The sequence below is a fragment of the Blennius ocellaris genome (genome assembly GCF_963422515.1).
Source record: "Blennius ocellaris genome assembly, chromosome: 15".
Taxonomy (NCBI): domain Eukaryota; kingdom Metazoa; phylum Chordata; class Actinopteri; order Blenniiformes; family Blenniidae; genus Blennius; species Blennius ocellaris.
In genome coordinates this window covers 6,180,540-6,402,936 of record NC_137664.1, presented here as the reverse complement: position 1 = coordinate 6,402,936, position 222,397 = coordinate 6,180,540, and the positions used below count along the sequence as shown (strand labels likewise).

The following is a 222,397-nucleotide window of genomic DNA, read 5'->3' as shown; positions in this document are numbered from 1 at the left end:
ATATTGGATTAGTGCGCTTTGTTCCCCCAGCAAAAGCAGGTGTTTAATCATGGCTGATGGCTGGAGCGAAATGCGTTAGGACAGGCCAGGCACCAAAAAACTGGAGCCGCGTTCCCTTTGCGATAAATCATACGGCCCAATGTTGTTACATTCACACTCAGATGCCTTCCTCCTTCCCCTCCCTCCTTCCCTCCTCCTCTCCTCCTCCTCTCTCCCCCCTCTCTCTCTCGCGCGCGCGTGCACGCCTGCGTCTGTTTACCGTGGCGCGCGCTTTTGCCCGTGCGCCTCTCGCACCTTTTGCACCTGCGGGTTAAATCAACTGATCAGCAGTGTAATTGAAGCAATAGTCCATTATCTGAGCCCGACGCGATGACAGTAAAACAATTACTCTCTAATATTAATTTAGATCTAATTCTTTGGCCTAATCAGGATTTACACAGCAACACCCTGCTTTAGATCATTTGCTTTGAACGCGTTTATTCATTCATTCTCTCTCTCTCTCTCTCTCTCTCTCTCTCGTCTCTCTCTCTCTCTCTCTCTCTCTCTCTCTCTCTCTCTCTCTCAACATATAGCTGAGCCCTGCTGTCATTTCCTCATATAAACACGGATGGACAGATGAGGACAAACCCAACTACAAGTCTTTTAAGCTCGTATAAATCTAAATGACACAAATTAATGCTATCCATCATAGCAGACAGTGAAGAAAAAACATCCATGCATGCCTTTCTGGAGGTATAATTGATTTTTTTTTTTCCTTTTTTGTTTTGTGTTGATATCACTGGTTTTGAAATTCCTGTGCAGGAGGTCATTTGTTCAATTCTTTGCCTACTCTGTGAAACCTCATCCCGAGCAGCATTTAACACAAACACTCATGTCAATTAAAACGATTAATTCAAATATTTTGAGCTCTTGCAACATTTTCTTCCTTTTTCTGGTAATTGACTTTTTTTTTTTTTTTTTTTTGTAATTTACTTGAGGTGTTTTATGAATTAAGTAACCAGCACATGCAAGCACCATTTCATTGTGCTCATTTTTATTGTTTCAGATACAGGGCATTGTTCACTGATGCTCACTCTTGTAATGCTTGCATGTTGTGGAAATGTGAGGTATTACTAATTTAAAAAAAGACAAAACGTGATGATAAACAGTGAGTATTGACTTTTAAAAGTGTTTGAAGTTAAATTGAAATAGAAAAAAAGCCTAGGGGAGCTAAAATTCTTTAATATTCATAAAATGTAATATATTTTTATTTATGACCTGCAATTTTATATTGTATCAAGTTTAAGGCAATCAGGTCTTGAGATTTACTGACTTTATATGTAATCTTACAAATATAGTTAAAATGTTTATGATCATATATAAAACAAGTTGTAAATCATACAACTAAATTTTAACAATAGATTCGAGTATGTATAAGACTAATAATATTATGCTCACCCCATTTATATTGTACAATAGTAATTTGGCCTGCTTTGTATTGACTCATTTGTATCTGCCAATTTCACATTTTATCTGCCGAATATATTTGTTTTTATTTAACACTGGTCATTTTAATCGCATGATACAGCAACGCTTTCATTACTAAGAAATTGTCAATAAAGATCGTAAAAGTCGAACTTGACCCAATCAATGATTGAACCAAATTCAAAGCTTCGAGTTGCACGGCTTCTTTAAAGTTACCTTGTGGCCATCAATGGTGCATCATGTCACTGTTAACTTATTGAGAGAATCAAACAAGCACACTCACTGTTCAAGCTTGTGCCACCATTTTTACATTCACAATTAAAAGGAAACTTAAATCAGCCTTGAGATATTTAAATAGGTTTACTCATGGCATTACATACATACAAATTATAAGAGGCCTTATAATTTGAATGTAATCAAAGTATGTCTTCCCTGTATGAATAGAAAATGCAGTTAAGCGTTAAAGAATAATACTTGTGCTTTATTTAGTCAAAGCAACTCATGGCACTCAGATAACTTATCATTCTTGGAATTGGACGACCAAGAGCAACTCGGATTCAAACCAGGGAACATATTATGCAAATAGTTTATAATGGCCTTCTAACACTAATATGTGTCCCCTGAGCCTGTACATTAGGCCCTAGAAGTGAAGAAAGTCTGTCATCTTCCTTTACTTGCTTTCTCCACCTTTTAGCGAACGTGTGCTCATACTGGCAAAACAGAGATTTTTCCTTCATGATGTCAACGGCCTGTTCTCAGTGGAGCTCACTAGAGGGACTTTTAGACTGGCTGAAAATCAGGACCAAGGCTGGATTTGGAGTGATGCACGTTGAATACAATGCTGCTTGACTATGTGGAAATGTTGGGGGGAAAAAAACTGTATAATATGGGGCCTTTAAAGAGCTTTCGAAATCAATATCGCTTAAAATCCTATTGTAAAACTATTAAGCGTGAACAAACTTGGGTGTTTTCGCAATGGGGGAAATCGAGGGGTGAGGGAGATGCCTTTTTCTTAAGTGATCTTAAATCATACATTTCAAATTGTGAAATTTGTTTGTGATGAATTATACTAAGCTCACACACAAAACATGCATGAGGAGGGAGGGAGGGAGGGAGGAGGGAGGAGAGAGGAGGGTGAGGGTTAAATGTGTTTAAAGCCTGCTGAGGCGATAAACTCTCAACATGAGTCCACCGGTTTGCTGGCATGGATATAGAAAAACTGCAGTGAAAATGTTGAGTGAGGAGGTGTGTACACCACTACCTTTAGCCATCGGCATCATCATCATCATCATCATCATCATCTTCATCCTCCTCATCACCATCATCATCCTAAGACAGCGTCTGGTCGTCGGCCTGTCCCCGACTGAGATCGTTTCCCGGTGATCAGCCGGAATGGATGAAGGGAGGGAGCCCAGGAGGCTTCAAGGGGGGGGGGGGGGGAGGGAATGGAGGGAGACGTTTAGGAGAGCAAACATTTTCAAGGTCACCCGGTGAACTGGAACCAGAGGGGGGGGGGGGGGGTGGGGGGGGGGGGGAGATGCATGGAGAAAATAGTGCGTTTTGACACCAGCGTGCCGTTTGATTAAAAGGCAAAGTAATGGGTTTAAACACACGCAGCGAGAATGCCGCCAGACTGTGTTGGCTTTTTTTCCCCCCGCAAATTACTTAACGGTGCAGTGATGGAAATAAGGTTGTAATGTTTGGTAATGGAAAAGAAAGCCTATATATTCGTTTTTTTTTCCTTCTTTCCCCTGGTCTTCTTGTTTTCTGACTTACACAAAATAAATTGCCCAGCCTAATAACCATGGCGCATGAGATTTTCTTGTTTTCCCCCCAGTGTGAGCGAGAAGTGGAGACCCTCTTTTCTTCTTTTCCGCTGTTTCATTCTCCCTTCGTTACAATGAAGCGTAAATGGAGATGGAACCTCGATCTGATAATGTAACATTAGCAGTTGTGACGGGTGCGAGATATATAACAATGACAATAATAATAATAATAATAATAAATTCAAAAAATCTGGTTGAAAGAGGAAAACTTTGCGGGAGGAAGACGAGAACACGTGGCGCACGGTTTTGTTGGTACAGGGGAGCACCTGAACGCCTCACGGTGGCACCCGCAGAGTGAAGGAACCTGCGGAGCAGAACAAAAGAGAATTGCAAAACACACTGGAAGATGATTTAATGCAGGGCGCGTGGGGAAAACAACCTCAAGCATATTACGCTTGCTGAGAGAGGTGCTAATCATGCATGCTCGCCAAGTGGGAATACCGCCTGCAAAACCAACCTAAATATAGGCTTTATTGAACATGGAAATTCAATAATCAAAGCGGCTTGGGAAGGAGAGGAGAAATGCAGCGCGAGGCTGCGGGGGGGTTCCTCGGCCTGTCCGTCGGTGCCGAGGCGGCTCCTGTTTATCCTGGAACCACCTCCTCAATGAGTCTCTTAATTCCTCTCTAATTCTGTGTGTCAGGGCAGTATATCCCCGCTGTCCCGCCCAATGGCCCTTTGTCGCCCCGTTTTCAACTCTCCCCAGCATTACTCAGCTCAATGACACACGGCAAATTGCGTTTAATAAATTAGCTTAATGGATTCGACGATCGGTTAGCGGGCACAGTGTTTCCTCTGGTTAAGCAAAACATTTATATCCCACAGGCTCCCTCACTCTCCCTCTCCTCCTCTCTCACACACTCCGTCACGTGTTGTCTTGCAGCATTATGACCCTGTGTATCCAAACAATAAGCATTATCCAATACATTTTCCAAGAAACGTCTACAAACTTGAATATGTTCCGCGTTTGTTTATCACCAGGGTCAGAATGTTAATATTTAGGCATCACACCTGGAACCTGTAAAGTCTGTGGCTGAAAAAAAACTTCTTTGTAAAGTTCCCTAAATGTTGATTTTGATTGTAAGTTGTACACGTGTATTATGGTCTTTTGTACGCAGTGTTGTGGTGAGACTATCATCACTGTAGAAGATGAAATCATTATAGCAGCATTACATGTCATAATGAAGAGAAATAAACATGTTTAGAAAACACCTTCAGGAGGTTTCCAAAGCGATTCAGATATTACTGATATAGTGCAAAGAAACGACTTACATTTACTTAAATTGCAACCTTAACATTCTGTTAGGGTGTGTGACATTTTAACTTGATTCGGTAAATTATTCTGAAGAACTCAGCCCTAACTAAAACTACATTTTCACTGAATTCCAGTTGTTTACCTTCTTAATCAAATCGTAAAACTAATATTATTATTGACTTTTCAGGTTAATTTTGCACATGAGAGCTGCTGAGCAAGTACAGCATTGTTTTTTCTGATAATACACAACTCTTCTTTTCGATTCTTTTAATATAGACACACTATTTATATACTTTTCTGAACACACATATGAATCCAAGTGGTGGGTCTACCTTTAGAGTGAGCTCAGAGCAAAACAGCACAAGAGACATTTAATACCAAAACAAAGCCAGTAACTCAGACATCAATCTTGCTTACGTTGTTGATATCAGTTACTCATGGGCTGGACGGCAGCAGACAGAGAAGTTTGAAACTTTGTGCCGGTTAGCTTTTGGTAAATCGGCGATTACTGAGACAATACCATTCTGCTAAACTCCCTCGGGCTTGTCATGACACATACACATTCAAAAATGACAAACATTATTGCTACAAAGCATATCTGTATTTGACTCCTTTTTTTTTTTTTAAAGAAACATGTTCTACTACTGGCCTCATATACACTGACCTAGAATATTCCCACTTCTTCTAAATGCAACTACAAGACAACTACAGCAGGTACTTTACATTTTCTGGGTGTAATAGTGAGGCCAAGTTTCTGCTCTTGTCGATTGAATATCCTTTCTTAGTACATAGTCGAGAACTATTATGAACAAGGATTGGGTGAGGGTGTTCTTTAGTAGAACCCCAATTATTATGTCTCACTTGTCACTGGTTCCATGTAGAGCAAAGGTCTGCAACCTGCAGCTCAAGAGCCACGAACATTTTTATTTAATTTGAAATATCAGATTCATGTCAAAAGGCCACTTATCTCCTGAATAGGACAAAAAGTGAAACTGCAAGAAATTACAAAAAAAGATAGAAACAGCTCAAATAGGTCAATCCAAAAAAGAATTGGTTTGTACAAAAAGAAAAAAAAGGGCTCATAGTGCCTGAGGACAAGATGCGAATAGTCCGGTGTAGGTTGGTAGAATCATCGTAGGCCTTAGGAGCCTCAACAGCGGTGGACTCTGGACCCCCTCCCCCCCCCCCTCCTGGTCCTCCCTCTGCAGCCGAGGTTTCAAATCTTGCGGAACTCAGCACACTTTAAAAAAATGAATTTCAGCTGAACCACCCACCCCGATTTTTACAGTGTACTTAAAGGCGACCCCAAAACATTTTTCAGGCTATAAATCATCATCATCATCACCATCGCCATGAGCATCATCATCCACTCCCGAAGCCACGCTGGCTGCACGCGCCGCTAAATGTCACGACATCCTCCTCCCTCACCGCCACAACAACAATCCTTTATGGCCTCTGCATGTTTGGGTGCGCAAAACAATCTCATCGGACATTATTGATGTTACAGATGTTATAGTAATCAAATTATCGGCCTGTGAAGGGCCCCTCTGTCACCGCGCCGCGTGATGAATTATAGTAAAGGTCACAGCCTGCTGGTGCTTTATGGAGGGTTTGTATGGTAACGCTCAGGTGAGCGCCTCCAGGGCCGGCGGTGCAGGTGCTGCAACCTCTCACACAAACACCAGCACATAAACACACGCACACACACACACACACACGTTACTCTTTCAGTATAAGGTGTTCCTGGTTTTTCAGGGGAAGAAGGCTGGAGGTGAGGGTCACATTTTTCATAACAAGAGTATTTACAGATAATGTGAGGCCAACTTCCCAGGAGCCTTTGCTGCTGGCAGGAAAGGTAGGCGTACACAAGTGGGACTTTGCAGTGCAGCTAAAAGAGTTGTTATGATTTATATTGTTTTACAGGAGATGTTGGTATTTTAAGTGAATAGGGGTATATAAATTGAAATATCTGGTTTTGGTTGTTTGGTATAAACCAGATACTCTCATTGATGATTATATTGCATTAAACTGCATTATAATCTAACATCTTGGAACATTTGGTAACAATTAATGTGTTTTATTGTCGGCACTGTTAAAATAACTGACATGATAGATGCTCTTAAGCGAACCTTTCTAATATGATATTGACAATCCTTTTAGGTAGACTGGCCATCCTAGTGCATTGTTTCAAGTCCATACTTTCAGAGTCATCTCAAGTAAAGAGTAGCTCCATTACTATTTCACTAAACTCCTATTTCTTTCAGCCATTGTGAACTAACTCCCAGCAGCAGTATGGAAAAGGTCTGACTACATAATTTGCAACATTGGCTTTAGCATTTGATCAGCTGTTATAAGAATCACTGGCACTAAATACATGTCGGTCTACTTACACTTTTTAGCTGCTACTTTTTCTGTCATGAGTTCATAAATACATTAAAGTTGCACTCAGATCAAGACTATAGAGCATGTTCCTCCCATTTACTGAAGGAACTTCATCAAAGTCGAAGACTAAACCCAAAACTGAATGAAGTTTTGACCTTAAATGTCAGGAAAGCAGGTTGGAGGACTCTTATGACTCTACATTTTCCTTACCGGAAAGCAATTGTCACACACGCAGTGGGTTATTTTTAACCACCATGCATATTTTTCCAATACATCATGTATACTATGCCATCATCTCGTAAGTGATGAGTTTCCATTTTTGTTTTGGAAACACAATGACTATACACGAGTAAATTATTGGCCCAATATGGAGAAACTAACACTAAATGAAAAGTTCAGTCAGTTTTAAAGGACAAGAAATATTGTATAGTTATTTAACAGACCAAATCTCTCTACATATATTTTTAAACAATTTCTATCATTGTCAATATATATGCAAATCATTTCATTTGTTTCAGTCATTATGCCTTGTATTTACATATTTGAGCAATATTTACATTCTATACATTCAGGGGGAGTTCAGTATGGGTGATAAACGTTGTACAGAGGCAGTGAGAGCAAATTCACAAGTTAGTGAACTATTTCATTGTTTTCCCCATTTTGACATATGTATGTTAATGTTCCAATGTTGAGTGACAGTGTTTGAGTCATTTCTCTGGAGAAGTGCAAACTGGCATTCTGTGTTTCTATCTTTCATGCATGAGTTCCCGAGACATTACTTGGCTTGTAACTTCTGTATGATTGTTTAAAAAAAATAACAACTATGTGACACCAGTTGCAGAAGGAAGGGGAAATAAAAGTCATTGCACGTTTTAATGACTTGCTGTAAAAGGAAGCAGCTGAATAGACACAAGTTGTAAAATTAGTTTCTCATACAATTTCTGCAGGTTATGTTGATCCTCCAGTGACTCATTCCCATGTTACAGTCAAATAATGTATTCAGATGCATAATGTGTGCGTCATTTCTTTTAAAAAGACCATAAAATCGTTTAATTTTTGAGGTTGGATTTATGATAAGGAGGCAAAGTGCCGGGTTGGTGGGAGCTTTTTATTTATTTTTTTATTTTTTGCTGTCAGTCCTGGCCACATTAATCCAGACGTAATTACGTGTCGGGAGCTGCGGCTCTCATTCTGATGGTCGCCTCGGGCTGCGCGGCGCACAACAGCCCTAATCAGGAGAGTAAACTCCGCTATATTTCAATTTGGGAGGGCGCTCTTCCGCTCCGGGGGGCTGTGGCACCGGTGATAAATAAAACGCCCATTTACTCGCTCCTCTACCGCAGACATCCAAACCCCGCACTTCTTCGCCACCACAGGCCCGTAATCATAGCCCCGCGCGTTTGGACGGCGCACATAAATCACGCAATTGGAAACGCCATGATTAGGAACGCCAAAAGCCAAACAAATGCAGCGTGTAACCTTGTCAGCCACCGGGAGCTGATATCAAATCATCCTCAATGAGAAATGAAACTAAATGGAACAATTGACACCCATCCAAATATTGAGGCGAAGAAGAAGAAGACGGGGGGGGGGAACAAAAAAAAAAACCCAAACCCGAGCCCGGATCACAGTTTGTAATCTTAACCTAACAGGATTACAACCTTCTCTCCTGTAATCCCCTCAGTATTATCACACATCTGTTATTAACCAACGGGACAAAGGTGGCTACACAAGTGGGTCCGGCCTCAAACTCCTTTTCAAATGTTAACCAGCATGTTCCCGGAGCCGGTTTAAAGTGTTAATTGGCTGATTGAGTCCATTTATCTAATCCCTCCGTTTCCCCGCTGCCCTCAGATGAGAACCTCCGGAGCGCCAGTGGATTTGGGTGAAGTGCTGCGCACGATCTCTATTCAAATATTTCCATATGACAACTGCTCGCGGAGCACTCCAATTAAAGGCCAGTCACTTTCTATTTAAAGCGCCTCAAAAGATCTCCGCCGTGTGCGTGGAGCAAACAAAAGGATCGTTCCAAAAGCGTTTAACTCCCCAAAAGTGACTCCGGCCGACCCCGTCCCCGCCCCCTCAAAGGGCCAATCCCGGGGGATTAAATGCTGGATTTGGGAGGAGAATTGGGGTTGCAACACTGCCTTTCCCTCCTCCTCCACCACCACCACCACCACCTCTCCTTCCCACTATTTCTGTTTCCATCTTTGGCGCTAAAGAGAAGGCTGCCTGTGCGTGTTCAGCACCGTGGAAATGAGATGCGCATTTAAAATATGCGCGCAGTGTCCACCGCCTGTGGCCAAGCGCTGCCAAGCAGTGCGCCGCCCGCCCGCCCGCCCCGCCGGCAGGCCCCGGCCGGGCCCGGGGGTTAATTAAAGCGGCTTGCAGAGCTGCAGGAGAGGGACAGGCCAGGTTTTTTTTTTTGATGCTGTCTACATCTGTGGTTTCCGTCCCTGCTTGTGGAGCAGGGAGGATTTTTAAACAGCGAATTAGCATTCAGATGAGCGCCGGCTGCGTCATGGCGCTGCGCTCCGGAGCGCGACCCAACGAGAGTTACAGATTACACTTTCTTTTTTTTCTTTTCTTTTTTTTTTTTTAAATGTCCAAGGTAAGGCGATGGCGATGACGATGACGCTAAGCACGAGTGTCTCTCTGCCAAAAAAACGCGTCATGCTTCGAGTGTTTTGTTTTCAACTTTTCAACTTATTTTCTCCAGTTACACGTTTCAAACTTAATATATAATCTCTCCAAACAGCAATCTCCTCAACTATTCATACGCAGGGTTTTTATCCCATAAAGTTGGAAAAAATTAAGATAATCCACATTCCTTGCCACAATAGTTTTGGGTTTCATTCAGTTCATTCCAACACTTCTTGGAAGTGTTGGAATGAACATTTTATAGATTAAGTGTCTTTCCAACAATAATATTATCAATTATCATTAACAAAGATTTAACTAAAGTGTCCTTTCACTTCAGTGACTGAAGTTCTAATAAAGCTAATAAAGTTCTGCAAAAGCAAGGTTTTAAAAGTGAGCTAATAACCTGAGTTTTTACTGTTTATTTATCAAAGAGTCTATATTTTCGGTGGTTTAGGTTTATGTAGAAAGTTAAAACTTGGTTAATGTGTGAACTATACCTATACAAAATGTAAATGTTGAGTAATTTTCAGCTTTTGTGTAAATTGTTAATACGTTTTCCTCTAAACTACATATTAACCATGATTCTTTCTCTGAAGGTTATATTTTCTGTGTCATTGCCGCATTCACACTGCTAATTTTCTATATTGTGAGCTTTTAGATAGTGCCTGGACTCGTTTGCTTATTCTTTTCTAGTGCATGCATAGAAACTAAATATAGCTTGAAAAAAAGTTCATGAAAGTATATTTTGCCAACAATACGACACTATATGTCTATGTGGATGAAACATCTTTACCTCTGCTGGTAATATCTGATTCACCATGTGGAAAAAGGATGCATAAAACCAACACAGAAGAAGAAGAGCTCTTATCACGTCATCATAACTCAACCATTACATAGACAGGTTCGCGTAAACATTGTTTTAAGCGTTACTAAACTCTGATCAATTTCACCAACTTTAGAAACAGAGTGCACAATTTCAGAAAATTCTACATTATTTTTCCATTGATTTCTTTTGATTAATCAGCACAACAGAAAAAAAAGTCAAATCAATGGTTTGATCCAATGTACAGTCACATGAATGAAATAATATCTATGGAGCAATCCATAACATAAAATGTTAGATTTTAATCATCACTTTTGCCTGGAAGAATATGTTCATATATTTCTGATGCTTCACAGAATTGATCAACTTCGAACTCAAATGAATGTTTGAATGTTTCTATTTGTAGGAATGTTGTTTTTATACACTTTCATGAATGCATTGTGGCAAAGACATAGAGAGTATTAATGAGGCTGAAATATCTGTTATTGTTTTGTCTGGTGTCTCTAGTTAATGTGTGCTGTCACTTTGCAGAGTGTTTTCAGCTCATGTGATCTGTTGAAATCAGAAAATAATGCGAAATAGTCATTGTGAATGCCATGTTTACACATGTAATCATGTCACAAACTTTATGAGAACATTGCATGATTTCCCTAAAAAAAAGAAAAGAAAAATGCCAATCAATCTTTTGGTCAGTTTTGTCCTGTGGCTGCACAAAATAACTGATAAGACAAGAAACTACAAAGGCCAAGATTCAGGCTTCGATACAGCTCAGAGTGGCCTGTACTTAAAAAAAAATCAGGAAATTCTTGCAATGAAAAAAGCACATTTAGGAAAATGTTTTGATCTTGAAAAGCAAATAGTTGTTGCATATTCACTGCAACAAATAAAACTTCCACAAACATGTTAATTTAAGTTTTTAAAAAAAATCACTTCAAAGCTGCATTTAAATCTGCAATGTGGTGTGTAGACACATTTTCACGATTGCATGGATGCTAAGAAAGATTATTTCCAATTCACGTGGCGTGTAGATATGAGAATATAGTGGAGAATGCTTATTGCTTCTTGAGTCTAAAGTGTCTCCTAAACAACAAAATACACCAACATTTGCTATCATGTAAAACAGCCACAATAGCCAGTTTTCTGTCATTGCAGCTCTAATTATTATTAAAAGCTGCAGGGACACAAGGTGCTCTGAGGGGAATAAACTCATGCAGACATAATGCACTGTGTAACAAGAGGGAAATCAGCACATAGGACTGTGGTGAGTAAGCAAATCATGGAGGAAAAAAAAAAAGAAAAGGGAGGCTGATTCAATCTCCTAAATGCAACTAAATTCCTTGAATGAACAATACATTCATTGCAAACAGAGACACTGGCGCAGAGGCACTTCTTCTCTGATTTCCAGACTCCGCTCTGGCTTTTATGATCATTGAGGGGACGGAGGCTGATGCAGATGCAAAGTGTTTGCAGGCGGAGGCCCGGCACTCTGCTTCCCGGTGCTTTATTGTGTGCTTGCTGTCACATACAGGTCTTCATTAGGAGCGTCGAGAGACTCGGAGTGGGGGCTTTTGTGTGCGTGAATCACTGTGGTTTATGTGTCTTTTTGCACCACTAATATGCCACTATGTCAGATGGAGTCTGTTTTAGTGCAAAGCCTTTATGGGGGCAAATTGGTGCAGAATAGGACGGCGGAGCACTTTAACAGCACTCACCTTCTCCTCACCCCTTTTAACTTATTAACTTATATTAACTCATTTTAACCTGTCAACAGTGTGCTGCATCTGTATCATAAATAAATCACAGCAGTGGGTGGAGGAGAGTGTGTGTGTGTGTGTGTGTGTGTGTGTGTGTGTGTGTGTGTGTGTGTGGGCTGGGCGCAGAATGTGTTTACCCCCACCTGAATCCACAAGCTTTTTACCTCTGAGTCACTATTAATGAAGCCAATCTCCACTTTGACTGTGTGATCACTTTTTAATGCACTTGAGTGGTTTTTAAAGTGCAATCAAACGTTAATTAAAGGCGAGCTGGCTTTTTTCTCTCGCCCCCCCCCCCCACCACCCCTGACCATAAATGCTCTTTCTATGAGTTTTCTTTTGTGCTTGCTTTCAGTGAGGGGGCACACAACAACCATGAGTCAATTGTTTAAATGCACCTGCAAGACGGCCCTCGGGGAGCTGGGCTTTCTTTAAATGAATAAAAAAAAAAAAAAAGAAAGACATAAAAATGGAAGGTAAACAATGTAATGAAAGGGCAGCCTTTCAGCAAATGTGCAAGGATTAGATTTTCATTGCCCGTTGAGAGTGCACGGACCTATACAATGAAAAATTCAAAGTCCTGTCTGATTTTTGAACACATGATGTTTCAAAAGCTTCATAAACCAATGCAAATGAGCCCAAAATGATGAATCAAAAGACGAAACAAACTATCTGAAATGACGAAAAAACACAAAACGATTGAATGAAAAATTAAAAGAAATCCAAACATAATTACAACTCCACCAAAGTAATTCATTAAAAGCTGTGCGATATCATGTTTTTAATCAAACATTAATCAATAAAATGTCTTGACCCTTCAAGAATGGTCTTGTTGTTCAGTTTCCTCTCAACAGTGGTGAATTATAAAGTGCTTGAGCGCATCAATGATGCTATTAAGATTACCAAAGACTACAACATATCTGAGGTGGAACAACAAGCAGCATGCAACACAACGGCCAAAGGCAGAGGACCACGCTAGTGAAAGAAAGGCACAAAAAGCCATAAATATATATAAAAACAACATGAAATAATTTTTAAGGATAAGAGAATTCTCTGAAAAATAAGTCCCCCAGTTTATCTATAAGCCACCAAATGAAGTCTAGAATGAAAGGGACAGCCTCCCTATGGTAAAGCATGGTAGAGGTATCATCATGTGGTGGTGCTCCTTTGCTGCCTCTGGTAATGGAAGCATTGGACATTTCAAAAATAACAATGAAAGTACCATGAAGTCAGACCAAAGCAATAGATTACTGTGAAAAACCAATGTTGGAAATCACCTTTTCAGTGTTACTGAACATGCCGTGTTTCAATATTCAAACATAACTCAGACACAATGTAACTCAGCGTAAAACTCAATAGGTGCAGAAAAAACATATTTTTTAAACTACGTTTGCAATGAACCTCATCGAGTGGGGATACAAGTCCTCCTCATCTCCTCTGGCCTGTAGATTGATAAATGCAGGACACCAAAAAAGGAAAGTGAAAAATCAAATCAGCAGAGCTAAATGCGTCTGTCCCCCTAATGAGCCGCTGATTGAACATTTCAGTGGGGAAACATGTAGTCATTAGTCTCCATGCTCCAAAGAAGCATTTAAAAGAAACTTCAGTGGAGCTTTAATATGAAAAAAAAGGAAAAAAAAGAAGGGAGGAAAAAAATGTAATTACAATACAGGAGACACAGGAATAACTGCGAGGCATCAATTTAAGTATAATCACCACAATTACCGTTCCCACGGGGTCCGCTGGAGCTACACACTGATTGTTTGGTTGGAGGAATTGCATTTGTGTGGATGTGACACCTTTCCCTCAAATGTCGGGCGTCTTCCCATCAGCAGGCAGGCCCGGGCCGTTTAGAGGCGTCGGGGGAGTGTCATTTCGTGTTGCTGGAGGATTAGCGGCTTGTGAAATGATCAGCTGCGCAATCTGTAATCGGCCCCGTGCCGCCGGCATTGAGGCTAAACCCTCCAATAGTTGACAAAAAATATATATATTTTTTTCTAAGTTACTGTCAGTTTGGACAAACAGCAGCCCCCTTTATAGTTCCACGTTTTCTAAATCAGTTGATTGTTGTTTACTTGTGTAGAACAGTACGTTGGCCTCCGTAAAAACAAATAGTTCTCAGTAGGAGTCTTTACGTGTAATTATTGGAAACTCTGCAGGAAGAAAACTTGTCCATTAGGTTCTGTTTGCATGTTTTTTTTTTCTTTCTTTCTTTGCTCTCCCTTGAAGAAAATAACACTAAACACAATGAATAAAAGAATTGACACCCACATCTTTACTATAAACACCAGCGACAGAGGCGAAGGAAAGCCCAAAAGGTCACTTCAGGACTGCTTTCACAATAAAGTGTAGATGAGGATGGCTTTAATGGTAAGAGATGATGTACTGTGTTTACTTTTTATAGCATTTCAATTGTGTGCGTATATCAAGTGAAACAAACAACTTATTTGTAACTCTAGAGTCAATAGAAGCGGCCAAAATATCAAAGATTGATTTTGGTTATAGTAGCTATCGTTACAAATTGTTTACGACTGAGTGTCAATTCAGTTGCTTCATTTACAACTTTCACCTTGGAGTTGGTTTGTTTTTATGCTTGGATGCAACCTGATATTCAAATAACTGAGAACGTTATTTAAAAAAGATACCGCTGTCCCTCTCAGTTGGGCTGGTCTTAACAGTGGCCACAGATTTGTTTTCGACATCAGTTAGCAGGAGGAAGATGCTCTACAATCCAGATGTTATCAGTGACCGGAAGGTGCAGATTAAAGAAATCCCGACTGAGAAGAAGCTGCGAACTGACGTCTATTTAATGCTGCTAATGCTGATTGTAGCGGATGGTAATGTTGCAGATGGACATTTGTTCGCGACGGCTGCTGCGACCTACGTTCCCTCACCAACCAATAGGAATGCAGTGCGAAGTGACGTACTGATCAGCGCGAAACCCAAATCGATGCTTTCGGATTAAAATGGGCAAAAAAAAAAAAAAAAGTACATCAGAGGCTGCGATTCCGCTTATTTTCATCGCGCAATCTGCACTCGGGCAAACCTCATGCCGTGGCCCAAAGTTCCACAACAGATTCATGTCGCACGAGTGAGGCGAACTGTGAGCTTCTAAGGTTATTAAAATCACAGCAGTTATTTCATCATGACCGAGGCGCTCCCCCTTCCAGTAAATTGAAATATAATGGTGGCACGCGCACGTTTCCTGTGGGGCTGATTGGGGGTGGAAGAGGGCAGCAGGCTCGAACAAGTGATGTCCACGGTGGGAAAGATCCTTTTTAAATGACAGCGGCCCGGTGGTAGTCGATGTGAATGTCTCTGCGGGGAGGTAGTGGTGCGTCTATTGTGTGCCCCCCCTCCCTTGCAGGTCTTTTATCAATAGATCAGAATCTTTTCCATGAAAATGAATCAGCAGGAACAATTGATTCAAGCTTTTTTTTTTTTTTTTTCCCACCATCCTGAGGAAGTACGTTTTCTACTGGACCTTCATCTCGATAATGTCTTCCCATCTGGAGAGAACTGAAGCACACAAGCCGTGAGCGACGCGGCGCGGCTGGAAGGAAGCGACACAGTTAAAAAGGCGACTGCTGCAGGTCCGACTGCGTTCGCTCTCTTTTCCCCGCACGTCTGCGGCTTCCTGTCGGATTAACAGGAGGCTGATCAGTCGCAAGCCGGTTTAATGAGAAGTTGCTCTCAGCGGTAAGGTCAGACAGGCGTTTCCTCAGCTGGGCCCCCCTCCCGCCCCCCCGCCCAATCCTTTCTATCTCCCCTCTTGTCTTCAAACTAGAGCCCAGCTGAGCAGACCCATCATGTCGCTGTGCTGCAGCCCAGAGAAGAGAACCAAATCAAGCTGTCACCGCACGCCGATGCTGAGGAAGAGGTGAAGGCAACGAGCATCCCCCCCCCCCTCCCCCACTCTCTCATTCCCTCCCCAGAGTCCATTATAGCAGGTGCCAACAATGGGAGATGGATCTCACACACTCGCGGACACGCGCGTTTCCTTCACTCCCTGACTTCGTTTTCAGTAAACTGTAAGAAAATCTTCACATATGTGGACTTTTCAGTCTGATGACGCGAGGCGAAGAACCGCCAGACTCCGGAATATTCCAGGAGAGTTACACATCAGTGACAAGATTACTATGAATACATTGGTAACCGAGTCTCAGTTGGACTCTTTACTCGTTAGGAAAACATTTGAATCTACTTTGCATTTCCCTTACCAAAAGTGGCAGCGAAAAGCCGCCTTTGGTTGCCATTTCTCCAAACTCCTATTGATTGGCGACAAAAGAATGTTGACGTGTAAAAATCCATCTCAGCTCATTAAACGACGTTTCAATGAGATGCATCAACTTTTTAACAACATCAACAACAGGCTGCTGTCTTGTCTGTGAAAATAGTGGATACTTCCTTGTTTTCATCTCCTCTTCTAAAGTAATCATGGGAACTAAAATCTGTGCCACTTTTTGTTTTTCTTCCTTTTTTTTTGCATCAACAGCACAGAAGCTGCCGCGTGACATATCGGGAGGACTGTGACCGTTCGCACACAACGTGAAACCGAATCACCTTTTTTTTTTTTTTAAAGATCCTAATAGTGTGAAAATGTAGCTCAGGTTTGTGTCTTAAGCCTCGACATGGTGTGAAATCTCATCAAACATTCAACACAGCGGCTGCCTCCGTCGCGGCCTCGCTGGCGTCTTTGTGTTCGCTCTCTGTGAAGTAACATGTAAAGTGTGCAGATATGTTTGAAAATCCTCTTTGTGGCTGTGCGGGTCTGTGTGACGTTGAGAAAAGCGAGGTGTGTGTGTGTTTGTGTCTGGCAGGCCTGACACAGCTCATGCCTGTGTGTGTGTGTGTGTGTGTGTGTGTGTGTGTGTGTGTGTGTGTGTGTGTGTGTGTGTGTGTGTGTGTGTGTGTGTGTGTGTGTAATGGGAACAGCTGGCTGAGGGAATGAGTACAGAGGGAGAGGTGATGGATGCGAGTGGAGCTCCTGTGACAGATGAGCTAACAGGTGTTCACGGCGGCCCTCAGAGAGACGCTATTTATGAGCCGGAAAAGACAGCCAGACGCAGAGCGCGCCGCGCCGCGCCACGCCACGCCACGCCGGCCTCCTCCCCGCTAAAACACATCACGTACATCTGCACAACTTTTTACCCAACAATGAGCGAGGCGGCAGGGGCTGGGCTCGCTCACCAGAAGAGTCTGTACTCCACAAGCTCTACATGCATATTAACAAACCAAGGCATTTGTGAGGCTTAATGCAACAGACAGCCAACCACAGTAACTGGAGCGCGTTTTGAAATGTTTTCACATCGTAGTCACAATATCGTGCAAAACATTAAAAAAAAAAAAAAAACGGTAATATGACACTATGCACGCACTGGGAGAACATGCAAACTACACAAACGAAATAAAATCGGAGCATCATTCACTTTTTTGTGGACTCTTATCAGAAACACAAAAGGATGGGGGGGAGAAAAAAAAAGTTGTATTATTAAAGTCACATTTTATTCTTCAGAAGTAGCAATACAGGTAAAAACATCTTGTTCATTTTAATTCCGACGCGAGATTGGATTTCTGGACGTCGTTAACCTCGCACCGAAGGCACTTTGATAAATGCGATTTGGCTGAAATGTGAAATTAACCAGTTTGAAATAGTGTGGAGGAGTTCTACTTTCTCATTTTCCTCATCAAAACTGCAGCGAGGACACGTCGAAACTACCTTGACTGCATGGAAGCTGAATGACCACAGGCGAGGTACAACCCAAGTTTCCCCAAGAAGTTGGAACTATGTGTACAATTTTAATAAAACAGGGCGCAATCAATGGCAAAACTCATAAAGCCACAATGTTACAGAACATAGATCACAAGGCATAAACTAAAAGTTAAATCATTTTACCATCTCGTGACATTTAAAGAAAGTTGGGACAGAAGCTGGAACAGTACGTGTTAAGGAGCTTTATGTAACCAACCAGTTGGACTGGCCAGTAACATGCAGAGTATATAAAGGACTAGACGAGGACTAAAGGACTTAAAAAAAAATAAAATAAAAAATTGCAAAACTAGTTAAAAAAGAATCTTGAACATGTACATTCCAAGAAATGCTATTTCAGCCTCTTATGTTGGACGACATGCAGGGAGAGTAAATAAAACCGCTCACTGCATATTGAGGTATGAAGCACCCCATAATTGTAACATAATAAAATGCAAAAACTATCTACTCTCTAAATTGCACAAGCCTTAAGAAATAAGAATGCGGTGGTAAATATACTCTGTCCCAGGTTTTTTTTTTTCTTTTCTAGATTTTTGTAAGTTCAATACAATATATGTCAATGACATGGTAAAAGATTTGACTTGTCCATGTCCACTTGTGATTAAAATATGGAGTTATGAGAAATACACACAATTCCATCATATTTTATTAACATTTCACACACTGTGCCAAAGCATGTGGGATCTTAACTGTGAACAGGTATTTCAAGACGGTAGTGTCACGTTAATCTCTTGCTGCAAAGGGGAAATTTAAAAATAACGAGGGAATCTTTGCATGTTCGATGCTTTCTGAGTGTTTCTATGGAGACTTACACAGTTGTAAAGACGTTTACAAAAAAACGATTCCTGTGTTCCTGGACTTCAGAAATAACAAATAGCCACAAATGTACCGGAATCACAGGAATAAAATGCACAAAATCTTCAATTTGGGTGTCGTCCTCCTCGATGATTGAGAATCGGGAAGTTTGCTAAGGGGCAGCGGAGGAGGGCGGGGTGGCGCTACGCCTGAGCGAGTGCTTGTTTGAGGTCTCGGAGCAGCATGGACGCCATGACGCTCTTCTCCGTGTTGATGGTGAGCAGAGACGCCAGCGACTCCCGCAGCTCCAGGGACACCAGGACCAGAGCGCCGCTGCTGACCGTTTGGCCGGCGAACCTGCAGGAGAAGAGGGCGCCGGTCACCAAAACAGAGCAGCCTGGGTCGGTGGACGTACTGAGGAGTCCTCTCATCTCTCCTGAAGGTGGAGGATTCAGGATCGAAGAAAGAAAAGCTTGTTTCGTAACGTTGCGCAAGGGGACACATGCAGGAAGAGAAGAGGTCAAATGGGTGTGAAAGGAAGGATGATTATTTTAATCAGTTGTTGTGAAAAGATTCAATGTTTGCATATACAAATTCACATTTGGGGGATGAAACCTAAAACTAAGGGAACACAATTTCAAAAGTTAACTTGAAGAAAAAGTCAACATGGTTTAGGGAAAATAACATTTAAAAGATCCAATCAAACTGCTGACAGGTTGGGAAAACACTCAAATTGGGAATCATCAAGAAGACATGAAGAAGAAGTGCACACCACGGAAATGAAGCGATGATGGCAAAAAAAAATGATAATAAATATAAAAATAAAGAATAAAGTCGAGCGTAAGAACAAAGAAACAAATCGACAAGAAACATATGTTAGCGGAAAGTGAAAATATTTTTAAAAAAGTGAAAACATAGAAAATCATCAGGAATACATTCGGCAGGTCAAGAATAAATTCAAATATCCAAATAATTTAACACAAAAAGACAAAAGGTCAAATTAACTGAAAGTGAACTCATCAATAATTGATGTAAAATCTGGAACATCGGGGGAAGGGGGGGGGGATTACATACAAATGTATGAAAGAAAATAAACATTTGGAATGAACCATGTTGGGTTTGTGACATTGGAATTAAACTAAATGTTAAGTATTGAGGAGAGATATAAGGGGGTAATGAGAATAAAGTAAAAAAGGACAAAAACAAATCTGGGATATCGGCAATAAAGAAAACACAAGATAACGTTTGCAATGTTGACATTAAAACTGAAACATCAGGAAGAAACTTAAATGCTCAGTTATACATTTTGCAAATAACGTCAACAAGCTGAAAAAGTCCACAGGTCAAGCGATGTGAGAAAATGTTTACGTGTTGGATTTAAAAAAAGTCAGATTGTGGAAAATAATAGCCGAAATGTCAACAACAAAGTAAACACGTTAGTAATTAACATGTAAATGAAGATGAAAAATAGTTGAGAATAAAGACGACTTTCATCATTAAAATGAAATGATAAGAGTCACGTCCACAATAAGGTTTATATCTCCACGGGAGAGTTGACTCATTAGTAATATATTCTAAATATGAAGGCGTCTAAATGAAATGATCTGAAGCTCAAATGTGGGGAATTGAATCTGGGAAGATGTTAAACGTTCCTCTTACTGAGAAGAAAGACAACGAGAGTCTGAGGACAAACCGAGAATCGACTTTCACTTTGATGAATTTTGATGGAAATCGATGGAAAGTTTCGATTAATCTCAACGTTTTGATCTCACGTCTCAAAAATCAAGTCTAAATAATGCTTCCCATCAATTGGCACTAATATGCAGCTTTAAAGAAATGAAATAACGCCACTGAACCCCCGCAGGATTCCATTCATTCGACTAAAACTGAATCTCCACGCCGGAGGTGGATGTGTTCGTCCGCCTGCGGGACGACACACTTTCCCCCTCTCCCCCCGAAGCCATAAATCCCGAGGTTGGAAAATTCTCCAACACCTCGCTCCTTGTAATTACCCCAAATTAGAGGAGGAGACAAAGGAGGAAAACGATGTGACAGGAAATATAGAGAGCGGATCAACAGCCAGTCCATTGTGGCAGATGACTAAAGAGCCATTAGGGAGGCGACACGCCCTCCCGCGCCAGTCAAACTCAACTCGGCCTCGTTTTTATGGACTCAGTGTCTGAGAGTGTGTGGGAGCCTGGGGACTGTTGCCCCGTCCCACCAGCTCCCTCCGGGCTGTTGGGGTGGGGTGGGTGGGGGTATTCCCAGTCCCCCGTTTCTTTGGAAACCATCCCTGCAGACTCGAGGGGGGCAAATCTGGGCGCACATGGTCCCCATTGAGAGCGCTAACAAGAGGCAGACAGGGGCTGTGACCCAGCGTGACCCCTCCCCCTCTCCCTCTCCCTCTCCCTCCCCTCTGGCACGTCTCCCTCGCGGAGGCCTCACGTGGCTAACTCCCCGCCATCTGCCTCCATTTAGCACTACACCTCTGCAACAAAGACCCCCCGTGGCAGCCCGCTTAAGCCCCCGACAAGCAGCCCACAAGGAGCCCCACTCCTCAAGCCTGCCAAGGGCCCCCACAGGACGGGCCCGCAGACGACCGGGTCCGCCAATTAGCACGCACCAGTTAAAGATGTGGAGCTGGGTGGTGGTGGTGGTGGAGCGCGGTGGGGGTGGGACGTGCATACACAATGGTAAACGGGCCCACGGACCGCGGTGTGTCTGGGTGCGTCTCTGGGGAGCGGCTAAATTACCATCAACAGAGGAGAGGGAGTTTATCAGGGAGCTCTCAGGGAGGAGAGAGAGAGTCCTCCTCAGGCTTAATTAAAATATTAGCCACTTCAGCAGGAAACAAGCCATTCAAGAGAGGGAGGATGAATTTCGATTAAAAAAAACAAACAAAAAAAAAAAACACTCCTTGCTCGTATTTCCTTCAATAATTCTGGGGTTGTGTTATTTTAAATGAACAGCTGGGAGCGTCCTGCCGTCTGACTGCAGGAGCTTTTTCCTTTTAGTTTGTGGCTAATCTGAATTATGCAAGATATGTTTCTGCTCGCTATCGGTTCAGCACACTGACTGCCAATATTAATAAGCAGATTTTTATGCAATTTGTGTCGAGAGAGCGACCAGAAAGCTCTGCGTCATCAAAATATAATTTTTTGATCCAAACAGTCATAAAAAAAGTGAAAAACTATAGAGTATTTCTTGAACATAAACCAAACTATAAAAAAAAAGTGCTTCACTTTGACATTGTAATGGGAAAAATGCATTTGAGGGATGAGCAGAGGTATTTGGTATGTGGGAAATATTAGGAAAATTTCAGAAGTCAATCAACTTATTCAAAACATTTCTAATGACCCTGAATTATTAATTAGTTTAACACACTAAAGATAAATGTTCAGAATCTTTTTTTTCACTCAATTTTGTGTTTTTCATGCTGGTGTTTTTCCTCGGAAAGACTTTAATGAAGTTTCTAATGGTTTTTCCTCAATGAGAAGCCAAGCGAGGTAAACTGAGCCAATCAGACACATTTGTGACGTTTGCTGTGAGGTACAACTTTTTTACAATTAAGCTTTAGTCGGATAATTACAACCATGGGTGTAATGTTGTAGTTCATCTACCAGACGAGCTTTTATTCTTTTTATGTATATATATATATATATACACATCACAAATAAAGAATAAAAACTAAATTGAATTTAAAAAAGGTCACTTTGTTGAGTTGGAAATACAAATTATATACAATGAAATTAAATAGGATTACATTGGATAAAATAAAACTAAATCACATTAAACTTACTTGTGGAGATTATCTGAGCACAAATAAGTCAGTAATTAAATAGATGAAGCTAACTCGTGGAAAACAAGATATTTCAATACCACCGAAGACACAAAATAAACACGTTTTATTCATAATGGAACTCAGAAATAAAACATAATGAAATATAACAAATACAAAAATGTAAAGAACTCTCACTGTGCTGTTGATGTCGTACAAAAACCTGCTTATTACGACGTTTAGCATTAAAGAGCCACAACAAGAACCAATATCAAAACTGAACCGAAGAAACCCAAAGCAGCTTCTTTCTGTGTTCATGTGAAGTTAAAGCCGTTGTAAACACACGTGGTTGTCCTGCTCCCGGTCGCCTCCACCATCAGCAGCCTGAGGTGTCTATGAGATCCCTGTGGCTTTGCTAATGGATTTAGGATATAAATCTATCATTTACTCAGCCAGTTAACACCACCCCGAGGCTGCTTTCATTTCGTCTCAGGAGACTCTGCTGTGGGCTTTTGTTCACACGTGGTAATAAAAAAAAAAAAAAAAAAGCAAGAATGAAAGAAACACGAGAGCGTGTTGTAATTTTGTTGATTTCCAGGCCTGTTTGCCTTGAATTCGTTTTTCATGCAGCTGCGAAGATGGAAGGGGAAAAAAAAACCCGACAACACATCAACATCACATCTGGACCCAGATCACTGCATTTTTTTATTTTTTTTTAAAGGACTAGAAGGGAAAGATTAAGGTCAAGCAGGCCTTAAACGGGTCATTGGTATTCTCCCGCGCTCTCCTCACACTGGGCTAAACACTGGATTAATTGCAGTGTATGGAAAGAAAAGCAAAGCATAACCCCTGGACTTAGAGCAGGTGGATTGGCATCGATCGGCAGGGCTGCGGCTAAGCATCACTCTCCAATTACCCGTGATTCTCCTCAGTGCGGCGAGCCTGTGTGTGCCATCTGCCTCCCCTCCACCCTGCCACTGCAAAACACAAAGTGGGCTTCACCTTTACGTTCACCCTCACGCTGGGAAGACGCGGGCTGCAGAGGCTTTGCCTCAGCAGCCGAGAAACGCGGGGCTTAACCCGCAGCCGGCGCGCAACCCGCCTGCATCTCAAAACACCAACAGCAGAGCATGTTTCAAGCTCTGGGAGGAAAAAAAGAAAAGGCTAAACTGCATGTTTTCACCCAGACTCTCAAACTTGTATGAGGAGGGGGGGGGGAAAGAAAAAAACAAAAAACAAAACTGAGGTTGAGTTTGTGGAGGCCACAGCTGGACGCTTGTTCCAGGCTGGTTCCCGGCCAGGTGGACAAGTGGAGGAGTGTCCTTCAACTGAGTGGTCAGCGAGGCCGGACCACCGGGCCCAAGGCAAAGCGAGCAAGGCTCGGACCAGGCAGATGGCCAAAACTATTAGCCTCCATTAGAAGCAGGAACCCTCCGACGCATCTCCGGAGCCGAGCCATACGGACGGACTGCAGCGCCGCACTCGAAGGGCGGCGCAGGGCAGACGGACGTGGACGGTCGGAGAGGACAAACGGACCACCGCAGGGGTGGTGAAATGTTAAACGTGAAGATAAAGCGGCTTCATTGAGTCGTTCAATTAGTGATATACGTCATATTATTAAAAAAAAAAAAAAGGAATAATACTGAATAGAAGAGAATTCAGTGCTTAAAGCAGTATGATTTAATTATATCAAGGTGTAAAGTAAAGAGAAAGCGTGGCTTGTAAATCAACGGGTTTAGTATTTTATTTTCTTAAATTAGGCTCTAACCAGAGGGATTGGCAATGCATGCAAAATTCGATCAAATTTGCTTTCAAACGGACTGAAAAATAGAGCACATTTATTCTATTCCGCCTGTTTAGACATAAACAAGAACAGCGTTTTCTACATTTGCTTTCCTGCTTGATTTATTGCCATCCTCCTTTCCAGCAATCAATTTCTGTGTTTCAGTGGCACCCTCCCCCTCCACCCTCCACAAAGCCTCCATTGCCTGTTTGGAGAGAAGCAGTGCTGCACCCTGCTGGTAAACACCGGGACTGCCTGCCAGCAGAGGCGAGCTGTTGCTTTTTTGTTAAACACAAACCTGTGCTGACTTCCAGCACTGGTTTTTTCACCCGTGAAAAAAAAAAAGCATCCGAGGTCAGTTTAAAGCATGTGAAACGTGTTTCATGAACTGCGTCGTTCTCCAGATTCGTATTTAAATCCTCTGCGCTAAATTTGAACTCTGGCTCCTCCGGAGGGTGGATTTCTGCGGGATCTCGCCTGGATTAGAAGGGTCTTTCTCAGGGGAGACCAGAGAAGAAACGCTGTGTGTGTGTCTGTGTGTGTGTGTGTGTGTGTGTGTGTGGGGGGGGGGGGGGGTACCTCTATGGAGGTCAAGTCACACATCACATTTAATACGGAGTGACCTCTACAATAAGCTCTCAGTGGGTGTATCCGATCTGATCGATCATTCCTTGCCGTGTGTGTGTGTGTGTGTGTGTGTGTGTGTGTGTCAAAGCAGCTATTACAGCACCATTGAAAACCAGAATGTAGTAACCGTACCATCAGTGGCGAAAAAAAAAACGTTTCACATCAAGCAAAAAAAAAAGCTTGTTCTTTTGGCTGGTGATATTTTTAGACAACCAGCAATTGAAGTTCATTATTTTCTAAAATATACCATAAAAACAGGCATTTGTAAATACTGTAGCCTTATGTTATCGCCTTGATATTTTGAGTATAAGTGAAAGTAATCTGAAGTTTGCATTTTTTTTTAAACGTATTAAATGTGCATCATATTGTAAAATGTGCCATCTTGGTCACAGAATTGCACATCATCATTCAAATGTTAGCCGGGACAGACGACACCCGATCATTGTCCGAGATATGAGGATAAAGGAGGTAAAGTTAAATATCAGCAACAAATTCTATTTATGTGACTCGTTAGCATTTAGTGGCTATAGTGCTATACTGTTCCTCACACAGGGCGGAGCGGAAACCAAAAATAGAGATACAACTGTGCAGTACTTTAATGAGAGAGAAAGTGGCATGTATGCATCTCTTTAGGTATCAAGTGAAATCTATAGCATTGTTCTCCCGCCCCCTCTTGTGTAGTTATTGCTCCCTGCATTTACAGGACAGTAGTACTATAAAACTACAGGGTTTTGCAGACGTTGCCTTATTTACTGGACCAGAAGTCGCCCTTTTTAGCCGTTTGGATGGATCTGCAACTTAATCTAATGAGTGATACTGACCTACACCTGCATCCAAACTCGCCCATGTTGCATCAAATCCTTAATGCGGAGTTGTCACACCTCCATGTTAAGGCTGAGGAGACAAGGACGTGGAACTTTGGCAGTGAGGAAACTCCATCATCTCCACAGAGGAGCTGGTCATTGTGAGGGAAGAGAGTGTCTTTATTAACGTGGGACCACAGGGCGACGTCGGGACACCGTCTTCCTCTAAAGCCGTCACAAAGGCAGGAGAGAGATTGATAGCATGGAGCCTTTTGAGCTATTGGTTATTCTGAATGAAGTATGGGCTTATTGGATGCAGGCCTCTCCCACTGCCTATCATTGATTTCCACTCACTCCCTCAGTTTTCTGTGCCCTTGTGCAAACGTCTCACCCAGAGTTCCTGGCTGTCCCTTATTTATCCCCGCCGCCTATGACATTTTTCGCCTCGATCCCACCTTAGATCCATAAAGAAATTATTGCAGATCACCTGGAGACGGGGAGGCGCGGCGAGGCGACGGGGAGGATGAAAAGGGAGGAGGACAAGAAAGACGGAGCGGAGGGATGGAGTGAAAAACAAAGAGGAAGTGAAGGAGAGACAGCAGAGCGGCGGGAGAGACAGATGGGGTGCAAAGATGAATTAAAAGAGAGACAGAGCAGGAAACAGAGGGAGAGAGGGAGGTGTAATTATCTATCAGGTGTTCGGGTGTGCGTGACAGAGGAGGAAGCTCATTAGCACACTCTGTGTACACCAATTACACAGCCAGGCTTCTCAGGGCATTCCCCTGGCATGTCTGCACGGAGCTGCCGGGGGGACACGCACACACTTTCTCTCTCTCTGACACACAAACGCAAAAAAAACTCCACGTAAAAATTATAACAAGCACCGGGGAACATTTCAACTTAACCACAGGCAGAACAAACTCTTGATGCAACTCCCACAAGCGTCAAACTGGGGTTTATCTTTAACTTGATTTTTTTTTTTTTTTTTTTTGGTGAAGCTCATATTTATAGTGCAATTAAACTATAAACTACTCAGTCATGTAAAGCAGATAATGACATTTAAGTAGCCATTTAGTCACATACAGTAGAGACTCTTAGCTAAAGGCCGGGACACACTGCAGGATAATCGGGCTGATTTTAGTCCCGATCATCAGAAGCACAGACCCGATTGTCAGATGTCTGCAAAAAAAGATAAAAAAAATAAAATCGTGACCGATTTTCCTGTGGTGTGGGGAGTGTTGAGGGCGATTTTGTTGGGTCCGATCCGCTTGGAAGGTCTCGGAAGGAGAGATCGGCGATAATGAAGATGTTCATTATTTGCGACCAGAAATCCTGTAGTGTGTGTTCTGCTCCGAGAGGCGCCGAACAGCAGGGTGCGTGACGTCACGTGTGCCGGTATGAAAGCCAACCAGGCTGAAAGCTGCAGCCAAAAGCCAGAAAGCTCCCGACTTGTTAATGGCCGACTTCAATCAATTAAAATCATATAATCGCATGGACAATCCAAGCGGACCTGCACGGCACTGTGATCACTCAGTTTCACTTCATTGTTCCTCACCGCTCTTCTTTAACTTTATATTTTCCATCAGTTTGTTTTGAGGCTGTTTCCCCAGTGTGAATGCATTTTGTGTTGGGATATTGATTCCTCACCGTGACGTCAGAGTGGATGTGCGCTCCATAAATTCACGTGACCGTTGTTCTTAACCTCATTATTACAAAGCTAAACAGACTTGGAACGAGAGCAAAAATATAATTTAAAGCCTCAGTGACGAGGATTTGTTTTATTACGTAATAAGGATCGATCTAAACACTCCGTCTCCACACTGCGGTGCACTGAGTATTCCAGGTGGGCGGGACAATCCGTGCACCAATCAGGATATTGTAAAAATAGGCAGGTCATTTTCCAAGACATCTGATTATCCCTGAGATTTGGAATATTGAGCATGAGGAACATAGACCTATATAGCTAGTTTTATAGCAGTGTACGGTGCAGAGTGGGATACAACCGGTTAGTGTGTGATGAGTTCTGCAGTCACATCACACACTGTCAGATCAGAAGAGGAAGATCTTGTAGGATGAGTTTTTTTGTGATCATTAAGTGTGTGGTCTCTTTATCAATGAAGATTTTTAAAAATTCTGTAGTGTGTGCCAGGCTCAAAACCATGACTCTTAATATAATAATGATGGAAGGGCATTCATTTGACAAATTAACTTCAAGATCGCTAAGAGAGTAATCGTCATTTCTGTGGGCTGTTGAGTTGAGTCTTCGTCCCAATCATTAGTTCAGAAATCTGATCGATGAGTAAAAATAAGATGCATGGTTGTTAATACCATGTGTGTGCTGTCATTTTTTTTTTTTGAGTCTGTTACCTGCTGATGTTGGACTGGCTGGAGGAAATCACCCCCATATTGGCCACCGACAGGACCTGCTTGTTGACGTTCTGGCTGGAGGCGTTAGTCGTGGTGATGGTTGCCGAGGTCTCGTTCATACCCAGGAGCTTTCCTAAGAAAATGCAACAATGTCAGGCAAAATTAAATCAAATATTTCACTTTGAAATATAATTATAATCTGTCAAATACTTAACTTGGTAAATGGAAAAGAACTAGGGGCTGTCCTGAACTGAACCTGTAAGTTGATTTTTTTATGGACCACCCTACTGTACATCAAGCTGACTGAAATAAAAATACATTCAATGGTTTATTATGTATTTATTGTAGCACTTTGGGATTTGTTTGCCAAATGTCAAGTGCAGTACATATGCTCACCTTAAAATTAATTTATTTTATAGTATTAGAGAAATGACAGTGAGTTTAAATGTGCTTAATAAATATCTATCTTATGGGCTACAAGGAAAACAAACCACAAGTTTGTCCATATCAGAAATTAAAAGGTATTCGACAAAAATAGACCTTGCGGAGCAAGAATAAAACATATCCATGCATACAAAGAATTCACTGCTAGTCAACTACAACTTGAACCTGTTAACAATAACAGTGAATTGGATTCTTTTATTTAAGAGGTCATTTAAAGTGTATTCAGTTCCACAGGTTTGGTTGCTTCAGAAGACCTCGATAATGAACCTGTTACCTCAAAGAATGAATCATCTTCACCCAAATGGTGCTCATGAACAGAAGAGAACATTGTCCTTTAAAATATGCAGTCGCGTGTGTTGTGTTTGAGTGCAGGATGTATTCAGCAGGGGGAAAACAAAGAAAAAAAAACAACGTGTGAATAATAATTAATGCAGAGGCAGCATTTAAAAGGCACTTAGGCGCTCGTTGAATGGTTGGATAGGAGGACGCTCTCAAAGCTACTGTGACGTGTCTGCTGTCGACGGAAATGTTTCTTAAAAGCAAAGGTGAGGAGATGCTTACAGATGAACACACGAGAACACACAGATGTGGTAACAATCTTGGACCATTAGATTTTCGTCTTATTTTTTTTAAATGCTGTAACCGTAGACAAGCTTTGCTCCAAACAATCTGTGACTTTGTTAACCAAGCTTCAGCTGTCGTGCTTTGAGCTCAATGTCGGCAACCTTTGCTTTCTTCATCAGGCTAGTAGGATCCTTACTTTCTCAACAGTCCCTCACAAGCGTCTCACACAAGCTGAACTCTTTTGGATTCGTAGTTTTCATTGTGTGCTGCATGCTTTATCAGTTTTTTGTTTTTAATTCTGCGGTGTAGCTCCTTCTTTTAGGCAAGAATTTGCTTTCGCTGTCGGTCAAATACATAGCAATTTATTTGGTGGTACTGTAGCAGTGTTCTGCGCCGATAGTGACATCTAGTGGTCAGTGATGGTAGGTGTAGGTATACTTTGGATGGACGTGCAACTTAATTTAATGAGTGTTTATCAAACAGCTAAAAAATAGGGCGACTTGTGGTCCAGTAAATAAGGCAACGTCTGCAAAATGAAAATAAATACCCACAAGTAAAACGTTTAATAGTTTGATGTTGATTTTTGAAAAATTTACTTAAAATCCTATACATACATGGAAACATGGGATTGTGGTCTCAAGATTTTCCCGCCACAGCATCTTTACATTTTTTGTCTGATACAATAGTTGCTAAATTTGTCAGAGAGACCAATTTAAAGTAGAAAATAGGCTTTAGTCCAAAAGCAGACCATATGTACAAATAACTATCTTACAGAAGAGGAGTTTTGCTTTTCATTGCCTATGGATCTCAGCAGCCTTTCACAATTGTACCAAAAAATTATAAATCACTAATTGGTGTGAAACAAAACTGCTGGATGAGGTTTGAATACAAGAAAAGTGGTCAAATGTACGAAGAGATGAAAATAACATTTTAAAAAAATGATGGCGATCCATTACGAGTACGTACCAATTTGTGTAACATTCAACCAAGACATGGGTTTGTTTACATGAGACAAACAGAAAAGTAAATACTTTGCTTATCATTGGTATTATTAAACTCACAGAAACTCTGATTACTGTTTTGATGGGTTTTTTTTTTTTTTATAACTGTGTACAATATAACAATAAGAATAATGAGCATATGCTCCCATATGCAAGACTCTTATTGGTTTAATATGCATTCAACAACAAACTGCATGTGCCATACTGGATTGTTTGCAACAGTATTTGTCCTTTTTGAGATAATATTGATGAAAATATTTAACTCATGTTAGTTACAATGTCATTTCAATATGCGGCGTAACTCTGCTGTGTACATATGAGCTGAACTTCAGCATAGAACTTGTGAAGAGTGCTTCCGTGTTGTATTTTGCCAACATTTTGACTCACCTTGCTCCTTGCAGAAGTCCTGCTCAGTCATGGAGCTGGGCATCAACAGCTCTCCAACAGCTGGCTGAATGGACACAATAAACTGGTCCTCCTTGGTGCTAAATAATGAAAAACAGGATTTAAAGCTTTATTGACACTTAAGTTGCAACATAAAAGCAAGGAACGGATCAAACAAGGCTCAATTTCTCCTGCTTTTTTTTAATTTCAATTCACCCTAATTGGAGGGAATGGGCACAGCTTGTGTTGAGTGGAGTGATTATTTGTGCGAGTGTACGTTTAGCTTTGCGTATGAAATGTTTCTCGTTTCATCGCATGCAGACCACGCTCTGCGAATGGCATTTTGGGCCAGATTGATTCCCCCCCATCTCAAACAGATTTTCTGATAAGGTTATTGATTGGCTGAGTAGTGGTGCCAATGGCATTCAGCAGGTTGATTTGGGCCGGGGCTGATTACTGGAGGAATAATTGTTATCCCGGTGAACCGGGATCAATTGTGGCTGATGTCTCACCTGGGAGTGCTGGCACAGAGCGGATAGGAAGGAGGAAATTAACAAAGAACCGCGGAGAAGGGAGAAGTAAGAAAAACAGGCATGTAAAGGATGTGTGGCGAGCAGCTGCGGAAAAAAAAGATGTGCAGCCGAAGGCCCGGGAGGAGAAATGCACCTGCGTGGACACGCGAGCGACGCCGGGTTGCCTTACCATAACTGGAAGTTGGCTGCTTGTGTGGAGTCGCTGAAGTCGATACCCATAGATACTGTCACCGAGGCCTCTGGCTGCAACCGATCTGAGAGTGGTGAAGAGAGGAAGAAAGACGAGAGAAGAGGAAGAGTGAGTGACAAGGGCAGTCTGTGGCGTGGGGAAGGATGGAGCATTGGGAGAGTGGAGGAGGAGGAGGAGGAGGAGGAGGAGGAGGAGGCGGGTTGGTTGGGTGGGGGTGGTGGTGGGTGCAGCAGCAGAGTGGAACAGACAGGCATCCACACCACTTGTGTTTTCTACTTCACAAAGCAAGGCCACAGTGTGTGAGAAATCTATCCTTCAATCTCATCTCCCACACCTACAGCCCGGGTGGGGGAAAAAAAAAAAAAAAAAAGCCAACACGTGAAGGACTAGCATATTTCCAAAACGCCGGGCTTGTCAAAGAGAGCGTCAGCATCAAGAGAGATGAGGTGTGGGAGATAGATGCAGCGGGGCGAGCTCCAGGAGCGCTAAGCAAAGCCAAAAAATGCTGAAGAGAGTGTCTGGACAGCTGAATGGGTTGAGGAGGAGGAGGAGGAGGATGAAGAGGAGGGGGGAGGTTAACAATGAGAAGAACGCAGACAGACAGAAACATCCTCCTCGCCTCTCTGGTCGGCCTGTGTATCTCTGGATGTGCAGAGCAGGGCTGTTTCACTGTGTAACTGTTTCCACAGACGGAAGTGTAGAGCAGAGACTCCAGAGGAAATGCTCAGACAACAGAGCCATCATGGACTCACATCCGAGCAGCTTTACGCCGCTTCTCCAGAGCTTTTCCCTTAAAAATTCAATACAGGCGAGAGGAGACCAACTCAATATAATCTGTGTTTGGTAGATTATCTCTTTGTTGTAAAAATGCTTCTTAGCAATGAATCATAAACCTGTTGGGAAGCCTGTTTCACTCCTGCTTTAATTAGTGAGCTATATGTAAGGAAACATTATTACAGGGAACGAACATCTGTGGGAACATTCAGTCCGCCAACAGGTTAGAATATGCCGTTTGGCATTGGCAGAAATGATTTGGTTAAATGTTCATGTGTGCAACAAAACAAACTTCGCCTGCATATCCCACAAATGCATGTTCATTAAAAATGGGGCACAATTTCAAAAGGAAGACCAGCTCACTTTACTTTTTGTGTTTTCTAGTTTTATTCAGACTATAGTATAAACTGAAATCAGAGGCCGTTAATAAAGGCCTCAGAATTCACAGGAACAGTGCCAGTTGTCCATGCTGTTGTAAGACTTTGCTTATGTTGCACTCTTTTAAATCCTACTTCAATGTTAACGAACATGACATTATTATATTATAAGTAAAATGAACTGAACTTAAAAAAAAAAAAATAATTATTATTTCTTACAAAATATGTGTAGATGTTTGTCTTTTTTTAAAAATAAGTTATTAGTTTAGAGCAGTCTCGTCTGGTCCTTGAAGAATGCTCCTCCAGAATGATTTAGACATCTTCCTTTTGATGTCATCATCATGAATCCGTGGTAACCGAGCTCTGCAGAAGTCTCATAATGAACAGCTCACAAAACGACTGGATTAGGAGCATAAACATAGAAATGACTCATTATTGTCCACTATTAACATTCTAAATTTAACCACTGTTAAGCAGCAGGGGGTCGTGCCTCTTGAAGCCACAGGAAATATTCCATTTTAAATTCATACCCTGTCAAGTAGTATCTCTAAACCAGCACACGCATACACAAAACAAATAGCAGTACATAAAGCTTTGTCTGTATTCATCCTCTGCAACTTATCCAAACTAACTGCAGCTGCCCGCTCACAGTAGCCAGGCTCAATCGATCCAAATTACCCACTGTTTGGCTGCTTGAGTTCCTTCAATGCCCAATCAATCCGCTGCAATTGACAGTTTCAACATGCTCCACTGCACACTATACCCCTGTGTGTGTGTGTGTGTGTGTGTGTGTGTGTGTGTGTGTGTGTTTGTGCACACGTGAAACCGAAAGCGTTAAGGGAGCACTATTCCCTGTCTTATATTATTCCCCCATCATACAACAGTGTGTGGAGAAATATGGAGATTGTGTATGTTTTCTTCGTCCTGATCGATAATAATGAACTGGGATTAGTCGGAGCAATATTGGCTGTTTTCTGGTAGGGGGGTTTGCTGCTGGGCTATTTGCAGCACTTGATAGCAAGCGGGCTTAAAGGTTTTTGATGCCATGATGATCGCTTAATATCTTGTCTGAGAAAACAATCATAGCAGCAGGAATTTGGTTGCGGAACTCGATGTGACCTCAGAGATTGAACATATTGAAAGGCTGCAGTTGCTTTATTATAATTCAGATCCAAGGTTGGTTTTAAACCTTTTTGGTTGCATTATATTTGAACCTATCCTACTTAAAAACATGGAAACACACCAAATATTTATACGTTAAATGTTGCAACAAGATAGCAGATTCTGCTACTTTGCTTGTGGATTCACAGTTGAATTATAACTTGCCAATTAATTATTTGACCAACTAGTTAGGTCAAGAGACTATATTATTATACTGAGATTTTACCTGCAAAGATCAACATCAGACTTGCAACTTTGAAGCAACTGTTTTAGCTTAATAAATCATCAATCGGGATGAAAAACACAGGCTTGGTTTATAAGACTTCTCGATATTCACAGCTGGGACTGTACATTTTCTCTTCATTCCCTCCATTTACTGCATTTTTATATCTGTAGCGGCACACTCGTGGCTGCCCTTATCTACACAACAGCTTCCAGGTGATATTTGTAATGCACAAAAACATGTGCAAAGGGACACAGCACAGGAGCAGAGATACTAAATTACTTCAATATTCTCCTCTTGATATTACAAAAGCAGAGAGTTTCTCTGAAGTCACACACACACACACGACACAGTCGTACTCACCAATAGTGTTAAAGCAGTGGATGTTTAGACTCGCAGGGGTCCGGTCTCCAACGTGGATCTCCTCCAGGCAGTGGTCCGAGTTGTTGGTCAGTGAGAGCTGTACCGACACCATACTGGGCTGATACAAACATGGCTGCCTGGGGAAATGGTAGTTGGCCGATAGACCCTTTCCAGTCATGTGGTGGAGCAACTCGTAGCTTTTCACAGGACCGAAGGACTGCGTGCTGACCTAAACGAATGGATGAAGGCATGGGAATGAAGGTCAAGAAATACCGGAAAAAGTAGCAGACTGTGACTCTGTCATGAAGTGAGACCATTTTGAAGTTCTATTCTCTTAAAAAGTAAAAGTACAAGCCTGGAATTGAACACACTACATGCTGTAAATAATGCGATAAGGGAAAATATGTTTCAGATCCAACATGGTCAGTCGTTCGTGGATTCAATGTAAATGATACCTTCAAAACATATAAACATTTAAGGTATGTGACGGTGTTAAGTCCCCTAACAATTGGGCTGGAAATGATCATTTTGTTTAGAATTATAATCCTCAGATATTTTATAGTGCATTGCAATATCTTCCTCTACAGTATATTGTAATCACCTATTTTTTTCCATGGCTTTTTTCCTTTTAATTGTTAGGGTGACTATTTTCACGTAATTCATGCAATTTTTCAATTTTTATTATTGCGATTGATTGTTCTTCGTGTGAAACACTCTTGAACTATATAAGACACACACAATGAAACAATAATTATTTGGAAACAATCAAACATAATATTGGAATCATGAAAACAAGTCATATTGACACACTGACAAAAGGATAACGCTGAGGAAAACTGCAGGACGAGACCGATTCCTTTAAGATTTATCAACCCGAAAGCAAACAAAGGAATATGAAAAAGATTAGGAAAAAAAAAAAAGAAAGAAAAAGAAAACGCACCACATTCAGAAAGTCATCCGAATGCCAAACACTCTCTGCATCAACACAATATCCAGGGATGCTTTGTACATTACAGTGCAAATGCATCCATACAAGAGGCCAAATTAATACAAGAATCTCCGGTCTTCCCATCACCCACATTCATGCAATTTATTGCGGCCAATCAGCAGCCAGACTGCTCCACTTCTTAGTGAAGTGGGGACCAAGTGATGGCTGAAAAACTCCTCCGCCCCGACGCTCCCTTCATTAACTCTGTGGGGTAAAGAAGAGCGCATTTAAGAAATGTTCTCAATCAGCCCAGTTAGATGGAGATGGGCTGAATGCTCAGTCAAACCGGGGCTGAATAAAAACAACCCCTAATGAATAGAAACACAAGTGCCTGCACGGCCCCAAACCTGCCATTCGCCGGCAGTTTAAAAAGAGCTTTTACCTTTTCAGACGCAGGAAATTGCATTACCTTTGAGACGCAGTGGAAAAGAAAAGAGGCGGAGGCAGTAGTGTATTTTCTTTTCTTTTTTTTTGAGAGCTCTAAAAATTATCGTGTTGTTACTCTTTGATGAGCGTTGTTCACACCTGGTGGCATTGAGATTTTCACTTGATGTTGGTGAAGGGCTCGCATTACAGTGAGAGAAGACAAGTCGACCCACACAGTGTAAAACAACATGCTCTACATACTGCTCTGTTAAACATGGAAATAATTCTATAATGTGCATAAGCCGCGGACACGCCTCTACTGCGTCGATGTCACTAACAAAGTATTAAAAGTCTTGCAAGTTTCACGAGTTTCTTCAGTCTTCGAGGGTCCTTTGGTTTTGAGCGACGGCGCTAATTGGCTCAAAACATAAGGACAGATCCAGCCTGTTCACACCTTCTAAAACAATTAGCACTTGAATGCACAAACACCAAGCTGAAGCGGAGACACACACACGTCATTCTGGGTCAATGAGAGTGTCAACGCACACACACACACACACTCACACAAAAACTTGTATACCACCTGTCTGACCCAAAAAGAAAAGAAAAGATAAAACTTTTAAAGAAGTCACAAGAATAACAAAAGTAATGATATCTAATATTGTATAAAGTTTTAAAAAAATATAAAAGAGGTGGGAAAAAAACAACAAAAAAAAAAAAAAAACAGACTGTGTGAGCTAATTAATCTAATTGACGATGACTGAGAATATGATGTGAAGAAACACAGTGGAAACGTGGAGTGGCGACGGCAGCGCTCGTGTTGAGTGCTGTCAGTGTACATTGTTTTACTGAAGCTCGACGTACTGCCAGTATGTTCGGACTCGGGTGAGAAATGTAAACGGCGTCCTCGGGGTTTTGTCATGTGGTGAAGAGGAGGATGAAGAATCGCTCCGACATAGGAAAAGAAGCCGTATACAGATGTTCAACAATTGGGCTGGACTAATAAAATGATGGCAGAGAAACTGCACCACATCACGAATATATCACCATCATAACACCAAACACGTACAATATAATTTACATATTACACAACACTGACTGAACTGCAATAATTGAAACACTTCCTGAGGTCACAAAGTGCGTGCAGAGCTCCAAGTGAGCATCGTGAAGGTGGAGGAGAACAAAATCTGGACAGAAGACAACTCGAAGTAGTCCACAATTTACAACACGGTGGGTTTTGGCTACAGAATTCACACTAATACACATGTTTACATCTGGAATGGTTTGGCTACATGCTTTATGACTACATAAAGTTGCTCAAGGTAGACAGGAAGTTGAGTGAATCGATTCTTTTCCCAAAATTAAAAAAATCTTGTGGCATTAACTGATCGAATATTGCATCATATGTGGTGGCAACAGATTTTAAAGGCACAAAAATCAGCAAAGTTGATCAAAAACATGATGGGGAAAACACATGCCTGTGATGAAATTTGGTTTTGTAAAGAAATTGGGCCTGGAGGTACCGTTGAATATTATTAGATTTAGTCATTGCAAGTAACATTGAAATATGAAAACAAACCACCTCTAACATGTTTAGTTAATATTGTGCACCAGTTCAACGCTTTCCATCAGTCTTAGTCAAAGAAAACACTTATCCTCAACATTTGTGTCTTTAATTCATTTTCTGTTCAACTGGCAACAAAGACATGAACTTAACTTGCTGCAAGTCTCACTGCTATAAATATTGCTGCCATCATCTGTTTAGTGTTGTATTATGACTTCTATTGCTATTCAAACAATTCCCAGAGAACAAAACTATTAGTGAAAGGTTACTGCTGACCTTTCCTTTGTTATTTTATCACATCTTGTCATCCAGATTGAAGCCTCTCGCAACCTTGAGGTGCATCTTGAATATCTGTGAATCTTGAGCAGGCCTGGGAAACTGCTTCTCTTTTTTTCCTGCCATTTCGTGTGTCTGCTCACACTTTGCTTCACCAGGATGTTTTTGTCAAATCAGATTTTGTTGGTGTTGTTGAGAACTGCTGATTGAAGAATGACCTACAAATACTGTTTCACTTAAAATAAAACAAAAGTTTTTTCTTGAGCCAGCAAAACATCATCATGACTTTCAATCCCCAAATCTCTTTCAACTCCTCACCAATACAATCAATCGAAGAAAGAAAAAAAAAATGATTGAGAGCTTCTTTTATTTGGTCTTGAATAGCAAAACTAAGCCTGGACCCGTTTGAGTAGCGCATGAACAGCAGCGTCATAAAATTTTAAACCCCTATGAGGTGGAGAATAAACCCTCCAATCAACAACACCGTCTCACTGTCCTCTTGTCAGGCGAGTAAGAGTCCCCCGTGCCCACGCCGCCCCGGAGCGCTTGCGAGGGAGGTCAAACAAACATTTGTTGCCGTGCCGTAACGCCGCTCTGCCCTCACAAGCGCCCGTCACGCCACCCGCCAGCCTGTGGAAATTTATTGGGCCACTTTTGGACGTGTCAGAGCAGTCCGTGTCGATAAAGCCCGCCGTAATGTTTGCCACCCCATCACGGCGGAGATTTACCTTCCTGACAGACACATCCTGCTTCAAGGTCCCGTCTTGTCACCTCGCCCTGAGCTGAGCGGAGAAGAGCCGGCGTGCAGCGACAGGACGAGGCTTCAAACTGCTTATTATCACCAATTTGACACAGTGGACAGTTAAAGCCTGACACTCGTGGCCACACACCCCCCCACCCCCACCACCCCCCCCAGGCCCATCCATTGTTGTTGTGTTAAGCAGCGCAAGCCCATAACACCTCAAGTGTAAATAAGAGAAGAAGAGGGATGTAACCTTGACTCCTGTGTTACTCTACCTCTTTTTTTTTTAATTCTCTTTGGGCTTGGCTTGCAGTCTCCACCCTGGACACAAAAGGAGGGAGGTGACAATGAGCGAGGAAGTTGATTGAGAGGCTCTATTATGCATCAACTTAAAGGAAGCTCCTGTGATGGATGACACAGACACCTCCAGTCACCTTCAGCAGCCCCGGACGCCGCGTTCCCAGCATCCTCTCTGGCAAATGACCTGAAAATCCCGCTGACATATTCAAAAAAGGCTGCCGGGCAGCCTCTCGCGGTGCACGTAAGACGGCCAATTTCAGGAAGAAAGAGGAGCGAGCTGTATGCGGAGACGTATGGGCATGTATTGAAAATCCATTTCTGTATTTCAGACGCCACCTCTGCTTCAAACAACCAGGGGCGGGGTTTCATTAATGCTCTACAAGAGTTCTGAGCATTAAGGTAAGGGACATGTGTTTGACTTTAGCGGCCTAATTGTTCCCTTCTGTCAGGAGATGACAATTAATTGAGGGACGTCAGAAAGACCTTGGCGGCAAATTGAATTAAATAAACGTTACTACAGCTACCTAAAACTACTTTAATGTAACAAGAAGTCTCTCTGGCGCACAAGAGACAGAGGTTAGTTAATTTATGCCAATTTGTCAGTAAATTAGGTATTCTGAAATGATTAATTGTGAAAATTTTCATTATAGAAAATTAGCAATAATGGAGGACTGTTATTCGAGAACACTGGTGTCCTTCATCCAGTTTTTCAAGTGTTGCTAACAAACTCCTGACACTTTCATTGCATTGTCAAGATATTTAATATGAATAACACTGCAGCTGACAAGCACTCATCACCAATTACATTTCAGACCCATAAACTAAGTTTGGTTGTCTTACTGTATTTGCATGGCTATAAGACGCCCGCTGCGCTCATCTAATAATTTTTTATTAAACGTAAAGTAAATATTAAACTGCTGTTCATTGTATAAATAATATTAATGAAACACTGACTCACAATCATATGAGATTCAGCCTTATAAACCCCAAAGATGATTGGCGTATTATGCATTATCTATTGGTTATCTTACATTCACATTTTCCATTTTCATCCTTTTCTTTCCCGGTAGACTGACATGAAAAGAAAGAGGAAAAACTAATTAATTAGATGGACATAAGAATAAGTGTATAGAGTTGAAGTCAATGTAACTAAAAATGTAAGTAATCAGCAGGCTCATGACACTAATATAAATAAAAAAACCTAATAATTTCATGATTGTACACATTCTATACATAACACTTACTGTTAATACTGAGATTTCAGAAGGTCTTGGTGGCTTGTCCTACAACCGGTTCACAAGTAGAAAGTGATTATTGATGCGTGTGGCCCTTTGCAAGGTTACAGAACATAAAGCACACAGAGTCCATGCCTCCATGGCTTGGCAGCAGGAGAGATTCCTACAAGAGCAGGCTGGTGGTCATAATGTTGTGGCTGATGTGTGCGCATAAAGGTTTGCAAGCGACTGAATAGAAAGAAGCTTAGAAAAGATCAAACGCAAACGGCAGAAAGACACCAACATGTTTGATAAAGACACCGAGTCGCATGTAGTTACAAAAAGTAGTTAATAAGATGGAAAATAATGTAACGGCGACATTAAAACATTCTCAAAGTACCTGCCGGCCTCCCAGGCCGCCGCTCTCTCACTGGCTATTTCCGTGTGCGCGTTTATTCCTATTTAAGAGGCAATCTCTGCCGTTTGAGTGGCAGCAGGAGGTTTGGAGGGCAGGAGCAGCTATATTCGTGGCGCTGGAGGTCCTCCTGCTGATTCATAATTAGACGTGAACCCACAGAGCCCACTGCGGGGGGGAGGTCAGAGGGGTGAGGAGGGAGACGTGGGAGGAGGAGGGGGAGCGCTGGCGCCCGCCTGATGGACACCAAATGAACAAATTATGATGGCCCCCTCTGGGCGTGATGGGGTCAAACGCCCTGCGCCCCGCCGCTGACAGTTCAATTTCCCTCCAACGCAGCCCCATTCGCCGGCTGCTAATTATGAATGAAAAGTTATCAGCCTGAGCCACCCCGCCGCACACACGGACAGCGGTCGGAAGAGGTTTGGGGGTGGGCTGCGGCGGGACGGGTGGCGAGGGGGGAGGGGATTTAAGAGGCATTTGTGAGAGATCCTAATGTCAAAATGTTATTAGAGGGAGCGGTTGCATGCAGAAACTGGGGAGAGGAGGAGGAGGCAGAGGAGGAGGCAGAGGAGGAGGTGGGTCAAAGACAGTGACCAGGGTTAATCTAAATGCCTTTGATAACCATGCAGTAATTCTCTAAAAAGGCCCGAGCGCTCAGCTGAGACAGACTCGCTGCCTCTGTGGGCAGATTGCTGAGAAATAGAAATGACACTGAGGCCAGTGTACAGGTGTGTGTGTGTGTATGTGTGTGTGTGTGTGTGTGTGGGGAAAGAGCCCCAGTGAGCATGCACGGGGAGGGGCTGTGTGAATAAAGGTGAGGTTATTTACCCTCGTCTATGAATCCCGTTGCCCATCATGTATTTATGCATAGAATTGACTCTAAATCAGATGTTGATGTGCAAAAAGTTCCCTGTTCTAATCTGCATTTCTATTCTCTATTACTCTCTGGCCTTCACCTGAGGAGAAGAAATTGACTAACAAGACTTGTGCTGCATAAACGCTGGCCTGAGAGCCGCTGTCAATCATACTGAGTGACAGGCGGTCGGGACTGCCGGGGCGGACGCAGAATATTAAGACCAACTCGCCACGAAGGCAAGTGCCTCAGAAGATCTGGGACGGTACAACGCTGCGATAAAATGGGCAACGTGCAACTATTTAGAGTAAAAAAAAAAAAAAAAAAAAGTTGAGACTTGAGAAATTAGATTTCCACTCTGACCCAACTTGTGGGTTATAACAATAAGTTATAACAAGAGCTACTTCAAAATCACGACTTTGTCTCTTTGTTTCCCCAGAAATGAAATCTTTAATATGAAAGTTAGCAATGTCAACTTCACCTGCCGAATATATTTGAGGTAAGATGCACAACTAGCTGCATATTTACTCTTCAGATCAGTCCTCAGAGACATTTTAGGCAGGAAAATCTGTTTCTGAGAATAGTTGTCATACTTGAGTGTCTTTGTTTTGATTTTTATGTAGCTGTGTGCATATTCTCTCACAGTTGCATTGTCTGGTTTGATCAAAGTTTCAAAGTGTTTATTATCATATGCACAGTAAAGAAACATGTTTCCTTGCACAATGAAATTCTTACTTTGCCGCCCACACTGAATGCCACAGAACTTAAAAATAGAGATACGATAAAACTATAATAAACTTAAGCAATAGAAATATAAACCTAGACATTAAACTGTGCAAAATACAATACTGTACAAAAAAATCTTCACCACTATAGTGACAGAGCACCTACAGCTTAATCTTTAGTAAGACTTTATGCATTTGTGGCGCAAAAGCCCGAGTTCAAGTCAGCAAAAAGAATCATTAAAGTGTTGGGGAAGGTCTCGTAGTAAGGATCTGATGATTCCAGAGAGCTGGAAGTGCACCGATTTCCCAACACAATGTCTCGGTTAAAACATTGTGATCTAATCTTAATCGTTTCTTCAGCAAATTGGTGAGAAAGGAACTCAAGCAAAGCCAAATATAGCACACCTGGCTTATAAACAATTGATGGTTACTTGCGGACACTGAAAAGTCACAAGGCGTGAACGAAATATTTTTCAGCTCAGGAGAAAGGCCATTCATTTCACAATAATTTCAAAAAAACATTTAATCTCGGTAAACTGCAGTAAAAAGTGTGAGGATCGATTCTGTGTGCCAGGAGTGGGCGATTAAATTACACGTACAAAAACAGTGACGTGTGTTCCCAGGACACAGGAGCTTATGTCATTTTCTGATGTCTTGCATTAATATATACCGTCAAATAGCAGGAATTAAACAATCACACAGAGCTTTTCTTTCCAACTTCATGCTTGGTTTCTGCGGCAGGTCGTCGAACATCATGAGGTCTAATGGGACGTCTGCACACATGGTCAAGATCTCGGCACAGTTTTAATTAGTTCATTCAACTTAATTGCTGATGAAAAACGGACTTGTAACACAATTCAATCCAACTGATTCAATAATATAAAAGGACAAATTCAACCACATAAACGAGTAATAGACTTTGTCAATACAACTTTCCAACTCTTTCTGATGGTTCTCCTTTATTTTGTGTGGTGGTAAATGTGAAGTATTGTTTGGATTAAAAAAAATCTTATTCTATGCAAGATTTTCACACTAAATTCAGTAAATGACCTCAATGGTTCACAAATTACTACTTCTTTGATGTAAAACAGACACAGAGCTGGAAATTGTCAGGGAGATCATGTTAATGGGAAATTAATAAAATGTGCAAAAGACCATCTGAAAATCCACGCTAAATAAATTATCAATTGGTGCTTGATTAAAACGATTTTAACTGTTTTGTGAAAACAAGCCATTTGAGAACAGAACCAAGCAAAATGATGGACTTATGAGATTAATACAATAATTGCGACATCGAAGCTCATTTCAAGTCATTTACCTACAGCAAGATTAATCACATGTATCTAATTAAATCCAATTAAAATGTACGTGTCAAACAGTTGAACAGAAACAGAACATATTATACAACACAAAGCTAATGTTATGAGCAAATATTTAAACCCTTTGTGGATTCAAATTCTTCAAACAACGGAGTGACCTGGCTTCAAGTGACACAAAATAGACAGCAACCGCAGGAAGGTGGAAAAAAAAAAAAAAAAAAAAATGGACTGGACATATTCCCGTCTCCCGGGGGAAGAAAAGACAAGATACAAAATACACAAGACGAGCAGAGCCGCTCACAAACCGGGGAGAGAAAGGAGCCGTCACACGAGGAAAGGTCAACCATCAAGATATACACAACATGGAGACACGGGGGACGCAACATCTGACAGAGAGAGATGGAAGGTGACAGGAGGAGGGGAGAGATAAGGGAGAGAGAGAGGGAAGCGTGGTGGGTGGACTTATAGATGAGACACAGAAATAGAGTTCAAGGGTGTGGAAGAGCAAAAAGACAGACTATAAGAGATACAGGAAACAGGCAGAGCGGCTGTACCGTCTTGACTGGCTATAAATATAAGGAGGCAGGAAAGGTCAATAGTTGGCGTCTGGAGCTGAAATGTTCCACAAGGGAGAGGGAGGCTCATTTCACCAACTCATACGCTGCCCCGCTGTACCGTCGTCAGTGTCGGCCACGAACGGAACAATCGACTCTTAACAACACATGGAGACGGGAGGAAATGTCATCCGGTGTGCCTCTAATGCTGAGACATGAACACACTCAGGAGTGTGAAACCACTAACCTGCATGGCGGCGGGGACGTTGGACAGGGAGAGGCCCTCCAGGTCGGACAGCAGGCTCGGGGAGAAGGCCGAGGACTGGGGCGTGTTTGTCGGCGCGGGAGAAACTGATGGAAATGACGATGAGAGGCCGGTTTCAAGATCAAATGTATTCATATCAGAAAACTGTGATCAGCAAACAGGAAATGACCAAAGTGAGACAAGGAATTACACACACATATGGAAAAAAAACACTGTAAAATATGTCAAATTTATTTGTGGAGACCTCGAATGAATGAACAATTATCGAAAGAAAATCGAAATTATTAATATGCTTGAGTTCATCTTTCATTTGCATCTGCAACACTTGTTAAAACTAATTTCTTGCTAAAGAACGGACAAACGTGAGCCCAACTTTGAGCTCAACATTAACCCCTTCGTGATATCGTTTAACCGCACAAAAGACCCATAAGCAGATGGGAGATTGAATGTCTTCACTAAAAACTTCATTCTTTATTACATATTCAATACATACAAGGGAAAAAAAAACTTACAATCATCAAGATCCAAGAGAGAAACCTCCTTCTTTGGCTTCCCTGTCGCCTAAAGAAAGGATGGCAACAGCAAGAAAGTGAGAAACTAAGCATGAGGCGTAAAAGATAACTTAGTTTCAGATCCAGTTTCAGCATGGATAAAAACTTGTTTGCTATTATTTAAACTTAACCAGGGAAAACTGACGATTAATGTAACAAATGGCTTTTCTGACAATGTCTCAGATGTATTTTAAAGGGTTACCATAAGAGATCGTCTTCTTCCAATAACCTCTTTCTCGTGCATCCTCCTCCTCCTCCTCCTTTCGTGAATGAGAATCTACTCACAAGCGTAACTTTTCTCCAAGTGGTGTTTTTTTTTTTCATGAATAGAAAACTTTCAGAGGTTACGTTTAAACTTCTTATTGAGCTGAACGTGACTGTTTTACAATGATTCAAAAACAACATACTTCCTTTATAGACAAGATGTGCAAATGTGGACCGGCTTCATCAAGAAAATTAACGTTTGTCAACTTGTTTCGCTCACCTGTTATGTAACCACGACATTGATGGAGTAGTGTAGGAGAATGGCTATGTGCTAAACTAGGCATAAACCAACTTCTCGTTTCGCTGATCCGGCTACGCTAACCGGCATGTAATGTCTCTACAGAGACACAATAAATACGTTTTAGAATATTGGCTACAAAGCATTTCGTGCCATAAACTGGAAAGTGCTCAGAGTGGAGCGAGTTGATTCTAAATGACTGCCGATTGCAATAATAGGAAGACTTTACAATTGTTTCCCCAAGGTCACCGGCAGATATTCCAGCATCACCACCAGTGCTGCTTCTCAGGTGGCGACACATCCGTCCTCAAAAGGAGGAGAAAGAAAGCCTGCCTGGATTTATAGGTGACACGCCGGGACCCTTCAGTCGTCGGTCACGCACGGTTTCGTGTCACAACCACGTTCGCGCGACTGGCTTGTCAGCTGTTGACTGCTGGGAATTACCGCAGACGCTTTCAACTCGCAGCACAAAAAGGCTCCAATAAAAACCCATTTAAACAAACTAATGTCTTTATCACCCTTCTCGATACTCTCCTGGCTCGGATCGCGTCGCATAAAGAACCATAAAATTCCCCCTGCATACTCCGGGGCTGATCAAACACGGGATGAGAGGCAGACAGAGGGAACAGAAACACAAGTGGATACCAGCAGAATGAGTGAGAGTGAAAACAAACCATAAAGTTCGAGGCGTATCTTATCAGATTTTCTCTGATTGATGCTTGGTGGCAGTAATAGAGACGGAAACCTTGTTACTAAAAGGAAGAAGCGGTATGTGGAGAGAGCGGGGAGGGAGGGCAAGAAAGATACATAATTCATAGGCCGTGCCCAAATAAAGTGTATGAAATGAGAATTTCATAGTGCAGAAAAACAAACGGAGGGTGAGCAATAATGTGATGAGCAAAACTGGTAAGGAAAAGAGTGCGAGGGCAGATAAAGGTGCAAATTAAAGACTTGAGAGGGGGGAAAAAATGGAGATACCACAAAGCCAAGCAACATTCCAGAATCTAATTTGCGACTTTGAAGGTTTCAACACAACAGCATAAGGCTGTTATCCCATTTACATTCTCCCCACTGGTTTATACACGATGTATTGTAAATAATAAATGTATAATATCTTGCGTAAGGGATATCCCTGACAGCTTGATAAATGTATGTTTCTTGTCATTTTCTTTGCAAGGGCACTCAAATGTTTGCTATCAGCTCCAAGTCGACAGCTTTTTGTATTTATCACCAGATAATGAAGCACAGTGGCATGCAGTGCGTTGTCATGGCTGCACACATCAATGTAAACCGGGGTCTATTTTTAATATCTGGTGTTGTTGATTTACACAGGCAATGAGGGGATAATGAATAACTAGAGCAATACTTTTGTCTCCTGGAACAATACTGCGAGACAGATATGACATCCATCCCTGAATGCTAGATATTTAAACCTTTTTATTTAGATCCAGTTTCAGCATGGATAAAAACTTGTTTGCTATTATTTAATTATTCTATTTGATTTAAAGGTACTGAAGTGTTTATGACTGTAAAAAGATACAGTTGTGCAGCAAGTGATTGAGAAATTGCATGTAAGCCGTGCTAAATTAATTTAGCTCAATCAGAAGATACCCTATGTTATTTAGCAATTCAATAAAAACTATTTTATAAACGTTGAGAATGCATTTAAATGTTGCATCCAAACAACATCCTGGACCTGGATCGTCTTTTGTTTGGCATTTTCATCATTCTTTTGAGGTGTTGCGACAGTTATTTGCCCCAATTTATTATAAATGCTAACTTATGGGGAAAATGGCTGTTGTCTGAACATTTTCTTCAAAGAAGGTATGGAAAAATGCTCTTGAATCAGTATTTGGAGCAGTTTCCTTCAGGCCACAACAGTACAATCATCAGTATTTCAAATTGAATGCTTCTAATGTTAAATAACATTTTTCAAATTTTATTTAACATAAAACTTAGTTTCACAATCTATGAACCTGAGATAATATTGCCCCAACAACCTGTTTAAAATCACTGCATCACCTTTGATTTTGACTTTGCGTCGTTCTTCTTCTGGGGTGGAGGAGAGTCAGAGTCCGAGTCCTCCTCAGAGTCCGTCTCCGACTCCGACGAGGTCTCGGCTGACGAGCTGCTCTCCTGCTTTACAGGCCCATTCCCGTTTTCATCAGACTCACTGCAGCACATAGGAGAGCCATCTCAGACATGGGATCAATATGAGCAACATATGCATTGAAAAAAAAAAAAAAGAAGAAGAAGAAGAAAACAGAACTGAAAATTAGATTTTTAGGTGAAACAAACTTTCATTTAAGTAAAACAAATAGTCACAAATAAACCCAACTGTATCTTTTCTCTTCCTCCTTTATTTAAACTGAAAGCATTGAAACAACGGAGATCAATCTGTTTGTTTGTGAAGTTAATTCAATGTAGCGTTCACCTACAAAGATTTTTTCCATCTTTCTCCTCTCTCTTTCACTTGCTCTGTCCCTCTTCAATTTGTCTCGATAATGAGTGTTTACTCCGCCTGCCTGGGATTTTCAGCCGTTAAATTAATGAGGGGAATTGTGACGGTAACTGGCTTTTTAACTTGGGCGATGATGAAAAGCCAGTATTAATTTGGCCTACAGATTTCATTTGCTGCGAACAGGAAAAAGTGATATAAATCACTGTGGGCCTGATTAGGCCCTGCCTGAAATGACTGGGCCATAATGAGGGCATTATGCCGTGTTTGTTGTGGAAGCACTGGGGTGAGCTGCTCTAATTACTGTGTGTATGCGCGTGTGTGCGTGTTTGTGTGTGTTTGAGCACTGGGGTGAGTTGCTCTAATTATACTCTCTAATGGAGAGAACAGGGTCAGCCGGCGGCCTGTCACACAGCAGGAGCAGGTACAATCGGTGTGAGTTTGTGTGTCCGTGAGCAAATGAAGTAGAGTGCACAAGAAACTAAATTTGGCGGTGTGCAAGAGCGTGAGCATATTCAGTAGTAATGACTCAAATCTCATTCATTGGTAACACCAGGCTGCTAAATGACCAATCAAAAGTCATTATCCATTAGCCATGTAAATGTGGGTTACGCTACTGGAGGAAAATTCTCCTTGATTAGCTTGTTAATGGAACTCACAGTGACGACATTCTTGCAGCCATGCCAGCCTCGGACTGTGTATGTGTGTGTGTATATATACACACGAACGCTAACACGTCCACGACCACATTTATATTATGGAGTCTTGTCACTGTTGTAGGACAGCAAACAAGCCCACATGAGGGAAAACATGAAACTCTCAGGTTAGATAAAAGCGAAACTAGAGTCCAGTTTATGCAAGTAGTGATGGTTTAATCAAAACAGCCTGAAAAGAATGGAAGTCCATGTAATGGCTCCAGAATGCATTAGTGTGTACACTAATATGACAGGGATTTTCAACTGGAGGTAAATATTAAGGCCCCAGGACAAAATATGACATTTTCTAGCAGAAGGGTGACATGGTTCAGACCGAGTTTTAGGTTAGGATTAGATCAAATGTTGTTCTGGTTAAAGGGACAGCATTCACAGTGAATATCAGCTTTTTATCTCTTAAAGGACTGTCACTTGCGTATTTATTATATCAATCAGGGGATTATTTAAAATAAAAAGAGGGAGTATAGAATTGAACTGGAGTGGTTGTGGAGACACAGTATTGACTTTAAGACCGTCTCTTACTTTGTTGAGTGATCTAGATTTTTCCTTTTCATTCCTAATTTTATGGAGTGATTGCAAATGTTCGTATTTTAGTAAAGTTAAACATCTCGGCTCATGTAAATGAATATTTTCTTAAACCTTAACAGTTGGAAAAATTGTGAAAATGTTTATAGCGCCTCAAACAACTTCACATGAAGCCTCGAATTCTCTCAAACTAGTTACCTAATTTCAAAAAAAAATTTTGAAAGCAATACAATCACAGATAGCCACACTGGCTGCATTATGTGTAAATTATTTTGATTTCACCCAGACATGTTCACACCAAAACAAGATTGCGGGTTTTTGGCACACAGTAACTTGAACATACCTGGTTCACCAAATGACCAGTGGCACATTTTTCCTCTTGAAAACAAACTAAAAATACTAAGTAAATTATCAGAAAATAAAGTAACATGCAAATACCTGGCAGGTAAAGTTTGAGAGAACAGGAGAAAATAATTAACTGAAGATGTAAACCAGGCTGTCACTCAGCCGGTCTTCAACAGATGGAGGCTGAGATTAGTGATGCAGCGGAGCACTTCTCACATTTGTTGTTGCTACTCGTAAACACACACCTGTCTAATTAGCCGAGCGAGAAAGGAGCAGGAAGCATCTGGACATTTTCACGAGGAAGAGAAATGATGCGCTCGGGCTCCGGCAGACAGTTGGGACTTCGGCGTACCTGTCAGGAGCAGCCGGCTTCATTTTCTTTCGCGGGGCCTTTTTGGTCTTTTTCTTCGCTTTCTGTTCGGACTCAGATGCACTGGAGCTCCTCTCAGAACCGCTGGAGTCATTCTCAGTGTCACTGGAAGTCTTCGCTGACTCTTCGCTGCTGCTCTCCTCCTCACTTTCACTGCCCGACTCTGGAGACACAAAAAACATGAGCATATAAGCTTCCATTTAGCAATATAATGAAAGGCTGAAGACCCCCTCTGATTTGTTTAAACACTACAGCTTGATATTAAACGTAACCACTCTCACTAACATACAAATGTGGGAGCCTTCAATTAAAAAAAAAACCCTGCTTTTTTTTTTTTTTTACTTCAGCATGTAAAGCTTTTCGGGGCTCTGGGACCTCTGGTATTTCTATGAGGAACCACAATTTAAATGTCCTGTAGTTCTGGAGGAAGTCTTCTGCCTCGATATCGATTGCGAAAAGGCTTTAGGACACAGACAAACAAACCTTCACTGCTGCTGCTGCTGCTGCTGCTGCTGTCTTCACTGCCACTGCTGCCAGATCTTTCATTTTCTTTCTCCTCTTCATCATCAGAGTAGAACTTGTCCTCAGACTTGAGTTTCTTGGCCTTACTGGCTGTGGGTGTCCACTCCTGGACCTGAAAACCGACACCATAGGAAGGCATTCAATTGTTTATTTTTTTTTATTTTAATAATTTGAGTTTGTGCTTGGAGCAACTCAAAATAATACATTTTTAAAAATGACATAATCAAATACATCATTTTTAATGCCATGTTGTTTCGTCCTGCACATTACTCAGAACATTTGTTATGATACCTTCGTTATGGAGAGAACAAGCGGGGGAAAAAAATGGTTGTTGACGCTACTGCTCTATTGTAGTTTATAGTTTTACTGGGCTCTCCAGGAAATGCCACAAACTAACAAGGATGAAGCTTAAGGTGCAGTTGAAAGAAAAAGCACAATCGATAGTATCGCGGGCTGAAAAACAAAACTATTTCATTTTTGTTACGGTTGGTTTTTAACATGCAACAAAGCAAAAGGTCGTTCAGGTGAATGGAGGGCAACCACGAATGTTAATTTCTACAAAAAGAAAGACCAAATGTGATCTAAATCACAAGACAGACTGGAAACTGATAACTCGGGAACTTTGCAGAAGAGTATATTTATTGGCTATAATTCATTGGTTTACTTAAAGAAAGAAAGATATATTGTATACATTCACATACTCTATATGTTCACTATAAAAAAAAGGCCTTGTATACCTGCAAGTTATTGTACATGTGCATATTATGTGTATACTTGTAATGGACAAACTTAAGCGGCAACGTTTATAAATGGGAATTACTACAACTCATTTAACCACCACTGGTTAGCGTGTGAAGAAAGCAGATAACTTACCGGTTCAATGACCTCCACGTTCCTCACAGACTGGTCGGGAGCGACAGCAGGCCAGTCGGAGAGCTCCTGGTAGCCCGAGGCTTTGATGTTGAGGCTGTGTGAGAGAGTTCCCAACTGGAAACGATCGCGATCTGGAAAGTGAAATTGAAGACAGCAAAAGGTTGTCGCCGGATTAACAATACGAGGGATGTACAAAGAGTACTACATGATTAAAAGAAAAGAAAATACAAGAAATGTAATAAGAGGTGAAGAAATGGGGCACGCTGGCGATAACCTCAGTCTCTTCTCAATGACGGAGCCATTACCTGAATGTCCATAATGAATAAATATCACACTAAAACTACCAAAATTTCTGCTTTCAAGCAATGCATCGTGAGAAATTATAGACCTTTTGTTTTGTTTCTTTTTTCATTCGAAAAGACGTACATTTGTGGGATGAGCAGCAAAGCCAAGCAGGTGCGCTGCTCCCATACAAAAACTCAAAAAAATTGGCATTCTACAGATGCGTGCCAATTCTAACTGCCGCAGTATAATTAACAGGATTTCTTACTATATAACTATTCATTGGGGGGGGAAGAAGAAAAAAAAACGCATGGTTACAGACTGTTTATTAAACATGCATTTCCTTCACTTTTGGTGGTATGTTTATATAACTATAATCTCTTCCATCATTCACATGCATTTATTATCCCCTCACTGTGTTTGTGAGTACACTCATTTACTCCCCTCTCTCCCCCAGTGGTCAGCACAAGCAGATAATCAGCGTCAGTGCCTCAGGAGGTACGCTCTAAAAATCAGTGCTTTGCTAACACACACACACACACACACAAAAAAAGAGAATATTAAGAATGACAGGGGTGGTTAAGCATCTCCATAAACATCCAGTAGGTGAAAACTGCATCTGAATTTTAATGTTGCAGCAGGCAGTTTGTGTTGCTCTCGTCGAGAAGGGAGACAGAAAGAGAAGACAGACAAATGAGGGGAGATTTCTTTCAGCATCTCGGTGTCGGAAAAAAGGTTAGATTAGCTCTACAATTTACCCATCTCATTAGTCCGAGGTAAAGGAGTCTGACCTAACTGCCCTTCAGAGAGACAGGCGCAGCAGAATAATAAAAACGCAGTCAGCTTGGCATGCTCCTGGAACGACAGCCAATAGGTTTATGCATGCAGATTATGCTAAATGTATTCAGTGATTTGCTTAGATGATTCACAAAAGCAGAGATGGGGGGGGGAGGTAGAAGCTAATCGGACACCGAGGGGAGGTAATAGGTTTGAAGAGAAGGATTAGAAGATGATTTCACAATTTTCTATAGTACCTTTGAAGGAAGACTCGAGCACCGGAGCTGGCTTGGGGGCAAGTAAGATGCGTCGAGCGTACTTGTTGAGGGCGCCGCTCTTCTCGCTGGGTACGATCAGCTGTCTGATGAAACGTGTTCGGTCCCTGATGTCGTAGCTCTGGTCGTATTTGCCGAGGTTCAGGATGTATTGGGTCAACAGCTTGGTCTGTGGGGATCAGAATGTGTGACGTGAAATCAAAACGGAGAATATTGCTGAGGAGATTGCACAAGATGAGACTGAAACAGATTCAGCCAAGTAGGAAGAAATGTATAAGAAGTGGTGTAAACCTCATTCCGTTTCAAGAATGGACAATGCAATGTATAATTACTTTTCTTTTCAGTCGGGGTTAGTAGAGTGTTGAGGAGTCATTGTTGTTGCTGTATATATAAAGACTTAATCATAACTTAACGAAGAAAATGCATCTCGTGGACTAATCAGTTCAGTTTCTGCATTAAATCAGTGAAAGAAGGAGTCGACCCCACGTGTTGCAAGATGGGAGAACATCAGTGCTTCAATTCAAAACCGCCATCATAAACGTTGTGTACCAAACGCGCAAAGTACAGAAGATCCTTTTTTTAACCTGTTAAAAAAGATCCATCATCAAACAAACAGAAAGATGATCTTTGTGTGTTTGAAGTGAGACAAACATCAACTGAACCCTAGTTTTCAATCAAATAAAACCTTTCTTTCATCCACAAACTGCCAGTTGACCAAATGACACCCTACTTTGGAAACATCTCTCAACTTCAACGTCAAAAGCGACAATAAAAAAGAGAAACCAAGTTAGAGCACTCAACTAACATAAATTATTCAAGCCGGCATAAAAATTAAAGATGCTGCTGCCATGAAAGGCCCTGTATTATAATCCTCTTTCTTTCTTTTTTTTTACTGCATCGTCTCCATCTTGCCTCCTCCCTCTTCCCCAGCACATTATGAGGACCGAGAAGAGCAATAATCGTTTGAGAGGGCAGCGTCTGGGCTCATAAACCCGGCTCAGAGGCCACCATCACCCCATCCCGACTAAATGGGCCTCCGGTTGCCAAGATCCTCCTAAGGGATGCAACATTACATTAAAACTAAGACGGCTCAGTTTTGAAATTGGTCTTCTAACTCCAAAAGAAGGCTGACGAAATAAAAAAAGTTTAAAGAATAATTTCCAAAATCAGCCTCACGGATCAGGCAATTTAACTTCCCATCTCCAAGTAGTATTATATCGGGACTATTTTACGAATCTAAATCTGTATTTTGGGCAGTTCACTTTTGCTATTGAGCAGCTAATTATCTATTAAGGAAGCAACATGTCTCACTGGAGCTGCTCGTATTCCCCTCATCAACAACATTCCCAATGAGGTATAAAGTAGTGCATACACAGTAGTAAATCCTATTTCTCGAAAATGCTGTCAGGAAAGCAGCGGAAACGAAGGCTCTCTGCAGAGGACACGTGCATTTCTGCAAAAAAAGTGAAAGAGACAGCTGTGATGAGGCTAAAGACTGAAAACAGCCACTGTGCCACAAATGAACTGAGCTGCATCAAGGGAAGAAATGCACACAGGTGTCGAGATGATTCCTGCTGCGCCACATACATAAATGTGCACAAGCTTTGCAGATGCACGCGGCACTTTCTGGCGCTCGCTGCTATTTCATGAAATCAGATGAAGCAACTTAACAAGCAGGAAGCAACAGACAACTCCTACCCGTTCTGACATTTAAAAAGCAAGAGTATGCTCAATGTGGTCCACATGGTGGTCGGGGACCCTGGGGCGCCGACACACTTCACAAGTGCTTTTATGGCTCTAAAATTGTCCCTTTTACTTTATAACATATTTATATTCAAGTTTGCGTGCATGAATATATCCACGTGTGTTTGTAGGCTTCTATATTTTGCAGCAATGCAATTATACAGTGAATATTGGGAGCAGTGGTGGGTGAGTCGCAGGTTCCCATCCCACTCCTGACAGGTTACCGCGGTGGGTCCCTGAGCATGTGGCATTGAGGTTAACCGGATAGGGTGGGTAAAATGTAGAAAAGTTATTTCACCAACGGGGACCAAGGAAGTAATATCGTATGTATTAAATAATACATATTTATTTTCCCTTTAACACATTTCATTGTCTCATATCTTAATTCAAATCTTGTCTGATTTCTTTACTCTCATCCAACCTCATTTATTTTTCTCATCTTCAGCCATCCTCTCATTGAAAATTTGATCTATAGTACAACCTCTGTTGAGAACGTCTTCATTCTCCTCTCATGCCATGTCTTTATTCTTTCCTGCATCTTTATTCTCAGCTTATGTCTTCACTTTCATCGTACCCCACGTCGTCACTCATGTTGTCCTCGTCACATGGAAAAATAGGAACCGTCTATGTGTGAAAGTCACATATTGCGCTGCATTCCGCTCAGGTAGAATTATAGAACCTCAAATCTCTTCACTGTGTGTCTGTTTTGTGCTTTACTTTTATTTCATACCTGCTTAGAGTTGGTGAGGTAGAGTTTGGCAGCCAGGTTGACCGTTTGCAGCTTGACAATGTCTTCCTCAGCGGTGAACGACTTGGCCATCTTGCGGAGAACGTCCGGTGCGATCTTGGGCACCCGCTCGCAGTACTCTCCAATCAGCCAGAGGATGCTCGCTCGGGCCATTGGAACCTGTGTTTTCAGGTGAAAAAAAATCCCAGAATAAGAGGAGCTCCTGTCCCCTAACATTTTAGAACAACTCAACTCAACGGTGTCAATAATGCATTGCGGAAACGCACCGTTATGTTGTCAAAGAGCTTGGCCATGTGTTTGATGATGTCGCTGTGCTGTGTGGGCTGAGTCTGAAGCAGCTTCTTGATGACCACCACACTCTCTGCCACTACAGTCTCTACAGACCCAAAACAATAAAGTTGACACATAAACGGATCCGTGCAAAGTCTCAGTGCAGTAAACGAGACGTAACAAAAATGGCATCTTACCGTCTCTGTGGGACAGCAGCAGCACCAGGCCGTTGAGACACGTGTCCGTCACCTCGGAGATGTTGGTGGCACACCTGCCGATGGCCTGGATGGTCGCTGCTGCAAACGGCTTGTCCTGACTCTTCACATACGTCTGCAAAAAATCAAATCATCGGTGAATGGAAAGTGCTGCTTGTTGCCTGTGTCGATCGCCATCGGGGAAACAAACAAATAAACAAAAAAACGCACCTGAAATTCCCTCAAAATAGTCGAGATGTTTGCTTCATTGGCTAAATTAGTCAGGATCTCCAACTGCAAGAGATAAATGCATCAATATACATCACTCTCTAGAGGTAGGTATGGACATGACTTCTTCCTCCCCGAGATTTCTAGAAAAGAATGTTTTGTATTTTATCCCCCCCAAAAAAAAAAACCAAAAAAAAAAACATCAGTTGCAGAATAACCCCTTTTTTCTTAACAGTTTTGTGTCATCCGACTATAATATTCCAGCAAAAGTATTGCATTTTGGTCAATTGTGCAAATACAAAATTGTCTATCACGCCATTCAAACAAAAAGTCATAACTGTATATATGCATATAAATAATACATAAACAGAATTTTACGACTCCCCAACATTGAACACAGCATGTTTTGACATTGTTAGAGGAAGAAGCAAAGGCCAAATTCACACACAAGTAATTTTTCATAAAATATTTTGCTTCAAAGCATTACTCAATTGTTTAGAAAATATAGAAGACATTTTGTCTTCCAAGAGTCCGTATTTTAAATAATTTATCATTACCTTCGCAACACAGCTTCAAAAACTGAACAGTTTTCTTTACTTCTTTTCATTTTGGAAGGTGAATTGAGATATGCAAAAGGTATAAGTTGATTAGAAGATTAATTAATTCAGAGTCTCTTTGGTAAATATGGCACTTATAAGATTATCAATCAAGGCTTAGACTTCTTTACTGGTATGCTACACTTATATTCAGGTTTAGTATAAAACCGAGTATAGGAAAATGTTTTTAAAACAAATAAAAAAAAATTTATAAAATGTATTCTGAATTCAATTTGATTTTCAATTTTAACAGTGGCATCCATTTCTCCCAATTTATAGCTCATTTAAATGACTACATAAGAAGACATCCAAATACAAGCTCTATAATTGTAATTGAAATATTCTCAAAGCTTTCATTTGAAATCATATTTGAACAAAAAAAACGGATAATAGAAGCGCTAGCTACCTTTAGTGTTTTTATGTGCGTCGAGTCCGTGGACCTCACGTAGAAACTCTTCAGGTAGGGCTCGAACATCCCCTGTGTGGAGGCGACTCGTGTCATGAAGGCAATCTGAACGCGTCACATTGCTGCTGGGCACCGGCACACCTACCTTCCTCTGGATGGACATGGTGGCGATGTTCTGAAGCACAATGTACTGCACCTCCCTGCGCAAAAAAAGGCAAGACGATCACAGGTACGAACACAAACTCCAGCACCGGAGGGAGAATGTGGCCCGTCGATCAAAGGGGTGGGATGTCGTTTACCTGTGGCTCCTCAGGAGTCGAACCAAAGACTTTGTGACGACGCCGACCTCGTGTTTTGGAGCAAGATGCCAGTAAAGCTGTGCGACGGACATGACAACCTGAAAACATCACAACAGACATGTATTTAATGAGCTTTAAATATCTTCTTAGAGAAAGTGGCTTAATGACTTTGATTAGAATATATCAATAATTAATTATGTCTCTCTTGCAATGGTCGACCTGATACTATCCCTAAAGACATTTAAAAAAAAAAAAATGTCATCAGGATGTCCTTCAAAGTTCCCGTTCGAAAATCTTTTGCAGGAGAACTGGAGGTACTATACATTAATCCATAAAGAAGAGCCAATACGTCCTTGAAGAATAACAATATTGCATTACTTTGTTGATCATTTAGAATTTGCCTAATTTCAGTGAAGCAAACAAGCCTAAAATATATTGGGAAGTTATTTTGTTGTAGCTGCAGCTCACGTGAAGCAGTGGGATTCTCTCCTCGCCGTCTCAATTATAAACTTGGATTTTTGATGGAACAATATGACACCATTCATGCTTTTGTTCCAATCCATCGCAAATCACTGGCAGTATGAATACTTCACCTGCAGCTGTTTTGCATTTTCAAGTCCTCGCAAAAGTCTCACGAGCGCATCACTCTCCGTCTCCTCAAGGGTAAACAGAAAAGTCCTTTCATCAGCTGCTTTTTCTAAGAGCTCCACAAAGCCACTACTGACACGACTGTGGAGGGGGGTAATAAGTCAGCAGAGCTTTAAAACAGCAGCAGGCCATGTGTCCATCGTTGCAGGCAGAATGAAAGGCTTCAGGCATCGATGAAGATGGAGGATGTCACCGCGTCATCACCAGTAAAGACACAGCATGTCACATTTTAATCAACACTTTCATTTGGGAGCATTTTTCCTCCTGCTGCTCCACAGCGACAGAGACCTTGAGACTCCAGGATGATGGAGATCTGCACTCAATGTGTTTATATATATATATATATATATTTTTTTTTTTTTTTTTTTTGTATTATTCTTTCATCTTAGAGGGGTGCACTTCAGTGGGTATGCTTGTGTGTGTATTACATTTTTGTAAGAAAATGTGTCTACTAATGCTCCATTCCAAGAAAGTGTATACAGCGGGCTGAAGCGACATTAGCCGTTCTAACTTTTTTCTCCGAGATACGAGGCTGCACTCACTTCCTTGATCAGTGCATATATCTCTCAGCAGGGTAAAAATATCCCTCATGCTTGGACTCGCCTAATGTCTATCAGCTATATATCACATGAGTGTCGACTCAGAGTCGTAGGCACATGACCTGAGGACTGCAGTGGTGAGCAGAGCCACTCAATTCTGCTTTATATTAATATACACTACTGACAAAAAGTTAGATATCTTCAGCATTTGGGTGAGATTTCAGGTTTAACCTAAAATGCACTAATATGACCTTCTCTAAACGTTTGAATGCACATGTCCCCACAAGATGACGGCCAAGTGCAGTTCCCTGATTAAAGCTCATCCCCACTGTACAGAAATCCATTTTTTTGTGGTATACCCAAGAGCGTTGTTGACTTTTGTTTCAATCAATTGCTTGAGATGAGCAAATCACCCTTTCATGCTTCTGCTTAAAAGCCATACTTTCATGATGTAATATTACTGTAGCATGAACTTTTTACGTTTTCATAAAATGTCTGCGCAATGCCCAGGTCTACTCTTAAAGCCACAGTGTCCCGTTTGTGTGGCGTGGAGGCGGTGTGTGGACTCACAGCGGTGTTCCTGCTCTGCAGCAAAGGCTTGGTGTTTCTGAGCAGCAGCCTGTGATCCGGATCCATGATGTAGGGCTTCGACTCCATCTCGCCTCTTTTCTCCTCAGAGTCCGAGTCGTAGAAAGCCTTTTCGTTGTTCTCGTCAAACTCTACACCCTAAAACGAAAAAAAAAACAGTACATCAGACCAATGCTGTGACCTTTCCATAGCAATTTGGGTTTTTGTGTTGTCAGCAGGTGGCGCTATGAGGAGTAAATGCTATTTAAACAGCACATTTTCAACCAAAACGATCTGACAGTTAAAAAAAAAAAAAAAAAAATTGTATGTTTGTGATCTACTGCTGCATTTATGGGTTTGAACCAATGCTCATTTCAGTCCTAAACGCTGGCGGGAGCAGGTGGGCCTGACCTCCTTCCAGGGGCTGGTGAACTGTGTCCTGGCGTAGCGTGTCAGCATGGAGATGATGACCACCTGCCCCCACTCCTCCACATCTACCAGCAGGTTGCAGAGTTTCCTGTAATTTTTGTGGATCAGGTCGATGCGATCCGGACACACCTCGTCGAAGGCCATCACCACGCTGCCGGCCACCAGCTGCAAAGGAAGGAGTTCAGAGGAGATGTGAAGAACAAAGAAAGAAAGAAAAAAAAAAAAAAAAAACAACCTCAAGAGAAATGTACATCTCTCCCCTATTATTAACATACGAGCTAATGGAAAGGAGGACGATTTGTAGCAGTTACGTTAGACACTTTCAACAAATACTTTATTTTTTTAATAAGCTGTAATTTACAAACTCTGGAGAAATAAATCAGTGGTTAACGGATATGACCCAGGTTACAAAGTAGTATAATTGCACTTTAAAAAAAAAAAAAAACACACACACACGATGGCAATTTACAACTTTGATTACTACACACGCAGTTCAGACTCTAAGTAGTTAGGCGATAATTGGAAGGGAAAATGCTTTAAAGTTTTATGAAAGCCCCATGTGTGAAATAAATTCATCAGTAGGAGTTTTGTCTCATGTGTAAATGTTTAATACGAAGGGAAAACAGGCCACCGGGAGGAAGGAGCAGCTGAGAGATCCAATAATCAACTATGTTTTATTGTGGTTGGAGGGGGAAAAAAACCATTTATCTGCTGCGTTCCCCGACACCCCCACCCGCCTACTCCCTCTCTGACTGACTGACTGACTGACTCACTGACTGACTGGCTGACTGACTGACTGACTGACTGACTGACTGACTGAGAGGCTGAGTGAGTGACACCGCGGCGTATTAATATGCAAACAGCATTATCAAAGGCAGGCGAAGAAGGTGAGAGAGATGGAGGGAGAGGGAGCTGAATCTGGTCCTCCCAATTAAAGCCTCCTGGCCCCCGGTGGCCCAGCGGGAACCTGCTGCATTTACCCATCAGGGCCGCCCATGAGCCTGCATTGATTGTGCGGGCTCGTGCGCACGTGCACGGCCGCCGTCTGCAGACTCCCTGAGAAATCTCCACCTTTAAAGCCCGAGCGATGATTAGCTTTTCTGACATTCACACGTCAGCGCTGATGAATGAATCACTGGAGGTTCAGACAACTTGATTATTTTACGGTAATACAGCGATCTATGATGTTACATTTGTTGTCGGGAGGGATGCAAAGATGCTGTGCGTTTTTTTGAGCAACGACACTCACTTTGCAGGGACATCTCGGCAGCCTTTGAAAACAACACATACGGCACCCATCCACCACACTGGCAGTCAAAACATAATGACAGCTAATAAAAGTAGTGTGATTATGCACACTTTATGCTTCTGCAAACATCAGTAGAATTACTCTAAGACTGTAATGAGTCGTTCCATAATGATTTTTTTTTTTTAACCATACTTCTAAATAGGGACTGGTGGGAATTACAGCTTCACTGTAGCCTGCTTCTGCCAACTATTAACATTGCAGCTGATATTAAATGTCTGTTTCATTCCAGTCATGAAGAAAACTCTAAACAAATGCACATTAAAGGAGATATACAAATATGCTGCAGCAATGCTTCTTTGCAATAACTTTTACCAATGGAAAGCATGTTTATTTCATTTCGAAATGGCTCCACATTTGTATGCAACATACATTTGTGGAATTAGCAGTAGAGCCAGAGTATGTTGGTGAGAAAGTGCTGAATGATTGCTGAACTGCACAGCAGTGGGATTTGGTACATTTTTGACGGGATGGAAACTCAGCTCTTCTGCTCATTCCACAAAAGTGAGCAGGAGAGAGTCTTAAAAATGTGTCATGATTAAGAATAAATAAATGAACAGTTCAAGAGTGTGAGCTTTGTTGCCAAATAAAAAAGCGATTTCTGTGCAACGCAAAACTTTTTTTTTCAACATTTAGGAATTCCTCAGACGCAATATCAGCATATTCGAAATGAACTTGGTGTACATTTTAACCACCTATGACATTTCCACAAATAAGCTACATATTGTTAAGTAAAAGTTAATGTTGCCTTAATTATCGCATTCTATTATACGTATGTCAGCATGGAGCCATTTAGTTTTTACCTTCATAAAATGTTCTCATTTTGTGCTATAATTTTCATGATTCACTTTATCGATAGTCATGTGATCTCAGTATACACTAAATACATTTAGACTATATTCACTGGTGTTAAATGTGAAAATGGGTCAGGTGTACCCCAAATGGCAAAAATGACTAAAACCTTAAATGACAAGTAGGAGTGTGGGATCTCCTAAGGGGGGCACCAGAGTCAAAATTAGCTCTGCACATTTAAGTCGAGCATAATAGGACACTTTCCACAACCGAGGGTGGAACTATAACTCGTTTTGCATCACCTTCTCAAGGCCTCTCCTTTCGCTTATCTGCATTACCGTCTCTGAGCATGTGGTTCCTGCTGCAAGGCTTTATGCATTCTCTCTCAACTTCCCCCATTAGACATAGCTCCAAGGTAAACTACATGCACCATCAACAAAACTGACACCCCAATCTATGGAGTTCATACACCTCCTTCCCCCTACACCCCCCTACACCTCCTCGACCATATTATCTACCCTGCGTGACAAGCCGGTAATGGAAAAATCACACTAAGCAAATGGTTCTTCTAATAACAATAAATTTCCTATAAAATTATGAAGGGCCCAAACCGTTTCCTTGCATCTATTTTGCTATGAATTCTAATTAGGGTGCCGGAGAGGCAGAGAGTGCTGGGTCATCACGTCAGAGACAACGTGCGCCTTTTTGATTGATGGCCCGGCGAGGGGTCGGCCTATCCTCCCCTTCTACTCGCTCCTCCGCTGCTCTCGCCTCTCCTCCCTCCGTTTTCTCTTAAATTAATGGGCATCTCACCTAGCCCCTAATCATAGCACCCCCCCCCCCACCCCCCGCCCGCTCCTCCTTTCTCTTCTCATTTCAATTTTGCAGAAGGTGCAGCAGTGGCGGGAGGGAGGGGAGAGGGAGGACGGCAGAGATCGATCATTTATCTTGTAATGGCTGGATAATAGATCCATCACGCTAAAACAGCTGCACAAACTCCTATGTTGTCTCTGTCATCAGGCCTTCCACATTTTCTCTTTACACCATGCTGCCTATAAGCATCACCGCCTCCCCTTCCCCACACACGTGTCACAGCCATTTAACCGAGCAGGCCCATCTGTAAAGGTAAATGTCAGGAGGCCCGGACAACACCACAGACTGGAACAATAAACTAATGTTTCCTCTTTCCACTGACATCACGACGACACCAGCTAAGCAGCAGTTACACACTTATTTGCAGTTAATTTGATTGATTAACATCAGATAAAGAAAGACTGTGTTACCAGCCTAAAGACACCTGGAAAGCTTTGTGTAAAGATAAATAAACAAAATTTCAAGCACACATTTTGACATGAAGTGGTTAAATAATAGCTTGAACAAAAAAAAAAAATGTTTCCGAGTGAACTGTTGTAAAACATGGTGGTGACCTGATGTTACTGCCTTCCAGAATATCTGAGGAAGACTGAATATACATTTATATTACGGCAATTATTAATTAATTATTAATACTAGTTGAGGAAAGACATTTATTTCATTCTTGCCTTTAGGCACCCATCAGTTTATTTTGTTTGAAACTAGTTTATCTTTTAAACACTCTTTTGCCCCAAAAGCCATCTTAAGTATAAGAGGCTCTATGTAAGCCTGGCCTATCAATTGCGCTCGGGATGATTGATCAGATAAACGATAATCAGATATTGATTATTCACTCAGTCCTCATCTGGTTGTTACTTTTAAGGGGCGAAGTCAAGCATCCAATTTTTCTAATTTAATAGTTTACCCTATTAAGAATTTAAACAAATGTTGATCTTTGACCAAAATATCACAACACTGTGTGAAATTATATATATATATACATACACACACACACACACACACAACTTCAAATCAAATATCACAACACATACGTTTATGCAATTAAGTCAATCAGATCTACATTCATTTTTAATAGTCTTCAAACTGAAGAAAAACATCAGTCTTTGTCAAAGAAAAACAATATTACCTGCATCTCTTCCCACTCTAGGTGGGAGTGTATAAACTACGCAATTACTTCCAGAGAAAGTGACTTATAACGTAACCATAAAGGTGCTCAATATATCAACGTACCCAGCTATCAAAAATAATGTTTTGACAATCAATAAAATGCAATCAAACATAATATTTAATACGTGTACTTTTTTTACACCACAAGCAAACATTTTGACTTGGCCTTCAGGAAAACTGCTGATGAAGATTTACTAGTTTATGGATGTCCAGTCAGATTAATTGGCATTTACAGTGAGCACTGCAACTACGCATATTCATATAAAGAACTGCGATCAGCTCGACTGAAAACGCTAGTATGACCTTTTTGACCCATTTTGCTAAATTAAACAGCGCTCACTTGCAAACAAAGCAGTATTATTTGGCTATAATTTGACACCAGCCTCGTTTCCCACCGGATCTGAAAAATAATAGCCGGGTATTTATAAATGTCTCAAGTGTTCATGTCGTATTTATATTAGGCGCAATGTTTGATAAAAGCTCTGCCATGGCTGACTTGACTCCAAAAAGTAGATTGATTCTGGCAAAGGCAACCAACTATAGACATTAGCTTGAGTGTGATTGATGCATTTAAGGCCAAATTGTTAAATGTAAACTCTTTTAGTCATTACTAGTATCTTAACTAAACAATAAGGATGCACACTGTAATAATGTGACCGGCTCAGGAGTTCCGAAAACATTTGTGCAGCAGTGGACATGACTAAAATTCTGATTTAAATAAAAAAAAGCGTAACCAACAGTTCATAAAGCAGCATCCACAGGCTGAAAACTTAACTAATGTTGAAACGTAAATTCTGTGGAATAGCGCTTTGCATTGCAAAGACCCAACAAACCTCTCGTGTATTCTTTGTCGACCTCAACTCCACGACTGCTTTGTGACTCCTGAATACAACACGCTGATCATCCCGGCATCACAAAAAAAAATGCATCGTTCGCTAGATACTGAGTATCCGCTAGGTTTGGGTTTTTCACCATTCATCACCGACTGATGTGCTTGTGTGTCTGTGTGATGATGGTGCCCTCTCTCTCCGTCCCCTGCCTCGCGATGTGGGCTCCAACAGGGAGAAGTCATCTGTCTTCGTTAGCGCCCGGGGCTAAATATGCTATGCATCTGGCACTGGGCTTTCCATCCCCCCATTGGCCTGAGCCGCTTTGTTTTGTTTGTATATTGATAGGTATACTCTGTGAATACATAATGACGACAAACTGTGCGCGAGTCGCACGTACGAACACGCCACACTGCATTCTCAAGCCGGCGTCTACATATTTGAGTGTGGCATTTAAACAGCCTTAGTATTCACTATGACCTCTCCAAATTAATGTGCTGCCTGCTGACTTCTAATGGGCTGCCGGCATTGTGTCTGTGACTGGCCTAAACACAGAATTTGAGAATCCAACTCATTTATGGTCCATTTTGTGGGGGGGAAAAAAGAAAAAAAGAGAGAGAAGAGGTTGGCCTTTGAGAAAATTAAGCTGACACTAGCATCAGTGCGAAAATTCCTTCCAAATGGACACTTAACAAGGAGCATCTGAAGATGTGTGGGTTTAAGTGGGTGTTAACAAACCATGGCATTGCCGAATGAGCTGTGGGATGAAGTGCTAGAGGAGAATTGCTTGACTGCGGCGCCCTCCAGTGGTGGTGCGTCACACGTTTCGCACTGTGACGCTGCTCCTTGTGTGTACTTACTGTGCTTTTGTCTTTCAGGAGCTTCTCGATCACCTCGATCAGCTGCTCCTTCTGTTCTGGATCCAGGCTGCAGACAAAGAGATTTTAAAGGGACGTCAACTCTGAACGGGCATTCGTTCACAGGTGAACTAACAAATTAAATCATGTTGCTCTGTTGTGCTCTGAATGTTAAGCTGTGCTCTGGTCAGCTGTCTGGCCGTTGTTTTCTGCATTGAAAACCATTTTTAGGATCAATCCCTCACTCTCCCGACTATAAAGAAAAGATAAGTACTTCCACAGGAGCTGTGACACATTAGCTCCTTAACATTAGCGCACCGTTATAAGCAGTGAAGCTTAATCTGATTACTGGTTTGGAAATAGTAGCGCGTTAGATTACTCATTACTCTAATATGACCACTTTTAGACCACTGCAATAAGCCAAAAAAAAGTACTTCATGATTCATAACACCACAATACATTGTGGATGCTTTAGTAGATTAAAGAGCATGTACCAGCTTCAATACACTTTTACCAATTTAGTCTCCCAACTTAATTACTACACCGACTAAACGAGTCGTCGGATATTTTCATGGCGAGAGGCATTCCTAGTAATGTGGAAGGTGCCACTGAAGCAGGTCTGCAGGTTTTGGATGACATATTCAAAGCTTTTCCATAACTTCCTTCTCACTCCTCAGGCAAAGAACCTGGTTTTCAAATCAAAAGAAGCCTTAGGTCAGAAATCTTACAACTGCGAATACTGTGACATTCTGTGTGACAATCAGGTAGGAAAATAAACACTTTTAGAACTGCAACTAAATAACTGGTTAGACTACCGGTCAAGTTTATCAATTAATTAAGAATTGGACTGCTATTGTGATGATTGAAACTGTGTACATTTTCTAACATTTCAAACACAAAACAATCAAGACTATAAAGACACTCATTAGCTGAAGCTACACAATTGAAAGAATGTTTTCTTTTTTGTTTTTTGCTGTGTTTTGATAACAGTTGATCCATATTTGTTATAAAAACAAGTGCAGAAAATCAACACACTGAATGAAATGTGAAAGTGTTATTTTTTTTAGGAACCAGTAGAAATGTTAAAACTGCCGTCTGTGGATTTAATAGCATGTTTGGAGTGAAGTTGCAAAGGGAAAACAACTTTCACACTAAAAGTATACAAGAGGACATTCAACATATTTACTCAATATAGAAGAGCTTGAGGAATATGAATGATTCTACAATAAAACTCTAAAAAAAATATAAAGAAATGAAATCATTTCTGCATCAAAGGTGAAACACCACTAAGAAACATAATGTGCTTCTTATATTTGAACTCTGCTAATAGATCCTCTTTACTACTGGATGTTTTAATCAAACGTGCAAAGCTCCTTTTAATGTCCAGCCTGACGTACTGTAAAGCACTCAGCCATTCATGAATGAACACAGTCTATTGATAAAAGGAAGATAACTGCAGGGCGAGGCCCTTTAAATCAACATAACGCAACATTTACTGTACAAACCAGGGTTGGGGAATGAGATGGTAAAAAGTTCAGTCCAGTTGATTTTCATCCATTGACCTCTATAAGCGAGCGTTCCCGTTTTACCTGTAGAGCTTCTGGATGGCGTGGGCGGCGGTCTTCCTGACGTACGGGGACAGGTCGGCTGCAGCCTCCTTGATGGCCAACATCATGATGGGGACGATGATGGGCACGCGGATACTGGACAAAACCCTCAGCGCACTTGCTCGGATTAACTGGTTTGGGTCCTGCCACATGGAGAAAGAGTTCAAGTGTGAAAAAGTGGCTATTATTCATTAATTATACTGTAACGTGTACAATATATAGACATAAATATCTAAATGGACTTAGAAAAAAGGCTGTAAAATATTAAAGTAAAAAAAAACAACCAGCTGGTTCATATCGGTCAGTATTATTTCGTTTCTTTTGTTCTAGCACAAAGCATTACAGGTACCTTCAGAGCCCGCTGGAATGTGCTGATCGAGAGCAAAGCCAGGTCCTGCTGCTCCTCTGCATACCTCACCAGGTACACATACACCAGCTTCTTAAGCTGCAAAGGACAATACTATTAAAACTCAAGCACATACAAGTGGAAAAACAAGTGGAAAAACAGTTCAGCAAACTGCAAGCTGTGCTCAAAAACTTTCATGCGAGAGGACCTGCGAGGTTTTCTTTGTTTCATACACCCAATCAAGGCTACACAAAATGAACAATAACTCAGCTTCTTCTGTCAGGAAGCGCAAGTTTATTGTTTCAAGGGGCTTTGAAAAAAAATTGTTTGAACAAAAGCATTGTTGTCTCGATTTTAAAAGCTGAAGACTTGATGTGAACATTGTTGTTTTGGGCAGAGCAACGAGGTTTTGCTTTCTCCCCCCCCCCCCATTTAAAAATGGCTACTGAATGATCTTCCGCCACTATTCTCCCTCCTCTGTTCTCACAGGAAAGGCTGCGATAACATTTGTCCTGCTTTCAGACAAGTTTAACTGGAGATCAAAAGTCGCCCGTCCGCCGATTCACGTCGGCTATTAATAAAGAAGAAGAAGAAACTGAGCAGAGTCTGTGGATTCACAAAGAAAATGAAGAATAATTGGGTTGGTAAAAATGACAATTTACCTCAGGAACTATTTATGGTTTCATTTCTGAGTTCATTCGAGCTCGAGGTCAAATTTAAGGTTACATTTTAGGTTAGAATCAGTGGGAGCTTTAGCCAGTAATCAGTGCCATGCTTTCTAATGTAGCAGGTATCGACCTGCGGGTGGAGCGCCACAGTTCTCAATCATGGTTATCGTCATTACTGTGGGAATTAATGGCATTACTCTCTATAAAGAGGAGATACAGCCCATCTGCCCTCAAGGATCTGGTTTCTATGACCACAAAGCTCACCAACAACTTCATATTTGACCCACTAAGCAAGCAGGAGTGAAGCTGCCCAGCAAAAATGTGGATTTTATCATTTTTTAAATCATTTCTCACATTGCTTGGGGCACAAATCAGCAAGAGCATGAAAACGGATGTGTATGGTATAGTGACAGTCAAATGTTTGGCTACATTTCCACATTCAATGTTTTTATTCTTTATTTTGTCGACTGTTATAGAAATACGAAATATGTAGTAAACAACAAATTGCCTTGTTAATGGGGTCGGGACAATCAGTGGAGAAGTCAGGTCGGTACACTGCTGACAGCCCTATTTTGACTGTTAAAATTACTATTATGGCAACAACCAATCAGCTCAGTAAAGAGAAACGACTGCCCAACCAATACTTTAAGAAGTGAAGATCAGTAAGTCCAAAAATAAAACTGCAAAAACTTTGAATGTGCCCCGGAATGCACCAATCAAGCACCAAAACTCGCTCACATGAGGAGCGTTATCGGAAAGGAAGACCGAGAGTCACCTCAATACAATCTCATCCGGTTTTGTGTTTAGTTGGATCGTCATTTATTTTCCCAACAGGACAGTGACCCTGAACACACCACCGGGCTGTGTTGAGGGCTATTTGACCGAGGAGAGTCACGGAGCACTGCAACGGATGACCTGGCATTCGCAGTCACTCGACCCAAAGCTAACCCTGATGGCTGAGGATGAGATGGAGCGCAGAGTGAAGGCAGAAGGGCCAACAGGTGCTCAGCATCTCTGGGAACTCCTTCAAGACTCTTGCAAAGCCATTTCAGGCGAAGACCTCATGATGCTCAGCCAAAGAAGGCCAAGAGTGCAAAGCAGTAATCAAATAAAATATAAAAGATATTGAGACATTTGACACGCATTAGTACATATTTTCATATGTGTATATTCATAGTTTTGACGCCTTCAATGAAAATCTATAATATTAATAGTCAAGAAAACAACACATGAGCTGGTAGCACATGTAGCATATATGGCGTTAAAACCACAGTCCAGAAATGATAAAAAGGAAAATAAAAAGCCATGATTTTTAACTCCTGCAACACCGTCAGTAAATTGCGAGCAGCGACTCACGTCAACGGAGGACGGTGGAAAAAAAGAAGAGGCCATTTTTAGCCCGCTACACTGCACTGGAGAGGAGAGTGGAAGACGAAGAGCAAGAAAACAGACCTCAGACTACCTTAGCAGCTGGTGTGTATGAGGCGGCAGAGAGGAGATGTGACTGTGGGCCCTCTTCTACCAATTACGTCCACCCACCTGCTCCCCTACCCTGCCACGAGCTTCTTCGGTTGCATGCCTTGCGAACAGCGCCGGGCCTGAGGCCCCCCGCTCACACGCTGCCCCCTCACGGTACCCGATTATTCGGCTGCCGCTAATCAATATTCACAGGCTCTGGGCCCCGCGTGCCCATCTTGAGCGGCTGCTTAATGTCCGGTCACTCGCTGGAATAGGCTGTGCACGAGGCCGTCACGGCTCACGCGGTGCAGGATTTTTAAAAGCGTGTTTACACGGGGCCCGTTGTGCCCCGTGTTATTTTGACGCTGCTGCACTTGATGAGGAACGGCAACGGATGGAGCTGTGCTACTGCAGACTGATGAGAAAAAAAAAAGTACTTCCAACACATTTAAAGTGGCTTTATCTCCAGTCAAATCCTTTATTAAAACTCCTGATGGGGTCGCGCTGTGGAGTAGTGATTAGCACTCTCACCTAAGTCACCTTACGGCCCGGACTCAAACCGAGCTTGGGAGCATTTCTATGTGGAGCGGGGTGACGGTTCTCCCCATCTTAGTTGAGGGGGGGACATTCGATAATCTCGATGCAATGGTATTTAAAAGATAAATTCATGTACTAATCACAGCAAGAAGAAGTAGAATATGAGACAAACATGGCAGGCGACTACGGCACACAAACCCCAGAGATTAATGGTTCAACAGGCGATGAAACAATACGCAAAAAGCTGTCATTTCAAGATGATGCTACCATTTTGTAGCGACAGCACTGACTTCTATACATATTGTGTCAAATCACAGAGATAAAAACGTTCAGGTGAGACAATACTGCATGTCTGGACACAAATAAGGAGAATTGTGGTTTAATTATGTGGGGAAATTTGGCTTCAAGTTGCTAGTTTAGGTCATCCTCAAGGTAGAGTCCAAAAAAAAAACATGCATGTGAGGTCAATAGGTGACCTTAATATGCTGGTTCTGGTGGATGTGTTCTTTTTTTTTTTTTTATCAATAGATTTTCCTTTCTAAAGTGTCCTCAGCTTGCTATTTAGTCTTTTTCATTTTCTATACAATTGACTTGAATGTTCAGTGCAGTGACATGCTTATGCCGTAAATGGAGTTTAAACAAAACTAATAATAAATAAATTGTGTGTCCAAGCCAGATGATCAGGAACTAAGTTTGAAAGATAAGGAAAAATTCACCCAAATCAAGTCCGGGGTCACATTCGAAGGGGGGAAAATGCCCAAATCAATTCAAGCAGCTGAAGACGCGTTTTCATTGATCCTAATGACATTTTCTCATTACTCTTACTCTACTGAACCCAAGTCCTTCACTTATCGGTCGTATCGTCACAAATACCTAAACGTTTCAAGCAGATAACAACAAATTGATTTAAGAAAACTCTTTTATATAAAGCCACATGATCCAACGGTTTTCCTCTGTGAGGAAGTTTCTTCTTTCATGTGGCGTTTTAGTGAACACGCGTGCTTAGTCACACGAGAATAGAATTAATCATCGCAGCCGGCTGCAGGCGAGGACGACGGCAGCTGTGATTTCTCAATAATGTCATACCTCGATGTTCTTGCTCGCGACGTTCTTCACAACAGCAGGAAACAACTCGGAGGCATTCTTTCCTTTCGCAATGAGCTGGAGGGGGGGGGGGGGGAAATAAATAAATATATGGAATATCAAGAAAAATAATATATACATCAGTTTTGCGTTCAAAAAAACAAAAACCAAATAAAAACATTTCTAAGAGTTCCCATGGTGTACTTACACCAACAATCCTCTTCATGGCCTCCAGTTTGAGCGACTCCTTGTTGCTCTCCAACATCTCTTTGAGGTCTTCATTCCTACAAGCAGAATACAAGGTGAGCGGCGTTCCAGAGGTCAAAAGTACTGCGAAAGCTCCACACACAAAACATCTGTGTCAAGAGAGTCCAGGATCACACACACACACACACACACACACACACACACACACACACACACACACACACACACACACACACACACACACACACACACACACACACACACACACACACACACACACACACACACACACACACACACACACACACACACACACACACACACACACACACACACACACACACACACACACACACACACACACACACACACAGGCTCCCGCTGGTCCGTCCACAAACAATGCGCCCAAGCAAGCAGAACCAGTTTTATTCCTTCGCAATGCAACAATTTCTCCTAAAACTTTTCACATGACAATCCAGTCCTCCACTGACGCTCATCCACGGAGCCGTTGCAAAACCACCACAAGAGGATGTTTGTTCCATGCGGAGGCCGAGTAACACAGCGAGTCGCTGCAACTCAAATATCTCCACGACTGGTCAATCTGGACATTTACAGGCTTTTGGTCAACCACTGGTGTTTCAACAGGGGTGTCCAGTAGTGTTGCCCTTTATCATTTTTTGAAAGAATCTCCTTCAGATCCTGTTGCAATGATGCTGAGGAGGTTTGTAAGTTTACATCAGGATGAACGTCTTAATTAAGTTTTTTTAGCCCACTTTCTACAACAACGAAGATATGAAGGATGTCAGATTTGATTCAAATGTGGATCTTCAGTCCAACACTGGCCCTAATTTCTTACATCAATTTACAAAGCTGAAAAGAGGATAATAATTTTCTTAAGTATTGAGAAGTATGACTTAAAATCACTATGTACAGAATAACTCCCAGATTGCATTACTTTTTTTTTTTCCCCATTTATGTGTTCAGTAAGATTTTTGCTGCATTAGTTGTGTAATTTTTTTACTTTAGACAAATTGCACCTCATGTCAGTCATTTTTAATTCTTCCCCACGCAAAACTACCTATACCCTATATTATCAGGTACCCAACCTACAGCCACATAATTGCATTCATACACACAAACATGTTTCACTTAAATTCCAAAAGATTTTAAAAAAATTTGGTGTATAACTTAAAAGTTTGATAAACCGAAGTCCATCTCTTATTTAAGTGTCAGATTTTCATCAAAATAAAACTTTTTTTTTGTTGTGGAATGATGTAGGGATTGGTAAGATCAGGTCAGATGTTTAAAGAGAATACAACTAAGTCTAAAAATTAAAAAGTCTACAACCACATGGCTCCAGTCTGCTCAGCTGAGATTTGTTTCCAGCTCCTTTCCTGCCTGCATCCTTGTCGTGGAATATCCTGCCTCGGACTGTACCGGTCTTTCTGTGCCTCCTTGGACCTGCTGCTGGAGTGGCGAGTGAGGGCCTGTTCCTCCTGGCTGGGCTCAGGCTTCAGGGTGAGCTGCAAGGTGTCCACAGAAACCAGGGCCGTCTTCATGGCCAACGCCGCCTCCGAGCGCAAAGACGCGATCCCAACGTCCATGCTGCCGAACAGGATCCGGGGGCCAGGCGCTTTGTTGGGAGGGTCTCTAAGGCTTTATTTGCTGCAGTCTTCCCGTCTTGTTCAGAAAACGTCAGAAGCGGTGGACAAACAGCACAGGCTCCGCCGGCTTCGGTTGGGTCAGTCACTACTTTCCTTCCTCTTCTGTCAGCCAAAACAAGTCACAAGATGCCCCGTCAGCTCGCTAATGGCCAGCCATCCTTGTGCCTCGCTGTTGTAATATCTCCCCCTTTAATGACCCGCCGCTCGGCTCTTTCTGGATTGTCGCGGGAGTTCTCTTCCTGAACAATGTGGCCTTTTCGTTATGAGGAGTCCCACCTGCCTCCTGGCTCCGCGTGCGACTCTGCCCTTGTGCGACTTCGGTCACTTCCCTCGAGGGGGAAAAAAAAGGAGGGTCTTATCTACAGTGGTGGGTAAACACTGGGCTACTTTTCAACACCGCCACAGTAACAATAATCCACTTTAGCCCGACACCAGCGAGAGCACATGCCCTGCCAAGCCTGGCCCACGAGGCCGGCTGCCCGGGCCTCCCGTCAGCGATAACGGCGCCGAGCTGAATGTCAGGAAATACCCCCGAAGACCCCGAGCGGCCTGGAAGGATTATGGAATCGGGAGAAATTGGCCTCCGACGCCGTTTTCCCAGGAGTAAATGGGAACAACTGAGTCATTACTGTGGTGGATTACCGGGCCACAAGTCATGTGAAAAGTGTCGAGTTCAGTTCACATTTCAAAACTGTGTGTGCATTGCAGCTTCTAGTTAATGTTATAGCTAAAGTGCAGTTTAGCTATATTTACATTAAGGGAGACTACATAAAAAAAGTGGCATTTGCTGATAAGTAAAAAAAAAAAAAAAAAGAAGCAACTATTGATTTCCCAAGATCTCGGTGTCTTTTCCCCCGTTTCCTTCAATATTGAATAAACACAGCAAGTCGTTTCAACTTGCAGACGAACAGCAGGACAAATCCTGTTGTTTTACCCCCCTTGTGAAAATACCTATATCAATATTGCGACACACGCTATTTATTTATTAGAAATCACAAGACAATAATTTTCTTTTTGAACGTGAAATATTCTGCGTTTGATTCAGTCTATTGAATAACTTGGAAAAGTGATTTAGGTCATTAGTCTAACAGGGTGACAATATGAACTATATGATAACGAGCCAAAATTATTTTAATAAATCCTAAACCTAACCAAGAAATGTATTTAGCTTGAACTGCATTCGTGTTTTTTTTTTTTATTCGGTGTAGAAGCAATGTTAGCAGATATACCAAGAGATGACTAAAAACATCTGAAGCGTTGTCGTATTTCCCAATGGCTTTGTCACCTAATTTCTTTTATTTGGTCTTTGATTGACTCAGGACACCTAAAAGCTAAATCTCTGCGCCCCGTCTGGCTCATTACGAGCATCTCAAACCTTCTTTCCATCACCGCTGAGATTGATTGTATAATATTGCACACGTGGCAGTTTCCTAATGACTATTTATCACAAATGAGCCATGTGTGTATTCTTCTCATTTAACGCCATGCTGCAAGATACAAAGGCTAAATATATTTGAGTCTATGACTTCTTATAATTTCAGAGATTTGACACCTGATTTTATAGGGGGGAAAAAGTACAATGTTTAAACATCTGCTGCAACTTTTCACAGCTCTTCGTCGTCATCGCTTCACTTTTTCTCACATATGCATTTCGTCCTGACGGACAGCTCAATTTGCATCTGCAAATATAATTATTTTTTTTTCCTCTGAGTGTGCAAAATTAAAAAATCTAAATGGTACTAAAATATATCAAGTCCAGATATAATCGCGAACAGCTGAAGGAAAATGAACTGTGGAGAGGATGGGTGCCTCCGTGTGGCTGTCAGTCTCATTATAGAGTGCCAACCGTGGTAAGAGTCCGTCATCACAATGTGATGTCAAACATTCTTCAGCTTGTAAATAATAACATCTTGAGTCAGTGGTAAGAAATGACTCGCGCGTTTCCATGTCTTGCTGCTGAATGCCTGACACCGAGCTCTCGGTGACTAAGACCGTGCTGCAAAGTATTACAGGAATGCTGCAATGTCATTATCATTCATTCTCACACAAATGACTCGAAAAAGAATCTCCAAACAAGCTGAAGCTTCGATTCTCACTTGCATTTAATGGGCTTGTTCGTTGTGGAGGTTAGAAACCGAAAACATCATCAATCCGTCGACAAATGACTTACTGCCTCTCTAAACTTGGTAGAGGGTCATGCGAGACGATTTCAAAAAGGACATTTTACCATCGAAAGCAGCATTCGGGACTTGGCGAAATAAAAAAAAACCTATTTGTAGTTTCTGGCAGAGAGATGCTGAAGCGAACACGAGAAGGCTTCCGTTTCTGCTTCTAATCCGTACACACGATTAAACCTGCAGTCAGTGATTCTCCAGAAGAAGAAGAAACCAACAACCTCAGAGAGCATCACTCATACAGCAAGATGAAACCAGAGCAGCAGAGATGCGCCATCATTGACTTTCAAGGAAATGCAAGCGTTTCCCTAATGATTGGGCTGCCCTCAAGTGGCAGGATTTTGCACTGAAACTAAAAAAAAAAAAAAAAAAAAGCACATGAGCAAAACTTACTGGTAGTCAAGTTTCAATTTGAAAAAAAAAAGAAAGAAAAAAAAGAGAGATCTGATTATCTAAAGCATCAACCAGAAAATCCTCTTTCTAATCTCACCTGGGAAACAGAGAGTCTGACACTTTTCATATTAGACCAAAATGCTCACCTGTATGAGAATTCTCTCTGAAAAGTGCAACAAGAAACAAAACAAGGCCCCCAAAGGACGCAAAACAATCTGAAAAAGTTGCAAACACGCCATAGTCACGGCCGATGCAAATTTGACATAAAACAACTGTAAAGTCGAACCAGTAAAAGATTCAGCACAAGGAGAATGTATAACAGGACATGTCAATTAAAACCAAAAAGGAATACAAAGAGATGCCACCAGATCATAAACGCAACAATAAAGAACTGTAAAAGGTAAGAAACACACACAAATGACCACTATAAGTTGCACAACAACCACAGCAAGATGCACATTTAGTATAAAAGCTGTTCAGCCTGACATAAAATATTTTTACTTACATCTTAGTTTAAAGATGTAAAAGACTCAATGAGAAGGACTAACAGCACATTTGTAATTTCAACTAAATTGAATGCATTCGATGTTTGTTTTTCTGACTGAGACATTAGTCGCCATTATTCAGACTGTAATAAGAAAGTAATTTAAGAAAAATATGGGCTAGAAAGTGGGATTTGATGCACTTCTGGCTCCAGTGAGAATGAACGCAGCCTTGTTATGGACTGGGGGGGGGGGGGGGGGGGGGGCTTTCACACGTCTGAGCCCAGGGGTCACGTTTACTTCCAACACGCCCCCGCTCGTGCAGTATAACTCGGTAAATAATCGTAGGAATCATAAAAGTGTGTTCAAATATGAAAGGCGTGTTAATGTATTCCCTAAAGTCGCTCAATAATAACTTTATTGCAGCGAACCGTCATTAGCCATCACCGCCTGGTGCGTGGATGCTGGCCTCGGAACACGTCGGCCCGCACCGGGACTTCTTCAGAGGAAGCCCCCCGTCAAACTGCACCACAGGCACGAGCAGGGGAAAAAAAAAAGAAGAAAAGAAAACACCGGGCTGGCTTACTTTTTAAAGTCGGCGCTGAAGAGTCTGAAGGCGGCTCCTGTGTTGGAGGAGGTCGGGGTGTTCTCCTGCCCCGCTTCCACCGCAGCCTCCGCTCCTCCCTGGTCGTTGTAAAGAGGTCCGGACGACATGCTTTCGCTTCGAACCGACAAAAAAAGTCACCGTGCCGAGACAAAAAAAAAAAAAAAACACTCATAAACGTACCGGTATGCCGGGGTTACGTGGCTTTTTAAAAGCTGCAGCGGAGCAAAAACTTCTTCCAGATTTCAGCAACTTTTCACACGCAGCAGCGGAAGTGTGAGTTGGACAAGTTGGTGTCACATGACGGAGCCTCAGCTGCCCCAGTGTAGATGTACAACACATAGAATCCATTATTAGGAGCTGATTCAGAGCAGGAAAAATGTAAAGAAATTATTTTTTATTATAAACAATGAAAAAACACACTATATGTATATATTCTAATTACAAGAATAAAAGTAACGTAATTTCAATTAGCAACATCGCATGTGAATCGCATCCCAAATGTGGGATAAATGTCAATGCATAAAATGATGTTACTTCACAATACACCGAATAACATTATAAACAAAGTTAGAAGTAAAAAGTGACTTGTTAGTAGAAAAATAAATACATAAAAAATACACGCACATATTGAATGAAAAATGAAAGAAAATTCAAAGTAAACAAATACATACATTCAGAAGAAATATTTGGCCAGAAATAGACACAGTAGAAAGATTGAATTATGGTAATTATTAAAAATAAACAAATATAGCTAGTGAGACTCCTTCCCATCTCGGGATGGACTTACATTTATAGTTATGAAATCACAATATGAAAAGATGTGGCACAAAGTTCAAAAGTTTAGATAATCATGCCCATATTTTATTGATTCATTGGCGTCGAATAGAGCTGTCTGTGGCCCATGAACTAAAATTAGTTCGGCAGTCCCGCAACAGAAGATTACAACCGTATCAACAATGTTATCAGTCCAAAGTTTTGTTTCTCTTTAATTGTAATCGGACGTGACGTCCCTTAACTTCCGCCCAGCTTCACGGCACGTCACAGTGAATCTACTGTTGGTGTCCAATCACCTCCCGGATACTATCTCCGAACAGTCAACACCTGACTTCACCTCCGACAGCGTCAGCTACTCCGGCGCTTTCTTCGTCTTTTAAGTGCCCTCGCAAAAAGTTCAGTAATATTTATCTCCCCTGACACGCATTTAACGGAGCCACCTCGAGCCGTCCCGTCAAGAGAATGTCAGACTTCGACAGCAACCCGTTCGCGGACCCGGACTTAAGCCACCCGTTTCAGGTAACGTTAGCTTTGCTAAGTTAGCCACATTAGCTTCTTTTTCCACACCAAGTGTAAACAAAAGTCTGGAAATGCTCAAGTCTCAGTGGAAGTGCTGTCACCGGGCTGTGTGGAGACAAACTGCCAACCGTCCAACTGATTGGATGTGTTTATAAGCACTCTCGCTTAAAGTTGGCACAGTTTGTGTGGAATAGTACGAAAAAGTTGTGTTAGCCTTCTTGATAATAACATAGTTATCTGCAGTAGATTGATTAAAACGTACCTATTCCCCCTCTGTTCCCTTTACTTACAGGGATCGACTTTCTTTATTAGGCTAGTGTTGATTGGCCTCATGAGATTTTCCAGAATCGTTAATATTTAATTATTTTGTGACGCACCTGGTTGCAGCAACATTTTGCTGCATGTTTTGGGACCTGGTGTCTTTAAAGGTGCAGGAAAATGTTATTTAGATTATTTAGATGGTAGCAAATGACAGCAGATTCTATTTAATGGAACATGCATTATTAAAAAAACCAAAAAAAAACCCAAAGGTTTTTAGCAGGAAATAATTCACATGTCTGCCTTAAAATGTACAAAAATCAGGGTCTAAATATCCTTTACGTGTTAAAATTAGAGGAATGCATGTCTTTTAAATATAATTGTTTCAGTTTTAGTTGCGCTCTATTCATGGTATTTCAGAATTAATGGATCAAGTCATGTCAAGGTTATTTTTTTCTAAATAGTCCTGAATCTTTCAGCACATTTTATGTCTACATTTTTTACAATAGCCATTTTGGTGAGAAAATACAGATTATTGTTGCTTGAATCTTCTTGCAGAAACTTGGCGATGTGCTGATGGCTCGATGTGGCTGTACAGACTCAGGATGAGTGAATCATTCACGTAGTCTCATTAACATACTGCCATGACAAGTGAACCCCTGCTTGTCCTGCCATTTTTCTTTTTTTCCTGCATTTTCTTTCCCGTCGCCCGAAGACTGCCGGAGCCTGGTTGGAATCTCTCAGCTATTCGTCAATAGTTGATGAAATCATATGGCGACATGTGGTGCCCGGTGCCCCGCTGGCTCCTTTTCCTGCTCGTCTTCATCACTTCCAGTCATGTCTTGTGTTTTGTCCCCATTTTTTTTTTTCCCAAGACGTGTGCTACTTGCCAAAATTAGGCTCCCGTGTTGTTTAATTAAAAACTCTTGTGAGGGAGTGCAGACATCACACTGTGAATGGCTGTGGGTTAATCAGATTAGAGAATGAGGTAGAAAGTACATAGAAACACACACAATCTGGTCTTTATGGTATTGAAATGTGGCTTTAATCATTCTGAACATGCTTCATCGGCACGTTAAAGATAATGTAAATGTTGGACTGCCCAAACTGGTTTGTTAATAGTAAGACATTGTTTGGTCTTGGTGTTTGAGCCATGTTGTGATAGTGAAACAGAGGAGGTATACTAAGGTGTGGCAGGCACAAGATGAAACTAGTTGTTTGTACGGCTTCGATCTTTCGTGTTGAAAATAAAATCCTACCGTTAAACCCAACAATTTCTAAGATGATCTGTCTTTCTCAGTCATCACTAGCTGCGACTTACTAACAATAGAAATGCAGGATGAACATGATCAGTGGGCTACAGTGGCAAAATGTAAAAAAAAAAAAGTAAAGCATGATGGATGTAAACAAAGAAGACGTACATCGTATGCTGTGGTTCAGCTTGCGTTGTCTTTGTGCAATTGCTTAGGTTCATGTCGTACATTGTAGCTCGCTGTGAACTTATACGATTGTTAGAATCAGACAGTCGTTAGCCAAGTAATGACAATAACAATTCAGATATACTTTGTTTATAGGATGTGATAGAGAATGTCAGGTTCAGAGGTTTTGATTGAGGCCAGTTGGACAGTAATGTAGGACCAGACGGCTCTGGTTTCAGCAGGAACAGCATCCGGCGTAAAAAAAAAGAAGTGTGCCAAATCAAACATGCGAATCACATGATCTGCTGTGGAGTGCGGCTGAAAAGAGGAAGAGGAGGAACTCTGTAGTTTAGCTGAATATGTAACCAAAACGTGTGTTCGTGACGTGCAACAAGTTGAATCATTGGTAGTTTTTTTTTTGGTTTTTTTTAAATGGAGATGCGTTTCGCAGTGAATCCTCGTGTGAATATGCATGCGTTTGTTTGGCCGTGGCGCTCGGAGCAGGATTAAATTTTAAACCGTGACTGTCGGCTGAAATATTCATGACCCCGGTCTGGTGACAAGTGTGCGGCAGGAGAAGAGGAGGAGAAGCTCGTAGAAATTTAAAGAGTGTGGAGGAGAGGAAGGCGCCGAGGGGTCCGCGGCAGCACTTGAGGAATATGCAGATCGGATGTTGATCTTGACGAGCAGTTTGAATGAAACCGGTGACGCCAGCTGATGGTGAGAGCTCATGAATGGATATAAATTGATTTCTTTTTTTTTTAAGCTTATTTACTTTCTCGTGACGGTTTCTGCCTTATAAAAGCCAAAGCGGAGAGATTTTGAAAGCGTTTGTTCAAATGTGTCTCGTTGCTGAAACGTTTTGTTTCTAAGCTTCAGCAGCACTTAAGAAAAGAACTCGGTGTCTCCTTTTATTTCTGTCTTCATCTGCCAAAAGTCTTCCAACCCCCCCGCCGCCTGCTGATGCCCAGAGCTTGACTATTCATAGCTGCCTTCCTGTGGAAATTATTGGAATCATCCCGTCTTTGCCGCTATTGAATTATAGGCCTGTTGCTGGGGTTTGTTTTGTGAATAAAGCGACGAGATTGGCCTCGGTCTGGCGGAATAATGGAGGCTCTTCACGCTCGACACTTCTGCAGCCGTTCTCAGCTGAAATGCAAACACGAGACATGATGGAGACGCCTGTTCTCACAACAACGCATAATTAGTTTGACTTCACAGGAGCGAAGTTGAACTTTAAGCTTGTTTTTTTTGTGTTTAAGGATCCGTCAGTGACACAAGTGAGACCTGTGGCTCCTCCGGGATTGGAGGAGTATAATCCCTTCACAGACGTCAAATCGGTGAGTTTCCAGACGTCTTACATCACCAATGCACAGATGGATAATTGAATTGATGAAATATAGATTTCTTCAGCATGAAGGTGAGCCTCCAGTCTTTTTTTCTTCTTCGTTCAGACTAGTTATACAAGCACACAGTGAATCATCTCTGACGACTACAAGTTGCCGACAAGCCGTCAGCTGATGATTTTATTTAGTTTTAATTTTTCTACTTCAGTTTTGGTGATCTTTGTGTAGTTTTGTTTTGTTTTTTTAATGAGTTTGGGTGCATCTGCATGGATCCAGGACGGCAGAAGCAGGCTCAGCATTTAGTCTTTGTCATATTTTCACCATCTCGTCTCCAAGATAGTCGTTTTTTATCTCACGGTTTGACTCATTGCATGATAACGTGATTAACAGTTTATTTTCTACTTCTTTAATTGCACAGTATATCTCTGAGTGTTACTTTTTAAAAGGTCCAGAACATAAAATAATGAAAGAAAAAGCCTAATCACTTTTTCATCACATTTAATTCCAATTAAATGTCAATAGTAGGAAATACAAAGGAAAAACAAAGTATATCTACAATTCGCACTCTAATAATCAAATGACTCTTTGTTTTAAACAGATGGCTTTGAATTACAAAGATACTTGAATAATGAATTCATTCTCAACAGATTGAAGGCCAGAGGATATGAAATGTTGCCATAAATACTGGACTTTTGGATTTTAACGGGACGGAGCTCTATGATTTCACCCAAATTTACTCAAGCGCAACTTTTTGTTTTTCTTCCGTTTTCTTAATGCCACATTTGCAGTTCCAACCTGCAGTGATTCAAAAGCAGAGTGGTTGTTTGACGTGTCATTTTGAGTCATTTTCCCTTGATTGATCAAATATGAAAATGTGGAACCGGCTGCAGTTCAGTCTTTTACAGTGACGATGAACTTGTGATGCTGTCGGCGCAGTCCGTGCGTTCACCTGTCAAGCTCTCTGGCGCTTCCTTCGCAGACGCCGGCGGGGATGGCGCCGAAGACCGGAGGCGCCGCCGCTGCCGCCGCCAACATACAGCCCGCCATCATGAAACCCACCGAGGAGCCTCCGGCCTACTCGCACGCTCAGCCTCAGGTACGACTCGCCGCCGCCGGAGCTCCCGGAAGCTGAAATGAGACACTGCGTTGAACGATAGCAAGCGAGTGAAACAAAACGGAGACAAGACGACGTTACTGTAGCGTCACGTGTATATAAGCAGCGCCGGGCCGGGGCCTTTTTTTTTTTTTCTCCTCGAGGTTTCTCACCCGGCATCGCCAGCAGAGACTCCGATATGGGTAACGGAGGCAGAAAAACGTATTAACACAACAGCTGGTTTCACACCGAGGCTGAGCACTGAAGAGCAGCCCCCCCCCCCCCCCCCCGCAGGTGGCTGCGATGTGGAAATTCTCTCTCGCCAGACTCGCCGGCGGTCGGGAGAGAAATCACGGCCCGGTGGAGGAAATAGCTTGTGATCCTGCATCTCATTTGTGAGACGGACTCCTGGGAACATGTTGTTACGATGTCTGCCCCCCCCCCCTGCTGCTGCCGCCTCCCGCAGGAGAATTGGATTTATACCAAAAGCAAAAAAAAAAAAAACGTTTTCTATTGAGCTGAATATATATATTTCCAAAGTTGTACTCTGACCACGGTGATGACATTGGCTGTGTGTTTTGCAGGAGCAGACGCGAGCAGCCACTGAGCTGCTGAAGAGGCAGGAGGAGCTGGAGAAGAAGGCCGCGGAGCTGGACCGGCGGGAGCGGGAGATGCAGTCGCTCAGCGCTTCAGGAGGTCAGCAGGGGACGGCGGCGCCAAGAGACATTCACGTTTTTAACGGATTCTGTTTTCGATCAAGCTGGGAAATAATTTCCCACGAACATTCAGTGCCATTTCATATTGATTAAACTCTCTTGTTTGTTTTTTTTAGTTTTCTTCCCAATTTTGCATTAATAAACATTGATTCACTCAATGGATATATCCCCTTGTAGTTTTTACAATGATAGCGACGTAGTAGTAAAATCGGATTGTTACAAACACCAGAGATTTCACAGCTGCTTCCACAGATGCCAGGAGCAGAAGACGGTGTGTTACTATGGTAACGTGCCTCCTGTGTGGGGGTGCGGTGGTCGTAGCAGTGTCAAGAAATTGGAAACAGTATGAATATAACTTGTGTGACTCTGTCCTCAATATCCCGATGGATGTGAGCGGGTCAGGCTGATGCGAGCTTTGAGGCTAAACTCCTTTTGTTTCCCAAATCGACCGCTCGGATAGGTTTAATTTCCTACTTTTCCTATCTTTTGGAGCACGTTTTAGGTCAATCAATCCAAATTCCCTGCCAGTTTGGTTTAAAAAGATCTTTTTTTTGAAAGTTTTTAACCTGGTCTCTCGTTAAATGCAGGATAGCAGCGTATGAAGTGTGGACTCACATTCTTCCGTTCTCCTCCTCCAGGCAGGAAAAACAACTGGCCCCCCCTCCCGGAGCAGTTCCCCGTGGGCCCGTGTTTCTACCACGACGTCACCGTGGATATCCCCGTAGAGTTTCAGAAGACGGTGAAAATCATGTACTACCTCTGGATGTGTGAGTGTTTCCCTTTAATCACTGCTGCCGTCACAATGACTCGGGTGTTTGTTGGCGGGAGGAAAGAGTGCAATGAGATATTGAATGATTATCAGGAAAAAAAAAACGTTATCGTTTCCTCACGGATTATTTTGTGATTATATTCACCCATTTGGTCAACGAAATTGGATGGAATATGAAATTGGTAGTTTCATAATGTGGAGATAACTGGCACCTTGTACAGTTTATTCTTCAACCTACAAATATTAATCGAAGTCTGAAGATATTTTAATTAAGAAATGTATTGGTAGATAATTCCGCAATATAAAGGTTATGAGCTGCAGCCCTGCTCTTCGGCCGTCGTCCTGTTTGGTTTTTCCTCTTTTAATGCCTCGGAGCTGAGCTGGTTTTTAATGACCTGCTGCTGAATAATTAATGATAGCGAGCGTTTCTCTGCGGGCATGTTCATATGTATTGTTTCCATCCAGCGCCTGAAGGCCTTCACTGTGAAAATCTAACGACTACTAAACTACTTTTTAATGTGATTAAACACATGAAAAGTGGTCATGGTTTATCGTTATTGTAAATTTCTAACAAATGGCTCACAGCAAAGCGGCCTCCTTCACTTTCAGTGCGTAAATGAACCCCTGCAACCAAAGCCTTTCTGACTTGTTTAATGCAGCTCATCGCACTCGCAATAATTGGCATTGTTCATTCCTGTAAACCCCCTGGAGTTTTCCCGCGGCTGCTCCTCCCCGACACATAAGCGACCTCCGGCGTGATGCATTGCTTTCGAACGCAGGATTTAAAAGCACTCATCTTAATCGATTAGCTGCTAAAATAGTCCCAGGACGTTATTAAAAAAAAAAGAGAGAGAGAGAGTCCTGGATGCCACGTTTTCTTCCCGACGCTTGCAGCCTGTCCATGTCGGAGCGTGACAAAGCCGGCCGGTGTCACGGTTGGAGCGGCGTGCAGCAGTTCCCCCCCCCCCCCCCCCCCCCCCCCGTGTCTCTGCCAAGTCCAGATTGAAAGTACAGGAAGCGCAAGACGCTTAATATTTCAACATGCAACTCGGCGCAGGGCGTTTAATAATTCATCACCGGTACCATTTGTTCTTGTGGCCCTGACAAGAGTCATTGTGGGTTTTTCTGGTCAGGCTAGAGGGATTTTTTTTTTTTTTTTTTTTACACTGCCGGGTGAAATCTAACATCAGTGTGTGGAGACGCTTGTGCCGACAATGTGCAGGGGAAAGAAAGAGAGAGAGAGAGAGAGAAAGTTCTCCACTCGGTTTAAGAAAGAGGCAAAAGAGTAGACTTTCTTTGCTTTCCTTAAACATTCATCTGAAAGCTGCAGCCCTCTGAAGTCTGCAACCTTTAAACAATCATCTGACCCGAGTCGCTGCGCGGAGCCACATGACTGCGCGGCGTGCGTCTCGTCATGTGGCTCCTTGGATTCCTGTCCAGCCCCATTCACTGTACCGCAAATGTGATTTCTCCACCATGAGGGGTTGCAGAGGGGGGGGGAGCATTTTTTTCTGTTTTAACCAGAAAATAACACTTTGTTTTCTGAGGAAGCGTCTCCTCCAGGCTGTGTGACTTTGTCGTGTTTTCAGACAATAGAGCCTTTGTTCTCGTGGCGTTCTGCACAGAGAGACGTTGATGCAGAACGTCGCTCCTCGTTTCATTTTCGTCCACGGAGGCTCGCTGATGTTTTTGGGGCGGAGTGCCGTTTGTTTGCTTTGTGCAACTTTCTGACTGCGTTTCTATAAGTAGATGGGAGCTTTGGCTCCTCGCAGCAGTCACATTGCTGACTCACTTGTAGAAAAACAACAGATTTTAAGTCCTAATCAGAGACAACATCTTGATCTTTTTGCCTGAGAAAAAGTCAGTTAGTGTGTGTGTGATGAGCTGCATTAACACCTGCACTTTGGGTTCCGGCTGCAAACTATAAAAATAGCATAAGATGGTTTGTGTTTTCTATGGCTGATGGATCCAGCTCCGGAAGCGATGTTAACCAGAACTGATCTCCTTTTCAAAGCTCCCGATGGACTTCTGATTACTACTATGACATTGTTTATTTACAAATATGGTTGATCTGCCGTCTCTCTGTGACCTCAGAATTAGCACTGAAGCAGATCTCTGTTATTGTTTTACTCGGCTCTTGTTTGCTGGGGGAGGAGTGCCGCATTAATCCTAAACTAACAAAGTAATTCTGTAAGACTGTATCCTGCAATCCTGTTAATGAAGGACCCGCCGCCGGCTGGATGTTGAAGGTTTGTACTCCCAGTCACAACGAGCGCGAATATCCAGACTCTGGAGCATCGGAGTTTATTCAAATATTAACTTTCGACAACTTGTTGACAGTTCCACATTTCCCTCCTGCAGTTACTCACCGCTCTGTTGCATCGTTCTCCTTCCTCAGTCCACGCCGGGACGCTGATGGCGAACCTGGTGGGCTGCCTGGCCTGGTTCATCGTGGACGCCAGCCGCGGCGTGGACTTCGGCCTGTCCATCCTCTGGCTGCTGGTCTTCACGCCGTGCTCCTTCGTCTGCTGGTACCGACCGCTTTACGGCGCCTTCCGGTAAACAGCACAAATCCAACAATTAAGTGTTGTTTTTTTTTGTTTTCACACATCGCGAGAAAAACCGCTGGGCTGATGTTTCTGCTTTTTCGTTCTTCTTGCGCAGGAGCGACAGTTCCTTCCGATTTTTCATTTTCTTCTTCGTCTACATCTGCCAGTTTGGCGTCTACGTCATACAGTGCATCGGCATCTCCGGTTGGGGAGCCAGGTGAGACTTTCTTTTAACGTTGGAATCACAAGTGACAATACAATATTGCTTGTATTATGTGGAGGCAATGAAAGTGATGAAGGTCATCGAATAAAACATTTAGGACTTTATTCAAACACAGTTTAAAGTGCTGCTATTCTTTTTAAGTTGGATGTTTGACTTGAGAAGACCAGAAAACTTAAAACGCAAAAACAACAAATGATAAATGTGGAAAAAGATGCAATTTTGTATAAAAATAGTATAAAACAAAACTGAATACAAACGTACTTGAAAGAAGATCGAAATTCTTCATAATTGGCTCAAATTTTAATTTGGTTTATTTTAAATTTACATTCAAATCGAAGATGACACGATTTTTCACAACGGACAGATTGGGAAAATGTTTTCCTAAAAGAATCTAACCATTGCGTTCGTGGGAACGTTTTGCAGCAGGTCGGTGCTGCAGAGTCTGTCCCAAGGGTTCTGACGTAGAAATAAATGTCCGCTGTGGTTCAGGTTATTAAGATGAGACTTCGTTGTTTGTTTTTTCCAATCATTTCCTCATCCTCAGCGGCTGGATCTCGGCTTTGACGGGACTGAACAAGAGCATCCCGGTGGGCATCATCATGCTGCTGGTCGCGGCCCTCTTCACCGCGCTGGCCGTCATGTCCCTCTTCATGTTCAAAAAGGTGGCCGCGTGCGATCCAAATCGGGAAAAGCATGGCCTCTCGCGGCTTGTGACAACTTTTCTCCTCATTGTTCCCCCCACTCCCCCTCTCCCCCCCACAGGTCCACGGCATGTACCGCACCACAGGCGCCAGTTTCGAGAAGGCCCAGCACGAGTTCGCCACCGGCGTCATGTCCAACAAGACGGTCCAGACGGCGGCTGCGAACGCCGCCTCCAGGGCCGCGCAGGAATCCTTCAAAGAGCAGATCTGATGGGACCGGGGAGGTCCGTCTTCTCTCTCTCTCTCTCTCTCTGTCTCTCTCTCTCTCTGTCTCTCTCTCTCTCTCGTCCATCTCAACATCATGTTTGAACACAGGAACGATCTTCTGACAAAGTTTGAAAGCTCATGCGGGACATTCACACAGTTGGTCGCCCCGCCTCTCAACCAGCGTGCTCAGTTTTACTTTCTGTGTTTGTGTGCATGTGTGTTTGGCCAAGTCCATGAATGTGTGCCTTTTTCTTTCTCCTTTTTTTTTTTTTAAATGTTGCTGCCTCGTGGCCTGCTTGTCCACCGCTGACAGATTGTAACATAGTCGTCTCTCGCTCTATAAACCAGGTCAGGCGTTTCTGTGCATCCCCACATGAGTGAAGTCTTCTGCCTCCAAGCCTTCATTCGATCTCTCAACCTGGTCCCCACTTTCTTATTTTAATCTTTAATTTATTACCGGTAAAATGGAAGTCGACTTTCAGTTCATGCACAATGTCGCTGGAGTTGCATAACTTAACACTGCTGCCCCCTGGTGGAGGAACGTTATATTGCTCAAGATGAATGCTGTGCATTCCACTTCACCACCTCCTTGCCTTCTCACTTCTTCTTTTTTTTGGGGGGGGGGGGGGGGCTTTGCTCACGATTGGGTTTTGGAAAAGTGCAAACTTTTCACTTCTTTGACAGGATGCTTCACACAAAATTTTTTATTTTTTTTTAACGGAACACACTAATCAATGGAGACTGCAGATGCCCAGAACCAAATATCACACATGCAACCAACAAATACTTGATGGCTTATATAAATATTTATATTTTAGAGTGGCCTCCTATAGAAATGTCCGAACATTATGGGACAGTTTGATCTTTGATTGAATAAAGGAAGAAAAGAAAAAAGTGTCTCAAACTATGGATGGATCGAAACAGTTTAGACAGATTTTTTTTTAGTCTTAACCAAGTGGATTTAATTTGGACAGATTAATGTAAGCATGCATCTCAGTCTTCTCTCCTACAACAGTGTTGGTTGCATGTGTGATATTTTGTTCTGGGCATCTCCAGTCTCCATACAGGGGGGAAAAAAATGGTTTTGAGTGGAGTGTCGGCACAAATTTCCTTGAAAACCGTAGCCTATTTAATCTACACATCTAATGTGAACTGACACCAAGTTGCACTTTAAAATCTGGCTATTTGTTTTTGTCAATGGCGGGATATTTCTCTCCGTGGGCCTCATTAACAAAGATAGTTTGCTCACATTTCCGCGCGCGCACCAGCCGGGTTCTTCTCAGTTTTCACACTGAGTCTGCCTTCTTGTGTCTTTTCCTCAGAGTCACATTACTGAAAGACACTAAACCACAAAGAGATCCACTATTATCTGTATATACGGACGCATGTTCGGACAGTCCAAGTAGTTTGTTTCTGGCCGTTATCAGCGCTGGAGATTTACCTCAGCTTTTTACTCAGGATACTTTTACTGACGAGGTTCAATTAAGATTGTGAAAGAACTTATCCTACGCTGTCTGGTTGTCCCCTGGGTTTTCAAAACAAGATGTAAATGAGCTGACTGCAATACAAGAAGTTACAAAGAAAATGTACTGAACTCCTGTAAAAAAAAAAAAAAAAAGTTCTATCAACTGATTTGGTTTTTTCTAGTTTTGTTTTTTGCTTAAATGATCAGATTAGAAGCTTCCCCAGAGTATTTCACCTCTAGAACTGGTTAAATGCATCTTTTTTTTCCCCTTCTTCTACGTCCTGTACAAGCTGCAGAGTGGTTTCAGTCTGATTGACTGTCGAGTCTCGTGTTAAAGCCAGTTAAGCCTTGCTGCTGTATACAAGTGTTTCTCGGGAGGGAATTTGGCCTTTTAACGTCTTAATCTGCGTCCGAGTCTGGATGTGGGATCCCAGCATGAGATCATGTCTGAGAAAGAGCCACGCCGATATTGTTGCTGTTATTTTTGACTGAAATGGGTGAAATGGAGGCAGGTGTTGGGGAGGGAATAACAATGTGAACCGACGGGCGTATTTCAGATTATTTACAATCATGTGGTAGAAACGCACTGGAAATTCAAATAATTTGCTCATGCACATCTCTTGACGATTCAAATTTTGATTAAATTATAGAGGGGAAAAAGAAATCTGTTAAAAGATGTTTGTGTATTTTGTACGATTTTCAAGATGGCTGGATGTTTGGTCAAAATCGTTTTTTTTTTTGGTGTAAGATTAAGATGCATTCTGGGTTCACCTACAGACGCATGTCGAGTCGTTTGAGTTTTGTATATTTATTGTATTAACATAAAATAAAGTTCTTCTTCTGTACGCGCTTCCTGGCTTCTTGGTGTATTTAAAGGGGAAATGTAAAATGTTGTCGTCCTGCACCATCAGCTTAAAACCAGATGAGGTCAGTAGTTAACAGATAATAAGCATAAAGAGTTTAGATCAAGAGAAGGATTTCTGTGCAGTCGGTGTGTTCCTCTTTCACTGGAGGATTTATGTGGTTTTAAAAGTTTTCTTTCCCTCATTCTCTACACTGAATGAAAAGGATAGGTTAAATTAGTAATGTCAAGTTAAATATCCGTGTATGCAACACACACGATTTACAAAGAAGAGTTATACGACTTAAAATCACATATACACAAACATTCAGCCATAGATGATACACCTGGATTCCAACAATGCTATGTCGTATAGCTTATGTATAGACACAGTTTAGATCACTGTGTTTAGTTTCATCTTACAATCCAAAAAAAAGAAAAACATGCTTTAGAGGTTAATTGCCAAGTTGAAATTGCCTGGTGGTGTGACGGGTTGGCGGCCTGCCTGGGGTCTACCCTGCCTTCCTCCAATCGTCCCGTGACCTTAAGTTCAATGAAGATGAATCATTTACAGTAAGTCAAACACATTTTTGTGCTTTATTCATGTGGAAAACGGAGCCCGACAGAGTAGCTGAGACAAAAGACTGAATTCAGTCGCTGTGCACCTTCGCCCGGTGATCACAAGAAATTCACACAAAAAAAAAGGTCAGGCCTGTGGAAAAGCCGTCTGCTACATCCACGAGTGACACATGATGCGTTATTGTAGTGAGAATCTACTTGATCCATTGTTCACGTGGGGCTTGGGGCTGGTTATTTGGGGGTTAATCGGTGACTCCGCATTGCCTGTAAGTGTAATTATCTCTCTGTCTCTTCTGTCCTGTGATGGACTGGTGACCCGTCAGTCAACCGGTCAACAGTCAAGCAGGGATAGAAGACGCATGAATGAACTGAAGGCGGAGCAGCACAGTGTTGTCAGCACCGTCACCTCACAGATACAACACCCGAGATCGATTCCACCCGGAGCTAATGCAGGAAATGTACAGTAGTGATGCTGCATCATCTGTCGTACATACTCTACTATGTTTCAAGCAATTAAAAAAAAAAAAATGACGCTTATATGTATTTATGGTCTCGTCTCTGTGGTTACAGAGTGAATCTTCACAGCTGACTACTGACTCAATCCTACACTGTTCTCAAATTGCATTGCTTAGGTATTTTATACAGTATTCCATATGGTCTACTCACAAAGTAATTCAGTACCACATCCATCTCTAGAATACCCGATCATATTTCGAGTAAGGAGCTCTCGAATTTATCCTGTCTGCTGCAAACAATGACCACTTCTAAGATGAGTGTTTTATCAGTGCTGTGTCTCTGCTCAAATAAACCTGTGTGAAGTGAAGCAGAGCGACACTCTCACAAAAGAGGACACCAAACTGGTAGCAGACAAAATTCTCCTGTCAAAAAGAAGGAGCACAAATAATCTCTCACCACCTCCAGGGCTTCTTGTTCTTCTTCTTCTTCAATGCCTTTTAAACATGTTTTGGAAGGACTGTGTGACGACAGCGGCCATCCTTCGGCCTGCTGCTCTCTTGCAGACTCGCCTCCCGCCGGCTGGAAGCCGCTCCTGCAAACACATCTGGCGCGGGACGGTTTCTGGTTAAGAAAGCATTGTTTCCTAAATCTTTGCATGTTGGAGACGACTCCCTGCTGCAGCACACCTGATTCTAATGAATTTGTCCTTCACGAGGCTGTGCCGAAGCCGGATAACGAGGATCCGTTTGAACGCGCAATGTGGGAGTACTTCAGGAAACCTTGGATTGAAAGTACTGGATCATTTCAGACTCAACATGTTTGCTTGATTTTTTTTTTCAGAGGTACTCTGGTTTCTTTTCAGCCTAGAAACATGAATGCGAGGTTAATTTAGAGGATTAATTTACCTGCGAGTGTGTGGTGGCCTGTTTCTCTTTGCCCATTGACGACGTGTCAAGAGTTCACGGTATAGGTGGCAAATGCCGAGTTAAAAAGTCTTGCAAGGTCTGTGGTGCCTTAGTTCAAACATTCAACCTGCAAATTTGTCTTTTGGACGATATTCTATTGCTCTGTCTTGTCCTTTACACGGGTACATAGATATATTTTTCTTGCTCCAGAGTGTGAGAAGAAACAAAATTCAACAGACTGAAACACACACACACACAAAACAAAAACCCTCCAGTGCTGAAAACGAGCCTCGATTTCTGCTGTGCTCTTCAGATTGCACGATTTGTCATGTGCCTAATCTGGAAGTCATCAAGCGCTGTGTTTGGGTTGAGCTCAGCTTTTTGAGGTGGAGGAAGGGAGCCACAGGGTTGTGCCAGAGGCTTCTGCTGTCCACATGAAGGGAGGGAGGGAGGGAGGAGGGAGGGAAGAGGGAGGGAGGAACATCTGCAGAGGAATCTTTTATATGATTGCACAGGCAAATAAAATACACTCAGGTGGAAGTGTTGGCATTCATGTAGGGGGGGGGGGGGGGGGAGAATGCAGGAAATGTATAGATGTTCATTTTATAATGCAAAGCAGCTGTTAAAAAAAAAGTACCAGAACTTCTATAAACAAACGATACGGCAGACTTTCAGTAAACTGCTTCACAAGGACGTGCTGCTGTGTTGTTTTTATAACTCGACGTGGAGCCTGAAGTGATAGAAAAACTGGAATATTCCCACAAAAAGTGCTAGTAACTTCAGATTAATATGAGATGCACACACACACACAGAGAGAGAAAGAGGAGACACACACGGAGAGTCAAGTTCTGCATCAGTGGAAAAACTGATCACCCGCTGGCTGGAAAACGTACCCACCCCCACCTCAAGGGCCAACTCGAGGTCCCGGCACCCAGCTGGCTGCTCCACTTGCAGCATCGCCTCCTTCCCTCCACGGCGAGGGCCCATTCGCTCAATCAAAACCCAACCCGATTGATTCTTTTTTCTTTTTTTTTTCCCTTCTCTTTATTCGAATGGCAGAAAAACATTGGAACAGACGGGCCGCTATCTATGGACTCCACACGCTCCCCGAAACCAGACGTCACAAAACAACAACAGCAATACTTCATTTTGATTTTTTTTCCCCACATTACAGGATCTCTTCTGTGAGATTTTACAGGTCGGAGAAGGCTCGACTCGTGCACCACGGAGCCTCTGTTGCTTGTGCAGTCCGTGCGAGGAATCGCTCCCACTGATACATTTCAAGGGTCTACACACACACAAGTTTAATCATTATCGCCCTCACCCCTCCACCCAAACACACACATACACATACAAAACAAAAGTACATTCTGTGAGCTCATCCGCTCCGAGCTGACGGCCATTTTATTCCGGGAGCAGTTTATTCGGACTGGGTAGTGGTTCCCTTGGAGAGTTCAAACTCACACGTGGCAAACGGTCAACAGATCCAGGTTTGCTGGCGACAGAAACACCAGTGTTTGTTTGTTTGTTTGTTTGTTTGTTTAAGGCAAGAGTGACTTCATCAGCCCAGCCTGGATCAAGCCGACCATCATTCTGCGATCGGAAACTATGTACAATATATATATTTATATACTTAAAAATCACACTTATTTACAACATGTGGAGACAGGCGGAGTCGCTCCGCACAATTAATGTGAATACAATAACTGACACAGCACCTCTAGTGGCAGAAGGACAAAGACACACCCACAAAAAAAAAACACTTGGCACTTGTAGGTTTTCTCCCACATCAACACAGAACAGAGACAAACTCGGAGTCAGTTTTTTAGTGGTAAACAATGCAGGGCGCTCCATTTCACAGGCCAGCCTCATTCATGACAGAAGGACAGCAAAGGGGAGGGCTGATCGTCCTCCTCTCGGCCCTCCCAACAGGACGACCCGTGACCCTCACAGGAGGCAGATCAGGCTCTTCCCTTCCTCGATCTCCTCCTGAACCTTATCGCTGGAGGTGGCGATCTCGGCCTGGGCGGAGAAGACGGCACAGACGAAGGTGAGCACGGTGCCGCCCATGGCGGTGTAGAAGGCCCAGCCCATGGAGCAGAGCCCGGCCCGGTAGGGGGCCGCGTCCGGACCGCAGTACAGCTGGACCTTGTCCGAACCCCAGCCAGCGGGGTACAGCATCAGGCCGAGGATCAGGAACAGACCTGCGGGAAGAGAGAGGATTTGGACAAATTTAGCTTGATTTGTACTGTCAAAATTCCTACAAAAACATCCTGGAATGCCAAAGCAGTAAAAATGCAAGAAGGTGATTGCGCGTCATTTGGAGAAACATGGGTTTCAGTTTCGTGTCCATGGCCACACATCCTGCAGTGACAAATGGGATTGAATCTTCAGGAATGAAAGGCGACCCACTCTGCCAACTGAGCCACACACATCCGCTGCACACTTGAAACCTCTGAGGTTAAAAACTGAAAAATCCATCGCGGTGCAGAGCCAGTGGGAATTATGGGCATTTCGATAAAGCAGATGAACTCCTTTAGATTTTAGAAGAGTCAGTTCAGCAATGCAGTGTAAGAGAAGTAATTGTTCTTATCACAAATGTAAGAAAACCCCACACTACTGGATATACTAGTAACATTTCCCCTTGAATGTATTTGGCAATTTGCTGTAGATTTGCTCTGAAGTGAAAACAAACAGGTTACTCATTCAAAACAACAAGTTTGTGTTTGAGAGAACAGAAGTTGTAAAGATCTCAACTCGTGGTCCCAATTTTTAGGCACATTTTTTTTCCACACAGTATTTGAACGGATCGCGTTTAATTCCAAGCCGTCGCATCATGACTGCAGCTCAAAACAAAACCAGTCCAAACTCTTCTGAACACTGTACATATAATCAGCAGCCTGTTTTCTTCGACCAAGTTATAATTTGGATTATTTCAGAGGCGCTTGCCGTCTTTTTTTTCTCTCTTTTTTAACAATGTTTTCAATGTTCAAATAACACACTGCGATTGGAAAAATATAGACGACAACAGCTCCGCGTCTACCATAAAGCAAAACCCATGACTTAGTCGGCATAGTTACAATTTGGCTGAAGTGGAAATGTAATGGAAACACTGCGCTGGAGCCGTGAAAGCTTCAGGTAAGTTTGTGCCGATTCCTCTCATTAAGGGTTTGTATTTGTTTTTGTATTAATTATAACAGGAATCGAGAAAAGTAATTCATAAATTCAGGAATGCTTGAATTAAAATGTCTTTTTTCAAATGACGGCAGTCTAAAACATTAAATCCAAGTTTTTGAAGTCTTCTTTGTACGTATAAACCTGCTCCATAAAGATGTTTCTGATTATAGATCACACGGAGACTACATGGATGAAAATGTTTTTGTTTTGTAAAATGAAGGCATCTAATGTTTCACAACGCGCAGAGATTTTGATAAATAATTCTGAACCAACATTTGTTATCTCCCACATTACTAACAGACACACACGCACACAAAGACACAGCTGCGTGGGAATGGGCTCACAAGCAAAATACAGAAGGACTTTGTAAATCCTGATATGGCTGCACAAAAGGAAACGCAAAACAAAAGTTTCCAGAGGTCAGAAGCATTGGTTTTTTTTGCGATTTGAGCGACTTGGCTTGGTTTTACTCCACCACATGTTGAGGAAACATTGTGACCTTGAGTGGCACAAGTTTAGTCGAACTATTGTCTCCAAGCGAAGCTGCAGGCGCCACGTCGGCACATCCACAGGTTTGTAAACAATCTAAAACCCGACTGTGACTTTTTTTCCACGTGTGTAAACACGGGAGTATTTGTCTCGTCTGAATACGTATGATTAAATATGATTGCTGCGATCATTTACTGTGTAATCCTTGTGTTGTTTATACACAGGCTCAGGATGCTTCACGTATCGGTGAGCAAGGATGACGGATTGGAGACTTGTTGAAAAACGTGGGGAATATTTTGGAAAATCAAACACAAACCTGTGATACAAAGAATTTATTATGTGTATAAAGTACCAAAGATGGATCGCTTTTAAAAGCAATCAAGGCTACAACCTCTCAATATGGGATATGGCGATTTCTTTTTCATTATTCAGGAAGTTGTTTGGTTGTTAAAATGTCATATAAAATGTCGTGTAAAATGCTTTGACCGGTCTGCAAACACATCAGCAGACCCATCAGCATTGTTTCTTTGTTTATGCTTTATTCATCTAAAGGTTTCTTTTTATTTCTATTTTCGAAATAAAGATTTATTCATTCATTCATTCATAGAGAAATTCATGCAGTGCAGGGGAGATTTCATTAGTCCAATTGTTGGAACTCTGGTATTAACTATCCACACAATAAGGAGAACCTGTTCACTCTGTACTGTAGATTTAAAAATCCATTTTGCAGTTTTACAAACGATGTGATAAATGCTTTATAGGCTGTTACTAAGAGAATACAGCCCTCCAAAAAAAAAAAAACCCAAGCTATTTCCAGAGTTTCTTGTCTGAAATGTGAAAGGAGATATTAAGTCGAGTCCGGCAGGAAAAAGTGACCCCAGCTTGAATTTTGACACACAATCCTGCTGGGTCAGAAAGAGTGAGAGAGAGAGAGAGAGAGAGAGGAGAGAGAGAGAGAGAGAGCGAAACAACAGGAAAAGGTAGTCAAAGGCCTTTTCTCCCCCTCCGCCTGCTCCAGTCACCGGCCGACCCTCCGGCGTCCGGCGTCTCGCTGGAAGGATGGGGTCACTTCCTGTGTTACCGTGACCCACTTCTGCCGCTCTGCCTCACTGGCTGCTGCTCCTGCACCAACATACTGGCCTCAGCACACACTGCAGAGCAAAATCTGAGAACAAACTCCCAGCGATAGCTTTAAAAACCTCTAAAACCTGCGGCTTTAAGTCTTGGGAGTTGAAAGTGAGATTTGCTCAGTTAAGCTGCTTGAAGCCTGTGAGAAAACTTCCAAGGCTGACTCGGTTAACAAGACGTCGGCCTTGCTTCTCTGCTCATTCATGCTTCGTAAACTTCTGCATTTGTATAAATTTGCAAGGAAAACTCAAGTCTGAGGGTTTCCCCTCGAGCGCAGTTTGAACTGAGGTGACCCTTCCTCCGTTTACTTACCGATCTTCAATCAAGTGCTCGGATGCCAGTGGAAACATAATCATGGTTCCACTTAAATCAGCAGATTTCAGACTTAAATCAGCAATTTCTCTGACTGATCATCTTGTGTTTACCTCCTCAAACCTCAGCCTACAGCAAACATGCTGCAGGCTGTATTGACAGTATTTGGGATATATTGTGAAGGAAATCACGGATTTGTGACTCCAGAAAATGCGGAAAACTGTCTAAAATGCTGTTTCACTGACCAAATCTCACATTTCCAGTCACTCTTCATCCTATAGAAATGTTTTCTATGAAGCCCAACTCTTTGCACTCCCCTGCAGTGGAGGGCTACACTAACGTCTTCACTTGTTAAATTACAAATTCCTCCAACTACTTCAGAGGTGGAATAACATCAGTTCAAATTCTGTTTTCAGACAGAAACACAGTTTATTAGCAAAGTTAGGTTGGACAGCTGAAGCAACTTCTAGTCTGTGCCGAGTTCCAAAGCTTAATTTGTCTTATTTGTCGAATAAAATCTGCTCCAACTGTGAAATTTACACCTTTTTTTTTTTTTAATTTGTAATTCCCAAGGATCGGGGTAACTGTCTGTATTGATTTTAACAATTAAATTTATTTTATCTGCTGCACAAGAGCACAGAGGCTTAACTAAGATTTCAGTTTTAAATTGTCGTGATGTTTTAATGTAGATGCTCACTTACATGTTTAGGTCCGGATAACTGGAGACTGTTTGCACTGACAATCAAGACTTTTTTTTGGTTGAAGCAGAAGTAACTGTGTATCATTTTAATGATTTAGATTATTTCTACGGAAAATAAACTCTTCATGGTTCGTAGAGAGTCACAAGGTTTCTGTGTCTGGTCCATCTGCGGCGGAGGGGTCAGCGGGTCAGACCACCAATCAGCCATTTACTGTAATAAAATTACTGCCAGACAGGGAATGAGGATTTCAGCCGTGATGTCTGGCTCTCCTTCAACAAGCCGCTTTGCGTCATGAAAACAAGTGCGGGGGGTGAAGCTGTCTTCCTCCCCTTCTCTCCTTCTTTCTCCTCTCATTCTCTGAAAAAGCGCCCAATACCGTATTAAACACGGAAATGAAAACTAGGTCATAAATTCCTTCCACATGTTGCTGCATTGCACTGACGTCCAGGCCGGTACCGGTGATGGATTGTAGGCATGGTTTTAATTCTGCAAACCTCCACTCCACTCCAACCCCCCCTCCTTTATTCCCTTCTCCCCAACCCCACATGCAAACACACTCATTCCCATTCCCCGCCCTCTCCGTCCACGCCACCCTAATGCCGGAGCTCCTAACCTCATACCCCGCTGCGCTCCGCCTTTTCTCAGCCTCCCTGCTCCCTTCGCGCTGGCTCTCGTCCCCGTTAACTCTCCAAACTGTCAATTCTCCACCATCAATCCTCCTGATAGCCGCCTCCCAGCCACCGGCCTCCCTTTCTAACCTCTGCCTCCACCCTGTGATCACAGCACAGCAGGTCGGCGTTCAGCTCCAAGGAACGTTTCCAGGAAAATAAGAGGGAGCGCAAGAACCAGGTCACCCTCTGGAGGAAGAGGAAGAGAGGGCAACAGTGAAAAGCCGGCAGGAGAAGCGAGATTAAGCGAGAGACGAGCACGTGAAGGAGTTCAAGGAGGAGTTGTGATGGACTGGGGGCTGATGAAAGCAGAAATGGTGTGGGTGCAACTTCAAATTGCAACAGTTGGGGGGGGAAATGATTTGTCCTCGCATTTTTTGATCATGGTACAACCAGAGGTGGGAAGCGACTACAGCTTTATATTCAGTTATTTTGCTTCAAGTCTGTGTGAAGAACAAATACATATCTGTTCAGAAATACTACACAGTTAATGAACTGCGGCTCTTCAGAAATCTCGCAACTGTCATACATGTATATAGTAACTTAACAGGCTTTTTAAAATGTATATATATATATATATGTTCTATGAGCCATTGTCGTGATTGACTGCCATTAAAGCTGCACAATACATCTTACATTCCTCATGATCCCAATATCAACGTGCACAACACAGAGTGAATGTATTCTAAATGCAACCTGGGGTGGGTTTGACCATTTTCTTTACAACATCAACTGAAAATCATAAAAAAAACTTTTAAATATATATAACCACACTGTGATTTTACAGCAGGTGAGCTGTGGAGGGAATGAATGAATTAACCTTTATAAAAGGGCGACTTCCCAGATTGTCGCTACAGTTTTATGCGCACACAGTTTCCCACAGCTTCTGTGTTTTATTTTTTATAAATAAAATCACCATCAGGTTAAGTCTTGAGTGTGGGAGATTCAGGTTTGAGTCCGGGCTGCAACTATAAGGACTTCAAGCATAAAATCTAGCAGAGTTTACAGAGCGAGGTGCAATGGCCCGCTGAGACACTCCTTGTAAAATAACCAGCCGCTGAACAGACACGACATTACAGTTGTGGTGGAAGTTGTTAGATGAAGTCAGACAGGTCGTTTCATTTTCTGCATGACAGGTGAATAAAGTCAGAAAAGGAATTGAAATACTCATCATAGTGTGTGAGGTAAAATGAACTACATAAAAGACTCAACCAGAGAAAATAAATAAGAAAGACTATTGGATAACCAACTCCTCGCTTCTTCACAAATAATAACAAAATTAAATAGAAAGCAAATTATATAGGAAATGCTACCTTCAACTATATACATCAAAAACAGAAATAACACAGAAATGATTGGATCTTTTCATCTGTCTATTTGTGACTTTTATGCAAAAAAAACCTAAACTTTTTAAAAGAATAAACAGGAGGAAATAAATACGACCATCTGCACCTTAATTGAATTGAATAATGTGTGAAACAGCAGCTATAAAGACAAACATCCAGGAACTCCAGTGTGGGAATCCCGTTCTTTATCAGTCAGAGCGTTTGCGTAACGCAGGGGTCTGAATCATGATCACTCACTTGAATTCCTGCTCGACACTGTTTTTGTTTTTCCACACTTCCAGCCTGGAGCTGAGTCACGGTCAACGGTTAGAACTGTAATGAGATCTGTGACTCACGGCTGGAAGTGGCGTTTATGACGCTCAATAAAAATCATCCAACAAAGAAAACGCAAGAATCCAAGACAGTTTTATGGTCGTGTTTGTTTGCCGTCTTGAGCACCCAATCCTTTCCAGCTGAACATGGCGATGTTTGTGTGTAGACTTTGCATACAGGTCGTCTAACTGGTGCGCGAGGAATCCTCTAGGGCGCCTGCAGGACTCTAAAGTTCATCCGGGTGACCGCCTCCGACAGAAGGCCGTCTGTTTTATCCATTCGATGATGTAACGCGAGAGGAACGACTTTTAACTTGGGCAGAAATCTGAAAACCACCTGAGCTCACACCGACTGTCACTTTAATGGAATGCGATACACGGCGGCCATCTCTGGTCGCCGGGAGACGAGGGAGCCCGGAGAAGTGACGTCAGTGCATGTGAAGACATGGTTAATGGACCTGGGAGGCACTCCAGCGCAATGACGTGACCATCTCTGGCAACGGCATCACGATCCTCCCATCTGAGGTCAATCACATCCCCAAACATCTGCCGTCTGGATCCAGTTTTCTCATTACCGGAGGGGTCGGCACACATCGTGGAAATAATGATAAGTCGGTGTGGTAGGAGGATATCAAGTGAGAGTGATATCATTCATTAAGGATCATGGGAAGGATAGCAGTCGAAGGCTGATTGATGTCGGAAGGACGACGAAGCCAAAGAAACATCAGCGAGCGGCGACACACCGCTGGAAGTCCGACAGGCTGCAAGACTTATCGCTTCCCGAGGTTGAAACGGGAGAGGAGTAATCGGAGGAAACTCTCCCGCCTCCTCCGCCGTTTGAAGTTCCTCTCGCCCCCTTTCCTCATCCGCATCCTCATCCTCTCCACAATGAGGACGCTCAGTGGTGGATTCCCCCACTTTCATTACGTCCGGACTCCCGGCGTTCCACAAGGAGTGCAAAGAGAAGAAGAGCGTCTTCAAGGTCCCAGTCAATCGACGAAACCGATTTAACAAGGCCACACTGTTACAGATTTTTCATTTCAAAACCATGCAGGAAAGGTTGCTTGTGGATGAATTGAACCAAAAGATCTGCAACTATGTCGTCATTCGCGTCCTGAACATCTGAGCTGCTTCAAGACGTCCTCTTCCTCTTCCCCTCTTCCAGTATGAAACAGATACCAGCTTTAGCTTTCTGGCTTAGGAATCAGGAAGCAGTCAGGGCTTTACATGTGACTTTGGGCGCTTAGTGGAGCATTAATAGTGTCCATTAGCGGCCACTTTGCATCATACTATCAGCCACACTGATCCCTGGCTACTCCCTCTGCTATCACACCCACTTGCTTGCTCTCTGCACACAGCACAATAATAAATAGGAACAGAGCTACCCACAAGTTACCCACTCATCTTGTTCCTTCTGGATGAAAATTACAGCAAATGCAGCTCAGCACAGAAACAATGTAACGTCAACAATACTGCCTTGTATTGTCTCACAATGCGCCGGACAAAAGAAGACAAGTTATGCATGTTTCTGTGTTTGTAGTTTTCAATAAACATTTGTGTTATTGCACTTTATGAGAAGAGAGGGCATTAAAGCTGCAGCTCATCACTCACGAGTTGAAAGGACTTCAGAGGTCCTTTCTTCATCTTTTTATGTTTCTGGCCGCCACCGAATAAACAATCGTAGGGGTGGACAACCAGAATCACCAGACAACCAAGGGCTGCAGTCGACAAAAACAAAGGAGGACATTCGCAAGCATGATCTCATGGCCTCCTCCCTTCCATAATTTACCACTGTGAGTCAAAAAAAAGAGCCGAGATCCGACCTCAGACTCACCACCACAGACATAAGACACACACCCTTCACACACAAACACAGATACGCATGCGTACTCCGTCGCCCTTCAGGCCAACCGAGCCGAAGAGGAGCTCCAGCTGAAGGGAGCAAAGGGACAAATGAGACTTTTCAACCGGTTAACCGTTTACCGGCGGCTCCACGAGTTTAAAACACAGAATTCCAGCAGTGGTAGTTGTGGTGCTCATAATGAATGTGTTGAGTCGAGAGAGCAGGTTTACATTTACCTTGATGAATGGAAGACGCCACAGGAACCGAGAGGAACAATAAGGGTCAGATGAACTAAATTAGCCCTCTTTACATCATCTCCTGCCCAGTGAAGACATTTTATTCTATTGTAAATTCGATCAAATTGTACCTTTAACACTACTAATATGTTTTGAAATTTGGAGCTATTTGCCCAACAAACAGACAAACGTGAACCTTGATGTCTGGATAAAACAGACGCTTGACAGTTTTGCCACACGTGTCTGTTACTGAAAACACACGTGCACACCTCACCTGCGATCCCCTGCAGCAGTCCGCACACATTGAAGATGCTCTTCTTCATGATGCTCTGGAAGCACATGGTGAACACCGAGATGAACGCCACGGCGCACAGCAGCAGGATCCCCGCCGCCAGGAAGATCGAAGTAGCCTGCCAGAACCCGCTGGCGATCTCCCCAAAGTGTACCGCGTAAGGTCCGCACAGTATCCCCCGCTGCAGGTGGGGCAGTTTTATACAGCGGCCGTAGATGCCCAACGTGGGCCTGTACGCCTCGCCGGCCGCGGTGGCCCCATGGGGGCCGAAGACGGCATCGGGCGTGCGGGGGAACCCCACCAGCCAGTCAGTGCTCATGAAGGCGATGAGCTCTCCGAACGCGGCCACGATGCTCAGCAGAGTCCACAGCATGGAGCGGCAGGTGACGATGACATGGCACATGCTGACGGCAGCTGGGAGCGACCCGGCGCTCAGACCTCAACACTGCCCAGACGTGAGGGGAAAAAAAAAAAAAAAAAAAAAAAAAAGGTAGATTGTGGGTTGCTGCTTGAAGAACTCCTTTATCCAACGAACGGCGCACAGAAACGGTCAATGATTCACAGGCTGACACTTTTCTTCTGTTGCTTTTTCGCTTCTTATCTTCCACCAGTGTCTCGACGGGTCTGCCGTTCCTCCTTGGACTCGCCCTCCGTCAGTCGGCTCGGTCTCTTGCTCTGCCTTTGCCTGGTTTTCTTGGTGTCTACATTGTATTGAAGTGGAGTTCCTTGAGCCAGCCCGCTGGCGTCACATCAGACACACCTAAAGAGATAAAGCAGAGTCACACAAGAGGGTGAGTGCTTTAATTGCATGTATAAAAGGTAATTGCATGTATAAAAGAGGAACTCTGAGAGGAGTTGGAGGAAGTACTGCTCTCTCTCCTGCCCCCCCTATTATATCTGGGAAAAACCGGGGATGAGGAAAGTGTCCAGGAGAAGGAGTGTAGATCTTTCACAATGTGTGGTGTTTGTTTGAAGTGAACCTCCTCTGTTTCCACTGTGTTTAAAGATCTGTGTCCACTCATCCTTCTCCCTCACAAATGAGGATCTAAAGAAAAAAAACGGAGAGTTCATACGCATGCCCATATTAGTTTGTGTGTGTGTGTGTGTGTGTGTGTATGTGCACACGCAGTGTGAAGAAGGAGATAGGAGGGTTAAAATAGACATGAAAAAAAAAAAACGGATGCAGACGGGGAGAAAAACAAAGCCTGAGACCCGCTCGTCATCCAGCCCACACAACTGACCCGACCCGGTGGTCAAACAGCGGCTGATAATGTAACGGCCGCCCGGCTGTCACATGCCCCCCCCACCCCCCCACCCCCGGAGCACCACTAACCCCTGTAGTCAGTGACACTACAATCAGGTGGTCGCAGCTCATAAAGCAGAGACACAGCTGGGGAATGAACACACCAAACCACAACATCTGTCACAGCTGCGTGACAACACAATAACACCCTGGCCCTGAAAAATGACCTCATGGCACTTATACTCAACTGGACTGATACAATGGACCAAAACCGACTTGCCATCACAACATTTGTCTGAAGAAGAAGTTATATCCTTCACAGATGCACGAGTACAACTATTTTATTGCTGTCAGGGTGGAAAACAAACAGACCTCGTTGGCCTCGCCTGGCCAGTTTGCCCACTACAAAAACATGCGGTCTGTGAAAAGTGAATTGAAAAAGTAATCTTGACACCCAGAGCTTATTGAAATCAATTTGGTGTCTTTTATTCCTGCAGACAACGCTGCCCGTCAATTTGCCCTTTTTGTTTTGTCATCCCAGTACATTAAAGTCAGAAGCAGGACTTTCTTACAAAACAAACACGTGAGTTTCCTACTTCACAATTGCACCATATCTTACAAAGTTTATTATTAGATATTATACAAGCTTTAATATTGATCATTCAGTTTTTATGGACACAGTAGGTTTTCTCTACATGCATAGAAGAGCTATTTAATGGGATGTTTTCTGTTGCTCTAGCTGTTACTGAATCTTGCAAAGAGCAATTTCAGGTTTTTTCTATCTATTTTTTTCTCCCCCTTTTGTTTCCAAAAGTCCCTTTCCTTCTCTTGGCCAGGTTTCAGACACTGTGAGACATGAACCAGTAAGCACTTGTAATTTGAGCCCCAATATCAGTCTCAAAGGTAAAGAAATCTGTGATCTTTCAAGTAAGTTCCTAAAGGAGTTACACCCATGATAGTGACATTTTATTTGAGGCAAAACATATGGAAAGAGTCCCTTTTAGTGGATTTGCAAAGTATTGTGGATACGATAAGTTCTCTTTCATTCTTACAAGTGCTGCTTAGTCTGTAATGTAGTTTTAGCTCCATGGCAATATTATAGCTGATGAGCTATTTAATTAAAAAAAATTTAAATGTTGTGCAAATTCTGATATCCATTAAGTTTCATGTTGTGGAAAAATAATCATACTTAAAAAAGTAAACCAGAAAATGATATTTCTGTCATCTGAGGAGTTGACTAATTGTTGCAGCTGTAGATTTAAGCAAACATCGAGATAATTCAACCTTTTTTCATAATGGTGTTTCAAGTCTGAGGCCCTGCAAAGATCCCCGCAGAATCTCAAGAGAGCAGACAAAAAGGGAAAAAAAAAAAAAAAAATCAAAGGTTTGAGATTTTATCGGTGAGAGACATTAATAAATGTAAGCAGAACCTACATTAAAACAGAAGCTGGGATGCCAGAGAAGATTAAAAACAGCTCATTCAAGCCTTTTTGCTGAAGTTATGAATACAACTCATGGCCAAAGCCGAGAGTTGTTTCTTTTCTCTGAGTCCATTTTAAAAAAAAATTTTTATTTTAAACTCTGGTATCCCTGCCGCCTCCCGGGAGTCTGTTAGTCATTCACCAACCAGCGTTTGGCAGGGCAGCAGAGGGAGCCGGGGGCCGCTGCTGACACGTGTGCCGCCGAGAGGTTTCCACTGCCCTGCCCTCCGGCGTGCCCTTATAGCGAGGGTCAGGAGACACCGCGGTCGTCCTCTCATGGCCAAAATCCCAGTGTGTGTTTGTGCGTGCGTGTGCGTAAAGAGCTTTACACAAACTTTGATCTTTGTCATCCTGTTGAGATGTCAAGAACTGCCCCCTTCTTTTTTTTTTTTTTCCAGCAAAGGAAAATGACCCAGATCTGTGGTCTTTTTGTAGGTGGGTGTGTGTGTGTGCGTGTGTGTGTGTGCACGCGCTCTAACAGAGAGTATGTTTGGACTGTGTAAAACAGATGAGATCATAAGAGCAGGCACAGACAGCCGCCTCTGTGGACTTGGACCAAAGTTAATTTCATGAATCACGAGCGTTCTCATTGCCTCACCATGAGCAGATGCGGGAACATAAGCAGACTCACAAACTGCACTCTCTCTTCTTTTTTTCTTTTTTTTTTTTTTATTAGGGGAAAAAAGCTCTTCCCACACCCCCTCGCATTCGGTCCGTTGAGGTCCCAGAGCTGTTTTGACAAGACCGATGTTTGACGTTAGGATTTAAGAGTCAACGGGCTGTCCGGAGCTTTGTGGGGGTCAAATGTTTGCCGGCCAGTTGCAAAAGACTAATTCCTCACTGACGGGAATATTGTTGGAAAACACACTGGAGCTTGAAACAATGTGAACCAGCTGGGCGATACGGGGCTTTGAAGGCCGGGACACTTAACCTTTGACCTCGCCTGGCTGCATCACGCGCCCGCCGGGGTCACACAGCTCGTACCGGTGGGTTTCAATTTCCTCGGATGTGGGTTTGTCGAGCTAAAACAAGCCTGGACAAGTCTGATTCTATTAAAGTACCTGGTATTTGTCACGACTTACACCCAGACGTCTGCTCGCTGTTCCGAGACAGGCACATCTGAGAAGGAACAAAAGTTTTGAAAGTAAATCACTGTAGTGCATGTACATGGAGCTGGGGCAGGATTTATGATGTCTTGTATGCTCCCCGAGTAACTGGGGAGGGAGACAGAGGATTATTTGAGGCTCGGGTTACATATACAGAGGAGTTTACAGCCCTCAGACTGCAACCCCCCCCACCCCACTGACCCACAACACTAATAATCCACATGCACACACTAACAGGACTCCCTGCCACCCGACACATGGCCCTCCAAACATTGTGGAGCTCGCAGGAACCTGCAGGAGACGAAAGGGACTTTTTCACGGCTGGACCTCAATTTTATTTGTTAATTATCCAGATTCACAAAGAAGTTTTCAGAAAAAACAACAAAAAAAAAAAAACTTTTATAGTGGCACTGAACTGGAGCTCTGAGGGACCACCATAGTGACCAGAATTCCTCCTGTGGGGACCATGAGCCGTCGTGCTTTATTTCCAGGCAATGTATGACAGAGCTGGAGAGATATTTAATTAAAAATACAAAATCAACACCTTCAAAAAGGGTACTACAACAGAGGAATGGATTCTAAGTTTAATTAGCTGGTAATCTGAAAAGTCTATGAAAGACAATCCCCCCCAAAAAATGAAGGGAGATTAAGCCTCTGGGAACTAAAAATCCAAAACAAACGATTCATCCTCCGAAAATAGCAAATATCATAAAAGACAATGATTCATCTTCTGAGGTAAAGTATATGCGGTGATCGCCAATTCGAAATGACCATCATTTCATGAGAAATTGATTATTAATAGTCAAGAGAGTCAATTTTTTGGGACGATGACAAATGCTTTTACATCGCTAAAGTCAGTGGGCTCCACCTCTATAACTTTTTTCTGCTTAATTATGTGTCAATGAGAATGTGTGCAGATATTTGAATTCATCTCTGAAAAGTTTCCTTCTCAGCGAACGCCAACAAATGAATGAAAAAGATATGAATTCAGCATTAACTCAAGATTTTGATTGACTTTGTGCCAATATGAATGCTGTGGGGGGGGGGGGGGGGGGTTAACGATTGGTTTACTTCATCAGGGAGACAAAGGTTAGGAGTGACTGTCTGAGTGATGATCATCATTGCCAATCCAGTATTTGTGAAGATATTTCCGAGCCGTTTGGCTTGTTAAGCCATAAAGCTTCAAGGCACGGCTACTGTTCAGAATGCCCACTCAGCTTTTCTCTTATCACCAGCAACAAAACGACAGGAAAGGCCTTTCCACGCCGCGGCACTGACGGGGGAAACAATCTGCAACGTCTATGGACCTGTCACGACTGAACTCACTCATCAGCACGGGGAGTGTTTGTTTAGAGTCGGCTGAAGCTTTCAAAAGGCAGGTCACTTGTCAAGAATGAAAGGGAAAACGTCAACAATACCTGTCGCGATGAAAAAGGGCAGACGCCAGCTAACACCTCTCCCTCTAATGAACTGAAAACAGTCCGGAATAGTGAGGAGGAGAGTCGCCATCCAGGTCTGTGACAGCCGTCTAAACGGGCCGCCCACAATCAAAGCACAGCACGCGTCCCTTTCTGTTTCCCCCTGTAGACGTCAGAGAATAACTCCCAGCCTTGTCATTATTTAAGGAAAATTGCAGGCTGTAATGGTAACAATCACGGTGGATAACAAAGGAGACCACGGTCAAGTTTTCCACAGCAAATCTTTCCAAACACTTCTGCACATCTGCTCAGCATCCCGGCGCTCTGACACACTACAAAGAGGCTGCGATACACATCGAAAGACTCCATCAGCCTGGCACTGAATACAAGAACGCGTTCACCCAAAGAGTCGCATCGGGAGTTGAATACGGGACAGGGAAATTAAAAAATGTAATTAAAAAAACGTGACGATAATCCAACCTGTCTCCATCGGTCGGCGGATAGTCCAGCTCTCCTGGAGATGTGGCTCCTCTGCCCCGACTCTCCTCTGTTCACACATGCTGACGCCTTCGCTCACGCTTTCGAGACGCCGCCCCGGACCCTCCCTCCCCCGACATGCCTCCTCCCTGAAACGCCGCGTCCGCTGCGATTGGCCCGGCCCACACTTCTTGAGAGGGTCCACATGGTGGCCATATTCCAGTGCTGAATCTGGGTTAAAATAACAAGAGCTGGAGCAGCAGAGGATCCCTCTCTCTCTCTCTCTCTCTCTCTCTCTCTCTCTCTCTCTCTCTCTCGCTCTCTCATTCTCTCTCGCTCTCTCTCTCTCCCTCGCTTTCGGTCTCAGTTTCTCTCACCTTCTCGCTCTGTTTTCATTGCTCTCTGTGCTTTCAACCAGCCAAGGCCAACATCTTCCTATCAGCGCTAATGAGACGTGCTTTTTCACTCCTCTCAGGCACATGCCAAATAACTGTACATGTTATTTCGGATGCTATAACAAATATGCTTAAAAAATTTAGGAAGAGTTATTGATTTAACCCATGGTTCATTTAAGCTACTTTTCTAAATTATGTACTCAAATGTTATTATTAAAGGTCAAAGGCATATATGCTTTGTTTTGACTAAATAGTTTAAGCCCTGGAAAAAGAAAGTGTACTATCATGGAATAGATTACATGTGGATACTCCTAGTGTGCACCTTTTAGTTGTTTAGTTTTTTCTACAAGAAATACTCAAAGCAAAATTGATAATAATAGAAAACTATACTTTGGCACCTAATTTGGTGAATTGGTATTCTGTGCTTTCAACTAAATCATTATTTAGTATTATTACTTTGTGAATTCTGTGCAGTAATAATAAGTTGTGATGTAAGGCCAATGAAAAACAGCAAATAGGCATGACTATATTTCATTTACGTTAATTACACGTAATTATAGAAATTGAGCGACTTATATTGTGATTTTTGTATGTAATCTTGGCTTTACTAAAATCTTTGATTTACTTAGTGGATAAAGTTCACTTAATGCAGCCTCAGTAATTACATTTAATTACACGTTTTATATGACAAGTACGCAGTTATTTAGTGGTACAAATCCACACAAAATTAATTTTCAAGCGCTAGGCTACAGTTTGTACATTATGTGGAACATAAAATGCATTTTAAAGGAACATGGAAGAATCCTGCTTATTTCATCAACAGTAATTTCAGTAACGGGATCTCCAGGAAAACATAACAAGTATACGACATATATTCACTGTGTCCAAGGAGGAGTGAGCACATTTCTACCATGTTTAGGATAATCATTATGAGTAGTTTTGTTATGTTTAAACTACAATAAGAACAGCATGGGAAGAGACACTTTATATTTGATTTTAAAGTAATATTTTGGAGTTAAGCGTAACATCCTTTTTTTCGTGTTTAAACCACAACCAGCCCAGTAAAAAGGTATGTTTCTATGTGAATCATGTACAGTAAACGACTGTTATGGAAAATAATAAGCTGTTCCAACGCAATTTTGCATGTAAACTCATTTTAACTAAATTAAGCACACTTCCAGTGTGCAATTTGACTTACTTACACTAGACGCAGCTTTTATTATATGGTGACACTGCTTATTATACAAGTAGTATGTGTGTGAGCAATATTTGGAAGTGCTACATTTGCTTGTCACGTATTATAGCCAACATAAAATTAAAAGTATATGACTTTTAATGCAGCCAGCACATTTCTACTTTGCAGCCTGAACTGGAAATATCTTGGTTTATTACTTACTTTGTGCAGAAAGCACAAAACTGTGCCACAAAAGCCTCGTCTGGTTGCTGCTATTAATAGTCTCTATGAGGGATCCTGTTGCATCCTCCTTCGATCAGCAGTAAAAATGTGAGTTAACTGACCGATGGCGCAGGCGCTTCGGTGTCTGAGTAATTGATTACCTCTCCGGGCCGATCAATGCAAAGTGTCCCACAATTGCTTACAGCAGCAACTGTGCGCAATGTGCCAACACCACTGCAGTCAGCTGCAGCGTTTCTCTGATTCTTAGTGTTCACTCACAAATGAGTTCCATATGAAGACGGGGGGGAGAAAAAAAAATGGACTGATTTAAACAGGAAGAGAAGCTGATAGGCCCTCCTGGGCACTCCACACCAAGGAAAGCCAGAGGAAGAGGCCTTTCTTATCAGTCTAAATGGAACAGACGCTTCGAATTCAGACGCATGTCGGCTCAACATAATAAAAACCCTTCCTTTGACCCATTTCTAATAAACCCTGATGACTCATCCTGACTGAGCGCTATGAGAGGAGGTTAATGGGCCATTTAAAAGCCACACAAAGTCTGCCTGAAACGTCTAGAATATCACAGAAATGCTTATTTTTTTCTCCCCCTCAACAAAACAACAAACTGACTGTTCGTTAAGCCTCCTGCCTGTAAGTTACACCCCTCGCTGCCTGCCAGCTTTCCATCTTTGCACTGCACATAGGCAGTTTGGAGCAATAACGTGAATAGCTTTACCATTCAAAATCGGTGAAACAATGAGCCCTTCATTTCAAACGGGGGCTGACAGAAGTATGCTTCCCATTCTGCATGTCAAGTCATAAGTTTCTTTGCTACGAAGTAGTGAAGGAAGCCAATGTTAGCACCATTTCTAAAATAAAATCACACGCCCTTCTTGACTCGTTAGAGGTTTCCAGCTCGCAAATGAAAATCTAATAAAGTGTCTTTAATATGTTTAGTTTTGGGCATGAGTTGTGCTTACACACACTCATGCCAACAAGTTACAGTTCGACCACAAAAATGCCCATTTAACCACCGATGCTTTGAAAAAAGTCATTTTGCCCTCCAACATAAAGCTGTTTGCACATTCTCCCTGTGCACCTCTGTCCCTTTTCAGGCATACACAGACTTCCTCCCACAATTTCTTTCTTCCTGTGTGATGGACAGTCGATCTGTTTATCAGCATTACACGTCCTCGGGAAAAGAATCCAATCAGATGGAGGCATAGTCACATTTCATTTCATCATTTCAGAAATATATCATGCCTGGTGACAGCAGATCAATTAAAATTTGATCCTGAGCACTGTACATATCGCAACTGCAACATTCCACAAAATTCTCACGTATTGTGCATTTAACTAATAATGTTTAGCCATATTTCCACGCTTCACTCCATCCGAGTGAAGCGTGTGTAATATCCCTGTTATGCCACCAAAAGCAGTAATAGGTAATTCAACTGATTTAATAAGCATGGCGATATGACTAAACAACACATTGGACTATCACAGTACTGCAACGCCGTTGTTCACTCGCATCCCTCGCTTCGACAGGCCGAAGCTTCATCTGCTTTCAGACTGTCAAAACAAAACTAACTTGTCAAAGAAAAACCAGAATAGGGCATTTTCTACAATATCAGGCCATCTTCAGAAAACAGCCCACTGCTTTCGTGAGAGTGGGTGTATCTGCACCGTTCGGGTTCACTCGAATGTTTTGGGAAATCTCAAACCGGACATTAGCCCTGAGGTGTTTGGGTCCAAATTCAGCGTTCTTCTGTTTGTATTGGGGAGTCCTACCAGAAGTCGACCTGACTCCGAGCAGATCTGCTTCTCACGTATCGCGTTCATGATCAGAATCAGATCGGCCCGCGTATCATCTTACAGATGAGAATGAAAAGCATGAGAAGCCGCTAAAGCTGGAGAGAAGATGCTCTGGGAGATTTTTTTTTTCCCCCCTCAGACATAGCACAGACCCGCACTTCAAAGAGCGTACGGGGGGGGGGGGGGGGTCACAGGGGGGTAAAAGAGCTACAGGTACGCAGCAGACGCACACCAGGCCGGACCATCACTCATAGAGACGGACTCAGCAAACCCACCAAGTCTCTGATTGAGCATCTGGTCGTTCATCTTTCCTTGTCGGACTTTGATCAATGGTATCATGTAGATCTAAAGGAGTGAGGCGAGTGAAGCAAAGCAGAGTGTCGGCTGATAACAGCTCGGATACGGGACAGCTTCACTAAAATAGGCATTTTATGAGGTGACGGAAACACGAAACTCTTCTTAGTTATATTTAAAGCTCTCCGCTTCGAGTGAGTTTGACGTGACAAATATCTTTGTCCAACGGATTTTTGGACGATATGGTTAAAACCTTTAATGATTGATAAGTTATTGGTCTGCCTCAATAGAACTTAAAGTAGCTTAAGATCCAGGTGAAAATGCCATGTTGGGAGTTGTCATATTAAATATTTGTCTTGCTCAGTCGTCCAAAAATGGTGAGAAAGATATCACATTTCTGAAAATCAATATTTGCATTGTATTTGCATGAAAATGCAGGCAAACCTTCTTGGAGAAGATTTCAATTCTTCTCATAATGTTGCGCATTGAGAAATGAACAAAAATTGATTGTTTGAGCCGAGTGAGGTTTTCAGCAGCGACAAAGACATATTTTCTTCAGGAGACTGGAGACCCATTATGGAGCAACACGATGGTCAAAATTGAACTTGCATTGAAACAGAGGACAGACATTCAACAGCGAATAAATGCTAAATGGTTTAACAGCAAACTGGTTACTCCAAAATCTGTCTGACGTCAATTTCCAGCGTCAACGTCTATAACTTTGTGTATTTTGCCACTGAATTGGTGGACATGTGGAAACAAATATCAGTTTCTCTGGCCCCCTGAATGGTGGTCTACGATGGAGAAAAGTTGTATTTGAGCCCCATCTGTGGAGAGTGAAGTCTTTTAGGAGTTTATACACTTGTCCTGATAATGTAAAACACGGTTATGAACACGACTGCAGTGCACACGGTAACGTTCGCGTGTCCACAGGTCCAGGTGTGCCTAAACCCCGGTTTGATAAAGTGCTCAAAAAGGAAGGAAGGAACTGATTTCAGAGCGGAGAAACCAAATGCTTTATTTTGGCTCATGTCGACACTCGACTCCCGGACATGCCTCAGATATCTCACTGAGGATTGTATCTCCCACGTGTTTTCAATCGTGGTTGCAGCTGCACATGTTGCGATACGCCACCATCCAACCACCGCGAACAGGATTTTAAAGTCAGCCGGTTTGGAGAAGACGGTATGGAAAGCAGTGGAAATGAAACGATGGAATATGTGGTTCTGTTCAAATCTTGCGGATCATCCAGTTGAGGAAAATACTGTGTGGTTGAAGACGCATTATTAAACGAGTCTTCAGGGCAAAACAAACATCGAGGAAAACAGAGAAACTCACACCTGATGAGGGAGTATGAATGTGAGCGTACAATTCTCTTATCCTCTGTGAATATGGCCGCAACTTCACCTCAAGAAAACAAAAAAAACACATTAGAAAGCCTCCTCATAGCAGACCCTGCCTGTGCAAAAAGGTCTGAAATACGTTTCAAACACCTTAAAGGGAGCAGCTAAAACCATCTGCCCACTTCAAAGCTGCTGCTGTATAAAATCAACCTGCAGCACATGGAGCCAGATGTTTACCATGAAGTCACCTGAAAGTACTGAACTTACAGCCTGAGTCGGGCAAAGCAGTATCACCTATTAGCATATTTTAAGATTTTTGTTGGATAGAAGGGAAGAATAAACATTTGGTCAACAGAACAGGCTGGAATCAACTAAAAATTCTCAATTCTAAAGAATAAAGGTAAGCTTGTAGATGTGGTTTCTATGTGTGTGAATGATGCTTTTTGATCGATGCTGATGGGAATAAAGATAAATATGAGCAAATCACTGTAAACCTTTACAGCGACCTTTGTGAAAGTGTCCAATAATCAAATTGCTGCAGGCATGCTTGCCACTAGTCAGAGCTACAGAGCAGTCAGAAAGCCTTCAACTAAATAACACTGTGAGGAAGTAAGTGATGTCTCGCTAAACCACCATGATTTGGCAGAAAATGATCTAATATACACTTGTAAAGTGCAACAAGAGTAATTTGTCAAGGCATGTTATGACACACACCGGACAAACATTTAAAATCAATTGGTGATGAGATTGAATGAGCAAACCAAAGTGCTCAGATGGGACTTATAGCCCGGAAACTACAGTATTCGGATTTGCAAAAAGACATGTTAGTTTCGCTAAATAAACCTTTGCCCAATGACCCTTCAAAATAATGAAATGTATGTTTAGATCAGGGAAAACAGCCTTTTTAGACACATCTAAATTGCTCTAAGGATAAAAAAAAAAAAAAAACTGATTTATATGCGCTTCTATATCGTATCTTCTCTCACAACATATCTTTTGCATGTTTGGCACAGATTCATTCCTATAACATGACAGCTGAGGTCAAAAGACAGATATTTTTTCCCGGCGTGGTCACGCCTCATCACTTTTATCCGTTATGCTGCTGTCAGCAGCGGCTGCAGTTCAGTGTGTCCCAGTGTGGTCACATTATCTCCCAGGCATATTTGCTCATTTATGTACTTTGCGGGGGAGTCCTGCTGAAGCATAAACATGCGGATGTGTTGAAGGTGAGGAAATCCCAGCGCTCAGCTCCAGCAGGAGGGGAAGTAAGACAGGAGCGTGGGAAAGACAGACGGAGGGGAGAGGAGGGATCGCATTGGGAGAGACCCCGATTGCTGAGCAGCCCCCCCCCCACCCCCTGCGGCTCTGTGGTCAACGGGGAAGCACACCTGCGAGAGGCATGGAGTTAACGTGTCGAGTTCCTATAACACCTCAGACCGGGAGGAGAGGTCAGAGTGAAACAAGCGGCGTGAGAGGGAAAGCAATCCCCCCCCCCCCATCTGTCCCCAGGGTCTTTTTGAGCCCAAATACATGCATGGAGCATAATAAAAACACAGCGCAGACCATGTATACAGGAACACATGTGGATCTGGGCGCAGGAAACATCCACGCCTTTGATCTCGGTGCGAGTGGCCACCGTTTCCCCGTGGAAACATCTGTTTATTCAATCTGACTGACGGAGTGCGTGTCAGTCTGCGCTTGAGACGGCGCAGGCGGTGCCCTGGTAGGAGGCGACGGAGTAAAGACTCTGCAGCGGAGGAGAAGGAAGGAGGAGGTCAACAATCTTCTCAGTTTGACCCCACCCCCACGGTATGGCGAGCCCGCAACAAGCGGGTTAAGAGGGTGATGGAAAACAAAAGACAGCCCGATGTGTCACAGCCTGGTCTAGAAGTGGGTGGTCTACGAGGCGAGGGAAGGTTTCCAGCCACCTATCTTCCATACCCACTACAAGATAGAGTGAGGGCCCGTCCACACAAAAATGCATTTTCATGTAAACGCATCATTTTTGACCGATCAGCCACACGGTGCGGCGTTGTAGGAGCCCGAAAACTGGCTTTTTTAAAACAAGGATTCAACAGTGGGGAAATTCTAAAACACGGCTTCAAATTGTCGCATTTGTGGAAACCGATGATGTCATCAAATTGTCAATCATATTGTCATAAACAAGGTGTAGGTGTCCAATGATCAAGAACCAACAGACAAGTAATAAAACTAAAGATTCAAATGAGATTGACTACAATGGAAGATTTATACTAAAAGAAAATTTTCATTGATACAGTGCTGTTCTTTCTTTTTTTTTAAAGTGCTTGCCACTGTTAGGCACATCCATGTATTCACACAAGCCCCTCTGCAAGGTGCTCAACCTCCAACAGAAGCAAATTGGGATTTACTGTCTTGGCCAAGAGCACCTCAACACATGGAGCTGTTAACTGGTGAACTATCTGCTCTACCAACTGAGCCGCAGCCGCTCCATATTGTGTAACGAGAATAAATGTAATAAAAAATTTTTTTAAAGAAAGAGAACACAACAAGGACAAGAAGCCAGAACTCTGAATACTGTATGTGATAAAGTGCACAGAATGTTCCTGTTGTGACTGTTTATCATGCTAAGTCGTTTAAGGTTATGGAGCTTGTTGTCGTCATCCCCGCCCTTCCTCGTTCTTTATAAAATGCAGTTTTTTAGCTTTTGCTTACGACCCTCGCCTGCAATCAAACAGCTTTACTTTAACAGTGGAAAATGTCTTCACTTTTAAATGCATACTGAAAAGGCAAAGTGTTTTTAATTATCAAGGCGGCTCAACCAAATGTAGGATATCAAGTTTTGTTCAGTCGGTTGTTTTTGTAATTTTGGCCTCAGGCCTCAAGGATTGTCATGAAATCTGGGTACAAGGATGGACCTTGCTTCAGTTGACAGTCCTCCTGATTTTTAATCTGAAGATTTCATCATCGGGTTTCATGACGGCGATATCGAGTTTGCTGACCCTTAGACACGCATACCGGAACTAATGAGAGTGCAGCGGTGAAACCACAGAGTGCATTGAATGCAGCCAGGGTGTGTTTTATTGCTTATTAATTTAGGTGTTTTTTTTCTCTCTGTGGTTGAGATATTATGTTGAAATGTTTCATGATTGCAACCTCTTAAGTTAAGTCTCTGCAAATGGATACTGACATGACAAAAAAAACTTAAAGTTGGGTTTTGGAGACAAAGTCAAAAACTGACTATTTGTTGTTAGTTAGTCTTTTTTTTTTTTTTTTATGACTTAAATGTGACCTTGACTTAAGAGCAACCACTAAATGCTGGATCCAAGATCGGCAACAGACTTTAAATGTCAGATATAGTTATGGTTGATAGTTGCTGCTCTCTTTCAGGCATCAGATAAAAGAAAAGAGTTTGGTCTTTTAATTACAGAGAGCAGAAAACTACATTATTAATCTTCTGATAACCAAAGTCATGTTTATATACATGATCTATAACAGCCAATAAAGACTATTTGATGCACACATCACTATCCCCTGAAGCAATCTGAACAATCATTCTTGAATGAAAAGACATTGAGTTTGTTTTAACACAAGACACTAGTAGAAGCTCAAACACACCACAGCAGTAATCATGTTTATTTGATCAATTATCTAAATGGCAAATCCATTATCACAACCACCAAATAACTATCCATATAAACTTTGTAGGGATCAAATCTACAATAAAAAACAGTAACAACACGTGGAATTTAAACACGTAGGCATTTTTTTATACACCAGTAACAGGAGACATGCAAATCTTAACGGTGCAACTTTGCTGAAGTTTGTTTCCTTGTCACATATAATTTTATAAACACAGACTGTAGCATCATCAGCTATGGTGCTCCTTAAAGTCAGTGATCATAAGTTAAAACTTTGTCTTCATTATAAAAACAAAACAAAAAAAAACGATTTTCTGTGTATTTTGGATAGAATTCCTGGATAAATGTCAAGCCTTTTGTTCTGTGACGAGCACATTTCCTAACTGCGAGCTGTTGCGTCCGTTGATATGCTGCCACCATTGTACTGAGAAATCTGAATTTTGGCTTTCAGTCGGAGTTTTGTCTAAATATTAAAAGTGACAGTTCAGTGAACTTGGTCCCTCTGTTAGACAAATCTGCACACATTATGTTTTTGCACACTAAACATTTAATATTTTGAGGTTGTACCAAGCACAATTGGTAGCAAAAATTGCATGTATTTTGGCATTTTTGGTTAAGAAAAATCTTTTCCATTGTTTTGATGGACTGCATGCTTGAGAAAAGATGTGTTTTCCCTGTTGAAACACAGAGCACCTCGAAAACACTGTACTCTAGTAATTCTGTGAGTCACAACGCCATCGCCCTTTAAAGGCACAGCGAAAATGCAATGAAAGTTTGTGGTTTTTCATCAAACTGAAAAAGAAAACTTGCAATTATACCATCGGATTGCCAATCAGCACAACCCTACAATATAGTATTCTATTCATATTACAGTTTGAGATTATTGTAATGATGCTATAATCAAAAGGTCCAGCACTGTTGTCATCACATGAAGTCCATTCTGCAAATCTTTTGAACTGATTATATCGACACAAATAGAAAAACAAAATACAAAAAAAATCCACACACGACCACATTTAGATTGAAGAAAGAATAAAAAGGGTTTTCAATTGTTTTCTAAAAATGTCCAAAGTTTCCGAGCAACAGCTTGAAAAGTATCTACTGTCAAAGCTCTAAAAACAAGCAGCATGATTTATATTGGACCGTGAAATTAGACACAGTGTAAATCTCAAATATTCTAGCATCGTCACAACTGTCTGTCCCCATTCTGTGTAAAATAACCCATGACTTTTCTTTTCTTTTTTTTTCCATTAATTGCCCCTGGTGTGTTAAAATCTCAACAAATAAGGGGCCACATTCTTCACACCTATTTCCTTTGACTGCTGATGGACTGGGAAGCCCTGAGGAGCCCCCCGGCACTTCTCCTCCGTTTCCCACTGTCGGAGAGCTGCAGAGCTTTGGGCCCTGAGGCCCCAGCACTGTCTCCATTATGGCTAACCATTTCCAGCCCCACCTTAGTCCTGAAAAACAGCCCCAGGGTCCGAGGGGGGGGGGGGGGGGTCACAGGAGAAAAGTCCTTCCACTTCAAATCCTATTTTCTGGGCCAGACTCAGGAAATCAGAGGATCTTGCTGAGCTGGGTTGATGGAATTTGGCCCTCTTCTCCTCTCTGGGGCCAAAAGGCATTGTTCTGGCTGTGTTTTGTGCTCGGGGATGAGTGCAGTTTAATCCCAACTTCCCTGTGGTGCTGGCTGACCCCCCCTCCCCACCATCCACTGCAAGCCGAGACCTCGATGGCTGCTTCATCCAAACGGCCCCGGAGGGCAAAAGAAGGGCAGAGCCGCTGCCGCTGAGAGGGCACTCGGGGGCTTAACCCGATACCCCGCTCCAAATCAAAAGTAAGCATGGCCGAGGAGCCCTGGCACCGCACTCCCTCGCTCCAGGTTTCGGATAATAAAAGTATCAAGTGATATCTTCCCTCCTCCTGGGCGCCTGGCAAAACACGGCGCGAGTGGGAAGGCGAGGGACAAACGGGGGGAATGAAAATGAGGATGGGAAGAATAAAGAAAAAAAAAAGGTGGGAAGGTGAGAAATGAAGCGTGCAGCTTTTGTCAAACCGGTTTCAGGAGGAGCGAGTAAAGTGAGACAAGTTAAGTGCTTTCACAAAGAGACTCACACTTCTTATGGTCTGATCTGAATGCTGCAGGTAAAAAAAAACCAAAACTGTTGTGTTCAAAACAAATGAGCTCCGACATCAGCTGAGAAGTCAAACAATTGTATTCTGTTTATGTGAAGCGCAACAAGAGAGGTCGTGAAATTCAGACTAGTTCTGTGTCTTTCACTTGTTTTACGCTCTAAATCCAGAATGATCCCAAAACTAGTTTAAATTTAGAAGCTAAAATTACCCGAGACCAGTTGATCTTCATATAAATACCAAATTAATGAATAGTCTAAGATTTAAAGTCAGCAATTCATCCAGAAGTACTTTGAATCTGAAACCAAATTCCAAATTGATCAAAAACTACTTCAAAATAAGTGAGAAGTTCATCTAAGAGCAGTCTAGTTCTACTGCAAAATGTACTTTTTTTATTTTATTTATAACTAGTCTTAATTCAGTTTAAAACCAAATCATTAAAAAAAATGTTCTAGTATTTATGAGAGATCATAAAAAATTTGCCTTGAAACCAACTTCTTCAACCTCAGAGTTGGTTTTAAAACCACAGTGTAGCCTTGAGTTAAAAACAAAGCTCGTGATTAGTGTCAAACTGTCGTAATATTTGCATTGGTGTGGAGAGTAAAGACAGGGGGGGGGGGGGGGGGGGGGGCGAGTTAAAAAACAAAGTGTGAGATAACAGGAAGCAAAGTGACAAACGATTATTCTGTTTATTATGTTTGCCGGGGGTTTTCCACGTTCAAATGACCTTCACAGGTGGTCCCTGCTCAGTGTCCACCACTCCATTGTTTTCTCCCATTTAGGAAAAACATGCCCCCGTCCTCCATCCTCCATCCTCCATCCTCTATCCTCCTCCCAACCCCCCTAAACGCCCCCAACTTCCTACTCCAGACAGATAAATACACGGGACAGATTTCAAGAGTCAGCGCGCAGGACAATGCCCAGTGAACTTGAAGCTGCTGAAGATGCAGTTCGCGGAAGGTTAGCGGTGCCGAGTGTCGACACAGCTAATGATTTAAAGGAAAGGGCCTCCGACTCGGCCCCATTCAATCAATCACATTGTTTCTCTGTTTGATTTTCCAGAATGTTGCGTTCCAACTGTTTTCCCCCACATGCAGAGAATCAGTATGTTGTCAATGTTTGCAGGAAGAAAAAAAAATCTTTAAACAGCAGTTTAACAGTGAAAAATGTGAAGAATAGTTGTTTTTTCCCCCCCAACTCGTGAAAATCATTTGGATTTTGTTGTTGCAGCTCAAGTGTGAAGATGTACTTGCCGACCTACTGTCACTGTGTGACTTTGACAAGTTATTTTCACTGTTCACGGACTGAAAACACCAGAATCACACACCAATACAACTCAAGTCGCCAGACGTCAGCAGCAGACTTTGGGATTGTGTGGATTTCTTATGAAAATCGAGCCGCTCCCAGTGTGGACGGGCGTCTCCAAATAAAGGCCGAAACTCCATCAATTGTTTGCTAAAACAAATTGAATTAGTGCTCCGATAATGGCACAATAAACCAAATTTAAATACTCTTCAAGCACAAACGATCAGATTCCTGCTTCATTTTGATTCAAATGCAACAAGGCACTGTGGAGAGATCACAGGTTCAGTTTAGGAGCCGAACAGTCTCTACTTTTAACATCAGGCTTAAAAATGTCCTATTTAGTCAAGCTTACAGGTCAGACTGGTGCAGATTGGAACATTTTCTTAGTCAAGCTGCTGTAGGTTCAGACTTTATTGTGCCGAGAGTCGCTGATGTCACCATTACGTTTCACTTACATTCGCTCTCCTCTCTGCACTGCCTTTGTACCTTCCAGCAGTTCGACTTGTTGCTTTCTTGCTCTCCGTCTCTGGCCTCTTCTTTTTCCCTCTTAATATTCCCCCGATCCCAACCAGTACCGCAGAAAAGCAGCCACCTCTGAGTCTGGTTCTGCAGAGGTTTTCCTTCCAGGGAGTTTTTCCTCTCCCCCGTCACTCAAACTATTATGAAATGCGACTTCTTCTGAAGTACTCCACAATTATAAATGGAACATTTTTCTGTTGAGGATTCTTGTTTGAAGCATATTTAGCTGTATTTCCTTGGCAAAGAGTTGTAAGTGTGTGTGTGTGTGTCTGTGTGTGTGTGTGTGTGTGTGTAAGCTGCATTTTTATATGAAGTGACTTCAAATTTGTCGTCGCTTGCTATGATTTGTGTTCTTATGTTATTAAGACCTTCTTGAAAGAGACGTGACATAGCACAGATATTTCTACACATGATCAGTTTGTGCCAGGGTCAAACTAAATGTAAAGTAAATGGGATTTAGAAAAGACATTTCAGAGTCTTTAAATAGGTTAAGTTAGGTAACACCTGCCCAAAACAATGGGGAAAAGCTGCTTTTCCACCACTGCAAGACAAAAGGTGCCGGGAACCACAATACTATCAAAAAGAAAGGCAGGAAACTACATTTCTGTTTGCTTTGTTTGACTCCAAAGGAAAAGCTTTACACTGCAGCCACATGTCAGTGGACTAAAGAGTGTGGAGGAAGTGAACAGACAAACACAGGTGATAAGAAAAGACAACACCGAACTCCTCCTGAGCGCGATCAGGCAGCAGACGCAGAGGCAAGGCGATTCCCTACTTCCAGCCAGATGATGCAACGGCGCTCCCTCCTCGACCTGCGGAACGATGCAGTGATGAGTCCAAATGACTAAAACACACACGTCTCCCGAGGGCAACAGTTCAGCCATTGTTGGCTCCTCCAACAATAACGAGCATCCTTTTCTCGCTGGTATTTTCCATCTAAACCTGAGACGGAGGAGCAGCTGCACCTGGAGAAGCTCCTAAACTGTTTCACATGTTCATAAAAAAAAAAAGAGAGCGAGAGAGACAGAGAGAAAGGGAGAAAAAAAGAAAAGCAGGGGAGAGACGCTGATGTCTGCAAGCCCTCATTTGGGTCCCTGTGGCTCGGTTGCATAACGTTGAACACAACAGGAGACACATTGTGAGGTATTAAGCTTGGAGTGCAAGGTGTAAATTAAAGTACGGCCCGTTCCTAAGATTGCACGTTTAAAGCAACACAGAGATTCTATTACTGAAGTCCCACTGGTTAATAATGAACAATGAAACTGTGTGTTTGTATGGCAGATTTAAGGAGGACAGTTTTCAAAGTCTTTCTTCAGACAAAGCAACACAAAAAAAAAAACAACTGGAAAAACTAAGAGCATTGGATTAATAAAATGTTGCAGTTCCTCTGCTTTAAGTATTTGTATTTATATTATTATATTGTTTGTTTTTTTTAAGTATATATGTGGTAGCCCGAGTTCAGATTACATTGTTTTGTTTCACAATTGAGAAATGGATGATTATTGATAGAACTTTTATTTTATTGATTGAATCTTATCTGAATAAAAAAAGAATTGGAAAACAACTGGGTAAATGTATATTTTTTTTAAAAAAGGAGTAAATATCACTCTTATCCTCATTAGGCGATGAAGAAATCTGTACAGATGTTGTTGCATCTGTTGAGTGATGAAAATTCAATCAGTCGCTGCCAGTTTCACTAATCAAATCATCACAGTATCAATCAGCCAAACCCACCACCGTGTCCCGGCTGTCAGCGGCAGGTCGGCTTTACTCCCGCCTCCAAACCCTGAAGGCCGACATGTTGCACTGTGGATAATTAACTAATGGCCGACCCCTTTCCTTTTACTGGGCTCTGCTGAGGCTTTTCAAAGAAAACCACTCAGCTCTGTTAATGACCCGTCAATAGTTTGACTTAACTGGATGTAACAGAAACGCTAACTCAGGAAGAATGGCAGCAGATTAGATGAAGATTAGGCGGGTCACCAAGTAAAGACTGGGTGGGGGGGGTAGATTTATGCAGATAGATAGTAGAAGGACAGCCAAGGACAGTTTGACTGACAACACACTTAATCCATCACTGATCCGTAGAGGAGCCTCAGGAGACCAAAATGCAGAAACACACTCTCCTTTAAGCTCCACAAGCTGCAAATTATTCATCAAAACATCCATTTGCAACCTTTTTTTGTGGCGTCTTTACCTTTTCCTGGCACAAATGGATCTATCTAGGTCAATAAAGCTAATATTCTCATGAGGCATTAATGGACTCCCAACAAAGTCAATACAACCACTGTAGAGTGCTTTTTGAGGTTAATCCCAACAATACAGCAGACGGCATGTTTCTAGTTTAAAGATCCCTGAGTCGGTGTCATTGAGGAGTTATTCAAGACATTTGGTTTGATTTATGTTTGAAATAGCATCCCTAGATTAAGTCTTTAAAGGCTCTTCAACCGCGTTAGAACTATAAAATACAAGAAATCCGCTCATGATTGGCATTAAAATATATTTTGGATGTCTAACGTACGATCGGGATCGAGATACGAGAGATTTAAATGCATCAAAGACGTTCTGAAGATGGCCTGAATACCTTTGGAGGTATTAGCAGGTACTGTATATTGTGACCCCTTTATTGTGAACAATATTTTTTATAAATCACGTCATCATGGAGATCTTTTGACATCGAAAAGAAAAATGCATATCAACCTCTGAAACTCTCACCACAAGTTGTGCAAGACATAGTATTTCCTAATGGTGCAGTCTGCAATATACCAACGTTATCACAATTAAAGTGGAAATAGCTACACTTAAATGGCTTAATGCTCAGAGAGTGATACCTGAAACCAAATAACAAATATTTTTTGTTGCTATTGTAAAACAGAATAGTTTTCTTAACAAGTACTGATTCATCTAAGTGTTGGTTTTTCATGTTTTTGTAATCATTGGCCTTCTTTTTTTTTTGCTGTTGTTGTCACATGAACTGTCCCAAATCAGAAGTGGGAAGTTCCCAACTGGATTCCCAGCTCCTGGAATGTATTATAAGTGCACTCCACAAGCAAGAAATTTAGCGAGTAATTCAGTTAGTATTTGCTGACAGTGAATAGGATTGATTTTTTGTTCAAGTGAAGATTATTCCCTTGACACCGAGTGCGAAACATTCATGACTGAAATGCTGCAGTGGTCGGCACATATTAGTCAATCAAAAAAAACAAATGCATGTCTTTAATGGAACATGACGATCTCATAAGTAAGTATTACAATGAAGTGAGATTTGACTTTTATGAACTGCGGTCAAACGAGCGGCATTTTTCCTGCATAAAAGCACCGATGAATTGCCAGCCAGTCTCCCTCTAAATCAATGATTTTTCAAACGAGGTGTGTTTAATTCACGCAAACTAACACACGACCGCACACTGCCTGTGATGTAATGTGTTTGTCAGAATCAAACTATATGTGCATTATATAATAGGAAACAGAGATGATGGGACTCCACATTCCTTCCTTTACCACCAGAAGTTCGACGCTCTGAGTTCTGTCCTCGGGAGGACCTCGCAGTGTAAATTCTCACTGGTCGTTTTCCAAATTGCCACAGCTGAAGGGGATTTTCCCCAAGTGCTACAACCCAGCTACTATGCTATGTCCTCTAAAGGGATGCCAGAAAAAAATAATAAAATGCCCCCAACGTGCATTAGACCCGGGAATACCTCTGGGCTGAGGCAGCGCTGGAGGCCCGTGTGTGGAGCTCAGCTGTTGAAGCCTTCCACAGCTGGGGGCAGTCTATTATGTGGGGGCTGTAGGTATGTTCAATGCAGCCAGGCCCACCACAAAAGGGCCTTTCTTATAGTATGCAAGCGCTTTGGGAGCAGGGGGAGCCGGACGGAGGGGAAGCACGCGGGTTGCCATCATTCAGTGGAGCAGTTATGAGAAGGACTTTAACTTGAGATTGGAAACGGGGAGAACCGACTGATTTGGCTCAACGTCGTGGGAAAAAAAAAAAAAAAAAGGTCTTCGTAAATTCCACTTTACAGGTCGCTAATTGTCATCTTTAAAGTGTGTGTTAATCGTCACAAGCTTGGGGAAATTCCCACAGGTTGCCCTCAACTGGAACACAAAAACGTGCACTGCTGCTTTAATTAATGGGCCTTTAAGGGGCAATCACTTGGGCAATAAAAAAAAAGAATACTGCTTTGCACTGATTTACATGGAGAAGAAAAGTCTAAAGTTCAGCATTTACTTGGCTATTTTGACAAATTAAGACGGCCTGTTATGTTATTACAGTTGCTACCCGTCATTGACTCACAATGAAGAAACTGAATGTTTACATGATAATCAGTGGGACAAAGAAAGGACATCTAAAACTGCGACATTTTGCTGTGCAGCACTGCAGACACGGCAGGTTTTTATCGAATTACTTCATAGAAATTGAAAAGTAAAGCATGTGAGGATATGGTTTTGTGATATAATCTAGAATAGATTAAATTAGACTAATAGAAATTTGACTTAAATAAGACTAATTAGATTTTCACACGATAATGAAAAGTATAATAAGACACTTCCTAATTTTTTTGACGAAAACTAAAACAAATTATTTTGCATATCTGTCCAAACATGCATGCCTGCAAAATGTTTGGCTTCACTGTAATGTTTTTTTTTTCCACAGACAAGGGGGAATGCAGCAAACAGGGAAACACCATCAAAAAGGTTGATAATCACTGGACGATGCAAGAGTGGGAATCTTCTTTCATCATTGTGAGGTGTAAGATTTGTAGGCATTTATAAATCTCTTCAACAAGCCTGTTATTAGGAGGGTTTCCTGCACATTGACATTTGACCATTGTGGATAACTCAAGAGAACGTTTTGGCAACAATGTCTTATCATCTAGTCCACTGGAACGGCTCAATCATTTATAATGTCAACAAGTGCTTGATTAACTGAGTGACCGATTTGCATTTTAATCAAGATGAGCTGTGATTTTGCTGCCAAAACCACGACGTTGGCTTCAGCCTAGTGTCTAACAGGGTAATGACAGGGTGACTTTTTGGCTCCTTCCAAGAAAAATACAGAAAAGATAACCACAACTTCAGATACATTGTAATGCAACTATTAAAAAAAACGTCCAAATGTAAGTTGGACACGAAGCAAAGACTACTGATCAAAAGTAACTCAAACGCTTCAGTTGAATGAACAAATGCCTGCGTTTATTCCAAAAGAGAACCAGTAGAAGAGCGTGTAGCGTCGACTAAATCGCGGGTTACTGTTTATCAAGCTGCAAAGCTTCAAGCTGCATCGGACAGTGAGGAAAGACAAGACACCGACCCAAACGTCTCCTCCACTGCAGATCACATCTGTTTTCTATTTATTCCTCCCGTCCTCTCCTCCCCGCTTCGCTCTCTGCATCTGTGGGCAGTAATGAGAGGCATGTGAGGCTGAGCAAAGAGCACGCTCATTAAAATAACCAAGTTGCTCGGGAGCCCCATCCCTCCAGCTAAACTCCACAACACAGGTGTCAGGAAGCGACTGGCGCGCCGCCGCATTCACTCTCCCCAGCGCTCATCACAGCGGCGCAGCGACTCCAGCGGAGCGATTACGAGCAATTGCCGCAGGTAAGCAAATATTTAAAGAGCGAGGAGGATCAGGAGCTTAAAAACGAGGTCTGCGTGATCTCACCTGAACAATCTGATGTGAGAGTCCCACTGTTTACACAACGTGTGTGCAAGAACAGTGAATACTTGTAGATGCATGTTTAACCAGTGCAGAACATCCGTTTCTGCAGTTTGCAACAGCGCAATACATATTGTCAGTGTGCACTGGGTTAAATCTGCAATCTTGAGACTGGAAGTGAATAGAGGCATTACAGCTGCCGCCTATTCATAAAACACGAAACAGGCTGGAGCAACAATGACTTCATCATTGTACTCAACGGGACTTAGAACTGATTGCATATTAACTCACCAGCACACATTTCCCCCACAGCCTTGTTTTGACCAGAAGTACCTGGGACCTTCACTTCCAGTTTCTCCTCCTCAAGAAACTATAAAGGCTGATGATTTTTTTTTCTTTCATTTTACAATGTAGAGTAAAAAGTGCTCGGTCAAACAGTTTTCCAATCCTAAGTACGACCAGGACTGCAGGACCACACCCTAAAAAGTTTGGAATTTTTCAAAAGCACCACCTTAATACACAATGACTTTTTAGACCCTGGTTCCATCAGTTCAAAGGCACAAAGTTCTTGTGACAGTTCATACTACTGTCCCCTATGCATGTCAAGAATGAAGGTCCCAATGTAGGAAATCAATTAGTAATTATACTTTCACGTATTTTATATTATACTGTCGAGGCAGGTTAAGGTTAAAGTTTTGTCAGTAGTAGTTATAGCTGGGTTTATACCAGGTTTGCAGGAATTAATGTAAGTTAATGAACCATCACTGGTTATTTGCTGGGCCGGAAAAATGGGAACATCCTACACTTGTAATATCTATCATAGAGTAGATGCTGGGGGCGTGTCCAATCCTGGCCCTGGAGGATCAATGATCGAATGATGACATCATCATCAAGCTCTAAAAAAAAACCAAAACAATCAGGAGCCCCGTGTTGTAATGAGGTGTGTTTTACCTAAGCAAGCAAACATGACGGCGGCCCTCCAGGACAAGCTAAGGGTCTGCATTACATAAATGACAATGTGCCCTCCAACCCGATTCCTCAACAACAAAAGGGGAACGCGGGTCACTGCGGGGACAAAAGTTGAAGACCCCATAAGGGAAATCAATACATTTCTATGTGACGACATGTTTTAAGGTCAGGCTACGGCTTAGTGAACAGCAGTTATGATTGAGTTTTGTGAAGTCTGCAGGAAATGGTTGTAAGTCAATGCAATGTCCCTGTGAAGCATGGAAACAATGCGGGCGCGTGTGTGTGTGTGTGTGTGTGTGTGTGTGTGTGTGTGTGTGTGTGTGTGTGTGTGTGTGTGTGTGTGTGTGTGTGTGTGTGTGTGTGTGTGTGTGTGTGTCTCACTGGAACATTTTTATAAGGCCAACAAACTGTTGCTGCATCAGCACCGCGGAAACCGCTCAGTGGCAGCGCAGTGGATTCAGTATCATGCATGAGGAACGAGAGGACTAATATTTTTCACTACCGCCGAATCAAATTCAAGTGGCAGACAAAAAAAAAAATCCAACTCAACTCGGGTTTATAATGTGCCAAGAGGAGGTAAAACGCACACACAGACACACAGAGAAGTGGGTAAATAGAAACAATAATTGTTCTCGAGAACAATACTTGTTGCCTGTTCCTGCTCAGCTGGGCGGCTGTACTACATTTGCCACACATTACTTTAGGAGCCAGGGCTGAGACAGAGAGGCTTTGAAAGTCCTGCCAGGAGCTCTTCAAAGAAGGGAGGAAAGAAAAAAATAAATAATAAAAGAACAAAACGTGGGGTTTCTGTTGCCTGTGCAGCTTCCGCTTGGAGTTTGAGTGCGAGCTGTGCCGGCCGACGATGACGGGGAGGCGAAAATAAGGCTGTTCAATGTTCACAACAAGCCTCGTAAAGATAGTTCTCATGTATCTGACCGCTTTGTGAGCGCCGCGCCCTTCAGTGGCACATAATCAAGTCAACTTTATTGACAAGGCGAATTCTTCCTTTTAAAAACATTGCACAGGATTTCGACCAAGAATGTACCTGCGCCCAAAAGCTGAAAATGGTGTGCGCCAAAAAAAAAAATGCAGATTGGCAACACCGTCTGCATGCACTTTCCTTTTATAGGTCACAATCCACCTGGAAGGCAGGTCAGTTCCCGCCGAAATAGAGCGGAATAGTCATGAGGGAGGTGGAGGTCAGGAAAATGGTCTTATTTGGTGATCGACAGCATGATGTCACAGCTGGAAATAGTGTGAGAGCCACAGGGAGATCTATGACTGCAGAGGTGGAGAAGAAGTCTGATCTGGAGGTGGAGGCCAGAGGAGAGTGACATCATGGGGGCCAGAGGAGAGTGACATCATGGGGGCCAGAGGAGAGTGACATCATGGGGGCCGGCCCCCAAGCACAACGCTGGATACCAAAACAGCCCCTAGGTTGTGACGGCTAACGTGAGTGGCAGAGTGATGTCATGCTGAAAGAGCGATTATAAAACTTGCATATCACTGGCTAAAGTCACTCGTCACAAACTAAACATCCTTATTGAAGAGATTTCAATAAAGACGCAGAACTGCACAGCGCAAGATTGAATTCAGTCTGATTCTATAGTCATGACTGTGTAAAACAAAGTGCACTAAAGTGAGTTGATCCTCTAAATATGCTTTAAAATCAAGTTTGGATTTATGCTCTCTTACCCCCGAAAACAAACAATCACTGTGGTCCAGTATAAAAAAGAAAATAAAGTTCAGCTGTAACCTTGGAAATGATACAATCTTTTCCTGAAAATGCAATAATTTTGTTCTGTGTGCGCTAAAAGTTGTGCAATTGTACTCCACATTATCCTTATGATCTGATTTCAAGAGAACATTTATCATCTAAAAATCATTTTTCAATCCATAAAGCGATCATCTCAGACATGAAAATCAATCTTTTTCCAGTGACGTCACGCCGCTAATGTCCAGCTACATCTCCTCTTTTAGCTCTTAAGTCTCCTTGACACAAACACACACACACACACACACAGCCTCCTCTCCTCCACTCAGCACAACCATTCACTGTGTTGTAAAGTGAAAACACAAGGTGTGTTTTACTCCCTGAGGCGCACACTGATTACACCCTCTGCACTAATGCTGCGATTATCCGCATCCATTTTCCCTGTGTGTGTGTGTGTGTGTGTGTGTGTGTGTGTGTGTGTGTGTGTGTGTGTGTGTGTGTGTGTATACACACATGCGATAATGCAATAATGCATGTGTGTATGTGGCCTGCAAGAACCCAGACAAGGATGACATCATTGTCACCAACAGCCTGAATAAAATACTCTGCAACAAAACATGAAATTATGGCCTTTACAGCATAATCCCTCACAAAAATCTGGACAAGATCTGGATATTCAAGTCTAAAGAAAAATCCCTGAATCATATAATATTAGGTGCAACAAGATATTTGAACCACAAACTAAAATATATTTGGTCTGCATTTCTTGCTCTTCTTTCATTGCTCACATGCAGCTTCTTGACTGTGTGACACAGCTTTAACAGGGATTTCAGTTCACAGACAAGCGAAATGTCACTGTGTTTTATAATATATGAGCAGAAATACGGCGTCAATGTAAATCCTTACACACGCGGGCTCACCTATCACCACATATATACTTGTATATAAGTGTTTACATACATGCAAATGCACAGATAAAACACAGTGGTTTAAATTACAGGACCGTGACAGTTCATATTTCAATGAAGCATTGCAATAACTAAAGGGGGTCAGACTGATTTGAAATAGTTTGGGTTTTTTAGGGGGGGGGGGGGTTAACCCTGGATTACCTGGTTTTTACTCACTTTTAGCCACTCTGGTTCTGAACCAGTTTCCTAATCACTCTATAATCCATTTGGCTTGTTTCTTTGTTTTATTCTTTTTCTGGTTTGTTTTTTCTACATGGCTTTAGGCAGTTATCTGGTGCACTTTGTTCTTCAACTTGTCACTTGACTGGCTTCCAATTGTGTTTAGGCCGCCTATAAAACTGTGTTTTGGTTTCACAGCCTGGGTTTAGGTCAGACTATAGAGTTATTGTACTGGTTTAACAGATTCATCACAATTTTAGCAGGTTAACTGATGGTAAGTTGTGTTTAAACTAATTTCTATCTCATATTTTGACCCATTTTTTTGGCATTTGCTCTGTGCTTTTGCCCCACACAGTTTAAAGTAGCCATTATGAGACTTTCAGCATCGGAAACTGAATTGAGGACGTTGAAGGATAAATGAGGAGCTTTAAGTAACAGTTGGTTTGTTAGCTGTGTGTTATTGCAGTTGATGTGGTGAAGTATTCAAGGAAGTCTCTGTCTATATGGCAAAAGACAGGTGTATTAAGTACTCTGTTAATGTGGACAGGAGGGTCATTTCTCCGGAGTGGACGTGAGCCAAGTTTTCCCCAGACAAGTTGACAGACATAATGGGCAAAGGACTTTCTCACACTCACACACACCCATGTACTGTATACTTTCTCCTTCTCACGAGTTTATGTGCACTGCAGCATCGCTCACATTCAATAAACTGTGTACAGTATTATCATGTCTGAGAGACGCGGCGGCATCATCTTTATCGTCTTGCCTCTGCACCAGCGGCGATAAAGATTCACTCTCTCTGTCACGGGACGTCGGCCAGCAGGAATCTGATCTCCCTCTGTCTGCCCGTCTGCAGAAACAAAAGCCCGTGACGGTTTCTTTAATGCGGCCAGCCGTCCTGAGGCGACGATAAGATCACCTCCAGTGTTTACATGATTTGGTTAAGTGCATGCCTTCCCTCTTAAAGCTGCTCCACTTGCGCCTTTGTCGACACGAAAGCAGATTAACTTTAAAATGCTGTTAGGCTGTTGAAACTTTTCGGGCCGCGGAGTGGATTTTCACACGGTTTGCAAAAAAAAAAAGGTCGGCTCACAATTACCTCCAGTGCCACGCACCGCTGAAAATGTGTTTAAATGTGGGTCAGTTGAACACAAGCGAGGAGGAGGAGGAGGAGGAGAAGAAGAAATCATTTAGTTAAAATCCACAACATACAATGTCGCTGCACTAAAGATTTAAAAACCTTCAAGCATGAAAGTCACCTGGTAGAACAGGTGAGTCCTCACCTGCGAGTTATGATCAGGTGTTTACGCCTCCCGAAAGTTTTAATCATTTCAGATTGGGATGGATGTGAGGCTTTTGTCACATTTTTTCCAATCTGTGACTTTGTCGTGAATAGCACTATATGAATATATAGAAGTGCAAATTGTACTTTCTGATGAGTAAAGTGACACAAATGTTACTTGTTTAGTACTACTTAATTACAGTAATGTGAGTCCTTGTATTTTGTTACTTCCACCTCTTTAAAAAAAAAAAAACAAACACAACGAAAAAAAAAAAAAAGGCTGTTTGACAAGATTACTCCTTCTTTATGTGTCTTTAGAGAAGCTGACAGCTGAATGGATGGAGGTCAGGGGCAGCTATTAAAAAAAGTGATACCCCCTCAGACTGAGTGATAGCTGGGGCAGTATGCGGGGTTGTTTGGGCTGAAGCCACTGCGCCGAGATTGATCACAGATGTCTGACCCTGGACCCCGGCAGTTAGCCGTGAAACACAAGCCTTACCTTTTCTTTCTTTGTCTCACTCTGCTCTCTTTGCTCCGTGTCCTTGTCATTCTGGACCCCCCCCCCCCGCTATTGTCTGAGCCTCTTTATGATTCACTTTTCTAATGGCTGTGTTTGCCCTCTCTCACACACAGCCAGCGACAGTGTAATCCCCGCCGTCTTCACATGGCAAATACCACTTAGCTGTGGGGGACGGCCCCGGATGACAACGGCAAACAAAGAAATGCCTCATCGACTGCAAGTATGCATCTTATAGGAAGACTTTGGACAAGTCGAGGAAAAGGTCAGCCGGAACAAAGGCAGCTTAAGAAAAGACAAACTGAAGGAAAGTATTGTCGAGAAACTCTTGTGGAGGGATTGAGAGCGAGCTGACTCTGAACCCGAACCTGGTGTTTGTTTAACCGGAGCCATGTCGGTGCTGACCGTACCTGAAATTGAATGAATCAGGGTGCATCCGATGGTGCGCCTGCAGCTGGGAAAACTAATTCAGTTAGGCTTGTTCATATCGGCTGGTTTAATGTCTGAAGCTCATGGGGAGGAGGGGTGGGGGGGGTAAACTGATAGAAGTCAGAGTCTGATTGTATATTTCCTGTGGTACAAAAAAAATCTACTAATTCACCCACAAAACACTGGGAGGGGATGGAAAAAGAAACCTCGCAACTACCTAATTTCTGTGCCGAAACGCCTTTGTGTGTTGTCCGTGTGGTCCCACAGGTGCTGTAACAGTATCCCAGTGCAGTCTGTCTGAGCAGTCACCCTCACCTGCAGAGTCCTCACTCTACAAATCAATTCACAGCTGCACAGGCCATTAGGCAGACCCCTGCCCAGTGACCGGGGCCTCTCAGCCACAGAGGGATGATAAGTGGAGACATTCAGTCAGTAAGTAGGACTGTTTTACTCCAAATTTGCCCTTTACCTGGAAAAAACACCCACCTATCTCTTCACCGTAAAACGTTTCTGAAAATCCAAAGAGTTACAACTCCGCCCACCCATTTCCTGTACCACATCATCCAACTTGGAGCGCTGAAGAAAATCTCAGCTCGCTATGGATGAAAGGCAGGGTACTTTCGGGACAAATGCAGCTGGGAAGTTTCTAATGCTTGTGTTTGGACCGTGGGAGGAAACCAGAATACTGGAGAGTCCACGCGTGCTCAGGTAGAACATGCAACTTCCACATAGAAATGCCCAAATCAAGGACATTCACGCTCTGGCATATGAGTTGTAACCACATCACCACTGTGGAGCCTTATTAACAAATCTTTACCATAGAATAGTAAAAGCATTATAAGTACCCTCCGTGGTATTTGATGAATGGCGACATCATGGTTCAAGTTTGTCGGGCCAAGCAGACCATTTTTATTTTTGCTCATCATTGCAGAAAAGAATCAATGTCACTATAGACAGCTCAATGCCTTCCCTGGATATCTAATGGTCAGTACAGGACATGACAGGTCAGAACAGTATATTACTGAGATTCTTAATTACAATATTCATGCTCAGGGACTCACAGTGGTGGCCTGTCCGCTGTGAGATTCGGACCTGCGAACTTCCGACCCGCCTCTCTAACCTCGAGGTCACCACTGCCCCAAATAATAAGAAATTATAATAAGTAGTCTAAAATAATAATTAGTTTGGTCCCATCAGTGAGAGATCAAAAGCCAAGCGATTAAAAAATATACCAAAAAAAAAAAAAAAAAAGAAAAATCAGGTAAACAGAGCCTGATCGCCATAGCAACAGTAACAAACAGGGAAAACAAAAGTTTACTTTGAATGCAGCCATTGCTGTGACCAGGATTATTTCAAAGCAGTAACCTGTCTTTAATTTTAGCATGAGTCACTTCTATTAAAACCGGGTCAATCGAGGCGGGATGCAGGCAGGAAGGCACGGCCGTTTGGGCCCACTGAGCTCCTGCGACGAGGGTGCAGCGGTGATAATGACCGGTGAACGCCTGCCAGTCCAAACCAAAATAGGGGTTTCCATGGTGCTTCTGAAACTCGAACTTAAACAGAGAAAAAAATCTGATGTGTGGTTGTGAGTTTCATGGGCTCCGACCAGGAGTTTTTCTCAGCTGTGCGCTGGGATTTACCAGCGAATGTGGGTGAAGGCGGAAGCACTCCTCTGTCTCAGGGTCGACACTGTGACAAGCCTAATCGGGGGAATTTCTAAAAATGAACTGTGACACGACTTCAAATTCCACGAATGAGGACCGTGTTAGACACCCAAAGAAAAAGCAATGGAAGCGTAGATAAACAGATTTACTATCTACCTGCATTCAAGATTACTGTGACCATCTGAGCCATCACGTGCTGCAGATTTTATAATGGTTTTTATCCACATTCCGGTATGTTTTGATTTTTTGAGGGGGAAGCTTTTCAAATTATTTTGGGAAAAAATAAACGTATCTGAAGCCTCCTGTATGTACACTTAAATAAAAACTGCTTGTCCGCAAGTTCATGGTTTATCCAAGCTGTTTGTTAATGTTTCATAAATGTTTCTTCCACATCAGGATAATAGAGCATTTTCCTCAACCAAACAGTGCTGCGAGCTTAACTACTGTATCACATTGATACAAAAGCAGACCGTAGTAAAGGAAGAATAAATAATAAAAAAGAAGCAGCTGCTTATCAGAAGCTAAAGCTGTTCAATTAACTCAGTTGTTTGAAGATTGGTAATTGGCCACTGTAATTATTTACTAATTTTCTCATGAAAATTGTCTAAATACTAGATATTTCAGCTGCCGCAATGTATTTCTGATTAATGAAATTGTGTTGTATTCTGTGCAACGATAACAAACCTTATTCCTCTCTTCTGTCAATAACTTACACGAAACTGGTCGAATATAAAGACAAAAAGCGTGGTTATCATGACGGGCTGGCGATGTTGTGTCTGAGACAGTTGGGGAGGGACTGTTTTTACATTTATCTATTCGAAAAGTCTCAGTTCAGCGGAGGAAGACCGTTGGCCAATATAAAACTCCTGCGGACACAGCAACCCAGAGGAAGCACCGATTTTAAAAGATATTAAAGTAAGAGACTTGATGCGCTTATCCCCGGTATATGAATTGGAACATGAAAAACAAACCACGATTCTTATCTGTGATACAAACACAATACACAATCAAGTGTAAGCTCATTCATATACATAGCTTTTCCATGACCCGAACCAACTGAATAGGCGATACCTCCTTATCGCACCGCACACACAGGCAAGCCGATTGTGGCATCATTAGCATACAGCTGTGAAGCCGAATCCATATCCAAACCCATCTGATACGGCATTCTGCCGGTAAAGGCAAAGAGGAATGGAGGAGAAACTGGGAACCTAAACGGAAGAGTGAACGCGACTGGCCCACTTTAATGAGCCTGCGGTTGCTGAGGGACGAGATAAAGTGCTGGAGGCCACGCAGCTGCAAAAACCCCACCGTCTGTCTGCCGTCCACTCCCCTGAGACTGACCCCCAGCTCGCCACAAAAGGAACAAAAACCCGCTCACAGATTCCTTCTCCTCATTTCACCCAACAGGAGGGTCCCTCCAGCGCCCCCACCTACGAGTCGTTCACCTCTTCGGGATGCCTCTTTCATTCCTGGCCAGAGTAGGGCGAGGGGCTTTGTTATTGTGAGGAGCCCACCATGATGATTTCCCAGTAAACAGGCCGCTGGAGGCCAACGTGCCCCCAAGGAGAGGCTCATCTCCAGGTCGGAGGGGAGGGAACGGGTGAGTGTGGGAGTGTAGAATAGCAGGGGAGACGAGAGAGAGAGAGAGAGAGAGAGAGAGAGAGAGAGAGAGAGAGAGAAGGGTGATTAGCTCCAGCACTGCCTAATCTAATCAGCGTGCATGAATGCCCAGCAGTGCGGCACGAGGGAGGGAGAGGGAGGAGAGGAGGGGCACACGCAGGAGAGCAAGACAATTTTGTCTCGTATCAGAGAGCTGCGGAGGGTCCACGGAGATGAATCGGTGTTTTCGGAGCAAGAACAGAAGCGGGGAGGCCACATGGGAGAGGTCATCACCTTAAAGGATGAGTCTGGTTCATTTCATCCTGCCACACAGTCCATTAAGGTGTCTGAACGAGAGCTGCACGGATGACAAACTTGTGGAGGGCTGGCCTCAATATGTCACCCGTTTTTTTTGTGGGTTTTTTTTTCAATTTGTTCCAGATTACAGCAAGAAAGATCCTTCAAACAATAAAACACACGTTTTATGGAAAATGAAAGACTCAACTCAACGGTTAAAAGTGGAAAAGCTAAAAGTTAGGCTAAAGTTGGTGTCTACGTCACAGAAAATCATCGGGACTTGCTCTGCAGTCTTTGGAAGTTTTCATACTGGTTGCTCTTCCTGCTTTAACCGGGATTTGAACCCAGGTCCTCCCCCCCCCCCCACACTCAAGTTCAAGACAAACCAAACGCTTAAAAGCTAATGTTTGAACACAGTACAAAGCATGAAGGCTCATAGTATAAACTCGCCGCTCTTCTTTTTTACACCCGAGTCACTTTTGTACACTGATTTAAAGTATAAATGCACAAGCTGCAAAGACTTGCTGATGCAACATCACCAGCAGCCTCTGTGAGTTCACTTTGGGACTTTCGGAAAACCTGTAAAAGTCTGGATATAGTTTCCATGAAGTGCTGTTTCAATCATCAGGATATTGCCACGAGCATCCGCGAAAATAAAAGTCTCAAGTTGTCGCACAGACGTTCCAGAACTTGCCGGCACTCGGCCGCGGTGGCGCGTCGGCTCTTTTATGAAGCAGTCAAGTTCAGCTTCTCCTTCGCGAACCCGTAAAAATGGGATTCTGAGAAGAAAATTCTTTTTCGAATAAGAGCGAGGAGAAAGTTCTTCATCAGTGGTAGACGCAGCATCCACCGCCCGTTGGGGGTTTTTTTGTTGTGGGAATGAGCTGAAGTGACATTGTCTAAAGAAGAAATTGAACTTTTGTCTCGCTGCCATGTTTAAAGGCCTTTCAGTTTTCTTATTAAACAAAATAAAAGTCCCAGAAACAAAGGCTCTGGGTTGCGTTCCTCTTCATCTGCGCTGCGCAGACTATGACACAGACTTTTCCAGTACCGGTAAAACAATTCATCTCCAAAGCTGCTCTATTAAACAATGAAAAAAAAGAAGAAAAAAGAAAAAGAAACAAGCTCGGACATGCGGCTGCTTTTAATTCAATGAGAACTTCTTTTTCTCAAAGCTTGGAAACGGAAAACCTTATAACGTAATGTGACCCACTTTGGATTAGTTCAAATTTTAAGGCCGTTTTCCTCGCATTACGTCAATTTTACAACCAAATAAACAATCTTCATGGTAACCAGGCATGTATTAAATTGAATCTGTGATGTATTCGTTTCATTACAGCACTTCCTGGATGCTCCTGTTGAAAAGTTTTATTGAAAGCGCTCGCCCCCGACACAAAATAACACTGTGGGGTGAAATTACGACCGGCGAACAAGCACTGATTGAGAAAACCAGATGTGGGTGTAAACGTTTTAACCCCTACGTACAAGTGCAGCAGTTACAGTAGTCTGAGGAAGCATGGGGCAAATATACCGGCCTTGTTATCTGGGCCATCGACACTCGGAGGATATCCACGGCAGGCTTTACTGTCGCAAACTGTATTCCAGATGTGAGCCCCAGCCAGCTGGAGTCGTCCGGTTTAACCTTTGACACGGGAGCAGCCGTTTAATTAGTGGATTTCACACGCCCTTCACGGCGATACTGCGGACCCAGATTAGGTTTCAAACGCCCACTGATAGCGCGCAGGTCTGATTTCAATCTGGGGGATATTTACACTCGTGGCCACAGAAGTGTTTACACAGGATCGGAACGCCTGGGAGAAGATGTGGATCAAATCCTCCACTGAAAATAGTCCTTCATTCCAGGAGAAATACACTGACCAATCCCATAAACTGCAGCCCGGATCCTGGATTAATGACAAAAAAGCGCTGCCATCAAAGCTCAGGGAAGCACAGAAGGCAGAAGACGTGGTCTGCAGGAACGCATTGGCAGTGAAGCGGTTCTTAGTTTATGTTTTTCTGACGTGCGTTAGAAAAAAAAACTGATTCCATCAAATGCATGAAGCTCCAAGACTTTTTTTTTTCTCATTGCATCTGTGCTATTCTGAGAGAAAACCTTTATTTTTGTGGCCCAAGTAAAAGAAAAAGAGCAACCCTGCCTGGGCTCAAGGTGTTTATTAAAGGGCCCAACACAGAGCCCTGAGGAACCACCAGCTCAAACCACTGGAAACTTTTCACAGCAAAACTCTTTAACGTCAGTCACTCACTTCAGTGATGACCTAAGCATCAAAAAGCACGTGAAACTAAGTCGGGTGCCTTTAAAAATAAAATTGCAATAAAGAGTTGTTAAAGAGTAATTACAGTTTATGAATGACAGCAGCAACAACACCGCAGCATCCAGAATTCACAACATCTGTAGTGTGAGGTGAAACATGACATAGGCGTGTGAACATCCTGCAATGGTCATTACGTTAAAAACAGAAGGGAAAAAAAAGTGTCCACTCTAAAAGCACTGGAAGAAACAACCATTTTCTACTTTCTTGTGGCCTGAGTGAAGGAAAAATAACGTTTCTGCTGGGTCATGCGGCATTTTTAATGGACCCAACACAGAGCCCTGAGGGACCACGTGTGCTGGCACGTCAGCTCAAACCACTGGCAACTTGTCACAGAAAAACTGAATTCAGTCACTCACCGAGTGATGAAATGGGCATAAACATCTGAAGCTACATTTGTTTGACTTTAAATACTAACTTTATGACTGGAAAATACAAGTGTGACCATCCCAGCCCTGCTGAAAAACAGCAGCACAACTAGAAGTTAAAATAATTTAGCATAGAGAAATCTCCAATTTGATATTCTAAAATGTTTTTTGGCTTTTCTTGTTGCCTACACAGAGGAAAAAAAGAATTTGTTCCTGGTCATAAAGGGATTTTAAATGTGTCCCCCCCGAGGAATAAAACATTAATCATCAATTTATTTATTTTTTACAGCAAAACATCAGTCACTTTATTCTTAATACCGGTTTTTATAAGGCTGTTTGTTGTTGTTTGTTACACCTTGATCTTTTTCCTTGACAAAACATCTGACATTGAAGTTACGTGGAAAAAAAAAAAATGCAAAGAAACAGTTTAAGATAATTACAGGCTATAAACACCCACATAGTTGCAGCATTATTTGCACAGCGGAAAAATCTGCAGCAACACAACTTTCTGCAACAATGATGCACACATCCATGACATCGACACAAAAAAAAAATCCATTAATAGTTTCCATTTCAAAAAAAAAAAAAAATTATTTCCACTTTTCTTGTGCCCTCAGTAAAGAAAAAGGAGCATGTCTGCCAGGTCCTGTGGTGACTGTAATGGGCCCAACACGGATCCCTGAGGGACAACAGCAGACGACAGTTGCTGCAGCAAACGCACGGCTCATGACATCCAAAATATGAAGATTGACAGCGTCACGCTCAGTCGTACCGAGATAAAACTTGTATGTATTATTAATTGTTTTTGTAGCCTGAACACAAAGGGACTCTTCCTGAAAGGTGGGGTTGCTTTTTTTTTTTTTTCTTTTTTTTTTTTTAATGGGCCCAATACAGAGCCCTGAGGGACCACTTGCACTGGCACATCATCAGCTCAAACCACTGGCAACTTCACAAAGCAAAACTCAACCCGCCATCTTTAACAGCAGTCACTCGACTCAGTGATGACCTAAGCATCATTAAACATCTGGAACCTCATGTAGCTTTAAATAAAAATCAATCGCAAATAAGTGGCTCGAGATAATTACAGAATAGGAACCGACCACACAACTGCACAGCTGCAGAAAGCACCAACGACACAAGTTTCTGCGACAATATCGCACCCAGAATTCCCAATATCTGCCGTGTCAAGTGAACCACGGTGGCCTCATAGAGAAGAAGTGGGTCCACCCCTTGTGAACATTCAAACAAAACCTAACACAGACCCCCTAAGGGATCACATTCACTTACATCTCATGTGAAACCACCGGTCAAATCTCACAACAAATACTAAATAACCACCTTTAGCATCAGTTATTCACTCAGTGAATACCTGGGTATATTAAACATCTGAAGTTGTGCGTCTTTAAAAACAAAACAAAAAAAACCCTCATGTTTGAGTTTAAATACTTTAATCTACAGAGGTCATTCATGTTGAAAATAGCACCCTCAGGGGTAAACCTTTCTCTTTCAAACACAAACACTGGTTCACATGTGGGGAAACTGGTTCTCAGGTTTACCATTGAAACACCAAACAGGAGAAGAATCAGTGTCACACATTTGTCACCACTGGTGACAGACCCGTCCTCCAAGTCACAAAAGCAGAGCAACCTTAAACCTTCAATACAGCACAACCCTGACACAGAAAATCAGCGTAACGATCAGGTGATTGGAACTGAAGAAGCTCCTGAGTGGATTTGGAAATCAAACTCAGCAGGAAGACAAGGGATCATTGATACTCCTGACATGTGATTTATCATCAGGTGTCATAGATGGTGAAATCTGTGATATTTCACACGATTTCCGAACACGTTTAGAAGTTGTCTTGATAACACTGATTCAATAACGGCACACATTATTAAATCGAACAGGTAATACGACTTAAAATTATAGACTTATTCCATTAAAGCTGCAGCTCATGAGATTGAGGCTAAAGAATGAAATAATCCCTCACTGTTCCTTTTTTGTTTTGGTTAAAAGTCACATTTTGAATTGGCTTGATTTGATGGCAGTGGACCATTGTTGAATTAAAACACTTTCTTTTAAAGCGTTCTTCCCCACAGTAGACAGGCATGTGTTCTTTAAGAGAGTTTCCCTGACAGCAGATTGGGTTCCTAATGTGCTCCACTGCCTGGCAAAGCATCAATCTGCTCGGCTTTTCCTGCCACGAGTTTCCCTTTTAGAGCTCCCGGAGAGAAAATACCACAATGTGGAGACAGTTTGCTGGAAAAGAAAAGAAAAGAAGAAGTCGATGCATCTGCAGCTGAGACTCTATATGAACACTCGGAAGGGAAAACAAAACAAAAAGAGAGATTTCACCTTCGTTTTACTCACGTGTTGGAAATCCTGAGAGTTGAACGTTGTGGATTCACTAACTGGTTTTATTCTTTCTTTCCTCCTCCGTCAGACTCTCCTCATCCTCCTCCACGTTTTTTTTTTCTTTCTCCCGGACCGCAGAAGAATGAATGATCCGATCCGTCCCGTCCCCCTCGCTGCCTTGTGTGCCGGGGCTGGCTGTTGCGGTGGTGGGCGTGGCTTGTCCTCGAGGCCCCGCCCCCTCTCCCACACATCCACACACTCAGCCTGCCTCCTCTCTGGACTCGTCACATTCAATTATTTATTGGATGCACAGCATGTATCCAGCCGTCACTGTATTACCGCATGCTGTGAAGTTGGACAATCCACTTAAAGGTCCCTTTTGATGCAAAAAAAAAATCATTATATAATGGTTTTCTAACAGTAATACGTGTAAAAACCTGCAGCTCTGGAGCCATATGTGGCTCTTCAGCTACTCTGTAGGCTCTCTGAACTTTCAGAATATAATAATCATCATCATAATCATAATCATAATCATAATCATAATCATAATCATAACATTCAATTTATATGGCTTAAACTTTCACAAATACTGTTTGTTTTTTATTTCTATATCTGAAATGGGGATAGGCTTAAGCCAACGCTTATTTTTGCCTATCTCTTAAAAATCCATAAAGTTACCCAGAGCACAAGTGATACAAGAGGGGGAAAATTAAAAAACAATACATAACAGAAGTCATTCAAAAGAATATAGTTATTCTTCTTGAGTAATACTGCTACTACTACTACTACTAATAATAATAATAATAATAATAATAATAATAATGAGAAGAAGAAGAAGAAGAAGAAGAAGAAGAAGAAGAAGAAGAAGAAGAAGAAGAAGAAGAAGAAGAATCATAAATGTAAATAATAAATAGACAAGTACCGGGAGACACACAGGTGAAACACATTGGAAGCCAATAGGAAGAGCAAATGGATGAAGAAGCCGATAAGATAAAACAGGAAGTGACAAACAGGTAAGAGACTGAAGACAAGAGGACAAAAACCACCTGACGAAGGACTGTGATGAAAGAAAGTGAAGTGAAGAACAGTGCAAAATCAAAACAATGTAAAATATCATGCTGCAGTTCCAAGTGATTTTGCTCAGCCAGTTCAAAAGTACAAATATTTGCCGTTTCTACCATCACCCAACAAGTTCCCGTCTTTTACATCGAGCTTGTTGTTCCTTTTGAAACTCCAACACCAAACAAAGATTCTCTTTGTTCACTCAGAAAAGGACAACTAAACGTTTCCGAGCAGCGTTGATTTCTCAGTCTATTCGTGCTTTGCCTCCGCCAATTTTTTATTATTTTTTTCAGAAGGGTGTGCATTTAGCTTCGCATGGTGATTTTATATAACGTACAGTAAGGATCATTTGACCCACAACTGGAGACCTGATCAGAACAAGACAAGTGTGTACATGGACTTTGTTTGGAATAAGGCTCAGCATAATTCAGAATTAAATTGCTTTCTGATTGGATATGACTGGACGGGACCCTCCCCTCTTGGACCACAGCACAAGTTACTGACAGTTGAAGTTACTCAACACTGATTATCTCTTTTAGTGATGTCAGGCTCGTGTTTTCGGATCCAACAGATGAGCAACTGCGGCCCAAACAGCTGCTGATGTTATTACTGGCTCTCATTTAAAGGTGTCAGAATACACAGTGCATCACTGTTTTTTTGAGTTCAGGTTCATCAGCGTCGGCTCCTGCTTTTCCATTTTAAACATTTATCAGTGGCCAAATGGGCTAACAGATGCAAAAAAAAAACACTGATTTGAGCTGCCGAGTCAGGAGATAATTTCCGCAGTATCTTCCAGCGGCGCATGTGGTTTGCGACGGAACATTTTGTCATTAAGGTTAAACAGTTGCTGCCTCATCATGTTACTCAGCATCCCTCGCTTTGTAAACACAGGCCGCTCACATAGTATTACATGAACATTAGAAGCCTACATGGCGCATTCTCTCTAAATCCAGGTCTTAACCTTTATTGGGCGGCTAACAGCTGAGCTGCAGACCCAGTCCACGCGGATTGTTCACATACTGGAGGTCCAGTCTGGTCATGCTGGAGTGAATGCCGCACGGCAGAAAGCCAGACTTAGCGTGATTTCCAGACATGTGTCTGTGAATACGTCGTCTCTCTCTCTCTCTCCCTCTCTCTCTCTTTCTTCCAGTCTCCATCCAGTCATTCATTGTTGCAAGATTCAATAGAAATATTCGCCTCTTGTTTATGAAAGACAGTGTGAGGATGTGTGTGTGTGTGTGTGTGTGTGTGTGTGTGTGTGTGTGTGTGTGTGTGTGTGTGTGTGTGTGTGTGTGTGCGTGCTTGGCTCATTTGGAGCGGGGCAATGGTGCAAAACTGTAACTCTTGGATACCCGGGTACACACTTTGTGAATGAACTATTTTGAGCATGTTGTGACTAGGAAGGGGTGGGGGGGGGATGGTGCCAGGGCCCGGGTGCTTTCTTATTTGTGCTTCTTGATCAGTCAACTGAGACTTGAATGAAGTGAAAACACAAGGGAAGTCTCGTGATCTTGTCGGGGGAGTTTCTGGCTAAACAACCAAAGTTATTGTCAATTATAACAGACCTTGATGCTATCTGTCCACTTCCCCGGGGGTCATTGTTAGTCTGACTGAGCTTTCGTGTGACTGAAAGCACAATAGTTTGCGGAACAAATGTTTAAATGATTGCAAATAGATGCAGATTTCTTCTTTTTTTAGATAATAATAAAGCCCTGAAATGACATTTTTGAGATTTTCAAAGGTTCTCATATTTTCTTTCATCCATTTTTAAGCATTCTTGGTGTTTTTCAATTATTAAAAAAAATGTGTCTTTGTATAAACTGCTTAAAATTGACATGTTTGAACATTTGCAGTGGAATAAATGTACATTTTAAGAACTGTTACACTGCAGGATTGTTGTAGAAGGAAGCTTTACTACACACAAGTTCAATTTAAAACAGACCAACATGGTGAGCCACACAAGTCATTTGTAAAAAAAAAAAAAATTCATTGACCTAACATATATCATATGTCTTCCAGATGACGGGATATAGACACCAAAACTTAGATTCAGAAGATATTTGAATAACACATTTATTATCTACTCAAATTAAAGTCAACAGGTTTTAGAAATGACGATAGCAAAAGTCAAATGTTAAGAAAGGCATTTTTATTAACCAAAAACAAACAAATGTGGGACTCAAATTAGGATTCAAAGTGTTGAAATGATTCATTTACTACTACTTTCATCAGTTACAACAGATTTTAGTCTGTGCCGTCAGCTGGCTCTTTCTACTGCCAAATTACTGTCATCGCTCGTCTTCTGCTCCTCGTATCTGCTGGAAGCTGCGCGACTGCAGCCAGTCTATCACTCTCTGATGAACACAGTAAATGGAGCCAAGATAGTCCAGTAACACACCTTTTTTTTTCTGCTTTTGGTATCCAGAGAACATTTTGACAATATTTATCATTTCTGTTCACACATTTTAATACAATGGAAACATAAAGTAGCTCCCTTCGGGCGCACGTCGATTTGTAATGTCTGGATGACCCGTCATGGGACAGAGCGTGACCCCATTACTTCAGTCACTCAGAATTTAATACAATAAAATAGGAATAAAAATGTTCACATACAGGCTGTATGAAACTAATAGTGAACCTTTTGTGACAAATGCATTGGTGTAAGAGCAGACCAATTGTTGTAAGGGTCAGAAAAGGTGCCTCAATAATGCCCTCCTGCACTATTATCATCAGCTTTAGCTTTCTGGTGGTCTGCCTGCTCCGTGAACCGCTGTCAAGGCCTTCTTTTTTTGTATTATTAGGTGTGATGATCTGTCGGATTTCGCCCCTTCGGAGGCTCAAGGTTCGACGCATTCCTGGCCGCAGTGGTCAGGATGATTTTAATCTGTTTTCACAGGCAGGGAAAGACACACCGACACAATCTTGTTTGGAATTCCAGTCCCACTCGGGACCTTCAAGCCCTCCCTACGGGAGGAATCAAGGGTGGCAGCCTCTTTGTGAGCTCCTCACAGCGGCCATCATATCTTTACACTGTCATATCTTTCAGGGGCATCACTCTGGAGGCAACCGCAGCTGGAAAAACAAACACAGGGTAACGTCAGGCCTGTTAAAAAAAAAAACCCAAAATCCCAGTGTTGATTCAATGAGACACACAACCAGGCTGGAGAGTGTTTGTCACTCACGGCGCTGAGTCGCAGTGCAGGATTAAGTGTGAAAGGCACACCAAAACCACTTTGAGACGCACGAGGGGGGAGACGAGTTGTGACACCGCCAGGCCTGCCCCGCTCCTAATGACAAGTGAGAGGTGGTGAAGGAGAAAGCGGAGGAGGAGGAGGAGAAGACGGAGTCGCCCTTCACCACAGACGAGGTGTGAGACGTGCAAAAGCGGCCCGCAAGTCGAGCCGAGAAACTCACAGGCCGGGTTTTTTTTTTTTTTTACGCGAACGGCGAGCAACACGCAACGTCTAATTGAGGGATCCCGCCACGCCGAAGTGCTGAGTTTTGATTGTAGAGTAAACCAACAGTGGGAGAGAGTGACAAATTTATATTCGCAGCCATGTGAGAAGCACTTTCTTGGAAGCGTACAATAATCATGTGGTCTTCTGGTCGTCACCCATTACCAAAAATCACAGTTTGAATTCCATTTAAGTGCCACTTTGGAAGAAAATCGTCTCTTTTTTTAAGCACAAAACACCCTTGAATGTGTGCGAGCTCAGTTCATACCATTCCGTTTACAAAATTAGAAACAATCACCCCCGAAATAGCACGAGCGTGTGCAAAAATATACAGCAAAAATGTTGATTGCCGTTTAAAATTTAAGCAAGTGGTTGGTGACACACTGCGTGCCACAGGCAGGCCATATGGGCCAACTGGTGCTAAATAAATAATTCATCATAATCTGACCCCAAATCCCATAAGAAACTTATTAATTTAGCTTTTAAATCTATGGCTTTCTTGAGTCCACAGAGCTCAAGAAACTGCACTGATGATCACTGTTTAAGTCTGGTTGAAGCTCAGGAAATGTGCGCTTCAAAGTTAAGAGTATAAAAAAAGATTAGTGTTTAAAACTGTACAGTTCTGTGTCTCCAAATACAAACAAATATTTTATATCAGTTAGTGCACATGGAGAGCGAAGAAACCCAAAGATTCTTTAATCATACTACAACTATAACTTTCTGCTATGAATGCTGGGATTTTGCTTAAAGACACACATTTTTGTTAGTTTTTAACTGAGGCTTGTCATTTCACAGTTCACTTCTGGGTTGTTGTTGTTGTTTCTTGGTGTTTTCTTTTCTCTCTCAGCACTCAGCTCGAGTGACGTCACATATTTGTATTTCTGTGCACCAATCAGGATTCAGCAACACTCAAATCAACGGGATTCAAAAATAAGAACTGGAGCGAATGCACTTCACATATAAGAGTTTGAATAAAATATTGCAATAATATATATACAACAATAATATATTTTCTAAATGGCTGTAAAAACGAACTTTTAATAGAATTTGTAGAGTGTGGCCAACATTTATGAAAGAATATAACCGAGGTGATATTTATGTAGTGTCATATTATTCGTGGTTCATTTAATTTGCTGCTAAAAAAAAGCTAGAAATGTTTGGTAAACAAGTATATCATAAAATATAATTGTATTATACAGCAGTACCATCCAAACAACACAGTACTACTAAGCCTGTAAATGTTTTGTTTTTTAATTGACAACAATCAGTTTTCAATAAATTTCCTAATATTATTATTCACTCAAATTTGTCTTCGGGTGGCACATGACTCAAATGTTTTTCTGATAACAAAATGTACCGAAGTACATTTATTAAGTTAATATGTTATCAAAAAATGAGCAGAGAACAAAATGTTTGGTATTGCAATATTGTAATAAAACTGTTTTTCATTCTTTAATTACATTTGAGCAGTTTTTACTGTCGGTTGTTATTGTCATCTCTCAATTTTGTTATGTCACATAAACAAATAAGTTAGGAAGTAGCATAGCTAATATTACTCAGAATGGTAGCAGTGAATGTGGAAATGAATCTCATAGTTTTGACCTCTATGGCGACGTTTCACGTAAACTCCCGATTAAAGAAGAAACTGAGCCTCGGGGACTCGACTAACCTGCTAATGTCAAACATCTTTCCAGCCGCTCCTGCGGTGGCGGCAGCAGCGTTACTGTTTGCATTGCTCAGCTGCCAATCAGTACACACGGCAGGTCAAAGGTCAGAGCCCACATTAGGACGAGGCCGCCCACTCTCTGCGGGGAGCATTTCCTGTCGCGGTGTGCAAGCTGCAGCCGGTGGGAGGTCAAACACCGAGGGGGCCGGAGGTCAAAGAGGGTGTGCTTATTAAGAAAATTAGTTTCTCCTGCTCCGACTCCAACTATGCAAAAAGACCCCCCTCGGAGGTATATCCGATTGCCGTTTCGCTCGATGGTTTTGGATCGCAGATATCGAGGAGATTTCACCGGAGCGCCACGACGACGACAAAAGTCTCAATGAGGACTCAAATGCTCGGCATGTGGGAACAACCAGTGAAGCCGTAGCATCCCGAATACATGAAGCGCACAAGAAATTCTTCACATTTTCAACTTCAAAGTAGAGGCACAATGCGACTCTACTCACACCTATTCAACAACGGCGAGGAGCAGAAACCGGTAGCCGACGATTTTTAACCCTTCACTCTCAAGCACAAGAAGGTTGCCAATGAAAATGTCATTTATTGGTGAATATAATTTAATATAATTGTAGATAAACTCAATTGATCATAAATCAACAGAAACTTAAACATTGCTTTTAGTTTCAGGCCAAAAGCAGAAATAGGAGTATAAAATATCTGTGTACATGTGGAAAAGGTTGAACAAGCGTCTTTATTTTCCTATTCAGACGTGCCATGATAACTGTTGTATTGTCGAATCCCTTTTTGTGCTGCAGCCTTTTTCTTGTGCAGGACTGGTTTAATAATAGGCCAAATAAATAAACAGAGGATTGATGCTAATTTGACGCCGTCTTATCCAATCTCTTCCTTGCCTTGAGGGCCGCTATAATGTTATATAATTGAAGACATCCTTCGAGGAACCGAGATGTGTCAAATAAATGGCTAACTAGGAGTTTCCTTTAGTTGCTATTGTACCGTTAAAGTTACTTATTCGCTCCGGTGACGACTCAGCTGAACATGAAGTCTGTTTGACAGCTTCCAAAATCAAGTAATCTTTGCTGAAGGAATGAGGAAACGCCGACGTGACGTCCCTGTTGTCATCGAGTTAGGTGCCGCACTCACGCTTGGAAGGACAAGCTGGTCACTGGTTTGACATGTTTTGACAAAGCTTCAGTTGTGCTTTATGGCCTTGAGTTGACAGTTACCCCAGCAAAATAAGAGATACTACTTAAAAGTGCTACGATCCCATCTGGGGCTCTCGAAACTATAAACTCAAATATGATATTTGCTGATCAACAGGCATTATATACCATTACTCAATCCATTCTCGAGAAATAAATATGTAGAAGTGTACGTCAAACTTTGGTTGTCTTCCTCACACATTGAAAAGGGAACTTTGTCAGGTTTTCATTAAGGCACGGCGGTTTTATATTTCTCTCGGGTTAAAAACAGCCCACTGCTTCTGTGTGAGTTTGTGTCTCACGTATAGAAGAAAAACCTGCAGCTCCTCGGCAGCAGATAAATGAAGTGCAAATACCTGAAGCAGCGGGGAGATGCTCTTTACAAATCAGCAACATGTGCAGCGAACAGGACTGAAAACACTACTGTGGTCAGAGATGGACGATAACAGAAACATCTGTCAATCCCAAAAAAAAAAACCCAGTTTAATTCATTTCTCTCGCTTATAATATTCCACCATCCATTTAGCATCAATGTAAAAACCACAAGATCAAACCAGCTGTCTTTTTTCTCAATGTTCACAAATAAAAAAGAATCCGCTCGGAAATTTAAAAAAATTTCCAGTGTTCGAAATGCCCCGTTGTTGTATTTCCCGATAAACAAACTGACTTTGATGGCGTCAGTCCCACTAAGCCCAGGGTCCCCAGGCTCCAGAGGGGCCCGGGTCACACCTGGGGTCGTCGTCGGGGAAGTGGACGGGCAAAGCGCCTGTCTGGTATTTGTAAAGTCTGGCGAGGAGATAGTCGACCACGGAGGGGAACTGAGCGGACACCTCGTTCCTCTCCTCGGGATCGCTCTCGACGTCGAACAGCATGACGGGCTTCAGAGGCTCCACCTGAGAGGAGGATGAGGATGAGGATGAGGCGTTGTCTCCGGGCCGGGGGAACCAGCTGTCACAACCTGGACAGTGACAGAAGACCATTACAGATGCTTTAACACACAAAACAAGCTTCTTATCGGATACCAAATTCTCCGTTCTTAGCTTCACTTGTTGTGTTTGACTTGTTTCAGAACATCCTTTAATGGCGTCACATCATCAATAAGCTCTTGACAGAAAGAGATAAAAGTGTCCAGTATTTCACAGAAAGACCAACACTCGAGGAAAGTACAAACAAACGGAGGGAAATCTGTGGAGCGGGACTTTGTTTTTCCTGCCTCGTAAGCACATCAGTCATCTGACAACACCTCGGATTTATCCGTGACCCCTCATACGACGCCGCAGCCTCAATAAAGAATGTCGGCACCCGGGTCGTTTCTACGTGAAGCAGTCTTCAACAAATTTTGAACAAGTATGAAGCAAAAGTCACAGCTGAACTGCCTGCATGTTTACTGGAGATCTGTTTTGACGAGGTTCTAACTTTCTGCTTGTTTCTAGTTTTAAGACACACTATAAATAGAAACAATAATGATTACTTTATTTGTGTTTTCTGATGTAAAGCTGAGTGTATGTGATTGACTCTCTCCGTTAACCCTGTGTTGGATTGGTGATCCATCAAGGGTTTGACTTGCCGTTGCTCTTTATTAAGCTGGGATCGGTTCCAGTGGCGGCAGCGACTGAGCATATCCCGACACATAACACATAAAACTGCAATCGATTTTGTTTTAGCAATGCATTTTAGGTTTGAAATGTTTGAATAAAAAGTCATGAGACTAAATATGTCATTAAAGACGACAGCCGATTCTGACCTGGGAACCCAGTCAGCAGCTTCCACTTGTTGCTTCGAATGGCGGCGTGAATGGACACATTGAAGTTGGACTTGGCCCACGGGCTGGAGTCCAAATTAAGTTGCCGCCTGCCGCCTGGACCTGTGGGAAGCAGAAGACGGCGCTGATCACGGAGGTCATCCGCCTTGGATAATGGAAATCGCTGATGAAGACAGTAACAGTCCGCCGCTGGACACAAAGCGTCCTCTGTGGGTGCGATACGAGAAGCTCGCTGGCACCGAATTTTAGCGCATACCTGCAAATCACTGTTGGTGTCAAGTGAAGGCGTTAAAATAAACATATCCACGTCTACTTCTGCAAAAAAAAATGTAAAAAGCCATTCAAATCAAACTTTCTGTTTTAAAACAGAAATGGTTTCTTAGCCCAATACATTTGGAGGTGGAGGAATTTAACAGCTACGTTGGGAAGGGAATCAACTCGGCACCAGGCGTCTGTGGTCGCCAAGTACAATGAAGAGTTTGCCATTAGTGCAGCTGGTTGGACGAAAAAAACGCCCGGCGAAATTAGTACCGAGGGTCGCAGTTACCAACTGGCATCATTTTATCACTTTCAGAGGGGTGAAGTAAATAATTCCTCCTCGTGCTGATGGAGTCCAGAAACTTCTGAATCCTCCTTGCCATGAGCTACTTCTGCTCAAAATGGAAAATATCTGCCAGAAGTGAGCACACATGTCTGTGCCCCCCCCCCCCCCCCAAGAGGAGCAGATCTGGCCTTGAGAGCTTTCTCGGGTTCATGCCGTGTTTGACCCCGGCAATGTGGTCCTGATTAGACAGATTTGCAAGTAATTTCAGCCTTCTGACACTGTCAAAAACAAGTATTTCCTTGCATTCTTTTTTTTTTTTTTTTTTTGTCTGGCAAGGACAGATCCACACCCACTCTGAGCCCAAGTTCCCCTCGGCGCTCGTTTCTAACAGGGCCGACTCAACCACAGCGACATGACTGGAGAATTTAAACATTTCCGATCTCAGCAATTTTTTGTGGGGGGGGGGGGGGGGGGGACCACATGATAAAAACTTTGACAGTGAATACTTCACTGATCATTGTCTAAATGACATGTGGTGATTTTAATTGCTCTCACGTGCGTTGAGCTTGGGCACCCTGACGCGGAGCAACTGGGGTCAACAACTGACTTCCAGATCTGACAAAATCTGCGTCGGGACGTCTTGTTGACGTAAGGCGTAAGCTCTGCTACGGATAATAAACCTAGCCTTTTATAACAATGGAGTTTTGAGTTATTTATTTCTATTCCTTCCACGGGCTCTCTGATTTTCCCGATGAATGCACACTCTGCATGTGCACACGTCTATTTCTTGCATTCGTTCGCGTCCCGAATGAAGGACAAGAGCGCCTCGAACCTGAGCCGAGCTCATCTGGATTCACAGCAGGATGATCTTCGGGGAAAAGAAAAAAAAAGGGGGGGAGGAGGAGTGGGAAGAGAACATTGCTAGAAGGAGACCTAAAGAGTAAAGTAAATGAGAGGAAATTTGGGAGGGGGCGGGGGGGGGGGGGGGGGGGGGTGATTTAAGGCTTGGGCCAAGTGCAGGGCTTCTCACTCTTCTTATTCAACGGGCCAGAAGTTCATGGCCCCCTCTGTGACCCAGTTAGTCAGGAATTCCCCTGCTCACAGTGACAGTTCAGAAGAAAGACTCAGAAGAGGATTCAAGGAAATGCATGCCTCTTTAGGGGCTAAACACAGAAGCCTAAAGAAGAGAAGGGAAAGGGGGGGTTAAAAAAAAAAAAAAAAAAGAAGGAACGTGAAAGAGCGAGGTCTCGGGTTAATAGGGAAGAAGAAAAGAGATGAGGAATCCGGGCCTGGAATGCTTCGAGGGAGGCTGGTCGTCACTGCGGTGGCCGACAGTAAAGACTCCCAACATAAAAACAGGAGGGTGAAAGCTTGTAAAGCAGCAGTGTTGTTCTTCGCCGGGTCCTCTTATCATCCCAGTGATTTAGATGGTAATGAGCGCGAGTAAACTAGGAGGATCACTTGAGCAGCACTGGCTTAAGCTGTATAAACAGTCCCCGTCTCAACAACACAATAAATCAGTGGCTGGACTTTGTGGAGGCTTACTCTCTTTAACTTGGGGTTGTTTTGGTGTTTTCTTTAACAGATAAGAGATGCTTTATTTACCAATTAAAGCTTTGAGTATTATCAATGCCCTATAAATATTTCATTGTCTTCCGGTTCTCGACTTTATAAAACGCCAATGAGTTCACTGGGCAGTCGTTACTAACGACTTAATGATAATGTGGGACAGACGTCTGATACGCCATCATCATTTGATCAGTGAACACGAGTACCAGGATGCAAAGATCTAATATGGGACCCGTTTTCTCACAGAGGGACACAGGTTTATACGTTTTGCTGAAATATTAGGAATCGCTTCTGTACTTTAGGACAAGGAAGAAAAAATATTTTTTTTATCAGGGAAGTGTGGATTGTAAAAAGCAGCTAATATACACTTGCCATGAGAATGAACGCATCGGCTTCTCTCTCATCTCATTTTTCGCCTGCTTCCGCCTTGAGTCACCATAGAAGATCGTCTCCCTCCATCTCAGCTCATCCCCCTCTTCTATGTAAACATGTTGCCTCCACTGAAATCACAGTTTCTGAAAATCAGAATAATGTGTACTCAATAGTCGGTCCACTGAGCAGTTGGACTAGGAGAATGAAAACTCTGTGCAAAATCTGGACTCTGAAACTTGAAACATTATCCAGAGTCGTGCCTCACTGTTGTTAACTTGCTATTGACTGTTGTTGTGGTCTGCGACATCGTAGTTTAAATGTAATTGTCCCAAGAGGAGAGGTGACATAATTTCAACAACAAATGGATACTCCAAAACATGCATACTGAGACAAGAACGTCTAATTAAATGGGCATACAAACAGTCTCCAAACCACACATCATCGCTGGTCTTACCACTAAATTAACACATCCTGCTTCAAACTAAAATCTGAATTGCAAAAACTGGACTATAGATTTATTTGAAAGCATTATTGATCGATCTACCTGGCAGACAACTGTAGACATACATGAAATATCAAGCTGATTCAAAGGATTTGAAGTTAAATGCATTCCAATTCCAGCAGTTGTCATTTTCTCAACAGTCATACTGATGGACGACGGGAGGATCACACCTGCCTCTGCAGCAATATATTTATTCTGGGCAGTTAAAGTAACACATTTTGCAAAGTTTTACAGCCTACAGTAAGAGATATACTGATTTAACTGGTGAATTGACATCTACCTTCCTTACCTTCACTGTCATCCCTCAATAGCAATATCGTTGCACTTTCTAAAATCAACTGTGTTGAACTGAAAATATTGAACATTTAACAGATTTTTGTGGGGAAAGTTGCACTTTTACAATCGGTTTAGGCTTTGTTAGCAAAATTCCTGCCTAAACTCAAATGACAGAATTATAGAGTAGAAAAACAATATTGTATACATTATGTGTTGTGTTTTTTTAAATACCGTTTCTTGGAGGTAAGGACAGTAAAGGCCTTTCAATTCTCACACTGCTTCACAAAAAAAATCCTATTGAGCTCAATAGGTGACCTTAATTATAAATCCTGCTTAAAATTTAAATTTCAGGCTTAAATGGGCTGTATAAGACCCACAATATCCACAAATGTTTCATACGACTAAAGATAGGAGTAAAAAAATATGGAAACACTTAAAGGTTTTTGCAAAATGTTGCATTTTACAATGCAACATTACAAAAGTATCACACACGTGTTACTCCTTTAAATATACTACTGTTTTCTACAAGAAGCTTCTTTATGGCGGATCAAAAGGGCCACATCTGTTCTCATGATGAGCCATTATGTGCCTACCAAGGCACATCTGTGAGAGATTTGAGAACAAAAAAAAAAAACGAGCAACTCCTCCTTGTACCTCTGCTATTTCGGAAAGTGTAACTGAGGTGTAGCATCCTCCCTGAAATAGTGGCCTCACACCAGAGCGCCCCGCCACCTCCTCACAGATGGGAGGTATGGAAGTGGTTTGGTTCCACCAAAATATTAAGTGGTCGAGACGAGAACGAGTCCACTTGGAACGAAGAAAATAAAAATAAAACAGGCGGTCACGTGGCCGGTTTCCTGGAAAGCTCCCTGGAATCACAGAGGTTAAACGACGCACACCCACCCTGCCCTCCGACATCAGCTAGCTCCGATTTCAACCCTGCTGACTGATTACAGTTTCAACAATGACTGATTACAGTTTCAGAGCCGTCTTATCAGCATTCCTCGCACTAAAACACAACTCCTTATGAGGTCACGAAAATGTGAGAAAACAGAAATCCCCGGTTGCAGTCATCCAAATTTTAATTTAAATATGAATATTTATTTGACCAAAAGCTTATTTTGAGTTGAAATAGAAACAACAAATCATGATATAGAAGTCTGTGTACATTTAATAAAACAGATTTTCAAGTCGTAGTCTAAATTGAACTTGTACTGATAATAAACCAGCCATGTGAGATGGTCCACAAACACAAATGCTGTTCAATTTCAAACACTCACACCGAACCCAACGCATATTTCAAACACCCTAATGAGTTTTGGTCACATGTTATGTAACGTGCTATTCTCAGGCCTGGGGCAGCTCTGACTGGACTTGATTGAATTTGTGAAGCCTGTCGGTGGTGAATACAATGAGGCCTTGATAGCTGCAGCCGGGCCGTGGAACGGGAGAAAACAGTAACGTGACAACTTTCGAAAAGGAGGAATACGTTTCTCACGGAGCATGAACACATAGGAGGAGGAGGAGGAGGAAGAGGAAGGGGAGAGGTAACACGCACTTTCCCATCATCGCCGCAGTATTGATTGCTCATCGACCACCGTTGGGAGATTAACCAGAAACCACTGGTTGAGTAGAGAGATGCGTTAGTAGAGCGAGTAGATCACAGATTGAAAGGACTCTTTGGGTTGGAAAATGACAACTCTACTTGTTTTCATCTGTAATTAGATCAATTGCAGTTTGACCGAAACCTTATTTTGAGTTGAAATAGAAATATCTCTTTGATCTCAGCTTCAGGACCTTGTGAAAAACTATTGTGATTCAAAGTGAATGGAATGTGATGACAACTGTACGGTCAAGAAAAAATGGAATAAAAGGAGCCACCGGTTGCAGGCCTGGTGCTGAGGACGTGAGTGGAAACTTACATGGAGTGGCGTCAGTATAGAGCGGGTCGATGTTGTGCAGGAGCTCCAGTCTGGGCGAGGCAAAGCCTTTGCTGTAAGATAAAAGGAACGTAACTCCTCGACATATGGATGCACAAAACACACACACACACACACACACAGATGTCTGACTCATACACTATGAAATCCACTGAGGTCTGTAAATCTGAACCAGCTGCCTGTTGTTCACCAGGCTCTGACCGCACAGAGAAAACGCACCGCTTTCACTGACCGCAGCGTCTGATAACACAACTAAAATAACCCTCTCTCGCTCTCTCCACTCCCTGCCTGCCTGCGTTGCGTACTGTTTAGGGCCTTCGATTGCTTTGTCTTCCCCCCAGCCGGACCGCTTTCTCCAGTCCAGTAACGGCCGAGTCAATTACAACTGGAGACGCGGCGAAAAAAAAAGACAAAAGTCAGTTTGTGTTGTTGTGCAGCTCACACAGCAGATCCAGCCAAGGCCGGGGGGTCAGCTGACTCGCCTCGGCCAATCCAGTGGAAGCCAGGCTGTGAGTAGTAGTGCGAGTAGTAGTTTGCGGTCCTGGCTAAGCCCTGATTTTCTGCTCGGGGTCTGCAGCAGCCCTCAATTTCACCTCCTTCCCCGTGTCCACATTTAGTTTACAAATATAATGTGTCAGTCATGTGGGACTCACTGACAGCTCCTGTGACGTCTTGAATGCAAACTCGCGTGGAAAAGCACATCTGTGGCCGGCCAGCAGCTTCATGTGACTTATCAATTCGCTAAATGCCGCTTTGTGAAGCCTGGCCGCACATGAGAGTCAATATATTTGGTTTAAAGGAGATGCGATATCTCAGGTATGCTTCCACACGAAGGGATTCAAAGCAAAATTCAATAGCCGATCTCAGACCGGGTTATCCGAGTTCTCAGGGGGAAGATGTGAAGTTACGGGGGTAAAGACAGAGGGATGGACGGACTGCACATTTGTGTGAGAATGACTGATGGAATTTCCTTCTCTTTGAGCTCCCATTGCCTCAGTAACAAAGGGCTTATTGAAGGAGCAGGGGGCTCCTGCGAGAAAACGCCTCGGGATCAGACAGACAGGCAGGAGTAGCTGGAGTGAGTGTGCGCATGTGGGGGGGGGGGGGTCGGAAAGAGGCACAAGGAGAGGGCAGGCCGTCAAACTCGAGAGCTGCTACCCCCGAAGAAACCCCAAGCCACAGGCGACCTGCCACCAACGAGAACGCGGCCAGGGCGTCGGGAGGGCGAGAGCCACCTCAGCTACGAGGCCTCTCTACGACACAAACCTGATGGTGTTCCACACGTTGAATCCGTCCAGCGGCTTGGTGGTGTTGGTGCTCCCCCCCGCCAGGCCCACCAGCGTTGGCAGCCAGTCAGAGACGTGGATGAGCTCGTGGCTGATTGTCCCCGGTTGTTGGAGCAGGGGGCTGGCGACGAACCCCACGCCCCGGACACCTCCTTCCCATAATGTAAGCTTCCTCCCACGCAGTGGCCAGTTGCTGCCTCCGTACAGCGGCTGACCGCCGTTATCTGAGAGAAAATGGGGGAAAAAAAAAAAAAAAAGTTACACAATGGTGCACTCTTGGCCTTAGAGGCCTGATAGGATTCGGGACATTCTGTGTGCGAGATGTTTTTTTTCCCCCAGTTTCCTCCTTCCATGTGCATGCGGAGGTTGTTTCCCAGCTCGCACAATATAAATGCATGCTTCTTGATGAATAGGCTTCTTAAAATGCCTGTCGTTGAGATTGTCCAGGTGCCTCGCTCTCGCCTACACAAGCTCAACCTCGGCCCGCTGCAACTCTGACCTGCTTCAAGCTCGTACGCTGAATATTGGGGATGAAACCGTAGGGACGACCGAGAAGTATGTGTCACTGGGATGCAGCCTGAACCAGTGCAAACCCCAGTGTTTAAAGTTTCCGCAGCCGGTGAATTTTATGTTCCAGAGTCACTCGACTGTTGTTGGAAATTTGGTTTCGAAATGTTGACCTTCCACAAGATAAATATTTTATCTCAGCAGGCTGAAATCAGACACGAGGGAGATCATGAACACATACTGACAAGAAGAACTGGGTTACAGGTGAACATGTAGGGCCAGAGTAATAAAAGAAACTGTGGTTTATGATCATTTGAAGTGATGTTTATCATCACTTGAGCGAATGGGCCTCAACACTAATCAAATCCAAATTCATCAGAAGGGAAATGGAGAAAAAAAAATGTTTAAAGAATATAACAATGCTCCATCCTTCCATATCCAGTGACAAATAACGTTTTGTTGAAGTACTTTGAGAAACACCTCAACTTAGAGGCTCTCTTAAGAGTTCATATGAGTAAACACTTTGTTTCCGGATTCATGATGGTGCCTGAGGAATTGTCAGGATCATTTAAAGTCTGTACAACTCATCCTGTGGGGAACATGAACGTCCGCGTCGGATTTCATGGCAATCGATCAACAGACTTGGACCGGAGCGGTGGGACAAGCAACCGAGTGGCCAAAGCCGTCTCCCGAGCGGCAGGTTCGTCTCAGAGCAATCACTGCGAGACATTAAAACAAGTCCGCAGTGCTCATCTGTCCGCCCGCGCCAGCGAGACAGATCCTCCTGCATATTATCCAACCATTACACAAGTGCACACGCAGCCAGTTCAACTGACTGTCATCATCCCGATACGCCGGTCCAGTATAAACACTTTGGACCAATCGCGTCGAGACAGGGCTCCGCTTTCAAACGGCACGGTGTCATGCAAGTCCAGGATGTAGTCTGTGCCGATTCCCGAACTGCTCTGGAAAAGACCGTCTGCTCCTTAATGTCTTTCCAAGCTGCTGCTCTGGCCCACTTCAGGCCAGGCCTCTGTCATCCGCAGAAACCCCCCCCCCCCCCCCCCGCCCCCATTTCCCTGCAGCTCTCGGCCTCATTTGCTTACAGTAAAGTCCCGGTGAGGCAGTCAGTTCGGAGAAAGTTTCTTCATCAACGACGCTCAAGGTGCAACAAGTTCAAGGCTCATTTCTTTCCTACCGAGTGTGACACATGTGGGTCAGAGATAACGGATTCAAAAGGTGACTCATAAATGCGGGAAGATGCGTGTAAACCACAGTGACAACTAGTCACATCATAAACACTGCATTCAATTTAGAAGGAGGCATTTGTTAGCTTCTACTCTTCTTTTTTTTTTCCCCCTCCTCAGTTGGTGCCTGTCTGGCATATGGACAGCCAAATCCCCCGATTCAGAGCCAACCAAATGTGTGGAAGAACAATGAAACAGCCCACCTACCACAGGCATTAAAAAACGCTCACACTCTGCCTTCACAGCATTGTTCCTGTGTCAAAATTAGCCTTTAAAAGGAGAAACTAAAAATAACCCTCAAAGGAGTTACCTACATCAGATGTTTCTCGTTTATGGTCCATATGTGGAAACCTGTGAGGAGGCAGTTAAGCCTCATCATGGCCACAGTTTGTCCTTCATCAAAGGTCTATAGGAAGGATCTTTTTGAAGCCTCCAGTGTTCTGTGTGAAGGCAAGGCCAAGAAAAGTTTTCCTACTTTCTGTGGCTTGCCTCGTGATCTTGAACCCACTCTCCTGGTTGAACAAATACAAAGGCAGACTGCTCCCTAGCGGACATCTACGGTATTACAAAAAGTATGTGTAAGTCGCTCTGGATTTTATACAATGGAAATGACAAAAGTGCAAGTGTAGGTCATTCCTGGTCAAATTAGCACATTTCTAAATATTCTCAAACCAAACATGTTTAGTTGGTCAATATCTTTTTTTTTAAATATCACTTGTTCTCATAACCTCCAGTGTAAAAAGCTGGTTTATGACTAAAGTGATCCTTCTATTTATGTCATTCAGGTTAAAAACAATCAAATACAGGCAACAGATGATTTGCCCCCAACCCAAGATATCTGACCTCAACACCATAGAGGCTGGATACAACGCAGAGCCACAGTTGTTACATTATGGCGGTTAGATAATAAATTAATCCTGAATCTCACTTCAGAACCATACCTGTAGAAAACACGAGGACCGTGTTGTTCCAAAGTCCCGCCTCTTTCAAAGCGAGAGTGATGTTCCCCACGGCCTCGTCCATGGCCGACACCATGCCGGCAAACAGCCTGCGTTTGGGGGCTTTGATGAAACTGTACGGGGTGAGGTATCGCTCAGGCACCTGTAAGGGAGCGTGGACCGCCTGCAGCGCCACATAGAGGAAGAGCGGCTGGAAAACCAAGAGAACAACGTGTTAAAGAGATGAGCTGTGAGATTAAGGAATAATATGGAAATAAAATAAAATACTTGTAAGTACAGTTGTTGTGTTTCTGGAAACCGCTGTATAATTACTTGCATATTAAAAACCTAATTTAATGTTTGTTTTCCCTGGATTGTTAATTGTGAGTCATCATTTTAATCTGTTCTTGTTTTGAAAGGAGTTTACATTTTCATTTCATTTTATTTGCACCATTGTACTGAAACAAGTTGAACTTTCTTCACTTACTCGAGTGGAATGATTTCAGCACTTTATAGTGCGATTTATTTTGTTGCTCATCAGATTTTTGTTTCATCTCAATCAATTTTACATCAGATCTTTGTTTAGTTTTTTTTATTATTATGCATTAGAATAAACTCAATATAACTCTTAGTGATTTTTTCTTTTCTTTCCAGTGATTTTAAATCTACACACTATAATGTGATGCAAATTTTTCTTGATGAAATCTGAACCCATATAAAACTATAAAGACACAAAAAAGGGGAAAAGCCACTGGAGAGAGGATGAATGTGGCTCCAGAGCGGTAGATTGCAGACTTCGGTTCTATATGATCACTTTCCTTCGTTTCGAGGCATTTTTATGTATCTTGCAGTGGTTTTACCAGTAGATCAATATAGGATCACTGTTAGAGTGTTTACAACAATTTTAGGATTCTAGAACAATCCTCACTTCATGCTGCAAATTCTAAGAGCTGTCTCAGATCTGAAATATGAATCGGATGTTAAACTGTGATTGCAGAATTTTCATGGTGTGTGTGTGTGTGTGTGTCACCTTGTCAGGGTTGTGTTTTTCGACGATGCCGATGGCCCGCTGGCTCAGCATCTCAGTGGAGTAGACTCCTTTGTATGCGGTGGCGACCTCTTCCCCATCCCTCAGGTCGAGCGCACAGCGAGTCAACTTCAGAGGAGCGATGGTGTAACAGCGGGTATGATTGTAGTAATCCTCGCTGCCCAAGAGGTAACCTAGGAGCAATTTACAAACAACTGTTCTTCACCAAACTGAGCAGTACTGATGTCAGCTTCTCTGCTGTTATTTTGTTTCCATTCGACCAAATACAAACCAAAATATGTGTCAAAGCCGCGTCGTGTGGGCAGGCAGTCCTTCTTGTACGAGCCCAGGTGCCACTTGCCTACCATGTGCGTGTCGTATCCGGCATCCTTCATAAACTGAGGGAGCAGTTTCTCGTCCAGAGGCACACAGTAGGGCTGACAGGGCCAGATTATCCAGTGCTGCATGCCTGTGTGGATCTAACAAGCAAAATGCAAACAAAACTATAAGGGAATAACTGCTGGTAAAAAAAATTACAGAAACTCAAAATGTGAAGAAAAAGAGAAGCAGCAACCTCTCTGGCCACAATGATGCAAACCAGTTTCAAAATACATTCGCTTAAACGTCTGCTTGTTCTTCTTTCCAGTTGTGTCTAAATCAGTCTTTTTTTCCCCCCCTGGAAATGTCTTTTAAAAACGGTCCTTTATTTAGAAACAATCTGCAGTCATCTTTGCACAACGTGAATAATCATATATACATCAATTACTAACCTCGATATTTTTAAAGATCCATTCAGTTCTATTGTTTTCTCATATTCTGGAGTTGATATTCATTTTGGTTTTGTTGTCTTTTCAACTTGTGGATGAAGGGATATTACATAATATTAAAACAAGATTGGTCTGGGTTTTTTTGTTTTGTTTTGTTACCAGTTTGCTGACCTTGTCAAATTGTGCATGTCACAAATATTAGATCGAGTTAGTTTCATCCTATCTGATCGGTCAACATGAGAAAATCATCAGTTAAAGTTACATCAAAACTGCAAACTGTTTGGTTTTAGCTGAGTTTCCGCTTGTTTAGTTCTTTCATTTTTGACATCTTGGAACTTTATTTTAGTAACTGGCACAATTCGTTACAGTGCAATGTGGAAGTTATATTGCCTGGTTTGTAGTCACCTTCCTGTGAGGACTCTCTTAATAATATGTATTTTGTTGCTCTCTCACCTGGTACCTGCCGGTCATGAGCTGGTTCCTGGACGGGGTGCAGATGGGCTGCACGTAGTAGTTCTCCAAGCGGACTCCTCCGGCCGCCAGCTTGTCCAGGTTGGGCGTCTTGATCTCGGAGCCGTGGTAGCCCACATCGTTCCAGCCGAAGTCATCGGCCAGGATGAAGACGACGTGCGGCGGTCGCGGAGCCCCTAGACCCGGAAGAAGGTTCACGATGAAGATCGCCGCGATCATCCCGAGAGCCGAAAAGTGTTCACCTGTGACCGACATTCTGCCGTTCGGCTCGTCTTTTAGTCACACTACTGCAACGTGAACTGAAACAAAGGTTCCTTGACTTTCCACACGGTTAATTATATTTAGTGACGACAGTCAAAATACATCAATAAACTACACAGTCGTCCATCATGGACAACTTTAAACAGCACAGTGCCGCTGCCACTTCCGTGTTCTTCAGATTGAAAATAACAGTGTCGAACACAACAACCAATCAGATGACCGCATCTTACAGCCAGTCACATGACTGCATGGACCGCATGTAACAGCCAATCCCGTGGCAGCATAAACGACCGATCAAGTAACTGTATGCATCAGCCAACCCACAGGACTGAATATAATAGCCGTGATCAGTCGCGAGGCGTAGCTAATAAAAAAAATAGTAAACAAGATGTGCGATTTAATATTATTGGATTCCTGTCCCTATCAGTGTGATGAAGCCGGTTTTTATTAGGTTTTTTTTTCTTAATATATATTTTATTTTTGTTTTATTTCAATGATCCGGATAAAACCGATTAATAACCAACACACAATCATGCAGTTGCATAAACGTGAATTCTATTATTTATCATTAAACTTGTTTGATGGCCACATGTCTTGCCTCACTGAAAGAAGGTCATGGGCTCAAATACCAGCTGGGTCTTTCTGGATGGAGTTTGGCATGATCTCCCAATGAGTGCATGGGTTTTCTCCAGGTACTGCAGTTGACTCCCACAGTTCAAAAAAAAGGGATATGAGGTCAATCGTTGACCGTAAATTGCCCCGAATGTGAATGTGTCATCGGTCTGTGTGTTTGCTCTGTGATAGACTGGCGACCTGTTCAGCCCACAGTAAAGAGGCTCCAGTGCGCTGCGACCCCACATTTGATAAAGTGGAATAGGAGATGGGTGGATGAATTTCTTTAGCCCTTGACTTTTAAAGAAAAAGAAAAAAACACTGTCAGAAGCATTGAGCAAGATTAGAGAATACAAATATCTCCAAAATGTGTCAAAGAAGAAATACTGGTCTATATATTTGATTTCACTCCTTTGACATCTTCTAAAAGAAGACAAATTAATGGAAAGCATATTTCTTAAACCAACATCTTTAAACTGAACTTGCTGATGAAACCACCTGAGTAATGTAAAAATGTAAATTAATATTATAAACTTCACTTCCTCACCAGTTTCTGAATGCTCCATCTTATGTTCAATAGTCGTAAAACTGCCTAATATTTGACTGTGAAATGAATAATTACAACGTGTTTTCTATAAATTTATTCTGGTTCATATTCTTCCACCGCTTTCACAAATACTTTCAGAGTCAGGATTGATTTTGAACATATTTCGGTCAATACACAATACGCCCTGTCATGTAATGACAACTCTCGTCATTTTCTTCAACACATGAAATAGGTTTAAGAATCCTAAAACAAATGTTTAGATTTGAAGCGTCAGTCATGTTTGGATCAGTCTTCACAGCTGGAATACATCTTGCACAACTTTACATTGCATCATACAACTAAAACACTATCATTACACTGTAACACCTACGTTTGCAAAGAGTTAACAATATATAATAGGTTGGCTGCATGTGCTCATTGTCTATTAGTTGACAGGACTTACTAGACACTTGTTTTAGCAGGTACATGATGCCTGTAATCATCTGCATGAGTAAATGTGTGTGCAGAAGGAGCTGAACACACATTCACCATTGTTCATACAAACATAAACGAGTATTTTCATCTAGTTTTAATGTGCAGACAGGAAGATGGCGAGTACAGAGCTTCAATTATCTGAATATTAATGTAAACATTAGTAGAAAACACTGAATTACAAAATCATCTTTGTACAGACTTGCTTGCTTTGTTTCCTTTGGTTACTGGTGTTTGTTCCAGTTGTCACAGTCGCATAATGTCAACTGTGTAAAAATACAGAACCGTCATTTCCCAATTTTCTGAAGCATTTCTGTGATTACACTGAATTACGAAAATTAATACAGCGTAACCCGTAAACTTTTTAACATCCATTCGTGGAATTACAAAAGTGAATTCATCTTTGAACAGTGTAAGACACTGCGGTGCAATATTTTCACATGACGGCTGTTTGTTGCTCCGAAACACCTTCATACTACGGAGTTTAGCATTCACATTATCCCTTTTTCGACTTTGTCTTTGAAAGAAGACACAAACAAGTTTGTTTTTTCCTGAACTGGCCGCCGAGTTCAACTTCGTGGGCCACGCATGGCTTTCTCTCCCACCCTGGTTTCTAAGAAGAGGACCGTTCCCCCGGTAGCTGCTGCGAAAAAAAACCCTAAAAAACTAAAAAACGACAGGAGACGCTTAAGATTTGCTCTTGGCTTTCTTCTGCAGGCGGGTGCGCGTGGGCTCGGTGAGCACCAGGGGTTCCTGGATGACCATGGCGGCGTATTTCCTGTCCAGCAGCTCCACCTCCACCTTCTGGCCGACAGAGCACAGGTCAAGCGGCAGGTAGGCGAACGCCAGGCTCTGCTGGGTGGTGTAGCTGTAAGCGCCGGACGTCGTGTTGCCGACCACCTGAGGAGGAGGAGGAGGAGGAGGAGAGACTCCGGCTGAGCGAGGGCAAGCACACACACCCGTCATGATCCTGACAGCTTCCGTCATTATACAGTATAGGGAATAACACATGTGACTGGAACGTCAAGCCCAGAAAACACTCGTAATCGATGATGAAATTAGTGATGTACCTACAATTATTGAGCGATTTGGTTTCTCTGTGAATGTGATAATGTGGGAAAACGGTGGGGGGCCTGATGATCCGCTGTGTAATTGCTGGCTTTTACTATTTAAAATTTACTCGAAAATACTGAACTGACTCACTCTTCCTAACAGCAACATGAATTACATACCACCACATGTAAAATCAGCCTGTATCCACAGCGGCTTCCATCATTTTATGTGTCCCTGAGCGCACTGAAGGCATTATAATTAATTATTAATAATTGACATACTGCTATATAAAGAAAACATCATGTGTATACATCAAAAATAGTCAAATCAGTATATTAAATTGTATGTGAATATAAATATTGAATATTAAAAACAGAGATGTGAAAAAACAGAGAAAACAGTAAGCTGCAAGGGAGTGAGAGTTGTTCTGGTAACTGGTACAAGTTCTAACTTTCACCGCCATGGTCTCCACTAACCTTTCCGTTGTACCAGACGGTCTCGTTGCCTTCGGGGTCGATATCGTCCGTGTCCAGGGTGAGGTAGGACAGCTTCCTCTTCAGGCCCTTAGCTTTGATTTCCTGAAGGGCGGCTTTTCCGATAAAGTCCCCGGGCTGAGTAGGGGCAGATGTAAACAAAGGGGATTCAGGTATTGAGCTTATTCTCAGTGGCAGAAGGAATACAAAGAGAAGAGTTTTAGGTAACCTTGTTGAGTTTAATGAAATAATCCAATCCGGCCTCCAGGGGATTGGTGTCGCAGTTCATCTGCAAAGATCAACAAAGTGATCAGCAAACACCACAAACACTTTGGGAAAATCACTGCAGTGGAACATCTTTTTTTTTTTTTTTCACCCTTTGTTAAGCAGATGCCTAAATGTACTACATTTCGCATTTCTTCTTGTGCTCTTATGTGCTACTTGTGGAGGCTGTGTGTGAACATACGCATATAAACACAACAAAGTGCAAGTGACAGCATGCCCATTTTAATTCAAACACACATATCTAACAAATTAGTACAAGAAAGCACAGCAGGACTCGACTGTGCAGAGAAAGTAAACTGTATATTGGCGTTTATCTTTACTGGCTTTAGAGCAAAAAAAAAAAAGTCAGGAAATATTCAGCAGTGTATTTCAATGAGTGACACAGGCGAGAAAATGTGTATAAAGTGAGTGCGGGTGCGTGTGTGTGTGTGTGTGTGTGTGTGTGTGTACCTCAGCTCCCCAGCCTCTGAAGCCCTTCTCCAGTCTCAGAGAGCCCATGGCATAGGCTCCAAAGTTGTCAATGCCCTCATCTTTTCCTGCTTCCATCATGGCCTTATACACGGTTGCCATGTTCTTCTGGTCCATGTAAAGCTCCCAGCCCAGCTCACCTACACACACACACACACACACACACACACACACACACACACACACACACAAATGCAACTTGACTCAACCAGACAACGGCTCAATTGTGAAGCAATTATAATTGAAATGCATTAAAAAAAACAAACTTGACAGTATATGTTGGAACAATTCAATCATTCATCCGGAAAGTATAAATATTTGTTTTATTCCTCGATGTAATTTGTTACTATACAGTAGAAGTTTCAGGTATTGCTTGTTATTTGTCCTAAAATAATCTGCCTATGTAATAATGGATATTTGTAATGCAGAGTCGGAAAACAAGTCTAACATCGCACTAAAATATCACTTTTAATCCCTTTTCATGCTGGTCATTGCTTATGTGTGGAATTAGTGGTTCAATAAAATCTATTTTCTTAAAAGTGGCAAGGTCAAATGTTAAAAAGTTGTCATAGAAATAAGCTAAAATTGCAGAAGAAAAAAAAGCTGTATTTTTTCTCTTTCACTTTTTCAAAAAAGGTTATTTTTGGAGAAATAAAACTATGCAAGTAATCGACATCTTCAGCAAACATAAAGCAATATTGAACAAAACATTGCATACACGATGCGAAATAATTAATCTATATTATTGCTTTTTCTTGTTCTTCTTTCCCAAACTGCATATGCATTTTATCCAAGCGGAACTATTTGAAGTAACAGTTGTCACTATTAACAGTACGTTAACATCATGCTGCTCCCGTCTCCATTTCATTTAATAAAATATACTTTTATAATCCTAGAAAGCTCAAAGTGTGCAGTACCGGTGTAGGAGATCCTGATGGCCCTCAGAGGAACGCCGGCCAGCTGGATGTTTTTGCAGTGAAGGAATTTGAATCCGGCGTCGCTCATGTCCTCGTTCGTCAGCTTCTGCAGAACTTTGCGCGAGTTTGGTCCGGCGATGCCGAGCACGCCGATATCGTCCGTCACGTTGCTGATCTCCACGTCGTACCCGCCGTCTGCTACTTCTGCCTCGATCCACCTGTAGAGAGCAATGAGAAATGCATTTTAATTTAATTACTTTAATTGCAAAAATCGATATGAATTGTTTCAAGCAATTTAAATAGACAGCATGTTTGACCATCACAAGTCTAATCATGTGTCACCTGGCAACTGACAAATAAAACCAGAATTATTTTGTGAAACTTTCTATATAATCATACTTGGAAATCTGCAATTATTTAAGACCAAGGTGCAAGAGGGAAGTTTAAAAATAGGGACATAAGGTAAGACATTTGTTAACGCTCAATATTCTGATATGGAAGTTGTAAAGCAAAGAAAAGCAAGTTTATCTATAGAGCACCACTGAGATGAGAGGTAATTAAAAGTATAATATAACAAGTGAATAACACAAGTTTAGTTCAGTAAAAAAAAGACAGCAAATAGAAAACATCACATTAATTACATTCTTAAAGAGCCAACATAACACGAAAACGACATATTCTGTTGGAGTTTGTTCATTTCATTCCATTTTGCTTCGGCTCAACCAAGACTTCAGAGAAAAGGTTTGTTTCTAACCACTAGATGTCTCTACGCTATTTAAGATGTGTTTTTCATGCCTTGGCGGAGGGTCTGATTGCAGAGAGGGACTGGATGTGAGAATGTGTCCTGTTGGGGGCAAGAGGCGGAGTGTTGTGTTAGCAGCTGCTAGGAGGTTTTAGGTTTCTGCAGTAAAACGCACACTGTGAGAGAGTTTGATTCAGCGCAGCTTGTGATTCATCTCTGCCCTGGGACTGTGAGACTGAGCAAATGAGGAGCGGTTTGTCTTTCTTTGTTGCCTTTTAAAAGCTCTACAGGGGAGCTGAGCAATGAAATGTGTGCAGGATTGGACCAAGATGCCTTAAACAGATACATCAAACAGACATTTGTGATGAATTAAATATTGTTTTTGGAATACGTTAGCGTGACAGCACCAAGCTTTAATGCAATTTATTTTTCTATAGTGCAAATTATCAGGACGTGAGACGATTCAAAGTCAGAGGCGTTTGTCTCTGGAATTGCAAACTTTTGCACACGTACGAATGTTGATGTTAACGGCAAAACCAAACTACAACAGAAGCCGTTTGCCCCAGCATCCTGCTGGTGATCTGCACATCTGGCTTCTTTTTCCTTCATAACATCAGCAGCTGCTCATTAGTGTGGTGATATTCAAACATCCCAAAATAAACATGAATAAAATCATAGACACATGTTATTAATGGTTTTTTTCTTACAGATATCCATTTTATAATTTTTTTTTTAGAAGTTAATGACATTATTCTTGCCTTTATTTATACTTCTCCTGACGGAGAGATGCAGATGGAAAATCCAACGTTTTCTTTTTGAAGCCTAATTATTTCTTTGCAATACGTTTTTGGATAAGAAGAAGGTAGGAGCTGCCCCCTCAACATCCAGCGAGCTTGTTATCTTCTGGAAATCAGCTGAGAGAGGCAAAATCACTCAGTGGTCAGTGAAGATGAATGCCATTTGGAAGCGTATGAAAAGTGGCTGTGAAGGATTCTGTGTGTCATTTAGACTTAAACTTGGACAAACAACCTCAGGTTGAAGGTTTCGATGGAATAGATGGAAAAATGAAAACTCAGGAAACACTGTCATTGGAAAAAGATGTCCCGATAGATTCAGGAAAAGAGAAGCATTAGAGGGGGAGAACAGGCTTGAGGAAAAAATAAAAAAAAATAAAAAATCATATTGGATATGGAGCAACGTCAACGTTAAAAATATCAACTGGTTTGCAATGACTCGGATGAAGCTGACATGTTGCAGTTGTTCCAGGGCGGATGAGTGACAGAGTGTATAATTAACATTGTATAATTTTACTATGTTTCGAAAACAGCTTCGACAAAAAAGCAGAACCTCAAGGAAACGGGATAATCCACTCACGTTACCCAACCAAATCTGCCTTGTAATGCAGCTTGGCACCACAAGGGGGTGTCCTGAGTCACACGCAAAAGTAGCAATCGCAGTTCACACAGACCCCTTTCAAAGAACCCACAGGCTGTATGTGGTGAGCAGGTCTCGGCTAAAATCTGTGCGAAACCACGAGATCTTCAGTTCCAAATCAAAGACGTGTGAACAATTTGACATTTTTCACCTGAGGTCATGCAACTCCGACCCCGAGCCTGTGATGAGCAGGAACTCCCCCGGTGTCAGCTGGGTAATAGTGACCTCGGAAAAGACTCTCCCATTGGGCGTCAACATGTGGCTGACATTCGTGAGACCCACCTGGAAACACACACACACACACACAGACACAGACACAGGCACAGACACAGACACAGACACAGAGAGAGAGAGAGAGAGAGAGAGAGAGAGACGTGTTTGTGTATCAATACTTTTCAGACTGGATTAACAATCCACAGAATCAACAATATTGTCGTCCAACCTTGGGCATGGTGTTGGCAAACAGGCGGTCCAGCAGCTTCAGCGAGTCCTTCCCTTTCATTATAAACTTCCCAAAGGGAGTCAGGTCTATCACTCCCACCTTCTCCATCACCAGCTGGCACTCTCTGCCCACCGGCCCGAACCAGTTAGTGCGTCGAAAACTGGGTCTGAGCACAAAAAAAAAAAAAAAAACACTGTATGTTCTCCGCTTTTAATTTACAAAAGTGTAAAAGCGCATTTCATTTTTTTAACTCAGAATTTTCACGATATACTTTCCAATTAAAAAGATATTTTCTTTCTGCTTTACACCAGATTTATTGTATTTATTGATTTTTTGTTGTTGTTATTGCTCAAAGAAAGTTATAAGCATCATTCCTTTTACAGCTTTTATCGAATTAGAAAATTCTGTGTAGTCTTAATTTTCTTTGCACTTTCATAATAAACATTTTTTTTTAATCCAGCACACCGACCTGTATTAAGTTTTATTGATGAATCTTAATTGACTGATAAAAGGAGATCAATACAAGTTATTGCTTGTGAAATACAGTAATATTAAGTACAATATTTACAATGTTGGTATGTTAGCAGGTAGAATTGGCTAATTTTATGACGAGTCTGTCACTTCTAAGTAAATGATGGCAGAACCGGACAGATGACACAATCGTAAGAGTCACAATGCTTCAAAGCCAGAGGGAAATAAGAGAACTTTGTTCCAAATTTTAGTCCAATCCACATGTCCAATCCACAGCCTGTTCATGATTTCATGCCCGTTTATCCCGTCCTTGGTCAAATAGAGGTCTGACGGACCGTTGCTGAGTACAAATGCTTTAGTGGAGATAAAACGCTGCATGGACAAGGCTGGAAAACCATTTATCCCAATGTCACAGACACGAGACGAGCGTGCAGCAACCGATGGGCCCAGCCGCATACGAGGCTCGAGGTTTGTCACAGGTCCGAGCGATTATCGGATTATCTCAAGAAATCATCGACTGTGAGGGCTTTTAAAAAGAAGATAGCGATGATACATGTGCTTCTGCATGTGTCGCTTGAGCGTGAGCAGCTGTCCTGCTCTTACAGGGCTGTTTCTAAATGGTTGTCTTGTGCTGCTGCTGCTTCAGAATCAGAGGGGCCGCCGGATGATGTGTGGAGAATTGGCTGGGAGGGAGCTTAATGTAACCTCCCATATGAACCCAGGAACATGATGTCCTTTTACCTTTATTGTACCACCATGTACACCAGTCCATGGTCATTTTAATGTGTGTGTATGTGTGTGTGTGTTGCATGTACAGTTGGGGAATGATATTACATGGCATGCTTTACAAAGCCAGAGCACAGGAAGATTTTGTTCATCTGTACATCTGGAAATAAGTACATGAAAGACGCCATCAGACATTTACGAGTCAAAGGCTTGTGGCCTCACAGAGAGAACGTGACAGTCCGTGCAGGGTCTCATGTTTCTCTTTAGGTTTTCCATGGCTACTGCATAGAATAGATAGATAAGATAGACGTATGGATCTTACTTGTATCCAGTCTCATCTCCAGGTTTGTAAAACCAGTGTGGTTGTTCCCAGCCAGCATGGAACCCCATGGATCCTTTGTCCTTCAGCAGCTCATAAACGCCACTCGTCCGGTAGGTCGGCCGGCCGCAAAAGCGCTCCTCCTTGGGGTAACCGACTGAGGTGACCATGAGGAAGACACAGTCGATGATGACACACCATTAGAAACGCGAGGCTTTATCGCAGTGAAATATTCGCAGTCAGTCTCCTGGTTTTCTTACCCACGTTGTTGTATCCATAGGATTCTCGCGCTTTGGCGCACATGAAGGGCACGTCTGCCCACTTTCCATAGCGGTTTGGGTCGCACTCGATCAAGTCGTAGGGCGGCTCGCCATTCATGATCCAGTTTCCCAGGAACTTGCCAATCCCACCGGCGTGGATGATTCCATACCTGGGCACACAAAGTGCAAGAATAACTACAACATTTCAGATGACGTTTTGTGTGTGCCTGCTGCTTGCCGCTGGCTCGGATCCCCTCCATCTGTTTTGACGGGCCGAATTTTCACAGCTTGTCGGACATGGGTTTGCCAAATCATTGACAAAAGTCATAGCACACTATTCCTGAATTTTCTGCACGTTTTGATGCGCTTTTTGTGTACTCCACTTTGTGACTTTCAACAAAATCCCGTCTGCTTTGACAGGATAATTGTTCTTTTTTTTGTGATTTTTGCAGAAATGATTTACCCAGACTTTAACAAAAGTCATAGTATTCCACCATTTTTGATGTACGTTTTGTTTATGTGCTCGCAAGGGTGTGGGGTCAGTTACTCGCTGGAAATTTGGCAGAGGAACGAGATCAAAATTAAGTTAAAAGGATAGTAATTTGTGAAAATGACATGAAATCGTTTTGTTTCTCAAATTATATTCCTGGTTTTACCATTATTACTATAATATGTTTGTTCTCAAATGACACACAGGAGCATCAGTTGCATGACTGAAATCCTGTTTTTGACCCTTTATCTTAGAATTTAATATCTACTAGTGCAGAAATGCTGTGAGTTCTGTCGTTACAGTGATTTTACCCAAAGCCGATGGCTGTCCAGTAGTTGCGAACTCCGTGGTGGGGTCCGACCATGGGCAGCAGGTCTGGGGTGTACGTGATCGGGCCGGACACGATGTTGATGATGTCAGCGGTCTTCAGTACCGGCACCATCTCCATGGCCATCTCAACGTGGTCCATAATCCTGTCGAGATCCGACTCGAACAACTCCTTCCCAAAACCTGCGACCAACGATCAGATTTAACCAACAGAAAAAAAAAACCAAACTGATAATAAACAACCTGAGGTCAGCAGACAGACCTGGTGGAACTCCATCTCTGACCCACGAATCCTGGAGCACCATCTTCTCCATCTTCTCATAGGGACCGAAGAGGAGGCCGTCTCTCTCCTGACGCAGGTAGTAGGAGCCCTCCAGGTCCCTGATGACGGGAAGCTCCTGCTTCAGGGCCTTAACCTCCGGAACTGTGGCTGTTACTACGTACTGATGGTGCACCGGGATGGTGGGGTGTTCAAACCCAATCAGCTTGCCCACCTCTCGGGCCCAGAAACCTAAAAATAATATCAACAAAGAAGGTCTGAAAACGGCTGACAAGATGGATCCAAGAAGAGATGTCGATTTTACTACTGATTCCCAATATGGTTTTCTTTTCAATTGATCTAAAAGGACACGGAGGTGAACCGATGACCTGCTCTCTCATGTTTTTACTTATTTCTAAGGTACTGTATTTTGTCTTTAAATAACCTGTTCAGTACTACAGTCAACAAGAAAAGACTATAAATACATTTTGACCTGACGATATATTTCAGTGCATTATACAACCTATTTTATTCGGAAAAAAAAACATTAAAATAGACCTTTCAATTTGTCACTCTAACATTTTTATCAAAGAGATAATGACCAATATGAATTCAAAATTCGAAAATAACTAAATGTTCCTTGGTTTTTAACAGAATAGCTTAAGTGGGACTTTAATCATCGTATCCATCTTATAGAAACCACTTTCATGACATAGTCAGTCGCAGTTGTACCATTTCTTTAAGGGGGTCTCGCCTACCTGCTGTAACTCTGTGGAAAACAAGCAAACAACTTACAGAAGGTCCTAAATAATGAGCTTTTTGCTACCTCCAGACTGTATAGCGCCTATAATGTGAAGTTAATTTCTCCCGGTGGAAACAGGAAACTCTGATGAATGAATCTGTTTGTAAGGAAAATACACAGCCTCCACCACCCCCACCGCTACTTTCTTTTTTTTTTTTACCATTTGCTGGACACGAGCAGGAATAAAACATGATGAAAACATTTAAAATGAACACAATTTATGTCACAGAAGAGAAGGTCCAGTTTAACACATGCAAACAAACACATCTCGCAATGAAAATAGAGTCTGTGCAAGATAAATATATAGGACTAAACATTTTTAAAAACAACCAGAAAAAACTACTTTGGGAAGGGAACACTCTGAATTGAAATACAAAAGTGCAGAATACAGATGCTCTGGCCAGCAACAGCAGGGCAAAAGCTGAAAAAGTACATAAAACTGGCAATGAAATGCAAAGTGTAAAAGTGAAATGAGCATCTGGATTTTGCAGCCTGTAAGCCTTGGACAGTTAAAGTCCCAAGCAGCACTGTTATCTAACACCTGACATGGTGGTTTTTTGTTTTTGTTTTTCAATTTATTGCTAAAAATCAAGTGGTATTGATTGGAAGGTCACTCATATGTTAAAAAAAAATAAAGAGTGAGCAGCTGGTCTACAAATCAGTAACTACAAAACAAATACGCTGTGACATGGATCAGGAACTGATGATTCAGCGTGGTTGCTGTGACCTGCTGATACTGTACCGGTTGAAACAATGAGTCTCAATACTGAGCTGTTCATCTGTGTCACCGGTTCTCATCTGCAGCCAGTTTACATTGCATCTATTCACACATTGCATGCGTTTCATACCCAAGATGAAGGGGATCCATCAGGATATTGTGTTAATAAGGTATTCAACGCAAAAACTGCACAGAAGTGTGTTTGCATCCGGGAAAAGTTGACGAATAGAGTCAGCAAGTGTACCAAAAAAAAAAAAAAAAAACACCCTTTGAAACAAGCACCACTTTGTCTGCATCAGCTATGCCAGCTACTCTCTGCCAGGATTTGTTAAAAAAAAAAAAATATATATATATATATATATATATATATATATATATATATATAAAGTCACAAGCTGAATCAAACACTGCCAACATTTACGTAATTTTCCCTCCGCGAGGAGTATTTCTACAGTTGGCTAAATGGAGAGATGAGAAAACTCTGCAAAAAAAAAAAAAAAACAAGAAGTGATATCAACATCCCGAGTCAGCAGTAAGTGAGTCAGAACACAATGTGCTGAAGGGAGAGAACAAAAAACAAAAAAAACATGAGAGAATCACAGTCAGTACATAGGCAGGGACGTTGATGGTGGTTGCAAGTAATGATCCATTTAAAATATGCTGAGATAATATGCAAAAAAAAAAAAAAAGAAAAGCTCAGTAAACCAAATAATATGAACAGGTAGCTAAAAAAATAGGATAAATTATTAGTCAATTATTTAGCAGAAAGGTATTTAGCTGAAAGTATGGCTTAAAGAAATCTAATTATTGAGCTGGAATCAGGGCATAAAAAGTTCAATTACAAATATTATAAACTAAGTTAACAGTTATACATCACAGTTAGAATATTTAGTTTATAGTAGTTCATAAACAATTGAAATATAAGTAAACATAGTGCATGAAAAGATCAAATATGTTCTAATAGTAGTAGCCATTATATAAACTTTGTACTTAGATCACAAAAAGCCCAAATTGCAATTTGCTTCGATGAAATTTTCAATCTTACAAATAAAATACTTGGTAAAACTTTTAATGAAATATCTGATAAATTAGAAGGGAAAATTTAATCAGTGATAACGACATATTGGGGGCATGTTTTAAAGTATTTTGCTGCAAATGATACATTAAGGGAAGGAAGGAAGTAATAAATATCAAAAAACAAGTACCAAATGGAAATCATTTGTATACAGATACAGAGAAGTTAAAGAGAAGTAAAGAGAAGTTGATGACTACCAAAACCCTGGTCAGCTGTTTAAAATGAATAGGAAAAAAAAAAAACATGAATAAAAGTTCTAGTTACAAAGTTTAAATAGACAAAAGTAAACTGATAAAAGTTCGTTAAAGGTTAAAGCTTAGTGTGTCAAAGGTCGTCTGCGATCGTGAGCCAAGCGGATTGATTGCACGTCGTTGTTGGTGAACCGATAACAAACCAACACACGGAACCGAGACGATATCGTCCTCCCTCCTTTCATCTGACCGACTGAGCGAAACCCATCCTGTCGGGTCGCATACCGAGAAACATGACCCTTAACTTCCATCCCGGCTTCTTGCTGGTTGCGAGAGGAAGCTTCATGAGAAAGTGGGGGTGCAACATGTGTTTTGAACTACTTTCTCAGTTTCCACAGCGATGAAGCGGGGGGGGAGGGAGACAAAGAGAGGTGAATGCCTAAACAGACCCCTGAGCAAGGGGGTTGCCATCGAGGGCAGAAAAAAAAAATAAAAATGCGAGCACAGACATCCAACAGGTTAAAAAAAAAAAAAAGGCATTTGAATCTTTATGTGAGCACAATGTGTTTAAAAAAGAACATTGTTGTTTATATTGTTTAAGGGTAACATTTAAAGGTTTTTTCCTGTCAGGGTCATTTGTGCGCAGCCTCGTGTGTTGTCAATCTAACAACCACAGAAACAGGAAACACAAGGACGTACAGTTCAAGTTTGAATCCGTACATGTACACAAGCACAACCAATCAATCTTTGGAGAACCTCTGGAGAACGGAGCGCAAAAAAAAAGCAACAAAAAAAAAAAAAACGATGAGAAAATGTGTTTTCGGGAGGTGTGCATGTGCTGCCACTCCAAGATTGGAGGAAACGTGAACTGCTGGCCAGCTTGGATTGGCTGTGGGACACAATGCAGGGTAAAGAGCCAGTGCGGAGCCGCGGCCTCACTGGCTTCCACCAGCGAGTACAGAATGTGCAAACTGAAAACGGCAAAACCTGCGGCGGCGATGTGAATTCAGCTGTGCAGCATTTGTTCCGTTGCCATTCTTCAAGATGCTCCTGAGCAACCTCCTGCACAGGCCAAGCCCTTCAGGGGACACAGTCGCATCCTCGATATATAACTCAAACACTGGCTGCCAGTTCATTTCAGAACCCGAGTGACACTGCACTAATGAAAATTATCAATGACCTACATGTCGATTCGGGCGGTTATGCAACATGCTGGAAAAGCAGATTCCTGAAACTCGGCCAGATAAACAAGCAACTGCAGCAGGGATGAAAGAAGCCGTTGCCAAATAAATCCTCCCAGAACTGGAACGACCCAGTTCAAGCCAAAAAACTCTCTCCGGTGAACTCTGGTGCTGTGGTCTTGGTGGGCAAAGGTCCCCCCCCACATATCACTCACAGATAACACCTTTTACTGTCTACACACAGACGGCTCAAATGACTCAAACATTTGTCTCTTGGCAGACGCAGTGAAATTGCTCATATTCTATACTTTTTAGAAATTAGCATGTTCCGAAAATACATGGAATGAATGCAAAATGTTTTTTTTTATCTTCGCTACCAGAGAAGATTTATGAGATTTATTTTTTTTTTTTGGTTGCAGAAAATTCAATGAATCAACCATGCATTTTATAGATTATTCTGTGTCTGTTGTATGAAAGCTTGAGGTGACAAAAGTTCAAGTAGAGATACTTGTGTAGAAAAAGACTTCAGTGGAAGTAAAATTATTAATTCAACTTATTTACTTAAGGAAAAGTAAGAAGGTTCTGAAATGTACTCACTCAAGTACAAAAGTAAAGAGGAAATTCAAACTTTATTGATGAACAATGCCTAATTTTTAAGACATTTTAAGCCTTGTTCTTTGATGCTTCCTGGTGATGGGGCAATTTTCAATTCAATCTAACACACAGACAATATTATGACTTAAATTATGAAATAAATTCACAATACACAGCTTCAAAAAAATCTAATATTGAGTCGATATTGTGACACACAGACTGTTGTGAGTGAAATTATTGAGTTTTCACACATTGTTTTGAAGTTTTCAAAGCAGTATTTGGCTGACTGGGACTAAATCATGACAAACCCTAATTACTTGTTGGAAATTACTATTACATAAAAAGTAACTTTGTATTAAAAAGACAAACTGTAGAAGAACCAAAGTTTGCGAAAATAACCCTTCACTGAAAGTAGAGGTTGAGACACCTAAAATGTAAAAGAACTGATTCAGCATATTTATGCGAGTAAAAGTAGATTATGATCATGATTCAGAGATTAGGAGTGTCAAACATAAGGTCAACTGCCTCCAGGTTTTGCAAAAATACAATCAAAAGGATGTAAACCTATTTACTTCTTTCAACCAATTTTCATAAATACAAAAGACAAGACATGTGCCCTAAAAGTTAACTAATATTGAATAAAGCTATCAGTACAAATGCTGTGTAAAAAACAGATACAGAAGCAATGTTCATGTAAGTTTAATATCTAGTTTACCTTCTCATCACTTCATAACTGTGCAAATGCAATGCAATACTGGTGCATTATCGCGTGTTAAATTCATCTTTAAATTAAGTGTTTTTCAATGTTTTCCAAACATGTCTATGAGTTTAACAGACGGAGCAGCTGAACAAAAGGGGGCCAGCCCGTATGTCATTTACAGGGGACGTCTTTCTCACCACTCTCCCCAAATCCTCTCGAACAGATGGTGCTCATCATTCAGGAGAACTATCTGGCAAGCCTGAGGTTGGAGGTGAAGACTGCAACGTTTTAATGCACATGTGAGACTTTACACAAGGTTAACTGTGCCTAAATCTGCCCTTAAGGGTTTGTTCCGAAATAGCACTGGAACACCGGTGGCCACCGAGCGAACCCAAAGTATGATCGCAGCAAGCAGACCAAAGGCTGACAGAAGGAGCGGATCCACTCTGGTGAGCACGGCGCAGCATTTCCTGCCGCCAATATGACTCCTCCATACATTTTATGAGCTCTCGGCGAACTGTGAAAATACCACCACAGTGATCCCATTTAGTGCAGAGCACGGCGCTGTGGTGAAAGTTAGAACAGTTCTGTTGCATAATCCACATCCAGCCCGACGACCTGACTGCAAGTTGGATGAAGCCATGTAGGAGACGGATGGGATTATATCAGGTATGTTCAACTTTCATCACTGTGAAGGTCATGAATATTTTATTATCACTACCAATAGGCCAAAATGTGATTGAATCAATATACCACAGAGATATATGAACATAATTGCGACTAATTTAATGACTAATTGAATGAGATATTCAATATATTTCATTTAGCAAGTTGTTTACAGTTAAGATTTTGTCCAGTTGTAGTTGAAATGATGTGACTTATGGAAGTCAGCTGGTGAGTTCATGTCGGGCGTCAGCTTCACGGCAGCTGCCCGACGTGTCTTCGCTTTACATCTTTTGGTTCAATGCCAGGATAAGCACATACGGTATAACACCAACATAGAAGTGACTCCTTTTTACAGGGGTCGCCACAACAAATCATTCCAACTTCGATCGTACACTTGGCTGGTTTTTATCCCAGACGCCTCTCCTAATGCAACCGGGATTCAAACCCAAGACCTCAAACTCACCAAGAACCAAACTTATCCTGATGCACCATTAAAATACAACTTCTTTTTCAACTTTTGTACTAAAAATTAGAATCGCTCTGCACATTTGACCGCAACCTTTAAAAAGGTGAAAATTGTTAGGTTACCTTTTCAATAATTTTATTAGGGGTAACTTTGTCAACCTGAAAAAGCTTTACAAATATTTAGCATTTCCATTTGTCGAATGGAAACACAGTGCTACAAACAATCGGTGTTATCCAGGCACATAATAGAAGTGGTGACAAACACTAGCTCTTTTTATCTACTGGTACTTTATCCGTTAATTGACTTGTTTTGTGCGTTTTGTCTTTGGGGTTCATTTAAGATTTCGAATCTTTGATAAATGCTTTGTCCTCCTCCTTTTAAAACATGTTAAGGTTTTTTTTTTATAGTCATTGTTTGTTTTTATTTTTCACAGTTTCTAAATAAAATTCATTAAAAATTCATTCATAGATCTTCTAAAGGTATAACAAGAACGGGGGTACATTGGAAGGCCGTGTTATTTGACCACCATATTTAAACCAACTCTTCCTGGAGACAAACTAAATGGTTTTTTTTGCCAATTTAGAAAAAATAAAAATACATCAAGAGGTTTCTGGGATATTGCATTCACAACTGAAAAACACTACAACTGCTCTCACCTCTTCAATCGAAGACTATGATTTAAAAGATCACCAATCTCTGGTTGTAAAAGTACAGAGTATGAATATTCAAGCACAAACCTGCTGTGTTGACGATGCGATTGGCGCGGATCGTTCCGTGAGGAGTCTGGACGTCCCACTTGCCGTCGGACGTCGGGCTGAGGCCGGTGACCGGGGCTGGATTGTAGATCTGAGCTCCGTACAAACGCGCTCCAGCGGCCAGAGCCATGGTCAGAGAGTAAGGGTCAATGTGGCCGTCTCCGGGTGTGTACAGACCCGCCAACACCTGCAAGTCAAACAGGAAACCCATCAGATGATCAGGTCGTTTCCTTAATTAACAGTATCCTATAAAGGTTCCGTCACGAAGATTAATCTGTGATCGATGATTCGCCGGGAAACACAAAGCGGCGGCAGGTTCACACTCGCCTTCTCCATATTGAGCAGAGGGAAAAGTTCCTTGACTTTTTCCGGACTGATGAGGTACTGCTCCGTCACGTTCCAGTGCGTACGGGTCATCTGGTACTTCATCTCATCCACCCGAGCCGAGGTGGACGCGATGCGGATGCTGCCAGGCTGGTGAAGGCCCACTGCCTGCAGGAAGACGTGATATGGATGTTGTTACACAAAAAATAAATAAACAAAACATCTGCGTACGTAATTAAAAAAAAATGATATTAAAAGAAAAATGGCTCACCTGTCCGGTCTCGGCCTCCAGGGTCTCGTATAATTTAAGACTATCATAGTGGATTCTCTTGACGTTGATGCCTGGATGGTAATATGTCGTCAAACCAGCCTGAAATACAAACAAAGATAAATATATCCAAGAAGATGAGTCATGTTTTTCCTAGTTGGGGCTTAGTGTTGATGACGTGTAAGCAAATAGCTGTTTGGCCTCAAGCATGGCTTCAATATTAATACAATTTTTAATTTAAAGAAAAGTGTAATGGATCTCATTATTATTCATAATATACATTTTAACGTCATATTACTGTTGGTATAGCAGATTGCAGCTGATCGAAAATCTTTAAAAGGATCCACATGTGATCTTCTAATTAACGACACAGTTGAATTATAAAAACAGCTTATTTAACAGCTTATTTATACTAAAATAATCATGTCATGAACTGTGATTGCTGAAAAAGTAGCCGTGTTAACAGAGCCTGTGTCAAATGTAGCACATATTTATACTATTGGAATAAAAGTTGAAATCCACAGAGTGAGTGAGTGGTTAAAGTTATATTATCAGTCAACTTAATGTTGCAACTTTTGGTTGGCAAACAGTTCATGAATGAGACACGTTAACTCTTGATATGAAGATTAGTTATTGAGCTTTTTTTTCCCAGCCACACGCCACAAAGCAGCAGCATTATAACAGGTACTTAAACACATTCTAACAAGGTGCAGCACCTCTATCTATTAGCTTTTGTCTTTTTTGACTGAAAACTTTTCAGTCTATGCAGTTAAAACTATTTGAACTTCATTCCATGACCCATGAACAGCTACAAGAATCATGACTGAAAGCTAATTATCAAACCCTCAAAAATAATAATTTCTCATTAAATATGTGCATGTTAACTTTAACATACTCCTATATATCAATATCTTCTTCGATCGTTTCCTCAAGATTATGCAATGCAATTCAAAATATGAAAATTGTAGAGATAACCTGAACTTTAGTGATACTTTGCCACATATGTGTAACTAAGCCAGAGTTAAAATCATGTCAATTAAAAAAAAAAAAAAGCTGACATAGGTTTTAACGAATTCTCCACAACGCGATTCTCAGGTGAATTCAGGTCACCTGCAGTTTATAGATTTCCTCCCAGAAAAGGCCGACAAACATAGATTTCAATGGAAGAAATCAATGCCAACCTTTCGACTTATAATTCACTGTACTGGTGTTCAGACAGAGCGAGTAACCAGAGAGGAGGACTCCTCTTCAGACAACGTCCAACGTGTATTAATAGCGCCAGAGTGTGAAGCTTGTAAATGAATGAAGGAGAGTGAAGAAGCACTAAGTGGGTCAAGACCTCAGATGCCTTGGAAAAACTATAGTGTGACAGCTGCGCTTGGTAGCGCCGCAGTGAACGAAGGGCGGCTGTAAACGCTTCCATTAAATGAGACTGTCAAGGAAGAGCACTTCCATACTTTAGAAGTATTAAAAGGCTTAGCGGGGTTTTTTTTTTTTTTAAATACCATATCAGGGGCACTTTAGTGGAGGCTTCAATATTGTGATAACGCCCCTTAGATGTTCCTCAGAACTCATGTAAATACTGTCAAGGTAAAATAATCCAGAAAAGTCTACATCAATATATGTAGGAATTTAACCAATGGGGAGATTATGTTGGTTGAAAAGTACATTTTCAATGGAAAAATGCTAAATTGTAACAATTCAAGAGCTACAGTATTTTTTCAATGTATTATATGTGAAATTCTCTGATTTTCATATTTTTATACAACGTATGACAAAAGCAAATGCTTCTGGGTTTTGAACTATGATCTTATGAAGATTTGAAGCACTATCTTGTTGGTTAAGAGGTCGTTGTTTTTTTTTTTACTATTGCTTCATTTCAATATGTGTAAATGGGGAATATGATTTTACAACATTTTAAGTTGTAGACTGACATAGGGGTGGACATGATGACCTCCCCTTGTATGAAGCTGCTGTGGACACACTGTGGGACACAGACCACCTGGCCTGTCTCTCCTCCACCTTCCACACACATGGACCCTTCAGGGCGGACATACAGCGTGCCAGGTGGATCCAGCCGTCAGCTCAGACTTCTCCAGCAGCACCACATCCTTCATGCCACCTTTGGCCAGGTGGTAGGCCAAGCTGGCCCCGACACATCCCCCTCCGATGATGACGGTCTCTGCAGTGTCTTTCCACCTCTTCCCCAGAACTGTAGATGCATCCCTGCGAAAAGGGAAAACCAGAGTTGAGGAGTGACTGCAGGGTGAGGGATTATTAGATAGTGATCCATGCATACACACTGGAGGATAATGCTCAAACCGGTGGTTTTATTCAAACATCTTGAGCTTTGCAAGAGTTGCAAGAGTGACGTTTATAGATCTGACTGGAATGTGGCTTGTTTTTTGTTTGTTTTTTCCCCACTACGAGACTGAAACAGGCTCACCTTTGTTCCCCATGTTTTCTGGACGTGCAGCTGATAGTCCTGAGAGGAATTCGCTCAATCCCGCAGGCTGCAAAGTCGCCGCGCAACTTTCTGTTGATGAGGTTTAATATCCGAGACATGGCGGAAGAAACGCTACAATTTATTCACAAAAAGGAAAGAAAATAGAACTAGTGGGGGGGCATGAGTGGAGCCCCCTTTACCCTCCCGTGCCGTTTGTGCTGCGTGCAGATCCAAATATCCCACTTTTTGCGCTGACAGGCGCTTCGGTCCGCCCACACACACGTCGAGGAATTGCGTCAAGTCTGTTCGAAACTTTACCCAGATCTAACTCTGAGGAGTTAACGCTTCGACTGCCAGCACGGGGAATGTAGGTCACACACACTCACGCGCGCGCGCGCAATCCTCATGAAATACGTCTCCAGAGAAAGCAACTGTTTGTTGTTGTTTTTTTTATTATTTATGCAAAACAGTCATGTGCTCAAATACAACACAAATCAGAGGCCAATTCAAATGTATTTCCCCTTTCAAAGTGTATGACTTGAGTCCATTCCTTTTTAAAAAAAAGAAAGAAAAGAAAAGCCAATATCATGCATGTTTTGGAAGAAATAAAACATGACTTTCTGTTTAGTAGAGGAGTAAAATGGGTGTAAACCAACCTGTAAGGAATGATGAATGAAGTGGTATGACGTCAAAGCAAATTTGAATCAAAAAGCTGCTGGGTGAGAAAAAGGGAACCATGTTTTCATTCATTTATTTCTGTATTTCGGTATTTCTTTCTTTCTTTCTTTCTTTAAATATTTAAATATTTATTCTAAGATGTACGAGGCAGCAATGTAACCTGTATTTACATTAGTCAGCTCCACCAGACCACAACCTCCTGGTTGGATAAAGTGGTATGGATGATAAATGGATAGATTTCCCTAAATAATTGAGACCACTGTTTGTGTGTGATTTCTCCATATAGCCACATTTCAACCTCCAACCCAAATGGACATTCAATTTCAATAGTAATTTCCAAAGTTTTTACTGTTTTGCAAAAGAAAAGCCTTCAAAGGTTTTAACTGTTGTGTTGATTTTTTTACTCGACAGTATATCCCCTATAAGAAGCAATAAACTGCTTCCAGGTTTTGTTTTGGGGTTTTATTTTAAATGACTTACACAAACACCAGCAGGACATTAAATGACACATTGCAGAGAATCTTTTCAGAAAATTCCAAATGTCAACCTCCTAGTAACACCTGAATAGAGCCATTTTATTGCTCATTGTATCATGGACACTTTTTCGAAACATTGTCGAAATGGAAGGACATGGAAATATCGACCAGGTCCAGTCTGAAAGATTCATACAGACGTGTTTATCTCTCAGTGGTCCTTGAGCCTTTTTTATGCAACGCTTAACCTTTAACCCACCTGGAGCAGCTGCAGCAGGTTTGAACTGGACATTTAGGCTGATAACTGGTTTATATAAACACTGTCAGGCTGCAGTGTGTTTTCTGAACTTATCTGTGTTGTGAGGGAAATCACAATTTATATAACGTTTCGTTCTGACAGACGCATTTTTAATGGATAAGAGACATTCATTAAGTCCTGATGATCAGCATAATGTTTCTTAAATTGTATTTCTTAATGATATAAACTACTACAAACAAACTATTTTGTAGTTGTAGCCAAAGGCATTTCTAATCACCATATTTTATCAATAAATGTTGAATCTCGTAGATTCACAACATGTGACCCCTGTTGATAAAAAAAATTGCTTTCACAGCATATTTCTATCCATGTGTGGGAGGTGACAGCCCTGTTTGTCCTTTATCTGTGGATTTTCACAGGACGGACTTGTGGGCTGTATCTTGTTGTCATGCAAACACTAAAACTAGGAATTGGGACTTTCCACTTCTGGTAACTTTTCCATTTCCCAGCTGATGAGTGGAGCATAAGGTAAAGATAGGTGATTCTATTATCTTAGCCGTTGCTGTTTGGTCGTACTATAATATAAGAACAGCTGTAATTTAAAATGTACGGAACTGAAGTTCCTAAATTTTACTGACTTTATGTCAGAAGTGTTCCGATACAGTCTGCAGGTTGTGTTGTATCTTTAACTGGCCTGCTAGAACTTGTAAAATCTGGCCCACATATGTATGAAATTCTCACTTGACTATATTGTACATGTGAGGTTTAAGAACAACACGCTTAACATAAATATGAAATTACACAAGGTTAAATGCTGCAAATATATCCTTTTCGTATGGAGACTTTTTGCATTATTTAGTCATTTGTGATCAAGTTCTGGTACTGTTTGGATTAGTGGTGGTATAATAAATGATTTAGCTGAGTGAAAACACAAGTTTTTATAATTTTTTTAAACTATCAACACATTATTAGTCAAATTTTTGTCGCCGTGATTTTCATTAGGTGTTGCTCTGAGTCTCCAGTGTAAAGTAGCTTCATTGTTGACAACAACACTAGATTGCTCAGATATCGCAACAGCCCCAAAATTTCAGATTAAATAGACTTTGAAGGACAGATCAAGTGAAAACAAACCAGGTCAGAATGTAATGTAGTAAATAAGTGCGCATCGCGTACTTGAAATACCTCTAACCAAGTTACATAGTAACACACAGTACCAAGGCTGCCACTTGTTTCTGTTTGAACTGTAACACATGCTGGACTTTAGACAGGTCTCACAGAAAACGCTCCTCACTCTGATAGCTTTTGTTTACACCTTTTGTTTCCCCTCTGTGTTTTTGACAAAACACCCCCCTTTGGCCTGGACTGGGTTTGTTGTGTTGGCCGGGGTTTCTGTACCAGAAGGGAGCGTCTCCAGGGTCATCTAAGTCGAGACCGAGAGAGGGCGGGAGTGTGCAGAGGTGGATGATTTATTGGGGACAACCCTTAAAGAGTGCAATTACATTAGTGATCTCAGAAACATGATATGAGCTGCAAAAAGAGACCAACATTGCAGATTCACGTGAAATGAATTACAACAAAATGTCCATTTTTATTCCTCCAGTTGGATGATTAAAAAAAAAATCAAAAATAAACATGTTGAAAGAGGACATAAATGCTCAACCACTTCAATTTAAAGTTAAAGTTTACTCTTAATTTATAACACAAGTCAACTCAACATATTCAAACTCAATGTAGAAAGAAGGAGAGATACACAGACGGACCAGCAAAGACACAAGGACAGACTTGAGCGATTGACTACACTGGGAGGTAAGCCACATCAGACAACAATCAAGGGAAATAAGAGAAGAAGAAGGAGCACCGAGGACGACATGAGGAAAAAGACATTCAACACAGACAGGGAGTGAAACACCAGACCTCGGGTAACATGGGACAATACAAGACATGAGGACAAGGCAAGGCACAACACAAATAGAACTATAACACATTTCTTTTATGACAGAGGGAGAGGTGTGTTTCTAACATGTTAGGTCCTTTGTAGTGTGTTTTATTGTATGAAAATTACTTTATCTATTCGGTAGGTTTGTTGGTTTCTAGGCAGGTTCTTCCAATGTCTGGGTTTACTCCATCCGTCCATCTTCAATACCACAACAACCTCACACATTTACAGTCACACCTAGGGGCTATTTAGGGTTACCATTTAGTCTCACATGTATGATTTTGAATTGAACATGAGGCAAGAAGACTTGCCGCTGTTTACTCTCCAAGAACATGCATTCAATGATGGAGGTGTGTCGGACTGACTGTCTTTCTGTGTCTGCCTTGTGATGGACTGGCGACCGGTACAGGGTGTGTCCTGCATCGTGCCCCTGAGTTAGATAATGCAGCATTAAAGACTGATGGCACGTACATCTAGAAATGAGCAAGAGAGAAAAAGAGAATCAATTTCCTGTAAAGAGTTTTCTGAAATGTGATGACAAAATATTGCTATTACTATACTGGAAAATGTTTTAATCTGCCAAATATACAGCCTTGAGGCCAGAAAAAAAGGTCTACCTCGGTAGTCAAACCCTATGTAAAAAGTGTAAACATCACAAAGGATATGATGATAATGATTAGCTGGTTGTACTGTTTGTACTGTTTGTTAAAAGAACAGCTGATGCAAAATAGGATCATACAGTAGCATAGAAAGTCAGTTACAGTATCTTATTACCGGTGAAATATCATTGGCACAAAGGCCATATAGAGTGTGTGAAAATATATTACATTGGAGGTTACCCAATTAAGATCAAAGTTTATATAACCAACTCCATGAAAAGCTGTGAAAATAAGTGTGAAAATGTCTAGAAAAGCCATAATTAGTCATAATAAAACATATGAATAGATATGTCAGCAGCACTGATTGATTACATTGTCACATGATGCATTTGTGAAGAAAGGAACGATTCAGATAAAAAAAAAAGATTTGTTTAAAGGTTATCTCATATCAGGTGACATTTGCAGGTAGAAACATTTGATTTAAAAAAAAATCCTTTATTGTTGCTGCTCTTTCAGCCAAAAAAAGGTTTTAATTTTGAAGAATTCTCAGAAAAGCATACACTGGGGGCGCAGTGTCTCTATGTTTATCTCAGGAGAACAGAACACATTTGTGTTGGTATAGATCAAAGATAAATTAACATTCAACCCAAAGGCACAAGTTACAAAACTTGTGGTACAATGTGTTTTATGTTATGGGATTTTTAATGTCTGAAACAGGGACAGACTGGTCCCTCCGAACAGCCTGAGGCAGGCAACTTTATCACTCCACTCACCCTGTGAGCAGCATCTGCTGCACCGCCTCATGGTCTCTTATGACTTATTTATCTGCTCAGTTATTGCTCTCACGACATTCTTTGAATGCATCCATCTGCATGTTTTGCACGGTTTTAATGTATTTGCGCCATAAAAATAAGTTAGTTGACTATTTTGTTTCATGAACTTTCATATTGATAATCACTCCTTTTTTTTTTTACTTTGTTCATCGTTCCAGGACAAATAGTGAAGAAATGACGAAATAGCCTATACAAATTCAGCCTTGAATGGGTCATGAAATCCATCATGATGTTGAATAATGGAGATGTATTTTTTTTCCTGCGTAAAACTTGCACAGACCATGGAGGGGGATGGAGGAAATATGAGCTGAGGAAGGAGGCAGGCCTTTCTTGGAGGACCGCGCCCCCTCCTCTGATTATAAATGCGGCATGGATGTGTGCACAAAGCCCTTTCCAAACTCAGAAGAAGTACCCTGTAGTCGAGAAGAGTGGGCCGGTCACCGCTGCAATAATCATGGCACCAGCTGGATCAAAGAGGGTAGGTGATTGATGCGTAAAGTCGTGCGTAATGGTTGCAAAGTACAACTTCATTTTTGTGTTGCATGGACGAAGCACTTCCATGTGCGCACTATATAATTTTTTTTGCAAAAATGTAACTTTGCACCTGACTTTGCATGCACTCTGCTTTAATTTATTTTCTTTTTTTACCTCTGTTTAGGGCATTTTGGAGCGTCTGGATGCAGGAGAGGTGGTTCTCGGAGACGGAGGCTTTGTCTTCGCCCTGGAGAAGAGAGGCTATGTCAAAGCTGGACCGTGGACACCTGAGGCTGCTGCTGAGCACCCAGAAGCTGGTGATTTCAAAAATCGTCTCCCACGTGCATGAATGTTTTTGGTTTTTGATCGTGTCAATCGACTCACCATCTGCTGTCCTCCGTTTTCTTGCAGTGCGTCAGTTGCACAGGGAGTTCCTGAGGGCAGGCGCAAATGTCATGCAGACGTTCACTTTCTACGCAAGCGATGACAAACTTGAGAACAGGGGCCACACTCAGCGCTTCACCGTGAGTCTGTGGTGTTCTTTTAATCTGCCTGGCTGCAGCTGTTCACAAAGCTCATCTCATGTAATGAGGAGAAGGGGGGGGGTTTCCCTCCCAGGCCCTCATGGTTGGCATCAAACCAGCCAAAGCCTGAAAACGGCAACCAAGTGATGTGGAAAGCTGCTTCCACTTGCATTCAAATGTTTCTATCTCTTTGAACTGCAGGGGCAGCAGATTAATGAAGCGGCTTGTGACCTGGCCAGGGAGGTGGCCAATGAAGGTGATGCTCTGGTGGCTGGAGGCGTGTCTCAGACCCCCTCATACCTCAGCTGCAAGAGCGAGAATGATGTCAAGGCCATCTTCAAGAAACAGATTGACGTCTTCATACAGAAAAATGTGGACTTCTTGATTGCAGAGGTGAGTCGTAAACGCCAAGTGTACTCTAAGGCCTCCTCACATTTTGAATGCAGAGATGAAGGGGTCAAAATGCAAATCGATCGTAAAATTACTTGGAACTGTGGCAGATTTGCAAAGATTCAGTGATCGATTTGTTTAAAATAGCCACATATGCAGTTTTGGTACACTGCAATGTTTCAGGGTCCCACTTGAGCCTTGCTTGTTGTCATGCTGTTTTCAAAACATAGAAATAAAAATGATAGGACATCAACTTTTACTCCTGTACCATCATCGCGACATGAATTTAGCAGGTCTTAACATGAGTTTTTATAAAGTTGTGGCAATTTACAGTTCAATCACCCATCAGCTTATACATCCAACTTCATGTCCCTTCAACTGGAGCCAAGTCCAATTGCTCTCTCTGTCATTGCAGCAATGAAATGCCTCCTGCAACATGTTTAGTGGGTTTTGATCATCCAGGTCTGCATCGTTATACGAACGTTATAAAAGTACGTCTGTTCATTCTGTTTTGGTGCATCAGTTCATCTGCAGTTATGTTGTGTAGGTGAAACAGAGCTCTAGTCCCTGATGGTGTAACCTTATAATGTCTGCTAGAGGTGGATGCTTTCACCTACTTGATTAGAAGTAATCCTATAATGTCATCTCAACTTGATGCAGTGAAGCCGTTTTGCAGACGGAAATATAAAAAAGTATTTCACATTTAATGCATCATAATACATTCAGCCTTTTAAGACTTGATGCTACATTTGTGTGCATCCATTTGGGACTGAATGTCATGAAATTGAGTCCATTGTTCCCAAACACTACTCAACTCTTTTGTCTCTTCGAAACAAACTCCTGTGAGCAATAATTTGTCTCTTTTCTTCATTCTGCAGCATAGATACTGAAGCTGTCACCCTGAACACAGCAAGTGCCAAATTACCAGACTTACAACGGAGCTTTTAAATGAAACTTTCATTAGATAATGAAAACCCATAAATAAAAGTTGATTAAACAACCACTAAAAGCTCCCAGACCATAACTCTGGGACCAGGACTACATGATGCATCTCTAAATTCCTGACTGTTTTGGCCAGTTAATCATTAACCGGGCTTCTTGTTCATTTGATTGTTTCTTTTCTTTTTTTTTAGTACTTTGAGCATGTGGAAGAGGCCGAGTGGGCGGTCCAGGTTTTAAAGACGACCGGAAAACCTGTGGCTGCCACTCTGTGCATCGGGCCTGAGGGAGACCTGAACGGAGTCAGCCCCGGAGACTGTGCCGCCAGACTCGTCAAAGCTGGTGCGACAAATTCTTCCTATGCCCACTTTCTGACTGTTTAAGTCAGAGCCAGAGTCTACTCAGTTTAATACATTTTGAGTCAAGAAAAAAAAATCAAAACTCATCCTTGATGCTTGGTTTTAGGGGTAATATTTGAAATGTATATGGAATATGACCATGTGGGACATGGGCCAAAGAAAATGTAACAAGAACCAAAGGCGAATAGGAAACTTATCTTTTTAATTCAGAGCAACTCAATACCATTATGAGTTTGATAATTGAGCTTTTCTATTGAGGCAGCATGTTGCACAACCAGACCTCACTCCTACATGGCCAATAAAACCGTAACCCATAACTGCAGTGAGAAGTCCCAGCTCGGCTTGTAGCACCTCCTTGTGGCCGTTTAGGCCACGGCCTATTTTATCACGGAGGAAGTGGATGAGAAGAATTTACAAGAAACTCGAGGGCCACGCTGAACATCTTCAAACCCCCAATTCCATTTTGCGCGGCATCAGAATTCCTCTTTTCTGCTTTTGCAGGAGCTCATATTGTGGGTGTCAACTGCCACTTTGACCCGGAGACCTGTGTGAAGACGGTGAAGATGATGAAGGAGGGAGTGGAGCGCGCCGGGCTGAAGGCTCACTACATGAGCCAGCCGCTGGCCTACCACACTCCCGACTGCAACCGCCAGGGATTCATCGACCTGCCAGAGTTCCCCTTCAGTGCGTATCCCATACGTTTGGGGAAAAATCTGGGGGTGCTGACTAAAATGTGGAAACCTTATGAACCTGTTGTGTGTGGTGTGACAGGTCTGGAGCCCAGGATCCTGAGCAGATGGGACATGCAGAAATATGCCCGTGAAGCCTACAACGTTGGCATCCGTTACATTGGCGGCTGCTGTGGCTTCGAGCCGTACCACGTCCGTGCCCTGGCCGAGGAGCTGTCCGCCGAGCGGGGTTTCCTTCCCGCCGGCTCCGAGAAGCATGGCATCTGGGCGAGTGAGCTGAAGATGCACACCAAGCCGTGGGTCAGAGCGAGGTAGACATTTTTTGGGGGTTTTTTTGTCTCGCAAGTTCACTGAATGCGTCTTTGTGGAGGGAACGCTGAAGTTGCTCCCCCTCTGCAGGGCTCGTCGTGACTACTGGGAGAAGCTGAAGCCCGCCTCCGGCCGCCCCTACTGCCCGTCGATGGCCACCCCTGACAGCTGGGGGGTGACGAAAGGCCACGCTTACCTGATGCAGCAGAAGGAGGCCACCAGCCAGGAGCAGCTGAAGGTTCTCTTCGACAAGGCCGACCAGTGCAACTGAGCTTCCCCTCCGCTGACATTCCTTGACAAGTTTACGTCCCCCAAAAAAAAAAAAGCTAACGGTCTTCCTGTCTAAAGGGCAGTTTCCTTTTCCATTGGAAAGCTAGAATCGTACTAACCTGTTTTTGAATTGCCCCTTTCTAGACTAAACCTGCAGCCTTCAGTGAGATTGTTACTTTGACTCCGAAGCTCAAATGAGCAGCGGTGAATGCACCCAATGCCTTAAACACTCCAAAAGTGCCTGATGTTGTTTGTCGCAAAAATAAATGAAATGAGCCCGTAAGTGTAACCAATTGTTTTGTGAGTCATTTCAGTGTAAAATCTATAAACAAATCCCAAATGTGACTTTGGCGCTACAGTGGCAAACACTGTCAAAAGAAATCACGAGAAACCTGGGGGAACCCTTTCCCTGTCAGAGTTTATGATTGGGGGGGGGGGGTGTTTATTGATTCTGCTTCATACGAAACAAGTGTTGCAACAGTTGCACACACTATAAAGAACTCGAATGAAAAGCCTCTAACCAGTACAATAAGCTTTTGTGACCCAATAGAACCAACAGCCATTAATGGATCTCATGTGATAAAGATTATGAAATCGGGCTTGGGGGTTGCATGGATTGATTACTCTAAACTGTGTGTGTGATAGTGAAATGTTGAGGATCTACCATAACTTTCACCAAATCATGCCTCACTTGGATAAACCGAGATTGGACAAGGAAATCCTTCAGATTTTGCTCGATGAACAATTAAAAGACATGATCTATAAGATGCACAGCGTAAATTAACTTTCAGCCACGGATATTAAGTTAACGTGATAAATGTACACTTTGTTCCAGGAAGTTTAATAACTTTCCTTTCTGCAATTCTGTGTAATGGAGGGGAGACTGACATAACAAAGCGCTGCTGCCATCTAGTGGACAATTATAGTCGACCCAAAATCGGCAAATATGTTTTGAAGCACATTATGAAAAAGTTATCCGATTATACTACAATAACACGTGATCGACATTGGTGTGAAGTTCAAGAAAACATATACATGGTTTGTTTGCTTTCTTTTTTTGCAAGTGTGGCTTGCAAAATGTATTACTATCTTGTCCTGCTGGAAGGAGCACCTCCGGCCCAGTCTCAAGTCTTTTCACAGTCTCTGAACAGGTTCTCCTCCAAGATTGTCCTGGGCTCCATCCATTTTCCCATCAACGCTGAGCATCCTCCCTGTTTCTCATGAAGGAAAGCATCCCCACAAATATGATGCTGCCACCACCGTGTTTCAGTGTGGGGTTGATGTTTTCAGGGTGATGTGCAGACGAGTGCCGGTTTTCCACCACACACACAGTGTTTTGCATTTAGGCGAAAATCTAATCCGACCAGACATCCTCTTCATGATTATCCAACGTTGTGTTGGTCTATCACATATAATCACAATAAAATACATTTATGTTTGTGGTTTTAATGGGACAAAGGGAAAAGTTCAAGGAGTATGAATACTTTGGCATGATACTTGAAATCTTACCAATATTCTGGGGATAACTTTAAAAAGTATTTTTTATTCCGCTTTTTCCAACGCTCATGAAGTTTAGAAGCAAAGACTTGTAAATGCTTTTAGAGAAATGTAACATCTGATATTTATCTTTTCTTTAATTTCCAACAGAATTAGCAATGTAGTTAAGATGTACTATGTCACAAGCATTCCTAAAAATGGTCAGTTGAAGTGAGATTTGCACTTTAATTGGTGAGAAAATCACGTAAAATGGTACACTAAATCTGAATCATCATGTCAGTCTGATAAAAATTCTCATCTGGTGGGATATTTCCATACAGCAAAACAAACAGTGAATCCCTGCTGTATGTGTGCAACTGCTCTTAACCCTGGAAGTCCACAGGGAGCTTGGATTTCCTGTTTTTATTCAGCTGGGCTATTGTGCCCACTCAGTCAAGTAGAAATAGTAGGATGTGGTCTTTAGTCTACTGGCACAGTTTTTACAAAATGGAATGGCTGACCTTCATCCACTGAACCAGATTTGTGACTACTTTCAACAAGATTACAGTAGATTCACCGCTAGATGTTTTCTTCAGAAAGTGGACAACACATTTATGTTTGTGCAGATGTATTCCAAATTAATAGCACAATACACTACCTGTCTTTACTGATGTTAATTTCAGCTATTGTAGGTGGGGGAAATAAAATTAAAGATTATCATCAACAAATATATTTTTTTATCACTCGGTAAACATAGTGTAATATATTTATTGATGTGTGTTTATAACAGTTTTCAGTTTTGACAAATGAGTTTGACATGTGGAAACTATGTGAATCCTTTCCGTTAAAAAGTCTTGACGCAGATTGAATAGCTATGTGGACTTTTTTAAAGGCAAAATCATTGAGCTATCTCTTGTCCAAATAGTATCCCACTGATGAGTTCATATATTGTGTGGTTTAGGTGAAAGTTTTTATCACATACTTTGTTTGTTTTCTCTGCTTGCTGTTCCTTGATCCAGTTCTTTTTTTTTATTACATTTTCATTACTGTAGTGTTTCTTGATGGAAATGATTTCATATAAGCCCCTTGGGCTTCTTCCCTCCTGCACAGATGGGTTATATTTCTATATTTCTTTCTTCATCAACCACATATAATAATAATAATAATAATAATAATAATAATAATAATAATAATAATAATAATAATAATAATAATAATAATAAAGCTCCATAAAAGAAATTGGATGACGATAATGATGCTGATGAAGCCGTCTCCATGAAACGTTTTGTTTATGTTCAGTAACTTTTTGTCCTTGTCGACTTGCCATAAAGCATCCGGCCATGAGAACGCCCATTACGCGTTTGCGTCACGAATGTGCCCACGTGCGGATGTTTATGCTCCTCGTGCACGTCTGGAAGAAAAGGGACACGCAGATAGCGAGTGGTCACGGATAAAGAACAAAAATGTGGAGGATGAATGACTTGTGATTTAACTTGACGATAATCTGACTGAAAGAGTAAAGTAATTTACGTAAAGTAATTCACGTAAATGTGTTTCATTTCTTTTGGATTTTCTCGTTTTAATGCTTCGCAATGAAAGTGATTGTTATGATGCATTCAGGGTACATGGGAAAATACACTGCTACATTGACTTTCGAAGCATGATGCTGTATTAGTGCCAAACTGCTGCTTCGATCGTCACATAAATCACAAACCTGCGAAAGCCGCAAAGAAAAGTTACCAATCTTCCAAGGAACCAAGGACGACACGGAAACAATGCAAAATTAACATTTCAATGTAAATTTTGGCCCATGAATGCTTCAGATATTAAGTAAGTTCAAGAAGAAAGTGATATTGTTGTCATCTTTCATTCGGTGAAAAGACTTGGTTCATGAGGATGCATCCTAATAAAACAGAAGTTCATTGAAATGATTACCATGGAAACAGGTAAAAGCCATCACAGTTTGTAGGACGCAAGTTACGGCATCTGCAACTCTCAGTCAAATCCCGTGTCACAACATATTTATGTCTGATCAACTTTACGGAGAAATCATGATAAAAATAAATAAGTGTGAATAGATTGATTTAAAAAAATGCTTATTTTGTAAATTTACACAACTCTATAATCCAGTTTGTGGTGGGCCTTTTTTGCGTTGGCAGAATTACAAAAATTGTTTAAATAAAAATCCTGTAATTTAGAGAGGAGAATCTGTGCTTTTTATCACTTGCGGATGTCAGTAGCCTAAACCAGCGTCCATTAAATTACAATTTTGCCATCAAACAAACCACGCCAGAGAGGTAAATTTGGACCTGTCTCATCGAGTGGCACCAATTCTGAAACTGAGATTTTCAATTTCCCCCCTGGTTCCTGAATGCCTCGAGTGAGGGAGGAGAATGGAGGGGAGGCCGTTAAATCCCTCCCCGGATTTGACAAACGCGCACGCAGCCTGTGCTTGTAAACAGAGGCTCACACGTGACGCCGTCGCGAGCCGAGCCGCATTGTCTGAACGCGGACAAAGAAGGGAGCCACACGGCGCGAGCATCGGGGGACAGGTGAGCGGCCAGGTGTCATGGCAACCGACGTTCTCGGCCACGCGACGAAGCCGCCTCGGTCGCAGCGAGGTGTCCGCGCGCCCCTGTCCGCCTGAACTTCTTCCATGTCCGCGGTGCCTCCGCCACAGTTCGCTGCGTCCTTGGCCGCTCGCACGCAGCTGGCATTGGGCGAACAAAGCCTTTGTTTCGACAGCTAATTTCCGTGTTTCGTTATTTTTTTCGCCGGTGCTGCGCGAAATAGTCACTTCTTTAAATATATTTACGCGTTGTTGTGGGTAAACGTTAGCTGTTAGCCCCGACACGAGCAGCTTTTGTTTTGTTTTTGTTTTTTTTTTCTTCCTACGTGCGCGTGTTTACGGGTTGGATGAGATGTCATTCACCATGGAGGATAACTTGGAGTCCGGATGGGTCTCCGTCCGGCCCAAAGTGTTCGACGAGAAAGAGAGACACAAATTCGTTTTCATCGTGGCCTGGAACGACATCGAGGGAAAGTTCGCCATAACCTGCCACAACAGGACGGTGCAGAGACGGAGCACCCTGCTGGACGTCGACGCCGCCGTCCCCGGCGAGTCCGTCGGGGAGAAACACGCCAAGAGTCCCGAGGCGGGTCGAGTCAGACCGCACTCCGTCCCGAAAGGAAGGTCCCCCACGAACACCCCCGCCGGCGAGGAGAAGGCGTTAAAGCCGGGCTGCTCGCAGACATTCGTCAGCCACACGGTGGGGTCCTGGGATGTCGTGACCCCCAAGGTGGTGGACATGGAGCTCCTGGACCCGGTGGATCTCCTCCAGTCCCCGGACGACGTCGACCCGGCGGACGGTGACCCCGGCGGCCGGGAGGACTTCAGCTGGGCCGGGCTGTTCTCCTTCCAGGACCTGCGGGCCGCCCACCTCCAGCTGAGCGCCGTCAACTCGGACCTGGAGCCTTGCCTGCCGCCGTTCCCGGAGGAGCAGTCCGGCGTGTGGACGGTGTTGTTCGGGGCCACCGGCGGGATGTCCCAGCGGGAGACGGACGCCCTGTGCTACCAGTTGCAGGTGTACCTGGGCCATGCCCTGGACACCTGCGGCTGGAAGATCCTCTCCCAGGTGCTGTTCACCGAGAGCGACGACACGGAGGAGGAGTACTACGAGAGCCTGAGCGAGCTGCGGCAGAAGGGCTACGAGGAAGCGCTGGACCGGGCCAAGAGGCACATGCAAGAGGTGACACACACTCTGGGGTTGGCCTGCTGTGTCAGGAGGTGGTGTTTTACTATCTAGATGTGCTGTGCTGCTTACAGATGTTATTTTGCATTTGCAGGATGTATTTCGGGCTGTTGTGGGTTTCTTTGTGATGGTTTTTAGGTGTTGTGCTTCTTTTTTCTCTCTCACTTGCACACTCTTCTCTTAAAACAAAACAAAACAAACACTTCCAACTCCTCATTGTTGTCACTTTTGTAGGTTGACTGATAATAGTCACCGACTCAATATTCACAGGGGTATTTAACTTTACTAAACTAAGAATTTTACTAAATAGTACATTTAATGCCACATTGATTTGACAGCCGCAGGTGTCTTGGGTGGTGATGAAGGTAAATGAGGATGTCAACATGTTTTAGTGTCATGAGTTCACTCTATAAGCTCTCATCGTCCATCGTGACACTATTTCATATAGATCCAGTCTTGTAAAGTAATTTTTATCGCAGGTTTTTGTGTCACGAGTTGCTCCAGTGTCTTATTCGGCCCTCAGCCGGCGATGCCGAAGCGGCAGGTTCACAAGCCATCATGAAGAATCCCCAACTTCACCAATGGCTGAAGCGCTTGAAACTCTTGAGAACAAGGACTGAGAGTAAACCAGAAGCTTCACTTGCTGCCATCCAATGCACAGGCTTTGGAGCATCACTTGGCAACAGTTCAGCAGATTCTTTCTCAGTGAACCTAAGACAAAATTAAAAACAAAGACATATGGAAAAAATGATAGAATTGAAAAAAAAAAACCCCAGCTTATGACAAGAACAATCTTAAAATTTTATGTCATAAAAGACAAGCATAAGCAAAAAAAACCCCCACAAAAAATCTTGGATTTTGATTCGAACCTGCTGAACTTAGTCAGCTGAACATCACACGTGAAGGCTGGTTTTAAGGTGGATGAGCGCAGACTGGTGCATATAGTTTGGGAGCATAATTGAGCGTCATGGTCTGCTGCATATTCTCCTCCCTCTTCCTTTGTCCCCCCCGCCCCCCACTCCTCCTCCTGTGATCTACCATCTGTTGCTGCACGTTCACAGGCCAGTAATATGATCTGCTCTGGCCAGACATCACACTCTAGTTGGCTGAGCGGTCTGAAGGGAGTTGCACAGAAAGAAATGGGGAGAACAAATAGAGGTGGAGTTACCGAAGTGATGTGTCATCACAGCTGCTGAGACTGTTTCATTGTGATCCTGAGCAGCTGAGGAGATATATTTAGATATTGAGCTCGACCCAGCATGCCAGGAGCTGATATGTTTGAATTTGTGTGAGAGGGGGTTAATGTGGCAAAATGTTACCTGGCTGTTGAAGGAGATCGGCGAGGAAGCAGGAGCACGTCAGTTTCTCCGGTCAAGGCCGAAGAAAACGGATGCGATCACAGATGCTGGTGTGGTTTCGAGAAGAGACAAACAAAGCCTTTGGGCCAAATCGTTCACCTCTGCCATTGTTTTGCTCAAGTAATTGAGGCCCAAGGCTCAAAAGGAGCTGGATGAAGGCTTGGCCAACCAGGAACTAATTATTCAATAAGAGTGACGGCTCACTTGTTTTCTGACAGGGGAGGGGATGAATCTATAATCACATATGCTGTATACAGCTAGACCTTTTCCTTTTTGAATCTTTTGTAAGCTCTATTGATGACGTGTCCCAAAATGTACAGCCTTCCCATATCTGAGACACAGCTCCCACGCCACTCTCAAACATCAACACAAATCTCATGTGATTACCACACATTGGTACAAAGGACAGCTGACCATCAAGTCATGTGTTTCATGATTTTACTAACTTTTTTTTTTTTAATCTATAAACCTGAAAGATGTAAGAAGAAACTGCATTTTATTACCTCAAAACACAAACTAACATCTGTTGCATCACATTACTTGATCTGAATCAAAAATATATACAGACATCAGTTTTTGTTTCATGTTTATAATGAGTAATTACAAGGATTGCAAAAAAAGGAAGTTAAATATTGTGACTGCATGTGCTTCTTATTTGGACTGAATAAATAAAATACAAGCGAACTATATAACTGATCAGTGCCTCACAATAAATGTAAACCACTTTAACTCACACGACTACAACCTCCAAAGTACCAGCACCTCTTTCAGACAGTGTGAACAGCAGGTGAGGTAATATTAACTTTGTTTTATTGGATTACAGGTGTTTTCCATTTGCTGGCCACCAAGTCCACTTTTAATAAACATTGACTGAAGGCAATGTAGCGTATATAATAACCAGAGTGCTTACATTGCCTAAACACCCGTTAGCTTGAAGTCTTGCTTGTGAATTGTGGTATTGAAGAGCGATGACATGTATTCTGCGTAACTATTTACAAAGGAAAATTGTATTGTTTCGCAAGATCTTTCTAATATACTTTTGAAAATGCCAATGTGGCACTTTCTTTCTGGGAACTTTGGTGCCTAAACACACGATTTAATGCTGTATGAAATAAAAAAATAAAAAAAATTATTCTAGTTGTCGTAGATTAACAGGCTGTCTTAAAACTTTAGTGTGTTGCACACTCGCTATCGCTGTTTTCTTCTTATCACAGTTTATCCACGAGATACAGCCTCAATCCCCCCCAACCCCCCCCCCCCCCCTCCTGCTCACAGATAAATGGGGCAGCTATGCAGAGGGATTGACTGGTTGTTTAAAAGCTCCATGGATGCACAGCGTGCACTGTCAATCATTCATCGGGCACACTTTTGAAATTGTCCCTTATCCGCGGCACATTGGGAAATGATGTCAGATCGACAACTTTATCTGCAATAAATGTGACGCGAACCTGGATGGAAGTTACAATTTTAATGGTTTTTGTTGGGCTCGGTGTAGGTCACGCAGAAAACTCATTACAACGGATGTAAACGGCTTGATTAAAGAGGAGTTGAAAGTAGCAGAGGGTGAAATTGTGACCGAATGCATCCACCACAAGGATCAGTTTAGATAATAGCAGCTCATTTCATGAAAAGAAATGATTTTATGTGTTTAATCAAAACGTTTGCATTTGATTTTTTTATTCTAATTTTCAATTTGAATTTGAATTGATATAAATGTGCTACAAACCGCCTACATGCACCCGTGAAGCCAACAAATTAATTAGTTTTTAGACGTTGGCTCGCAGGCTGCAGAGAGCGAGGGCCTGGCACTGCGTGTTTGATTATTTACTTTGTGTTAAAAGTCAAGCTGACACATTCCAATGTTGAAGTACAATAAACCAGCAGACCTTTATCAGTTTAATATTTGGACATGAGCGTCCGTGTTTTGGGAAAGAATTTAAAAAGGGGAACATTTTGCATTTTGGTTGCGGTTGCTTTGAGTTCACACCGGGCATTTTTCAACGTTGAACCAAAAAGATACGTCGCTCTTGACATCTGCTGGGATGCATGAATACCTTCTATAACGGAGCGATGTCGTGGGCCAAGTGCATTGCGATACATGTGGGATGGTCGGTGGTATTTCTGCCTGGTGAGAGTTCTCACAGAGCCTATAAAACATTGAAAGGAGTCAACATGGCAGCAGGAATTTGCCAGTTTGCAACATAACGATTAGGATTCGCTGTGAGGATACGACAGGATGTTTGTTATGCTCCCTGTGCAGACATTGGTCTGCGCTGCGTTTTTTTTTAGGCACAGCGTTTTAGGAGCCTTTTTTTTTTTTTTTAACTGGTTCCAGAGTGGAGAAATTTTTAAAATGCCAGCTCGGCTTTGATATGTGGATGGGCAAAGACGGACAGAACGTCAAAACGATGATGGGATTGTGGGCGGGGCCTGAGTTTGTTTGCACTTGATTTTAGAAACCTCCTCGCTCTCCTCGTTTGGATGCTCACCAGGACTTGGATTGTGGGTTTCACACCTTACACAACGAGACCACAATGCTGCAGCAATTTGTTGAAATGGGACACGAACATGACCGGTGTGAACACACCGTCTGACCTGAAGGAAAAAAAAAAAAGGAAGTGGCGGTATCTCTCTGGCACGATCGAAATAAGTTTGTTATTTCAAGCAGACCACACCGGGTTGGAGTTGTTGGCACCGTCACAACCCTTTTGCTCTGGGCCGCTCTCTGCTCAGTTTGCATGTTCTCCCTGCGAATAAGCTTTGATTCTGCCCAGTTTCCTCACACAGTCTAAAGACGTGCTTGTACCTCGGCTCAGATCTAACCCGACTGTTCAGGGACTGGATAGAAGCTGCATATTTAACATTGAACGCACTTAAAATGTAGCCACTTTGTTTTTTTTTTGCCTTCCTGTTTTGTTTGAATCTTCTCTGGGGTTGAGTCGCGCGTTTTAGCCTCGCGTCACTCAAACCACAGGTATGAGATCTGACCAAATCACGCTCAAACACGTGAAAGGGAGCATTTATCTGTCACATTTTTAAGAAGGAAATGTTCTCTGTTCTCCTACCGGGTGACTGCCGAGCCTTCAGATGTCGTCTCGTTGCGTTTGATGTGGCCTCTGTTCTATTGAGCAAGTGCCCGCAGTTTTGTTTTGGTCCTATAGCAGCTGACAAATGAGTTTACTGTGCGGCAGTCAGTCAGTGGGACAGCGTGTTTACACAAAACACTTTCAAACGAGTGGGTGCTGTCAGTGTTGTTATTTTAATTTTGTGTTTCATGTGTTTGGTAGCACTCAAGCCCGTTTGTGTACACAACACACGCACATGTCGTAGCTGGCTTGATATCTGCCTGCGACACCTCTAAGAAAAAAAAAACATCGAAATTTTACCACCTTATGAAGCTTGATGAAGAGAAACCAAACGGTTTCTCTTGTGAATTTTCGGTTATTGCCAGACATTTAGTCAAATGTAAAATAAAAGCACCGCAGGTCGTCTGGACTTCATGCAGCATGTCTGTTGACTCGTAGCTGCTGGACTCATTAAGCGTTTTTTTGCTGCCTCTGAATTGCCGTCAGTTATTTTTAACAAGCTTTTGATCGGCGCGTCTGCTCAAGTCACAGTCGAGGCGTGTTCGTCTCGTGTCGTATCTCAATGAAAAGGCCGGCGGAGGAGTGATGGAGCAGCCTGACAGGAGCTGGTGCTGATGACAGGGCTGCAGCCGCTCTAATGTCGTTCTCATCACCAGGAATGTCCTGTAATTACACACTCACTGCCTTGTGGGGCGCTTTCTACAGACCCAGCGGCTACGTTCAGCATATGCAGTGCAACTCGCAGTGTTTGTGGATTTGAAATGCAAACTTGCGTTCTGGATGGAGAACAAAGCCCCTCTTATTTTCAATACAAGCATTAGTGCCACTGCCTCCATCATTGGCAAGTTGATCATCGCTGACTTCCTTCTTTTATGTCAACTCTACCTCCCTTCTTGGTTTTTGGCCAGCGATATTGAGAGATGCGACAGGTTTGAGTCTGTATTGCACCAAGGGGCTTTTCCATGTGGAGATTGCATGTTACTTTTTTGAGGTTGATGGTGAAACACTTATTTCCAAGACAATGGACTTATGGGAGTATAAATGCAGTGATCCTTGCGCCATATCTGTATTTGTGTCTATGTGTATAAGGTTAAAATGTGATCATCTGAATATCTGCCAGTGTCACTGCTCACTTTCAGGCCGGGAAACGTAATTTTTAATTTTAGCCTATTTAATTGTGTGAAAACAGATTTTTCAAAACCCATGTGAACATGTTGACATTTCAAAATGTATCATTGTATAATTTACTCCCGCTTGAAGCAAAAATCAACATCAAAATCTTCATAATTGGGAATGTTTGGGGAGTTTTTTGAACAAGAAAAACCCCCACTGAAATTAAATCAATTATCAAATAACTACACCTCTCTAATCAACTCTTCAGTCCCTTAATTATTATGGCTCTTATCATGAATCAGTAATCCTGCTCCTTTTGAGATCCAAACAGAGCAGCCGCCTGGCAACTCATGGTTTTGGCTATGCAAATAATATGGCAGCAGGAAATGGGAATGTTGCTTGAATTCTCTAAGGTAAGATGAAAAAAAAAAAAGAAATGAGTCCAGTTTAGCCAGTCATCCTCTTGTAGTAATTTCTCAGTAAAATTAAAGCCCATTCCTCTCTTGAGTTGCCGAGCTTGTGCCCATGCAGGATCGGGATAATCTCGTCGGGGTGGTGGTGGGGGGGGGGGGGGTTCCTCGCTGTGGAGGGAGAGCATGGTTGGTCAGTGGCTGCAGAGCCAAGGTAAACAGTGGGAGCAGTGTTGGAGCTGAATCGCGTAGTGTGTCGGCCCCGGTCCCCGACAACGAGGAGGAGGGCTTCGGGAAAAGTAGCAGCCCCGGGACTTCATATAAGAGTCTCTATTCATATCCGTGGCCCTCTGCGGAGAGAAGAGCACTTTATCCACCGCGTTGGACGACGGTCGGGTGGTGGTACATTTCAATATTATCAGAGGCAGACGTGAAGGAGAAGTATTGTGCGGCGGGAATCGGAGCTGCCGGTCCCCGGGAGCCGCGAGATGAATTGTATTTTCTGTACACAATAGCTTTTTTTTTTTTTTTTTTAAATGGCGTTTATCAGGAACAAAGAGGAGTCTGTGGATAGTAGGGGGCATATGGTATGAATCAGCAACAGTTGGGGCCAATTTCTTCTCCTTGTACTCTGTTCATACTGTGTGTTTTATAGTATCATGTCTGACCACGCACACATTACTGGGCCTGCGATTTACACTCTCACATGCAGACTCTCCCACGCTCTGTACACTGACTTGGATTATATATATTTTTTTATCACCCTACCTTCAGAAAGAGAGCTTGTTTCGGGCTGAATGCCGCCACAAATTCTAGTTTTATATTTGCACTAGCAAAGACTGCATCACAGCCCTTTTGTTCGTATGCCTGTGACACGTTGATTGTGAGGATGAGCAATTTAGTCCTAAAATATCACAATAGTTCAAGGTGTTTTGTTTTCACAATAACAATTTTTTTTTTAGAGGACTTTCTAAAATATGTGTAAAATGAACATTTTAGCCCTCTGCTGGAAGGCTATTCCTATATTTCAAAGTCAGTTCAAAGACATATTGCTCCATGCCAATTATACGATGAAACTGACCAAAATCACAAGTATTTCACAACAAAAAAAGTACACTTCTATGACTTGCCACACGAATTGGGTGTATTTTTTTTTTTATAAATGCATGCTGTTGCTTTTCAGTGTACGTGCTGATGTTCAAGTACAGTTTTGCCACCAAGTTGTCAAACATAATGGTGTTATAGAGAATCCTCATGGCTGCGTGTTTTTTTTCTTTTTTTTTTCTTCTTCCTCCTCCAGGTGTTGGACAGGCACCGAGCCTCGGACAGCATGGTGGATCTGCTGCAGCTGTACCCCGAGGAGGACGAGGCGTATGGGGAGCTGCTGGAGGCGACCACCCAGCTCTACCACTACCTGCTGCAGCCCTTCAGGGACATGAGGGAACTGGCGATGCTGCGGCGGCAGCAGATTAAGGTAGTACGCACGAGCACGTAGATACACATACCATCTGTTTTTTTTTTTTTTTTTAGGGCTTGAATTAAGTAGGTTTAGCTCTCGTGTAGCCGGCGATCTGGTCTGTCCTGAGATACACTTTGACCGGTTGCTATCGGTTACTATTTTGATCGCGCGGTCGGATGAATTCCGGGAAACGATCCCTGAACCGCTGCACGTTAACATCCTATGTTAAGTCCAACCAACCAACCAACCAACCAACCCTGAGCCCCGTCTGTACATAAGCTACATTGGCTTTATCTGCTGAGGCTCTGTGGGGGTGATGGCGTGGCGGCCACCCCGCCCCGCCCCGCCCCACCCCGCTCTGTGCCATGCTTCAGCTTTTCATCTCGGGGCTGTGGAGGGCAGAGGATAAGCCAGAGAGCCCCCACCCCCCCATCCCCACTCAGAGCAGCTTAACAACCAGCATAAGTATTATTACAGCAGCCACTAAACCACTCGGTAATTCTGCAGCCTCAGCACCCTCTTCTGTTCTCCACACTCATCCCTCCGCTCTGTCCTCCTTGCTTTTCTTCATCAACGGCTTGAAAAGGGACATAAATCCACACTCTTAATCTGCACTGTCTCGCGGCTTTCACGGAGTAGACGCATGCCTCGTTCGGTCAACAGGTCGAAGTCCTACACTTGTTTAACAGCCCAGCAGGAAGCCTTGCAGGGGATTTCTGAACAAGTGCACTCAGTGATATTGGATAGTGTGAAAATTAACTTTTCACTTAAAGAGAAATGAACTGAATGGTTATGTCAGCTGGCTGCATTTATCATTATCATCCTGTAATTATGAAGCAATAAATGCGGCTGAGTTGTCTTTGCTGATGGAAGTCTTCATGACTGGATTATAAAGTAATTGAAACATCTTTTATCCATAATTTCCTCTGGTGACAAAGATGATAAGATTTCAGTCAAACGGTCTATTTAAATTTCAGTTCTGTTGCCATAATCTGACTAGATTTCTTTCTCTTTTTTTTTTTTTTTTTATCGTCTTCACACCTGTGATGCAATCCAAAGCGGGGAGAAGAGAAAATATCACATTATACTCCCGTTAGCATGGTGTTCCCTGCGACACGTTAACATACGACTCATCACTGTCAATAAACGTCAAAGTAATGTAATCATGTTTTACCTTAATATCCTTAACAACCAATGTAATGTGCTGGATTCAAACCATTCTCTCTGGGAGAAAAGCACCCCACGGATATTGTGGTGGTAGTTTGATCAGCCGGGAACACACCCAGCCTATAATAAACGATGTTGAAATGTCGAATTTAGACACAGCCAAAATGTAAAACGTGGGCGTGTGTCGACATCTTCTCTCCGCAGTAGGTGGTTGTGCTCATCATTGTGGATTTCCGCCTTTCCAGATGAGCCAGATTAACAGATCAATTGCTCCAGTATTTGTTTTAATCAAACATGACCTAAGAGTGAACACATCCTCAGTGTAATTTAAAGCAAAACAGTTGTAAAGTACCTTAATAGGCTGCATGAGGTCCTACTGCTAATCCATTTGCTGAGCACGTCGGTGTCTGAGGCCAAACCGTAAACAACCTGGCTTCGCCTTTGACCTCATGCAGGACTTTTACATCAGATCACTTCTTTTTCACCCCACATAGATCGAGCTCTCAAGCAGTGAGCTGCAGTTTTATCCGGGATTATTCTAAAGTACGTTGTGGTGTACATGATGTGGCAATTTGTTTCGACTGCAAAAGTTGTTTCTGACAAATGGACTTAAAATGATAGGAAATTGAATGCATGCTGTAAAAAAAAAAAAAAGTGATTTCAGGCCCTTCATGCTCCAATAGGCAGCGAACATGTGGCTCATCTGGAGCTGCCTGACGCCCATCTGACTCTGAGCTGAAGGCCGACCTGGCAGGTCAGACAGTAAAGAAAGTGTGCCAGTGGCAGGCAGAGATAACAAGCTTATTTACACATGGGGCAAAAGACAGGTATAACCCGACCTAATGCTGGTTCAAGTTCAATGTCACACTATACCAGGTGCTTTTTTTTTTTCTTTCTTTTTTTTTTTTTTTTTACCTGCTCTCATGCTGTCCTGATCTGTCTCTGTGCCCGTTTTCACTCTCTCGCTCTCGAATAGACAGTCTTTCTCCTGCCGCCGTCTCGTGAGTACTTTCCCCTTCTCTCAACAACATTCTTTGCACAGCATGCTCATCCAGCATGGTGTCACTAACCAGTCACTGTGTGTGGGAGTGTTTATATGTGCCTGTTTGGATGGTATTTAGGTTGTTGGGTGGTTCTAAATTAAGAGATGAAACTTGAATGATCAAAAATCCCTGAGAGGAGATTTTCTCACAGCCGGCAAATCCCAGAGCGGTTTACCTCTCCTCTCATCAATGAGTCACACCGGTGTTGTAATAAACATTGGCACAATTGTTTATACCCATATAGACATATAAACAAAGATAGTATCTATAAACACAACCGTGGATTCATTCACATTCTAAAATAGAAACAGCAATTACATCAGAGATGTGAGATTTATTACAAAAAGAAGTGGTTTGAACAACTTAGAAATGTTCAAAAAAAGTGTTAACAGTGTTTTATTGTGAATCATGTTTTGTACAAAATGCCAAAAAACAAAACAAAAGTCCAAAAAGCTGAGCGGACAAAACAAACTCATCTGGTAATTTTGTTTTCAACAAAAACCATCTGCATATTAGTAATATTCAGTAAATGCTGTACATTCTTGCTCATAGTCCACACATAGAAGTGTGGGATTGTACAGCAGCTCATGACAGAAACTTCAGTGGTGCATTCTGGGAATTGTAGTATGCAGCTTGTCGGAGCTTCAGTTGCAGAGCAACTTCGAGTCACTGCACTAATCTGAACAGTTTAGTTCTACGCTTTTTAGTTTCATGAGAGGAAATTGAAGTTGAAATGACATAATACCAAAAAAAACAAACCCCACTAAGATTGAAATATTAACTTTATTATGAAAATGAGATTTGAAGTCATTTGAGCATAAAGTCAGTTTTTTCACAATTTACCGGCACATTATTTCACCTACTTCTTTGTCTTCTTTATATGTACCTAAAAAAAATCTTAAAGCGTTGGATGGTGAGAAACAGGAACGTGCCGTCAAGCAACTGTCACGTTCAGTTTGTTTTGGGTTTTTTTCTTTCACAGCTGCATATTTGCCCAAAGACTTTTCCTCTCACGCTGCTTGTACTTGACTTTTCTTTCCGAATATTTCTGGGCGATCTCTCAGAATCTTAAACGGTGCACGAGGCCCCGACGTTCCCAGCTCCGCCACCTGCTCCCTCCGGGGCGATCCAACGGCTGAAAAACAAAGCTGTATGCAAACGAGCCCTCTGTGTTTGGCGGAGGGACTCTTATTTCTCCGAAACCGATGAGTCAGGTGATGGCGTACGTGGAGGAGAGTCGGAACGGGACGCCGTCATTTACATGCAGTTTGCATGCTTGCCCGGCGTCCCAAACGTGAGGAGCATAAGAGGGAAGTGACCGGGTGTCGGTTGCTCACTAAAACTCCAGGTTATTCTGACCTCATCAGAGTGTGAACGCACGTGGAGAGGCTGTAAATCCACCGCAGAGCCTCCGGCTACACGCTACATCATCAAAATAAACGTTGCTTGAAGTTCAGGCAGGACGACCGCAGGCATCCTACATAAAGTACGTCTGATCTCTGAGGCATCCTCTCAAGATAAGCAGTCACTTAGCAATATCATATACTGTTAATAATTGTCATCATTACTTTTATTATCGAGTAGTCTGACTATTAACATACTGAATGTAACGAATCGGTAAAATATTGTTGAAACATCTTGCTTTTACATTTTACTTCTCCATAAAGTACTTTATGAACCAGTAAACAAACCGAAACCAAATCCATCAACCGGCAGTAAACTAATAACTGTTTTCCACAGCAATTATTTGGTCTCGTTTAAAATCCCTCAACTTAAACTTCCAAAATATATTTTTCTCACTCTTTCAGTCATCCACTATAATCAACTCAATATCGTGACAACTTGAGGCCCAGACAAAAGAAGAGATTTGAGGGTGCTTCCATTAACTTTTTGTGAAACATCCCAGATTACATTTTTCATAACTTTTTACCAAATATTAAAATCAGACAGATGCAGAGTTATCCTAAGTAATGCTTGTTTTCATCACCAAGTGGTCTGTCCGATGTGTTCTCAAATATTTACATAGCTGTTTAGTCAGAACATGGTGAAAAAGCAAACATTTTCAAATAATATTTTATTATTTGTCCCATTTTACTACTAAATGGATGACTGTGTACATTTTCTGGCTGTAGAATCGTCTAAATATTTTCAGTTGCTCATTTTGCCCTGATAACTTTCAATATCTGTCCCTCTATCAATGTTTTTGGTTTTGCAAATGTGTGACACTAGTGAAACTTGTCTGAGTTGTTTTTAAATAATAATAATAATAATGCATGAGTTTAATATGAAGATTTACATGGAAAAAACCTTGCATTACTTCAACTAACCGCTGACTTTGCTGTGAGACCTCTTTGTCTTTTTAAACACATATTTTATTCCAGACTTGAAATCAACATCGAAGAAAATTAAACAATAAATCCCACTAAACACAATAAAAATCTGCGAATTGTAGATAAAATGATCTGGATAATTACCAGAAAAATCATCACCGGGATCGTCAATTGTTCTTCCTTTGGCTGTTATTCTCTAGTTACAACTTCATAAATGGGAACAATCTGTGGCTTCTTTTGCATTACATGATAATAAATTGGGAATGGAAATAATTGTTAATTGCAGCTTTTCGTCGAGACTTCTGAGCTTCATTGAGTCCGTGAATGAACTCGGCAGATGGGCAGATGAATGAACTCCCTCTTGACTAAGCCCCCAACAGTTGAACGGGAGGTAACTGGTGAATGGTGCATTGTGGGATGCATTGTGGGACGGAGCGTTGCAGTGCAGGTGTCTCGTTTCCTGTAAGGTCGGAGGTCGCCCGTGAATTAAGAATCCGTTTTGGCTGTAATGTAGTTTTTTTTTTTTGCCCCACAGTGAACCCCAGGTACTGTTTCACACCAACAGCTTTACTGCATAGCAACAGTTGTCAAGGGTGGTCCCCCACCCCCCAATACACCTGCTGTGTTCTGCTTCCATCTGTTACACCCAGGACCTCTGTGACCGGGACTGGACTAAATGTTGAATGTTGGTTTGTGGATGAATCCAGTATTCAAGTGATTCAATGGGGTATTCAGTTAAATTCACGTCTCGTTTTTTTTTTATTATAAGAAATGTATTTTTGTAAAGATTATTGGAAGACACACAAGTCAATCAGCTGTTGTTGACCATTTTAATTACCAGTAATGGAATATAAATGTCCACACACTTGACAGTGAAACCTTTGCCGGAGTCGTCTGGCGTCTCCTGGTTAGCTAAAGTTTTAAATTCTCTCTGCCGCACAGTGATCTCTTCAGGTGGAGCATTTTAAAGCCTTTCAACAGATTAACGGCGGCTGGGTTGTGTGTTCGTATCATCAAGTCGCAGTCTATTGAGCACATCTGACGTTTGACCGGCTCATTATGGTTCCCGTGAATCACTTCCTGCTTGTTCCTCTTCTTCCTGCGGTCTTGTTGTTACTATGCAAAACGACAGCAACGGCATATCACACCTTGAATGTAAGAAAGCCCCGCCTCTGTATTAATCATTCTTTTCCTCTATGTATTTGTGGGTTTTCCCTCTATGCTCTTCTCAGTATTCCCTTTTCTTTGTTTTCCTCTTCCTGATCACTCCTTCTGCTTCTCCTTTGTTTAATTTTCAGTTTGTCCTTCTCTTCCTCCTCCACATTTCTTTTTATTTTCTTATATACAACCTTCCTCTTACCCTTCTCCTAAACTCCTCCTCCTCTTCATGACCTCGTTCCCTTCTTCTTTGTCCTCTTCTTCTTTATTTGTGCCCCTCCTTTCTTTTCATCTCCCTAACTCCTCTTTCTTTCTCCTATTTGTCTTCTCCTTATTCTTTGTGTCCCTCTACTTCTTAATCTTCTTCCTTTTTTTCTTTCCTTCTGCCTCTCATCTTCTTTTCTTCTCCTTCACCTCATTCTTCACCCATCCTCTCTTCTCTTCTTACTTTATAATCTTCCACCTTCTTTCCTTCACTCTTCCTTCTCTCCATTCTCCATGTCCTGCTACATCCTCTTAACTCTTTTTTTTTTTTTTTTTTTTTTTTTTTTATTCTCAGAAATAATAGACGTAGTTCATTTTTCATTTTCAGTGAATAAGCCAACTGTTTAAGCAAGTTTTATCTGGGAAAGAAATCATTAAACAAAGCAGGAAGATGTCTGTTTGTGACCCGCCAGCAGTTTAATACCCAGAGTTATCTAAAGGATTGTAACGATATAAAACTGATTAGCCGAAAATGGCATTTCTGATCGGAGTGAACCTGTTTAAAGGATTATCCCATTGTGTCATAAAGACATTCCCCAGCGCATTTGTTTCAAATGAAAGCACAAATCCAAAAAAGGATCTCGTATGAATTGTGTACTACTTGGCCAAAGCGGCTGTAGTTTTTTTTTTTTTTTTTTTTACACATTTAAAATGAGTAGATTTGTTGGACAGTGTGTTCCCAGCAGCCTGATAAAAAAAACTTTCTAACAGCATCTGTAAGCAAGTTGAGTCAAAAAAAAAAAAAGATCTTGTCTTGCTATTTTAACCAAATGAGATAAGGACCACCATGATGACATCCATGCTGTAATTCCTGCACTTCCCCACACAAACTGGCGTCACTTCTATTTCCAGTGAGCCCAGCGCGTCTGTGTTTTGTCACCCGGCCTGCTGTTGACCAGAGGAGTTAACATCTCTCTCTCTCTCTCAGGCGTTTCCCTGCAGCGTTAATGTTTCTCTTTGTGACGCTTGTTTGCAGGTAACAAAATGTATTTGCATCTGTGGATTCAAAGAAACTAATCGCGGGTTTAGGTGGTTTGATATTAACCCTTTATTAAAGTAGCTTCTGCTCCTGTTCAAGGTGTTTTTAAAGCCTGAGGCATCTTTTGAGAAATCTTCTGGCCTTATATAGAGCCATAAATCAGTTTTAATGTACCAGTGGCCGAACTTAAAATAAATGATTTGACATACTGGATATTAAAATGATCTACTGCACACAGAAAGAGATCTTTCGATTTTTTTTTTTTTAGTATAAATAAATATGACCTTAGCTGTCCATCACAAAGTGAACACGTAAAAAGTTTGAAGATTAAAAAGTTTAGTTCATATATAAATAGAAAAGGTAAAATCTCAATTTTTTTTTTTTTTTTAAAGCTTGTATTGTATGTGCTACACTTCATCCTCTCACCAGCGGTCTTCTTCTCGGCCTGCAGCCTGCTGTACCGAAGGAGCAGCTGTGTTTCTGCTTTGTGTTAAAAAAACCAGTGGAGCTCACTGACTGTGTGCCTTCGCTCTGATTCAGAGGTGTTTGTGTTTGACTTTGACAGAGGTCATCGGGGACGAAGTGAGCGGCAACGATACGCAGCAGATGTTTGTTTTTGTTGGGTGTTTTTTAAATGTCAAATGTCACCAGGTTTGAATGATCTACTCATGGTCACTTCTCAGTGTCATCTGCTTCCTGAATGTTAAATTCCTCATCTTGTTTCCTGATGCAATTTCCAAAACGATGTTTTGTGTTAGAGGATGCCTGACGTGTGAGATCATAGCTAAATCAGATTTTATATTTCATACTCAAAAGTCATTCACTCTCTTGTGGCCTCCTCTCCATCCTGGTGTTTTTTTTTTTTTTCCCCTCCCTCTCTCTCTCTCTCGCTCTCTCTCTGGTCTCTGATGTCATTCACCCCCCCCCCCACACACACACACACACACACACACACACACACACACACGGTCTCACCCATAAACCACTCCCTGTCCTTGTGCCTCACGTGCAGACACACACACACACACACACACACACACTCCCAAAAAAAACCACAAAGCACGGCGTCTGCTGCCTGACATTAATCACGGCTTTTGAGGTTTTCTGGCTCAAAAGTTGTTTATTTTTGAGCGCCTAAATAACATCTGCTTTGCATTCGCATATTAAATACACAAATGTATGCACAGGGGGGGGGGGGGGGGGCACGCCAAGTGTTTGACTCTACAGCTTGTGTACATTTTGTTCCTCACGAGGGAGGGGAGGTTATGTTTTGGAGTCGACACCCTGGGCCTGGACTCCACGTGGCAACTTTTTTTTTGTTTTTTTTTCCCCTTTTCCCTCTTTCCTCCAGTTTCTCCCTCTTTTTCACATGGCCTGACACGAGCTGGTGAAAAGAAGTTAGCTCAGCGTTGCTGCACCACGTGACCCAGAATCAGATGTTTCTCCCAATGCAGCTTTTTATGCATTGTTCCAACAGCCCAGTAGGACACTGGGTTAGTGTCACTGTACAGCACGCTTTGGACACGTCCTGGTCACTTCTCACTCTTCACCACCATCTGCTGCGACCTGCCGGTACTGCAGAGCAATTTTAGAATTGGGTCTTTGTCGGTTGTTTCGGAACTGCGAGACGTGAACTGCAACAGGTGCATGTGGCTGCGCTTCAAACAACCTAAAACCGTGGAGTTTGTCCCCTTTGCAGTGAAAATCGGTTCTCAACTCTCGAAATCTTCAACCCGCAGATGCAAAACGAGTATTTTTGGATTCAAGTGTGACGCTTTCCAAAGATATAATTATCCCTGATGGCCGTGCATCTGCTCTAAATTCTCTAGCTTTACTACCGCCAGGTTTTCTTTGTGTGAGCTGGCTCAACAAGCTCTCGACTTGTAACGAGAGACAATTGAGATCACAATGCTGTTTGTTGGTGCCGTTTGTGCTCCAGGCTCTGTTTGCATTCCTGTGGATGTCGCAGAGTCGCTAATTACGTGCGAGATTGTCAGAATTAAGGTGCTTCTGAAAGGAAACAAGGAAGCCCGCTGGAGGAAAAAAATAGCTATTAGGTCAGATAACTGGAATGAAATCCAACAGGAAGTTTTTAAAGTCATCTTGGTAAGGCTATAACATATATGAGAGCAGAAGTTACTCTGTATCTCAAGTACTTCCTGAGTACTATTCATTTTTTTTTTTTTGTCTAATGGTGGCGTTTCTTTCATATTACTCTGAGCCACTGTCAAGATTGAAAGATACTTATAATATACATTTCATCTATCTTTTTATTTGATAAACTTTGTTCAGTCTACTGAATGAAGCAAAGATTTTTTACAAACGACCTGTTTATTGTGCATTAGGTTAAAGTCTCGGCCAGTCCGCTGATGAAAACTGAATGAGTCGACGGAGTCGCGGTATTATCGTCACAGACAAGTCATCACCTCTAACAACAGCCTCTTTTATTACAAGTTATGGGCCAATAATGTTTACTGGGTTCTCAACACCACTGCTCACTGACTTTATATAAGAGACGCGCAAAACCTGTGTGGAAAGGCGATCGGCCCTCAGTTGGGGCTTTTCACGTGCACTCTTATGATAACCTTTTCCATATAAGGTTATCTATTTGAGGATTTGTTCACTTGCTGAACCAGCCAGGTCAAAGGCAGCCTTCTCAGCTCAAGGCTGAAAATATATTGCTGGTTCTTACACACACACACACACACACACACTCCTCACATGTGGCCTCAGCATCATCTCACTCCTTAGTTTGTAAAAAAAAAATGCAAATTCTGTTCCAGTTTTCCCAAATGCAATCAAAAATAGAGTGAAAAGTCTGTGTCAAGCTGATTTAAATGTTTCTGTGTAAATATGATGTATATGTGAGAACACTGAGATATACTTGGATGTTGTATATCTTTTTTCGTCTTCATTACTTTGAACACTATATTGATGTTCTCCGTATCCAATAATACTTTGTTCATGGAAATCGTTTTTTTATTGGCACTTCTGTTGTCTGTATTTAAATAAAAAGGGAGTGAATATAAATAGGTGTTATCTTCATATTTCTCCTGCACACAGTTTGAAAGCCCCTGCCCTGCACTGACCGATCTTTTTTGCGTTGCTTTTTGCGCGCTTTGTCCTCGTATTTGTAACGAGCCGCTTCGACTTCCTGCCAGATCTCTCTGGAGACGGAGCGCCTGGGTCCTCGTCGCATCGACAGCCTGAGGAAAGAAGACGAGGAGTGGCAGAGGAAGGCCCACGCCGCCGTGCTCTCCATTCAGGACCTGACAGTCAAGTTCTTTGAGACTACGACTCGGGCGCAGAAAGGTAAACACACGACTGTCGGCATTTCCTGTCTTTTGGCAGAATGAGTCGGGTTGCTTGTGCTGTGACCCATGACCCCATTTGTAATGACTACTTCATTAACCGAGTGCAACAGAGGCAAATATGTCCTCCGCTGTATATCCTTATTTTCAAACTTTCATATACATACATGGTGAGAGAGGGTTTCAGACTCCCACTTTGTGAAAGTATTTTAATCCTTAAACCATCTCGGCTTTGAACTGAAAAAGGAATATGTGCTCTGCTTTGGTTTGAGGAATTTTGGAATCAGCTGAATGACTTAATGGTTTGACTTGGGGTCATGGGAGGGGGAGGGGAGGGGGGGCGGCGGGCGGGGGTGTTAGGTCCTAATTGCAGCTGACGAAGTGAAGGCAGCGTACTCCCTGAACCGGTCTCCAGTCCACATAGCTAAACCAGACAGACACAATCGTACCTACAGGCAGTTGAGAGTCGCCAATCTGCCTCAAATGCATGTTTTTGGACTGTGGGAAGAAAAGAAAAACCCACAAGAACAAAATGTGAACTCCACCCAAAAAGGGCCCAGCCCGAACTGAAACCTGAGACATTAATTATCCATTTAGATGTGAAATGTTTTCATTGATAAAAGGGACAGTGCATATTGATAAACATACACTGTACTAGCCAGGTTTAATTACCATCTTCAGTCTCTTAGCAGGCCGATGTCGTCAACCTAAAACTAGCCACTACAAATGCAACAATAACAATTGCAGCGGCAGGAGACTAAAGTACGAACATAATCATTCGAATTTGAAAAAGAAAACTAAAGAAATTCAGCTCAAACATGTTATAGTACAAAGTTGTTGGTTTTTTTTTTCTTTTTAAACAAAATCTTGGTTACAAAAAGAGGAAAGAACACATGAAGAAGAAGTAGAATTGCACCACTCAAGTCAAATCTGAGACATTTGTTTCCACACAAAACCTGCTCCCTTTGTTTATAATGAATTATGTTTCCTCATCTCTTGACGTTGACATGTATTGTCTGTTTGCAGCCCTGTATGAGCGAATGCGCGCCGACCAGAAGAAGTTTGGGAAATCCGCGTGGACGGCGGCGGTGGAACGCATGGAGCGGCTCCAGTACGCCGTCTCCAAAGAAACGCTGCAGTTGATGAGGGCCAAAGAGATCTGCCTGGAACAGAGGAAGCATGGCCTGAAGGAGGAGGTAATGCACGATCCGCCCGTGCTGCTCACAACGGGACTTTAATCACGCATGTCGAGCGAGATCTGTGGAGTCGGGTCACCTGGGTGTGTTCCTTTAAAAAAAAAAAAAAAAAAAGCTTGGGCTATTCAGCGAGTTAGAAAACTTGAGCAGGAGAACGGAAAAATGGTAAGATAATGGAAAAGTGACCTCATGACTGTGGCATCCTGTAATGAAGGGATTAAACTTCCTGCAGTGGAAGTGACTCACTGGGAACGAGCATCGGGTCAAACATTTACTCCACACGTGAAAACGCTTGTTCTCTTCATCTGTGTAGTAACTCGGTTCTTGGAAAGAGTCATAAGCGTCGCTCCAGGCCTGCATGCACTGGTTCCAAAAACGCAATCATGCCGCGCTTGTGGAAAACCGCCCCAGCCCGGGGGGGGGGGCGGGTTTCCACGCCGTTTCCACGCCCTTGTGACAGTGTTCTCAACTGCAACGACGTGTTTTTTTCCCCAGATGCAAAGCCTGCAGGGGGGAGAGGATGCCATGCTGCGTCTGGACCAGCTGGAGGCGCTGTACTACGAGCTCCAGCTGCAGCTGTACGACATCCAGGCCGAGGTGCTGCGCTGCGAGGAGCTGCTGCTGACGGCACAGCTGCAGAGTCTGCGCAGACAGATGACAGGTGAGCGCGCCTGCTTCCATACTTCCAGTGGAGTTTGTGTCAATCAGAGCGACGCGCTGTTATTGTGAAGGCGCCTGGCGACAAGGCACACGTAACAATGACGCATAGGTGAGGTAGTTTATTTACAGGAGCTGTTAGCGTGTACGTTTTTCAACTTTAAAACTTTATTCATGATTTTTTTTTAGTATATGAAACATTTAATTAAGTTCATTGTGACTTTGACACTTCAGAACTGTTGAGTTGTTCAAAACTACAAACTTTTAAGAAGTTCTGAAATGCTGTCTTTCTGTGGGACAAATCATATATTCCAACCTTTGGTATTATATATTATATAAGGCCCAACATGAAAACATCAGTGATGAACCGCGATACATCACAGCTCCAGCATAGAGATCATTGTAATTGGATGGACGAACCACAATCATGTCAGCATTTTGTCCCAAATGGTTTTCAAATGTCTGTATTTACATACGTGAAACGTCTAACGTGCTTCTATGAACTGAATTGTGATTTTGTTCTGGGTCAGATTCCCGTCAGCCAGCCCTCACAGGGAATCTCGTCTCAGGGAATCTCCCGATGTCGTCCACAGAGCGACAGGACGAGGTGGTGTACTACGACGCCTTCGAGAGCCCCGACGCCATGAAGGGCGTGGAAGACCCGGCGACGCCGCCGCCGTCGCCGCTCCGAGACGAAGAGCTGGGCGACCTGCAGCAGAGGACCCGGCAGCTGGAGGCCCGGCGGGGCCGGATCGCCACCAAGAAAGTCTACCTCAAAAACAAGAAGGTGAGAATACGGCGGCTGACGACGCGGGCTGGACACGAGAACCGTCTGCTGTAACGGCGCCGCATTTCTCTCTGTGAACAGGAAATCTGTATCACCAATCACAACCAGAAGATACAACAGCGTCAGGGTTGCTACGGCGACGGCGGCTCTCTGCCTCCGTTTCAACAGGTAGGACCGATCAGTACACAAGCATTTCTCCTCAGTATTCTGTTTTATAGAAAAACATTTTGGGAACCTCATAAGACTAACCACTTCATTAAAACTGATTAAAATCTCTACTTGGGATTACTTTTATTTTGGATTAATGTAAAACTAAAAAATGTTTCCAATCATATTGAGTCCCACTCTCCTGAAGTACCAATAGTAATGGGCCACTAAAAACGAATTTCGTATGCAAGATGCATAGAAATCTCAAAGCACATATGACCTTTTTTTTTCTTTTCTTTTTTTCTTTATGGAATCGTGAATGCATGCCAGTGTGAGTGCTCTGCCAAAAACAAAAGATTTAACATTGTTGACATGAATTTAGGAACCGCTGGTTCACTGTGTCAATCAGATGAACCAGATTCTTCTTTTGAAACTTTTGGTAAAAATAACAGTTGAGTGGATGTTTTAAGTTCTTTCAAAAAAAAAAAAGAAAGATTCATCAAGTTTATAATTCCATTGAGCATGAAAAACAACAATTCTGTTATTCATTCCGTGTTTTGTCCTTTTAAAGGAAGCTGAAGAAGATGATGAAGCGAAACAAAATGCCAGAGTGAGTCAGGAGAGGCAGAGGACGCTGGACCGACTCCGCAGCCTCAAACAGGTGAGAAACCACTAGTGTTTGTGTTCCTTAATTTAAATCGCTTCATTCAGTAGTTGTTGTTTTTTTTTTTGTTTTTTTTATTCCTCTATATCGTAATAAACGTCTTACCGACATGACTGGGCTGTAATTGACACTGTATCAGGTAAACCACATTAACCCTTTAAGGGGCATCCATTCCCCACTTCTTGTGTCAGACCATAAGATCTTTCAACATCAAGTTATGACATGATGGGTAAAAATGTATTTTGAGTCGGTGCAATAAAAAGAGTTGATATTAAATTTGGAATTTGTTGGGCTTTCAAGGTGTATTTAATTTGGTCTGGGGGAAAATTAAAAACCGGAGCAGGTTCTTCTCTTTATCCGGTCCACTTTGTACATTTGAAGAAAATTAAATAATAAAACCAAGTGTCGGAAGTGACGCAGCGCCGATGTTTTGACCGCCACGATCAACTTTACTGGCGTCTTTTTGATATGACGTTGGTATTGTTGAACATTCATTCTGAAACAAACCTCTGACGTCTATATCCACATTTATCTGTCACCGTATTTTCACTGCTCACCCGCAGTGCATTTTGATTACTGACTGTGGTTTCGGAAAGCGATCGATGGATTTCTCGGAAACACGTTTGAATCATTATTTGGAATCTTGGGTGTGTCTGAGCAGTAGTTTTTTTGTCGCAGTGAGGTTTTCTTCAACGTTGACGGCGTCTCTCTCTCTCTCGCCGCGCAGCGCTACCCGGGTCAGGTGACCGTCAAGTCCAGCCGCCTGCGTCTGAGCCAGCCTCACGGTCGGAGGCGAGCCGGACAGCAGCCGAGCACGCAGGCAGCCAGCGTCCAGACCGACTGCATCTCCGACCTCCCGGAGCTCTCGGCCCCGCCCCCTCCGGACCCCTGCGGCTGCGACAGCGTGTCGTTGCCGCCGGTCGACCTCCGGAGTCTCGACTCGTCCCCCGCCTTCCTCTCGCTGCCTCCGCCTTCAGCCTCCCCGCCCTTCCTCTCCCTGGGTTCTCCTCCCCCGCCTCCTCCTCCTCCTCCGCCTCCTCCTCCACCGCCACCGCCGCCTCCCTCCTTGGAGTACCAGCAGCAGGTGGAGGGAGGAGAGAAGACGCCTCCGAGCGGCAGCCCGGCTCGCCAACTCCTGTGCGAGTCCGACTCGCTGGCGCTGGCCCCGTTCTCGCCACGGTTCTTCGACAGCAGCCAGCTGCTGACGGCGAGGAAGAAGCTGAGGAAAACCGCGTCGCTGGACTCGTCGCAGTGGAGGAGAGGTGAGGAGGCCGTCTCGGTCACGGCAAAACACGTTTTTTTGTTTGTTTTTTTTTAATTCTTTATTTATGAGTTTTTATATTTTGACACAATAAAACATACAGAACATTGTAGAACAGGTTAGATAACAATTAATTCTCAATTAAAGAAAAGATATCAACAATAAAGATGAGAGAGAGAAAAAGAAAGACTAACTATATAGTCTACATTTTGACATCCAAAAAAAACATGGTTTTCATTTCAAAGGCAAATGTACAGTTAAGAATTTCCTGCAGTGTTCCATGAATGTCTGTCCAGTATTGTTTGACGAAGGGGCAGTCCCAAAAAAATATGTGTGTGGTTTGCGCGTTGATGTCCACATTGTCTCCAGCAGACGGGGGTATTTCCGTCGTAGTGAGCCTTCTGAGATGGAGTGACAAAATACCTGATTATGGTTTCCCACCCGAACTCTCTCCATCTTGTCGAAGCAGTACATTTCCACTGAGATTTACATATCAAAGTCCATTCATCTTCTGATAGATTTATTCGACGTTAAGACTTTTAATACAATTCTTTTGTAAATGGCGTTTTCTTAAATGTCGCTGTGGTTTTTTTTTTTTCCAGCGAGCTCCCCGATGGACGAGGTGCTGGCCTCCCTCAAGCGGGGCTGTTTCCACCTGAGGAAGGCCGAACTGCGGGTTCTGGGGCCCGACCCGGACGACGACGGCGACAACATCCTGGCCCAGATCCGGCAGGGCGTGCGGCTGAGGAAGGTACGGACCCGGCCGGAGCAGCAGCAGCAGCGTCACCCCAAGAGCTTCACGCACGCGGCCGACGCCCTGACGCGCAGCATCCACGAGGCTCTGAGGAGAATCAAGGAGGCGTCGCCGGAGTCGGAGTCGGAGGATGAAGGCCTCCCCTGCACCGACTGGGAAAACTAATGGGTTTTTTTTATATTCTTATGGATGTGTGGAGCCAAAATGAAGCAAAAAAAACTGGCTCACGTTGTGAAGACAAACCAGGGTTGCATCACCTGAAGACACCTTGGTCCGATTTAAATTGAAAACTTTGTTTTGTTATTCCATCAGAAGACTTTTTCATCTGACTTGCTGTTTATAAAAGCAGACCACAAACTTCTTTTTTTTTTTTTTTTTTTTACGTGGGTGCACAAAAGTGGCACTCTTGGCGAGGATACAACCGCTAACCTCTCGTGATGTCAAAGTCGTACTGTGGTGGCTGTGATGAATTTTTGTTGTTTTTTTTGTTGTTTTTTTTGTAGGACGCTTCACTTCCAGCCCCTCACTGAACATGTTTACTGTACATGTTTACTGTATGAGACTTGTACTGTATGAGTGGAGGCTTTCTGGTGCAAAGAGGCTCGTTTGTTACCTGTAGACTTGTCTTTCAGTCTACAGAACTTGCGGTAATGTTCTTTTTTTTTCTTTCTTTTTTACACACCCAAAATCAGCAAACGATGGAAAATTGGGTCTTTTTTTTTTTTTAGTCATGGTAGTTTGAAGAAAGAGAATCCTAATATTTTTTTTTTTTTTCGGTTTGTGGATTTCACAACGGACAAATACAACATGGTCTGGTAACAGGAAGGAGCTTCGAGTGAAGCTTAAATTAGTCCCAACAGTGAATCGTCTGACTTCATATTGTGTGAAAAATACAGGCTGACTCAGATACAGCTTCTTTTTTCTTTTCTTTTTTTAACAAATAATGTCATACAATAGCAAAAAAAACAACAGAAACATTATCCTCATCTCAGAGGTTTACAAACTGTTACCATCAATAGCGTGCTGCAGCGTCTGACTCACCGATGAGAAGCAATTTTAAGGCACAGATATGTTTCTTGTAGGGGAAATGCACTGATGAGGCTGAGTGCTTAAGGGACACAGACCACAGAAAAAGGTGTAATTGATAGCTCCTATTTGCTACACTGCTGCTGTTTTCACTCGGTCTCATTCCCACCTCGTTCAGCTTCAATCCACTGTTTCTGTTTTTGGAGAAATCGTTTGCAAAAGTAGTTGAAAGTTTGTTTTGTATTTAAGCGGTTTAAATTCAGTTAAATGGTGAGACGCCTGCAAGCGGACACCACAGGAGATGTATATTGAAGAGAAATTTCCATTTTTACTATTAAATGGTTTTAATGGTTTCTTTTTGATGCTCTCGGTAAAAGTATCAAAAGCTTGCCTGATGCAGTGATTTGCATCATAACCTGGAACTCCTCCTCCAAGTCAGGACTCTGAATGTACTGGAGTGATGCTTCAACCACATTTAAAAAAAAAAATCTATTTTCTTCTATGTTATGTGGGAATACTTGGCCATAAATCATAGAGTTGACATAATCATAGCCACCTTCACCATTTCTAAATAAGATGTTTACCCAGCGCACACAAAAGGATCAGACTTCAGAAAGCTCAAACTAAATATGAAACTTTACGTTTGCCCTCTGAGAAGGCATCTGTCTTGTTGGTACACTTTGAACCGGCCAAAAGGATCTGATATTTCCATTTTATTCTGTATATTTCCATCATTCCATATCCCCAACACTGGGCAACTTGGCACGCAAACGTTTCCTCTCTCTCTCTCGCCCGAGGAAGCCGTTAACGCCTGGTCAGTATTTGGCAAAGTGCACGCAAACCATTTCTATTTTAGCTAAATTTGAAGTATAAATGATTACTTGAATCTAGCCTCTTTTTTTTTCTTTTTTTTGTGAATGTGTGTGTATATGTGATTGTCACTTTTGGAGATGGAGACTAGAGGATTATTGTTAAATATCTGCACAGCTTTATTACTTTTCATTGATAATGTTGGTGAAAATGAAGATAAAAAGGCAGAAATATTCAACTTTATTGGAGCTCCACATGTCGGATATTAAAATTAGGGCTTAGACACATAAAGCTCAACTATTTTCCACCATTAAAGCAATTTTTTTCCCCAACTAAAAATTAATGTTCGCAGCTTCTGCTGCAGTGTTGTACACCAGCGAAATAGATATATTTTAGGGGACATTTTATTGCATAAAATCACAGGTTATAGGAAACTGGTGGGTGTGTATTTTTCACAATTCTATACCTGTAAAAGTCAAGTAGAAAAGCAACAATACTTTGTACTTTTAAAACACTTCAAGGAGGCAGGGGGGTTGTTTGTTGCCCTCTGCTGGTAAACAGCCCTGACAACATTTGTATGTCATTTTTGGAAAGATTGTTTGTTGTTTTCACTGTCGTTTTACCCACGAGAGAGCTGCCCTCACTTTCCACTGCCTTGATCTTTTTTTTTCTTTTCTTTGTTTTCCAAGTTTACTCACTTTATTTACTGGAGTTGTTTGAGTTTGTTGTGTGTGTGATTTTTTTTTTTAATGTTTTTTTTTAATCGGCAATCAAACCTGTTTTTTAACCGAAAAAATGTCACATTTTATTATTTCTTAATGTATTGTGCACAGAGTTACATAGTTAATTATTTTATTCCTCGATTAGAAAAAAAAAATATTGCTTGTGTTGCTAAATGTGATACAAAAAACCAACAGATATTTATCTTTGCTCGGAATATCGACTGGAAACGGGGGGAAACAACTAGTACAGCTCTGTTTAGTGACAATAATGATTTAATGTCTGTGTCTGAAGCACATTTAACACGTCAAAACCTGAAACCAGCTTACGTTAGATCAGTAAATCTTTACGGTGGCTTTCAACTACATTACCCATGATGCATCGGGGTAAGCACGTCACAGAAAGTGCTGAACGCTCTCGTCAGAAGCTACACGCTGACTTCAGCGAATGCCAGACTTTCTTCGAAAGTAAGTCATTTCACGAGGCGCAAGGCTCTTTTATCCTTCTTCAATATCCGTGTGGCATTTTAGATGTAAACCAATTCGTCAGTAAGAGATTTCAAACGATTTTCCAAGCAGTTTCCTTAGTTGTGCTCAGACATGCTGCTAAACTGTCTCCATGGAAACCATTAATTTTGACCGTTCATTTGTCTAGTTTTCTTTTGAATGTAACAATTTTCAACGTTTTTCAGTTCTAAAATTCTCAGCATGGCGGTTCCACTACTTAATCCCGACGTGCCGTTAATCCAAAAGCGATGTTGTTAATTTTTATGGCAAATAAATTTGTTTTTATCAGTTCATCTTATGGATTTTGGTTTACAGGAAACTGTTGACAGTAAATATTGTAAATATTTACATAGATGTAAATGATACTACGGTTTTGTTTTTAGTTTTTTTTAAAAGGACAAAAAGGAAGAGCAGAGTCCTGATGATTATTATGTGGACTATCTTATAAAAAAAACAAACTGTATCGTGGTGTATGACTCAAGATCTAGTTTTGGTCAATTCATAACAAAATGTTTTGATATGTTGTAAATGCAGGACCCTGAGCTGGTTGTTTCCCCTTTGAGTCTGGTCTTTTATTGCTGAGCTAACTGGTATATTGACAACAAAACACTTTACAAGGAAATACAAGGAGATTTTATGAACGAGGTAACTTGTGCTGAAAACAGTTACTGCTGCTATTTGAAGCCATGATGAATATTTTGCCTGAAGTTCCTCCCCATTCAGAAATCTTTATGTCGACATTTTTTTTTTTTTAACTTTTGTAGAACCCAAATTTTAGATTTTTCTTCCATCCCTGAACTCTTTCAACACCTTAATGCACGAGGCTGATTTTAGGAATAAAACCATCACAACTGAAGTGCAATAATGATGGAAAAAGTCATTTTTATGAATTATTACTGTAATGAAATGTAAATCCTTAAAAAAAATATATCTGCATGCCTAAATGTATTGAAGTATTTATTGAAACTTCAGATTTTAAAGAATTTTTAAAGCATACAAATGTAAATGTACTTTATAAGGTTCTTTTTTTTTTTGTTTCCTATCATGACATTCCTCTCTGCTTTCTATATCCAATTCTATATATTTTCTCCTTTTAAAATAAACTGAAACTTCAAGATGTTGCT

General features: G+C 42.3%; 7 protein-coding genes across 12 annotated transcripts; 3 read left to right on the top strand and 4 right to left on the bottom strand.

The window, feature by feature from the left end:
* Positions 1-17,662: 17,662 nt before the first annotated feature.
* On the bottom strand, positions 17,663-75,712 carry ap3b1a (adaptor related protein complex 3 subunit beta 1a; the record flags this gene model as incomplete). 3 transcript variants are annotated; one of them, XM_080510682.1, is made up of 27 exons in its annotated part: positions 17,663-19,069; positions 28,071-28,203; positions 30,467-30,564; positions 31,166-31,250; positions 34,085-34,313; positions 43,651-43,754; positions 44,181-44,229; positions 46,744-46,894; positions 49,115-49,293; positions 49,608-49,766; positions 50,528-50,658; positions 51,844-52,030; positions 54,335-54,511; positions 54,619-54,728; positions 54,820-54,952; positions 55,048-55,110; positions 56,047-56,118; positions 56,192-56,246; positions 56,346-56,443; positions 58,103-58,258; positions 58,511-58,693; positions 64,354-64,420; positions 65,940-66,100; positions 66,307-66,402; positions 70,053-70,127; positions 70,258-70,333; positions 75,556-75,712. In XM_080510682.1, the coding sequence occupies 27 exons, from the start codon at positions 75,681-75,683 to the stop codon at positions 18,916-18,918; spliced, it is 3,309 nt and encodes a 1,102-aa protein (XP_080366808.1). In that variant the 3' UTR covers positions 17,663-18,915. The 3 variants fall into 3 exon arrangements, with proteins under 3 accessions (XP_080366808.1, XP_080366807.1, XP_080366809.1); XM_080510681.1 differs by lacking the exon at positions 75,556-75,712 and adding an exon at positions 71,694-71,860 and having other exon boundaries at positions 49,115-49,295; positions 49,616-49,766; XM_080510683.1 differs by lacking the exons at positions 17,663-19,069; positions 28,071-28,203; positions 30,467-30,564; positions 31,166-31,250 and adding an exon at positions 31,548-31,712.
* A 971-nt stretch (positions 75,713-76,683) lies between these two features.
* On the top strand, positions 76,684-86,744 carry LOC308139971 (secretory carrier-associated membrane protein 1-like). Its single transcript, XM_080509595.1, has 9 exons — positions 76,684-76,869; positions 79,808-79,885; positions 80,871-80,987; positions 81,569-81,680; positions 82,339-82,467; positions 84,868-85,027; positions 85,134-85,235; positions 85,786-85,903; positions 86,004-86,744. Exons 1-9 carry the CDS (start codon positions 76,813-76,815, stop codon positions 86,151-86,153), a joined length of 1,023 nt encoding a protein of 340 aa, XP_080365721.1. The 5' UTR covers positions 76,684-76,812; the 3' UTR covers positions 86,154-86,744.
* A 4,666-nt stretch (positions 86,745-91,410) lies between these two features.
* On the bottom strand, positions 91,411-139,883 carry lhfpl2a (LHFPL tetraspan subfamily member 2a). 3 transcript variants are annotated; one of them, XM_080510151.1, is made up of 3 exons: positions 139,769-139,883; positions 100,881-101,658; positions 91,411-92,599 (listed from the first exon to the last, which is right to left on the bottom strand). In XM_080510151.1, the coding sequence occupies exons 2-3, from the start codon at positions 101,299-101,301 to the stop codon at positions 92,343-92,345; spliced, it is 678 nt and encodes a 225-aa protein (XP_080366277.1). In that variant the 5' UTR covers positions 101,302-101,658; positions 139,769-139,883; the 3' UTR covers positions 91,411-92,342. The 3 variants fall into 3 exon arrangements, with proteins under 3 accessions (XP_080366277.1, XP_080366278.1, XP_080366279.1); XM_080510152.1 differs by lacking the exon at positions 139,769-139,883 and adding an exon at positions 106,627-106,692; XM_080510153.1 differs by lacking the exon at positions 139,769-139,883 and adding an exon at positions 104,221-104,660.
* A 7,731-nt stretch (positions 139,884-147,614) lies between these two features.
* On the bottom strand, positions 147,615-160,770 carry arsb (arylsulfatase B). 2 transcript variants are annotated; one of them, XM_080509578.1, is made up of 8 exons: positions 160,347-160,770; positions 159,419-159,605; positions 159,130-159,320; positions 158,103-158,310; positions 155,388-155,631; positions 154,104-154,174; positions 148,901-149,020; positions 147,615-148,114 (listed from the first exon to the last, which is right to left on the bottom strand). In XM_080509578.1, exons 1-8 carry the CDS (start codon positions 160,617-160,619, stop codon positions 147,843-147,845), a joined length of 1,566 nt encoding a protein of 521 aa, XP_080365704.1. In that variant the 5' UTR covers positions 160,620-160,770; the 3' UTR covers positions 147,615-147,842. The 2 variants fall into 2 exon arrangements, with proteins under 2 accessions (XP_080365704.1, XP_080365705.1); XM_080509579.1 differs by having other exon boundaries at positions 147,615-148,049.
* A 1,134-nt stretch (positions 160,771-161,904) lies between these two features.
* Positions 161,905-181,306, bottom strand: dmgdh (dimethylglycine dehydrogenase). The gene is made up of 16 exons (XM_080510569.1): positions 181,108-181,306; positions 180,719-180,887; positions 178,665-178,763; positions 178,397-178,561; positions 178,052-178,256; positions 170,925-171,173; positions 170,647-170,845; positions 169,846-170,015; positions 169,589-169,742; positions 168,070-168,235; positions 167,779-167,909; positions 165,452-165,669; positions 164,517-164,674; positions 164,011-164,070; positions 163,785-163,919; positions 161,905-163,155 (listed from the first exon to the last, which is right to left on the bottom strand). The coding sequence occupies exons 1-16, from the start codon at positions 181,224-181,226 to the stop codon at positions 162,943-162,945; spliced, it is 2,610 nt and encodes an 869-aa protein (XP_080366695.1). The 5' UTR covers positions 181,227-181,306; the 3' UTR covers positions 161,905-162,942.
* A 4,971-nt stretch (positions 181,307-186,277) lies between these two features.
* bhmt (betaine-homocysteine methyltransferase) lies at positions 186,278-190,128 on the top strand. The gene is made up of 8 exons (XM_080510468.1): positions 186,278-186,363; positions 186,544-186,676; positions 186,771-186,883; positions 187,085-187,276; positions 188,407-188,554; positions 189,073-189,255; positions 189,343-189,571; positions 189,660-190,128. The coding sequence occupies exons 1-8, from the start codon at positions 186,340-186,342 to the stop codon at positions 189,838-189,840; spliced, it is 1,203 nt and encodes a 400-aa protein (XP_080366594.1). The 5' UTR covers positions 186,278-186,339; the 3' UTR covers positions 189,841-190,128.
* Positions 190,129-194,236: 4,108 nt separating this feature from the next.
* Positions 194,237-218,376, top strand: jmy (junction mediating and regulatory protein, p53 cofactor; the record flags this gene model as incomplete). The annotated part of the gene is made up of 10 exons (XM_080510568.1): positions 194,237-195,064; positions 202,335-202,508; positions 212,596-212,746; positions 213,772-213,941; positions 214,437-214,602; positions 215,192-215,385; positions 215,467-215,553; positions 216,104-216,193; positions 216,924-217,458; positions 218,060-218,376. The coding sequence occupies 10 exons, from the start codon at positions 194,237-194,239 to the stop codon at positions 218,374-218,376; spliced, it is 2,712 nt and encodes a 903-aa protein (XP_080366694.1).
* Positions 218,377-222,397: the final 4,021 nt, after the last annotated feature.

Excerpts from the sequence above, each read along its gene's own strand:
- LOC308139971 (XM_080509595.1), top strand. The coding sequence starts at position 76,813 with ATGTCAGACTTCGACAGCAACCCGTTCGCGGACCCGGACTTAAGCCAC. Across the intron at positions 76,870-79,807 it reads ACTTAAGCCACCCGTTTCAG|GATCCGTCAGTGACACAAGT; the intron begins GTAACGTTAGCT and ends TTTGTGTTTAAG. Across the intron at positions 85,028-85,133 it reads CCGCTTTACGGCGCCTTCCG|GAGCGACAGTTCCTTCCGAT; the intron begins GTAAACAGCACA and ends CTTCTTGCGCAG.
- lhfpl2a (XM_080510151.1), bottom strand. The coding sequence starts at position 101,301 with ATGTGCCATGTCATCGTCACCTGCCGCTCCATGCTGTGGACTCTGCTG. Across the intron at positions 92,600-100,880 it reads ACTGCTGCAGGGGATCGCAG|GTCTGTTCCTGATCCTCGGC; the intron begins GTGAGGTGTGCA and ends CTCTTCCCGCAG.
- arsb (XM_080509578.1), bottom strand. The coding sequence starts at position 160,619 with ATGTCGGTCACAGGTGAACACTTTTCGGCTCTCGGGATGATCGCGGCG. Across the intron at positions 159,321-159,418 it reads CGGCTTTGACACATATTTTG|GTTACCTCTTGGGCAGCGAG; the intron begins GTTTGTATTTGG and ends AATTGCTCCTAG. Across the intron at positions 148,115-148,900 it reads GCTGCTGACTGGGTTCCCAG|GTTGTGACAGCTGGTTCCCC; the intron begins GTCAGAATCGGC and ends GTCACTGTCCAG.
- dmgdh (XM_080510569.1), bottom strand. The coding sequence starts at position 181,226 with ATGTCTCGGATATTAAACCTCATCAACAGAAAGTTGCGCGGCGACTTT. Across the intron at positions 164,675-165,451 it reads CATCAGGATCTCCTACACCG|GTGAGCTGGGCTGGGAGCTT; the intron begins GTACTGCACACT and ends GTGTGTGTGTAG. Across the intron at positions 163,156-163,784 it reads CCGTCTGGTACAACGGAAAG|GTGGTCGGCAACACGACGTC; the intron begins GTTAGTGGAGAC and ends CCTCCTCCTCAG.
- bhmt (XM_080510468.1), top strand. The coding sequence starts at position 186,340 with ATGGCACCAGCTGGATCAAAGAGG. Across the intron at positions 186,677-186,770 it reads TGCTGAGCACCCAGAAGCTG|TGCGTCAGTTGCACAGGGAG; the intron begins GTGATTTCAAAA and ends GTTTTCTTGCAG. Across the intron at positions 186,884-187,084 it reads GCCACACTCAGCGCTTCACC|GGGCAGCAGATTAATGAAGC; the intron begins GTGAGTCTGTGG and ends TTTGAACTGCAG.